Genomic DNA, 240,795 nt, shown 5'->3' on the forward strand with positions numbered 1-240,795 from the left:
AGCAAAACAGATTTTAGCATCCTTTTCTTCCCAAACAATAGGGGAGAAAACCAGCTGGAAGGGACTTAGTACAGAATAATTCCAATAAGCAGCCAAGCTTCCACAGAGTCTCTGAAATCTCAGGAATTTTTGAGCCCAGGAGTTATTGGGAAACAACATGATTTCAGTGGGTAAGATTTGAGCAGACCTAGAACTGCCCTGGGAAGAACTTTTCAGCTGAGCAGGGTTGGGCAGAGCCTCTTGAAGGTGCTCTAAGTTTGTGTTTACTGCCTCATCCAAATCCATTTTCTTCATGCCTCTGGATCCTGGAGGGGTCAGTTTCACTTAGTGCTGGGATTCTGGAGTCCTGTGCTGTGTCCTTAATGCAGATTGACTGTGTCTCTTAAGGAAATCTATTTAAGCTCCATGCAGACCTTCTTTGTACAGTAAGAATAATTCTGATTCACTTCACAACAAAAGCAGGAGGATTAATTAATAACTGCAGAAGTGCTAAACATTATTAATGGCTCCCAAGTTTTCTTCTCTTGGAAACAGTGGCCATTTCTTCCCATAATGTTTTAAACAGTTGCTGCTCAAGGAGCTTAGAGTGCAGATTCCTGGCTTGTGGTTTGTCCATAAATCACAGACCTGGAGCCTACCCAAGACACTCTTGATGGTCTCAGTAGGAAGTCTGGACAAGAGAAAACTGTTCTGAGTCTGGCCCCCTGATCCACTTTATGGCCAGTCCAGTTTCAACGTCCCACACCAGACGTGAGAGGGATTCTGTCCAAGTTTGGAAGCACGAGGTCTCTGGAATGTCCTTTCAAACTGCATTTCACTCCCCATAAATATTTTCCATCTTCTGCCCTGGAGAATATAGGTTTGACTTCACAGCTGATGAGCCTGGGCAGGGCAGGAGAGGAAGCCATGCTGTTTATCACCAATGGCTTTTCAGCACACAAAGTTTAACTTGTAGAGAAAAATGAACAACCCCCCCACAAAACCCCAGGAACCTAACCCAAGATAAAGTCAGGCAGCTGTAAATAAGATCCCAGAAAAAAAAATTAAATCCAGTAGATCAATTTTCTGCACAAAGCAGCATTGCTTACAGGAAACTGTTTACCAAAGAGCCTCTGTTGCCTCTTCAGACATGGAATCATCATCCAGACTCCAGCTTTAGAGCAGCTTCCCCGTGTTCCTATCAGCACTTCGGTTTGTGTTCATCAACGTGATGCCATACATCCACCTTTTCCCACCAGGATCTGCTCTGTTAGCCAGGAATATCATCCTCACACACCAGCATTCCCTGCAGGTGTTTGCAAAATAAAAGGAAAAGCTGAGGTGAGGTGAGGATCCAGTGGCTCAGACAAAGCAGTGATGGAACATGTGAGATTTGGGCCAAAGCACCCTCCTGATCCTGCTGCTGTGGCTCCTTCCTGCATCCCAGGACCATCATGACCTCTCCCCATGTCTGATGGGCACAGGGACACAGGGTAGGTGTGCACTCCAGTAACAGACATTTTATTTGACATTTTAGTCACAAATCCCTCATGGCAAAAAATGAGCACCTGAAGGGCTGCTGGGATTCCTGGAGGATTCACAGGATGGGGAGGTTAAAGATGTGTCAGGCAGCTCATGGCCAGCTCCAAGCACACTCTGCTTCTCAGTGCAGCAAAGGTCACAATCCAGCATCCAGCCTCAGCTCATTGTATCAACACTCCTATTTTTAGGCACTTTATCAGGTGTGCAGCTTGCAGGATTCCACACTCACCTGCTGTGCTGCTCCCAGCACAAATCACCAAAGATTTTAATTGCTTCAGTCCATGTTACAGTCACAGAATCATTTGGGTTGGAAAAGATCAAGTCCAACCATTAGTGTAGCACTAGCCCATGTCCCAAGTGCCACATCCACGTCTTTTGAATCTCTCCAGGGATGGTGACTCCACCACTGTGGAGTCTGTGCCAGAGTGCCTGACCACTGGCACACTTCACTTGCAGTGAAGAATTTTTCCCAATGTCTGATCTGAACCTGTCTTGGCATAACTTGAGGCTTTTTCTTCTCATCCTTGTTCCCTGGAAGCAGAACCTGACTCCCACCTGGCTGGCCCCTCCTATCAGGGAGTTGTGCAGAGCCAGAAGGTTCCCCCTGAGCCTCCTTTTCTCCAGGCTGAGCTCTCCCAGCTGCTCCAGCCCCTTCCCCAGTTCTGTTCCCTTCTGTGAACATGCTCCAGCCCCTCAGTGTCTTTCTTGCTGGGAGGGGACCAGGACTGCCCCCAGGACTGGAGGTGCCTCAGCAATGCCCATGGGGACAGTCACTGCCCTGGTCCTGCTGGCCACAGTGTTCTGACAGGATTTATCACCAGTTGTAGGATGGAGAAGATGGCTCCTTGATTGTCTCAGCACCCTCTAAACTGCCACTATTTTTTTCCTCTTCTGCGCCTGAATAAAAATGAAATGTTAGGTGATGTTAATAAAACTTCTCAAATGGTTGCCCAAACAGCAGGAATTTTTCACTCCTCTGTGCACAGCCAGGCTTCCTGTAGCTTAAAGAGCTGGAGGTTGTCCTGTCCAGCACAGCACCCAAAGAGTTAACCAAACCCAGTCCCAGCATCTTAATCTGGCAATTTAAAGATAAGCTAAACAAATACCAGGGCTGCTCAAAGCCCCACTGAGCAGGAGAAAGAATTCTTAAAAAGCATTTGCATGGTGTAAAGCAGACACAGAGGGAATCCAGCATGGCATTTCTGTCTGAACAGCCACTGCTCCTTGATTCATTTTCAGAGACAAAACTAACAGGGCTCATAGCTACAGATTCTCCTGCTTTCCCTCTTGATTTCACAGCCACCATGTCCAGTGCTTGATGCCCTGAAGAACCAAAGAGCATCCAAAGAGAGACAAACCAACATCACCAGCTGGAAGACATAAAGACCAACAAAATAAAGAGGAGACTGAAGTGGGGGGGATGTCTGGAAAATAAGAAGTGTTTATTTATCATAAATACAGATCAGCTAGGTGTGCAGTTTATCCCACAGACTCTCCAGAAAGCCACACAGTTGAAAGCTGCCTCCCAGTTACTTCCCTTTTTCCACAAGACCAGGATGAACTCACTTAGCCAGCAGCTCAGTGATTTTTTCTGCCATGGATTGCACTGCCATGTTCCACCAACAGTATCTGTCTGCCAAAGGCAGCAAGCTGCCTCCATGCCAGCAAACTGCTCCTGCCTGGTCAGACCTGGAGGTTTCTTGACTAATTAATTGATTTTTCCAGTGCTTATTCAGAGCACAAAGGTGAGCAGGGATTTTGTGGATAGGGGGGTGTATTCACAGACCTAACTGGGGATCTTGCTGCCAACATCTGTTTTAAGAAAGGCCATTTTTAGGAACTGTATGAAATGAGGCTCTTCAGGCTCATGTCAGAAATTTGGGCACATTATTTAAGCAACAACCTCTGGATTTTGTCCCCACTAAGAGCACTGCACTTTGAACAAGCTGATGATGTGGGATCTGATAATTTCAGGTGGCTCCTCCCCGTGCAGGGAGGGCTGGATGTCCCCAGCACTGTCCCTGCCCCTCTGCCCATGAACCTGTGCTGGACAGTGCCTGCAAGCAGCTGCTGAGAGTGGCTGAGCCCGAGGCAAGATCAGCACAGAGTTCATCCTTCAGTCCTTGGGGCTCAGTTCTTCTCCAGGATTCTGGTGAGGAGTTCGTTCAGCCGGTTCACCATTGGCCTGGGGTCCTCATTCAGTCCTGCTGCAATCATGGCATTCTCATAAATCTGAAAAAGAGAAGAAAGCACTAAATAAGCACCAAAGCAACCTGCCTGAGGGAGGAAGGGAATGTCACTCCCAGGACCTGCATGCTGAAACCAAGAATGTCTTCTAGGACACCTGCTAGGAAAACATGGACCACAAGTCCCAGAAATACCCAGGGGCCACAGAAGGATGTGACTCCTGCCCACTGTAATGGTTCACCCTGTTCCCTGCCATGCATGGTCTGCAAGCTGGTTCTGGGAAGGATGGTGCTGCTTTGGAGAAGGTCTGGCTCACCTGGTCGAGCAACATCTGGGCCAGATCAGGCTGACTGTCCTTCAGCTCGCTCAGCTTCTTAATCAGAGCATGACTGTAACAGAGAGATCAACGAAACTTGCTGATTTAGGACAGAGTGAGAAATTTATTTCCAGAATGAGCAGCAAAGTCACAGTGGGTCACCAAAGTCAACTTCCTTGCTCCTGTTCTGGGGGCTTCTCTTCTCTCTCCTATCTGTCCCTACAACGCCCATGGTCCCCAGAGGGCTGCACACTGTGTGTGGGGGCACATTGAAGGTGCCATGCAGCCTCACAGATTAAGGCTCTGTGGCACTGACTGCACTTAACGGGGAGGACTCTGCTAATTGGCAGCTTTAAACTGCCTCCTCTCTGCCTCCACTTCTGAGAGGCTGCTGTGCCCCAGGCCTGGTGCTGGTGCTGTCCCCCTTACCCTGTGTTGATCTCCAGGGTGGGCTGCAGGAGCTGGGCTCGCTCCTCCTGGGTCTTGGCCAGCTGCTGCATGCGCAGGAAGTGGCGGGCAGCGCCCATCTCCAGCACGGTGATCATGGCAGGGTGCGTGTCCAGCCGCGTGGTCACCTGCAGCACAAGCACCCGTCAGGGCTGCCATGGACACTGCATGTCCAGAATGGAAAATGTCACCCGAGGCTTGCAAGATCCCAATCCTGCCTTGCCCCAAATGATAGAGCCTGCAGTAAAATTGGCAGCCCTCAACACATAGGTACCGTTCATACCACATAGCAAACACTCTGGGAGAGAGACTTGAAAAAGCTTTCATAAATCAAGTAGAAGCAAAGGATGACAAACTTGCAAAAAACCCTTGATGTCCTCAACTCAGCACTTCAGCAGAACAATGAGATATAGCAAAATGAGACTTCCAAAAGACTGTTATTGATGTGGAAAGCCTGGACATGTGGGGAAAGTTTGAGGGCTTCGAGTCTCCTCAGCACAGATCCACACCAAGCCTCCAATGGATTCATTCCCATCCCACAGGAGCTGTCTAAACCAGCAGGAAAGATGGGGGCTCAAATGGCTCCACAGTGCACAGGCAGTGGCTGCAGCTCGACCCAAAGCATTCCTTGCCAATACACCTTTCTAGTCCACAAGCAAGAAAAGTCACCAGCCTGTTCTGATAACCTGAGCATTGACTGCAATATGGGCTTTGCTCAACACACACTGAGATTCTTCTGCTGCCACACTGACCAGCCAATGACAAATGCCAGCATTCATACACTTACACACAGGAGGCACAGAGGAAAACTCTGTGGCAGCAGATTCCCAACCACCTATCATCCTTTCTCCCTAGATTGTTAACCTCTGTGATCTCCTGAACTCAGTTACCAGACACAGAATACCCACCTTCACCCCAGTGACTCGAGAGCCTAAGGCATTCCTCATCCAGGCCATCAGATCCTCAGCCTCCTTCTCTGTCAGACGTTCTCCAGCTGCCAGGGAAAGAGGGCACATCTGAGTGTGCATCTATAGTGTGCAATGGACAATGAGCCGAGTTTCCACTCTTCCATTTCACACTGCTATTTATCAGTTCTCTTGTGGGAGTGCAGCACCACTCAGCACACACCTACATATCCTCATCCCAGACTGTGCCATACCTGGAGAGGGTAGACTCATGCCTTGCCAGGGGCTGCCTGCCTCTGTCTGGGCACCAGATGTATGCATGGGGTTGAAATAAAATCATGGCAACTCCACACATGACATTCTATTGAATTTGGATCATGTGAGATGAAACCAATCTGCAAGCTAATCTAAGCTACCTCAGACCATGAGAATGGGAGGGTGGAAGGCTCTTGCTCAGGAGCTGCAAGAGCAGGGGAGGAAGGTGTCCCCTCACTGCTTGCTCAGGGTGGCAGGGCAGTGTGCAGCAGGAGGGGACAGGGGAGCCTCACGGTACCTGGGCGGCTCTCCTCAAACTTCTCTTCCTTATAGTGATCAACAACAATGTCTGTCTCCACAGAGATCAGCTTCTTCTTGTCAAACTCCCGGAGGTGCAAGAGTGTCAGCTCATCAAACTGCTCATAGCAGAACAGCACCTGTGCCAGCAAAGGGACAGCAACACGTTGTTTGGGATGTAACAGCATTCCCTCCTTCCCAAGGCAGCTCTGTACCAAACAGCAGGAACATCACACAGGAAACTCACAGGTTCAACCCCACAGTGACTGCCACTCAGGGCCTGACATGAAAGCAAACCCTTGGAGGGATTTGTTACCATGGGTAGCAGATCTGCAGATGAACAAGTCCTGCTGCCCAGGGAAAGTGAAAACCAGCACTGACTCCAGTCCTGAGAGGGCCACCTGCCCACAGAGGACAACTGTAACACAATTACAGCCCTGCACAGCAGCTCCCAGCCTCCTGCTCTGGGGTCCAGCAAAGGTAGGAAACAGATATAAGAACCAAGTGTCTGTACAAGTACTAAATCACAGAACATGCTGAGTTGTAGGGGACCCATCAGGATCATTGTCCCAAATCTTGTCTGTGCAGCACACCCAGCAATCCCTGTGTCTGAGAGCATTGTCCAAATGCTTCTTGAACTCAGAGAGGCTTGGTGCTGTGAGTGCTTCCCTGGGGAGCCTGTCCCAGTGTCTAACATCTCTTGGTGAAAACTTTCTCCTGACACCCAACGTAAACCTCCCAGCTGAGCTCCAGCCATTCACTTGGGTCCTGCCACTGGTCATAAGAGTGAAGAGATTGACACCTGCCCCTCTGCTGGCCCTTGTGAGGATGTTGAAGACCACAGTCAGGTCTCCCCTCAGTCTCTTTTCCTCAAGCTGAATGGACCAAGTGCCCCCAGCTGCTCCTCATATGGCCTCTCCTCCATGCCCTTCACCATTCCCATGGCCCTCCTTTGGATACTCCTGACACCTGAATGGTTTTGTTTAACGTTGTGGTTGAGTATGTGACAGGTCCTTCCTGGTCTCATGCCACAGAGCAGAGGCAGAGGTGGCCAGGCAAAGGCACCGTGCTGGCAGGGCTGTATCACAGGCCTCAGTGCCCTGCTCAGCCCTGAGAGTCAGCCCTGACCACTGCTGCAGCAGCTCAGGGTGTTCCCCCGGCTGTGGCTATTGCAATTAATACCAATAGAGCCGGATGGGACATGCCTGGGCTCATCTGGCCCTTGCTTGACCAAAGGTGGCAGCTGTGGTGGTTTCACCTCAGAGACACCTTTGGCTAGCTGGATATTGCAGCTGGGCACTTGGGACAAGTCCAGGCATGCAGGGGCTCAGGTTTACCTCTGGTGGAGAAGCTTAAGGCGAGGTGAAGGAAAGGAGTCGGGTTCTGCTGGAGGGTTTCGATCCAGAGCTTCATTCCTGGCCCACAGGCCTCTGAATGCAGCAACAGCTCCAACAGAACCTCCCTGAACCTCGTGGTTGCTGTTCCTTTTAACCCCGGGGAGAGGGGGAGGGAAGAGGCAGGGATCCCACCAACCAGGTAAGGGGGGGAAGTCTCAGGGGACAAATGACACCTGGATGGCCCAATGTCCCCCAGGGCTGAAAGGCATCAGTTTGAAGGCTTTGCCAACACTCGATGCCCTTCTAGAATTCCGGATTGACAGACAGCACTCAGCAGGGGGCAAGGGAGGGGGAAAGCAGTGGTGATTGGCACCTGGGGAAGGAGCTATGACATCACACCAAACTTGTGGCACCACCGCTCACCCACCTCCATGTCCTTCTTCTTCATGGCCTCGAAGTAGGGCGAGTGCTCGGCCAGGTGCCGGTTGGGGAGCACACAGGTAGTAGATGTTCCTGCTGCCGGCCTTCATGCGCGAGCCGTAGTCGCTCAGGCTGGTCAGCTGCCCCGCGGGCAGCGCCGACGTCACTCGGAACGCAGCAGCTTTGCTATGTCCTCCTGCAGAAACGTGCTCCTGTGAGAGCAGGGTCTGGGTCACTGAGCTCCACCCGACCCCTCCCAGTCCCAAGGATTCCTGTGCCTCTTGGCAGCCCTACAAAATGGCTCAGGGGATTTTGACACCCTCCTTTCCTGCTCCAGATATCAGAGGCAGACAAGTGATCTAGAGAAGATGTAGGTCAAGCTCTCTTGGAAATGGGAATTAGGCAACAAGAGGGGAAGGCCCATCTTTATTGCCTGTTGTAGTTGACATTGCACCAGGGAGGGGTGACAACAGTGTGGGTACAGAGACTCTGCAGGGTCTCAAAATAAATGGGAAGCAACACCAGTCAGAAAGAGTGCAAATATAGGCACTAGAGAATCCATAGGTCTTGGCAGACCCAGGAACACAAGTTATGGGCATGCAAGTTCCATGGGAAGTAGCAGTCTCCCTCATCCCAGCTCATGGTAATCTTTCCCATCACCTGCAGTGTTTGAAGACTCCTTGTACCTTGACATCCTGCTCTGCTATTGTGACAATCCCCTCTCTCATGAACATCCCGTACTCCTCAAAGAATTTGGCATATTTCTCAGGGTCCTTCTTGCTCTGGTCAATGAAGAACTTGATCAACCTCTTCTGCAAAACATCACGGAGCTTCCTGCAGGAGGAACAAGCCTTTTAAAAGACAGTTGCTAGACCAGACAAGACATTTTAGGTGAATATCTCTCTGTGCAGGGCTGTAGTGAGTCCACCATCCCCTTTCCCTCATGGCTTTACATCTTTTCCTTGTATCTCAGTCCAGAGATACTCTTGCTTACCTGATCAGGGCACTCTCCTGCAGAAGCTCCCTGCTGAGATTCAGGGGTATATCCTCACTGTCCACAACACCTGGAACACAAAGGAACCCTTGAGCAGTGATGCAAACACAAGTGTCAGGCCAGGAGGGCAGGCCCTGCCTCATCCCTGTGGAAGCCATCATCCACAACCTGCTATTCCTGGTTGCACACACACCTCTAAGGAAGCGCAGCCACTTGGGCAGGATGTCTGCAGCTTTGGTTTGGATGAGGATTTTGCGGCTGTAGAGGGCAACGCTGGAGCCCATTTCCCTGCTGATGTCAAACATGGATGGCTTCTGCAGGAAAAGAGACAGGAGGTAACACCAGCACTGTGCAGGGTGCCCACATCACACTGTGGTCTTCCCTACATTGCTGAACCCAACGAGAGCTGAAATCTTGGCTCTCTTCCCTAGGAACCCACCCAAGCCATCCCCCTGCTCCTCTCATGGCTCATTATCCCAACTACCCTGCAGCACCAGCCCACTGCAGAGATGCCCCACTGGATATTCCTCCCTGCAGCCATGTTTGCCTCCTTTCCCTAGGGAGCTCTGCCCTTCTCCCCTCTCAGAGCAGCTGGGTAGATGCCCCAGTCCCAGGACAGCAGACGTACTTGCTCGGGCACGTAGAAGATGCTGCGGATGTTGAGGGGAGCGTCGGTCTTGTAGTGCAGGACGTAGCGGGGTTTGTCGTAGGCCTGAGCTATGAAGCGGTAAAACTCCTCGTGCTGCCACTCACCGATGTCCTTGGGCTCCAGCATCCACAGGGCCTGGGCAGGAGCAGGCAGAACAGTTCCCATCAGCTCTCTGGCCTCCAGGATACCAGAGCAGGGAAATAGAACCTTTCAAACAGACTCTTCTGCACAGCCTGGGAGTGAGATGTGGCTCATTCATTATCAATGAACAAACTACTGCCCCTCATCTGGCCACCCCTTAGAGGTAACTCTTGCCCTGCAACATATATAGGGCAGCTTTGTCTAGCCCCAAACAAAAGGGATTTGGCTAACCTCCTTTGCCTCACACTGTCGGGGTCTCTAGCTGGTCAGAGTGACTCCGAGAAATGTTAGAAAGTCTCTTTTCCCAGCCTGGTGCTTGAAGAAGGAGTCAGAGCTCTTCATTTCTCGGTCTCAAGGTTGATTATTGTTTCTTATCTATAAAATTCTTTCTCCTGTCCTGCTGAGGTCCACTCAGCAAGACAGTCAGAGGCACTCTGCCTGCCCTGGCGTGGTGTTATGTCTTTATACTAAAAACTACGTGTACAATGTTTACAATTACTTTCCAATACCTATCACCTGTGTTAGACAGTGAGCTTCTACTCTAAACCAATCTAAAAGTGCCAACATAACCCAGAAGATGGAGGCCAAGAAGAAGGAGAAAGGCTGGACATGCCCCGATCTCTCCATCTTGCCTCCCTGAATCCCCATTCTAAAAACCCCAAAATCTACTTTTTCACCTTGTGATAAATTCACTATCATTCTACTTAATTTGTTGTGGCTTGCAGATCTTCATCTAAGGTTGGTAACTTGCTCCATGGGTCATAATCAAAACCACAGGTATTTTGGGCTCTGTGCCAGGGTCTGTGAGACCCCTGGCAGGGGTCTTGGCTGCTCAAGACAGCCAGAGGGATGTCACACTTGCCAATGGCCATCCTGGGCAGATCCCACAGCTCAAGTGACTGGCAATACTGGTCAAGCTCTCAAGGCCTAACCAGCTAGCAAAGGAAAAGAAAAAGTCTTAGTGAGCCTTTTGCAACCAACCTGCCTCTCTGATGGAGGTCACTGTCTCAGCTAAGAGCTTGTGAAGCAGCTCCTGCACTGTTTTCTGCTGATTTGCTCAGCAGCTTGGGAGCTGCTTTGTGAACCACTGCAGGGTCACTGCTCCAGCACTGTTTCCCACATGAACAGATGCCATGAGCTCTAGCTTCCACCTGCTGCTGCTCTAACTCCTCCAGTGCTTTCTGGAGCACTCAGCCCATGCTCACAGCATGCTTCAGTTTCCAGCACCTGAGCAAAAGACTCACACTCAGCAAAGATGTGGGACTCAATGCAGAACTGTGTGTTTCCAGCTGGGTGGAGCCCATCTCAGTCACTGCCTCTCTTTGCCACTCAAGCCCAAACGAGTGACAGGAGTGATTTCTGGGGACAACATCAACATCCAGCCCACCCTCAGAGCCCAAGGGTTTCAGGTCCCTGGCAGCCCTGAAATCCTTAAGGATTCCTCTGCCTCAGAGCCTTGTTCCAAGGTGGCTTCCCCTCATTTCCAGCACACAAAAATGTCCTGGAGGGTTTGCAGGATCACAGGAGGGATTATGGACTCACTGGGAGCTAAGGTGTTCTACAGTAGCTGTGTTTTGGAAAGTGCTGCATTCTCAGGGGCCCACTTGTAGCTAACAGTTATCCCAGTTAGACCAGAGAAACCCCAGCTCCATGCTGTGAGCATCCACAGGCTCATTGAGGAGAAACCCCACCAGGGAACCAACTGTGGCTCTGTTTGCAGTGAACTGATGCTGATGTGTGGAAAAACACAAAGCCAAGATCCTAGATAAAGAAAAGGCATGAAATGGGAGCATAATGAGAATCAAGCTGTTGCTGTAACCCAAGGGAAAACAGACTTTCTGATAAGAAGATAAAAGTCCATGACTCCATTAAGGGCATTTCACCCCTTACTCTACTACTGCTCTTCTCCAGGGAGCCTGTTCTATTGATTGTCAGGCAGAGAGAGCAAACAGCTGTCTAAAGCTATTTCTGGTTTTGTAATTTAAGGGGCACAGCTAGAAAGCCTTTGGAACAGAAACACTATTATGCAGGAATCCAAATAAATAATCAGTGACTAATAACAGCAATTACAGAACCTTAGAGAAATTAACGTGGTAAAATGTTTAAATACAGTCTTGAAAGTCTGTGCAGTCAGTGCCACATTCCAGGAAACAAAAAAGCCACACACATGCTCTCTAACCTGCTCTCTTAGGTGAGAAAGCTTTAAACAATCAGAAGAGAAGATGCTGGAGGAAAATGATTCATAGATTTCTGTTTTAAAGATAATTAATTTCTCCCAAGTGATGCCTGCAATTGGGCCAAGAACATCTGAGTGAAATGGATCTGGCTGCAGTATAATGCCAGTGGTCAGAAAATGCTCAGCTAGGAGCTGGGAATAAATCAGGCTGTGAGCTGCTGAAAAACCTCAACCACTCCCTGGCAGTGGCTATTCCATGTAAAGGACAGAAAGAACTGCAGTGAGAGGTGTCAGCACACCAGCAATCCCATCAGCACTAACACATCACATGGCTTGAACAGAATAAGCATCATAAAGCACTGAAATAATAATTCAGGACAAGGGAAGATAACAGATCTTGCTGATCTCCAAGACTTTCCCACAATAAATGCAAAGAAGCTGTTGCAGGTATGACTTAAGATGGATTGTCTCCTTTTGTTCTAATTAACTGATCATTGCAAGATCTGTGATACCCTGGACAATCCTCCCCTGGTTTCCAGGAAGAGCTTTGTGCTGTTTCCTGTCTCCAGGGGTTCATCTCCATGAGTGACCTGCCTGTGGCCTCCACCTCACCTGTAATGTGTTAATTCTTCTCCCATTGAGGTACAGGGGGAAGCTGATGAAGTTGCTGTATTTTGTCACCACCTCTGGAATGGAGAAAAGACACAGAAGGGTCATATTTGTGGAAACAGCACAGCAGGAATTCCCTCAGTAACAGCAGGTGAAAGGAGTTGCAGGAGAGGAAAAAACCTGTAAATTCACCTCCCATCTGTGAGCACCAACAGAATTCCCAGAGCCCCAGGGGGAACAGCATTCCCCTCCTCCTCTACTCACCCTTGACTCGGTCTTCATTTGCAAACTCTTTGCAGTCTTCTTTGAGGTGTATAATAATCTTAGTCCCAGCTCTGACCCCAGATGCTTCTGCAATCTCAAACATCCCTGAACTAGGATTAGAAACAAACACTGTGTCAATTTCTGCTTCAGGTACACTCATGATAGCACAGAGAAATTGTTCAACTGAGAGCACACACAACACTTCAAGGCCGAGAGGAAAAGGCAAAAAAGTCTTGAATGCTCCTTATGCCTCTGAGAAACCCCAAAAACCACTCCAGCCACCCCATGTGGCTGTTTTCCCCAAGAGACCCCAGACCCAGGACACACTGCTCTGCAAAGACATTAGCTACTGAAAACCCAAACCAGTCTGGTGTCTCAGTTTTCTCAAGAATTTAAATAATAAATGTAGTAAATTCTTTATTCTGAGGAAATTTTAAGGGGATACTGAGCTTGTCACCCTCAGAAGCTCCAATTCCAACATGTCCAGCTTTGCCATCACAGATGTTTGCAACTTCAAGCAAACAGCACAGGATGAGCACACAGCTGTGACCCGCAGGGAGATGTGCCTGCAGAACCCAGTGCTGCACAAGCTCTGCTCCCTGTGGGTGCCCCAAGCCAAACCTCAGAGGATGATTAGAGCAAGGAGGTTCAGTTTGTGCCTGTGGTGTGGCCCCCTGAGCTGAGTGCCTGCAGCAAGGATGAACAGGACAGGCAGGTACTCTGCCCACAGCATGGCTGCTCTGACAAACCAGCCCTGCCCTGGCAGCTTCCACTCTGGCACACGTGGCCATGCTTTATACTGTGTACAACTAGAGCAGGACCTAAAGCACTCAGCCAGGCCCTGAAAGAACACACAAGCCCTGCTTTTGCAGGGTTTTCAGGCCATGCCTGGTCTGGACACAGCCCCCCATGCTACCACCCCTCTCTGCAGCCTCACCCATCAGATGACCAGTGGTAGCCTGGGCTGCCTGGCTCTGCTGACTGTGAGAACACCTCCACTTTATCAGCCACCATGAAGGCTGAATAGAAACCCACTCCAAACTGGCCGATGATTTTACTGCTGGCTTCAGCTTGGCTCTGCAGAGCTTCCAGAAAAGCCTGCAGGAACAAAGGAGACACAAACCAGCACAGAGTGACTTCAGGAATTGCTGGAGGTTGTGATCAATGCCCAGCTGGGCTCCTCAGGCACTGCAGCCTGGCAGCCCAGCACCTCACCCCATGCTCCTGCACCAGTGCTCTGAGGAAGGTTCCCAAGGAAAAGGGTTTCTCCACAGGGGCTGCACCTCTGGAGAAGGGGAGCACTGCTTAGAGGAGTAAAAGGAAAACAAGCAAGAGCTTGGTCAATCAGGAGCAGAAAACTTTAAAATGGTGCCTCCAGAGATGAAAACCAAAATTAGGTACACATGTACAACACATGTACAACACCTTGCTGTGGGGACAGAGCTGCTGCTCCCCTGGACAGGGGGCAAATGCCAAGTGGGTGGGTGCCCCTCTGTAGGGATGGCTGGGCAGGAGGGTGTTTGGAGTGAGGGCAGTGGGTGCAGCAGTGCTACACACAGGGTCCATCAGCACTGCCTGGCCTCCCACAGCACAGCAGTGACCATTGAGAGCCAGAAGACTCCACAGGCAGGTTTCACCTCCCAAGAGGGGTGTAATTTCACATCTGGGCAGAGGGCCAAGGGACAAAACAGAATGAAAAATTACTGGGAGAACAAAAGTGGTTGTAGCTGGAGAAGAGTTTTCTAAGGGAGGGAGAAGGATCCTCATCCCAAGTTACCTTTGAGCCTGATCGAGCAATGGTACCAAGGTTAGAAATCAGCTCCTCCTGGGTCATCCCAATCCCTGTGTCCTGAAAAGAAACAGCAGTTGCAGCTGAAGTACCAGCAGGGAACCATTGCTCCAGCAAACAGCACCCAAGCAACTTCTGCCTCCAACTCCCACTCTCTCCTTCTCCTCTGAGTAGTAAATCCAACAGCAGACTTCCAGCTGTGACTCCATCTGCCCATGGCCAGGAGCTCAGACTCAGAGGGCACAGAGCCCCAGGGGCAGCCACAGCTCCCTGCAAACCACCAGAAAGCTCAGAGACTCTGGCCATTTCACAAGGAAAGACAAAACCATGCCAGGACAGGCTGGAATCTACATCCCTCTAAAAAGCACAGGATGGCAGTGCAGGAAAGAGATGTGAACCCAGGCATGGCCCCAGAGTGCCAGATGTCATGCACAGAGACACCCTCCATTCCTGAACTGCTCTGAGGGGGAGATGAGGAGCAGAGAGAAGCAGCTTGTTTGCAATCTGCAGATGTGGAACTGATCCACTCTCAGTGGGAATGGGCAGCAGAGCAGCAAATCCCTTAACTCCCAGGTAATGCAGACCCTTGTCTGCAAGCCCTGTGCTCCATGGTGTGAGTATGAAGCTGTCAGTGTCCAGGAGAGCTGGGTATTCCCATGGGAACAGCCTGACCCCAGCCAAAATACAATGCACCAGCTACACTTTGTGATGCTCTGCTCAAGCTCCTTGTCACCCCCAGGTTATTCCAGAATTGCACTGCTGCATGCAGATAAACATCTCCCTGCAGCTCACACATCTCAGGCAGCAGAGCCTGCAGCAGCAGCACCCAGGAAAGGCTGCAGTAAGTCTCAAACCTGGCTGCAATTTCAATTTGGATGACACCCCAAGGCAACAAAGCCCCAGCTAGAAATGGCCACCTTCTCACACAGGGCCCCAGCAAAAATCTTTCCCTTTCTCTTGATCAATGTGTTTTCAGACTTGCTCCACACACATTTTCCACAGGAGCAAAGGGCAGGCTACTGCCCTCCAGAATGCCACTCCCAGGAAAAAAGTGCCATTCCCCCTCCCAAATCCCAGCAGCTTCTCTACCCAACACAAGCATCCCCAGAACCCACTGCTACATGTTCTCTGAGGTGAAAAGTAGCCAAGTGAGATGTGGTTCTCATTCCCATGAGGGATTCAGCTCTAGCTGAGTACCTGTGAGCATGGTTATCACAGCTGACAGCAGCTGGCACATCCAGAGTGGGCTCACATACCCCCAGTGCCTTACCAGGGGTGGGATTTGGTGTGCAGGGTCAGCAAAATCAGCTGCAACAGAGCAGGCAGCTGCTAGGTGGCTCAGAGGTGGGGTGCCAGAGTGACCTCTGCCACCCATGGAGCATTTACTGGGCTTATTTCCACCAAAGTAAGTTAATGGCAGTATGGATTTCTTAACGCAGAGCTTAACTGCACTGAAGGATTGAACTGTTCAGCTTGTGAGGTGCCATGTGGGTAAGACATTTTCCTGCCCCCCACAAGTCAGGGCAATCCCTTTCTTTTGGTTAAATCTAGTCAGCCCTCCTGGCTGAGAACAGGGATGATGCCCAGTAAGATCTCAACAGTGAGATCAAAAGCCAAGGAAAACAAACAGTGTATGGCAAAATCTCAGGAATCTGGCATGGTCCCTTCCCCCAGGGAAGAAAAAGCCAGAAAGAACAGCTTTCAGCATCTGGTTCAGTTTTTCTTCATGCCAGACCCCGAACAGAACTCTGATCCACTTCTATTTATAGCACAGCATGTCATTCCCAAATTCCAGTGTGTTAAAAAAAATACATCCTTACCCCATTAATTTATTGGCTATTGAATTCCTAGTGCCCTGCCAAACTTACTGCAGAATGCTTAATGACAATTCCTGGAGACTGCTTTGATGAGGGTGAATCTCACGAACAAAGAAAGCAGGGCTCAAACAGCCAGGATGCTGACAAGGGGAGCAGCAAGTGAAGATCCTGGCAAAGCAGACATTCCCTACTGCAGGAAAACACCTGGGTGGATTAGGATGAAGACACCATCAAGATTCAAGCCACCCTTGCCATGTCCACATTTCCTGCAGCTGCCCTTTGGCTCCCTTCACCATATGGTATGGAAATAAAGTAGCGGCGGAGGAGGGATGGGAGCTGAGCTCTGCAGAGCAGGAACTCTGCAGTCATGGGAGGCAACTGAACCTGCCTGTGAGCAGCCCACCTCAGGCTGGGCCCACACAAGTGCTGGCAGCTCCAGCTCCACAAAATCCAAGGAAGCAGCTGGTGGAATTTCTACTGCCCTTCTCACACTGCTCTGTGCTGCACCAGCTGCTGCTTGGCTGCTGGGCATCTTCAGCAGGAACCACCCCATGGTGGGCATCACCCAACCCCTGCAAACTCCTTCTGCCCACCACCATCAGCCTTTGCTCCACCATCAGCATTACAACTTCTTTTCCCCTGCACAGAGTTCTAGCCCTCCCTTCAGCCTGCAAGAAAAGCTTTACCAGGCTGACCACAGCCACAGGAGAGCTATTTGTAACAGCACAAAGCAAATTGTACCTGGGGCTTCTCAAATTACAAATGTGAGGGACATACTCAGAGTTCCATGTGCCAGGTGTTTCTCTACAGCTGGGAGAGACCAAGACACAGAGTTCAGTGTGCTGACCCCTCATTAGCTGAATGTTAATTACAGAAGACCTGCTGCTAACCCTCAGAACCACCACCTCCCCACCTGGGTGAATTTCTCCTCTGGTACTTCTCAGGGTGCAGAGTAAAAATCCTCCCCCAAACCATCCCCTATAAAAGACAACAAAGAGGCTGCAGACCTTCAGACTATGAAGGGCTGGTGGCCACAAGTGTTGAACTAAACTCAGTAACATTTACCCCAAAGAGACATCAGCTGAATTTTGTCTCTAGCACCTTTTATGTATGGAGACCTCCAAGGTACCAAAGCTGCTGCTGCCCTGCACTTTTGTGCCTTCTGAGCCTTTTGTTCTAACCCTGTGGTGGGGGTTCTGGATGTTTGCAGAGACCTGGTGTGTAAGATTAGTTTAGCTTTGCTCATTACCTGAGTCCAATTTAAAGTTCTGCAGAGCTTCCTTACACCTAACAACCCCTTAAGCAGCCATTAACTGCTGCCTCTGCCATGACTGCACTGGAAGGAATGCTCCCAGTTAGAGGTACCTGGCTGAACTATTGTGTCTTTCACTGTGCTTTGTTGCAAAACAAACACTTGAAACATTTATTTCAGTGTAAAACCTCAACGGGGCATCAGAAGAACACTGACTATATTATAAAGACATGCTGCTTTCACCAGTTGATAAGGTAATAAAATCCCAAAATGTCTGATTAGCAAATGTGCCCACTATTATTTAAATACCTTGATTAAAGACTTCAAATTCAGAAGACCAGGACAGCAGCTGCACTAGAGCAACATTCTGGTTTAGAATCATTAAAGCATCTGCAGCAGCAGCAACCAGCAGATGAAAAGCCAGAATAAAACAGATGCCTGTGAACACAAGGTAATCTTGGCCTAGTACATGGAAGTTTTCCAAAGCAGAGAGCCTGAGCTTTCCTTTGCAAAACCACAGGCTCTGCCTCCACCCACCCAGGTCTAAATACCCACTGTCCAGAAAAGTACTGCCTTTCATCCACTTTGAATTTCCCAGTTTTATACAGGATATGCTCTGATTCTGCTGTGAAGAGAACTAAAAAATTGTGCACATCCTTCCTTGGGCCACAGGCTATTTGAGATGTGTTTATATTTCTGGGTTCTGGGTTTATTTGTTAAAGATGATGCAACCACTGGAAGCTGTAGCCCATCCCTGCAATCTGTGGCACATTTCTGTAGGTTTAATTGCACCTAAGACTTGCTAAAGTACAGCCAGATTTACCCCTCTATCTCCACCTGCCCATCTCCTGCTTCCCCAAGCCCAAGTGACACACAGATGCTGCAGTGCAGGTCACCCTCTGCTGCAGCCTGGTCCCACAGGGGAGGGGGACCTGCTCCCCCCACCTGCCCCAGGCTTTGTGGGACACAAGGGTGCATCTGCACTGACCTGCTACAGCCCAAACAGCCCAGTCCTGACTGGAGCCCAGCACAGCCCAGTCCCTGTTACAGGCTGTTTGTGAGGCAGGAGAGATCTGCTCAGCGATACAGGGAGCTGTTGCAGGGAGGAGTGGTGTTTGCAGTCATTTTAACTCCTCCCAACACAGCAAACTGGTGATTTTGTGGTTTCACAGACACTGATTTTGGATGACAGCAACAGAGAGATGAAAGCCCAACAAAGGGAACAGAGCAGCCCAAGCTCTGGCTGCTCCCCCATGCTGGAACAGCAAGCACACTCCCTCGTCCAGCAGAAGCAGCCATCAGCTCTGTAAACATTTCAAACCATTTCCTCTAAACTATCCTAGCCCTAAATTAAGCCTCAGCAAGGAGCAGGGCTGCAGCCCTGAGCTCACACATCACCACCAGCACAGCAGAACTGCACAGCTCCAACAGCACCAAGTGCCTGTCACCTGGTGCAGGTGCTGAAGGTGAGCTCTGGGCTCACAGAGCCTTGGGGTCTGTAAGAGGCTCTCTGTTCCCACCTCAAAGGGTCCAAAATCACATTGGCAAAGCCTCAGCACGCAGAACTGCAGAGCTCTGCAGAGCTGTTCTCACTGGAAACACACCCCTCACATTTTCAAATGGATTTTCTTAACCACTCTGACCTTGCAGGCTGTGGCTGCTACAGATGGAGCTGTCCTAGAAACATGAGGCAATTTTCAAAGGGATGGAGGAAATGGTGGAATTTGCTAAAACAACAGGACTTTGGTGAAGGAATCGAGGTGGTGGAATTCAGTCAACACATCCCTCTTAGCAGCTACTACACTGCAGTGCTTAGGTGGAATATTCCTGAATGAGGACATCCATCAGAATTCTGAGCCTTGCTGTGCTTATGACTGGAATTCAGTCCTGGCAGAGAACAAGGAGAACTGCAGTCACTGAAGAGAGATGAGTGCAGTCCTACACCAGATCTACACAATCCCCCAGGAACATGCCTGTAATGGCCATCACACGTTACAGACCTGCCTTTTCTCAGCTCAGTGAGATGCAGAGATGCTACAGGGCTTGGAAGAAGAGGGGAGAGATTCAACAGATCCAGAGGCACAGAGCACCATGAAGATCTGAGAAAGATCCAGGGGTCAGAGTGAGACAATGGGACCTTTCTAGGAATAAAAAGGGGTGACCCTTGCCACAGGTCATGTATGAGGGACCTGCTGCTTCTTTTTCAGTGGGTCTTGGTAGGTACAGAAACAAAACAGTGGCAAAGGGAAGATCCATCTCTGCCTCAATCACTGCAGCAAGCTTTCTTTCACCTTTGCATTCCTGAAAGGCAGAGAATGTTTTGAATGATGCTTATTCACAGTAATCATTGTATGCAGTTTGCTTCTTCAAGAAGTTATAAATAACCCCTTGACTGGAGGTAAGGAGCTTTTGGCACTCTGGAGAAGGCAAAGCTATTAAAGAGATTGGAGCAGCGTTGTTCTCACTGCTCCCCACAGCCCAGGACTGCTGCAGTTAAAAGCTTCCTAGTTAAGACTCATTTAATGGCATTAGAGAGGCACTGGCAGCCAGGCAGGGGGTTATAAAATCCCAATCCTTAACCCATCTAACTGGGATGGCATCAGAGGCACCCTGCAAGGTGGGCAAGCAGCTCTCCAGCCAAACTGCCAAACAAGGGCAGAGCTGCCACAGGGGCAGGGCAGGAGAGGTAACAATGTCTTGATGGAGTCAGATGCTTTGTGTCCACTACAATCTCAAAAGGGAAAGATGAAAGGCAGGAATGACCCCCTGCCTGGGGCTAAGTGAGGGCTCCTCAAGCAATTGGGGTTAACAGGAGTCAGAAAACTGCAACAGTGTGACAGGAATAGCAAAGCCCCTGCACCATGGTTTGAGAATCTCTGCTTGGTGATTGTGGTGCCCACTGACAAGCACTAACTTCCCCATGGCAACTGCAGCACTTGTTCTGCAGAGGAACAGAAATATAAAATAACTGTGCAGCCTCCAACAGCCCCCTCTGCTTTTGTCCCACGTGAAAAGTATCAGCCTGTGTGCTCTGTCTGTGCCACATCTCCCCTGGACCTGCCATGGTCCCTCAGGGCTGCCTGCTTCATCCTCCTCCTCCTCCTCTGCTCTCCCAGGAATGCCCACAGCCACACTCACAGCTGACACAGCTCCACAAGAAAATGACCAGTTTGCCTTCTTAACATTAGGAACTCTTCCAAGAAAACACCAAAACTGAGGCCCAGCCTCCCTCCCTGGACAAGAGCAACAAGCAAGATCAAAGTTACAGAGAGAAGCCCAGCTCCACATCCCCTCCCACACTGAGGCCCACAGGTGACTGCTCTTACAGGCTGTCTCCCTCCCAATCAGCATTTTGTCACCAGCAGGGACAACCAAAACCTGGGCACAGGGGAGTGCTGTGCTACTGCCCAAATCCACAGTGCCAACTGTGCCTGCTGAGGGCAGAACCTCAGCAGGAGCTGGACCCAGCCTGTCCTGGAGCAGGAAGAGAGAAAGACAGGCAGGAATGGGAAGGTCTTCTCACTACCCTGGCATTTATTACCCCTCACCCAGGGGAGAGAGAAGGTCTGCAAGCAACCATATAACACCTCAGACTTAAGGAGGTACATGAAAACCTGCCCAAAGGTCAGGAAGAAACCAGATTTACAACTTACCCACTAGTGAGAAACTCACACAACCTGGGAACTGCACTAGGCAGGGGTACAGGGAGAAAAGCCACTGGTACTTCCCAACAGGGAAAGAAGGAGCAGCAAATTTTCCTATGGTTACAAGTGGAGAGCAGATAGCATTGCTGGTTTCTCATCAAATCCTGAGGTTACAGCCTCATGAACCAGAGCCCAGCTGAGAACAGAATATCTGGGCAGGCCTGGGGACTGTGCTGCTGCTGCTCAGCTTCCAGTGACTCCTCACAGGACAAAGGGCAGTGATGAGAGCAGCAGGGAACAGCACCCTACCTGGATGGTGATGGTTCCCTTTGCACTGTCTGTCTGCAGGTGGATCTCCAGCTCTGGCAAGGCCTTCCCCTCTGTCATCAGGCGGTGCCGCAGCTTCTCCAGCGCTTCGCTGCCGTTGGAGATCAGCTCCCGGATGAACACCTGGGGACAGACACAACCTGAGCCTGCAGCCTGCCCTGCCCTGCACAGCCCTCCCACAAACCAATTCCCAGCTCCCCAAACTGTGCTTCCCCATTATATGCCAGGAGAACACTTTGTCCAAACTCAGTGTGAAACTGCAGAGGCTCAAGGCTCGGAGTCACTTGGCCATACCTAGAAATTGTTTCAAAAAGACATTTTCAAGGTGTCTTAAGAAAACATCATTCAAGAAAGCCTGACATGAAAGCTCAGGACTCACTGGGAACTGAACAGTTATTCTCCCAGCTCAATCATTTTGGATGTATCCCTTGATAGAGATGGGGCTTTGCCAACAGAAAATCTCCCAGCAAGCTGAGGGTGTCTTACCTCTTTCTCTGAGTACAGGGAACGAGCAACAATGTCCAGCAGTTTCTTTGTTTCAGCCTGGAACTCATGTTTAGAGGCTGCACCTGGAATAAAGGGTAGGGTTGGGGTTGTTCAGTTTGGAGAAAAGAAAGCTCAGGGAGCACTAAAAGCCATTTCCAGTGCCTAAAGGGGCTCCAGGAGAGCGAGAGAGAGACTGGGGACAAGGGCCTGAAGTGCCAGGACAAGGGGGAATGGCTTTACACTGCCAGAGGGCAGGGATAGATGGGATATTAGGAAGAAATTCTTCCCTGTGAAGGTGCTGAGGACCTGGCACAGGGTGCCCAGAGAAGCTGTGACTGCCCCTGGATCCCTGGAAGTGTCCAAGGCCAGGCTGGATGAACACATCTGTACAGCCACCCCTGCAGGCAGGGAGCTGTGCCCAGGAAGAGAAACCTCCTCAGAAAAAAACAGAACTACAAAACATCTCATCTGAAAGACCATCCTTGGCCTTTTAAAAATAGCAAGAGGTATTCAAGAACTCTGGGAAAACACAAGGAAAAGCCACAAGTCCCACATAACCTCTGCCATGCCTTGCTGGTGAGGATGTACATCCCCCAGGGATGGGGTGAAGCTGGAGTGTGGGCAGCACATCAACCCCACCAGGGTCTTCAGTCTGGCAGTCTCAAAAGTACCTCCAGAAAACCACAGAGGCAGAGTTCAGATGTTATTTCTGTGCTGGAATAACTCATTGCTCAGACAGCTTCAGAGCAGCTGTTCCTGAAGCTGTGCAAAGCAATTCATTCTGGCTAAAGGGCTGACACCAGGACTCTCATCACACCTCCACGATGCACAGCAATGACCTGGGCAGCCACAGCTTGCTTCTGGGACAGAAAATTCTTTTCAGCCAATTCCAGTGCCTGTGGAGCCTCCACACACACACCTGGCCTGGCTGTGCCCATGGATGCAGACTTGATGTCCCAGTTTCTCAGTAAAGGCCATGCTGACCTCCACACCCAGGTTTTGGGAGGTGATGGTGCAACACAGATGGGAAGGATGTGGTGAGCAGCACCTGCACTTCCTCCAGAGGCAGCAGCACTGCTGAGCAGGGCTCACCTGCAGCACACCTTGACCCAGGAGCACCCCAAGAACATCCCCACATGCGTGCCAGGCTCACCTTTCACATTCTCTGTGTTGCTGATGATAGTGTGCAGGGGCTCCTCCTCCTTGCTCTCTGCTGTCTGTGTGCTGTACATCCTGACAGCAGCAGTGCAGGAGGCAGGAACATTGTGCTGGAGGCTCCAGCGGTGGAGAATTTGTTCTTTGCAGACATGCTGCTCCTTTTGCTAAAGACACAAATGAAGATATTTCAATACACATCACAAGTCCAGCACCAACAGGAGCACTCCTCAGAGGTCCCACCTAGGTAATCCCATGGGAGTTACACTGTCTGAACAGCTCCCTCACCATCCAACACCCCCCATTCCCCTCCAGAACTGCCTTGACTGCATAAAAAGGGCAAGTTGCTACTTTGGCTCTTCTGAATTAAAATTTTATCCAGAAGATGACAATTAGCAGCTTTCCCACTGAATTAACCAGGAAGAAGCAGTCTGCAGCTTTCACTGCTGTTTCCTCTCACATCATTGCCTGTGAAAATATAAACTAGCAATAAATATTTGGCCTTTGACTATCCAAGCACAGGGATTACACCCCCCAACAAAGCTGGTCCAGGGCAAGCAGCACATGCAGCAGCAGCAAGGCTACCAGTCTCAAAATCAGTGGGGAAAATGAGACCAGTCAGGAAATGGCACAACCCCCTTAAGGTCAGGGATTCCCAATTCTCCTCCAGGTGAACCCAACAGTTTTCTCTCTGTTGGGGGATGAATGAAGCCAAACCTGGTCACAGAAAGACCATTGCAGCACCACAGAGCTCTGTCCAAGGCCTGTTCCTTGGAGTGGTTTCTGAATTGCTGGGAGAATGCCAGAGCAGGATCCCAGAGGGTGAGGACCTGACCCTGCAGCTGCCCTGGGGAAGGCAGCACCTTGGCTAATGGACATCAACAGGCAAGATCTGGGAAACAGAGGAGGGACCAGGACATCCTGGGCAGAGCCAGGAGAGCATGGATAAGCAGCACAAGTGGCTGGAAGCAGTGACAAGCTCAGGTTTTCCTTTCAGCTCACTCTGTGCCCAATGGCTGTTTCATCCAGCAAGGGAAGGAGGCAAACCCTACAGCTGACATTCTCAAGGGGTCCTTTCTTCAGATGACTGGGGACAAAAACCAGCCAAACACCGAACCAAACCCCATTAGTATGGTGAGAGTCCCAAAGCACATCTGTGACCTCCCTGGAAACAGCTCCCAAGGCCATTCCCTGCCCTCCAGGCCAGCTGAGGGAGCTCAGTCCCTCCTGAGCCTTCCTCCACCTTGCCACAGCCCTCGAGTGAACTCTGCATTCCAGCCTTTTCACCAACATCCCTCATCCTCTAGCTCAGGCTCACTTCACATGTGCTCTGCAAACCTCCTGCCCCCCACAGCAGGTCCTACAGTCAGTGTGGTCATCAAGAACAGGTCTTACTGCTCCAGACCATCATGCTGGGCTCTCACCTGCTCCAGAGCAGGTGAACATGAACCCCTGAGCTTTAACAGCACTTCTGTCTCCTGCACCTCATCCTCAAGAGCTGACAGAGGAGGCTGTCAGTCCTTGTTCTTCCTCCTCCTCCTCACAGAAAGCTTTGAATCAAGATCCACTTCTCCAGCCAGAAGCTTGAATGACTCCCCAGTCATTCTGCCCTTAAAGAAAAGAGCCCACAAATAATTCTAAATGCATCTGAACACCTCCCACACGCATAACTGTGCTCTGCGTCACAAACAGCTCTGCTGCATTATCACAGGACACCTTCTGCAACTTCCATTCCTCTGCCTGGATTGCCTGGGGAAGTGGCAAAGAGCCCTGGCTGAGGTGGAGAGCAGCAGAGCGCTCACTGTCCAGCCCCTCAGCTCCACAGGGGAAGGGCCTGGAGCTCAGGGTTTGTATCTATTTTATACTCATTTTATGCTGGGAGCTGTAGGATACTGCATTGTAAGTACACACACACACATCTCCCAAACAGCAGAAATAAAAGAGAGAATTTTGCTCCCTCTCTGACTCCAGGATCCAAAAAAGACACAAATCAGCAGCAGCTTAAAACCTTCAGTTCATTTCTATCATCAGATGTCCAGGTAGCAAAGCCCCAGAGCCCCCACACAGGTCACCCCCAGCCCATGAACACCAGCTGACTCTAGAAACTACAGCTGCTTATAATTTTATTTCTGGCTATTTATAATTGTTGATGTATTCACATTTTTTGCCTCCCTACCTCCAAAGCACAATAATAAATCACCACCCATCAATTCGGAAGTTCCTGTCAGATTTGTGCAATGTTTGGTTTTATCATCCCTAATTAGCAGCCTGTCCCATGCCAGGGAGACACAGCTCATTAAATACAAACTGCAGCACCTCCAGCCCATTTGCCTCTTGAGAGTCCTTGCCTGGAGCAAGGGAGCAGAGGAGGCTCCTGGCTATTCTGGGTATAAAACCACAATTATCAGCACACAAGAGCTATTGAGAAGCACCTGCTGAGGTAACAGGGAATGTGCTACTCATAACGAGCCTCAGGAACAAATTCCTAAGCCCAGGTGACAAAGAAGGCATGGCTCTTGCCCCAGATAAGCACTGTGATGTGTTGGAGCAAATCAGGGCTTTTGATAGTGAGTTAATCAAATGTGGAGCTTTACCACAGCCCACGCCCCTTCCGGCTCCCATCACTGCACTGAGGGTGGAGGAACCCACACTGCAGCCCAAATTCCACCTCTCTGTGGTCCCAGTGTGCCCACAGCCACAGACCTGCCTCACACCCTCACAGCAAAGCCCTCAGGGGCTCCTTTCAATCCAGACACCTCAGTGATCCCCCAGGAAACACAGCCCAGCCTCTTCTGGGAAAAGCCCTGCAGTGAGCAGAGCCCAGCAGCAGGCAGAGATTTAGGGTGGGAAACCCTGCACAAAGCAGTTTGTGGCTCAAAACAAAAGAGAAGAATTTGGGTCAGCAGGAGCCCAGGGAAGCTGGTGCAGGAAAATCTCCAGCAATTGCCACTCCCAGCTCAGATCTCCTCACACAAAAGGGCTCCTGAGCTGGGCACCAGATCCCCGAGAATGTGGGGAGAAGAGAATTCCCTGCCTGACCCACTCACACCAACACACCTCCCAAAAAACTCTGCACCAGCTCCAGCCTCTGAATTGGTGAAGCAAACACTGCAGCTGTGCCCGGGGAGGGAAGGGAGGGCTGTCCCTGCAGCCAGGACAGCCCAAAGGAGAATCCTGCCCCTCCCTCTTATCCCCACCCCACACAGCTTCTGCTCACTGCTTCTTCCCTGAGGGCCTGAATGACAGCTTAAGGGATAAAACTCGGGCTCTGCTGCAGTGTCTGACCCACCAGAGGCAGCAGCTTTGATTCCAGACATGGATGCTAACAAGGCTCTGGGGATTTCTGTGGAGGAAGAGCTAGATTGCCCAGAAACACCCAAGTGGCACTCTGTGACACAATAAACCTGACAACCCGACCCTGAAAGTGACCCTATTTGTCACCCAATTTCCCCCGTCATGTTTTCTCTTCATAACCTGCAGGGAAACCACAGACCACAGCAACAACATGCAGATCTGCCAGTCAGGGGCCAACAAGAGATAAGGAAACAGAGCAGGGGCTGCTGACAGGCAGGACACTGCTCACCATGCTTCAGTTAAAGGCAGCTCACAGGCACATTTCCAGTGCATGAGGGCCTTGATAAGGGAGCACATCCCATAACTGAGGCCTCAGGGTTTGGATTTTCTTAGCACTCACTCCTGTCAGCTGTCTCAGGTGAAACTTCAAGTGCACCCCTGGCAAACACAAACCCTTCAGGCTCATCTGTAACGTCCCCTGCTAGTGACTGGCCAGAGAACAGAAACGCTGCTGCTGCCTCCTGCTCTCATGCAGGTGCTCCTCTCTCTGCCTCCTGCTCTCATGCAGGTGCTGGGCTGTGCACCCTGTGTGATCTGGGGCATGCACCACGGCATGATGTGAATATGCTGTGCAGCCTGCATGAGCCAGCAGGTAACTCTGGATGTCCTGCACACCTTATAAAGGCCAGGAGATAAACTGGGAGTGCTGTATGAACCAGGACATAAACATAGATATGCTATATACCCCTACACGAGCCAGGGCACGAACCTCACCGTGCTACACGATCTGAGCATGCTGTACACCCTGCATGAGGCAGGACACGGCCCTGGAGCCGCTGGTGGCCCTGAGCTCGCTCCCTGTCCCACACCAGCCCGCGCTATTCCCTGCACAACCCCAGGAGAACTCGCCCCTCCCCGGGAAGGAGCGCTGGGCATTCTCGGGTCAGCTCGCCGGGCGCTGTGTGCGCTGCTCCCGCGCTGCCGGGCCCACGCCCGTTCCGTGCCTGCCGCTTCTCAGCAGCCGAGAGCGATCGGGCGCTGCCTGCGGGACGCGGACCCTCCGCACCTCCAGAGGACGCGCAAGGCCGAGAGCAACTGCGGGCAGGCGCGCCCGTCCGGGCCGAGCCATGGAGGTCCGGCCGCCCCCTCAGCCCGGGGCCCGCGCCCCTCACGCCGCCCGTTCCCCCCCCTCACCTGCGGGCGGGCGCAGCCGGGGCGCGGTCCCGGAGCGCCGCAGGGCCGCGAGCAAACACCGCCCGCCCCGCGCCGCCGCCATGCCCGCGCTGCCCTCCCGCCGCGCAAACTGATGACGTCACGGGGCGGGGGCGCGCCGTGTCCCCCGCGCGCGGGCTGCGCTTGACGCGCGCCCGGTGACGTCAGGCTGCCCTTCAGCCCGCGCGCGCTGCTTCCCTCAGGGAGGGCGCCCCACGGGTCCCCTCAGGGCCCGACCGAGCTCTACAGGGGGCACCGGGGCTCGGTGCCCTCACGGCCCGACCGACCTCTTCAGGGGGCACCGCGCCTCGGTCCCCTCACGGCTCGGGCTCTGTCCCCTCAAGGCCCCGCCTGGGTGCCCTCACGGGGGCTCTCTAACAGGGCTCTGCCTCAAACCCAGGATGCCGTTGCCAAACTGATCCTGTTGTGATTGTTAAAATCCCCTTCGTGTTTCTGAGAACTTGCTAGGAAAGCAGGCAGACACAGGTTACAAACGCACCCTGCTCTCCCTGTGAAGACACCTCTCGGGGTGTCTCACAGTGAACGGCCCTCACAGGGAGCCCATTCCACGGGACGGGCCGCGGCAGGAGCCCGGCGATCGCAGCCTGCAGAGCTCGGGGCACCGTGGCTCTCCCCGTTTCCCCGCAGAAGGGGCTGAGGGCCGAGGAGAGGCTGCGCCGGGCTGGGAGCAGCCCTCAGGAAGCTCCTGTGTGCCACACCCTGGCCGGGCACCCTGCTCAACTCTGGGCCAATTGCTTTACATCCCATTTTTCCATTTCTCTCAAACGCCTCATCTCCCAGGGCTGTTTTAGCATACATCATCGACATCTAAGGGGCCGAGGTACTGACTGGACAAAGACTTTGGATGGGATGTGGGTGAGCGAGGAAATGAACCACTCTGGTGAGAGCCGAATTTGGAACATGCATGAGAGCAGAGCCTGGCCTCAGTGAACACCACAGCCAAAAATAAAAGATGGAGCAGGTCTTTTTTAGTGAGCACTAACCACTTCCAGACCGAGGAGCTGTCAGGAGGGAACCGTGCCCACCGAACAGAGGCAGCTTTGTAATCCCAGGCCCGGGGGAGCTCGCTGGAAAGCTCCATGTGCAATTCACTCGTGCTTGCAGCTGATCTTTTGGGACTACGCCGAGCCGAGTGTTGTTTTGGAGGTTCATATCTAAGAGACACCAGCACAGAGCAGGGTTTGTGGGGCACTTGGCGTTATGGATTAGGTGCAACAAACCCAGCACGAGCCTTTGCATCGCTCTGACACCCTTCTGCTGGCTGCACTTCCACCTGGAACCAACTCCAGCCCTTCATCGAGATTCCCTGTGCTGCAGCCAAAACCAAAATGACTTCTGAGCCGGTTGCAAACGCCTCCGTCCTCTCGCTGTGCTCACTGCTACCTCCCGCTGACCCCATGGCGCTGTCAGAGCTCCTGTACCTGCTGTGAAACACCTGAATCCTCCTCCTGCCTCACCCTGGGTGCGCTTTCACCATCGGCCATGGAATGTGCTCCTGCAGGGATCGCAGGGGATCTGATACAGATCCTCCCCTCTGTCCAGACTCATTTCAATTATCCAGGGGTTGGCTCCAACTTGCTTCAATCGCTGCCCTGGCATTTTAAATTCCTGTTCTGCATTTTAAATTCCGACTGGGATGAAGCACAGGGAAGCACAGATTGCCCTGCACAAGAACCTCTGCGGTGCTCCCCCAGCTCCAGGGTGGCTGCTCGGTCGTCCCTGCACTGGAAGAACCAAGGGCTGAAATTTGCTTTGGGAGAAGCACCCGACGCACCTCCAGATCTCCCTGTAAGCCATGAACTGCTGTCACTCGCTGCTGTCCACTGCCACCGGCTAGAAGGGACAGCACCTGCTGCTTGCCTTTAACAGTGACCGAGGGGACACCGTCCCAGCCTGTTTGGCCAGAGGGCTCCTCCTCCTCCCCGCTTTGCTCTAATGCATCCGGGAGGCAGAGGGCGCGGGGAGCCCTCACACAAGTGCTGTGGGCACACCTGTGTCCCCGTGGGAGAGGGATGAGCTATGAGGGAAGGCCCAACTGTGCGGGCAGCGGGAGGGAGAGCTCCCAGCCTGCGGCAGCAGCCAGGAACCAGAGCAGAGCGGAGCAGGGTGGGCAGCCCGGGAAGAGAGCAGAGAACCATGGCTGCAGCTCCACGTTCAGATCTAAGCAACTTCTTCCACTCCAGAATTCAGTGAGGGGAAGGCCTTACCCACCCTCTTCGGTGGTAAAGCTCCTGCACCAAGCTCCAGTGCACTCTCACCTTATCAATTCCCATTTCTAGGATGCTGTTCTTTACTGACCCTACCTCCCCATCAAACAGACAGGGACTTGGAAAAGCCATGCCCATCCAGGCTTCAGATGTGCTGAATTCATATCAACACTCACAGGAGACTGGAGTGAAGCCCCCCAAGGCTGCAGGGACTGCACCCCCAGCCCCTCCTCAGGTTTGATTTCAGCTCTGCATTCCCCTTCTTTTCCTGGTGAACCATCTGCTCTTACCTAACACACCTGGGTATCGGATCTACATCGATCACTTGGCGCTGTGACCTCACCACACTTCAGCTTGTACTGAAAACTTACTCCAGTATTTGCTTCCCATGCGTTGTTTTTTCCACTCTTCCCCGGGCCTGGGCACCCAAGTGAGCTGCAGCCTGGGCCACAGCAGCTCTGTGCTCCAAAGAGGACTCAGCTTATCCAAATCCGGAATTGGTGCCGCTGCCTTTAAATGGAGGCTGCTTAGAGGAATTAGTGAGATTGAGCGCAGTGATCTCAACCTGGGGCGTCAGGCTCCGCTGATCCTCACGGCCACCAGCCAAGTGGAACCATCCTTCAATCCAAGCAGTTTTACCAGCTTTTATTAGAAACACCAGCACATTTCAAGTTTCCTCTTTTTGATCACAAATATAGTGTTTTTCCTCTTTTAAGTACACAGCATGAGACACAGCATCAGGGCTTTCCATCTTTTTTTTTTCTGTTTGGTTTTTTTACAGCAATTTCTTTTGGACAAGCTTTGGGTTTAGTGTTCACTAACCTCACCCCAGCCCCAAATTTTGACATCTTGAATTGCTGAAGACAATTGTGTGGGCAGATGAATCCAATGGTCGTGAAAAAGGTACAAGAGTTAAAAGTTTGCAAGTAAAAGTTGAAGCAGAGACCCTCTCCAGTTAAAAAGGATGAAGCGGTGCTGCAGCGCACGGGGACAAAAACTGGGATAAAGATTTGCTCTTTTCCCCCCGTTTTCCCCCACCAGTGTCCCGATAAAAACGTTAAGGCTGGAGGAAGCGCTAACGGGCTGTGAAAAGCCTCGTGTGCCCGGTGCTCCCAGGACAGGCTCACACGGAGCCGGGAGACACCGGGCTCTGAGGGACGGCGCTCCAGGCTCCTCCTGGTTTGAGCTCACACCTACGCTGGGAAATCTTCCCTGGACTTTTTTAACTCCGAGAAAGCAACTCACTGAGGGGAGGAGGAGTGAGTATCCCAGGGACGTGAGGGCATGGTGACAGGATATTAAAGGGAACATGTACATGATTTGTTATTTTTTATTCCACAGAAAACCCTCAAATCTAGACTCAGAGTTAACAGCAGAAAAATAGTGTTAAAGTCAATAGGTTCATATTTTACTGTAGACTAAATAAATTAGCCTAGAATTAACTCAATACTCTCTATTTTCCTTTCATTGGTGATCCTTCTCTAAATTAATGCAGTTTTTAAAAAGCAACAGCTATTAATAATTTATTCCAGTTAACCCTTATGGATGAACACCTGCGAAGAGTCGGTGTCTGGGAACCATTCCCCTCTCCTGTCCCTCCCCTAAAGGAAACAGTGGCTAAGGGTGCTGTCAAACAGACATGCTAGCTACAATATCCATGGATCTGCCTCTCCTACCGCTGCCTCTGGCTGCTCCGGGTCATGAGTGAATCGTCATAGCTATGTCTTACAAAGAACATGATCGAAAAAAATATATAAATAAATAAAAACCTTAAACATTCTTACATGGATTTTAAAGAACAGAATACATGTTAAAAACTTCAGTAATTTATATCAATTTTAAGCAATACTTTATATACAATGGAAAAAAGACATGCATAGTCCAAATACAATGTTGAAAACAGCATTTTCATAACAAAAAACCCAAACACTAAGTGTTAATACCATGTACATGGATTCAAGAAGGACCACCCTTTTTGTCTGTTGCACACAGTTTATTTAACAATATGATATTATAAGTAAGAAATGAGTTTTTTTTCTTTTTACCATTCTATACAGTGATTGAATCTTCTTGGATTTTCTTATTTATAGTAATTATAGCGCTTGCATGATTTACACTAGAATTGCTTTCCTCGTTTCAAGTTTCACACAGAAGAAAGAAAGAAAAGAATGTTTCTTCTCTATCCAGATCAGCACGGCCTAAGAGTGATCATCCCTATTTTCATCTAAGACCAGTTTTATCAGAGAAACAAAGCAACAATTTCTACATCTGCAAGACAAGGATTTTGGCGTTGGCCAATGTGTGCAAGAGTCAATTCCTATCTTCCCAGGGGTAATACTTCAAACGCCTGCAGAGTTCACTATAGAAAACAAAAATCTTCCCGCCATGTGTCAAAGTTACCGGGATACGCTATAATGTTGCATTATTTCAGGAAACAGTTTCTGAATATTATTTTTTTTTTCTTCTTTTAAACTCAAATGTTTAAAGTCTTGAAAATACAAATAAAAAATATGAATATAATGAACTTGTTTTCCCCGTTAAAAAAAAGGTATGAGTCAACAGCAACAAAAAAATAAAAACCAAAAAAACCCACAAAAGAGACCAGATATTTTAACCGCCTGGCTTTAACAAAAAAATATATTCTTTGTATTGTTTTTTTTTTCTTTTTATTTTTAAACAGCAATTAATTCTTCCATCTGTAGGAAGCAGCAGTTCCATCTAGGATTCAAAACAACCCAGATGTCTGAATTTTTCAGTACAAAATATCCAAGAACACGAAAGGAAAGAAGAAACAAAAGTGATGCTCCCATAATGCTACAAACCCTCCACAAATTTCTCTAATGTGTCCCCGGTGGTGTCACCGACCAGAGACAATTCGTTAGACAACGCACTGCGGTTGGGGGTGTTTAGTTGGGGAAGCATTGCACTCTGTTCTGGGTTGCCCAAGTGTCCCTGATCCATGGAGCTAGCCATAGTGACTGCGAGTCCTGGGTGGGGGGAACCAGTCTGGGGAGACACGTGGTGCGGTGACGGTTGGGGCTGTATCCTGGGTGACGGGCTGGAATGTGGTGGCTGGGACTGGGGACGGGGAGACTGAACGGGCGCTGGGGACCGCACCTGGTTGCTGAGGGAGGTGGTGATCTGCTGGCCAGGGAGATGAGACGCCTGCGCTTGTCCTGAGAGCATGTGCTGCTGTGGGCTCATGGGGTTGGGCTGCCCGGGGGACCCTATCTGCTGCTTCATCTGCTGCTGCTGCAGGATGCGCTGCTGCAGGGCCTGCTGGATGTTGGGAGCGCCGTCCGCCCCCAGGCCGGGCTGGCCCATCTGGTTCAGCTGTCCCATCTGAGCCATCTGTCCCATGGAACTCCCCTGTATGGATAGGTGCTGCTGCATCCGCTGCTGCTGCATGGCTTGGGGGTAACCTCCCGGGCCCTGGGGCTGCTGGAACTGGTTGTGAGCTGCCATCCCTCCTGCCATGCCGGCCCCTCCCTGCTGCTGCTGCTGCTGCTGCTGTTGCTGCAGTAGCTGCCTCCTCAGGATCTCGCGGTACTGCGGGCTCATGTTGGCCATGCTGGGGTTGTGGCTGGGGTTCATGATGTTGATCGCCTGTCCCTGGGGGTTCATAGCTCCGATCCCTTGCTGCTGCGGGGGGACGCTCGGTCTCTGCACTCCGGCTTGCATCGCGTTCATGTTCTGCAGTCCCGCCTGCGCGTGCATGCCCGGCTGTTGCATGCCGGTCTGCGGCTGCTGCATCCCGGGCTGGGGCTGGATCCCTGCTTGCGGCTGCATCCCGGGCTGGTTCGCCACGTATTTGGCCGTTCTTTGTTTTATAAAAGCTGCCATAAGCTGAGGGTTGGATTTAAGGATATTAAGAACCTGCTGCTGCTGCTGCGGAGAACTCGGCGATTTCAAGGTCCTCAGCAAGTCCTGAAGTGCATTGGGGGTGATGCTGCGCGGCGGCTGCTGCACGCCCGGCATCCTGGGCCCGGCCACGGCTTGCGGCGTCGCCATCGGCATCACCGCTCGGGCCATTCCCGGCTGCATCGGCTGCTGCTGCGGCATCGGCGCCGACTGCCACTGCCCGGGCTGCATGTTGGACATCACGGGGCCGCTCACGGGGTTGGGCCGGGGTACATTCATGCTGACTTGCGGCATCTGGTTCACCGAGCCCACCGTGGGGTTCACGAGTCCCGGGCGGCCGGGAGGCAAACCATTGTTCATGTTGTTGACCCTGTAGAGCTGCTGCTGCTGCTGCTGGGCGGCCTCTCTCTCGATCTGCCGAGCCGCTTCCACGGCGGCCGGTGGCGGCTGAGCCGGGGGCGGCGGCGCGGACACCGGGTTCGTGGGTTTTCCTGTCGAGACGGTGGTGGGGGGCTGGGTTCTGGACACGCTGGGAAAGCCGGCCGGTGACATACTTACAGGGGAGGGCTGGGGCTGGGGAGCGGGCTGCGGCGTCTGCGGCGTGCTTGGCTGCTGCGTAGGGGTACCAGGCGTTGCTGAGGTAGGAGAAGGCAAACTTTGCTGAGGCACGTTTCGGGTGTTCATGGTAGCCATCCTTCTGCGCATGAGCTGAGCCTGCTGCAGGCGGTGCTGGATCTGCTGCTGTCGGAGCTTGTGTTTGATATTGAGACAGAATGGCACGGGGCATTTGTTCTCTTGGCAGTGTTTGGCGTGGTAGCAGCAAAGAGCTATGAGCTGTTTGCACACCGGACAGCCACCGTTGGTCTTGCGCTTGCAGCCCTTGGTGTGCTGGACAACCCGTTTCATCTTCTGGCAGGATGGCAGGGAGCAGTTTGCGTTGCGGCACTGGCAGGCGTGGACGAGGGACTGGATGCAGCGCTGGATGCTCAGCCTGCGGGACTCCTGCGGGCTCTTGGACTGCTGCTCTCCTTGGTTGTTGCTCTCATCGTCCAGACCCAGGCCCCACTTAACCATCTTGTGGTCATGGCTCTTAGTGTTGTAGCAGTTGATGCAGAGGTCGTAGTCCTGCAAGAAAAGAAAACCCAGAGCTCAGGGGCTGACAGGGCACGAACCAGACGGGCAGAGAGCAGCACCAGCCCCCTGTGCAGGCACACGCTGGGTGCTCGTGGGTACAACCACGCAGGGCACAAGCAGGACGACAGTCACACACTGTCAACAGCTGCCACTTCACACCAGTATCCAGCCAGGGAAGGGGCTGCACAGCCTGTCCAGGCAGTGGGAGAGGGCTTTGGGGCAGGGAGGGCAGCAGCCTCAGCAAAGGCAGCCTGCAATCACAGCTCTGCACAGCTAACAATGCAATTGGAGCTATCATTGTGTCATTTTGTTACGTGGAAAAGTCTTGCAGAATTTTTTTTTTCCAGTTTTCCCCTTTCAATGACATTAACTGTTTATTTTTCTGTGGGTGCCAACACCTCCAAGTAGTAAGATAAATCTATAGTCACTCCTAAAAAGTAGGGTCTGGCCCTCCATTTATCCTTAGTGTAATTACTGACTAATAATTACTACCCTTAAGAATGTATTTTAAAACATCTCTAAACAAGAGCAAGTTTCAAGCAAAGACAGACACTTACCTGAAAACCCCCACATTTTTGCTGCCCTGTCCCTTTTTTGGCAGGAGGAAGGGCACTCCCTTACCCAGAGGTACCCAGAGGCAGCCTAAAGGCCCTGCCTCCTTCCACCACCTATTCCCTGTGTGTGTCCAATCCATGTCCTGCAGCCTCGCCTCAAGAAGCTCTGCTCAGTGCTTTCCTCAGAGGGATTAATTAAAATTCTTCCCCCTCAAACCTGGCAATAACTTGCGGTGTAAAAACGAGGCTGCACTTATTCAAACTTCTTTTGTTCAGCTACAGCCAGAAATGAACACAAGTCCTCCAAGAAGCCTCAAGCACACCAGTACAGCCCGTGGATAACTTCTCACTAACACAGGTCCTAAAATTTGAGCAGTCTGGAAGTGGAAGGTGTCCCTGCTCATGGCAGAGGGGTGGAACAAGATGATCTTTGAGATCCCTTCCAACCTAAACCATTCTAAAATTCATAATTCTTTAAAATTAAGTTTAAAACCTGTCTATGCAGAGGAGCAGTAGCAGAATAAACAACACAGCAGGAGCTGTTCCAGAGCACTGGTGTTTTCCATGTCGAGCAACTAAAGTCACTTTTTCTACAAGAAGAGGCACCCACCTGGCAGTCACCTCCCCTTAAGTCTTAGCTGCATTTTACAAGGATGAGCTTATTTGGAGGAACTTTGGGCAATATCCAAAAAAACCCATCAAACTCAGCTGTAGGACAAGAGAGGGCCGAGTTCTGAGGTGCCCCACACATATGTCACAGACAGTGCAATGCCACCATCCCTCAGGGACAGTGCAATGTCACTATCCCCTCATAGTGCAATGCCACCATCCCTCAGGGCACACAGTGCAGTGCCCCCCGTGCCCACACGTACCTCGCAGACCGTGCAGTGCCACCTGGTCTCCACGTGGTGCTTGCACTCGTTGCAGGTGTAGACGAAGCGGTCCTGGCCCTGCGTGTGCAGCTCCACCAGCATGCACAGCGTGGACCACTTGGAGCGGCGCAGGGAGGAGAACTCCCAGTGCTTGTCCCGGGCCAGCGTGAGGAAGGCGTCGCGCCCGTCCATCAGGTCACAGCTCAGCAGAGGGTCAGGGTCCACGATGGGGTGCAAGGGTGTTAATCACGGGCCCCGCGTGTAAATGGATCACAAAAAACACCTGTGGGTAAATGGGGAGGAAACAAAAGGCAAAGAGGTCAGTGAGAACCTTATTTAATTAACTTAGTTTAGGCTAATCTCTTCCAATATGTTGTTATGCAACAGAAACATTCCTAGCCCAAGCACAGGGTTTATTCCTCCTGATTTTTCAGTTCTGAATATCACCATGTCTGCATTTACAGGAATAAACCCTTCTCTTTTTACAGCACATTCCCACAGTACCTCTTTATGCTTCTCCATGGTGGCATAGAGCTTCTGAGACAGGTCATTGGACACGTTTGGCATGCTGGGCTTCTTCTTGTTAGCTCTGCTGATGCTGCTCTTATTCTTGTTGGTTTTTTTGTTGTTCTTTTTCTTGGCGTTCTTGCTGTCGCCCTGGCTCCCCTGCAATAAAGGCACGGGAAAGATGTTACACTTTGGAGAGCTCTCTCCATTCACTGGGCTCACAGTGACACACTTCTGCTGTCAGGAATAGAACTTTGTTCCAATGCCTGTAAATCAGCCCTCCTGTGTTAAATATATCCTATCTTCCAGGAAAAATCAAAAGCCAAACTGGCAGGCAAACAAATCCAAACACTGTTTAAAAATAAACTTTCAAAGTATGTATACATTAAAAAATTCCCATTTTACACTGATTATTTTTCCTTCTCCAACATCATACTTCAGCTTCCACTGCTTTAAATCTTGCAGCTGACAATAAAATTACACAAATAATATGGACTTAAAATTCCAGGAGTGCAGTACTGTGCTTTACTGTGCATTTGGTGTGTCACATACCTGCTTGAGCTCTGATTTAATGCTTGTTTTTACTGAACAGATTTAGGGCTAGGACACAGATAAGAACATGCAGGATTTGAATTGAAACCAACAAAACACATTATTCTCCATCCTGCAGACTTCCAGCTGCATGTGCAGCTCCCCAAAAAATATTCCCTAAAACCTCCACTTGTGTCCAAGTTACAACACAGAGCACAGTGGCCATACACTGAATGTTAGATGGAAGCAAAGAGAGTGAAAATAGCAGATGATGCTATTTAGATGACCTGGGAAAACAGAAATAACTTTTAGAGTTCTCATGTCCTTAAAAAATCAAACTCCAAGCCCTCAGCAGGGAGGGCTCAGGAAAAACCCCTCTCCAACTTCTAGAATGTTGGTCATCATAAAATTAAAAATAATCTTGGATATATATATAAATATAAATATACACACATACACACACAAGTGCCATGAACAGTATGTACAAGCAAACACAGGGTTTGTCCACAGGCATATTTATTCCAGGAAAACAAAAATATTCCAACTGCAGAAAGCAATTCTATTTATAGACTGCTGCCATCCTTCCACTCCATTAATTAGGCTTGGACAGGAATTCCCTGTCCACTCCTGGGTTCTCTCTAACTCATTTTGTGGATTTTCTGACCAAACCTGTTTGGAAATGAAAATGAGACTCTTTTATGGGATACCAGACAGAGCTCTAAGTGACTCTAAGGGATTCAGAAGTGATCTGTTTTATGTTCCCACCTTGACTGCCCCCAAGTTTCCTCCCACTGATGGAACTGGAGCCTGCCCTCCTTTGCCTCCACATCCTAAAGCCCCAACTGAGAAAATTTAAACACCAAAAGGAAGAACAAAAACTTATCAAACAAGCCAAGTCTAAGTTTTCTTTCTACTCCACCTTTAGCAAGTTTATATTTGGCAAGCTGTACAAAGTATTCCAAGCTGTTTTAAGAAGTTGTAGGGTTGTGTTTGTACCATTTCATTCTGACATCCAGCCAGACCAGCCAGAGATGCTGATGGACGGTTCCTGGGGGAGCCTCACCCCTTCAGAACCTCTGCCAAGAACTCTGAATATTTCCCAGCTCTTTGCTCTCCCTTTCACTGACACCTGCAGCACATGTTCACTTGCAGGAAGCTTTCTCCTTACACACACAAAATTTAGGACAAAGAATGTAAGAGAGATTCTGTGCCATTTCAGCACCAAGATCCATGTGGTGCTTGTACCCATGGAGATCCCCAGTGCTGGGCAGTTTCCTCCATGAAGTGACCCAGTTTAGGTTCTGCATGGGGGAAGTTCTCATAGTTTTAAACTTGCTCCTTTTCCTGAGTCAAGAGGCAAAGACCCCAGTGTGCCATGGCTGGGTGACACCTCAGCAGCCTGGGTGCAGGTTGTGTCCCCTGCTGCTGCCCCAGGCACTAAGGGGAGCACAGGGATGTTCCCCACCAAGGCTGCACCATCTCATTTTAGGTCACAACTTGTCTGAGCTCCCAGTGAATTGTTCTGGGCTTTTTCAAACACCTTTTACCCCCCTCCTAGATGCAGAGTAAATCCTCACACCACTGTTCTTCCTGATTTACTGCAAGTGATCCTGTTAGAAGAGAGAGCTGCTGCATAATTCCAAGCCTTGCATTCCACTTCCTTTTATACAGCAGTGCTTGCTGAACTATCTCAATATCCAAAGTCACATTCAGAAGGAACCAAGTGAAAGCTGTTAACTGTGTGGTTCCATTAAAACACAGCCACAAGCTGTATTAACTTTGAAAGAGCTGCTAAGGTTTAACAGAAGGAACTTTCTGACATCACAAAATTGATGGATTGAGGTGCAATCCTCCACATCAAACCCATGTAACACAGACTGAAGGCAAACAGTCACAGCATCTAAGCTTCAAGGGGAAAAGCTTGGCAAAGCTTTTGGTATAAAAAGGTAAAGCTTTTGGTCTATTAGACTTCAGATTTTCCTACAACATTTATTTTCAAAACATCTTGCTGCAAGTCTCAAGTGAAAGGGACAGTATAAAAGTGCTGAGACCATTTGGTTGCAGATAAAATCAAGTTGGAAATAAAAATGAATGATGACATTCTGTCCAGGGCTCTGAAAAACTTGGTTGTTGTTTTTTTGTGGGTTTTTTTTTTGGCTTGGTTGGTTTTTATAGACAAAGAGAGGATGCTGGTGAAGGAACAGCACCATCAGGATCAACTTTTCCCACCAACGCAAAGCCTGCAATAAACACTTTCAAATTTCAGCCCTTTGCTGTTGCAAATGACTACAAGTACCTGTGCTTAAATAACAGCCACGTTTCATTCAGCTTTGAAAAATCCAGCACCTTTCAAAATGCAAATGCTGGAGGTGCTTTTCAAAGGTGTGAACCAGAAGCTCAGCCAAATGACTGCAAGCAAATGCAGCGTGGCAAAAGCAGCTTAACACATTTCTCTGAGAAGAGAGATGCTGAACTGACATAAGTGACTCCTGAGTCTGTTAAAAAAACCCAACCAAGCCATCAGTAGATTTGTTATCCAAGAAGAAAAACAGAAATGCAGTTAAAGGGACCCCTGATTTAATGTCTGCTGTAAATGATATTTTCTAGTTTATCTGGTGTGACCTCTCTATATTAAAGCATTAATGACCAGCTTTGTGAGCTAAGGGACAATATGGCACATAAAGCTAACCCACCTCTGTTGTTTCACTAGCTGCAGTGCTCTCTTCCTTCTTCCTCTCCTCCTCCTCCTGCTCCAGCTCCTTGATGCTTTCTTCCAGCACATTAGGCCAGAAATCACCTTCAAAGTAAGGCAGCTCCTTGGCACTGGTCAGCCTGTCCTCAGTTGCTTGTTTGAAGATGTCCTGTTGAGCACATCACACCAGAGCAGGAATAAATAAATGAAGATCACTTAGGAGAGAGAGGGGAGAACCAGAGACACAGCCCAGAGCTGCACTGAGCAGCACCCACAGCCCAGAGCTGCCCCTGCCAGGGCTCCTTTCCTGGGGCAGCTCCAGAGCCAGCCTGGCAGCCCTGGCACAGCCCCACTCCCTGCTCCACCTGAGGATCAGTGCTGAGGCTTTCCTGACCCCATCATGCCATCAGTTCATGCTCCTGACACGATGGCAGATACCAAGAGACCCCTGGAAAATGCAACTGACCCCTCCCTGCTTTCAAAGCCCCTTATCAGGAGGCCCAGATTTCCCAGCTCTAACAAGACTTGTTAGAGGCTGTTCCTACTCCACACATTCAGGTACTGTCACTTGCCATCAAAACATCAATTTTTTTCCAGCACTGTCACTACCATTAAGGAATTCTTGTACATTTTAGCATGAAAGGAGTGGTAAATGCTCCCTTTGCCACCTTCTACTTATTTCCTTGGGTACATGTGTGATATTCTGCAGTTATGAAAATCATTCTTGTCATAAGGAGCTCCTTTATTTCACACTAGTGGGGTCCAGCATTTCACCTGCTCCTCCAGAATCACCAGAAAGAAACAGCTTCCAAAAACCTTGACAAGCTCCATATTTCCTTGCCTAGAAAATGCAGTGAAAGAAAAATACACAAAGGCAGGTTCTTGCAGATTTCCCTTCATGCAGACACCAAACCTAAGGAATTTTCAGCCTGAAAGGCAAAACCTCAAGAAAATCTAAGAAAATGAAGACACTGGTTGAGAATAAACCCCTTGTACAACATTGCTCCACTTTTCAGGTGTTATGAAACAACAATAGCTCCCTTCAAATGAAAAGATTATAAAAATTGAATCAGAAATTAAACAGTAACAAACCTTGTAGTCATGAATGATTCTCTCAGCAAATGCCTTGTCCAGCATCTTCTTATACCATTCTTGCAAACGTTTGGGTTTGGGTATTTTCTGGTCAGGTGGGTGGCAATGGAAGATATAATCATCTCCTTCACTGGGGGGACAGGCCCAGATGTGCCCTGTCACATACCTGTGTCACACACAACAAACACCATCTGTGACTCCCACCAGAAAGCCAACTCAAACCTTGTTATAAATTCAGACCTCTGGCTTTAGTTTTTAAATTTTTAAGATTTTTTTCTTTGTAGCAAAGATGCTGAGGCAATATTTTGACAAGGGATAAGGTCAGGACTATAATAATGAAGCTTAAAGATCAAGTGAACCTCTGACCAAATGAGTGATGTGCTGTCAGTTTAGGAATCGTATGGAGGGGCTTGACAGCTGGCCTGCAAGCAAAGCTGAGTTAATAGAAGAAATAACAATTGATGATTTTTGAGTGATCCATAGGAAGGAAGAAGACAAGGCCATCAGCAGGGAAACAGATTAGAAAAGATACAGGGAAATTTTTGCATAAGTAGATGTGTACATGTGCCTTATAAAATTTCTGTAAAACTTTTGCCAATTATATTGACACTAATTGCTTTGCACCAATGAATATAATAAATTATTGTGATGTAATGACTTAAGATCACGTTTTGTTAAGAGTACATAAACTGGAGAACATGCAGAATAAAAAACTTTTTTTTCTTGTACCCTGATCATGTGTGTGTGTCACACCCAACCTAAGGGTGACATTACTCCAACAACAAAAACCACCTTAGTGACAAAATCCCAGTTTCCCTCTCTGCGTTTGCTGCACACATCTCAGAGAGGTGAGAAGGAAACAGAGACCACCCCAAGTGCAAATCCCCTGAAGGCCCAGGTGCCTTTCCCTGCCAGCTGTGACTCACCCGAGTTTCTTGACGTACTCCAGGTACCCGATGAGGATCTCGTGGTACACGGCCGTGCGCAGGCAGCGCGGCCGGAAGAAGTGGATGCTGTCCAGGTAGGAGATGTACACACGCCTGCAGGGACAGAGGGACACACTCAGGCCTGCCTCAACACTGCCTGAACACTACTGACAGCTGCCTTCTGCACTAGATGAACATGCAGAAAGACAAATAAATGCTGAAGGGGCTTTAATGCATCTTCAAGTGTCTTAACGTCCTCAAAAGCAAAAGAGGGGCTGTATTTCTTTAGCCCTTCCCAGACTTTGGTGCCTGGCAGCAGCACCTGAACTGCAGCACAATTGGTTCCTACAGGTTGTGGGAAGGGCACAGAGGTGACAATCGTGTCACTACAGCTCCAGCTCTACATGGAGACCTGGCTGAAGGCAGCCAGTGAAGCACACACAGCAAGAATATACATCAAGAGGCAAAAATAAAAGTGGAATGCAAAAAATGTAACATTTTTGTTTGTTATAATTTTGTACATTTTGTAATTTTTTTTTGATTTATTATTTTGGTGGATGTAGGAGGTTGTGCGAGTTGATAATTAGGATAAGTATTTATCCTAATGAATTCCATTTTTTGTTATTTGTCTTTCCCTTCAAAGTCATCTGCAGTCCTAGAGCAGGATGGATTTGTGGCCCAGAACTGAAATGCATGTGCCAAGTGTCTGCAGTGGCTGGCCAGGGCTCAGGGAGGGTACCTGGTGTTGGGAGGGGGGCAGTCCGAGCCGTACTCCTGCACGTGCATCCCAAAGAAACAAACATCCACACCATCGATCTCCTCAAACGCAAACAGAGCTTTGGTACGGTAAGGGAAGGATTCTGACATCTCACCAGAGTCCACAAATCTGCAGGATTGGGCAGGAGAAAAAAAAACCCAAAGAAAATACCAATTATTAAAGCAGTGTCCTACCAGAACGAGGGGATTATTGTCAACCTTATTTTTAACTCCTTAGGAACATTGAGGAATGTTTGAAGGAGCTGGGGCTGTTTAGCCTGGAGAAGAGGAGGCTCAGAGGTGACCTTATTGCTCTCTACACCTTCCTGAAGGCAGGTTGCAGACAGGTGGGGTTGGTCTCTGCCACCGGGCAGCACTGACAGAACCAGAGGACACAGTCTCCAGCTATGTCAGGGAAGGGACAGGTTGGATATTAGGGAGAAATTTTTCACTGAAAGAATAATAAATTACTGGGATGCTCTTCCCAGGGAGGTGGTAGAATCACCATCTCTGGATGTGTTTAAAAAAAGACTGGACATGGCACCTGGTGCTATGGTCTCGTTGAGGTGTGAGGGCACAGGTTGGACTTGATGATCTTAGAGGTCTCTTCCAACCTCATTATTCTGTGATTCTGTGATTTTTAGGCAGGAGTCAAATGGGGTCAGATCAGAGCTGGAGTAAAACAGGGAGTCCTGTCCCTGTAAATTCATGGAGAGACGGTTTCCATATAGAACACAGGGCTGAACAGGCCAGCACTGAGTACATGAATACCCTCAGAGACCACAAGCCTTTAAATAGGCTACAGAGCAGAAAATGTGATGCATTTGTATGATATCACATAAACACAGTTTTTATGAATTTAACCCAAAATACTTCACAGACTAAAGCTTTTAAGCTTTTCACTTATAATGAAACAAATTAAAAATTACTCCTGAAAGCTGAAGTGTTTCTAAAAACACAACAAAATGAAGGAAGAATAAGGAACAGAACTCAGCAACTGCTCCAAACAAATGAATTCTGTAACCCAAATGTGGTCACTCTCAAGATGGAGTGACACAAAGTCCCAGTATTATAAGCAAGGATGTCCCAAAACCAGTCACTTCCTCTACATTTTTTAACCTTTCATAATCCTAAACATGCCCAATTTCAAAAACGTGCAAAGGCATTAAGGTGCAAATTGGCACAATTTTACAATAGCCCCCCCCCCCACCCCCCGTCAAGGAGACTTCAAAATAAAATAAACAAAAAGGATTGCATTCATTATAATGAACAAGACTAACCTGGATTTCATTCCTGGTTTAACTTCTACTGTCTTATCTGAGCTTGCTACCACTCTGACAAAGACCTCTCCAGCCTCAGGATGGTTCTGGCGCCGCAGGAATTTGTTCACTCTGTCTTCCAAATGGTTCCCTAAACGTGTGGTCTGCAGCCCTGCAAGGCAAGGGGAGAACACACCAAGGAAATGTTAGCCCTGGAGCTGCTCAGGTCAGGCTGTGCTGTGCTCCAGGGCTCTTGCAGCTTCCTCCTCTGGAAGGAAATAGGTTTTTTCCCTTTTGTTTTACCTCCATGTGAAAACTGGATGGTTTGATTTATACAGTCAAAATGAAGAGATGCAAACCCATCCCTGCTTTTCCCCAGAAGTAAAACCCCCCCTGCTTTCCACACCCCACTGTGGCAGCTGAACCCACTGGAGTGCCACAATTACCCTGTAAGTGAGCTAACAAAGGCAGCTTTACGTAGCATTTTTCAATTTCAGCCTTATTTTATGAGCCCTGCCAATGTTTTCTCCTCCCAGCCCCACTCTGGCTGGCTGACAGAGATTACATCACTTCACAGATCTGGCTCCATGCCACACCTTTTCAAGCAAAGCAAAGCAAATCAACAGAAATGAAAAGCCTTTTGACTTCAATGGAGATTTCATTGCTTTTGCTTTTCTTTTCAAGAGAGCTTTTGGACTGCAGTTGCAGCAATCTGCACATCAAGGTTAAATAGTTCCTGCCCAGAGATGGAGGTCTTGGGGAGTTCAAGTCCACAGATTGTCCAGATGCCCTCACTCCATCTTTACATTCACAATTGGCTTTTGTGGGGAGCTGGGTTTGTGGTCTTACAGGATGTGATGGTTTTCAAATAAATCCCCAACAAATTACACAGATCATGATGACTTTGGGTTAAATTAAGAAAGCAGAAGGACCCCACTGTTTTGACTTGAAGATTTATCACTATTCCCCTTATCCTGCTGTACTTATTTTACCACTCATAATTCCACTTCACTTTATGGTCAATCTGCTATCTTTTCCAAAGTAAGGGTGTAATCCACAGATGTTCATTTTAATAAAATGCATTTAATTTTTGCTCTCTGTTATTTGATTTTTCAGTTGATATTTGGCTCCTGACACAAGGCCCTTGGTTCCTCCTTGACTCTGAGCCTGCACACAGAATTCTGCAGTGAAATATCTGTGCTAAAAATTACTTTGGGCTCCAATACTGGGGAAAAAACTCACATATACTCAAAGGACTATTTCAATTTCTAAGGAATTTATACACTTAACATTTTATTTTATAGAACCATGGAATGGTTTGGGTTGGAAGGGACCTCAAAGCCCATCCAGTGCCACCCCTGCCATGGCAGGGACACCTTCCCACTATCCCAGGCTGCTCCAAGCCCTGCCCAGCCTGGCCTTGGGCACTGCCAGGGATCCAGGGGCAGCCCCAGCTGCTCTGGGCACCCTGTGCCAGGCCTGCCCACCCTGCCAGGGAAGGATTTCTTCCCAATATCCCACCTAACCCTGCCCTCTTGGTAGTTAAATTACAATGAGTTTACAGAAATTGCCAAAGGCAGCAATTTTGATTTACATCTTTTAGCTTGTCCCCTTGTCCAGTAAGATTCTCTGGTCAGAACCAGCACAAAACAGTCTAAATATCATTTACCTGGAAGCAATTAATAATTTGAATTTAAAAATGCAATTTATAGGCAGGCTGAAGTAAAAACACCATGTCCTTTACCAGTTCCAACAACTGAGCCTTTCCCAGGATCTCCCACTCCCATACACTGTATTGGCATTTCCATATAACAGCAGGGGGATGGTTCTAAAGGAAATCCACAAATACTTTATGAGGGAATTGTTTTGTTCTGTTCTTTTCTCTGAAGACAAACAGATACAGAAGAAAGGGTTCCATTTCAGCTGATGAGTGGGAACATTTTCAGAAAGCCACTGGAGTGAACTCTACTGCCTTGTTGTGTTTGCATCTTTTCATCTTCCCAATGCTAAGCAACCAAGGAGTATCCTCTTCCTTCCTTATGCATTAAAGCTTGGAAACCAACAAACCCAAAAAGACCAGATGAGGAGATAAAAGAAATAGGCAGCATTAAAATTACATGTACTATAAGCAAAGGATCTAAAAGTTGCATATTTTGATCTCTTAGAATGTGAGTGAAAGGAGTTTTAGAAAGCAGTTGGGCTTTGGTTCTTGGACAGTTCTCACACATGCACCTCTAACAAAAGCTCAAAGCTCAGTGAAAACTGCAGGGCCAACCTGGAAAAGGCACCCAAGCTGCTGGGGAGAAACCTCCAGCACAGGTCTGTGACAGCAGCAATGGCCAGGCCTCTGTTAGTGCTGAGTAATTGGACGGAGAGGAAGAAACTCCAACTCCTTCTTGTGACTTCTTGTCAGGAAACTGCTTTGGGTGAATGATTTGTCAGGATATCTTTTGTCTTTGAACCTCTCTGCACTGGCTACTGGTGAGGTAATATTTGTAGATTTTCTTAGCAAAACAAATACTTCAGAAGTTCAGGGTTTTCCAGCAGAACCCAGCTGCACACTGGTTATATCTGGCAGGCTATCAGTTAAAATAACCAATTTTACTCACTGTCCATTAGGAACATGAATGTTCCACAAGAGCTGAGGGATGTGCTGTCTTGGTTATCAGCAGTTGTGCCATCATGCTTGAGAGATGGAGAAATATTGATGGCAACTTGGGCAGTAAATGGTTTTTTTTAGAAGAGGGAACACGGTAATGTTTCAAACTTTCACTGCTTAAGCTTGTTTTCAGGTCAGCAGCAGGACCAAGGTTTTGATGACAAGAACAGACTTTCCTTTCCCTTCCCTGCTCTTGCATGGCTGGTTACTCAAACTTTAACCAGAGCCACAGAACAACTGCAGATACCCAGGGAATCACACACTTATTTTAAGGAAATTTATATCAATACGTGCTGTAAAGTCAGCACAGAACAGAAGAGAATCCATTTAAAATGGGTGTCTAACACTACAGTTGGATTTCATCATTTTATTAATGTTCTCCTCCAGTTTTAATCTGTCTTTAATGAGACTAATTTAGGCCTCTTTAACAAAACCCTCTTGAGTGCATCAGGTTACTCCAGAGACTGTTCTGATTGCTGGAACCCCCCATGCCCCACAACATCATCATCATCTGCAAATCACCCCCTCCACATCTCCTGTTACACAATCAACCACACGTGAAGTTCTCAAGAAGTTACAGTTTTAATGCCAAACCTTTGCCTTCATTCCAGCTTGGAATGCTGGCACAACCTCACCCAGTGATGTCCAATTACTGGGGAAAAAACCTCATATACTCACAGGACTATTTAACTTTCTAAGGGATTTATACACTTAAAATCTTATTTTATAGAATCATGGAATGGTTTGGGTTGGAAGGGACCTTAAAGCTCATCTTGATCAAGGAAGGATCAAGGAAGGAATCAAGGGAGGAATGAAATGTCCCTGCAAGTTCTGCTCATTCAAGTGCCTGAATCACCCCCTTGGTGTCCACACTCACTTTATATTTCTGCCCTCTGCATTTCCAACACCAGCCCCTTCTCCTGCCCCATCTGACCTGCATGAATAAAAATGTCCCAGTTGTGCTCCCTGTGAGGATTCTGGAGGCTGAGCCAACCTGAGCTGGCATCTCCTGGGCCTCTCTCCAGTGCCCATTTCCACCAGACCAGGGCAATGGTCACTGCCAGCAGCACCCAGTGCAAGGAGTGGCTCAGTTCTCACCCCAGCCCTGTTCTGGAGGCAAGAAAAGCTCTTCCCACACTCTGGTGCTTGCAGCAGCACCTGAACTGCAGCACAATTGGTTCCTACAGGTTATGGGAAGGGCACAGAGGTGACAATCGTGTCACTAGAGCTCCAACCCTCCATGGAGACCTGGCTGAATGCAGCCAGTGAAGCACACACAGCCCTGTGCTCCTCCTGTTCTATTTGTCCCTTTCTGCTTTTAACCCTAGAAAATAACGACAAAGATGTCAAACACACCAAGCAGCAACAAGACTGACCACAAACACATAAACAGCAGGGCTTTCAAATGTTGATTAAAATTCCAACAGCCTCAGGCTGTGCTGCTCCCCATTTTGCAAATGCTCCTGTGCTGTCTGTCATGACAACACAAAGTCTCAATCAAAAACCCATTAGGGGTGGCAGGGAGAAGATGAAGATAAAAACAGGAATACCAAACTCACTTTTAGCACTGAATTTGTTTTCTTTGCGTGTTCTACCAGTTTTCTTCAGACAATTATCACAGACAAACCTATTGAGAAAAAAAAAAGCCAAAAATTTAGCATAAACCCATTATTGGTGAGCTTAAACCCAATGTTTGAACATGTAATTTAGATGTCAGAGTACAATATCTTTTTCCCTGGCTTTGAACAGCTTATTTCACTCCATTTTAAGGGATTTAAAGCTGGTTTAACTCTGCCAAGCAGTTACACCTGCATTTGTGTCCTGTGCACACAAACTCCCCTCCAGCCAGCTGCCCTTGGTTAAGAGTTAGAAAGAAACCAAACAAATCTGTGTGGATGAATATATACATTTTCATTTCAATATACTGAACTAAGACCCACCACACAAAAAAAGTATTTTATTTAGGAATGCTTTGTCCCTTTGCGCCCAGTTCTTCAAAAGGTTGTGCCCACATATTAAAGAACAAAGGTAGAAAGTCTTTAATTACATAAACTATATCAGTCTCATTATACAAGGGGTAAAAAACTAACAAGCATCTCTTACCCTGAAGGCCAAATAATATCATAATGTAACACACAAATCTGGTGCATCTTCCGACCACATTCTTTGCAGTCAACAAACCTGAAGAGAAAAAGCCAGCAGCAAATTACCTTTGGTGTTAGGTAAGTAATTTTCCAGAATTCAGAATGAAAGAAGGAGTTGCCAATCCTCTGCTAAGAGCTGAATCAATTTCATCAGGTCCAATTTACATCTAAGTTTAAAGAAATACTCAGAATAGATTCAGATGTACATCTATCAATCCATGTGCAAGTTATACATATACATCTATACCTATATATAAATTGCAAAATGTGCTGGTTTAAAAATCTGAAAGGGGCTGTCATGCACAATTTTTCTGGATCTTTTCTGTCCTCCTCTAAGCAGAATCCCAGTTTCACAGAATTCTCAACAATACCTCCACAGATTTAATTCTGAATTGCTGCAACAACCACAAGCTGAATAAATGGTTGCTCAACTTACTGTAAATGTAAGAACTAGTCATTCATGAGCCACCCTGCCAAAAAAACATGTATTAACTTGTCTTTGCCTGCATGGCTCTGCTGTAGTCTTGTCTTTATCCTTTGTTTTCTGGTCAAAAAATTGTGTCAGAATTCTTTTTCTGGATGGGAAAACTCGTAGAGGTTTTCCCAGTCCAGAGTGCAGGGTAGGTTAAGAAGCAGGTTAAGAAGCACTGGGGTCTGTCTCAGTTCAGCCTTCCAGCTCTATTTAGAATTTGCAAAGATAAGCAAAGGAATCAAATTGTGTTGTGCCTCAAACTGCCAGAGAACAGGGAGCAGGATGATAAAATCCCACTGCAGGAAAAGCAACCCCATGTTCAGCTCCCCAGGGTCACACAGGGTGCCTTGGCCTTTGGGTGGGCTCAGCACCCAGGGAAGAGAAAAATGTGCTTTAGAACCACCAGGGGAAAATGCAGAAGTGCCCCAGGATTGCAGAGTGAAAGCTCTGGAGGAAGGAGGGCCATTCCCAGCCCTGGCAGGGCTCAGCCCTGGAATTACCCAAATAACAGAACCAGGAACTGTCTGTGGAACAGGCCCCTGTGGTCCTCTGGGGTAGCAAATCAGACACTGACTTTGGGTGCTGTGCCATGAATTTCAGGGAAGGATTCTGCAGTCTGCTTGGGCAGGGAAGGGGCAACAGAAGAGTTCTTTACTCCCTGCCCCATTTCTGCCCTGCTGGCTGAAGGACAAGTGGAAGCAGAGAGATTTTGGGAAGGAAAACAACAGCCTGGTACTCACGGCTCTGGATCCAGGGTATCGTTTTTCTTCTTTTCAAACTGATCCTTAGAGATGGTTCTAGAGACAAAGAGTTAATATGAAAACTCAGTAGCACCCTCACATCAGAGGCTCAGACACAATATCATGCTCTGCTGAATTGCAGCAAACCTCAAGTCTGAAGAAAGCACCTCAGTATTTATTTTCTGATCAGAGCAAGCAATTCAGTTAATTGTATTTTAAGCTACAGAAAATATTTTTCCCATTTCACTTTCTATGTAAATTAAAAGCAAGAGATATCCAAGTCTACACATAAAATTAAAATCATAAAGAACAAGGGAAGCTACTGTCAGTAAAGCAACCACCTTCCAAACCAGCTCATAAGCCTCAAACCTGATTTTTTCTGGCCAGGTTAGAGGCAAGCCTTTGGTTTTAGAAACATGAGCTGTGCTTCAAAAGATATCAGAATTAGATGGAGGTTTTCCATTAGAAAAGGTGATGGATTAGTGACATTTATTGACACAGCTTCCACTGCTCCCCTGCAAACACATTACCCAGGGTCTGCACCCTGGGAATGGGCAGCAGGGCTGGGCAGAGTAACAGACCCAACAGCTCCTAATCCTGTCCCTATAAATCTCCTGCTAAGAAGGAATAGAGCATTTATTTCCCCCCAGATACCACCCACAGGTCTGGGTTTTACTGCCAAACCAGGACACCCTCCCCCTGCCCCACTCCAAAATTCAGGCTGCAGAGGAAAGCAAGAGACTTACGTTTGAGGCTGGGAAGGGTCATCACCCAGGGTGACATTCTCCCCCTGGATTTCAGTGAAACACTTCTCACAGAAGTGATACCTGTCAGCAAGAAGGCCATATTTGGGTGAGCTGGTCCAGCACAAACACAGCCACCCAAGCACGGAGCCACCAACCAGGGCAGGGCAGATCACCAGGAGCACGACGGAAGGGGGGACGTTGTTGGTTGATTGATGGGTCAGTGTGGACAATGAGGAGGCACAGAGGGAGGGGAGGGCAGGATTAGAGAACAGGGGAGGGAACAAACAGCACAGACGTAAGAGGTAAGACGCAAACACCAAGACAACACAGAGCAGAAAGCCAAGGCAAAGCACAGATTAGCATTCGGTCTCATTTCACACATTGTAACAAGTGCTGGGCCTCACTGCCCAAAGCTGGGCAGGATTTGGGCAGTAGCCACCAAGAGCTACCTTTGTACAGGCTTCAAATTTAAGAATTTGGATTTGATTTGCATCGCTCAGGGAAAAAAAAATTCTCTTTGATTCCAGGCTTGTGACTGATTGGGTAAAAAGGAGCCTGTCAACAAGCTTTAAGGACACATTTATTACAGATTTAAGTAATTAGGAAATATGCTGAAAGCATTTACTGATTGTGAGTCAAAACTGCAAAAGCAGAAACACTTGATATTGAAAAAATCCATAAAAGCAATAAATTCAAAATTTGATTGTAAGATTAAATGTGACCAATTGCTCAGCTAACATTCTTTCATATAAATGAAACCAAATCCATACTCTAGACAAACATTTAACAGAAATGCAATTATGGGTCAGAGTTTCCAGCCATTTATATATAAAAATACAATATATGTATATATGTGAACAACATGAAATATTGTACATACATACAATATATTTATCAGGTACATTCAGGATGTGGAATTAATTAATTAAGCTTTACAAATTGAACATAAGGCTAGGTACAATTTTTGGTCACCAGACCAAGAGCCAATCCAAGTCATACTCAGCAAAAACAATTCTGCAGTTTACCAAACCAAGCTGAGTAAATTGGAATACAACTCTATGAAAATACAATCTGCATTTGAAAAAATAAAATAACATCAAAGTTACATGGATTTTGGGAAGGGGGGTGTGTGTTTGGTGGGGTTTTTGTTTTGGGTGTTTTTTTTTTGGTTGTTTGTTTCAGATGAACTGGAACCAAAGTTGTCAGGGTCACTAAAAAAAAAAAAAAAAAAAAAAGAAAAAAAAAAGGGAGGCTAAATGTTTGGAAAGGATATGAATTCACACATGAACAAAGGTAACAGAGAGGCCACAGCTGTAAAATGCAGGAAGGCCACAAAGGATCATCAAAAATAAAGGAGCTTGATGGAGAGTGAGAGAGCGGAAGCAGCGATGGCAGCACAGAACGAGGCAGGTTTAGTACTCAGACACCAGAGCCGTGGGGTGGGAGTGTCACAGGCACCAAGGGGACTCAGGGTCACAATGAACCAACAACTCCAGCATGGAGCCTGAGCAATGGGGCAGCTCTGCCCCCTCAGCCCACCCCGGACACCTCAACTGCAATCCCAGAGAGCTCCTGGCCTGGAGACAGCCCTGATGGCATGGGATGGATCAGAATTCCTGCTGGGACACACTGGGGCCATCCTGGCCAGGGGAGATGCTCCATGAGCCATCCCTGAAGCCTGGAAGCTGCTGCAGGAGCCGCAGTGGCAGGAGGAGCCCAGCGAGCCCTGGGAAGGGCTGGTTCCAGTTAACCCAACCCCAGTGACACTGCCATGGAGCCACTGCCAGCCTAACCCCCCTGAAACTGCCCCCAGCTCCTCCTAGGGCACTCCCCTGGCATCAAACACATCTCCCTCCCAAGGAAAAGCAGGCTTTGGGAGCTGAGAATGCAACACAGCAAGGCCAGGGGAAAAACGAATGTATTCCACTAATTTATCATTGGGCATGATAAATACATCGTGGTTGTTAGAGAGGAGGGTTTCAGGAGTGGGCACAGGCACAGCACATCTCATTTCCACTGACTTCCCTTGCCCCTCACACCCCATCCCTAAACTGATAACATAGTAGTTAATAATTTTTTAAAAATCCAAACATAAGAGGTTTAGAGGTTTACATCCTTTCATACATTGTCCATTTCTCTTTTTCCTATAATGTGCTTCTTTAAATTTTTCTTAAATTAAAACCCCCACCATTATTTTCCTTACTAACACAGTTGCTCATCATTTGAAGAGTCAGATTGGGAAGGACTGAAAATCAGGAGGATCCAAATACAGGAGAGTGAAGCCAGAAAAATTCACGGCCAAGGCTCCTATTAATAATTTGCTACATTTAAACAGTCCCAGAAAATGTTAATTCTGATCCATTTTCAGAATAACTTAGGGGCTTTCAAAGCACTCTAAGCTTTAATCCATGATATTAAAATGAGGAAATAAAAACTGAAGTACAGTGAAAATGAATCACCTAAAGATCATGAACATTTGTCCATAAAATAACCAAGGTGAAGCAATAGCTGTAACTTATTATGGATGTGGACCCTCAGAAACAGAGACCTGCCTTTTGCATGTCACCACAAATATTCAGCAAAACCCATAAAAAACACACAATATTGTAGTTACAGCAGCCATAGAAACCCCAAAGCATGCACTTATTGCAACACATCAAACATGAAAAGCTTTTCAAATGCAGACTGTTCAGGGGACTCCTGTTTATTAAAGAGCAATGTTATGGTTCAACACCAAAGTCCAGAAAATGCTCAGTCTCACATGAACAGGTGAATTCCCCACTGTAATTAAGTGCAAAGGCAATTCTAAATTCATAACTGGATGGCAGTATTGACCTGAAACACCACTCGGTTTTCTCAACTGGATATTCACACATGCAGCGCATTTTCTGAACACTTCAACCTGAATTTCTGCCTTATTATGGAATCTGAACAGTTCTACACCAAATTATTAACTTAATGATTGAACTGTAGTGCCTGAGCTCATTTATTCAATGGTGTCTAGATATCCTTAGTTGTAATTTAGTCATGTGATACTCTGGACTTTAAGTGCATACAATTTTGCCTGCTCTGTACATGGAAAATTCAAGAACATTTGACCAATTAAAGGTCTGCTGGAAGCATGGAACTTGTTTTTCACTTGATTACTTGTTTAAGAACATCTAAGATTTGAAGATCACTGTCCCAGGAAATTTGAATGGTTTAGAGCTGATGAACAGGGGCTTTCTATGTAAAATGGACTATTACTTAACAATATGGTGATTATCTTTAGAAATACCTTTTTGAAAGCCCCAATCATTCATCACTGCCTTTGTTGGGCCTGAAACAGAAAACCTCACACTCCTCCTGAACTCAACCCCACCCCAAACCACAAACCCTTACTCCCTTCTCAAGGCAACTGGATGAGCAGAAAAATCTGACTTAAATGGACTTTCATGTTTCTTATAGGCAGAAAAGTGGAATATTGCAGCCCCCAGTGCAGAGGAACCCTCTGCTCCCCTCACCCTGGACCAACCTTGCCTTCCATGGAATAATCCAAATGATTTAACACAAACAAACTGGGAAGGCACTTCTGAAAGAAGAATGAGCCCTTCTTCAATCCAATTCAATCTGAAGTTACTATTCTTTCCAAACACAGAATGGACAACACGAAAAGTAATTTAAATTTTACCAGCATTTAAGGGTATGGGTTATTTTTCCCCAATGCCAGTACTGAAGTGTCTCTTTAAATACATTTTAATTGCTTGATTTCTCTTTAGCCTGACTTTTCAGAGTCCACAGTGGCTGTATAAAAGTTTTTATGAGAGCTCATGAATTTATTCCTGCCTGTCAATACTTTCTGCTTCCCAAAGGCCACCCAAGGCCCCCCACACGAGGTGGGATGACACATTTTCCTCTCCCACATTGTGCTGCCCCAGAGTGGGGCTCAACAGGCTGGGAGCTTCCCAAGAGCATGTTTGGAGAGAAGGGATGGCCCAAAAATGAAATACAAGTGCTGGAAGTCTGAATTGGTTCTGTGAGTTCACAGCTGGCAAGGCGGCTTAGAGGCTGCCAAGCCTCTGCAAAGCAATTCATAACTTCCTTTTCCCTATTTAAAACAAAGCTTTTGTCTCAGCCCATTTGTATTGTGAATTTTATTTGGCGGGGGGGGAAGACACACATCATCTAAGAAATCAAAATTAAAGCCATATTTTGAGTTTGCTCTGTGATTTTAACACTGGTGATTTAAGCATTAAATGGAAAATTAATCTAACAATTGTTTATTAATAATAATAGAAACACCACGTCCTAATATTAATTAAAAAATAAGAGAAATTTTAATTTTCACAGCTTCTCATGGAGCCTCTGGGTAGTTTTTAATGCTGTTTCCAAGCTAATTTATATATAATGAAGCACAGACTAGGAAGGGGAAACATAAATCTTGCAATCAATCACTGTACCCTTGGCAAATTCTAGCACTAACTTGTAAAGAAACCTGCATATTTTCCTAATTCTCCCAGAACAAGGTAAGAGGATTTCCCAGTGCCTTTTTGCAGTCCTGCTCTTCTCCCTGCAGCAAGCCCTGCTCCTCATTTTATGGCAAACATGGACAACTTGACCTGCACTGAAGCATTTCATGGGGCAGCCTGGCTAAGAGCAAGCACTGAGGAACAGAGTGCCTCACACTGCAGCACAGAAAAACAAAGAGTCACCTGCAAAAGGACAGCGTGGAAACATAAAAAAAGAACTTCTCCCTGACTTGGCTGACAAAGGAAAGGAAAAGTTTAAAATCCTCCTCATCCTCTGTATGTGCAGAGAACTCAAAAGAGATCTGATTTCCTGAATAAGGGAAATCCTGGATTCAGGGACTTACCTGTTCTGGTAGCTGTAGTAGGCAGCGTCCCGGGGAATGGTACACAGCTGCTTGCCATAGCAGCACAAGGTCTGGGGAGAGAACTCATACTGCAAAACAAGGGAGAAAAGCAGCTTTACCATGGGGGATTTTGTACAGCAGGGGTCTACAAAGCAAACTGATCCTTGTGGGTATCCAGCTATTGTGAATTTACCAGCACTGCCCTCTCAATCTGGTGACAATCATCAACTCTAAAAGCAGCTGGCCTTTTCACCTCTGCTTTATGGGCATGGGAAACCAGGGAATTATTGTAATATTACTTATAACTAAAGAAGGTGTCCTCTGAGGGAGAAAACAACAACAATAATAACAGAATGACAGAGCTGCTATTGACCTTTTTAGCTCTGACCATATTTATAACAAAACCAAACTTTCTACAACCCTTCCATTCAGTATTTCTATTTCAAAACCAAAGCCCCCCAGGCTGGAGCTTTGTGTGCTGACTGCAGCTGGGCTGCTGGGAAGAACTCCCTGGGACACTGGGACACCCACCTTGCGCCCACAGCAGTAACCCAGGGACTGCATGACTGGGTCAATCTCCTGCTCAAACACCTCTGCCAGCTTAGTGCAAAACTTGTAGACCCGGGAAGTCTTGCGGTTGTAGAGCCAGGCGTTGTTGAACATCAGCCACACATCATCCACGTACTGCCAGGGCTCCTGGTACTGCCCCGTGTCCAGCTTGCGCTTGATGGTCGACAGATCCATGGGATTCTTCACAATGTCAAAATAATCCTGTAAAAACAGCAAAAAACACGGATTTTTTTTAAGGTGAAAAACCTGAATTTTTAAATTTTTTTAGGTTTTTCAAGATGTGGAAAAAAGGGAAAATGTTTACCTGAGCAAAGATAAAAATAGAAGAATACTTACAAATAAATAAATAAATTTAAAAAGTAGGAGAATATTTTAATAGGGTTTTCTGAATGCCAACTCACCGGAATCCCTAGGAGCTGGGGATCCACAGGCTGTCTGAAGGGAAGGGACTCTGGGTCCTGCCGGTACAAAGCCTCCAGGGTGGGCATGAGAGCCTGGCGCAGCTCCTCGGGCTTGAAAACTGCAAATGGAAGTCAGAAAGGTTAGAAAATTGCCCTCCTTGTTTCCTAATCTCTTGACTCCCCTAAAAAACCCCCAAAGAAATACATTAAGTAAAACTCTGCAAAGAGTTTTCCTGATCAGAGGTAAAACCTCACTTACAAGAGGCAAACACAGCCTTGTATCCACTCAGATCACAGCAGAGATATTCCCAAAATGGGGATATGGGAACAACTCTAGCCCATGATGATACATATTCTGTAGCATTAAAAAAACCCTCACAACTTACAGAGAATCAAATTAAATCAATTGTTTCAACATGAATGAACCTTTTCTCCTCAAAGGAGAGACGGAGCATAATTTTCCCTCCCTCCCTTCTAACCTTGCTCGCTATTTCCAAGCCAAGATTCCTCCAGCAAAACCCACTGCAGTGGGCAGGGGTGAGGAGCCAGCTCTACAGAGAGTGACCAGATGTCCTGAGAGCTGGCACAGGAATTTTCCTGGCCATGGTGTGCAAACAGTCCTGCTCTGATGGATCGTTAATTGATTTTGAAAGTGTTAATACTTCCAGATTTCTATGCCACCACTTGGCAACAGTGGCATGGCAACAGCCATGATTCTTTCAGGAGTGGCTGACAAGGACAAAAAAAGGCAATACATTTTCTGAAAAATAATGATAACTTGGAGAGTTCTTTGAACATCTCAGCAGTGTAATTACATTTATTTCCTTAGGAACAGTGTCTTTAAATAGGGAAGAATGCCTATCATTGACAAAAAAAGACAACTAAGGAAAGCAGGATGGCATCTAATATTTATCTACCTGGATGAAATGAGAACAATACCAATAAAATGGAGCAATTAATTCTGCTAAAAGCACTTGAATCAACAGGGCTCAGTGACCCTTTTGAGGCTGATCATTGCTTTTCTCACTCAAATGGTATTTTGGTATGATATAAATTGCTTTTTGGGACATTGAGATCAAAATCTATGATATCAAAGAGTACACACAAAAAAAGGGAAGACAAATTAAGCTGACACTACCCCATTGGTTGTATGATCATTTCAGCTGTTGCCACAATCTCACTCCCAACAAAATGGCAATTCTCTTCCATATTTATCAATACCATACATGCAGGCAGTTTTTCCTACTACAGACTTCCAAAGTTTTATAAACAACTCTTGCACATTATGTTATGGGATCCTCAAGAACAGAAATAAATAATAAATCCCATTAATGAGGAACAGTATTCCCTACTGCTCTGATTCAGACAGTTCATAATGTGATAATCTGAATTATTTCATTTAATGAAATGTAAAGGTCAAAAAGTACCTTTTAATAATCTATTCTGACTACCTGCTCGACACTGCTTTTAGAATTTTCTCCTGTAATAACATACCACTAAGCTACAGTATCTTTCACAGTAAATCCAACCTTATTTTAAACTCAAACTACAGAGAACCAGTGTGACTTTTGCCAGGTTCCTTAAAGCCTAATTGTCTTTGCTGATAAAGTTTATAACCCACTTTCATTTTGAAATTTGAAAAAAATCAAAGTGATAATCCAATTGTTATTTTAATTTATTACTCTGCCTAAAAACATACAGAAAGCTTGCCTTCATCTTCAGTTGCTCTGCCTCTGAGGACTATGACTAATACCAGCACATTTGATCATAGCATCTCCCTGTACATGGATTTTACAAGGAAGTTTTGTTTTTCCCACTCTCCTTTTTCCAAAATTAAATGCTCTCAGTTCTCCTCCAGTAGCTTGAAGACCTTTGCAAGGAGCTGGCATCCAGTTATCCCATTTTGTCTCGGATGTGTGGGTGGTAAAAAGAAAATGGGATCTTTGCCTGACTCACGATGACGTATAACCTACCAAAGAACAGTACAATGCTACCTTTTTAAGTTTTTTGCCTTTTTCAAACAAAGGCAAGTCTGCTTATGATTACTAAGGAGAAAATTCATAAAGGCAGATAAGATATTTTCAAAATTACAAGGACAGCACACACAGATACACCTCAAACCCAAACTCCTGCAAGTTTTCCATTATGCCTTACAAAGAAGTGAAGAAACCAGTAAAACATCTTCAAGGTCAAACTGAAGCTGCCACCTACAAGGAGACAGGAGCTGCCCAAAAGAGTATTATAGTGGGTTTTTGAGACTGCAAGGCAAGGAACCACGATCACCCTTTCTTGCTCACATTAGATTTGCAAAAAAAAAGGCAAAAAAAGGCTCTGCTTGCTAAATTATAGCACATAGTCCATGGCACCCCCCCTCAGTCCCAGCTTACTGTGGGATGGCCCTCAGGAATCTGCCTGCATGGGAAGGAGGAAGAATTCCCAATACTTCAGCAACCCATGCAAAACTCCTGATCAGTCTCTTCAGTAGTTTTAAAATACCACCTATCCCTTCAGCACACTTGGCAGCAATTACTCTCCAATACCTCTTGGTTTATTCAGCATTTTAATACCAAAGCTCAATTAACATTGAACAAACTCCTTGGTGAGAAAATGCCACCCTTTAAACTCATGTCTGAGGTTGTACCTGCCCACACAGCACGTGCTTTGCACTGCACAGTTACTGGGTGACAAAGCTTCCAAGATAAAACTGTGTCACCAAAGGAGGAATTGGAATACGTGGTGACCCAGCCTGAACTGACTCTGCAAGAACCTTCCCTGTGCAAGCACATTCCTACCAGGCAGCAGTGACTCCTTCCACGGGGAATATCACTGGCTCAGAAATGCTAATAAGCTTTTTTTCCCACTCCCTGTGTTAAATTTGGGTTGGAAAAGGCCCTGCCAGTTGGTTCTGCAGTGGGCTCTCGTTTGGGTGTCCCACTCTGCTGCCAGTTGAAAACATCAATCTGCAGAGAAATGTGTTTTATAGTGATTTATTACAGAAAGGTTATGGTTAGTAACCAAATGCAACCCAAAGCACATCAAGGAGATGTAGATTTTTTTGACATTTGCAGCATGTTGAAAGCTTCCCTTTGGTTGAAAACTAAAACTAACCACAGAAAACACCACTTCAATAAAGCAGATGCCAAAAGACAGAGGTCTCAAAACTGCTAAGGTTTTTGAGTCTGAAAACTTATCTTGCAGCCTGCCACAAAGCCTGCACTGCAAGCAGAGAAATATATTTCTGGTTTAATAATCTTATTTATTTCTTACTAACACAAGGCACCCAAACATTTATATAACCTGCAGCACCATGAAGTTCCCTTGAGTACAGATGCAGTCACACCTCAATCTGTGCTGACACTGCAGCTCAATTTAAGAGACTGCTGAGCAAATGAACACTACACTGAAAACTTTCAAGTCCTGAAAACACAGGACTCTAAAATAAACGTTAAGCCTCTTGCAGCAGTCCAGCCTCGGAGGAACAGAGGTTCAGGAGAGTTCAAGTGCCTGATTCTCAGAAAAGTGACTGACAAAACTCAGGATAAAGGTGGTGTGTGCAGCCTCTTAACAGGAAAAGAAAAGCAATGGATATCCTTGGTTACTGAAAGCACTCTTATCTGCACTGAGCTCTCCTCAAAGAGCACCAAGATGTACAGGGAGGGATTTATGTATTTAATTCCTCCAGCAATCACTGCCTTACTGCCTTGGCCCTTCTGGGCAGGCACTGCTGAGATCAAGGGCACAGTGACTTGCTTTTCTCACCTGATTCATGTAACATTAAAGGAATGCTACTTTCAAAATTAAGTTACAGAGTATCGATCTCCCAGAGCTCCACGTGCTGGAAACACAAGTGTAAAACAAACCTCCCAGCAGGAGCTGAGACTGTGGAAAACAAATGTTACTGAAAGCAAAGCACACAGGGGAACTCAGTGCTCACACACGTACTTTTCTTGCGGGGCTGAGATGGTGATGTGGATTGTGAAGTGGTTCCATTAGTGCCACTCTCCTCTTCCTCTTTAGCCTCTGCTTTAATTTCAGGCTTCTTTTCTTCAATCTCCATTGGCTCCTGCTTCAGTTCCGTTCCATCTGTTTCTTCTTTTATTTGTGAAGTTCCTTGTAAATCCTCCTCCACCTTAAGAAAGGATGCAACAAGAGGTACTGTTACATCTACAACCCAAACTTCAGCCATCAAAATATTAGTTTGAGACTGTTGAAGCACTTTCCATCCATGGCTTTCCTCAGGAGTTACTTTGCAGTAACGACCCTCCTCTCGCCCCTTAGCTCACCGAGTCAGACACATCATTAAGTGCTTTTATATCTATCACTGCTTTCAGTTAAGCTGTAGAGAATCTCATTTACCTCAGTCTTAGCTTCCACTTGTGTCTCACTAGTCTCTGGCTCAGTTTCTTCAGTTTTAACTTCTGATTTGCTTTCTAGCATTGGTGCATCTGGTCCTAGTTGCTGGGAATTCGTATCAGCACTAGCAACTGAGGCAGGGGTGGGGACCCTGTTATCAATACTAGCTGCTGCCTGGGATAGCTGTTGTAAAAACAGTACAAAAGAAAGACACTGCATATATAGAAATATTTTCCTTTACTAAAAATGAACAGCACAAAAAGAGACATGAGATGATATTCTACAACAGTGCAGAACATGGATACAGGTCACTGTAGCCAAGTTTTGATATTACACATTTAATAACTCTGCTTTACAGAGGAGAAGCCAAGGAAAAATTCTGCCCCAAAGAGGCTTCTTTTACAGAGAAAACACCTGCCCAGTAAAACACTGTACATTCCTTGAAACGTGCATTTGCCCTGGCTGTATCTTAAAAGGAAAAAAATCTATGCAAATCTCAGGATCAGAAAAGATTCTGATTATGGCCAAACAGAGCATTATGCCTGTTACACCTCATCTTTCTGCACACTGCTGCCAATTTTACTTTGAGCAGTCCGGCCATTCAACCCCCCCTCCTTCACACAATGCTGAGAACATCTGAACACACACATTTGACACACTTCTAACCAACCCCCTGGTCTAAAGCAGAAGCTGCTATGGACAGCTATGGGCTCTACACGTTGAGGACATGGTGCTACAGACAGGGACACTCGTGGCATGTCACGACACAAGGCACAGGGGACCGACTGGTACTTACTGGAGTGCCGGGTGGCTGTGCCTGCACAGATGTTGGCTGCTGCTGGGCTGGCTGTGGGGTTGGCACAGACTGGGGCTGGGCAGGGGTCTGTGGCTGCGGTGTCACCTGGGCCTGGGCCGCAGTCTGCCCCGTGGGGGTGCTCTGGGTCTGCGTGGCCGTGGGAACAGAGCCCGGCGTCGGGGTCGGAGTTTGTCCCGAGGACGAGACCGGCGTGGATGGCTGCGTGGGTGCTGCTGGCTGGGGAGGAGTCATTCCCGGGGGGGTTGGGTGCTGCATCGGTGCCATGCCGGCTGCAGAGGACACGGGAGGCGTGCTCTGGTGCAGGGGGGGCTGGGTCACCGGGGGACACGGCAGCTGCCCGCTCTGCGGCCCCAGCATGTTCATGGAGTTGGGAAGAGCAGCACTGGGAACCTGCCCCTGCTGGGGAGAGAGAGAGAGAGTCTTACAGAGCCTGGAATCACATTTATCCCTTCAATCACAGCCCCGAAGCCTTCTCTGACAGGATACTGTCAGTGCAAGCAGATCAGCCACAAAGGCTGCTGCTGCAAGTGACTGCTCTGATTTCTGTCATCGCTGCCATCAGCTCTCAAGGACCTTTCTCCCAGATCCAGTTGTGCCATGCACTAATTCCACTGCCACAGAGAGGGAATCCTCCCAATGCCAGTAACACAGAAACCCACAGGCAGCCTCTAAATCGTGCCATTAGCTGGGCAAAGGTCAGGCTTTGACACAAAATGGTTTTGAGCAAATATCCATTTTTAGGCCAGGACTCTGATGCAGCTCTGCTTTAGAGGGCAGGTCAACACATTTAATGATGGAGTTGCACAGAGCAAGACTTAAGAAGAGTCTTTTTGTTTTCTCTTGAATTCTAATTAAACTGCTCAAGATGCTTCAGAAAACCTGGGATTTGTTTTTCAGAGCAGCAACAATAAAGTACTCTGGATGTACTTAAACCTTTAAGTGATACATTTTACTGAAGATTGCATCAGATGACTGGTGATAAAAAAGAATACTCCATCCTCAAATGTAACTGTTACTCTTAGAAATACAAATCAGTTAATTTCCTGCAGATGAGGTTTCAAATTTAAAACACACTTCTATATTGTCTTTACAGAGGCAGTTTTACAGAAGTAAATGCATTGGGAAAAAAACGTTCACCACAAAGGCAGTCAAACAACTGAGCCAGGGGCCCATGCAACTGTAGATATTCCATCCTGAACATATTCCAAACTTGACTCGACAGAGTCCTTCATAACCTGATCTAAGTAATCTCTCAGAACTCTGGAGGTTTTAACAAGCCTAAATTACTTGGCCTCTGAGTTAAACAACAAGCCTTTCCCTCTGGAAAAGCAGATACTTTGGCATCATAAGCACAGCTGCTACTTCACTGACCATTATTGCAAAAGAAAAATATTACAGGAAAAATCCAACAATTTTTTCTCCAGAAGCAAAGAAGTTAAAACAAATTTTAGAAGATCTTGCCCAAGCACTTTATTATAATCTTAGATTTAAAGTTAGCTACTCTGGTCCACACAGAGACAAAACATATGTTCATAGGCATCCCATAAACTGATTTCTGATATTTCCCCTAAAAATCTCCTCAGCATGCATTTTAAGGGATTTAAATCAGGACTTGCAGGGCGTTGCGCCCCCATTAACAGATGTCGATAAGTTATGTGAGAGCTTCTGAAGAAGGCAGATGTAACCCAGGGTCCCCCAAAATTGGGGTGACTACATCAAAAATGGATTTAGAAATACAAATAAACAAATAAGTAAATAAATCAGAGCAAAATAATAAAGAGCAAATAAATCTTAGAGAATCCATCTCACCTGTGCCACCCCGGCCTGGGCGGTTGACTGACCCATGCCCACATTGTTCACATTCATAGCTCCAGTGGATGCTGGGAACTGGTTTTGGGGCAGGAATTGGTTCTGGGTAGGAGCCTGACCCATCATGTTGTTGGAATGAGCTCCCATCATGTTCTGTGGCTGAGGCATTCGGGAAGGAGACATTGCCATCTGAAAATTAACATCCAGATTAACTAATTACCATTTAGTATGATGGAGAAGGACAAAGGAAAATACACTGAAAACATCAAAAGACAGGACAAAAATTAAAAGGAAAATTGGCTTAATTACACTAACTGGAATTGGGCATGTGCCCATAACTTCAGCATTTGCTCCACAGCATTCACTATTTTTAACAGGTAACATTCAAAGTGCTAACTCTGTTTTGTTCCCTGGGTTGACGGAGAGAATCCAGGGGAACTAAAAATATTTTTGTTTTTCTAAAGAATAAAAACATGTTTTCATGTGGGAACAAAGAAGGTTTATATACTGCAAAGACAGTAGATGCTCTTCCCCAGATTGCTGGGGATTACTGCACCTGTGGCACGGGCGGTGCTTTTGGAACAAGTAAACATTGCAAACAAACACCTCGATAAAAGCCTGTCACGCTTGCTGCATTGCCATGAAGTGATCCCACAGTTTGCAGCAGTGCCAGGGGCGTGAGGGGTGGGCTGGGGTGGGCAGGGTGTGGGGTACGAACCGCGGGCACGGCGCCCATGTTGTTCATCTGCACCGGGTGGTTCATCGGAGACGCCGCCCGCGGTCCCAGCGGTGCTTGGGGCATCTGTACATTCCCTATGGACATGGGGTTAAACTGATTCATTCCTGCAAATGCACCCCCAAAACAACTCATTAGGAACAAGTCAGCACAACTGATGGATCTATATTCTACTAGAAAATTAACAGTTATTATGATTGCAATTCGACCGCCCTGTGCTTTATCTTTTAGTTACTTCACTTAACAGACAAATCAGGATGCAAAAAGTGTTTAGAACAATTAATGAAATACAATTTTTGGTGTCTTAAAAAAATTAAATGCAAGAGATGAAGAGTAGATGCTGGATGATCTGCAGAGATAGGATGCTATTTATAAATAATACCTTAAGATGGTTTCTTAAAATCAGGCATTTGCTTTGAAACAGCAATGTCTTATTCAGACATGGAATAAGGTTGTCTTATTCAACCTGAAATGGTTGAAGTAAATATGATAAAAATACATATGGGATGTATCAAGGCAACTCCAAGTCTCAAATCAGGAAATCAGGACAAAAGCTGGCAAAATGCTTTAACAGGGGTTGTGCTTTTCACACAAAACATTGAATCCCTCCAGAAAACTTGTCTAAAGCTGTAATTATGGAGCTATACTTGTTATCAACTTGTTCTTCTATTCAAATGAATTTTAAAATTATTTTATTTCCCAAGGACATTTCGACACAAATTTTGACTTAGTACTAACTCTGAACCAAGAAATAAAATAGCTGAGGACACTTTTTTGAAGGAAGTTGAAGCACCTAAAAGAAATGGGTTTGTTTTTTGGGAAAAAACCACCCATGAGCTCACAGCAGCCTCAGTGAGTAATAACAAGTGCTGTGAACAAGCTCCAAGGCTTTTTTAGATGCACTTTCCAGCAGAAACCAAGAAAGGCTATCATTAGTTACACAGATGTTAGGACTAATGTGCTGTGTTTCCAGCTACAGGTGTATTTTTGGCTAATTAACTGATGAAAACATGCCAACATCCTTCTCCCTTTACAGTGTTTTAAATGAGATTATCCACAGTATTCTTGCTTGAGCTGTCCTCTCTTTGGAAGCACTGAATTAATTCCCAATCCCCAGCAAAGTGCTGGATCCATATTGTTAGCACTGCACTGACACACAGAGCAATGCTGAAAAGAAGGCAGCCCCTCTAGTTCCTCCCTCCCAACACCAAAAAACCCCAACATAAGATCACCTTTTCTCCCCCAACATTTATTTTGAACCCATAAATTGCAATTAGAGAGGAAAACAGATACCTTGAGAAACCTGCATTCGACTGATAGGCACGGTTGGCATGGACATAGGCCCATCTGCAACACAACACAAGAAAGGTCAGCAAAACCAGTTCTAAACACAACCTCAGGATTTACTGGAGTCCAAAGACTCCTGGGAAGCAGCTCCAGCAGCACTTACTGGGTGGCCTGACGGGCTGTGCCTGGCCCATGGCAGCAGCCACCTGGGGAATCCCTGGGGGCTGGGGCCCAGGGGTCTGTAAGGCTGCTTGGTTCCCCAGCATCCCTTGTTTATGGAGACGAGATCTCCTCTTCTCCTCTAGCTCCTTTTGTATCTTATAGATCTTCTCTGCTAATAAATGATAGTATTCATCCTAGAAGGGAAAAACAAAGAGTAATCAGCAGCAGCAAAACTCATTCAGTCTACCTAAATACTGTCATCTGGTTTTGGGTTGGGTTTGTTTTGTTTTTTAATGTCTACATCTGCCTAATTGAAACACAAATATTTATTTTCAGAATCCTGTAAATTAAGACAGTCTACTCTGCTTTAATGCAGAACAGGAAAAAAAAAAGCTTCCAGAAATTATATTTGTTTTTGGCTACCCTGCATGCCTACTCTGAGTAAATTAGCAGGCAAAGGAGAAGGCTGGAGGTTCTCTGTTGCTTCAGCAAAACCCAGGAAGCTGTGATTTAGTTTCTAGGTGTTAATGATTTTTAAATGTTATTTTCATAATGAACATTTCCACTAATTCACAGGCAAAATAAAAAGATATTCCCAGCACAGTGGTACAGGACAGATGTTAAGGACAAATCAATTTTTACATAAAAGAAAGGAACTGCTTCTTTCCTAAAGAGTCTATCAACAATCATGGCAAGGGATAAACAAAACCAGACAAAACCTCACAGGAATGGAGAAAATTCAGTGAAAAATAGTTCACAGGCAGAGACAAGTAAACATTATATCTGTACAAGATGAAAAATCCATTTTACTCAACCCACACTGACAACAGATCCAATAAGACAGTCACAGTGCACACCACATTGACAATTTTGCTTGTCAAGAATTGCTGGACACACATCTGCCAAGTGATTATGCACCTGTTAAAGGCAAAAAAACCCCACAAACCCTCAAGACTACATTTTATTTGTGGGGCCACCACTAACCCTCTTAGAACCCAGGGTTATACAGAGCACAGAAATTGTTATTACATCAGGATTTAATAATTTCTGAAAACTTAATATGAGATATGTATTCCTCAGCAGCCTTGTTAAGGAAGTCCAGTCATGCAATATAAAGCTTTGTTTTTCAGGTCACTTCTCAGAGTTTCTCAAAAATCAGCACAGACACTTTCTGCTGTCCAGTTAAAAAGCTTTACAGCCCCTCCTCTTCTCAAGTCACTTCAGTTGTAAGCTCCTATTTGTAAATTTAATATTGCTTTCCCACTGCAAATCCTGTGCTCACAAGGAGCACACGCTGCTAGAACAGCATTAAACTCCTTACAATGATACTAATATGTTTTTCAGTGTCAAAGTAGAATGGGAGCTCCTCAAAAAGAAGGATGTAATTCCTCGTGGCATCGTTAACACATTCTGAATTACTGCTTTCTTCCAAGTTTGCTGCTTGGAGCCAAATACATTAGATGAATTCCAATAACAGAAACTTCTGGCCAGGAGGCTCTGACAGCTGTTTTGAGGGGTGAGGAGAAGATACTTCTGGGTGTTTGTCTGTCAAAAGGCATTTCATTTTACAATCAGGAGTTTGCTATGCTCATCCTTGCTGAGAAGGTATTTAGACAGCCAGGTGTGACCATGAAATCCTCCTTCTATCTAAAATTGGTCTCTACAGCTGCCAGGGTAACCACGGCTGAGCACACCCAAGTCTTCCTTGTAAACAACCTCTTGGTAGCTACAAGGAGGATACAATGTGGTTACTGAGCAGCACTGTAAGAATGGCCACTGCCTCTCTGCCTCTGGGAAATAAAACCTGCATTTCCATCTCCAGCTCTTCTGGCAGGTGGGCTGAGAGGGGCAGAAGTGTCTGACTGGATCATCTGATTATCACCTGAAATGCCACTAACTGCTCTCTTTAGATGCTCCTCCCTTGCTTAAGAAAGGATCTCAAGTTTCTGATCAGGTAGGATCTTGCTGGCTGTTTCTACTGGCACTAATATTGTTGTCTTTTCCAATGAAAACTTCTAGGGAGTGGTTCCTTTAGGGTAGAATTACCACCATGTCATATCCTCAGCCTGTCAATCAACAGGGCTTTGCTCCCTTCAAGTAAGAGAGATTTGAGCTGACATCTCTGTGCAGACAGAGCAAAAATTGTGAACTGCAACAGGAATTCTGGTTTTTCCCCATCCACAAAGAAGCCCGACTGACTTTTTATGTCTTAGTACAACTACTCCTGGTGCTGCAGAGTAGAGGAGAATTATTTCCATTGGTACAGGTGGAAGGTAAGCAGTGGAACAGCACTGGGTCCTGCAGAAAACCTCCAGTGGTAAAGAGGCATTAAGAAAAATTTAAAACTACTGCTTACACAGACAGCCAAAAAGGGAGGAAGTCAGTAAGGGAAACATCAAGAACTGCAAGCTGTGCTCCAAGCTTCTTGCATTTCAGGAGGATGCAAGCAGGGATGGAGATGGTGTCTATAGCTGAATTAGCTTGGAGTGACATAAATCACATGGCTTGGGACTAGACAAACACTGTCACAGACAGAAAACACGACTTTCCTCATTAAGAGGGCAGTGAAATGATTCTCTGGGGTTCTCTTTACACTTCTAAGATTCGTGATACTACTGTTCTTTGACATGTTGGACTGAAGTCACATACCCTACTATTAGCAGATTCATACATATCTCCTTCCACTTTCCTGGCATAAGCCACCAAGTTCTCCATGCGGCGATCCTTCAGTGCTGCTGGATCAGGAGTGGGGAAGATGGCTTGGACACTGCAAGGACGGAGCAACAATAATAGAAAAAGATCTTCAGAAAAAAAACCCAAAATCAGTATACAGCTTTATGATAATCACCCTGGATGTTTCCTTACATACCAGATATGTAAAAGCATATCAAAATGGTTTAAAAAATAGTATTTTACTATTTCTCACAAGATTAAAACAAACCAAATTATGAAAATAAAGTGAGGCTCAACAGTCTGGAATCTAAATAACTGTTCACCACAGCAGAACAAATTTACTAGCAATAGAAACTAATTCCATGCCCACTCCTTAATGAGCACCAAGAACAAACTGAAGAGGAGAATTAAAGGTAACAACTCATCCTGAGTGTCCCAGCACCTGAGAACCACTACTGATAACTTTCTTTTCAGCTGAATAGCACAACTACTGTATTGAAATTCTTTAAAAACATCGAGAAAAAGGCAGCCTTGGTGAATACTTACAGTTTATGCACTAAATGATTGCGCAGGTCCTGAGTGACATGTTCATGCCATGCTTTCCTTACCCCGGTACTCGAAGGAGGTGCAGCCGTTGGCATTGAGCTGAGGTTTCCAACATTGCCAGAGTTTGTGCCATCATTCATTAGTGGGCTGAAATAAAAACAAAAGGGACTGTTAGAGTACCAGAATGCAGAATTTTGTTATAGGTTTGATGCCTGAAGCAGTTTTTGAGTTGTTGCTTTCATCACTTTTAGCTATTGCATCAAACATTCTTTTAAATGAAATTTTGGCATCAACAAACTGAAGCAGCAAAGCTCAGGAGTTTACAAGGCACATTCACAGTGCGAATGGTAAAGAATCACAACTATGAACTTAAAAATAAAAATATTCTTCCTTTGGGACTTCATTTAAAAGCAGTAAATATTGTGGGGCTCTCAGGAGGCACAAAGTGGCAGCTCTGGAACTGAAACAGGAGAGAGAGCAGAGCTGTACACGTCCATCTCCATGCCAATACAGTCAGTTCTTAAAGCATGCTCTTATTTACTTTCATAAGCATGGAAATAAATGTTTAATTGAGCAAGAATGAAAATGTGTGCATTACTTATTTGTCCCAAGGGATGTTGGAAGAGCAGTTTCAGAAATTAGACCCGGTTGCTGGTCTGTTGTTATTCCTCCTGTGGGAAGGTTCATCTGGTTGGCTCCTTTGGGACAAAATTAAACATCATTGGTACACAGTTCACAATTTTGACAATAATATGACAAAACTGCACTTTACTGACTCACCTGGCTAACTAAAGAAGCAATTTATCAGGTTAAGTATTTTTATAACAATACCTGCTGTGCTGCACATACATGGCTATTTATGGAACCAAGTTACTTTCAGTCTGAACTACAAAAATGAGTCCATTAAAATTTTAAATTCATAAACTCTTAAGATTAGATCAATAAGCTATAAAGAAGGTAATACTAGCAATTAAGATGCAAAAAAAAGAAGTATTTGAGACAGAATTATCTGTTAGAACAGGGGACAACTGTTAAACCAAAATCCTTCAGAAATTCTGTCTGATCACGTCAGAGAATGAGCTATGGGCTATATTTTAACAGAATGAGCTATATTTTAACAGAAATCTAAACGTCTGCTATTTGTCAAAAGCATTACATTCAAAACTTTCTAATATTCAAATGTAAATTAATGGTAGTATATATAAATAGTGTATTTTTAACTTATTAAACAACACGAACAGACAGTCACTATTCTGACCAAACAAAATAGCAGACTGTGCTAAAAATTCAACATCAATTATTTTAACTCTTTTTTTTCTTGGTCTTTTCTCCACTTACCCAGTGCATTAATGGTCCTCATTTGCTGGTGAGCCTGAGGCTGTGCTGGCTGCTGGCCTTGGACCTGGGGCTGCAGCTGTGTTTGGGGCTGGTTGCCATATGGCAGCCCCAGGGCAGCATAGGCTCGTTGCATGGAGCTGGGGTCAATTGGGTTGGGATTGCTTAGTGCTGGAGTGCTCTGCTGGCCCGTGCCAACAGAACCGATGGAATTCTGGATCCCACCTGCTGGAGACCCTAAAAGGGCTACAGAGAAGAGAAAGGATAAGAGAAAATTAAAATTCAATGAGGATAAGGAGTAAAACCAGTCATGCCAAGAGTCACCAGAACATGCACATATTCTAAGATACAGATATTTTTCTGCCACAGGACAGAACAACTGTGGGAAAACTCAGCCTTTGATTCTACAGGACAGAACCCACCCTGGCTATTAATCCATGCAGTCTAAAGAGAAGTGCTGTAAATTTCAGGCAGATAAGCCCATAATTACTTGTAATAGATATATAGTACAGGCTCCTATATAAGGCTAAATAGGATTTTCATGCTTGGGGACAGTAAACTAAGGGGGAAAAAATTTAATTCCTCTACTTCCCTCTTTCCCATCAATCCCATTTTAGGTCAAAATATTTGGCTCCAGAACAGAGATCCTGAGTTCAGCAGAAACACTGTGTCCTTGGACACAAAGGTAATACTGAAGATCTGTTGGTAGAAATTTTCATTGCGAGCAGTCATCAGATGAATCCTCTGAAGGCCAAATTACCTTATACCCCAAGTTACTCAGAGATATGAAAAACCCTGAGGAGTCTCAGATTGTACTGGCTAAATCTAAAATAAGTTGGAGAGTCAGTAAGGGGTTGAACCCTGGTAAATAATTTAGATGATGTTTAGGTATTCATTAACCTATATGGCTACCACAACCAACCTCTCCCACCACACAGGTGTATGGAAGAGTCATTTTCCTTAGACAGGGAATGGAAACAACAGGGAAAAGTAGTATTTACTTGATCCAGAAGAGAGCAAAATTTTGCATTCTGGTTCTCATTTTAGCTGCCATTCTAAGTAATACCATGTTCCCTGGTGAATGACCCATGCAGTACAACCCTCAGCACAGGGACACTGCATTTTGATAATCAGGACTCTGGTAGAAGTAACACTTCCTTCACATTTTCCCCCTTAAGTAATTAAATATGTAATGTGCATTACAAATGTGTGAACTAAACTTAGCAACAGTAATGGCTCTTAATATAGGCAACAATAACTGTTTCATTGAAATATTAGTAGGGGCACGTGGTTAGATAAAAAAGTCAGGAAAACAAGCCTTCTGAGACATTAACAGCATTATCCTGGATTTCTTAAATCCTTACCCACTATGGAAACTGAATCACTGAAAGAGATACACAGGCTTCCAGCTTCCACCCAAGAGAAAACACACACATTGCAGAGTCCAGACTTTTCCCTCACCAGATGAGAAATCAATTTGATCTCATTTGCCAAAGAACTACAAATAAATAAACTCAGATATCTCCCTCTCCTGAATAAGCAGCCCTACAAAAAACATCCTTTTTCCCCCCAAAGGACAATCCACAGTATTTTAAATGCTGGGATTACCATAGAAATTAAGGCTTATGTATATTTACACTCTGTGGACACACTCACAATAACTTCTGAACTCACTGATCACTTCCAAGAGAATTTAAAAACAAAGGCAGAAGCTGATTAAGATCCTATCAGCTTAATTAAGAAAAAAGACATATTAAAGAGCATCTCTATGAATTCCTCATTGGACTTTAATGTAATACTCTGGAATCACACAACCTAGCAGAAAGATGTCTTTACATTACTGCAAGCCAAGGAATAGGAAGGTTAAATAGCACAAAAGTTGTGGCACCCTGGAATTTAAAAGGCTTCAGAGGCTGCTGTGACAGCACAGATTGAGTCAGGAGCTAATAGGAATTCCAGCTTGTTAGAGGATGATATTCCACCAGAAAAATTAGGACAAACCCCCCCAATCTGCTTTCAGTGCTGAAGTGTGGAGATGGCAGAACACCCACAGGGGATGCCAATGTTTGGGAAGCTGGGAAAGGCTCAGGCCACCCCACAGAGGAGAGCCCAGCCTTCCACCACCCCTCACGTTCTGGGGAAAAACCAGTGATTGCCTGAGCCTGCAGGCTTGGCTTGGAGCTCACTTGGACAGGTCCAGCCCCTCCAGCCCACGGCTCTGGGCTGGGCTTTGGCAGCAGCTTCAGTCACTACAAAGCACAAGTTCAGTCCTTGTGTTAGAACAATGTTAAACTATTTGGCCTCAGCTTTCCTACCAATTCACAACTCAACAGGATCCTGTTCTGAGTATTTCCCAACACCAGGAACCTGGTTTTGAAGGAGGTTTTTTTGTCTGTTTGTTCACTGGTTTCATATGAAGGCATGACATTATCTGTCAAACAAGAAGATGGAGGCAGAGAATATTAAATTTCCACTCTGGAGAGACCCAAGTGCAAATGCTGTCCCTTCTGGGGCAGATACTGCAGGAAATAAAGTCAACTAAAATAAACACAGCCCTGGAACAAACACATTAGGCCACTGCTACGTGAAGCAATGTCTACTGCAATTTATTTTTCTTAACTGGTGCTTCAGACGTTGAGGAGCCCATGACAGAAGGTACAAGTGTGAAATGAGCTCTGTATTTCACATTCTAAATGTTGTAAAGACAACTGGCTCTGTGTGCCCCACTGTCACTTGTGTTTATGTAGCTGAGGAGGGAAAGTTCAAACAAGTTAAGCAGCCCCAGAACTTCCTGAGCAGCCCCAGTGCCCCAGAAGGCACCAAAACCATCAAAGAGCAGCTCACCTGCAGAATTCCTGTCTCAGGTATTGTTTAATGTCTGTCTCAGGTGCTGTTTAATGACACTGCACTCAGGTCTTCTAGAGGGGAACCCCTCCACCTAATTAAATTTATTTTAAGTACAGATCCCTAATGCTATTATAAGTATGAATGCCCAGCACTCCTCTAACCTGACCACTTCAGTGAACATGTTAAACCATTTTGGAGAATTTTAAATTCCTAAACTTCTAAGATTAGATCAATAAGCTAGAAGGAAGGTAATACTAACAATTAAGATGCAAAAAAAGTAGCAATTGAGACAGAATTGTCTGTTAGAACAGCTGGCAATTGTTAAACCAAAATCCTTCAGCAACTGTCTCATCACCTCAGACAACAAGCTGAGGTGATTTAAATTTAGCCATGCTGGTTTAAATGTTTGATTTTGCCTCTGAATTTTCTAATTGAGACTTGTTCTGTCCTGTTCCTCACTCTGTTCATCTCTGTGGCTGGAGCAAAATTTGTGCTGGTGCCCTTGACTCACCTCAGCACAAGCCTGTCCTGCCCTCAGAATTAGGCAGGTACACGAAGGTAAATGCACACAATCATTTAATTAAAGGCTCTATCTTGAATCAAATAATGGGGTAAAGATTTTATGAGGAACTTGAAGCAGGAAGTGTCAGTTTTAAACTTCACCACCAATGCCATTTTAATTTTTATTTAAGTTAAGCATTAAATGATAAGCCTTCATAAGCATTGGATCAGTCAATCAGTGGAACTCCTTATTCCATGGACTATTATCTACCATGTGGCTCCATGGGATAACTGATGGGTCACCATTAGATGATTTCCAGCAATTGAAAAAAAACAAGAGACATGTTTTGTTTGTAGATTTTACAGTCACTGACAGTAAGACTTGAACAAGCTGGATTTCATTTTGTTTTCACAGGAAAAAGACTCCACTGAAGAAGTTGCTGCCTCCTCCTCCTGGACACATTTCCCTGTGCATGGATGCACTCACTCCATCCTCCTCTGCAAAGGATTGGCTCCCAAAAGCTCCACATCCAGGTTCTCTTCCACGTCCTGCCTGTACTCAATAACCTGCTGCATCAGCCAGCTAGATCATGGTCCCTGCTTCCATTTCCCTCATCAGATTCCTGCTCCTTCATCCCTGACTTCACGTACACCAGAATTTCTGGTGTTTTCTCTAAAATCACACTTTTAGATGAAGAGTAGCTACTTCAAGTTTCATCTTTCTTAATCCAGCTTTCTCCTTGCTGTATTTTATTTAAAATTTTCCTACAAGGAGACCAGCTCCAAGTTCACAACTCCCCTTTCCAGTCTCATTCATCTGAGGGGGGATCCCAGGGGTTTTCCAGGGTCCCCTGATCCTGGAATCATGCACACCAAGTGCTGCACATGGGGATGGCCCAGGACATCACAAATGGGAGCAGATCCAGGAGCTGTGGCACAACACACCTGCCCTGGCCAGGAATGGAAGAATTAAGGAGCTCAAGCAAGTGGATGACAAGATGAATCTTCAAAAAAATAACTGACACAGCTACAAAACTAGGAAATATATCAACAATTGTTTGCAAAAGTTTGTGACTCATATAGTGTTGGGCCCCTAACAAAAACAAGCCTTCAACCCCAAAATATTTCAACCAAATTTCAAGCCATTACTTCAAAACACAGGATTCACTTGCTTATTCAAAAGAAAAGCTTAATGTTTTACCATGTGCAAAATAATATTTGTTTTCCAGTTTCCCCTGCTCCCTCAGAGGTATATGGGACACACAATAAGAACCATGTGGAACAAAAAGAATTTTAAATTTGTCCCAATATGTCCTATTAACAAGTCAGGTCACTATCAACCATTACAGTAAAATATAGTTCAAGAGTGTTTTAAAAGAAATAAAAAAGGCAATACAAAAGAAACCTAGCACAATGTTCTTTGCAAAAAATCCCAGCACTAAAAGACCTGCACAGAAACAGCTCCAAGGCAATAACCTAAACCCCAGGACTTTCCAGGACTTGCAGATCCCCAAGGAGTAGGAACAGAAAGCTACAAAAGCACAGGAATGACTGTGCATGGAAGTGAGGCACCACCTTGCAATGGCTCAGCATGCTGAACTGCAGAATGTTCTAAAAGGTGGGCACCCTTTGAAACAGCTTCTGAAAGCCCAGCATGGCCACACCAGGACTGAAATAACAACAGGAAAACAGGGATGGGCCCAGGAAGGGGGTTCTGGACTCCCTGCAAGGAAGGCATAGGAGAAGGATCACTACACTCCTCATTCCTTTTTCCCTTTCTGAATGTTCTCTGTATTCTGCTAAATGCAGACTCCTTCCTCCTCCCAATTTAGTAGGAGCTACTGTGAATTATTCTTATAAAGACAACATTATCTTCCAGTCTAAAACTAACCCAGCTCTGCTTAGTATCCACCTGATCAGGCACAACATTTAAAAATGACCATACCAATGTAAATCACTTCACAAACCTTCCTGAATGCACAAAAAGGGGTACCTTTTATAATACAGCTAAAAAAGTACTTTAAGTGCTCCTCTTTCACTTCCAATATACCATGAGGTGTTATGTGTATGACTCAGACATAATCCAGGACAAAGAACCCTGCACCACTGGTTTATCGATTAACTGAATAGAAGGTGATTTCAAATTTACACCCTCCATATGCAACAAGAGAGACAAATTCTACACTTATCCACTATAATTCTGTTGCAGTCAGACAATATCGTATTTGATTCCATAGCAAAATTATTTTTAAGGCTTGTTTATGTTCCAGCTTTTGTTCTCTTATGATCAGCTGTATGAGCAACCAAACAAATGGTGCACAAACTACTTTTCACCAGCAGCTTGTATTGAAAAATACAATTCTGTTCTGGTAGATGCTGCTAGCACTTTGATAACAACTGTGTAATAAGGATGTTAAGCACAAATGGACCACGTCATATTAAAAAGCAAAGCTTTCAACACATTTTTCAAGGGTCAAACAAGTAATCACTTGCAACAAATTACTACCTTCAAAGCACAAGATTTATCTTGTTTACCATGGAGAAGTTTGGTAAAATAAAAACAAAATCCTGAGCTCCAAGTAGCTCTACAGTTGTAATTTTTTCAGTTTGGAGGAGGAAAACCCCTACTTAGACCATAAAGAGAACACACTCAATGGATAATCATGGTAGTTTTAGCAGCTACTCTCCCCCTAACCTAGGAGCAATTCTCCATTCTCCAAGGTTTACTGGAGTTCCCCACTGCAGTCTCAGTTTAGCTGGAAATTAGCAGAATGCTTCCAATCCAATTCCAATGTACAAGCTTTGCAAGTCCTGCAGCTATTTTCCACTTCTTAACCCTTATTTAAATATACTTAGGCATAACATGACTTAAGACTTCTAGAACTTTACATCGATGCTGTAAAATGTTCCACCCTGGCATCTTTTCAAAGGACTTGATGAGAAGCAAACCTACCAATATAAGTTGAGAATTTTCTTTTTCAGAGCAAAAAGGAAGAAGAAATAAACTACAAATGGACTGGCCCCAAGGATCAGTAACAGCTCAGCTATTATAAAAACCAGGCATGATTTACAGAGCTACAGCTAATCTATACCAGTGTTAAATGCAATGATTAAGACACCCAGACCTTTTTACATGACAGAATGATTTTTTCAAATATTTTTGATTATTTTAAATCATTAGCATTTTGATTTAAGTTGTTTCTAGCAGGAAGAAACACAATCAAGTAGCTTATCTCCTCCCCAAGCCCCCACCTACATCCAAAACTGCTTCATAGCTGGAATCTATTGACTTGCCTCACAATGGAACACCAGTTAGAAGTTGCCACACCCTTTAGAAAAGATGTGTGCTTGAGCTCAGACTTCCCCAATATTGTGTATTTAAGTACACTTATATATTTAAGTATTTAAGTATTACTGTATTTAAGTAATAAATTGCATTCAATGATCAGAAATGGAAATTCACTGGGATATTTATCCTTGTACAAGACTGTTAACAGCTACTAAGTTTGTTGGGATACTGTCAAGAGTTTATTGCTCCACTGCACATGTGATCAACTGGGTTTGAGAGTTTCAATGGTGACAGCAGTAAGAGAAATACTCACGTTGTTGGTTTCTTTTGTCACTGGCATTTTTCAGAGGAAGGCACACGGGACAGTCGTGCCGAGTACAATTCTTCCAGTGGGAGATGATTTGTCTCGAAGATGCACAATGAGCAACTGCAGCAAGGGAAAGCAAGAGTTAAGAGTCACTCCTTGGTTAATTGGTTTTGAATTATTTCATTTTTTAGAACATTTCTATTCTTCAACTGGTTTTGAAGTATTTAATTTTTTAGAGTAACTCTACTCTTTCTCATTCACAAGCAATATTAAAACCACAAACAAGTAAATTTTTTTGTGATCCACCAGCAAATGAAGGAAACTAGTCCTAAAATTTAAGAAAAAGACATAGTGGACACTACACCCTCCTTACAGAACAGAGATGAAAAGGATGATTGCAAAGCTACACTGCTACCATCCTACTTCCAAAAGGCAAATATTGCAATACTGTACATATAACTAAACAGAATTGAAATGTCTTGTGATCCAAGTGCAAATGAAGGAAACTATTACTGAAATTTAAGACAAAGACACAGTGGATATCACACTTAATACAACAGAGGAGATGAAGAAGATGCTTGCAAGGCTATACTGGTACCACACTACTTGAGGAGGGCAAATGTTGCATTCTGTTTTCGAAACTGGCAGAGCTGGGAGCAGCTTAACCACAGAGCCAGTGCTGACACTCCCTTGTGCCAGGCACAGGGGACCCTCGGGCTGAGAAGAGCAATGTGGTATTTTTGGGGTCCCCCGTCATTGGAAAGAATGATGAGTCTGACTCAATGTTCTTAGAAGGCATATTAAGTATATTATATTATATTATATTATATTATATTATATTATATTATATTATATTATATTATATTATATTATATTATATTATATTATATTATATTATATTATATTATATTATATTATATTATATTATATTATATTACGGTATTATATTACGGTATTATATTACGGTATTATATTACGGTATTATATTGTATCGTATTGTATTATATTGTATTACATCATGTATCATATTATATTATATCATGACATATGTCATATCATATTATATCATATCATATCATATAATGCTATACTAAATATACTAAAGAATAGAGAAAGGATACAGACAGAAGGCTTAACAAGACACTAATGAAAAACCCGTGACTCCTTCCAGAGTCCCGACATAGCTGGCTGTGATTGGTCATTCAGTTAAAACCATTAACATGAAACCAATCAAACAATGACCAGTTGGTACACAATGTCCAAACCACATTCCAAAGCAGCAAAACACAGGAGAAGTGAATCAGACAATTATTGTTTTCATTTTTCTCTGACGCTTCTCAGCTTCCCCGGAGAAGAAACCCTGGTGAAGGGATTTTTCAGGAAACATGGCAATGCCAGAGCAAGGCTGGGGCCAGGGAGGGCAGGGAGGGCTCACCTTGGCAGGCCTTGCCAGCCTGGCAGTGTGTCATGTGGTTGAGGACGTTCTTCATGGTGCGGCAGTGGGGCAGGGCGCAGGCGCGCACCTCGCCGTTGGCCTGCTCGCGCCGCTGACACTTGTGGGCGTGGAGCAGCAAGACCAGCTGCTGCTGGATCAGCTTGCGCTTCTCGGGGTCTGCCGTGGGCCCGGTGGCCATGGCCTGCGTGGGGACCATTCCCACCTGCTGCACTTGGGTTTGCATCTGGGACTGAGAGAAAAAAGGAGAGTTCAGCCTTGTGCCGGCGAGCCGCAGTTCTGTCTTCGTCTTGTTCTTTATCCCAGAAGTCTTCACTGAGCTACAAGGGTTATTGCAGCACTCTCAAACATTTCTAATGCTCAAACAACATCAGTGTATTGAGAGTTAAACACTCTGTTAAAACACTTACACAAACAAGAGTTTAAATAACGAGCCATTCAAAACACTGTTTATTAGAGAGACCATCATTCCAACAGCAACGAGCTCTTATCTTATGAGCTCAGAGGTGGAACTCTTTAAGATCCCTTCCAACCCACACCATTCTATGAATCTATAAAAATTCAGTACTATATTTTCATACTATAGGTCAGATTTTCATATCATGCATTTTATACACATCAATCTTAGCTCCTTGTCCCTAACAAAAAAAATAACAATAGAAGACAGCAAATTTTCATACTGTTCGTGTTGTTTTAACAACAAAACCTAATTTCAAGCCTAAGTTAATCCTTTTTGTTTCCAATGATATTCCTTCCACAGAGAAAATTCCCAGGGCAAGCTGTATATAGTTTTCCAAAGTAGGCCACCTAATTGGATTGTATTATGGCTACGAGGAAAAAGGCAGAGCTACACAGATTGGTTCTGTCAGCTTTAAAATCCAATGTTTTACTTCCAGCACCCATTCTTTATGGACACACTTCTGCACCAAGGCCTGAGCTCTGCCTGACAGCTGCAAACCCACAGAGCTCTTCAGTTTAAGGCACAGCTCGTAACAGTGCAGAAGAGAAACAGCCTCTTTAACCTGTCAATTATTCAGCACAGATCAGGCAGCTTTTCTACCTTCCTGGACAAATGGAGAAACTTGACTTGAAGAGATATCTAGCGCTACCAGGGCAGGGGAAACACTCGGTTCTATCAGCGTAAAAAATCCGTTTATTACTTCTATCACCCATACTAATATGCGTAAAAACTTTCTGCACCCAGGCCTGATTGCTCCTCCGCCTTGTTCACGAGGCTGGCAAACCCTGACTCTGCTCTTCATTGGTTGCCAATCATGCTCATGGTTGCTACATGTGACGATAATGATATACAAAGTTTTGCTTTTCTGTAACCTGAAATCAATTATTCAGCACAGATTGGCACGTAGTACTTCTTTTACCTCTCCTCAGGACACTGTAACTGCAGAAACTTCCGATCTTTCAACCCCCAACACATATCCACAGCCTGCAATGACTCCCCTAGCAGGAACAGATATGGGACTGCAAAAGTGCTGCAATCCCTGTGATTTGCAGCCTGAATTAATCTTAGAACAAACAAGCAACTGTCCCAAGAATCAATTTGATTATGCACTGTGAAAACAGGTTACCACAGGGAAGCTCACCGAATTCCCAGCTACCTAAGGAAAACCAACCCTGAAAAACACTTTAAAATAAAATATAGGAACATTAAGGTTATGCTGGGGAAGTAAAGAGGAAATAGTTCAGTACTGCCTGCAGAACTACTAACCTACAGCCTACTAGAGCCTGTGTACCACATTTAAAGAAAATCAGGTTTAAGTGTCAGCACACACCATTTCTAGCCCATTCTATTTCTGACCTTTGAGAAGGATTCCCCAGGAAATTCCACAGCCTATGAAATCCTAATTTTCTTAGATTAACAAAAAGTTCCCTGCACAAGTTCTTCCTAGTCCAGCAGCAAGCTTTGTCCCTGCACATCAGGTTTTGGAGCTTGCTTTTCTTTTGGGGAATGAAGCACACAAGATCAAGTAGAAATACCATGTCTGGTATTTGATGGAAGAAGCGGAGACTCTGCCACTTGATAATGATTATAAAAAATCTGAGACAAAGAGGAAATGCTGAATCTGTCTTGAACTTTCAAGAGAAAGAACAATAAAAGGAATAAGGGGGTGAATGAAGGAAACCCATGAACATCTGCTCCCACTGCATGCAGCTGAAATTCAGTCTTCCATTTCTCCTGTGAGCAAATCCATAGTGCAGAGAGGTTTTGCTGAAACAATTCTTGGGTCACAAATAGGAAACAATTAGTTCAGCTAATCTGCAGAAAAATACAGGGATCATGCCAAAGAAAATCTTGTTGGAAGCGATGCTTTCATCCCAGTCAAAGAATTGTTTCCCAAGCCAAGTCCTCCTTTTGTTACTACCCTTCCAGTTAACAGACACAACTGCAGCTGTATCAGCACAGATGTCCTGACCCAGGAGGGATACTTGAAGACTGAGTAACAAAAAAAGCAGAATTGCAGAGTATCAGTGGTTTGAAGAACAAAGCAGTCTCAGTCCAGATCAGTGTGTTGCTGGTAGGCACAAAACCCCCTCAGAATATAAAGCTTCTCCAGGTTGCTTCACCTGACTGACTGACAATGTTCTTGCTGAAGCAGGAAGTTCAGGCACTTCTAGACCCACAATTAAAAGAAATAATTCAATAGTCAGATAAACAAGGCAAAAAAGATATTTTTGTTTCTCTTGCCATTTGCTCCACCATTAACAGAGTAAATGGATCAGGGGTTGGAAATCTGCTAAAACCTCTGACAGAGATGGGAATGTCAATAATCAGTTTTCTAGAAACTGAGTTATACATACTTCTATTAATACCCTTTAAAATTATGGAAACTCATTCACAGAGGAAGATGGTTCTGCCCTGTCCCTATCCTGAAGGGCAAAAGCTTCCTGCTTGTCTGGGCAGCACAGATGCAAAAGTATCTTGTTCTTGTGGACTTGGATGGACTCAAAGTTCCCTGGTGGTTTTACTTTACTGAAGTGACCAGTAATTCTCAATATTTTTATGTATTTATATTCAAAAGCACTCAACACTGCTGAGATGGAACACTATGTACCTTTTCTTAGAAAAGTAGGCAGCAATCTCAGCAGCAGTGGCAATCTTACAGCAGGTAAACAATGCAATACAGAACTCTGCCTCAGCTCCACTCTACAGAGCATTATGGTTTTAAAATACTTTTCTTCTGTAATTTCTGTTTATTTCCATTTTTTTTCTTTTCCCTGATAGAAGAATGACTTTCACTGTATGAGGACAAATCCTGTGTTTAAAAAATGCCTTTTAGTTCTATAAGAGAGGTTTGTAATCAACAGCAGGTCTTAGTGAGGTTATTAAGAATCCACTACCACAAATCCCACACACAGGTACATTAAGGTGAAACACCCCCAAATTTCTTCAGTTTCCTCCCAACCACAGGCTTAAAGTGTGATCCTGATGGCCCCTTCCAGAGAAGGAATAGCAGGCACAAAGTGGATACACACACGAACGGTAAATGTTTCAATTAGCAATATAAAGAGATATATTTGTATTATATAATATATATATAAAAACAGAACTTTCAATTAGCAGTATTTCTATCTGAATTAAGTCTTCATAGTGTGACCAACTCCAATAATGAATATCCCAATACTTTTCCAGTAAGATTCAAAAAAGTCTTTCTGGCCCACAGGATTTGCAGGAATGCTCTAGTAAGAGCTGAACCAGCTCTGCAGAGCCCAGGGAGCATCATTCTGCCCCAAAATAGAAGGAGAGCTCAAGCAGCAGCTACTGGGGGGCATCAAGGCCAAAGGCATTCCCCAGTGCAGTCACCTGATGAGCAGAGCTTCGCTGGGAAGGTGACACAGAACCTGTCTACACTTCTTGCAGTTCACATGGATGGTGGTTTTCCTGGTTCCACCAGCCACTCTCAGCGTGGAATGAGCAGCCTGGTCCTATCCAAACAGGAAGGATCCTTGTGACACAAGGAACTCCAGGGTCTGTTTTGGCCCCAGAGGTTGGAGGCTCACCTGTGCACAAATGGGCTGAGATGAGCACTGCATGCACAAACATTTCCATTTGTGCCCCAAAACCCTGCAGTGCTGCATTTCCTCACCCAAGGAGCTGGTGGAATCAGAATGAGTCTGAATGGTGGGCAGAAGGCTCCACAGGAGAGGAAAAGAGGCTTCCTGAAGTGGACATGGCCTCAGAAGGCCATGCTGCTGTCTGGAGGGAGATAAGTGATGCCAGCCTGTAACACCAACCCGAGCACGGGCAGTGCTCTGGGAAATGAGGAGAGGTAGGGAGATATCCAGCTCCTGAACACAAAGCCAACAAAATCCCAGAACCATTTAGTTGGAAGAGCCCTCTGAGATCATCAAAGCCAACCTGTGGCCAATCCCCACCTTATCACCAGCCCAGAGCACTGAGTGCCACCTCCAGGCCTTCCCTGGACACCTCCAGGGATGGGGACTCCAGCACCTCCCTGGGCAGCCAATTCCAGTGCTGACAAACCTCCCTGGGAAGAAATCCTTCCTGATGTCCAACCTGAACCTTCTCTAGAGCAGCTTGAGGCTGTGGTCTTAACATGAAGAATGTGTTTAGAGCTCAGGATTTATCTCAAAGCTTTGGCACTGACATGGATAAAGGCAGAATTTTCATGCCAAGGGTAAACAGGAATATTTTCAACTTTCAACTTCCACCTCTGAGGGTGGCACTGGTGAATGAACCTGCAAGCCCATGACAACCTCAAAGGTGAGAAGGCTCCTATGGTCAGGCCACAGAAAAAACCTGAACAGTTGGTCAGTGCACTTCACTTTTAATTGTTAATGGAATTTTGTTTTAAAACCAGTAAAGGTCTCAATTCTATGCCATTGAGTCTGCTAGGTATCAAGGCTGGATAAGCATCTTAAAGATACACTTCTGGAGTTTTATCTCATTTTTCTGATTTGCAGGACCAGCAAATGCCAAGAAACATACACTGAAGAAGTGTTTCAAAGTAGAAAAAAGGGACAAAATACAGGAAAGTGTAGACAGATTCCAGCTCTCACATATAGGAAATTGCCTGAGCAAAATATTGAGGGGTTATATACCCTACATAAACCTCAGTATTTTAATGGGAGACAAAACAGCCTGAGGAATGAGGAACATTAAAAATCCCAGCAAATCCTGAATAAAGGATAAAGCACAAATGAGAAGTTTGTAAGGGAGGGAAAGCCAGGCTGCTGGAGTGCTGGCTATGGAGCAGCTCAGCTGCTGGAATAGGGTAGGACACAGCAGTGGATACTCTCCACTGTTATATTTGCATATGGGGAGGGGAGAGTGCAACACGGGCCAGAGCATTGGGAAAAGATTAATTCCTCTTTGTCAGCTTTTGCCAGCCTGGCACTGTATTTACAGATGATGCAAAAGCTAAAATATTCCACCATCCAAAGCAATCCACATGCCCAGGATGAACTCCTGCACTAAGGCAAGACAGAGATGCTCTGCTCCCAACAAAACAACATCCTTTCCCTGGCACTGAACACTATCTGCTGGATTTGTTCCCAGGTTATTAGGATCTTCTCCTCTAGACCTAAGTAGAGCCTTTTCCCAGCTGTCCATTGCTGTAAATCAGGTGGGATTTTCTTGAGGAAGGGAAGGAATAAGCTTGCCTGTGAACAAGAATCTGAATTTCAGAGTGGAGGTCAGGGCAGGCACAGGGAAGGTGAGCTCAGTGACAGCAAACCCAGCAGGGACTGGGAGAATGCTGAAGAGAGCAGCAAGCAGACACTCAGCATGCTGCCAGTGCAAGAGCCACAGACCTTTCCACAGGGATAGAGGAGAGCGGCTGTGCTGCAAGAGAGGAAAAATCACAGAAAGGGTCAGAACACAGGCCTTCCTCCCTGGAAGGGCACTAGAGTTAAGTGATTCTTCATAAAGCCTTTTCTTTGTGGTCTCTAGAATAAAATACCAGTTGTCTATTTTAAGTAGCTACAGTTCTACCTGCTCTAATTAAACCTGGCCTCCCAGTTTAAAAGCTTTCTTCCTCTCCCTCAGAGGTCTGCAGCAAGGCACACCTGAGACATCCTCACCCCTCAGTCACTCCTTCTGTCTTCTGATCAAAATCTGTTATTACAGAAATCCATAGGACATAAAAAGAAACAAAGAAGAACACAACAGAGAGCTCCTGATGCAGTTTAGCAAGAGATTAGGGGAAAGAAAGCACAGGAGAAGATATGGTGCTCCAATTCTCAGTCAAGAATTGAAGAAAAATTATTTCCTTCACTCCCAAAAAGCAATATTCTCTCAACTCCATCTGCTGGTCATAGGGATAACTGTGAAACCATGCTGGTGTGTCTGGAAGCCAAACTTCCCCCATTGTGCTCCTAAGCCATGCAGAAATACCAGATTTACTGGTATGCCCACGAAGGAACCATCCACCATCACCCTTGGAATGGGCAGCACTGCAGGGAGAGCAAAGCTTCAGCTGCCTCGATGGAAAAGCCTCACAGGGCTGCCCCCAGCAGCTCCTCCCAGAGGCTGCACACTCCAAAACCAGAGGCTGCACACTCCAAAACTGGCTGCTGGCTCCCAACGTGGCTGCTGGCTCCCAGACTGGCTGCACACCACGCCGAGAGCCCGAGAGCAGAGCGTGGCTGCCATCCCCAGCCCAGGGATGGTGCCTGATCTCACCAGCACAGCACTGCCAGTCCTGCAGCAGAGCCATTTCAGCAGCACTGAGGCTCAGCAATGTGTCACCAAAACTTCCAACATCAGAAGCAAGGCTTTTCTTTTGGAAACAAGCCTTTCAGTCCAGTTTTCAAGCTGCCCATTCTGCCCATCACCATTAAAAACAAAATAAACAAACAAAATCAATCCATCCTGCTGGCACTGAAAATTAATGCCTTAATGCTGACCTCTTAATCATTTTAATAGCATAAGGTTTGTTCTTCTTTTCTAATTAAAGAGATTAATCCAAACGTGCTTCTCAGGGTGTAGTGTAAGGTCATGCCTGGAGCATGGCTGCAGTGAGTTAACCCTTCAGAGACCCACTTTACTGGGGAGGATGGAGAGTCCTGCTCTCAGCAGAGTGGTAGCCTGAATTTGGATCAAAAATCCAAATCCACAGCTGCAGCACATTTATCCTGGCTGCCTGGCAGTGGGAAAAGTCCCGGTTACTGTTGGGGACAGGGGTGTCACACAGTAATAATTAGAATAATGTGGGTTAAGAAACTTAATAATCTTTTACTTTTGCAGCACATATATAAGGTGTAAGGCTAAAGACTGAAAGGAGTATTTAAAAATAGTTTGTTTTTCAGGACTTATGACTCCTCAGACAATGGCTGCATTTTTCTGCTTCCTCTTCTCTTGTTTAAATACCCCCTGTGGTAACCACAGTGCTCAGTGCCATGCTGCAATCTGGTTTCCTGCCTCACACAGGCCACACACCACCAAGTGTTCTCATTCACGTGGCTTTGGCTCTCACATGGAACAGTACTTGGGGGGCCCTTTAAGATAAGGATAGCACAGAGGGCTGGTTTAGCAAGATATGTGGTTGCACTCATCCCACAAAGGACCCTGTATGGGGTTTTTTTTTGGTTTTTTTAAATATGCAGCTGTCTTTCAGTTGCTGTAGTGGATGGAGCTTGAACTGACCCTGCACAGGTTCATTTTTGATGGATGTTAAGAAAACACAATGGCCTTTTCCACATCACTGCTGCCTCCCTCAGGGAGCAGGACAGGCTGTGTCTCCAGGCCAAGCACATTAAATAAACCATCATCTCCAGGGACTAAAGCATCCCAGGACACAGAAATGGCAAAGGGATTGCAGCAAGAGCACCCAGCAGGATTGCAGCTCTGCTCTGGGGACCTGCCTCTGTCACCAGCTGCTTTCCACAAGAGCCACTGGGGTCACATTTTGGTTGCCCAATGTGAGTGACAGATGTCACTTAGATGTGTGTTTCTGTAACTCATGGAACTGCTGTGGATGTTATTTTACCCTAAGGTAATGCCTTAACATATCAAATAAGGTTTAGCAAGCCAGAGCCTACAAACCTCAAATTCTGAGTCAGCAGATTCTGCCACTCTTACTCTCCTTGTGCCTCTGTGCTTAAAACTGGGGCAACACATCTTTATCTCAGAGAGGTGCTGTGAAAATGAACAAATTCAAAGCATAAACCTGCTCCAGTGCTGACTGCCACAGGAAAGAGCATTTGGAAATGACCAAGTGAGATATATTGCAACATTCAGCCAGCAATGCCCACAGCTACACACCGAGCTGCAAAAATAGAACTAAATGTTGACTGTGTGCTCTTTCCAGGGGCTCTGTTCATATTGTTCACTGAATAAAGCAAAGTCTCTGTGGAAGGAATAACATATGGCCATGGATGTGCTATTACCAAATAATTACACTGCCTTACCCACTGTTGACAAATAAAGGTTAAATTCTAACAAGTGTGACATTTCTTTTTAAGTTCTTGGCTTTGCAATAAAAATGTTTAGATGGAAATTCAGTTGTTGAAGTTACATCCCTGTCAGGACCACCATGCCTCTAACCCCCACATGAGTTGAGACCTTTGGGCTCCACAGTACCAGTGTCTGTTGGCTGAAATGCCCATTACTCCCTGTGGTGGTGTGAGGGAAAAGAAGATATATTGGACATGCAAAGCTTTTGACACCTGAGAAATAAAGACAAATGGTTCTGATTGTTCTCTCAGTTGGTATTTTTGACATTTTGAAACTGCATTTGATACTACTGGGAAAGTTTCCTTTCCTTTCCTCTTTCTCTTGGACAAGATGGGAGAAAGAAAACAGTTTTTGATTTTATTTCTCTCCCATCACCTGAAAAGCTGTGATAAAAAATCCCTTTTTTATTCCACCTGAATATTGACCACTACATCCTATACTAGGTAAGTGAGTATATTAAGACTTAGACTTTCCTAAACTTGACTTTTAAATGAGCACAAAATTAGGCTTTAAGATCACCCAGTCCCTGAGATGAATACAGTATTTTGGGGAGACCTGCAGGTTTTCTGCAGCATCAGGACAATAACTCACTTGCTTTACACCTGATGTACAGATGTACAAACACTTAACACAATAAGAGTAGTCATGCAGCAAATTGTCTTTTACAAATATTCTTCATGACTGCAAGTAGTGTTCTGAACATGGTGTTAATCCAGTCACAAGCTCCTTTCCATAATCATAAACAGTAAATGATGATATTAAAGAAAGATTTCACAGCATAACTAGAGGGAAATTAGGAAGTGATTCTCTAAAATTGAGAAAAGAGGAAGTTTATTGCATCCTCTTGCCTCTCATACAGAGCTTATTAGTGACAGGCAGGTAGCAAACACAGTGATGGAAGAGCAAGCATTGGTTGTGCCAAAAAATAGCTTTTTTGGATTTAAATTAAAAAATAAGCAATTTGCAGGTCTTACAAGTTTCTATAGTAACTGCTATCATGTATAAGAATATAAAATGCAACAAGCTGGAGTTTCCATAGAAACAACACAAGCAGTTTGATTAATACGCAACATCCTGAGACAAACGGGAATATTTAATTTAACTTTATAAAGAGAACTCTGGTAAACATCATACTATAAACTTGTAAATTGTCCTAGTAAGAACTGTTCTCACAAGTTTGTGACATGCAAGTCATGCACAGTATAAAGTGAGAAGCATCTGGGGTGTTTACCACATCAGTTTCAAAGGATATGAGGTACTGTTTAGTTTCAGGAAGGTGGTGATGGACCCAACACATTCTAATTGACCCAACACATTCTAATTGACACACAAAACCTGAAGAAGACATTTTTATCTGGTTTAAAACCAAATATACCAGCCAAAATGAAAGGATTCATTTGGGGGACAGCTAGGGCTAAGTTTATAGATAGTTGGGGTGAATGCATAGGGCAGCAGCCCTAGAGGGTTAATGAGTAGGAGGAAGATTATGAGGGATGTTAAAATTAGGGCTCATTTGTGTCCTTTTTTGTCTAGGGGCATTATTAGTTGTTTTGTAACTAGGTTGATAAAAAATATATTTTCTTTTAAAACAAAATATAATGCAGTTTTTATAATTGTGATCCTTGAGAGAGTACAACCACTGCATAAAAACAGACAGAAGTTTTATATACACACTGCAGGGTGGAAGTGAGGAACCACAGAACAACTCTGATGCTTAAATGACCACGGAGAAGTAATTTGATAGTGTTGGATCACCCAGGAACTTAGAAAGCACTAGGAAGAGGTAAAGATTGCAGGAAGCAGCAGGTCCAACTCACCATGTTTGGCACACTGGTGACGGGAGTACTCTTGATGTCGGCAGGGAAGGGAGACAGACTGTTGGCCATGCCCGGCTTGCTCGGCAACTGAGGATTCACTCCTGCAGCTCCCATCTGCTGCCCTCCAGTTTGACTGAAAGGTTGCCCAAAGGGAGTAGTGTTACCTGTCATTCCCAGCTGGAAAAGAATGAATGAATGAAGTGATTAGAATTTTTGTGATTCCAAAGGGAGATTACAAAAATTCAAGCATGTGTCAAATATCCGTCTTTACGTTTGCAGAGACCAAATTCCAGTGTAAGTTTCTCAATATTAAATTCTGAGTATTAAATTCACAATTTCACAACTTTTACCAAGTTAAAATGTATCCTAAAAAGATGTTTTACAAATATATACTGCTGTGTGGGGCTGAAATCTTGCAATTCAACTTACAAAATCAAAGGAAAACACAAGCTCATCCTTCTCAATCCACATGAATAGAAATTACTTTTTCCAACACTACAGGAACTTTAGAAGAGCAAATAAACTTCAAATCCTGTGATACTTTGTGCATTCTGAGCACAAAGCATGACTTTGCACACAGACAGATGGGAAGGGAGGGGAATATACAGAGGCATCGAGCAAATGGTTATCAACTTGTGTTTTGGTACTCGAGGAGAAGTGTCTGAGTAAAAAGATGTCTAAGACTGACAGCCTTGATAAATGACACCCCAAGAACTTCCCAAGACTAGAAAACAGAGACAACAACTCCCCCTGAATGACTGGAGAGAACATTGTACACCCAAAGAGCCATTTGGCCTGCAGGAGTCTCCCCCATGGTGAAATCTTCTCCACTGGAACCACAGAGGTTGGAAAAGACCTCCAAGACCACTGAGTCCAACCTGGGACCCATCACACCTTGTCACCCAGCCTAGAGCCCTGTGTGCCATGTCCAGGCTTTCCTTGGCCTCCTCCAGAGATGGGAATTCCACCACCTCCCTGGGCAGCCCCTTGCAATGTCTGACCATCCTTTCTGGGAAGAAATTCCTGCTGATGTCCAGCCTGGACCTCTCCTGGCACAGCTTGAGGCTGTTCCCTCTCATCCTGTCCTTTGTTCTGGTGGGAGCAGAGCCTGACCCCCACCAGCTGCCTCCTCCTGCCAGGGAGCTGTGGAGAGCCAGAAGGTCCCACCTGAACCTTCTCCTCTCCAAAGAACCCTCAGTCCCTCCCATAGGACCTACTCAACAGATTGCATTTGTTCACCCTCCTGCCTCACACTGGGAGGATTTCTAGGTGACTTTATGACCTGGTCCTAAATATGAACCCAATCACTGAGAAAAGTCTTTATTTGAAATAGTAAATCCTATTTTCCTCCTCCCTTTACCTCTCCAGCCTTTCCTTCCTCAACACAAAAATGGACAGAATGGTGTTCTGTGGTCCTGGTCTCTTCCCTTCCCTTCCCTTGCCAGCAGGGACTCAGGGACTATGCCCAAAGCTGGGAGGAGGACTGCTCACATCACCTTATCACTGCAACAGCCTCATAATGAGGATTATTCAGGGGGTGCTTTTTATGCTTACAGGAATTGAGCTGAACGAGCTGTTGAGGAAGCACCAGTTACAAGCAGCAAATTACACCAGGGCAGAGTCCAATAAACACAATTTGACTGGGCCTTGTCCTCTTTGTCCCTGTACTTTGTCCCCTCTGGTTTCAGACAGCTGGCCCTGCCACTCTCCAAGCAGTTTTATGTTAGGAAATGCTCCCTTTCCCTGCATCCTGCCCAGTGACTGTTGCCAGATTTGGGCCTTTCTTCACTGTACAAGACGTTCTATCTTTACACATTAAAAAAATCCCAAAAGCTGTTACTTTGCAATATATGAGGTTATCAAATCTGTGCTGTGTCCCAGAGTAAAGCTGAATAATTCAAATAGCAAGTAAGACCAAAAATTAGCATCTAAAGTTTAGTCCCAAGACTGCCTTTAAAGAGAAGTGGTGTTAGCTGCTATCACATTGCACAAATATCAAGAATTTAATTTTCTGCATTTCTGTGTTTGTTTTGCAGACTGCATGTTCAGAGAAATTATTTTAATTATTATTTATTACACCACAGATTTTGGCAGCTTTCTCTGAAGAATTAATAGCAAAGCATTTAATAAAATTACCCCCTCAACCCACTATTTCAGACAAGGTATGAGAAAGTGTCATCTGATAATGACAGCTGTTCATTAATGCTGTAGGGGTCTATCAGATCAACAGTGAAGAAAATTTCTGAAACTAAAAGTGAGATTCTGAGAAAGCTTAGGAGAACTACTGAAACCTTTCAGAAGCCAGAAATAGGAACATTAACTCTGGGGCTGTTAGGAATCAGACATGAGGAGACTGACTAACTACAAACTTTGTTGTTGGAAGGACTTTGCCCTTCTTGCTTGAAAGTTTGGATGAGTTTTTTAATGGAATAATACACAGACTTCTTTGGCAGCCACCACTACACTTCCTGCAGATGTTTACAGTCGCCCCAGCACTGGGACAGCCATGGGGAGCCCAAAGTGGGAGACAGAAATGCTGCTCAAAGCTCTGCCCATGGCTCCATGGCAAGCAGAGCCCATCCTGGGCCTGGCAGCTCATGGATGGAGCAGCCTCAGACAGCAGGGAGGAGATGGAAAAGGCTCAGTGCAGGCAGTGAATGCCCAATGCATGTGTTGAGCTTGGAAGAGTGGTGTTAAAAGCTTCTGTCAGAATCTTATACAGCTGCATTTTCAAAGAGCAGAAGGGAGATTTTCTTCGAGCAGTGAGAACACTGAGCAAATTTACCTCAAATTCAAGTTCTTGCTCCAAAAAGAAACAGAGAGGTGTTCTCATCTTGTTATCAGAAATATTAACACTTTTTAATTAAAGAAAGAACATTTAAAAATATGTTTTTAGGAAAAAAAAAGAAATATTTTGGTCTTGAAAAAATTTCAAGTTTGTTAAAACTCTAAATGACTTGAAGATCCCCAAAGCACCAAGGCTCTGCAATCCTAACAAGTACCACCACATGGTTGTTTCATCTTATTTTAACATTTCCTTTTCAATAGATCTTGTCATTAGACAGATCCCAACTCTGTACAACAACAAAGCAATCTTTTAAATCTTCCAAGCTGAGTGCTTAATAGGATGAGGATAATTTTTCCTACTCTAGGTGGTCATTAAGTAATAAATACTTGATTGAAATTTTAAGAAATGCTTTGCTGTTCTTTGAAATCCAGCTGGAAGCAGAGTAGCTTCTTCCATTGGAAACCTTGTATTTTAGTTAACCTGCTCTCTGCCACATTGTATTTCAGTGTCCAACGCTGAGCTTTCATAAGGGGAAAAAACCTAAAGCTAAAACATTACACCAGTCTGTAACTTTCACAAACCAGCAACATTTGATAACATTGTAAAACATCAGACATCACTTTTAACCTACACTTCACTTTTGTAAATTACTGACAATGAAACAAAATACTAAAGACTCTTTTTTTGTTTGAAGTTCATCTTAAAAAAAAAAAAAGTCTGAGTAAGTGGAAAGACCTTTCTTGGGGGGCAATCTCTGAAGTAAATATGGAGGCAAAAATAAGGAGGAATCATCCACAAGATGAGTTTATTAAAACTGATAGATGTTCATGGTTTCAGGGGGGGTTAAACTCAGTTTTCCTGGGAAGAATTCAAATTACCAGGACTGTGATTCCCAGAGACTAAGAATGCACAACACAATGCGAGACCTGCTTGAACAAACTCTTATCCATTTTTAACAGCTTCCAACCAAGTCTGGGATGGGTCAGGAGCTTCAGTGGCAGAACAACCTGCTGACAAACAGCTCTGAGATCCAGAGCTGTTACTGGTACCCTGAGGAGCAGCTGGGAATTGATTCCAAACACAGCCAGGTAGGGACTCCAGCAAAGCAAAGCACTGTCAGCTCCTCCCTGGTGGGAAGGCAGCAAACAGGAGGGGGAAGGAAAGGAAGAATCAGGCAGATCCCCGAGTATCACACACTGAAAGACACAGGCACAAACTGCAGTTCCTGGTTAATTATCTGAATGCTGAGCCCAGTGACTTCTGTGGAACTTTAAACCATGGCTGATTGAAATCTCAAAAAACAACTGGTAAATATATGCAGAAGGTTGAGCCTACACATTGTAAAGAGTTTATCCTCCTTGTTTATTCTGCAAATGGAAACTGGCAGCTCCAAGCAAAGGACTCAGAAGGCTCAAACACTCCCAACTCCTGCCTCTGCTTCCAGATTTCTTCCAGGCAGGTAAGGGAAGGCAGATACTCAGAAGACCTTTATTTTTATATTTCTGAAACAGAACTCTGATCCCAAAATAGATACTTGAGGGGAAGATTACCAGGTAATTAAAAGTCACCAAAGAAGAAAAACCAGCAAGAACACTGGAGTTTACAACCTGGTAAGAATGGTCATTTTCATGGGGAACTCTGAGCCATCACAAAGATTTGTATTTGGCTTGAAGTTTGTTAAATTTACTTTTCTAAAAGGAAGGGAAGCAAAGAGCAATCCAGTGTGAGCTGTTTCTTTTTCCACCTGCATGGAGCAGGCATGGATGCGCATCACAGGGCTACTCCACCTTCCATCCAGTGCATCTCCATGACACCAACAGCTGAAAGCTTCTCTCTGACAATTTGGGTTATGTTGTTCATTCCCATTTTGCTCTGAGCTCATGGATGTTCCCTACATGCTGCCTTTGCTCCCCTCCATCATTTCATCTCCTTTCTCTTCCTGCCACCATTTTCAGCCCTGTTCCCTGCACGCCATCCCATGCACTCCTTTCATCCCACCTCATCCTCTGCAATTCATGTCTTTTACTTCTCTTTCTGTGCTGCAATTTTATGAAAATCTTGCTTCTTTTGCCCAGCTCTTTGTGGTCACAGCTGCATGAATTCTGATGGGGTAGAGCAGACTTTCCCAAGAAAGGTGTTGCTCTGTTCCACCAGCTGCAGTGGGGGAGATAAAGGGGTGTATCCCAAGTGCAAGCTAAGGCTAGGGGTGCCTCAAGAAGGAACATGATTAATGCAGGACACCACCTTAAACACATTATTTCTGCTCTAAAACAGTTCTCAGAAATATGATAATGACACTCTCCTTTAATGGAAAAGAGGCATTTAATTTAATAATTCTGCTATCCCAGGAAGACAAGTAGATTCTGTTCCCTTTTTTATCACTATGGCAACTCTCTAAGATACTGGAATCTATTACAGAGTGGGGATAGGAAATAGGCTATTCCACTCTACTCTCATAAGCCAAGGAATGTACAAACTTCCAAGCTGAAACCCCCCCCCAGCACTTAAAACCTTTGTTCAGCTGCCTTGGACTACAGGAGCCATCACACTGCAGTGCTCTGAGCAGCAGCTGTGGGAGGTGCTTCTCCTGTTTTACTTCTTATTCTCTTCAAAGCAGAACAGCAATTCCATTTCCTCTAGTTCCTGGAGTTTCATAGATTTCATAGAGGAAGCCTGTGACCAAACCTACAAACCTCACCTGAGGGTGCAGCTCAGAGGCGATGTGACAAGTGAGAAGTTCACCAATCTAATCCTGAAGACACCTTTCAAAGCACACTGGATCTCCACACTGTGTTGTTCTTTCTGCTTTTAAAGCTTCCTTTTTCCCTCCCTTCTTTAGCAACACTGACACACCACAGTGCCTCCTTCTTCCCAGCATCAAGGGGATGAATTATGCTCCCTCTTGTACACCAAGTGTTCAGGCTGTAAATAAAATCTACCCTTCCCTCCTCCTTTAAGTTTTTATCAACTGTCCCCTCACCTCCACCACCAGAGCTCTCACTCCTGCACTCCAGGGTACTCCACCACCACATTCCTCCAGAACATGCAACCAACACAAACCCCACTCCCTGTTACAAGCACATCATTTCCTACTCCCTTTTTTAGCTTCCTCTCCAAGAAACCTCACAACTGCATGCAGCTATGCTCCTTGCAATCCCTTTTCCCTTGGGAAATTCTGCTCTCCTCTGTTCCTCCAGCCCACTGTTCACTCCAGGGTTTCCAAGTTTAATAAAAGGTCTGGCAGGACAGACTGAGTTCAGCCTCCATTTTCCTGAGAGAGAGAAAGCACCTGCATTTGCAGGCATGTGCCAAGGAGCAGCACCCACCTCTGATAATGCTCCTGGGTTTGTATCTTACACCACCACTACCTACCTAAAGTTAATGCCATAATTATCTTTTTTTTTAATTAGCTGGTCCAGACAGATTAGTCAAAAACCCCCAAAAACTACCCAAAGCAACAAACTTATCTCCAAGTGAAATGTTGATTTTCATTAAGTTTTGAAGCACTGACTCTGTACAAAAATGGAAGAAGGTTATTCTGGCCAAGTATTTAAAACCAAAACAATACCATGAGATTTGGACTGAGCTGACAACAGAAAAAATACTAAAAGGTTGATATGAGAATCAGAGAACTCAAAGCAGCATGGGCTCAGTGGAAAATAAGCCTGGTTGAAGTAATCTGATTATGATCCAATCCTATAAAATAAAAATAGTTATCATTAATATTCAATTCAGTATCTGCTGGAGTTTTTGACTAGAAAACAGCCTGGAAAGAAAGGAAGCAAATGAGACAAGCTTGGCCAGACTTTGAAAGTCATGAATCTGCAAAATGCTTGAAGAACAACAAATGTGAGCTCTCAATATGCCAACAGGAGGGATGAAAAGACAATTGGATAAGGGGAAAGTGCCATCATTATGTGTCTGGAGTGATGGGAATGCTGCTGCAACAAGGACCAACAGCTGTAGGAGTTCAGGAATGACAGGTAAAAATGACAGAATCCAGAGAGGCCTCAAGTAGTGTTCAAAGGACTAATGGGCATGGCCAAAGACAGGCTAATTGCAATCTAATAGCCTAATTAATTTAGCTTACTATTTAAGCTTATTAATTTGCTTATGTTATTAAGGCAAGGGGTGATGTAATTCTAAAGTACTGATTTTGAGAATAAAAAGGTGATAACACAAATATTTTCTATTTAGCAAAGACAGATCAACAGGTAGGAACTGAAGCTCTGTAGCTTCAGAGCCAAAATTAGAAAAAAAGTGGAAGTGAGTACCACTGAAATCATTAAGATTGCATTAATGTTTTATTTAAATATAGTGTGCACTTCTACTCATCAACAGGAGTTAGTTCAGAAAAATCATAAGGCCTCTAATCAGAGGTATTCTGTCTTTGTACCACTGTTATTTCCATATGCTCTAGTCTTTATAAAATGGAACGTTATAATAGAAAGATTATTACAAATTCTCTTCTGCTTGTCCAGAGACAACACCAAAATATGAAAAGAAAAATTATCTCTGGAAGCAAAAATAATTTGAGACTCTGACTAGAATCCATTAACCAAACTCAGGGACCAGAGTCCAGGAAGGCAGAGGTATAGAACAGAAGCCAAAAAATGAATCAAACTACTGCACCCTCCTGTGCAGCCCAGAACTGTGTCAGTGAGCATGGCTGAGTGCAGCTCCAGGTGATGGCTCCTGTAAAGACATGAGATCACACACAGGATGGACTCCAGCACAGAACTCCATCCACTCATTCAATCCTGCAGCAATTAAGTCGCCTGTTCAGACTGACATTGATTGCAGGATCACAAACCAGTTATACTGTTAGTCAGGCATCCTAGGGAAACTGCACATCCTCCCCCGCCCTCAGATCAATTTTTCTCTAATCACTTTGGAAATCACTGGTCAATTTGACCCATTTTTCTTAATGGCCTCAGAGATAATTAAGTTCCCAAGATTACCAAGCAGAGATGGACAGGTAGATTATGACACAGTCCTGGTTCTGGCCAGGACAGATTTATTTTTTGCAGTAGCTGGGAGGGGGCACATCCAGGACACAGAGGTTATTCTGTACCACTTCCTATCACTGCTGAGGGCAGGGGAAAGGGAGTCTCTTCCAGGGAGAAGGGGTTTTCTGAGCATTTTGCATGTGAATCATTCACCTCTCTTTGTTTTCTCATCTCACTGCTGTTTCTCGCTCTAATCTGAACCCGTGATCTTCGCCTTTTGTGCCTCTCTCCTCTCCAGCCCACCGCAGGGGGAGGGGGTCAGGGACAGTCTCAGTTGGAGCACAAATTGGGGAATCCCATTCCTAAAGCAAAACAGCCTTATCTGGCACCCAGTCTGAGACTCCGAGGGATGAGATAACAACAGATCTGCTGAATCGAGCTGGAAACACATTCATCTGAGCATTTGCTGTATTAGGTATGGAGCCGCTGGTCACAGGGCTGCTCTGTCTGTTCGTGTGGGTGTGGTACTTCACCTGTTTCCTTTAGTGCCCATCATGGTGCTCTTGTTCAGAGCAGGAGAGGCAGCAGGATGGCTTTGCTGCTGTACTCTGGGGTATCAGTTTATGGCACGATAACACCGAGAGCAATGAGGGTCATTTGGGATGGGTGTTCAGTGCTGCTCTCCTGCCCTCACCTCAGCACTACCTTTGGGAATCCATTAATAACCGTGCACAGTCTGTGGGGGAACAGGAGAGAATGGTTTTCCCCAGCTTTCCACCCCCATTTCCTCCTTCAGGCCCGTTACAGAAGTTTTTTAGAATTTTAAATTTCCCTCGGATGTTAAGTACACAATGCACGTAGTGGAAGTTTGCATGGAGTGCACCATGGCCACAGGCCAGCTCAGTGGCAATGATGTCAGTGATATGAGAACTGGGCTTCAGGAGACTCCTGAACTCTGGCAAGATGGACATCATCTTTTTTCCTCCCTACCAACCTGTGGAAGGACTGACCAAGATTGTGGACAGATCAGATGGAGCAAACTAGAAAGTAAAAGTCCCACGTGGACACCAGTAGGAACCAGAATCTCTGCTACTGAGAGCAAGCTGCCGCCAGCTCAAGAGCGGACACACCACAAAGTAACCTCTGCTTCTTCCTGCATGGTCACAGAGAGGACATGAAGAAGTGGCATGAAAATCCCACCCCTGCCCTGGCAGCAAGAGCATGAGAGTTGAGAGGAAGAACAACCACCACAGGAAATTCTTCAAGGATAAATGCCCCTCCAGTTTCCTGTGGGCAAGTCCTTAGACAGAATGAAGGGCTGATGTAATTTCACATCCTCTTAAAGAAATCTCTGGTTTATATTTGTAACAAACAAGTACCATGATCAGAACTAGAGGGGCTCTGCTCCCCAGCCAGGTGGAGAAAAGGGACTGTTGGATCTCTTGGACTGTGTGGATCCATGGCACAGCACATCAGATGCACAAGAATATAAGGCTTTAGTTGACACTGGCATAAAATGTCCCCTGATGCCACTGAGATCCATAGGGACAGAATTCATCTCTGTGTTTGGGGTTGCAGGGGGATCCCAACAGCTGATTGTACTGGAAGCTGAAGTGAGCTTGACTGGGAATAAATGGCAAAACACTCCATTGTGACTGGCCCAGAAGCCTCAGGTATCCTTGCCATGGATCACCTCAGAGAAGGTATTTCAAGGTCCCAAAAGGGAATCATTGGGCTTCAAGAAGAGCTGCTATGGAGACAGAATTTGACAGATGAATTCATTGTCTGGTCTCTCAGAGAGAGAAACTGAGGAGGGATGAAGAACAAGCACTGATCACTACCACAACAGTGCCCTGGTGGCCACATGGCACCAGCCAGCCCTGCAGGACCCCATCCATGGGAAGGGCTGTGGATTGGAGAGCTCAGCCAGACCTGCTCACCCTTCAATAGCCCTACACAACCAGTGTGTCAGTCCAGTGGAAAGTGCAGTCTGACAGAGGACGAGGGTGGCCTGAATGAAGTCACAGCATTAATGGGAGCTGGACATGCCCCAGGGGTAGAAACACAGCTCCACCACTTGTCATGGACTGATCCAGACTGCACTGGAAAGGGTGAGGCTCCAGAACATTTACAGCACGTTGATGACATCACTGTATGGGAGAACAGGGCACAGGAGGGTTTTGATAAAGGGGAGAAGATAATCCAAACCCTCCTGAAGGCTGGTTTTGCCATAAAGCAAGGTAAAGGGCCTCACTGTAGGTTTTTGGAGGATGCACATCCCAGAGTACACTCAGACTGTCAGCTCTCTCCATCTTGTGATGCAGAAGAAAAATGATTTGAAGTGGAACAACACTTGAAAGTGAACAACAAGAAGCTTTGAACAGATCAAACAAGAGCTTGTTCAAGCAGCAGCCCCTGGGCCAGTCAGGACAGGATAGGACATAAAAACCATGCTCTACAGTCAGGGAGAATGGTCCTTCCTGGCAAGTCTGATAAGTACCTGGGGAGACTTGAGGACGACCCCATGGATTGCGGAGTCAGGGATACAAAGGATCCAAGGCCTGGTACCCCAAACTGAAAAAGATCCTGGCAGCCTATGAAGAGGTTCAAGCTGCTTCCAAGTGACCGGCCCTGAAGCACAGCTTCTCCTGGAACCCTGACTACCAGCGCTGGGCTGGATGTTCAAAGGAAAAGTGCCTTTCCTACATCATGCCAAGTGAGCTCCTGATGCAGTTTGCAACTGGTCAACAGCACACCAGCCCTCCTGCCCTGGAAAACATCTAGGACTGATAGAATCCACAGCCATGGACTAAATGAACTCAACAGAAATCTTGGAGGGACAACCACTGACTACAGAAATGATATCTGTGCTTGTGGGAGAGGTGTATAAATACACATGTATGTAGCTAGTTGGAAGGTGTAGGAATTGGACATGAGTACATGGTATGGAATAAGGGGTAATGTCCTGGTTCCAGCCAGGACAGGGTTAATTTTTTGCAGTAGCCAAGACAGGGCAGGGCCAGGATACCAAGGTTGTTCTGTAGCACCTCATGCCATTGCCAAAACCCAGGAGCCTCTTCTGGGGAGAAGGGGTTCCTCCTGATAACTCTGTGAGCCAGCAGGAGGGAGAGGGGGGTAATGCTGTTCTGTGCATTTTGCATGGGAATCACCTGCCTCTCTCATATACTTTCGTTATTAATACTCCTGGCTGTTCCTGTTTCTTATCTAATTGCTGCTTCCAGTAAATTGTTCTTATCTCAGCCTGTGATCTCTGCCTTTTCTGCCTCCAATTCTCCCCTCCATCCCACTTCAGGGAAAGGGGGGCCGATTGAGTGGCAGCACAGGTTGGAGAATCTCAGTGGGAGCGCTAAATTCAGGAATAAACCACGACAGACTCACAGACTGACATCTCCATGAAGGAAGGCAGAGACCTCTGCCATCACCCTCTGCATTAGCAGCAGACACTACCCGGGGCTCTTGAAGAGCCACCACCATTGCCAGCACTGTCCTGTCAGCACCTCAGAGATTATCTGAGGACACGGAGGGAGCTGAAAGCTTGACAGGAAACAGTTTTGAAGACCCCCGTGGTGGGGGTGCTGTAAAGAACTGCAGCTTTGACAGTGGCAGTGTGAAGACACACAGCCCCAATCTACTGGGTGTGCTACTCTGATCTGTTCTGACAATAGAAAAACAGGAAGGTCAGAAGCACCTTTTTTTCCTCACCAAACTCTTCCCACACCTCTGAACCTGACAAAACTGTAGGAGGAAGTCACAAAGTCAGCCTTTTAGTGAGTCACCACTATCCCTGTATTATTCTGGACTTAGCCTATGGTATCAAAGCTAAAAACCAATTAAAATCCCAGATTAATAATTTAAATTATTTCAGAGAACAGAACATGCCTGTCATAGTTAAAGATGAGAGAGAGCAGAGGCATCCTAGATCTGATCTGTTTTGATAAGAGGCCAGATCTTCACAAACTAACAGCAGTGTTGAAGAGTTGCATACGTGAGAGCTTGGCTGTTCAACAGTGTAAATTGCTCTAGTAAAACACATCTGCCACTCACTACTGCTTTCTCCTAAATCCCTGGATTTGCAAGGAAGGACATTCTCCCTACTTCCTCCTCCTGTACCATTGACACAACCCCGTGTGATACAAAACACTAAAGGCTGAGGAGACAGTAACTATTCCCACCCTTCAAGGGCTGCTGTAAAATAAACTGATGCTGTTTTCTGAATGCCTGAGCTGGAACTTCAAGGTTCCACTTCATCAATAGCCTTAGGCTGAGAGGAGCTGTGCACAAACACCCCAACCTTGCAGAGCCACAGCCACTCAGCATCTCATGCTTCACCCAAAATCCCCAATTACATCACTGAGATGTTGGGAATACTTTTCTTCTCTCTCTCTCTCTCGTTTTTATTTTAGAACACAGAGCAAGCTGGCACAAAATGGGAGCTCTGCACTTTGCACTATGACCTACACATCCAAGCAGTATCCTCTGGGCTCAGCATGAAGAGAATGACTGGGTACACACCCAGTTACCTGCTGCTGCCTCCAGGCAGTCACTGTCCACTTCACTACAGGATAGAATTTCTGGACATGCCATCCCAAGCACCCTTTACTTCCTTCTTTTATGGGCCTCACCAAAATCAGCCACTTCATACTCTGTTATTGGATTAAGCCTTTAAATCCCCTGCCATCAAATTACCACACCTACCTCAAATCTGGGCTTTCAACACACGAGTTGGTTACAATGCTCAGCATTTTGTTCCCTTTTTCTCTCTTCCCATCCATTGCAATGTTTTTACAAGCAGCACATCACCTTCCTTGGTTTAAATAGTTTTAACTTTCTTCCTTTGGATGTTAATTCTCTTTCTCTCAAGACAAGGAAATCAAACAGTTGGGTGCCTCAGATGCTCAGAAGTTACAAACTGAAGTCTACAAACTACTGTGAATGAAGGAGTCAATCTTCTCTAGGTAATGGAAGACCTAAGAAATTCAGACTGACAGGCAATTCAGCTGCTTTTAATGCTGTTAGTGACAGTGAAAGGGGACAGGACTGCTTTCAGAATGCTGACTCCTGCTTCCCAGAGAGGTAACACACAGAGACAGGACCTGTGCCTTGCCATCTGCACACTTCAGCAGCAGATCCCAGGTGAGCAGAACACACAGAGCTCCAGAGCTGCTACGATCTGGCATCACCCCCCTGGAGCTAACCCCTCCTCAGCCCCTGGGTGCTGCTGCCCCAGCTCCCAGCACTGCTTTGCCCACAAACTCCATACCAAAGAGCAGCTTTCCACCAAGCACAGCTGAGGACTTTGCTCTTTGGACTCTTATCTCCCTCTGGAATGAGGCCCAAGCCTCCAGCATGAAGCAAGGTCCACCTCACTGATTAGGGCTCCAGGAGAAGCACAGAAGACAGGTCCATTAGGAATTCATGCTCATTTGGGAAGGGGAAAGACAGGCTTTCTTTACTACACTGGCATCATCTTGCATCTGTTTACTGACAAAAAAAAAAAAGTAAGTCTCTACTAATTGCTATTTCATCCTATAGTAATGTGTTCCAGAAGAAAGTCACCATGGCACTTGGAATGCATATGCCAGAGGGACAGATGGAGAGGCAAGGAAAATATTAATCATTTTATGGCAGAAAGCCAGTGGTGTTACAAAAAAAAAAAAAAAGTGAATTCAGTCCCAGTGCAAGAATGGTGGCAATGATGTTATCTGAGCTGAGGTGAGAGAGCTCACCTAAACCAACCTGCAGGTTTGGCAGTTTGACAAAACATTCAGTTAAAAACACTCACTTTGAAGTCAGTAACAAGAAAGCCTTAAAATGTAACATTCCAAGAATTGGATTTGATAATTAAATCATGATCTGGCTACCACTGTCAGAGCAAGCCAAGCTCCAAGTCTCCCATCACTTTAAGCTAATTGCCATAACCAAGGCCTACCACAACAGATTCATGAAGTAATTACTGTCTTGTTCTTCAGCAGTAAATTAACTCAAATTAAAATACTCAAATGTCCAGGAATAACTGTAATTTACTTCATCCTTTATTACTAAAATTTGGTAAAACTAGAAATAAAATTTTAAAAACCCCATTAAAAAGAAGCCAGGTGTTTTATTACCACTTGTAATAAGATGTGAAATTCTCTTCCAAGCATTTCACAGAGGCCAAAGAACAACTTCAGTATTCCAAGGCCTTTAAAACAAATGAACCCATGTTTCCCCACAATTACTGAAATACAAAAGACAAAATTTCATGGCAAAACCTTCTTTACAAATGACTGGATATATAGAGAACAGATTCTTAATACATTTAACTGGAAATCAACTTTTCCCAGGAAAAGAAAATCAAATGATCATATGCTTACACTGTATACATGCCTGAAGAAAATGTCTCTAAAATTCTGCACAAGCCTGAATACAAACACAAAGAAATCTACTACAATTCCTGCACTCAGTATCACTGTTGTACTTATGAAGCAAAATAAAGCTGAGAAGTTTTACTTTGTAATGAGTGTCACCTCTGCAAACACAACTTCAAAGCTCTAATGAATAATTAGCCAAAATTGATCAATGCATTCCAATTGCTTCAAGAGCTTTTATAAGTGCCAAGCAGAGCAAGTGGCTTTCTTCAGATAAACAAAAATTATTCTTAGTATACAAGAAGAGAAATTTAACCAGAACCACAAAATTAACTGTGGATGTTTCAAAGGTTTGTTTCATCAAGAAAATCTAGTTTGGACACGAAGTATAATTCAACAATACTTGAAAAGAGAATTTTGAAAGGCTGAAATTCAGTGAAGATATGCCTCAACAGATACTCAACTATATATTCACAGGCCAAAATTTTTATGAGTTAATTTCAGGGGAAGCTTCAGCGTGTACTAACACACATTTATGGTCAGATCAAAACACAGTTTTCTAACATAGGTTCCCAACTGAGTATCTCTGTCCTGCACCTCATCACCATTAAGGTGAATCAAAGTTTAGGAACAGTAGTGACAGGCAAGGGAAATGTCTTCAAACTGAAAGAGGGGAATTTACATTTGATAATTCTTCTCTGTGAGGGTGGGCAGGCCCTGGCACAGGGTGCCCAGAGCAGCTGTGGCTGCCCCTGGATCCCTGGCAGTGCCCAAGGCCAGGCTGGACAGGGCTTGGAGCACCTGGGACAGTGGGAGGTGTCCCTGCCATGGCAGGGGTGGCACTGGATGGGCTTTAAGGTCCTTTCCAACCCAAACCATTCCATGATTCTGTGATTCTATAAATGCAGATTTCTATATCAAATTCAAGCCAAAGTCTGCAATCTTTCCTTTATTTCCTGTACTGTGGATATCAGCCTTGCAGACTGTACCCAACAGAACTGCCAGCTGTGCCTGCCAGCACCTCAGCAGTGCCTATAGTTGGTTGGAGACAGCCAAGGAAAGGGAGAGCACGTCGTGCTCCAAAAATTTAGTATTATAAGGAGTAAGTTGTTTTGGTAAGAGAAAACAGTAGCACTATTTAAGAGGTTCTTTCCCCATTTATCTCTCAGAAGCTGGCCAAGGATACATTATCAGCAGCCCATGGAATGTGATATTCCACAGAGGTGGCAGAAAAGACAACAGTAGCTCTGAGGAGGAACAGCAACAGGAAAAGTAGCTCCAAAATATAAAGAAAAGAGATATTCTGTGTCCTTCCTCTACAATGTATACTCTCCTTGACATACATGAGTCCTAAAGGAAAAGGGGAAACACTGAAGGGAGAGGCTGTGACTCTAAAAGTAACTACTTTTCAATTGCAGACCAAGGAGAAAAATCAAATAGACAAGAAACAAACTCACAGTACAGGTTACATTAAATACATTAAAAGAAACAAAAATCAATATTGCTTACTCCAAGCAACTACTTAGCACAAATATCACAGCCTGACGTTAACTATGGAGAAATGTAACTATAAATAATTTACACTGTTAATATTATTTTAAAATAACATTAAGAGCCAAATATGTTTGTTTGGAAACACCACAGTGACTTCAAGAGCTACTGTGACATTTCCAGTCCTATAAAACATGTTCTCCTTGAAGATTTAACAATACCCATGAAGCTATTGAGACAATTCTGAACAGGCTTTTAAACAAGGCAAGATCTGATGGTTGTCTTTAAACAGGATTAAAATTGAACAGTTTAACAAACCAGGCCTGTACACACATTCCTCACTGACAGCAGCTGCACAGAGGATGATCCAGAAATGCTTTTTAACCCAAGATGCCCCATATCAGACTAAGGGAGCCACCACTGTTTGTTCCAAAAGAGAAATCTCATCTTCAGCTGGTGGTGTTCCAACACTTGTCCATTAGCAGGGTACAAAGATCCTCCCATCCTAAAGGCAGTTATTTAATTAAGTCAATTTGCCAAAAGCTTCAAAGGGCATTTGTTTTGTTTCCAAAACTCCCCTGACAGGCAGAGCAGCCATGCAGCCAGGGCAGCATTGTGCTGCAGTCACTTGGAGAACACAAATCCTTTCCATCCAAAACAGCAGCAGAGTGCTAAATAATCTATTTACCCTCTTCAAAAAAAATCTATTTAATTTCTTTTGGCAAGAAGGGTCCTATATTTAACATGCTGTATTTTCATTATGATTCACTCTAAAACAAAGGCACTGTTGAACCTTTTTTAGAGCACAGGACACTGTTATTTCCCCAAACCTAAATAGGATTTGTACACAGATACCAAAGAACACGTCCATCACTTTGGAATTTGAGAATTTTCAGAACATGTAAGCACAGACATTTCCAGGTGCTACTTACAGGTAGTTTTTTAGCACCAGGAGTTCAAAAATCATCTCAAATCCTTATTAATCTAAATCTCAATTCTGCAAAGTATTCCTGGCTTTAGAATTAAAGCCATTGCTCGGATTACACACAAACAGTTAAAACAAAAGCAAGCTTAGTGTGCCACTTCACAGTCACAGTAATTTCTGGAGTAAATAAAAATACTCTTTACTGTAATAGCAAGGAGGAGGAGGATGAGGAGGATAAATGAGCACATACTATTTACAGTCCATGGACACAGTTACAGCAAACTGATGCCACACACAAATGGACTTCAGCTCCCAAACAAAAACCAACAGGTATTTCCTCCAAACATTCACAAGAAGAAAGGAAAATGTCATTATATTCTGCCATTCCTTATTCTCAGCCCTGCAGAGTAAATTGTGCCAGTAAGAATTCAGAGTAATTTTTTGACATATGGAGGGAAATTGTGTATTGAAACACCTTTTCTAGTTTAAATGTTAATCAAGGTGAAGAATAATCTGCCCACTACAAAGTAGATTTGAGCATGCTTTGTGTAACCTCTTGTATCAAAATTATAACCCCCTATGGAAAAGAGTGAATTTCAAAATTCCGAAGTGCAACTTTCCAACATAATCTTATTTTTTTGCCTGATGGTTGAAGTGTCCTGTTTTACTTCAACAAAGTGTTTTTCACTTGTGGAAGCTGCAAAAGGAGAATTGCCTCCTCTCACTGCTTCCACTCCTGATCCATTTCTTAGGAAGGCTGACATAGTTTATCAAACTCTATGTAATCATCCAAGTTTCCTGCACTGCCTTTTTTCTAAAGAAACAGACCACCAGCATTTAGATTCCAGACCTTAGCACTGCCTGCTTTGACACATTTCTGTGTGTCCTTCCAATTAGAGGATTCCCAATATAATCACAGCTCACTGTCAAGCACAAACATTAAGTTTATCTTTTAAGTAAGGGCAAGATTTGAGACCTGCTAAAATGTCTTTTCATCAGAAAGGCTCCTGTGAAATCATATCTACATGCATGATTAGAGTCTATTAAGAAAATTACTGTGACAAAGATTTCCTTCTGACTGAAGGAACCAGGCATTTCGTAACTTCTACACACCAACGTTTCAGTTGGCAGGCTTTTCTCCCTCCCAACATGTGAGTCATTTTTTACCTGGGTATTAAAAACCCCAAACTACAAACAGCAGCAGGAAGATATGTGAAAGCAGTCTGAAAACTGGAAAGATGTCATCTCAGTTACATCTATCAGTATCTGGGAGTTTCTGTCATTTTGACTAACCTGAAAAAACACTGTAAATCCTTCTTTTAATCAATGGCTTCCAAAGGAGCTGGAGAATCTGCTGGTTTCAGTCCCAAAACCTTTTTTCAGATAAACTTAGAAATAAACCCCACTATAACAACAAAAGCTGAAGAATGACAAGACTCTTACCAACATAATTGATGGTTAGTGACAAAAAGCTTAATGTTTGTGGTAAAAGATAATGGCACAATTCTGCTCTGAAGAGATCCCATAACATTTAATTTTTGTCAGCTGGCTGATAAGCCAGGGCAAGTGCACAGAGAGGCTTTTGGGTGTGAAGCAGGAGGAGAGGAAACTCAGCTGGTTTGTCCCCACCAAGGCTGAGTGCTCTGTTTCTTGCAGCCCTGGAGCCAAACTGAACCTTGATACCTGCATAAGCTCCAGCCAAGTGCTTATCACTGCAAAGATCTTCAATTACATTGCACAACTGCAAACAAGACTTAACTCATGTACTAGAAACAGGAAACAAGTGAATTTTGGGTGCCAGGAGTAAGAGCTGTGGGAAGTGAGCTTTTTAAGTCACTAAATCTCTTTGACGTATCAGCAAACTCATCTGTGGAGCAGCAATTTCCACGGTCATGTTTCAAAACAAAACTGCCTCAGAGACTTTCATTTTACTACGAGTCGGTGAGTTTTGCTATTATGTGTTTCTCTGTATTTACAGCTTTTTTTCTGTTGTATTATTACAAAAACACATATGTCTCACCTCAGTAAAAATGCTGTTTTGGTGCTCTTTATTTATCAGAGGATGGAGCAGCTATGGTTGAGTCTGTAACATTATTAGGAGTCCTGGAACTGGGAAGGAGCCCTGTTTGGAATATGATTTGGACTGGCTACTGGTGTTTGCCAGAGGCATGGTCTGCTAGGAGACAGGCAGCTTGGCAGCCGAGCACGGACAACTCCGTGGATGAGAAGCAAATTAACTGCAAGTCATGTTAAAACAATTCAGGCAGAATTCAGACAGATTGAGAGCCACCACAGAAACAAACAGCACCAGCAGTTTGCTAAAACACACAGAGCTGCAAAGGAATGAGAACATCTTCAGCTGACTTAATTCACAATCAGCAAGCGTATCTAAATCTGGTACTCAGCAAGAGCAACTGGGGGATCTGTTTAAATAAATAGTTGGCTTCGTTTTTTCTCATCACAAATTTTCCTTACCACAGTTTCCTCACAACACCGAGACAAGTAACGTAACCACATACATTGTGTAAATCCTGCTCTTTAACACAGCTCATTATCATATTTAATTTACTCAACATTAATTTTCAACACCAAAACACCACTCAGTGAACAGCACGGGGAGCAAAACTGTGAATGTGCTTGTCCAAGGCACGTGTATTAGACAGACACCCTGCCTGGAAACAACGACAGAATTCACTTCTTTTATAGCTCAACATTAAAAAGCCCCAAGACAACGGGTTATTCTCTTGGTAGAAATAAAAAATTATTTTACTGGTTTCTGAAGTTCACTTCTGGTAAGAGTTCCTCCTCCTCTTTAATCTGACCCTACTCTTACTGAAGCATACACTGCCATGTGGCTATTTAGACTGAAATAAAGTTGAAAACATGCACTGTCCCAACAAATTAGGCCAATACCATTTAGAGGAAAAAACTGTTCTGCACTCATAGGCAAAAATCCAGCAGACCAGATCTAGTTTTGCACAGTTAGTGATTGTTTTGAGCCTGTTCAGGTTTTGATGCCAATGCCATGCTGGTACCAACTTCCAGTGGGGCTTAAACCCATACACAGAGGTAAGGAAAACTCATCTCTTGCACACAGCACTTGGAACTCTGGATCTAAACTCCTTGCTACCTCCTGGAATACTACAGTGGAAGATCTGCCAGCCAGATCAGCTTTTCCATCACTTTCTCCCTGCACACAGGTTCTATTTCATATCAATATTAGTATTTTCCTTCAGAGTTTTCAAAATAGGTAGATTGATGTTACTCAAAATCTTCCATCTTCAAAAAGGTATCCCCAAAAAACCCCCAAACAACCATTAATGTTGTAAACCTCATAACTAGGTATGAAAATAAACAAATATTTTCTTCTTGTCTCTTTATAGATTCAGTCTGACCAAAAAATTAAATATTTTTCTGAGGCATATAGAGCCCAGTAATGTTTGATTAAACTGTGTCTGTCTTTCAGCAGGAAAGCTGAACTTGGGGTAGGTTTAATGGTTCTATAAAGAAAAATACTTTGAAAGGAGCCCCCAGAAAGCTGTATCTTCACTGTGGGTTAACAGCAATACCTTCTGCAGATTATCAGCCATGCACAACTCCAAATTTTTTCCTTAATTTCTGCTGCTGGGTACCAGAATATCCTTGTTGGAGTGACAGGACTCTGAAGTCAGTGAAGAAAAGATGATTCCTTTTACAGAATCGTACGAGGAGGCATTATAGCTTGGAAACACAGAGAAAAGAAAACACTCAAGAGTCCTCTCATCTTAATGGGACTTTACCACTTAAGAGAAAGAGCAGAAGCACCAGGTAGAGGAATCACAGTCCAGAACTCCTAACACAGGGCAAAAAGGAAGCCTGAGAACCATACAAAATAAACGGGAATTTTCCAACATTTTTTCTAACTTTACATGGGCTTTGACAGCTGCACTAGACACAGGGAATGCATCTCAGCAAGAGACTCTCTAACAACTCAATGAAAGAAACTCAATTTCCAGCCCCTGGCAGCCACAAAGAACAGGAAGGTTTCATCTCCTCCACTTGGGGAAGAAGAGCTCCCACAGCAACAGGAGACACGAGCATGTCTCCATTGAAATGCTCATTCCTATGGAAGCAATGACCATCTGCTGAGCTTTGTTAATGCTTATCACATCTAAGAACCAACAATCTTAAAAAAACACCTCTAACAAGATGTTCTAGATGGTTTAAACACGTTTTCTGGACTTAATGGACTCAACAAAAAACATGGTACAACACAAAAGGGCAATTCATTACTGCTGGAAATGACTGTGACAAGATGATCTGTTCCTCTACTCCCATCAATAATTGTTCAAAGATAAATCCTTTCCTCTTTAAAGCTGATTTCCTAAGGAATTTCAACCCAGTCCAATAAAAATTCTCCTTGTAGTATCACCCAAGAATAAAGGGCCACAATGCCACAATTACAAGCAAAATTGTTACAGGAAAGGACACTGCCAGTGAGGGGAGCAGAGACAGACACAGTGTCATGGAAGAGGTAGCTCCTCAAAGGTTTCCAGATTATCTCAGCAAGAAAAATCACTGATCTTTGGAGTATCATGTGAAATCTTTGCTCACATCTCTACAGATTGAGGAAGTATTTTATTTTAATCTCTCCTTGCCAATGGAAGAATAATTGTCTTGATATCAGCACCTTCTTGCCCTCTGACACTGAGAATTATTTTCCACTCCTGTTTGAAAAGGTTAGAGGTAAGGTTTATCCCCACCTTTGGCTCATGCAAGCACAGGAATACAAACCTCAGTCACCCTGCTCAGTCCTGCCTTAAAATAGCAAGTCCAGACCAAATCAACAATCATGGTTGATGATGATTCAGATGAAATGAATCCTTGCAATTTCTGAGATCAGGTGAAGGGACCAGATCCTGGATATTTTTCCTTCTTTTTCTCTTAATAGAAAGAATGCTTATATAAACACACTACAACAAACAAAACCAGGAAAAGGAATGGATTGATTACTCACACACTAAAAAAGGATTAGAACCAACCACCACAGAAGCAAGGTCTTGCCTAACAAAACTGGTCCCAAATCATGAAGGGTCACGAGTTCCCCACAGTGCATATAAACACACTGAATTGAGAAAAATGGGCTAGAGCTGTACTTGAACAAGGTTAGTCAGAGATGCACATCACTTATTTTTAATGTAATTAGAATAATAAATAGTTCTTTCAGGTATTTTTTCTGCATTTGTACTTCACAGCTCTTTGTTTCCCTTAGGATATTGCCACAGTCATCACCTAGAGAATTTCCTTCCACCCTTGATACAGATACAGCAGGATGGCAGCTACATTTTAAGCTGTTTAGACAAGTTGGACACTGTTCACTATTAGGTAGATCAGCTGCCTCACCACTTTTATTACAGCTCTTTAAATCTTTTAAGCTGTACACATTAAGTGGTAAACACCAGAGAATCAGGAGGTGAAAAAACAAACTAACCCAAATTTTGCTTCAGCAGAAATTTCAGTTTCAGAAGAACAGACAAACTCACTAAGTTTTTCTTTGCTTTTCTTAAAAGCTTTCCTGAAGCATCAATAAGAAAAAGCTAACACACAATCATGGCTGATAATCCTATTAGGACAATAAACTGGGGGATGGGGAGAGACTGGAAAAGGACAGCAATCCTCAAATGCCAACTAAGAAAATGGCAAAGATAGAGAACACTGCTGCTTGGCACAAGAAAATTCAGGGAGAAGGTATTTGTTCCAAAATGGAAACACAAAATCTTTGTGCAAAACACTGAGCTCACCTGCTCTCTTTACTAAGAGAAAAATAAGATGTATATAAAGTAAAACTTTTTAAAGAAACACAACACTTTTAAGCTTCATATTATTCAACAAGAGATGGAGCCCTGGAAAACACCAGTTTTCCTGTTTTACTTGGCCAAGATTTTAAAATTATTTTAAGTGCACATTCAAAGAAGCATCATTTCATCACTTATGCTCTATCATGAAAAGTCCTGTCACCAGTCTCTTCCAGTGTATTCCTTGCTCAAGCCAACTTTACTTTGCTTTTTGCACATGTGTAAACTGAGGCAGTCTGGGTCCCTTTCCTGAGCTGGTGAATCCATTTGCAGCTGGCAACAGGCTAAGCCTGAAGTCCTTGAAATCTGGAATTTGTCTGAGATCTGGCCTGTTCTTTACCAGGTGGGTTTGTTTAAAATAAATCAAGACCTCACAGAACCTCCCCCATAAGGCTCACACAGACTCTGTCAGCAAATCCTTTGCTTTGGGGTAATTCTACTTCAGTTGGTTCACATGAAACTGAATAGTGACTAGGAAAAATCTACTCCCAAGAACTCAGGTATCTGTAAATTCACAGAAATAAGCCAGATAAATAGAATTCCTCACTCTTCCCACAAATTTCAAAGGAAAACAAAAGAAAGATAAGCTGACTCTCTTTCAGTGCAGACCAATCAGCTTCCACACAACAAAATTAGCTGTCTCCAGCCTCTAAAACAGTTATGTCAACTTTCAGATGCTCTGACCTTCACTCATAACACAAGTATCTCTTCCATAAGCAAAAGCATCTCTTCACTGCAGAGAGAATGCTTTTTATGGTTTTTATTTTTAAAAAAATTAAAATTAACTACACAGTACTCCAAAGTGATGTGAGCACCTCTTCAGAGTACAGGACACACACTTTCATGTCAGACAATGCAATTTTTTCCACAATACTAACACATCAATGAATTAACATTTACATGCTAATAAACTACAGTGACAACAGCGACTGATGTACGAATAGATAAAATATCAGAGATGAAAATTGACCTTTTTTCTACATATCAGAACATGGTGGGCTTGCCAACAAAATTTCATGAAGGAACTATACCAAAACAATCCAAATAAGAGATAAGGCACAGGGCAGGAGGAGCAGCAGTCAAAACACTGCTCTAAGCACACACCTGGAAAACAAAGAACTAAAAAGCAGTAACTGTATCAAACAGGGAGCCAGAGCAGTGCCCCATGACAGAAGCAGATACTTCCAGGTATATATTCCCTGCCCTGCTCCACAACGGCCACCAAATGAGGCTCTTGCCCTCCCCTTTCACAGTTTGCATTAGCTTGGCAATCTACATGAAATTTGACGTTTCCAGATCAGTTCCTCCATATTTAAAAACCATTCGCTGCACAGCTGCTGACAGAGGTCCTTGACAAAAGGAGCAATTGCTACACCTCTCCCTTCAATCTCCAAGTGTTCACATTGCTTTAGAAGATGGCGTTGTCTGGCAGCTAAATTGAGATCCTGCACACGAGAGATCATCTGCTTCCTTTCTGCAGGATTATGCTACTCTTTTCTAATTCACTCTGCTAAGATACTTTCCAACTTTTAGCTTCCAGGATGTCTTTTTCAACAAGTGCTTTCATTTTTGATTACATGAGAAGAATTGCTTCAATTATCTCTTTTTCACAATATCACTGGTGACTGAAATGGGGAACTACAGACTCAGGAAAGCACATCCTTTAGTTCTGTCCCAGAAAAGGATCTACTGTGTTTCCTACACACCTGTATGGAGAAAAACAAGTGCAATAAATAGAATACAGTAAATGGCATGTACATACTTTAGTAATTGCTCCTGTCTGTGCTGTGTTCAGCCCGGTGTGCCCAGCCATCTGTGGAGATACTTGGGTTAAAGTCTCTGCCAGCACACTGCCTGCATTCCCCTGCATGGCAGGGGCAGAATATTGCATTCCTGCTCCCCTTCCTCTTCCAGCTGCCCCAAGAGATCCATTCATTACCTGCCCTTGTCCTTGCTGAGGCTGATTCATTAAACTGTGACCAGAATTACTGTTGAGAAGGCTCTGGTGTGTCTGACTGAAATTAGTATTCATACATATCCCAGGTCCAGTCTGTGATGTCGCAGGGCTGCTCGTCACCATTCCCACTTGTTTTTGTGCTTGAGAGTTCAGAGTTTGGGATGCAGGTGTGGTAGGTCCAGAGGTGCTGGCTGCTTGTTTGGCCAGGCCAGGAGCAGAGGAGTCCCCTGGGTTCAGCGGGCTCTTGCCCATGGCGCCCAGGCTGCCGATGCTGGCGCTGTTCGGCTGCCCCTGCACCTGAGCAGCGACTCCCTGCTGCACGGGGCTGCTCGAGTTCACATTGCCAATTCCTGGGTTCAAGGAAGAGCCGCTGCTGCCCCTCAGAAGTTCAGAAAGTTGTTTGTGTTTGGAAGCCGCATCTGGAACGAGGTTCCCACTGCTATTTAAAAGGCCCAACTCGCCATTGGGGATCAGCTCATCAGGAAGATCATTTTCCAAGTCAAACAAAGATCCGAAATCTACAAGTTAAAATAGAAACATGGGTGAGAAAACATGATAAATGAGTAGCTAAAATATTTATCTTTGCTACTTTGTACCAGCATTAACATCCACAGGCATTCAGGATGTCTTTACCCAGGGCTAGGAGGTGAGGGAGGGTCCCTGTGACACGAACTGCAGAGCCTTTCAGAGCACAGCCATCACACACTGCGCACACACAGCCACACAGGGCACAGCACTGGCCAATAAACAGGTTTTCTGGCAAGAATTTTGACAAAATGAAGCTTAAGAAAACTAAGGTAGCATGAATACAATGATCTAATCTAATGCTTAGATTTCCCTTGTTTTGGCTAAAAGATGAAGGCAGAAATAACAACAGATTTTTTTCCTATTGATTTATGCTCCCAAAAGAGCAATTACATCACCTTTTCCAACCTCCTCTGTAATCCCAAGCCACCGCATTTCACCCTGCAATTCTACCCTGTCATTTACGTGTGCACATGGCCAAAGAACATCTTCCAGCACTGCTTCAAAACTTCACCAAAGAACAACAATGATTTCCTCAGCAGTTTGATCCCAGTCTCACATATGAAGACATTTAAGATCAGCTTCTAGTCATTGATTTGTACCATGATCTGCAACCTCAGAAGATCCCGAAAGGGACTCAGCATTTTCTCCTTGTAATGCCTCTTGAATCGAGTCACTGCTCGATTCCTGAACAGCTCAAATAATTCAAATTGCTCTGTAAGTGCCCAGCTATCATTTATCATGCCCAATATTGACAGAGGTAATCCACACACTCTCCAGATGAGCAAAATAAATCAATCAAATCTTCATTAAGCCACTTGAAGGAACAGCTCTGCCTGGCTGCAACATCCAGGCTAATAAAAAAGTGGTGGGGCTTTTTTTTTTCCTTTAAAAGACCACCTCAGGTTCACTAAAATATTTTAAAATATTTTACTGCAACATCTGTGTAACAAGGTTGTTTGAGTATGTAACTAAAATATAGAATGTTAGTTCACTGTATATAGGTACTTCCATGTGAAAATAAAAGTTACATATTTGAAGACATAAAGACAGGCACACATTCAAAAACATCTAAGCAGACCAGCCTCAATACACCAGAGTAGCTGCTCAAACACACAACACATCTTAGAAGAGTTTTCCAACCCAAGGATGTGAACTAAAACAACCACTTCTCACTGTAACATAAATGAGTGAAAACATTATTTTGCCCCCCAAGCCAGCCCTGACAAACCCCATTCCTTCACACTGAGCAACAAACCACATTTTTTCCAGGCTAGAGCAAAGAGTTCTTTACTTAAGAAGGTTATTCCAAAGGCTTAATTGTTTTAAAGTTTAATTCACTCTTCAACCACAAAAAGTTGGTGCAAGATGCAGGCTGCAAAAATCATGTAAGATGGTACATTGAAAAAAACCAACAAACCTCAAGCAACACAAACTGTATCACAAAGCACAGATGCATCACCAAGCCATCTCTACATTTTAATAGTGTAGTGATAGCTTTTGTCAGCATGTGCATTTCCAATTCAACCTAACTGAAGAAAAACTAATAAAAATGGTCAGACTAGCACTGCCTAGCGAGTTACACAAACAGGCACAGTAAACAAAGACAAAAACATTAAATTCTGGCTGTTTTGAGGTGCTCAAAGCACCATGTCCTTTAGAGGCCCACAGTCTGCCATCATCACCTACTGGAGTCAATAATCCTTCCAGGATTGCATGATGTTGGCTGTGACAAATACACCCTGCTCAGAACAGAGCCCCTGCTCCCTTCCAAGCAGGCAAAGAACAAACTAACATTTCATCTAGCAAGATTCATTAAAGTATTTTTAATTCCTCTTGCTTGCTGCCTTTCATTTCAGGTATTTAGTTTATCTTTCCTGGTGTACCTTTGACACCGTGATCACTTCATCTCTCCTCCAGTTTCCCACACAACATCTGGACACTGACCATGCTGCAGCCTGCCACTTCCTTGACATTTTTGTTCTTTCCCTCTTCCAAATTTCCCTATTTCAGCTGGGAATGCTGGAGGCTCTGGGAGGCTCTGCCACTGGAGCCCAACCAAATCCATCTGCCCACACATCACCAAGGGTGGCACACGGGCCAGGACTGAGGTTTTGCCTCTCTTCAACTGCCCTCACCACCCCAGCTCCCCCAAATTCAAGGTTTCCAGTGTTCATTCACACAACTTCTGTAAATCCCACAAAAAGGTGTTCTTCCAAACTTCTGCATCAAAATTGTTAATATTTCATGGACAATAGATATGGGGGTGTGGGGATAAGGGGCAGAGAAGAAGAGACAAAATGTCAAGGGGGAAGATGTTGCTGTGGCTTAAAGAGTAGTTTTTTCCAGCTGTATTTCAAAATGGGATGCTGGAGTATAAATGCTCAATTTGTTTTTTTGCTTGGCTGGCTGGACTCGCTCAGTCTTGCCAGAGCCAAGAACTGGAAATGTTTTTGCAGTTTACAAAAAAGAGTGAAGAAAGCATTTGGGAATATTGCCACTTAAAACCTGAAATAATCTACCACTCCTAAGCTCCTGTAAGAAGGCTGTACATTTAGGTTAGACATGGAAAATGTACTGCTCTGCCAGCAGGAAAATAAAAAGCAGGTAAACAACTTAACACAATGGTCCTGTAAAAATTCACCAAGAATTCAATTGTTCATGCAATGATTAATCATCTTCTTTTATATTTCATCAGAGCCATGCACATTAAAAACAGCAACACAAGGCACATTTTACAACGGTTATAAAATACAACAGAAAACAAAAATCTACTTGAGCATGTCTGCAACAAATCCATAAAGATAAGAGATTGTCTTGGCAGTTATAAAAAGAATAAGTATATTTACACACATATAAAAATCTGCCATAATAAGAACATGGCCCATTTCTACTGACAGAGAAATGAAAAGCAACTGCAGTGCCTCCATCCTCACAACAAGAACAGAATTGATCCCATTCTCAATGCTTCAACTGCTTCTCAAAGGCAGCTACCAGGAGGCTAAAAACCAAAAAAAACAAGGGATGCCTTTGCCTTTACATGCAGTTACCTGAAGCAATGGTCAGGGAACACCTTTGCTGACAAATCCCACCAAGCTTTAACCTGCTCCATCCTCAAAGCACCCAGCACACATCAGAGCAGGCAAAGTGGTGTGGATTTTAAAGGAGAACAGATTCCCTAAACCCAAAAGGCACATACCTCTAACTCAGGGCTCGTGAAGCAGCAGAGCTGACCAAGGCTGGGCAGATTCACCTCGTTGTGTCTTGTCTCTAACACAGCACCTCTGATCCTCAACCTGCTACCTTTCATTACCTCTGCCACATAAACCCCAACGTCTTCTTAACAGCAGAGCACCAAAAAAACAGAGATTATGTTTTCTGGAAGGCATAGAAAAGCACTAGGCAAGTACCACACCCCCACTCTTTCCAAAGGGCTCCTTCTCCAATCTGAGCATTCAGCAATCCTCGAGCAGCTATTTTCACACATAGAAGATAACCACACTTGAGACTGTTTCTCTCCTAATTTCAGTCTTATGAGCTTAAATGTCACAGTTTTCTGCCTTCCTGGACAACACTTTCAGCAACCAGAATTAAAAAAAAAAAACATGTTCTGTTTCCTTCTAGGCCTTCTCAGCAGAAAAAAACCCCAAAACTCTGCTGCATCCTGAAGGCAGAACATTCTCATCTGTACAACTGCTTGTGACTGTTACTTGGAGACTTTCCTAATATACATATTCAATCAATTAACTTGTTTCAATGTCACCATTTTTCCCCCTTTAGCTAAGCCTGGAGAGGTGACAAACATCCTAAGGTGTTTCATTATGTGTCCTATTATCTCAAATGTATCTCACAGCAAGCAGGAGGAGAACTATCAAATTCTGTTTCATTTTTTACAGCATAATCTTTGCTTGAGACGTGACTGGGAGTTGTCCTGTCACAAACTGACTGTTCATGGCATGAAGCAGACACTCAAGTCCAGCACACAAGCAGTATTTTCACCGGGCCTTTCTTTCATGCCAACATAGCTGTTACATTTCAGTGAGCCCAATTTTGTTTTGTAAGGCTTCTTTCAATCACGCCAGACCCCAGCAGACAAAGCCTCAACAGTTCAGAGCTCCAGCCATTGCCTAAAATTCACTGTCAGGTAGCTCCTCTCAATAGCCACACTGTGTGGCACAGTCAGCAATTACCACGTCCATTCCAACTTCCTTTCCAGGTTTGAAGATTCTGTAATTTATTGTTTTACAAAAGACAATTATTGCATTTAATGTTTTAGAACAATTAAACAACGTGTGCATGGAAAATCTAAAATTTCCAGTAAGGAAACTTCTGATTTGTGTCTTTCCCTAACAAGACATGGAAAGCTTGGGCACTGACATGCATCTGACCTTCACTTTCAGCAGAGCAGCATCACTTCTGAACACCATGTTTAACAACCAGGTTGAGAATGATGGTGATGAGGGACCTGGCTGGGTTAAGGAGACCCTGATGGCTGGGTGGAGGGTGATGAGAAGGAATAAGAGATCCAGCATCGAGGATGTGGATAAGTCCCAACTATTTATGGCTTGAAAAATAAGAGATTTGAATATTTAACTAAATTTCTACCTGCTTGGTCATTTAAACTACTTGCACTTGGGATGAGAAAGGAATACAGTCTGGGTTGCTCGTTCCTAAGTCACTGGAGTGGTCAAAACTCAAATGCGTTGATGTGAACATCACCTTTTGCAATCCTTGGATTTATCTCTAAAAAATTCATTGCAATCATCATCACAGCTCTCTCTTGTTGGCAGGCCCAAAGTCACTCAGGTTGGAAGGGACATCAGGTCTGATTGCAGCCCAGCTCTCCACCTCCTCTCACAGGGCACATGCTCCAGCCCCCAAACTCCTGAGCAGCCTTCCCTGAACTCACTCCAGCTCCTCCATGACGTTCCCAGTGATGAAGAGGAGGCTGAACAGTCTGTAGCTGACTGTATTGTCTTTTAACCCTTTTTGAAAATGGGTTTAACACTTGCCTTGCTTGCTTTCCTGTGGCTGGGATTTTAGAGACAGCTCCTAATATCTTCCCCAATCCATTCTGGTAAGGCTTCAGCAAGTAAGTGACTTTTCAAAACTGAAGGTTGTTACACAAACAAATCATGAAACTAATGAAAAAAAATCAGTTCTCTTCTAACCTCTACTGCAGTACTACCTGTATTCCTGACTCAGCTCCTGACACCAGCTCCACCAGCAGACACACGAGCCAGGATGGGGAAAATGCACATATCCACATCCTTTGTACCACCACTAAGGTGTGATAACAACTACCAGCTGATAGAGGAAAAGCCACCTGCTCTGTCCCTGTCCTCCTCCTCATCTCCATGAAAAGAGAGCAGTATAAACTGAGATCCCTCCTTGGTCACACCAGGTTCAGTCCCCAGGCTCTCTTTCCACCTCCATGTCTTGTATCACAATGTCATAACCTCAAGGTTCTCTCTGCTCTACTTGTCCAAGTTGTCTCCACCATCTCTCTTTTGCTGTGCTCATAGTGACAACACAACCTGGGTTAAAATCTAGAAAAACCTGAGATACTGGTTTATTTCAGAAGTAATTGGTGGGTTTAAGGATTATTCTACCCTTTCATAAAAATAAATCACAGATTACTTGAATGTTTCCCTATCAATTACAAAGCAGTATATGAGAGCACATTAAATGGGCCTTGCACCTGGCACTAAGCAAATAAAGAAGCAAATATGAAAAATATCCAGATAAGAAGTTAGTCTCTAATCTCTTCCCAGAGGCCAGAGGGGAATAAAGCCAAGGTAACCCCAAAATGTGTGGCAGAAGCAGCCCAACAAGAGTACTCACTCTGGTCTGCTCTTAGAAGCATCTGGAGGCAAATGATGGATTGCCTTTGCCTTCCTCTGCCCCTCTCCAAAACCATTCTTCCTCTTAATCGTTTCCCAAGGTACCTTCACTATTTTGACACAGTTGCCATGTCTGCTCTTGTGAAGAAGTCTAAATCCCACCCAGCAGCATCCACAAGACACACATGGCTACTGTCCCAGTGCACATGGCTACCAGGCAAACCCTCTTACAGACCAGAAGGCTTCAGTAAATTTATTTACCATAAGAAGAGAAACCCAGACAGAAGGAAGAGGAGGCAATCTGCCTATGGGCTGGGAGACACCACATTGGGAACATCAGCTTCTCATTCACAAGATCATCCAGATGAAGATTAACACTTTAAGGTTCTTGCAGCACATTAACATTAACAGAAGTGAGACTGCCTTCTCATCCTATCACAAACACACACATCGTGCCTCTTGCCCAAATTTAACAGCTGACAGAACATTTAAATTCTGAATGACCCTTTAAAAAAGAGTCATCTGAGAGTCTGGTAATTAATAGTGGGCACTTGCTTAAGTCAGTATGACATGCACAGCCTGTACCAAGCCAGTGTGTGCTCGTGGCTGCCTCGAGCTGGCTCCCACAGCTCCCCTTAAGGCTGTGCCACCCTCACTGCCCACCTGGAAAGGGAATCAGCACATAACACATAAGGACACGAATTATCTTGACAGACAAACTTTAGTTGTGACATTGCCTGGCCAGAGACTTCTCAGTGAATATATTTCCAACACAGGTGGTTCAGGTTTTGAAGTGTTCAGCTCCTCATGCTCCCCACAATGAGTGACAGTGTCAGTGGTGAGAACTGGAGCTCAGTTTGGCTCAGGAGCTCCCTTCAGCTACACGAGTCCTTCTATGACAATTCCCACTTAACACAGCTTCTCCAACAGAACCACAGAACAGGCCTGTTCTGGGAAGAGTGAAATATATAAATATGTACTTGAAGTAATATTATGAAACAAGGAAAAAAAACTTAACAACATTACTATGAAACAGGTAACTCTGGAGTCTCCTCTGTGATGTATAAAAGCTGCAAAAAGTACAAATTCCATTCTTTTTAATGCCACTTTTCCCTCTTTATTTCTGATACCAAATTTAAGGGAACTGTCTTCTGCTTGGCAACTCAAATTCAGCTGTGCAAGGACATACAACCCAGACCAAACCAAACACACACAAGGAAGTAACTGCAGACGAGCACTTGAAACTAACAATTTTTGTATATTTACGTTTAAAAAAGCTTCCAGCCGTAACTGACAATACCAAAAAAACCCAACTCTCATGAATCTTTTACTTTAAAGCATTGATTTCAAAGGGATGAGGCTGTTTTGAACCATTCTCATTAATACTTTCCTTTAGGGAGTTTATGAACTTAGGAAAAAACTTCACAGCAATTCCAAACCAGACTCATACTCAGTACTTAACTCAAGCCACTTGGTAATTTCCCCATCTCTTCTCTCCATGAGATGATGATACTACACAAGAGATGACACAGAAGTGATGTCACCAGCAACACCCACTAACCCAGGTACCTGTGGTGGCAAAGCTGGGCAGAGCAAGAGAGCAGCTCGTGCTCTGCTGGTGACACACACACGGACAGGGGCTGCAATGCAATGCCCCATTTTACTTCTCACTCTGCAGCAGAAAGGCTCCAGCTCTGATTCCTGTCTCTGCTGTGTCCAACTGCAGCAGGAAAATGACATGTGCCCAGGAGATTGGGAGGAACAGACATCCAGGGAAGAACGACTCCTTTTCCCAATGTTGTCTTCCCCAGGAAACCTCCCCAGCACTAAAGGTGACCAGCAGGGAAGCTGGGGATTATTTTACTGACTTACAGATGTATAAATAAAAATATATCCACACACAAACTGCAAACCAAAAATACTATATTTATCCAGTGTCATAAATAACATCCTTATTTCTCAGTGATGGCAAATAAGAAAGCAGGAAAGGAAGAGTGTGTTAAGAGATTTAGATTAAGAGTTATAATTACCCCTACTAATAGAAGTTGCAGTTTTCTTTTAATTCACACTTATGATTCTGTAAAATACTTAATAGTATTTGTTGAAGCATCTTTATTAAAGAGTTTTCCAAATAAACAATTTAGGTTCTCTCTGTATCTTAGACATCTGAGAAGACAGATGGAAAATATAACATATGTTAAAAGGAAGATTTACAAAGCAAAAATTCTTGAAAGTGTAAACCAAATTAGGGTGGAAGTGTCAGATTTCTAAGTTATCCCTCAATTTTTTTCACTGTATAAGAACAAACCCCAGAATTTTTTAAATTGTGTTTTTCAACTACCCTCTCCACCCTGGTTTCACATTAACTTGCAGTATGTTGTTAATAGGGTGAGGGGTTTTTTTCACGTTCTTCTCTCTTAGCAGACAGCAACAGTAAGTAAAATATAATAAAGATAAACACTAAGAATATGTGGGGGGTTTTAATGTGAAGCTGCAGGTATAATAAAAAAGCACAGCATGTTGCTGTAGAAATAATTAATGGCACTGGACGGCAACTCCAAGGAACGTCCAGCCAAAATAGAAAGTGAATAATCTGCAGCAGAAAACTGGGAATCATTTCACAAGCTACCAAGAGATCTCTGGAGTACGGCAAAGCCACAGCCTCTATTCCTGCCTGCTGCTGGCACGGCTTCTCCAGGAGCTCTGTGGCACAGCAGTTTCCTAGTTAACTTTAAGTGACTGGAGGGGGAATAAGTTTGAAGTCCCCAGACTATGTGCAATTATCAAAGTATGAATTTCAAAAAATAAAGGAATGGGCATAATGGTAGGACTATGGACTGTCACATATGATCAGGCTAGCAGATCATCTGCTCAACTTTTCATCCCACACAGACATGAGTGTCAAACTCTTTGGAAAAACCTGTAAAAGCCCACAAACACTGGGAGAGTACACAGGACCATGCTATCAGCAGTGCCCCAGGAACTGGTAAGAATTAGCTGTGCTAGACTCTATAAATGAGCCCATTTCTAATCTCAAAAATCTCCTGTCCCAGATCACAAACTCTGGCATCAAATTACGCAGGTCAGTCACTTCAGGTGAAAAAAAACTAAGAGTTTGTATCAAACTTCTAGCTCAAAGTAAACATCTTCCTTGGCATCATTCCCTCCCATCTACCACCCCCATGGTTCCATGAGTCTTAAACAATATAACCATCAAGTATTCCACAAGAAACAATGTAGCCATGAATATCTCACCTCGTTTTCCCATCCCAGATAGTTAGGGCACAAGCACCACAAAACAAACAAACAAACAAAAAGGACATTCCCGTGAATAATTACAACTATGCACATTTCTTCACCTACAGCTTTTCAGAAAATGAATTTCTTCCCTAAATTTTCTGCCTATAAATGAGAATGTGTTCACTTAATGAAATTATCCTTTTCCTTGTTCCAGGGAGAGAATAAGGAAGTGAGTGTGTAACTGTGATTCTTACTGCCGCAGCACACACGACACTCGAGTTTTGCAGGTACCACACAGAACAAGAGCAGATGGATTACACAGGCTTCCATGAGGCTTTCCAGCCATGCAGGAATGAACCCTTTAAAACACCCATACTAATGCTTTCACGTGCCCAAACAAAATCTGGGTTTAGATCACCGAGACGTCACTCCATCTGAAGTCTCTGCTAAGAATGTGAACACAAGCTTAGAAAACCTTGCTGTCTTTCCTTAAGCTACTTTGCTTTTGTCCACCTCTTTTCAAACTAAAACCTAAATCCAGTGCAATACACCTATCTGGTTTTTGGCAGGAGAGAAGGATCAAATCAGGCTGCGCATCGACACGAACTCCCTCCTGTGAAGTTCTGTGGCTGGCTGGGAGTCAGCCAGAGATCTACTTATCTCAGCACGTAGGGAGGCACGTGCAACAGGGCCAGCCTTTCCCCAGTGTAAAATCCAGGCCCTGGATGCCAACACACGGGCCAGGAAGAGAACAGGAGTTATCGGGGAGCTTGGCCCACAGGTTTTGCAGCAGCAGCAGCCATGCGGCTTAATCTGTGCAGGATCAGAAGTTACGGAGGAAAAAAAGAATTAAAAATCAACAAAAGCCCCTACACAAGGAAGTGCGAAGTGAAAACCTAGCTCTAATGGACTTTGGAAGCTGCTCATCTCACCTTCTTCCCAACTTCACCTACTTTAGGAATCTGCTAACTCCTGATGCCGTCAGGGACACCCTCTGCTCTGGCCCAGATTACGCTGTGTTGTTTCTGGAACTGGCGCAGCACCACAGCAGCAGAAGCTGCAGGGAACACACTGAAGGCAGACAGAAGCATGACTTTAGTGAAACTCAGACCCACATTGAGCTACCTGCAGAAGGGACCACAGTCCAGGGGCCCTGAACACCTCCAGCTGTGCTGCTGCTCCATTCAGGCACGTTTTTCCCAACCAGCCCGAGAGCAGCTCGAGAACGCCACCAGGTCTGTGTACATTCTGCTGAAGGACCAATGCCAGCAATGTACAAAACAATCACAGCACTGAAATAACACACTGCCATAAGCAAAGTTACTGTAATTCTACTTTTTGTAGGAGTCTCTTGTTTATTCTGCGGCGCTGGATGAGAACATCTCACAACAGCCACAGAGGAGACAAATGTTTAGGTATGAAAATGCCTGTGTATCCAATAAAGCAGTAATTAGACAAAAGCACTACTCCTACCTGGCTAGACAAGGAAAAATCTTTCCCACGGACATTTTACCACAGCAGTCACCTCGTTCAATACAGCACAGCAATGGCAAGCGAAGTTAACAGCCAGGAGTCTTAACCTCCCTTATTGATACAAAGAGCAGCAGGGCAGCTGTGAAATGAGACTATCATGAAACTTAACGATGGTCACAGCACCCATTTCTGTTATCCTTTCATCTCTACACCCTTCTGCAACACCAGACACTGGATTTAGCTGCTTAGGTTTAACAGAAAAGGCCTTATTTTCAGAAGGTAAACAGACCAATTTCAACGGCACAAACTTTGCCCCGGTAAGCTGAGGAGCTATTTTTATCAGAAAGATTAAAGGCAGCTAAAACTTACCCTGACAAAAGGAGTTGCTTAACATCACCGCATCAAAGCATCAAGAGAAATATAAACAAGGAGGAGAGCAGTTGCTTTCTGCCCAATGTTCAGGCCTGCCATCAGAGCCTCGGGTGTGAGCATTCGCAGGCTTGAGCCAAACTGCTCAGCCGGGCCCGACGCAGCGGCTGTGAAAGCACGTCCTGCTCACGGCAGCCACAGCACCCACCCGTGTGGGGCTACCACTGCAGTTACAATAATTCTGTTCAACTCAGGGCAAAATCTTCAGACTCATCTCCCCAGGCTCCCCTGATCACAAAGGACACTTTCCAGGTTGCAACAGAACTTTTCCATTTAAACCCCAGCAGCAGGGAGCAGCCTGGTTTAGTTCCAGGAGCAGGCATTTGACAGCAATCACTACTCAAACTATTTGTATCGCCTGCCACAATGCACGGAAACCTTCAGCGATCCTTCAACGAGCAGCATTAACTGCTGGCAACAAACCTAGAAGCGCTTTTCCTAAAAAACAACCCTTTCTTTAAGTGCACAAACATTACCCACACCCTTGGCAGAGAGGTACTTTTGCCTATGGAACACCAGGACGATGACAGAACTCCTCGGACACACTTGTCCAGAACAGAACTCGGGTTTTGCCATCCCAAGTGCCCCCAGGGCCGCTGAGCTCTGCAGAACTTTCTGCAGATGCTGGAGTTCACACATCCAGCAGCACACAGAGCTCCCCGAGACACACGAGAACTTGCTGAACAGGACGTAATTAAGACTGAAGCATTCCAGAACAGCCCAAGTGAACTTCAAAAAAGAAAGAAGAAAGGAAAAAAAAAAAAAACCAAACCAAGACACTGGCTACCAGGAGACTCTAAAATGTCTCGCTGAAGAATTAAAGAACTATAAACTGTATTTGTCCTGAGTTACAAAGAGCATTTCGCAGCAACTTGTGTATCAGCCTTCCATATATTCCAGCGCTTCCACACCAGGGATTAACAGGGATTGATCACAAGACCTCACCTAGATATTCCCTGACAATTCTTACTCGATACTGTTTCTTTCTCGCTTGTTTCATTTATTTGCAGGCTGAGAAGAGAAGGTTTCCATAAAAAACCCCTAAAGGACCGAAGCATCTGTAAAGTGTTGCCAAATGCAGATTGAGCAAGACGAAAAAACCCACAGAATTTATCAGCTCAATTATAGTAATATTTTTTTTCAGTCTATGAAAACACAGCAGGCACAGCATGATTAACTTATCACTATCCTTTCCACAAGATTCATTAATCTCTGAAAGCAGAAATTCAAGTGCCACAGACTTCGTGTTCTTCTCAAACCACTCTTTCAGGGATTGAAACAGTCAGAACACCGGGAGAGGCCGGTCCAGGCACACATGCTCTCGTGCACACACGTGTGTATTTACAACGGGCACACACTGACTGGAAACGAGACATTCTGATGTGTTTTATTATCTACAAACCCACCACAACTGAAGAAAAAGGCACGCCAGAGACACTACGCGACACGGACAAGTCGCAGTGACTGCCAGGCTGCCGGGCATTTCGGCATGCAAGCAGCCCCACAACTTCAATTATTATCGGCAAATCGTTTGGGGTTTAAAGGAAAAATGATTGAAACAGTTTAAGCCAAATACCTTAAAACCTCGGTCACAGGTTGGGAGGTACAAAAAAAGCACAAAGTATTAACTGGAGGGTAGAATTAGATGGTCTTCAAGGTCCTTTCCAACCCAAATCATTCTATGACTAAGTAGCTATTAAGGAGTTTTTATTCCGTAGTGTGTCACACACAGGGGCACAGTGAAAAAGCCCGTACAGGGCTATTAGCTGTGGGTAATCTGTGGGGTTTAAGGAGTAGATAGAAACCTCAACTACCCTTCCAAGAAGGCACTTCCAGCTTTAAGCTGAAGGAGGGTAGATTTACAATCTGTATCGGGGAGATATTCCTTCCTTTGACGATAGCGAGGCTGCCGAGAGAAGCGGCAGCTGCCCCACGCCTGGAAGTGTCCAAGGCCCGGCTGGACGGAGCTGGGAGCACCCTGGGATAGTGGAAGGTGTCCCCGCCATGGCAGAAGATGGAACAAGACGGGCCTTAAGGTCCCTTCCAAGCCGAACCATTCCATGATTGTACAATAAGCAGGACGGTCGGTGCGTCCCATGCCTGGCCCTTCTCCTTCCCTACCCACACCCCACTCACCTGTCCACCCCCATCACCCAAACCGAGGTACTAAAAACGAAGATGATGAAGGAAAAGAAGGGAAACCCAACTCAAAAAACGTCTCTTTCCAACCGCTATTTATAGCCGGGACGGTACTTGGCGTACGGGTCCCGCCCGGTAACTTCGACTGCAGGAGGCCCAACCCACCCCCGCCAGGAACCGCGGCAGGGCGGGCGGGCCCCCGGGCCCCCCCTCCGGCGGGGCGCTAGGGGCGGGGGGGTGTGGGGGGGAGAACCGCCGTGGAGCCCCACCCGAGCCACCCCCGCGGCCTTACCTGTGCTATCGCTGGCGGAGAAACCCGGCGAGTTGAGCTTGGCTCGCTTGGGGTTGGGCGGCCCGTCGAGTAAGTTCTCCGCCATGGTGGCCGGAGCGGCGGAGCCGGTGATCGTTGTCGGGGGGTGCTCTGGGGGGGCCGAGCTCGCTGTCCCCGCTCCTCCGCCGCACGGGAACCCAACAGCGCCGCTCAGTGCCCGGCCGGCCGCCCCCGCTCCCCCATGCCGGGCCGCCGCAGGCCGCAGGGAGGAGGGCTCGGGGCGGGGAGCGAAGGGCCCAGCGCCCCCTCCCTGCCGGCCGCGCTCCTCCCGGGCGCTCCCCCCGCCGCGGTGCCCGGATGGCGGCTCAGGCCGTCACTCGGGGCGCATTCCGCCCCCCCACACGCTCCCCTCGCCTCGCCCCGTCCCCTCCCCTCCGCGGCGGCGGCTTCGCCCCGGCCCCCGCCCGCCGCCCGCCCGCGGCCGAGGTAGGGGAGGGAGGAGGGGGGAGGAGAAGAGAAGGGAGGGGGGGCAAAAATTAAAAAAGGAAAAAAATCACCAAAAAAGCGGAAAAACGCGCCGACCCCCAAAAACGCCCCAAAACAATGAGCGCGGCGCGGCGGCGGCGGCGGCTCCCGGTGGCGGCGGCGGCGGTCGGTTGGCTCCGGGCGGCTGCGCCCCGCTGGCTCGAGCCCCCTGTGCGCGTCGGCGGCGCTCGGCGCGGCTGCCCCGTGCGGCGGCGGGGCGGCCCCGCTGCCCCGGCCCGGCCCGGCCCGGCCCGCTCCGCCCGCGCCGCGCCTCCGGCTCCGCGACAAGATGGCGGCTGTTGATTCCTCAATTAAAAAAAAAGTTTTTTTTTTCTCTTCTCTTTTCCAGAGCCCTCGGGGGCGGGGGCGGGGGCGGGGCCTGCGCGCTGCGTCACCGCGCTCGCGGCGCGGCCCCGCCCTGCCGGAAAGGCGCGCGCGGCGCCGGAAGCGCCCGGCGCCGTCCTCAGTTGCTCCGCTGAGGGGCTCGGGGACGGTGTGGGGGGGGTCAGGCGGCGACCACCCCGCCGCACACACTGTGTCTGGAGTGCCGTGCGCTCGCTCTCCACCGCCGTGCCCCGCCTCGGTGTTCTCCGCCACTGCCTCAGTCTGCCCTGCTTGCTTCAGTCGGGGCTCCCCTCCGCAGCACCCCCTCCGTCTGCCCTCAGGTGCCTCCTCCCGGTGGCCCCTCGCAGTCTCCCTTCAGTCCCCTCAGAGTACATTTCTCCCCCTCCAAGTCCTCGCCTCGGTCTTTCCTGTTTGCTCCTGTCGGGCTCCCCCTCAGGACCCCAGAGCTGTCCCCTCACAGTGTTCCGACTCCCCTCAGGTGTCTGTTCCCCCCTCACAGCGGCCCCTGCAGTCTCCCCTCAGTCCCACCAGAGATGTCTCAGTGCTCCCCTCACAACGACCCCTCCAAGTCTCCCCACAGTCCCCCTTTCTCCTCAGTCCCCTCGTAGTGATCCCCACAATCTCCGTTTGCAGTCCCACCATGGACGGCTCATTGGCCGTTCAGTCTCCCCTCAGAGCCCTTGCTTCAGTCGTTCTCCAGTCTCCCCTCACTGACTCCCCTCCAGTCCCCTCTCTGACTGCCCTCAGATGTTGCAGTGCCCCCCTCACTGTGCCCCCCCCAATATCTCCCCACGATTCCCCCTTCCCCTCTCAGTCCTTTAAGAGTCTCCCCCACAATCTCCTCTTTCAGTCCCACCACGGATGGCTCAATGCTCCCTCAGTCTTTCCTCCCTTCATACTCCTCAGAGCCCCCACCCCAGTCTCTCCTCTCAATCTCACCGTGGATGTCCCCTCAGTCTCTCCCTGAGTTGTCCTCAGTTTTCCCTCACAGTTACATTTCCAGTCCGCCTTCTCAGTCTCACCATGGATGTCCCCTCTCAATGCCCCCTTCACAGCCATCCCCCTCACAGTCTCCCTTCTCAGTTTCCCCTCAGTCACCTCCAACTTCCCCTCTCAGTCAGTCCCACAGAGATGATCTCTCTCAATGTCCCTCTCAGAGTGTCCCCTCTCTGTTTTTTCCTCTCAGTAACCCCCTGCAGTTTCCCCTCAATCCCACTGTGGACATTCCCTCTCAATGTTCCCCTCACAACATCCCCTCCCAAGCTCCCCCTCAGTGCCCCCCATTTTCCCCCATGGCCTCAGAGCAGCCACACATGAAGGCAAGTGTCCCATCAGAGCTGACCCACTCTCAGGTACCAGCATCAAGCCCAGCCTCGCTTTACAAACACTTTCTGCTCTGTCTAGACAGACTTCCCCAGCCCAAAACAGGTTTAGAAGACTGGAGCTCAGGTAGTTCCATGGATTTCCATACTGGTTCCCAACCTGAGAATCAGGTCGTATAAGCCCCGGTGACGTGTGTGGCAGCAGAGCTCCTTGTACCCAAACTGGTTGCTTGGGGCTGTTTTCATCACCTTCATGCTGGAATGTCCTCCAAGGGCATCCACAATGAGAGGAGAGGCTGGAGAAGATCTGGACACAAGTCTGAGGATGTGTTGATGAGCTCCATAAGCTGAGATGGATTCAACAGCAATAATTTATTGGTTTAAAGGAGATCTATAATGACAGATTCCTTTGCAAAGAGTAAGTCTGCCTTTTGTTTACTGCAAAACTCGAATTCATTACATTTACTTCTACATTTACATGAATTTCATTACATTTACTTGCAAATTCTGTATTTATTTACATGGTGCCCGTCCTTGCTGAGGTCTGGCTGTAATCACGTGGAGGTCTCTGTCAGGCCTCTGCTTCTATCACTGTATTACTGATTAGTTACACAAGTAAGGGCTCTCTGGTTGTGCCTGCTTTAATTTCCTTCCAAAGCAGCGAGTTCCCATCTGTTTCAGGATGTTTCAGTGTGGGACAGGTTCAGTGTCTCACAGTGCCTCTAGATGTAAAAGCAGCAGCTCTTGTCCAGCAGAATTTCACTGTGATATAAAGCATTTATCCCAGTTTAGGTTAAAGGAAAATGTTTTGCTGTTGGAGGTGACAGGTGGGAGTCAGGTCAGACTCTAAGGCACAGCTGAGCACAGCAGTGTCTTTTCCTGGCTCCTGCTTGAACTTTTTAATGAGTTTGGTTGGTGTATTTTGAACTGCATCTTGGATCACAATTTATGCTTGCCTTGGTCATTACAGCCTGGGCAACCTGAGCTAGTGGAAGGTGTCCCTGCCCAGGGCAGGGCGGTGGAATGAGCTGGTGTTTAAAGTCCCTCAAACCCAAATGAGTCCGTGCTTCTACAATTACATCACTTATGGATATGCTGGAGTGGCTGACACCAGGAGCCCTCCATAGCACTTTGCTCCCCTCATGACTCCCTTCCCTGGTGCTGCACTAACTCTGCAGCTCTGGCATAAAGTCAGGATGGAGATTTACCACTGGGGACAGATCCTGAGCGGTCCCACAGCTACTGCCCCTCTCCAGAGGATGTTCATGGTGCTGGACAACACACCCATGTCACACCAGTAGTGCAGCCCTGAGCACACAGCCACTGAGGCAGGGGCCCTGAGAGCCCCAGTGCTGTGACAGGAGCTGCTGTGTCGGTGCCTCTGAGGGAAATGCCATGAACCCACAGCTGGGAGAAAAGCAGAGGATGCGTGGAGGCCATGATTGGCTGGGAAAACTCCTCTCCTTTACAGCAAGTGCCAGGCTCACCACATGGGTGAAGTCAGAGCGGGGCTTTGAGTCCCAGGAGCAGACTGGGAGGGAAAGGAGGTGCTTTGGAGGGAGGGAATCCTTTACCCCAGGCAATAGGGGCAGAGGAGGAGGATCCTATTGTCACTGCGTCCTGCAGCTTCTCTGTGCTGCAATGTCCCCTTAGGATGGCCTCAGCTGCCCCTGCCATGGGATCAGAACAACACTGGGTTAATGGCAGGAGGAAGAGGAAGACCTTGGCTGTTATCCACTGCCCCTTGGAAAGAGGGCTATGATTAAATACCCTGAGGGCCTAAGAGTAGCCTGGGTACCACAGCCCTTTGGTGTCAGTATTGCAAGACTTGGATGGCCTCACCCACTAGTAATGCCAAACATGGAGCAAGCTCAAACAGAGTAGGAGGATTTAATGAAGAGAAACCCTTTGAAAGACACTGTATATCAAATACACCAATATTCCCAGTCTGGACCCCAGTGCATGGCTCCCTGCTCCCTTGCTGATGGGTAAGCTCTTGAAAGGATTCCTGAGACCTTCGCTTGTGGTGTTCAGGAGGGAGGGTGAAGCAGGTGCTTAATGGATAACTCCTTTATTCAGGGACTAGTTCCAAGAGAAATTGCATAATAAAATCTGCACTGCTGCAGCCCATCGCCAGACTTCCTGTCTCCAGAACTAAGCTGCTTAAAGACACAGTTCCTGAGATCCTACCTTCCTTCCCCACCCAAAACATGGAAGTATCATTTCTATAGCTTGTGACCTCAAAACCTTACAGCCAAACAATTAGCAGTGTTTGAATAACTTCTGAGGAGCTCTGCCCTGTAACTTGTAGTCACTGTGGCACCATCAGAGGAGTTCTCATTGGGAATGGGAGTCTGTTTTTCCTGGTAATGTTCTATCCCAGCACCTGGTGGCCTTACCATCCCCATGTGCTGCCAAAGCTGTTCCAGGATAGAAGCAAAGCCCAGAGCCTGTTGTCTCCTCTCCTCCTGGCCACTGCAGAAGGTGCTGCCTATTCTTTCTCCAGGCACGTCTGGTTACACACACCCTGCACTCATGGGATTGTGGAGCAATTTTATGTGAAATAACTGTTGTTTCTGGCTTCTGATTTTCATTGTGTGTGTGAATTCCGTGGTGTTCGGGAAGTGGTGGTAACCCAGGGACCGCAATCACAGCACTGTTTTGTGTTCAGCTGTGTGTCTGTGAACTTCTGCAAACCCTTGGCTCCTTGGCCTGCAGAGATTGACACACATCCTAAAGGGTCTCCTTGCTTCATTTCATGCAGAAAGAGTATTTGCAGGTGGCTAAACATGTTCTGTGGGTGATACTCCACAAGCACCAATCACATGTGATTCTGCTCTCCTTTTCATTAAGCATTCATTAATGTAAAGCCATTTCCTACCTACTTGTTGAATAGATTCTCATGGGGACTGGATGCAGACTTGGACTTTTCAGCAAATTGCTCACAATCCTGCCCATCATCTGTCAGGACCATCTAACTCTGATGTGGAGAAATCCCCCAAGTAATGGGTAAGGCTATCTCACCAAAGTGAGAGTAGCAGTTCAGGAAAAAACAGTCTTCTGTCATCAGCATAATTGAATCTGTCACTCTGAGGGGTCCTTCTTTCTTAAGTCCCAGACATGAAGCCTTTTTGCTGAAGTTGCCTGTAACTTTGCCATGCCTGACAAACTATTAAGAAAAATCTCTATAAATCTTTGTGCTCCCACTCAGGGTTGTTGCTCAGCGAATCTCAGACTTTGTCTGAGAGACAACAGTCCATTTGCTTTATTTTTAAAGTAAACTGCTACAAAGAAATGTCTGTCTTTGGGCTCTGCTACATTATGGCTTGTCATCTCTCTGACACCAGTTTGCAACCTGCCCCACAAGTCAGTTTGAAAATCATATTTCTACCCATAAAATAGTAATCTAGTTAATCTGGGCAAATTTCATGTCTGCCAGCTCCCTTTTAGCAGTAGCAATTAGTGGTTTATGGGTGGTTTCAGCCAACATGGCCAAAAAAAAAGACACAGAACATTTTTCTGCTGCAGATTATGGTGAAGGTCCTTCCCTGAGCACAGAGAAAGGCAGGATGCCCATAGATACACTCTGGCCATCTGAGATGGGATGATTTCAGTGTTTCCCACCTCCCTACTTTGTCCTCTGGTTAAAGATGTGTCCTTCCCATTGCACCATCAGTAGGAGAGGGCATTCACAAGCTCTTCAGGTGCTGCCACTCCCAGCTTGGCATGAACTGAATCCCAGATGCTCAGTCTGGGCTTGGGTGCTGAGCTGTGAGCTCAGGAGTGAGCACTGCTCACACTCCCTCTGCCAAATCCACTCAGGCTCCACCTCTTGCCTGAACCTGTATCTTAGAGATCTCATCATTCCCACCAGGGCTGGTGATTCCCTCCATTCATTCTGTTCCCTCCACACAGCTCAGAGCAGTGGTCTGTCAGCATCTTCAAACCTGAGGGATTGGGTGATCCCTCATCCCTTGAGAGATGTCTCCAGATTCCTCCCATGCCATTTCTGTCCTCTGCTCATTCCATGATGGCATCACAGAGACAAAGTCTTCCAGTACCTACAGGGAACTGAAAGGAAGGATGGGACAAGACTATTTACAAGAGCATGTAGTGACAGGACAAGGGGGAACGGGTTCAGATTGACAGTCGGTTTAGCTTAGATATTAGGAAGAAATTCTTCCCTGGGAGGGTGGGGAGGGCCTGGCAGAGGGTGTTCAGAGCAGCTGTGGCTGCCCCTGGATCCCTGGAGGTGTCCAAGGCCCAGCTGGATGGGGCTTGAAGCAGCCTGGGCTAGTGGAAGATGTCCCTGCCCATGGCAGAGGGGTAGAACAAAATAAGGTTTAAGGTCCCTTCCAGACAACACTATCCTATGATTCTGTAATCAAGTGCTCAGCACTTTTGACCACACTAAGCATTGCTCCTTTCAATTCAATGCCATCCAAGCATTTATTAACCTACTTGGACACACTGCATATGTCTTTTGTGGAAGTAATTCATTACTATAAATCTCATAGTTCTTTTTTTTTTTTTTCTGTCTCTACATATAGCTTGCATTGTTTTTTCTAATCAGTAGCAATGCTTACAGCAATGCAGTGACTTCAGGTTAAGTGTCTGGGATCACATTTGGAAATGCCCTCCTTGTGTTCTGGCTGACAGTTCTTATTTCTGGTTCAGCAAAATCTGGTGTTCTCAAGAAAACTCTGGCCAAGCTCACAGTCTCACCACCATCCTGTTAGTCACCTGTGTGCAAAACTCTGCTGAACCACTGTCAAACCAGGCCATGGGGACACTGGTGGCATTTTTCCCTGCTCTGCCCTTGTCCTGGTTGGTGGAGGCAGCCACAACAGTATTGCTCTGCAATTCCTCCTGCTCCATTCAGCCTTGCCTGTCCCTCTGCCTCTTCTCTTCTTGCTATCAGTCACAGATTTAGTGCAAGACTTGGTTATCTCAAGGAGCTTCTTTCCTGGGAAACTTTCTGTACCTTCTCAGTGTTAATCCTGGCTCCCACGCTAGCCTTTAAGCTTTTTGCTGTGGATTCAACTCATCACAACTCTTGAAAAACTTTACTTTTCATCAGAGACTCTGTTGAACTTCCACAGTCATCCAGAGAGCAACACCAAGCTCTTTTGCAGTGTCAGCCTCTCTCTCTCTGCTGAGTTAAAAGCCAGCTGTAAAATGTTTTGGATTTAGGTGGCAGACAGGTCCCTCACCCTCTGCATGAGGCTCCAAGAGTTAACTGTGCCCAAGTTCTTGGAGGATGGCACAGACTCAGGTGGCTGCCCTGTCCTTGCTCTGGCACTGCCATGTGCAGTCATAGAACCATGGAATGGTTTGGGTGGGAAGAGACCTTAAAGCCCCTTTGTTCCAACCCTGTGCCATGGGCAGGGACACTTCCCACTGTCCCAGGCTGCTCCAAGCCCCATCCAGCCTGGCCTTGGGCACTGCCAGGGATCCAGGGGCAGCCACAGCTGCTCTGGGCACCCTGTGCCAGGGCCTCCTCACCCTGCCAGGGAAGAATTTCTTCCTGCAGACTGTGCACTCCTCCCATAGAGGAAAGGGCCCCCAGCAGCGACCAGGAAGCCTTTCTGGGCTGGGTCTTGGAAAACTGTCCTGCTGAACCAGTTCCAATTTGTATGAAATTCTTCAATATTCATCAGGGCAGGGAGGGCATTGAGCTGGGCTGACAAGAGGAATACATTAACTGCCTGTTTGTGCCTCCAGCCTTGCTCGTCCCCCACCACAAGAGTTTTTCCTTGTTTTGGGTAAAAAAAGAACAACTTCTACAGGAGTTTGAAGCTCAATGCTCACTGGTTTGGGACCAGTAGAAAGTGGGACTGGCCCAGCCCCACATTGCCCCATAAGCAGGATGATGATGACTCTTTTCACCCTTTTTCTAGCAGGTAAGGTGTTTGTGGAAACCTTCACCTTCTGAAGGTAACTCTGGTGTGTTCAGGGCTTCAGTAAGTACTCAGAAAACCCCTCAAAGTTTCAGCTTTCAGAATTTAGAAAGCACTGAAACATTCTGATTTATTAATTGACAGTGAAAACATCTAATTTCCCTGCTGTGTGAGCAAAACTTTAAAAACAGCTTTATCTCCAAAACTGGGAAAATAAGGGGAGTAAGAAAGGACAAAATGACTAAAACACATCAATCCACTCACCTTCTCCTCAGCAAATTTTTCACATTTGATTCAAACCAAATTCTTTTTTTTCTTGTTATGGCAACAACCAGTGTAAAGGCTCCACTATTTCTCCAGCCCTGTGGCTCTCTCAGGCAGCTCCTTGGGCAGCCTGGACTCTCATGCCTCCCAGCTGGATTCATCTTGCATCCCTCCTTTCACCTTGTTTCAGCTGCCTGAATCATACCTGGCACTTCTTGGGTGCCCAGCACAGAGCCAAACCCAAACCTTTCCTGGTGACTCAGTCCAGAGTTTCTCCCAAACACAACATTAGCTGGAAAACCTTTTTTCAGCATTAATCTCCTTTCACTGTAAGTTTGCACAAACTCATAAATAATGGGCTCAGGCGAAAGTAGAACTAATTATTGTCATTATGGCTTCTAGCTCATAGAGATATGGAATGACAGACTGGTTTGGAAGGGACTTTGAAGACCATCCCATTCCACCCCTTGCCATGGGCAGGGACACCTTCCACTCTCCCAGGTTGCTCCAAGCCTCATCCAACCCAGCCTTGAAGACTCCCAGGGATCCAGGGGCAGCCACAGCTTCTCTGGCACCTTGTTCAGATTAAGGGGATCACAGAAGACAGCAAAGTGACTGAGGTGGTGGTGATAACCAGCACAGGATAAAATGGGATGAAAACCTGTGAGAAAATTATTCCAATGAGGTGCTCTACTCTGTTGCTTTAAAGGTTATCAAAGAAATGACCACCCCCCACCAACTCCCCCCGACCAGCTGTGGTGTCCCATTCTGTGACATTAATGACAAGAATCTCTTGGCACAGGATGTAATTTGCCTGGGGAAATTAGTTTCAAAAAGGACCAGAAAGTTAAATGCTATTGCAGAGCTTAAATTATGGCAAATAATTTTATAGCCAAAATAATATTTTTCTATGATAAATTATGTAAAAGGCTAGAGTAATACAATGTGATGCTCCAGGGAATAAAACAATCCCTGTAAAGGTCAGGAAACTCTTTTAACGTACCTGCACATCAGTCCAGATGCATTTTAATTTGTTTGGGTTTTGTGTCCTTGGTTGGACATGATATCCTTGCCTGAGTTCCTCAAGGCCAAACACCTCATTGGGTGGACAGAGAAACCTTCCCCAGCTCTCTCAGGATACTGCTCCATCTTTTGAAGCATGAGCCAGATTTCTGTTACACTCCTGTCCCATTCCTGCAAGACTTAACACACTGCAAGGTCTTGGTGGCATCTCACCTTGTGACCTGTGACTCCACGATTTTGCTGTTACAAGGCTGTCTCTAATTATATCAGGATTAACTTTTCACCCCAAGCTGTCCACCTTGGGCACCATGGTTAATTCCATTAACAGTTCATTCCTGCACTGTGGAGTTTCATGGCTTGGCTGTTGATCTGCTCTGTGCTTCCATCTTAGATCAGCTGAGGTTGCTTATCTTCCTGTCTTAAGCCAGCAGCACATTAGGTGTTAAGATGAGAAATTCCTTTTTTTCCTGCTTTTCTTCCACCACATATCAGCTTATCTTGGCCTTGTGCTTACCAGGGAAGTGGAGCCAGATCAGGTCTCAATTACCCAGCCTGGAGGTCCCATCATTGTCATCCTGGTGCAGGGCCTGACACATTACTGCACCTCATCTCAATCCCCCAGCTCCTCCACATCCAGTGCATGGTCACATCTGGTAAATCAGCCCATTTGGTGCCTCTGCCAGGTCAGCTCCACTGCCCATGGCCCAAACCCACTTCTTCCTGCTTGTCCAAAGGCTTCTCAGCTGCATTCCATGTTCCTCTGTCATCCACTCAAGATGACACTTGGTGCTCATTTAGGGCAATTTACCAGGCTGGTTTGAACATGAGAGCTCTGAAATTTATTTCACACTTGTGAAACAAACCCAGACCCAACTTTTTCACAACGGCTGTCAGTGATGTTCACAGCATCCCGAAAGGCTCGGGTGGAATTTGCTCATGAGCTTTGTAGAATTATCCTCTGGGAGAGAGCAAATATGGGAGAATTTGAGCTAGGAAAGACAATTTACATCATCGAAGTGTTAAAGCATGACAGAGCTGTTACCTCAAATCTGTGTTATAAAAGTACCCAAAGATTTGATAAAGTACAGGGCTTTCGTAGAATCACAGACTGGTTTGGGTTGGAAGGGACCTTAAAGCCCATCCAGTTCCACCCCCTGCCATGGGCAGGGACACTTTCCACTACTCCAGGGTGCTCCAAGTCCTGTCCAACCTGGCCTTGGGCACTGCCAGGGATCTAGAGGCAGCCACAGCTTCTCTGGGCACCCTGTGCCAGGGCCTGACCACATTCACAGGGAAGAATTTCCTCCCAATATCCCATCTAACCCTGCCCTCTGGCAGTGGGAAGTTATTCCCTGTGTCCTGTCACTCCAGGCCCTCGTCTAAAGTCCCTCTCCAGCTCTCCTGGAGCCCCTTTAGGCCCTGGAAGGTGCACAATACAGATCATAACACACACAACAGATACCTGAGACATCTTCAAAGAAGTACCCAGTAATTACTGCAGTCATTACATGGTCCTGGTCTCCCCCCAGCCTTTGATCAGAGACGTCTAGCGTGATCTCTGCTGCTTCCAGAGCAAAGGCAGCTCCATCTCCTCCTTCCCCAGCTCTCCTGGAGGAAGCAGTGACCCTCTGCACTCCCACACCAGTGAGAGTTCTCACCACAACACTGGCACATCATGGCTTTGGTTATGACTTTGCACCACTGGCTGAGCCCAAACTAACAAAAAAACATCCCTAAACTGTCTGGCTTTGTATTTTCTTGGAGTTTAAGTCCAGTTGAAGTAATCAGATCATCTTTTCTGCATTTTTGGATGTCACAAGTCACTCCATTTCAGGTTAATTGAGCCCTGTCACTTTCAGGCCAGATGAAATCCCAGCAACCCTGGGAAGAGCAGAGCTGCTCTGGGCTGACATGGGAAGTGACGAGGTGCCAGCATGGGCCTGGCACAGCCAGGGAGGGTTTGACAGTTCAGAGCAGCAGCCTGGTGCTCCAGCCTGATGAAAGGAGGATGATCCAGGCACCCTGAGCCCTCTCCCTCCCCATCTGGCACAGGACACTGAGCTTTCAGACCGGATGATCTCAAAGCACTTGGACAAGGCAAGAAATCCTCGTGGATTCACCTCCCAGCTCCCTGCTTGCAGGCTGAGCCCTTCCTCCCAGTCTCTGCATTCAAACCCTGTGGTTGAAATGAGCTCATTTTGCTTGAAAGGCTGCGAGCCCCAGTGCAGGCACCGCTCCCCTCGCGTGCTGTCGCAGTACACAGCCACCGCTCCTGCAAGAGAGCTGCAGCTCATTTCAAGGTTGAATTTGTCCAGCTTCAGTCCCTGGGATATTTACATCTCTGGAAATTATCTGGGGATGCTGCAGTCCATTATAGCAGAGCTTCCCTCGGTCAGATCTCTGGGCAAGTGCTTGGATTTTAACACTGCCATGTCCCCACATACACCCTTCTCTGTACCCTGTTTTTTTTTTTTTAAGATTGAGGAAAACATATTTTATTTTCAAGCTTTTCTTTGCAATTGCAAGCACCAGATACTCTTTCTAAAAGACAAGAGATGAGAATCTCTTGCATTTGCATGACCCCAATGGTTTCAAAAACTCCTTTAACTAAACCATTGCCCAGATTTTACCAAAGACACGTGGGGCTGATGTACGTGAGGGCCACTGACACCCAGCACGGAGCACATGAGCCCTGAAGTACCTAAAATTATCTCATGTTGGCTTTTGAAGATAAGTCTCCACCCTCCATTCAGAATGACAACTTTTGGCAACAGCAAGAAAACAGAAATGACAGATGGTAACAAAATCTGGTACACAAACATGACAGTAGGCAATATAATGAACATTTCACCCACTCCTTCATTTATGCTAATCGGTGCTTTTGAGCAACCGGAATTGTTCTGCCAGACAGCCACGGATCTGAAGCACAGCACAGCAAATCTCAGAGGGCCACCAACCTGAAACCAGGGTAAAACCCCACCAGGCAACTCACTGTGAATGAAATTAAAGTATCACTACACTCCAACCCTGCCAAAATCCCCCCACTCCTAAAAAGCACATCAACCTCTCCTCCTGCCCTGAAAACACCACATCCACAAAACAGAGGCAGTTTGGTTTTCCTGCTACCTAAATCTTCACCAAAATTCAGAGGAACCAGCAGAAATGAGAAGTAGCAGCCTCACAGTCAATGTGAATTGTGCTAAATAAATGTATTTGTTACGGCAACAAAAATTTCCTTCCAAAAGCATTTTTCTCCCAGACTCAGCTCTCTGGGATGGACTCTGTCCCTGCAGGAAAATGGTTACTCTTCCCTTTGAAGCCCACTTATCTCACGCTGACATTCTCAGAGGAAGGTGCTATGTCACCCACAAACCTCCTTTTATTTCCTATAAAAATGTAAATCAGCCTATTTTTTTCCCCAACAACCTTATGTAATGAGCAGTGTCCTCGCTCAATCATTTTGAAGACGTGCTTTAGCCTCTATTTTATGCAGGAATCTGTAAGACTGAAACCATTCCTCCCTTTCCTTTCCTGATATTTCCGTGCTTGCTCCTTTGCCTGCTGATGCAAAGCTCTGTGACCATTCCTGGCGTGGGCAACAGCAACATCCTTATATTTTCCCAAGGATATAAAATAAGTTTTCCCACAAGTAAATTGCCAGTGCTTTCAGGAAAAGAGGGGCTACACTGAGCACTTGCCCTCAGAGCCAGCTGGGATGTGTACTTGTACAAATCTGTGTATATTTGTAGTTATAAATGAGGCTTGTCCTCCATGATCAGAATTTCAAGACACTGCTCTTTACAGGACCCAATTTTCCTTTGGTTCCAGCACTGTCACACATTACCCACAGCAGATGAAATGCACTCTTCTGGGGCAGAATCACAGTGAAAACACAGAAAAAATAGGGAATTTTGGTCAAAATATTTCATTTGCTTTTGAGGGCAAAAAAACCCCATGGTCTTGGTGGGTTTCCAGTAACCAGGTCTGCAAATCCTACACTTGGCTCCAGGAGAAGATAATCTTTGTGTCAGAGATTCATCTCATAGAACCAGAAATCTCCCACTGTCCTCTTGAACATCCACCCAGACTTCTCTGACCTGGGGAAAACTTCAGTACTTCTGCTTTCTGTCTTATTCACTTGTCATTTCCTGCCCTGGATGAAGCATTCCAGGCTGTACAGTTATTCCTTTGGTGAAAGCTACTGCATTTCTTTAATTGTCTTTGATGTCCACCTCCCCCTCTTCCAGGCCTTCTGTGCAAAGCCATGTATCAATTTTGAGTTAAGGGGATCTCAGCACATGGAGCAGTTGGAGCAGAACCCCACTGTGGATGGAGGCTTGGCAGACCAGGGTTCCCTGTTCTCCTCTTTGCTTCAGTCTCAGTCATTCCTAAAAATAATGTCCCAACCAAATTCCAGACTTGAAATGCTGGAGAAGCACTGACCAGTAGGGCTGGGGTCTTTCAGAGACCCCCACACTGCAACTCCTGGGTGCCTTCATAGCCCTTTTTATGGAATAGTTTGGGCTGGAAGGGACCTTAAAGCTCATCTTGCTCCACTTTCCACAATCCCAAGGTGCTCCAAGCCCTGTCCAGCCTGGCCTTGGGCACTGCCAGGGATCCAGGGGCAGCCACAGCTGCTCTGGGCACCCTGTGCCAGGGCCTGCCCACCCTCCCAGAGAACAATTCCTGATTCCCAACATCCCATCCATCCCTGCCCTCTGGCAGTGGGAGCCATTCCCTGTGTCCTGTCCCTCCATCCCTTGTCCCCAGTCCCTCTCCAGCTCTCCTGGAGCCCCTTCAGGCCCTGGCAAGGGGCTCTGAGGTGTCCCTGGAGCCTTCTCCTCTCCAGGTGAGCACCCCCAGCTCTCCCAGCTTGGCTCCAGAGCAGAGGGGCTCCAGCCCTTGGGGCATCTCCATGGGCTTCTCTGGACTCACTTCAACAGCTCCACATCCTCCTGATGCTGATGCCCCAGAACTGGAGGCAGCTCTGCAGGTGGGATCTCACCTGAATCCCACCCTCTCCTGCTGCCCATGCTGTGGGATGAGCCCAGGATAACGCTGGCTTTCTGGGCTGCCCCTTCAATGGGGGCACTGAATGCCACCTGCAAAAAGATAATCAAATCCTCTCTTTTTTGTGTTTTGTTTGTTTGTTTTGGTTTTTTTTAATTGTTTTGGTTTTTGTTTTAGGTCTTTTTCAAGTCTTTACACACACAGGCTTCCTATCCCCTACCACCCATATTGTCCCTTTCCTCTGCCTAATTTCAGAGTAAGGAAGCCACACATGATGTTTTCTCTCCAAGACATGATGAAGTGGCTGGCAGGTTGTCTGATGAGAAGGAATCTGCCCCGGGACACCGTGAAGACGTGGGATCTTCTGCCTGTTGTTTGTTATGGAAAAGATGCCTGCATTCAGCTGCTGCTGAAACCAGGAATGCCAGCTCAAAACCGGGAACATCAGCTCGGGAGGACGCTGCTCTGCTGCTGCTGTGGCTGAAGGAGGCTCAAACCCTCGTCCTTGGCCACCCAGGTGGGTTTGCAGGGGTCCCGGGGGTCCCTGGGTGCCCGGGTGCTGCCCGGCTGTGGGGTGTGTGGGGCACAGGGGGCCGGGATGTGCTGCTCGATGCTCTGGCCTGCTTTGCTGAAGCCTGGGCCAGGACCCCCGACAGCCTCCAGCTCTGCCGGGGCCGTCCCCAGGTCCCCAGCGGGTTCTGCCCGCTCGCTGGACACGCTCAAAGTTCACGGTGCTATAAATACCCGGGCACAGGGCTGCCAGGGCCGGCCGGCGCGGGGGGGCTGCTAAACCCAACCGGCTTTCGTTGCAATTAACCCTGTGCGTGCACGAGTCCCCTCTGAGCACTCTGAAAAAGAGGAATCCTCCAATTCGAAATGTGTCTAAAGCCAGAAGAGAGCAGCAAACTCCTTCAGTGGGCTGATTCCTGCTGGGAAGAGCCCTGGGATTGGAACCGGGACTGGAAGAGCACAGGGTGCTGGAGGAGGTTGCAATGGACGGGTTTTGTGGCCAGGCACATCCACAGCTGCTGTGTGACCCCCCAGCTTGGGCAGGTCCTTGTGTTGGGGGGCAGTGATGTGGATCCAGCATGGCTGGGGTCCCCCCATAAAGCAGAGGCTGCCTGTGCACCCCACATTCCCCACAGAGCATGGCCTCAAGCTACACAGCCCCACACCCTGCCCCCATATGGCTCCACAGAACACGACCCCACACTGTACCCCACAGAGCACAGCCCCACACCCAGCCCTGTGCCCCCCGGCCTGCCCCGTGTCCCCAGCACCACGTGTAGCACTTTTTAGAAGAGCTAAAACGCATCGAAAAACTTGGAGGGCTACAGAAACGCACTAAATCAGCACAGGCTCCAACCCCAGCTCGGGGACAGCCCCAAAAGGTGGAGTCCCCAGCGGTGCCAGGTCACCCGAGGCAGAGCACAGCGCTCACCTGCAGCAGGGTGTGCAGCGGCTCCCAGGGGAGCCAAACCGAGACGCCTGTGACCCCACCCAGCTGTACAGAGCCCTTTTGTGGTGCGCCAAACGTTACCTTTTTGACCATTTCCCTCCCACACCTTACCCGGCCGGGCTGAGGGGAGAGCCAGTCCGTGAGGAAGAGCCTCTTGGCCCTTTTTCCTGCTCGAACCACGGGCGATGGGAAGCTCGGAGAGAACGGAGGAGGAGCCACAGGAGCAGAGCCCCGCGGGCTGCTGCTGAGCCCGGACACAACTCCGTGCACTCATGGCTCATGACAACGGCTCAGCACTGAGCAAGGTCCTGCTGGCCAAAGATGATCTCCAGCTCCACGGGCCAGGCTGCCTCGAGCACGGGGCTGCACATCCCCATGGTCTCACAGGCAGGGGTGACCCTGTCCCATGCCTTCAGGAATGTCACAGCTGCGAGGGACCCTTGGCCTTGCTCAGGTGACACCAGAACAGTCTCATTTCAGCCTTAGAAATGTCACCTTTTGTGTCTTTTCAGGCCAAGCAAAGGCACATTCATCACCTCACTCTCCACCATCTCCTCTCCTGCCATCACCACCGCAGCTCCAGTGATGCCAACACCTCCTTGTTGCAGTTGGATGTCGTGGCTCTTCCTGATGCTTACTTGAGCAGGATTTCCAAGCCATCGCTCCTGTGGCCAGCAGGGTCCTGCCCCACAGCCGTGCCCTGCCCCATTCCCCACAGTCCCTGTGCTGCTCAGGATGTGGCTGCCCCAGAGACGGTCCCCTCACGCCCCAGGGACACTGTGAACGGCGCTGCCGGACTCTGCTAGGGCAGCACCGGAGCAAAGGAGCCTGGCGGGTGGCACTAGGGGGAGATAAAGGCCGGGACATGCCGGGCCCTGCGCCCTTGCCAGCCCCTCCTGTCCCCTTGTCCCCAAGGCCACCCTAGCCCCAGCTGCTGGCAGGGACAAAGGGGAGAACTGCAGGTTTCTGCCTATCACAGTCCCGTTGCTTTGTGGGGTCTTTCCTGGCATCTTCAGACTTTGGGAAGCATCTTTGGCAAAGAGGGGCCTTATGGCATTTACACCTTTATGAGCAGGTATAAAAGCAAGAGACTACCTTCTCCCACGTGCAGGGAGCACATGGACACCCCAAAACCCATCCAGAAAGAAGGAGAACAGATATAACTCCCAGAACGGGGGTCAGCAGGGAAGGATGAGTCCTGGTGCATGGCCTGGAAGCAGAGAGTGACACATGCTGCAGACCTCAGCTGGAGGCTCAGCCTGTCACATCTGACTCCCCTTTCCCAATGCCCCTAGGTGCACTTGGCATGAGCACAGCTGTGACAGCCTTTACAGAACCCCACCACCAGCAAACTGGGCACCTTCAGGGACAAAAACCATTTCAAGGGACCCCTGGGTCAAGGTGCCATCCTGGTGTCACACCAGCTCCTCTGATCCCAATGTTCCCTTCTCCACAGGCTCCCTGTGAGCCCTCTCAGCAGAGATATGAGTTCACCAGGCAGAGTTTGGGGGAGCTCCTGGCAGACAAGGAGCTGAACAAGCAGGACCTGTCCCCCACAGAGCTGTTCATGCCCAGCTGGATCTCAGTGGCACCTACAGGTGCAGCTGTGGCTCCTGGGGTGTGAATCAGTGCTGGATGCTGGGGCAGGAACTGTGCAACAGCAGCTCTGCAGGCAGGATCCACGAGAGGGGGGCACTTTCAGCCTGTATTTTCTACAGATTAGAAAGAAAAGTTAAATGATTTCCTCTTGTTCTAGGATGAAGGATTCAGAGTGTGGCTGGCACAGAGTTATCAAAAAAATGCTACTAATACATGTTTGTACATCACTTGCAATGCTATCAAACCACTGTGCCCTGGGGGCCTGGGCTCACTGGGCACATGCCTGAGCTCCCCCCAAAAAAACCACTCAAAAAACACCCCAAAACACCAACCTGCTGCAAAGTTGTGTTTTCTCTTCAATTTCCCAGTTTGGTCACAACCACAGCACACAGAGACAATACTTGCCCTGCAGCCACATCTCTGCTTTGCTCATATTTACAATTATTTAGAGCTCCAGCTCCAGTTTCCAACATTCTCTCTCCTAAACTTCACGACTGCCGGCGCTGGAGGGAATGGGGCTGGTAACGTGATAGGGAGGTTGGCCTGGGACCAGGAGGCTGGAGGCAGAGGGGTGCCCAGGCTGGCGTGTTATCCAAGCCCCTGCAGGAACAAGGTGTCTTTGGCTTGATGTGAGCTGGCAAGAGCAAGAGGAGGGAAGGAGATCCTTCGTCAGCACTTTGCTATGCACGGTGCTCCCTGCTCTCCACTGCCCAGACACATGGACACCACTGCTGTGGTGGCAGGACAGCTGTTCCCAGGGCTGCTCATCCTGGATCCCTTCTCCCCCTCAGGCCTGCAAAATTCCGTGTTCTGTTTCAGCTTTGTTCCAAACACATGCCCAAAAAGCAGAAACCAACACAACATCACTGCTTTTCCCATGCCACGAGGCGAGCAAGGCACACGCAGCAGCACCTGAAGGGTCACCCCATGTGCCATGTGTCCACTGACAGAGATGGCTCCAACACAATTCTGCTGTATAGAAGAGCTGACAGTCTGTGCCCAGACCCTGCCACAGCCCCTAAACCCTCAGGGAGCTCTGGGGAAGTCTGGGGTTTGCACTGTCCCTTACCCAAGCAGATTCATGGGTTTGCAAACCAACCTAGAAGTAAAGGCTCATTTTTTCTGCTATTTTTCAATAACATTAAATAAGGACAGCAGCATTCCCTGAGACTGCTCAAGGCACCCAGTGCTGTGACTGCAGCACAGTTCCCCCCTGTGAAATGCATCATGTGCCATCACAGAATCCAGTCCAAGATCTTGGGCTGCAAACAGGGATTGGGGTTTGTTTCAATTATTTTCATGCTGGTTCTCTGCTTTTAACAGATCATTCCTAAGATTGTGCCATTCTGCCACGTGTTCTACACATCATTTCCCATCTCCCAGCTTGGACAAAGCCTTTGAAAAAAGACATTTCACTTCCAGCTTGCCCCTGGCCCTAACACAGCCCCTCTGCAGGCAGAGCCAGGCTCTTCCCAAAGGTTCCCTCTCCCAGGCACCTCATGCCAAGCCCAACATGGTCACTGTGTCATCGAGTGTCAAGTACAAAGCATATGCAGGACAGATGGGTATGAGGTTTATAAGATAATTAAGCATGCTAATGAAGTTCATTTGCATCTAGCTCTTAAATTCCCATAAACTCTGTGAGGCTGGGAAATGAGAAATGCTGCTTGATGTCACAAAGCAGCAGAAGTTTAGTTACCAAAAGCAAAGTAGTGATGAATGAGTGAGAGCCAAAGCTGCTGTGGCCAGGCTGAGCACAGCCCTGCAGGTCCCCCTGGCAGAGCCATGACACACCATGTCCCCCATGCCACTGCAGAGGCCACAGCCATCAATACAAACTGCTGGGGGCTTTGCTGGACTGAAATGACACAGAACCAGAGAGAGCGGGGGGAAATCATTGCTCCAAAGAAAGATTTGACCCAGAGATGAAGTAAAAGCTCTTTAGTGTGAAAAGGAAACTCGGAGGCCGGCATGGGAAGCCAGGTGAGAGCACCCTCTCCATGGGCTGCCCCTGAAGCAGGACCAGGGCAGAGTCCTTTGATGAAATCATGGTGATGGCACAGCAAGGAGAGGCAGGTGGGCATTCCCTGGGTGTTGTCATTATGTTGCAAAGGTTTCATATCGATGTCTCCTTAGTGCAAGAGTTTCATACCTCCTTGATGTTTCTTGTAGACAGCTCCTCTAAGCACTGACTCTTCCTTCTTATCCCAGTAGCCAATTGACCCCAGGCTCCCCCCAAACCAACCAATCCACTCTTTTATAACATTCTTCTTCTCATTGGCTACAGCTGTGGCCTGTTAAAGTCAGGCCTGCTCCTAATCTTTCATAATTAGCCCAGCTGCAACTCCTTAGGGGTAAGATTACTTTCTATACTACCTTTATTTTCTTATATTCTATCCCCCTACACCTGGGCAGACATGGAGCCCAGGGCTGTGACCCAGACAGAGCTGGAGCAGCCCCAGGAAAATTGGGGAATAGCTTGGATTGGAGATTCCCAAGAAACCCCCAAGAAACCCTCAGGGCAGGAGCTGGCAGATGTGCTCCATACTCACCTCCCAGAGTGCTGGAACTGGGAAGGCACTGGGGTCCTAAAATGTGACCAAGACTGGGCTGGAGGTCACCTGCAAGTTCTCACCTGCACAGGAAAGCTGCAATACCACCTCTGGTTAAGCAAGGAGGGCAAAGGCTGGGCAGTTTCCAGCCACCCACAGGTCACAGACTGGGAGATGGCTCCAGGGGCTGCAGCACCTCTCCATTACCCCCAAGGTGATGGTGGTTCCTCAGAAGTGGAAACCCTGAGAGTGGCACAGCCAGGCAGTGCAGAACCTGGGGCACCCCCACACTAATAACCTGTGGGGTCAGGTACCACTCACCTTCCCAGCACCCAGGGCAATCCTGGAGCCTCCTTCTACCAGAGGAGGAAGAAGCCAGTGGATCCCACAGAGATCCCATTCTGCAGCAGGCCTGAGGTGCAGATCCCTGGCAGCACCTGTAGATGAGGGACATGGAACAGCCTCTGGGCTGGCCCTGCTGCCCCCACTGTCCAGCTGGGCCAAGCACACCACAGCAGCAGGCTGAGCACCCGAGGCTCACTAGGGACAAACACAGCCCAGACTTTCAGGAACTGCTGTGAAACATCTCCCTGAGAGATCTTTGGGCTTTCCTTGTTACACATCCCCACTCAAGTTAACCACACACAGGGTGGGTCTTTCAATGCACCCAACATCGGTGTACGACACGTCCTGACCACGAACCAAAGCACAGAGAGAAAAGAAACTTTAACGTGGGCTTACCCAGGACAAGACAAACTGAAAACAGCAAGACTGGATTAAGTTGAAATACCTTGACCAGATTTATTAAAAAATATCCCTTGGCAGTCCACAATCACCACGATCCACAATCAGAACCTGACTGGACAACATTGGAACAGTTTTCACCTACAACAGAAGGCGAACACCTGGGAACACCCCAGCAAGGCCTACACACCCCTATTGGCATTAAACACTGTGCTGGCACTGAGGAGCTCAGGGCAAACCCTGGCTGTGGTGCCAATTACACCACAGGTGTTACTGTGTGCTCTGATACTTACCTGGTGCGTGGGAAAAAACCAAATGTTCAAAATACGGGGGGAAAGAATCAGTCAGGACCCAGAGAAACTGGATGCTGCTTTAATTCCAGCAGCTCTTGTGCTGCTGCAGCCGAGGGAGAGCAGGGAAAGGGAAGCTGGACAGTGTGGCTGGACACATTCAGGTGCTCTGGCTGCCTGGGGAGAAGGGTTTGCTGCTGCAGGACACAATGGTCGTGGATCACTGGTCATCAACAGGCAGCAGGATCCAGAGGAAACCTTCTGCCATCTGCCAGGTCAAACCCTGACTGGGGAGGGCTCAGGGCCTCATTAGGGCTTCCATTCCCCAGTGAAACCTGATGAACACACAGTGGGATGCTGACAAGATACCTTGAGAGAGGTGGGGGGTGTGGGACAGACAGACAGACACAAGGTTTGTTCTTTGGGCCAGATTCTGGTTTTGGAACTATCAAGGTTGCTCTTCCTGCCCAGCCACTGCCACTCAGCCAGTCCTTGCACTGTGGCCACTCACTCCAGAAAACCTGCCTCATTCCCCTTTCAAGGCAAATTAAAGGGATCTGAATAAGGCACTGGAACTCCAGAGTAAACCATCAATGCTCTTTACCAAACAGAAAAATAACTATTTAAAGCTCATCCCCAGTTTGGGCCAACACAAGCTCCCTGGGGGGAAAAGCTCTGCCCAGCAGTGACCTAAGGTGGTTGCAGAGGTGATGGCTGCACAGCCCCTTCCCAATGCTTCAGGGCTGGATTAAAATGAGGAAAAATCAGGAAGGAGTCTTCTTCTCAGCCTGGGCACTGGGAACAGGAAGGGCATTCACTGCCAACCAACGTATCAAAGTGCAGCACATCTGTGTGACAAATCCTTCCGTGTTTAAGATGCCTCCTAAATATGCACCTAATCAAAAATTAACTTGGTGGCTTCATGATTATCAAAGAAAAATTGCTAAAAGCCAGATCCAAACCAAAGAGCTGAAAAACCTCTTCCAAACCATTCTTCTTCCAGATCACGTGCCAAGGGCTGCGGCTGAAGTGGGGTTGGAGCAAAAATACGAAAGCAAAAACAATTTGGAGTTGACACAGTGTATTGTGAATTACTTCTCAGCTTTTCTACATCTAAGAGAGCATGAAATGATCGGTACAGTGGAGCAGTTTAATACACAATTGATTACAGAGCCGCAGATAATACACGTCGGATCTATTTACACACACAGCTTAATATTTCACACATACAACTGTTTGTTTGCCATCTCGGGTTGTCCACGAAGCATTGGCAGAGTATTTACAGTGAGGCTGCTGCGAGGAAGCCCCGTCCCCCGTGCAGCCCCGGGCGAGGCTGCCCCAGCAGGGGGGTGTAAACAGAGCGGTTCTCTCTTTCTGCAAGGGAGGGAGGAGGTGGGAACACGGGCTGCGCTGGGCAGGAGGGAAAGGAACCAGAGATGCCAGGAAAAAATCATGTCCAGCTAACCTGGAGACTTTAAAACACTTAAATTTGCCTTTTAAAATATTTTAACTGGAAACTCTTCTCAATTAATTTTCAATTTGTAATTCAATAATGTTTCAATGGCATTTTCAATTAATGCTTTCTATCCATCTGTATTTCTATCCATCCCCACGTGTGCTTGTGCAAGGACAGGGAGTGCTGGGTCAGTGCTGAGGGGGCTTCTCAAGGAAGCAGGGGATGCTCAGGGGCCTGCGCTGGCTCCCAGGCCCACTCCTTGCCCTTGGCAAACCAAAGCCAACCCTGGTTCCAGCTGATCACTCCAAAAATAATCTCTCTCCAGCTGTTTGTAATCAGGTACCACCACTCTCAATGCCCAGTGATGGCTTTTACAGGGGGATCACTGTGTGGGTGTCACTGAGGGTGGGCAGATCCAACCCCAACCCCAACCCCATCCCCAACCCTCACCCCCAGCCCCAGCCAGGCGTGTCGGACACAGCGCTGATTCCCAGTGCCAGCTGAAATTTGTTCTGTGAGAAAATCAAACCAACAGGCAGGAGGGAAGGTGCATTTCCCAAGGTGTCCATGGCCTGGCTGCATGGAGCAGGCAGCAGCCCAGGAGCAAACCTCCCCAGAGCTTGGGGACAGCTCAGCTGCTGGAGCTGCTGCTGCCCAGACACCTCTATGGGACCCACATGGCAGCTCCTCCCCTGGGGCTGGCTCAGGGGCACACCCAGCTCCTTCCCCCCTTTCCCATCATTTACATCCCTGCCTGGTCCCCCTCAGTGCTGGGAGGACCAAAGGGTGAGAAAGGAGGAATCCAGCCCCTGCCACCAACAAAGACAATGTTTGATGCTAAGTTAAGAATTCTGTTCCATGGAAAGGAGGAGCTTTCCTGAGCAGTTCAACACCTAAAGCTATCCAGCTGGCACTGGGCAGTGAGGTGACTTTCCTGAGAGCACACAGGGGAGCTTGTTTACCTGTTCCTGGGGAACTGGGTGAGGGTGGCCAAGGTCCTTGTCATCTTTGGACACTGCTGCTGCCTCCCTGCAAACCAGAGCCACCTGCCATGGAGCAGGAAAAGTTCCCAAATACTCAGCACGACCTTGGAACTGTGCTTCTTGTCTCAGCAGATGTTGGAGTTGTTAAGGCTCTTGGCTTTAAAGAGTTTATTACTTTGGAAGTTTAAAGCTGTACTTGCAGTAGGGGGTAACAGGGCTCTGTCTCAGCACAGGTATTATGTATCTCTGTATCTCAGCATGGGCTCTGAAACCAGGAGCAATGAAACTGGGGAGAGGGTCACTGCTAACTGTGGGCTCCTGGAACATCTGCTGCTGCCAGTGGGACCATGCCAGTACCTGTGCAGTGGCCAAACACTGGCTGAGGCAGTGACACAGAGCACAGCAGGCAGTGCTGCCACCCCCTCCTTTGGACATGATGGAGTGGTACATCCAGCACTGGAAATAAACCCTAAACACAGCTCTGGGCTCACCTGGGAAAGGCAAAGCTTCAGAGTCACTAAAGAGGCATTTCCCCTTGGGCACATCCACAGATGGACCACATGTTATGTGTCCTTCCCTGGCCTGAGCTGCACCTGTCAGCACAAATCCATACAAACCATCTTCAGCTCCAAAGATGGAATGCACCAAGGTAGAAACAAATGAAGACTTGAGTAACTGAGGGAGGAAAATGAGGAAAAACTTGGGAAAGTCACTTTGATTCATCTGAAGGAGGATTTGGTGGCCAAATCAGTGACATGCAAGTGGTGGCACTGGCTTACACCACACGTGCAACAATGAGCTGGATGACAAACTGGTCAGAGCATCACCCATGAGAGTAGAAACCTTAACTTGTACCAACTGTTCCCAGTCAGGACCTTCTCTGCAGTTCTTCAATTCAGTGAATGCTGCAATTTCTGGACATTAAAATCCATTACAGGCATGGAGATGCCCCAAGGGCCGGACCCCTCTGCTCTGGAGCCAGCCTGGCAGAGCTGGGGGTGCTCACCTGGAGAGGAGAAGGCTCCAGGGACACCTCAGAGCCCCTGGTAGGGCCTGAAGGGGCTCCAGGAGAGCTGCAGAGGGACTGGGGACAAGGGATGGAGGGACAGGACACAGGGAATGGCTCCCACTGCCAGAGGGCAGGGCTGGATGGGATATTGGGAATTGGGAATTGTTCCCTGTGAGGGTGGGCAGGCCCTGGCACAGGGTGCCCAGAGCAGCCTGGGACACTGGGAGGTGTCCCTGCCATGGCAGGGGTGGCACTGGATGAGCTTAAAGGTCCCTTCCAACCCAAACCTTTCTGGGATTCTGTGCAATTGTTGCAGTGAGCCAGAGAACAGGGAGAGAATGCAGCAAAGCACAGCAAGGCTGGGACAGGAGATGCTGACAGTGGCCTGGGGCCATCCCAGAAGTGTAGAACACCAAGGGCTGCAGCCTCAGACACTGATGTGCAGTGTGGGACAGCTCCTGAGGAGGATCCTGAGCCCCACCCCTGAGCAGGAGCGTGGGCAGACACTGAGCACCTGCCTCCAGCTCCTGGCCAGCCTTGGCCCGGGCAGCTGGGCTAGGGCAGCACATGTTTAGCAGCTACAATAAGGAACAAGGAAAAAAAAAGCTTTAAATATCTCCCACCAATCTGTTTTGTCCAAAGTAATCTTCTTTTTCCCAAGCCAATATTGACTCCCAAAGGCAAGGAGCAAACAGTTCTGTACGTGCTGTACAGCCCAGCCCCTTATCAGGGCTGAGACAAAAGTTCAGTTCACACCACAAAGACTTGGAAGAGATTTTATACAAAATGTTTGGTTTTTTTTTTTCCTACCAGAGCTTTACCATGTGTCTGCAAAGCACCTCAAACCTCCTTCCCATGGCACCCTCAAACTGCACCACCGTCAAAACAAGACATGTTCTACCCATTTTATTTTCTCCTTCAACTTCTACAGAGCCTTTTGTTTCACTTTAAACAAACTCTTAAAATAAGACAATGAGCTCCTGCTGTCTGACTTTCACCAATAAAGCTCTCTGTACAGAGTTCAGGGGGTGGTGTTAATGCAGATTTTAATAAAATCAGCCCATTTTAAGGCTCTCTGGTTCCCCACCCCCAGAAAACAAGAACAGCTTGAGAAGCCAAGGCTCTGCTTCACACCTGAGACACCTTCCTGAACAGCTCTCCTGGACACACAGATCAGCCCCTGAAACCAGCCAGGAGCTCATTCCACATTCCCCTCTCCTTGTCTCCCCAGCTCCAGAGCTGGAACCATGTTACCATATGCAGCCAAAGGACACTGAGTCCCACCCACAGCTCTGAACTGAGACACCTTCACACCATGGCAGCACTCACAGAGCCCCAGGGCCTGCAGGAATTGGTGAGTAATGGTCATTAATTCCAACTTTTTTATAGGATTTTGCAGAATCCCACTGCCACTGCCTGCACAGTTCAGTCTCAGCAATGGCAATTCAATTTTACCCCAAGAAACAAACCAAGGACAGCTACAGCCTGCAGACAGAACTCAAAAGGAGAAAAACATTGGAGCAAATGACTTTGCTGCCCAAATCGATGTTCCACAAGCAGTCAGTCAAGTCTCAGAGTACTCTGAGATTTCAGCTGGCTTTTCACAGCTGCCTGGGCACTGAGATGGCAGTGCCAGGGCCCTGGGTCATCCCTGCACCTCCACCTCGACTGTCCTCACATTCAAATCATTCTGTTCTTACAGCCAAACCACCCCTCTGGCATTTCCAACAACTGCAAAAATCACATCAACAAACAACACCTGCATTTTAAAATTTAATTTTTAAATTTAACTGCAGGGATGTGCCTCTTCTGTATCTTCTGTCACCACCATGAGCAGGAAGCTGCAGCTGTGACCAGGCACAATGGACCAAGGCATCAAAGCAAACACAATCTCCCCTTTCCTCAGGACACAGGGAGGCACCAGCAGCACCTGGAAGGAGCCCTGAGCTCAGCTCAGAAGCTGCTGTGCAATGAGGAAGACAAAGGTTCCCAAAGGTGAGGAGCAGAGGGCAACAGCCACCTGTGTGTCCCATCCAGATGGAGAGAATGAGAGCACAGCAGGGAAGAAGGCAGAAAACAAATTTTTGAATTTGGCAGAACCTCCCCAAGCCAAGGTGCACATCTGAACAGCCAAAGACATTACAGCCAACCTCAGGCACCCTCAGCCTCTTGAGATGTGATGTGAATTAACTGCTCCCTTGCAACACCTTTTGCTGTATTCAGACTGAAAGCTTTAGAAACAGGTCAGAGTTAGCAATTTTAAAATGCCAGAAACCCTAAAAACTTGGCCTTTTCCTCAGGAGTAAACTCTTATTTAGCTAAAGCTGCTACGGGGACAGGGTGCTCCCTTCACTTTTGCTCTGGGTACCTCCTTTATCCAAATACTAATGTTTTTGTGAAAAGCCCTTGGGGAACCCATCCTTTCCTCCCCTCATTTTGTCACTCCTGGGACACAGCAGAAGCTGCAGCCAGATCATGGCACTGTCCCTCTGCTCATGTTACCTCCAGCAAAGGGGAATGGCCCCAAATCCTGGGAAGCAACAGCAAATCCGTCCTTCTCAAAATCCTGATGCCAAAGTTAATCAATGGCAATGCCATTTACCTGGTTCTCACTGAGAAATCTCTCACAGGAGCAGCAGGGAGGAAAAAGCATCTTGGTGTGTCAGCAGCAGATTGAGACCTCACTGCTGACAGTGTTCTGTGCACTCCTTGTCACTCTGCACCCTGGAGCAGGTGCTGCAAGTGGCAGAAGGCAACACAGGCCTCACAAATCCTCAGCAACCTCCCCAGTCCCTTCTCTGGACCCTTTTAAAATCACTGCCATTAAACCACCCTAAAGACTGGAGGCACATCCACACATGGATTGTCCTTGTGGAATAAACCCCTGGGGATCCAGCCAGCCCCCCACATTCCCTGCCAGCACTGCTGGCACCCACAGCACACACATTTAATGGAGTGAACTCTGCCTGTGGCCTCCCACAGCACACGAGTCAGGAACTCTGCAGCACAGCCACACAACACTGCTAGAAACGCCTCCAGAGTCATTTCTGTGTCAGGACAAATCTTCAAAAGCATAAAGGGATGTGTGAAGGTTCAGCTCACACTGGTTTGCAACACAAACAGGTATCTCCTTGCACCTGGAAAACCTCCCCATCCAAACCATCCACTGAGAACTGAACTTCTGGATTTGGTTACTACCCTGCATTGAAGAGATTTAACCCCTGGCAGCCCCAGCTGTGGAATTCTTGCTGCTGTCCTGGCAAGGAGCAAACAGGGCCCCACTGGTCACCCAGCAGGAGCCTGTTCCCAATCCAGTTAAGGCAGAGTACCATCACTGGCAGTTCCCAGAGCAGACAACAGCCCTTGATTTCTGAGTCCACCAGTGCTGCTGTCCTCAGTGCCTTTATTTGCTTAGTGCCAACAAAGAGAGGCCCTGGTGAGTTTGGAGTTTGGTATTTGGATGTTCCCACAAACCCAACAATGACCCCACAGCCCCACACCACAGCAGCACAGGAGCCTGGGTAGTTTATGGGCTGGAGGAGAAGGGTTCTGCATCCTGAACAATGAAGGTGGTTGGGTTTGGGGTCTCATTCCAGCACCTTCTCCTTTTGGGCTTAAGCACAGGTTGCCAACGTCTCCTGGTGCAGGGCTGGGGCCGGTGGAGGTTTGGTTATTGTGCAGGTCTCAAGGAGCCAGAGCCTCCTGACTGAGCTCTGCCCTTGCACACTGCTGAGCAGGGAGACAGCAAGGATGGGCAGGGTCTGTAAAACTGGGAGAAAGGAGTGTCAGGGAGAAAGGCTGGAACGACTCCAAGATAAAAACATAACACTGCAAGGCATGTAAACAATTCTGGATCATGTTAGCTCCTTGACTGTAGGAAAAGGAATACTGACACACCTTAACTGCACCAAGAACCCTAACAATGGTTTCAGGAACACATTCTTCAGATGCAAGAGGTATTTGCAGAATAACTACCTGAAAGTTGGAAGTACAACCCACTGTGGGGATGGGGAAGTTGTAACCTAGGGAGTAGGAAAACTGGAAAACTCTGCCCTCAAAACCACCTCACATTGCTGCTCATTGGGAACAGCCTCCAAACAGGCAACAGCATCTGTGGCACAGGGATTTGGGGGTGAGGATCCCCTGGTTTGTTGTGTGCTGGCAGATTGAGAGAAGAAGATGAATTCTGAGCAGCTTTGCTATCAAATGGAATACTGACATGGATAAACAGCAGCTTTGCAGGACCTGTGCACAGAGTTCAGTTCAACTGAGATCCAGAAATCCCACAGTCACATCTGAGAAAGGCTTCCTGGGCACCACGCCGACTGTGGAGTGGAGATGGATCTCCACCAGCTGAACAGGAACCCCACAATGGATACATTTATTGCCCCAAAATCACATGGGGATGAGAGGAAGAATCAATACATTCTGACTCGAGTTCAGATGGAAAGAGCCCCCAGCTTCCATCAGCAGCCAGTGCAGCACCACCTTTCCCCAGCTCCCTTGGCTGATCAGCTTGTTTTGGGAATAAAAATCCTTTCGCTTATTTGGTGTCAGAGGGAGTTGGCTGAACCAGAGCAGTTCAATGGTCAATATGATCCCCAGCAGGGCATCAAATGCCAGACAGGGAGGTGGTGGAAGCATGCAGAGGGCAGACTGGCACAGCCCAAGCCCCCAGGCCCAGAGCTCCCTCTGTGCAAGCAGCTCCTGGGCTCCTGCAGGCCTCTGCTCCCAGGGACCTGCACAGAGCTGTCTGCAGGGCTGGGAATGATTGTGCTTCTCAGCTCACTACAAGGACTCTGTTCCCTATTCCTGCTTGCAGCAGCAGGAAGGGAGCATTCCAATTTCCTCCCTGCTGCAAAAGCACAGGGGTGTGTGTGTGACTGTCTGTACGTGTGTGTGTGTGTCTGTGTGTGCATGTGTGTCTGTGTGTGTGTCTGTGTGTGTGTGTGTGTGTGTGTGTGTGTCTGTGTGTAAAAATCCTGAAAATATTGTGCAGCACCATTGGTTCAGTCCAGAGGGAAGCTGGGATACTCAGCTGTGTTTGGTGGCTTCTGAAGTGTCACCAGCTTGGAACCAAATATTGCCAAAGGTAACATCCTCACAGTGGTTGGTAGTTCAAAGAGGCTCAAACACTGACTTATCACTCCCGTTAAACCCATGAACAATTCATCTCTCCCGGTCCCTTCCACAAAAAGTCCCAAATGAAATTAACAAAACCCCAAAAAACCAAACAGGAATAAAATAAATAAATAAATAAAGGCATTCCCAAAACATTTATTTTGCTTCTCTCTTTGTCTCTCTCCAATCAGCTCAGAGACACTGATGTCACCTACCTTCACCCACTGAGCTGCGCACGGAGCCGGGAGCCCTGAACTGCAGCACTCCCGTGGTCTCTCCTGCTTCTGGAAATCTGTCCCCAGAGCTGGCACTGTCCCAACCCTCCTTCCATTCCCATGGATCAGTAACTCATTGGCTATATGGAAAAGAAGTGTATCCAAAGCACACGATGGCACATGGAGGCTGCAGAAGCATCGGGAAAGGAGAACAGAAGGGCAGCAGCTGCTCCTCCTGCCCTAACTAAAGGCTGAGCCACGGCACAACTCCCCCTCCAGCCCGGCCCAAAGGGTGCCACCCCTCGCCCAGACATTCTTGTGGTGCATTACTGGCACTTTATAGCAGTCTCATATGGTAGATACATGCACATGTCTGTGTGTTACATACAAAAGGTCTGATAACAGTAAAACATTGTTCCGAGAGATATAAAAAACCCAAGGAGTTGCATTAGCCAAAAAAAGTGTTTTGTGAGAAACGACAATAAAAATGATATAACCACAGCTTTTCTTTTCTTTAAAATTAGATAAATACCCAAAGCTATGATTTCACTTGGGGCCTCTGTACCTTGACAGGGAGTCCAATGGAGTATATCTGAAGGCACTTAATATCCTCTACTCAGCTGTAAGATGGTTGCACAGGGAGCTGGGGAGCTTGGGATGTGGTTTGGGGCATGGAGGAGAGAGATGGATGAAAACAAGCCCTGAAGAGCCATGATCCACACAGCCCCAGGTGCCGAAATGAACACAAACGTACAACCCAGGTGTGGAGAAGGTCTCTCTTGGAAAAGAAAACTGCCAATTGCAAAAGTCTGTGTGTTTCTATGGACAGAGCACTTCATGCAACTCTGACAGTTCATCATACACTCTTAGAGATATTTAGCTTTGTCAGTTCATTGACCTCCTCAGTCCCCGTCTCCTCACAGTCATCCTTTTCCACGGCTTTGCCAAACCTGCACCTCTCCTCTGCCTTCGCCGCATCTTTCTGGAGCTTCTTGGCAGAAGGAAGGATGTCCTTGGCTTCTGAGCTATCTGTGCCATGGGCTATCTTATCAGAATTCTGTACAGAAGGCACCAGGTTGGCAATCTCATCCGTCGGAGACCGCCCAATGCTGCCATCCACTTGAACCCGAATGTCTGGAGATATGGACAACTGGTGGTGCGGCACAATGCCGTTGTCCATGCACTTGGGGTAAAGGTAGGTCTTCATCTGCCCCTTCCCCTTCACATTGACCGTCCCCCTGTAGTCAAAGTCATACCCCATCTTGCTGAGGATGCGGTAGCTCTCCTCACTCACCTGGATGCGGCACTCGACGCCGGTGGTGTCCATCCTGCTGGCGATGTTCACAGTGTCCCCCCAGATGTCATAGAGCAGCTTGGTGGTGCCGATGACCCCGGCCGTGAGGGGGCCGTGGTTGAAGCCGATGCGCAGTTTGAAGTTAAACCACAGCATGTTGTTGTTGAAGTCATCCACCACCCGCATCATTTCTTTGGCAAATTCAAAAAGGGTCTGCAGGTGCCCGTGGGGATGGCTGCTGTCCTGGCACTGCGAGGTGTTCAGCCCCGACGCCGCCATGTAGGTGGCCCCGATGGTTTTGATCTTCTCGATGCTGCTGTAGTGGGGTTGGCTCAGCAGCTCGTCGAAGTCCCCGATGAGCTCGTTCAGGACCCGGTAACACTCCTTGCCGCCCTCGTAGTTCTCCTCGTAGAACTCGCTGAAGTTCACGATGCTGGCAAAGATCACCCCGCCGCTGTCGTGGTTTTTGGAATAGCTCTGGGACACCTTCAGCTGCTCGGCCACGTGGTAGGGGATGATGTTCCTCAGCAGCCAGTCAGCCTGATCCCTCATGCTCTGGATCTTGGTGCGGTGCAGGTCGGCCTCCACGTCGCCGTGGTAGTGCAGCCGGTAACTGACCTCGAACTCGCGGTTCAGGAACCAGACCAGCAGGAGCAGCAGGAAGGACACCAGAACCACCTCCTGGCCGATGAGCTCCGCCGGCCGCCGCGCGTCACTCGGAGCCGAGCTGTTGCACGGGCTCCTTCTGGAGCTGCACAGGGGGGAGAACACACAGGGGCATTTTAACTTAGGGCATTGCCATCCCTGCCCCACAGCTAAAAATGCTGGATTAGAAATGCTAGATTATAAAATATCCATTGAGAACTTCATCTGTTCGGCTAAGGAAATGGCAAAGAATTAATTTAATTCTTAAACTTACCAAGTACTTCCATAAACCCACCTAGTATTTCTTTATCATCATGTTCAGTGGCACGGCCCAATCCTGTTTTAAGGACTTCACCAAGGAAACTGTTATTATTATATCCAAATATGTAACTAAAAACACTGTATGTAAAGATGTACCTGTGTGTGTGTGTTTAGGTATCTGAGTGCACTGAATGTCTATACGTGGGGGTGTCTCTGAATTTTTGTGGAATTTATCTGGTTTTGTATTTTTTATTACCTCCAATATTCAGAACCAGCTGCTTTACACTCCTGTGCCTTTCCCCTGTGTCCTAACCAAGGACCAGGAACCTTTGCCATGTGCCTTTAATGCTACACAAGAAGGGTTTGGGAGAAGATAACCCTGTAAAAGACACATCGTGGAGAACCCCATGGCAGGGGGTTGGAACTTCATGAGCTTTAAGGTCCTTCTGACCCAGCCCAGTCTGGGGTTCTACGAACTGCATGGAAGTGGGGAACATGGCTGTGCTGACATCTTTTCTACGATAAAACCACTTCAGCTTTTCATGGCGGAGACAGAAAGTTTCTCCAAGTGCCAAGATTACATAAAATAATCAAGAATTCCTGTCTGCCATAGATTGGGAGCAATATTTCAGATCCTTTCGGCAATTCACTGCCTGCCTGCGCAGATTATGAGGCGCTGATGGAGCATCTGCCAGTGCCAAACCACCCTGAACGAGGAGACATCTGCACTCTCCAATCTCAACTTTCTGCAGAGATGCAAAGGCACAAATTGAATCTGAGCAGGCCCCACCTATGCACTCCCAGAAGCGAAGGCTGAGCGCAGACAGCTTGGCATGCAGTCATTTCTGCAGGGATCCAACTGCATTTTTGGATAAAATTATGCCAAAGCTTCAGATCTGATATGAGCAGATACGCGCTGAAGTTTTTCGCGTTAAGAGAAGGTTTGAAAAGGGAGAGCATCACATCAGCCTTGCTCCTGGAGAGCAAGACAGGAATCCACACTCAGCACCTGCCTGCACTTCTCTGGGAAGGCAGGAAGGGATTAAAACTCAGCACAACTGGAGCAACAGCTCAAGAAGAGAAGGCTGAATTTGTTACTGTAACATATGAGAACATTCCTGAGTTAATTTTGTTGCTTCATGTCCATGGGGGACAGGCTTCCACTTTGGATATATTTCAGAACTGAACTTTATTACAGGCACAGTTTTTTTTTCTGAGTTTCATTCTCAAATACTTGATTGACAGGAAAGTGTGATGAAACAAAACCACAGCACAGCTGTGAGACAGATGAACGTGCCCCATATCCAAAAACATTTCTCTGTGCCATAGTCTTTGTATCTGTTCCATTTTTTACAGAAATCCTATGGGGAAAAAAGTTTCTGGTGAGTGAAATATTTACAATACAGAGAGTGCAGGTTGAATTTCAGATGAAAGATAGGACAGATTACATTGAAAATTACTTCTTTTGTTTTCTACCATAAATATACTTCTCCCAGGAGAAGTGAAGGTGTATTCATTTATTCCCTCTTCACAAGGGGACCATGAAAGGAGCTGGCCCAATTCAAAGTAGAGCCCCACCATCAGGTTCCTTTAATTGCTGTGCACTCCTTCCTCCCTGATTCTCAACAGAACCTCTGGTATGAACCTGTTTATTTCCTCCCTAGAAAGACAAGTCAGAGACAAAGACAAAGATGTGGTTTAGTGGTGGCTTTAGCTGGGTTAATGGCTGGACTTGTTGGTCCCTTTTATTCTGTGATTCTCTGATCTTGGAGGTCTTTTCCAGCCTAAATGATTCCATAATTAATGACTAGAAGGGAACAACTCCTGCAATACAATCCCTGCTAATCCCTCTATTTTGGAGGTGACAAAATGCCCTCCCCCAGCTTGATGGGCTTATAAAACAAAATGATGTGGGTAAGAGAAAAGATCTTGGAAAATAAGAAGAGGTGGGGGAAAGTGAGGAAGGAATCTGGATTAAGGAGCACAATTCAAGTTCTTCTCTGAGTTCATTATTTCACACACCTTGTGGGCAGAGACCTGTTACTGACTCTGTTACTGCTCTGAGAGTTTGATCCAGATAATCCCCTCTAACATCAGACATTCCTGCCACAGGGATTTATTTAAGCCATTAAGGGCTTTTTATTTACAGGTTGCTGTACAAAACACTCTCAAAGCACTTTAACTCCTCTGCAGTGAATGAGTTGAGCACCACAAACGTTCTGTGAGGAGCAGGGGAAGGCAGGATCTGCCTTTGGGGAAGGAGCTGCTGCCTCCCACTCCCCATTCCTGGAGCTGCCCATGAGCTGCTCAGCGTGGCCTGACCTCGTGGGCTCCAGCCCTGAGATCTGCAAGGGCAGGGAGGGACTCACTGAGCCCTGACCTCCTTCCGTGAATGGGGAATGGGGTGGGATCCCTCCTCCACAGCAGGAAATTTTATCCCATTGTGCATCAGTATGGAAAGCTCTGATTCCAGCCTGAAGGAGAGAGCAACTGCATCACCCTCATCTGGAATTCCAGCCTGAGATGTTGCAGTGACCAGGGTACAGGACCTACAGGGCTGGAAATCACCTAAATCACCTCCTCCAGGCAGCAGCCATGACCTGGAGTCACCCTCTGGAAGGAAAAGAAGAAAAACTCTCCCACACCTCCTACAGAAAAAATCAATCCCCCATTGCCCAATCTTTCTCAATTCTACTTTTTATGAGGTGCTGCAGCAGAAAACTGATTTTAAAAATCATTCCAATTGAGATCTTGAGCTGACAATGTTTCTTTAACTCAAACTGGTGAAATGCTGCCTGGCACAGCCCCCTCACTATTAACTTGGCACCTCCATCCAGGCTGTGAACATGGAACAAGTGAGACTCCAGAGATAGAATCTCCTTTGGCTTGATCACAAATCATCAAGATAATGGCTTTCCACTTACAGAACTTTCTGGAAAGCCAGTTTGCTCCTGAGCCAGTAACCCCTGTTTGGATATCTTGCTATATTGAAAGAGGATGCCTCTGCCTGCTAAATCTGAGAGAGGAATGCAAGGGAGGAAAGGTGTGGAAAAGGGGATCAGAGTGCTGCTGTCCATGAAAAACCTGCAGTGGGTGCCTACAAACCCTTCCCTGCACCCAGGTGACTGCAGCCTCCCCTCAAGTGACCAACTGCTGCTTCCCCCTGAGCAGCCACACTGGGAAGTGGCACATCCCACCTGCTCTGAGGTGAGGAAGGAATGAAAAGGAGAAATGTTTCCTGCTTCAAAGACAAAGTTCATGCTTGTATCCTTTGGGCTGAAGAACTGGGCTGCCTGGAAAACAAGGGAAACTCCACATTTTTATTTACAGACAGTCCAGAGGTGAACTCTGTGCTAAGGCTTCATTACCTTTACTACTGTCTCTCTTCCCAGGCAACATTAATATTATCTCTATTCTTGATCAAGGAAAGGGAACAACCTCATTACAGGCAACACACAACCTTGTCTAGCCCTCTTAGAACATGGGAAAACGTCAGTGCTGAGTGGGGTAAGCAAGGAACCTGATTTATGTAATTGTGGCAGAAAGCTGCAGCAAAAAAATTTGTTAGGCTAAGAGAGTTTCACCTTTTGTTAGTCCATCACCAGAAAAAAGAGGAAATTCTGTACTCTAGAAATGTGGTATTCAATAATATACAGCGTAAGAACCCTAAAGAAAGAAGCCAAATTCTGTTTAATGGCAGGAACAGAATAGGATTAACTCCCAGCTCTCTCTTTTAACTTCCAATGTTTGTTCATGTCCAGGGTTGGGCAGGGTCAGGCCAGGAGAGCTGGACTGAAGGGCAGTGCTGAGCAGAATTAGCACATGGGTCTCTTCCTCAGCTGAAGGAGAACAGACAACACTCTAATAAAAAGTGAAAAATGAAGTTTAGGAATGTTTAACAGGTGACATTTTCTGGTCACTGCCTTACTTGGCCTTTAGATCACAAACCAGGCCTTGCAAAGGAGGGAAAGCCTCACTCCACAGCTGCTCACCAGACACCTCCATGGTCTGGTCCTCAGCAACTCTCACCTTCCCCTGTCATCAGTCAGAAGTTATGTGTTTATGGAAGAAAAATATCTGCAGGAAAACAGTGCTTGACAGGTGATCTTTGCACAGATTTCTGTCACTGAGGGGAAGACTCAGTTGTCAAAGGTTTAAGGCAGGATGAATTATTGATCAGTGATTAGCAGCTGGCCAGGAGCCTGCTGAGGAAGAGGTTTGGAATTCTGAGGAGCACAAAAGCTTCACACACCACAAACAAGGATCCAAACTAAGGCTGATCCTGAGATACTACTGGAGTGATCAGCACACTGATGTTTACCAAAAGAAAAACAAAAACCCAAAACAAAAGCCCCCTCTATTCTTTTGGCTTTAGATTTCCATTCTGGATTCAATGAACTGGAATTCTGTTACAAAAAAGAACTTTCATTAATCAAAACCAGGAAAAAGGAAAATCCATGTAAGAAAAGCCAGAGCCCCCCAAACCCCAACACTGCAGCAAGTGCTGAGTCCTTGGTGAAGAAATACCCAAAGCAACCCTGTTCTCAACCCTTTGTACTAAACCCCATGTGTTTCCTAAACTACCACAGCATTTGTGGAGATGAGAGTTATTAGACAGGAATTTTGTTTTGACAACAAAACAACATGTTCCTGAAACCCCTTTTAGAGGCATTGCCAAAGTCACAGATCCACAGTTCAGTCAAACCCAGCGTGGCCCAAATATTCCCCCAAAATTTGCAATGAGCAAACCCAGACTTGTCTAATTCCAAAGGCCAGTAAAAACACTTAAATGGTATTGCAAAAACTTGTAATAAACCCATGAGAAACTCAACACTGAAATCACCAGAGTGAATCTTTAACACACTTACTTTAAGGGGCCATTAATTACCCAGGAAGGGATTTTTGTTTGCTTTGAAAGGCTCCAGGCTAAAATTTCCTTTGCTCTCTGTTTTATGGCTCCCTGCCCTGCCCAGGGAAGGTGACAGCCAGGCCCAGACTGTCACATCCCAGCCTGGGAAGGCAGCTGGCTGCACATCCACAGGAAGCTCCTCTACCCCAGGGAATCCTCACCTGCCCAGCTGGGAGAGCATCCCACTCCCACTGCTTCTGAATGGTGCAAATCAGCCAAGAAAATCAAAGAAACAGCTCGTGGTGGACACATAATGCTCTAAAAACTGCTGCTACTGGAAAAACAGATGCTGTTTTAAACAGTTCCCCCATAGTTCTATTTCCTAGAAATCCAATTTAAGGAGAAAATATCATCACACAACTCTGTGAGTGCAGCACCAGCCCTGATGAGTTTTGGTCATACCCAAGTAATCTGTAAAGGAAATTACAGGAGAAGCTTAAACACAACTTGCTGAATCAATTTGTTGGATTCCCAGGTTATTACTGTGGATGCAAAGTTTTGCTCCATGTAATTCACTGAAAATGTTTCTATCCCTAAATATAAAGATGGTAATTTTACAGAAAGCTTACCTAAAGTTCTGTGCCAAATCTAGATGAGGAGCTTCCATGGAGCTGAAATGAGAAAAGCACTGATTTCAGAGGGAAAGTTAAAGCAATGAACAAACCATCCTGCAGCATTCCCGACAGAGTTTTCTACTTCCCTATTGCACAGACCAAGAACTGCACTGCAGACCTGATAGCAGCACACAAACTTTGTCTGAACATGACTTATCTGCTTGGGAGAGGGAACCAGCCAGAGCTGCAAACCCCTGAAAAGGGAAATTGGAACTCTGTAATGCCTGGAACAAGTAATTGTTAAACAATCCCATCTTACCTGGAAATAGGGAAAAGCAATCCCAGAGCTCTAAGACTCCATTATGCTTTCATCTTATGTGAGCACACAGCACAAATATTTTAAAAATAAAACACAAAGAGACAAACCCCAACATCTCCAAACAAAACCAAAACAAACAAAACCCCCAACCAAAACCAACAAAACAAACAAACAAACCAACCAAACCATCCAAAACCAAAAAACCTCCCAAATCCCCAAAACCCTAACAAACACAGAACCTATTTCTTAGGATGTCATTAGAGAAAATAAGTAATTCAAACACTTTGCTTATTTATTTGAATTATAATTTCTATACTGCAATCAAGTAGCAAGAGAGTATCAAACTCTCAGGATTAGTTATAACTGGAAAAGGAAGTAAAAGTGCAGAATGGATCTGCTGTGGTGCAAACAGGGCTGCAACTGCCACCATGACAAAAATATTATCAGAATCATGGTAAGAGACAAACAAAAAGATGATTATTAACAAACTGAAGTAATGGGTTTCACTGACTAAACCTGTGTGACTTTTGTTCAGAATAAATTCTATCAATCACCTTTTCAGACCTGCAGTTGAACAGCTCCAGTATTTAAAATATTTATTTTTGAGGGATGAAATAACAACATATTCCATGATTTCTGAACCTTGACCATTAATGGTCACTGCTGTTCAGACCACAGGTGGAAATAAGAGAATTATTAAGAGAATGGGGTTTCTTACCATTCACAGAGCCCCTTTAGCACTCAGCAAGAGTGCTGATGCTGTGACCTGACACAACAACAAGGTCTCCCCCTCTCACCTTTGGAAGAGTCAATAATAAAGCTAAAATACAGGGAAAATCCCCGGTTTTGGGTCTTTCTCTCTGCACAAAGTCTCAACCCAGGGCTTGTCCAGGAGTGCATCCATGGCCCCTTCACCAGGCTCTGCCAGGAGCCCCCAGGAGCCCCAGAACTCCTGCTGGGGAATCAGGGAAGAGCAAGCAGGGAACCAAGAAATGGCATTGAGGGTCTGCTCTCCACTAATTCCCCTGGAAAACCAAACCTGGCTTGAGTTTGGAGCCAGAGGGGTTGGGCTCTGCTCCCCAGGAACAAGTGACAGCACTAGAGGAACAGCCTCAGGTTGTGCCAGGGGAGGTTTGGATGGATATCAGGGAAAAAATGTCTTAAGCAAAAGCCCTGGCACAGCTGCCCAGGGCAGTGTTGGAGTTCTCATCCCTGGGGGATTTAAAAGTCCTGTGGATGTGGCACTTGGGCACATGGGGCAGTGTGGCCTTGGCAGGGCTGGGGGACAGCTGGATTTGATGGTCTCAGGGTTTTTCCAAACTCAAGGATTCTGTGATTCCATGGCACTCAGTGAAGCTAAGCCACTGAAAGCACCAGTGCCACAAAGGGAAAAACCACAGGGAGAAATCTTTGGGGCTGGGAGAGGGTCACTCAGTGCTGGGGACAGATGGGGGATCCTGAACCCAATGGGACAAAACCATGAGGAGACCAGGGAGGCTTCAGAACCAAACACTGCTTTTCTGCACTGCAGCTGGAGAGAACTCGCCTGCCCTCCTTGTCCAAGTCCTCTGCAGAGAGACAAGAAAGGGATTTTTCTGTAGTCAGTATGATTTAGAAATAATTTGTCAATTGACTCCAGCTCCAGGATATTTTCTTCCCAGGACTTTCTCCCTTCAACCTCAACAGCCACCTCAAATCACAGATGTGAACAGGTGTAAGAGGTGACTTTTATTCTCCCTTTTTTAAAATATAAATTTGATCAAGATTAAAAGAGACCACTGAAGACACTTAAAGAGGCAATTAAAGCTAAATACTCACTAAAATATGTATCTGCAAACTCGTTTTGGTTTGTTTGGGGTTTTTTTTTCATGTTTTTCACCTTTTGATTCAGCAGGTCTCTGAAGGAGAAGAACTGAGTGATTGAGGAGAAGACCTTGCTAAGTCCATCCCAAGGGAGGGTCTTAAGCCACTGAGAAGTGTAAGTTGATTATAAAATTTTGCCAATAGGAGTAGAAGGCTGGAAGGACCTTGACTCTCCTGGCAAGAAAACAGGAGAAGAATACTGCAAACAAGTTCTCCTTGTAGGAAATCATTTATCAGAGGAAAACTGGAAAAATTTAAGGTCATTGCACAGAAACTGCATTATCTTGATTCCTCTGGTTACAGTTCTGCAGAGTCCTCTGAAAAGGCAGGAAACTGAGAATGGAACTGGCTATTAGATCCCATCAAACCTAAGCACCTGCCTTCCACACTGGAAAATGCATTGAGAAAGGAGGTGGAAGAAGAATATGTGGATACTAAGGGCAAAAATAAATCCAGAGGGGTGTTGGAGGGCAGTTGGGCTCTCTGGCACCACCAAATACCTGGGAAATTCCTTAATAAAACAGATTTTCAAACTAATGGTGAAAGGCAATTCTGTGGGTCTGTAACTGTATCCTAGAAACACATCAGGAAGCACAGAGTGTCACACAGAAGAGGCACCCCTGAAATCCTTCAAAAAATAAATAAATAATGAAGAAATAAAATCATTAAGAGTGAGATGCTGGAGAAAGTCATAGCAGACAGAAAATCCTGTGCACCAGCCCCTAGTTTCCCTGGGAGGAGCTGAGCTGAGCTCCCCTGCAGGCACGAGTGAGGCTCACCTGGAGGGGCACAAGGAGACGTAGAGCAGGATGAGCAGCACTGCTCCCACCACCGTTGCCAGCAGGGATCTCATCCAGGAGCTGAGCTGGCAGAAGTTACAGTACTGCACAATGGTGATGAGAATGGCACAACACATGAACATGGTGTACTGCAACAGAGAGAGAGAGGGGGGTTAGCAGCTGCCCAGGCCCTGCCACACAGCCACGATGGAGAATTCATCCTGGGTGATGGGCACAGGGAGTGAGCCCATGTGGAGATGGACATCTTCTCTTCCAGCAGCAAGAAAACCTTTAGCACTGGTGCTTTGTCACTGTTTTCCCTGGATGGAGGTTTTTATCACACACAGGTTTTTTATTATTTCAGCAATGTGCAGAGCCTCCAGCTTACCTTGGTCAAAGCTCAGTGCCTCTTCTCATTCACAAAAAGGGAAAAAAAGAAGGTGAACATTTGTGGTAACCTTTATCTCCACTGCTGGGGTTAGATCCTGCCTGCTTTAAACTCAATATTGAAATTCCATTGCATTGGAAATGCAGAGTGCAACTTCACCCACCTGCATGCTTTTAGAAACATCCTCAGAGAAGTCCCCACAGTGCCCTGTAACAGCTGAGTCCAGGGAAGGAAGGATCTGCCTCGGTGACAAAAGGCAGCTTCAGTCACTGCCAAAGGACAAGCTCACATTTTCTGTTCCAAATGCCTCATCTCAAAACCCCTTTCCCTGTCCACAGCCTGACTGGATAAAGGAAAGCCAGGGCAGGATGGATGCACTGCCCAGAGCACCTTCACTTCCCCAGTACAATCTCACAGTGCTCAAAACTCTCAAGTGTGCCAATGATGTGCCAATTTTGGTTTCCCAAGAATATTAATGACCATCCAAGCTAAACCAGAGACTCCACATTTGGATTAAGGAGTTCTGGTCTAGCTTTACGCTGTTTTACAGCATGAAATGATCATTCTCTCCCCTTCTCTCTCCCTTTAGGTGTCCTGTGCAGCTGAAGTGCAGACTCTGCAGCCTGGCAGTCCTGTGGCATAACAAACAAGCATGTGATTGAGAGCAGACACAGAGTATGGGAAAAATCCTTACATAATTCACCATTTTTAAACCACAAACAACAATTGTTGGTTTTTTTAATGACTTAAAAAACGGATAAAGGAATTTCAGAAGTGTGCATGAAAAACTCATAACTTAAACTTACTTTTTTCCCCCCCATTTCAGGTCTCCTAAAGTGGCAGGGCACTGGTTCTCACTCCAAGTGATGCCCCAGCAGGAAGCCAGCCTATAGAGGGTCAGGATGTGCTGGAATTTACTATGGATGCATGGCTTTGGAAAGTTTTTTTTTCATGGTTGTTTTTGTTAATTTTCATTTTATAATCATTTTATATCCAGGGAAGGTATAAAATGCTATGAATAAAAAAAAAAAAAACTTTGCAAAACCATGTCATAGTAAAGGAGGAGACTTACCTGACCCTCTATAGATTGACTCCATTTCCTAGAGCTCCATGAGTGTGGAAACACTGAGCACAAGCTGAGCTGGGACATCTCTTGGAGAGTGAGCCAACAGCCCCATGACTCTGGAGCACCTGCAAGGGGAAAAAAAGCAAAGTTCATTCTCAGTTTGGTGATGAAAATCATCATTTTACTGCTGTTGCCTGAAGTGTTTTGACTCAACCTGGCCTGTATTGAGAACACACTCATAAAGTGGTTCTGATATTATCTGAAACATCTGGAGAGATGATCAAGGATGGTGATGAACGGCATGGTATCAAAATCAATGGACAGATTTGAGAGGTTTGAAGGTTTTCAGCTCCCTTCCCTTGAGGAAAACATTCCTATGGTTAGTTTACTGATAATCATGGAGGGGAAAGGCCATCATTAGACTGAATGAACAAACAAATCAATTTACAGCTTAAAAATTTCTTCCCTAAAGCTCCAAAAGGTAGAAGCTGCAGAATGATCTTAAGCATGGGATGGAACAGAATGTCAACCACACCCTGCTGTGACTGTGACAACCACGGGATGTGTGTTTAAATCAGCAAGGACCAAAAAATGTGTGGTCACATGTTCCCATGGAACACACAGCCCCCAGGAGCCAGGAATAAGCTGTGATAGGAAGAGTGAAGAGGATCTGGTCATTACCTACACCCAGGGCCCTGAAACAGCAAAGCTTTGTGAAACAGAATTCCCTGAAGATCCTGCAAAGGAAGGATTGCACACTGTGCTGCCTAAGAGAAACCTGCAGAGAAACAATCTTTCATCTCCAGCTTGAGGCCATTTTGTTCACAGTTTTTAAGCCTTGATTTTATGCTACAGTTGGCTTTTAAATTAAACTGTTCTCCCCCCTCCTCACTGTTGCCCACGGCTGGAACAAGAGGCGCCTTCCAACCCAAACCATTCTGTGATTCTATGAATGTTTAACCCTTTGTTCTCCCCTTCTGAGTGCTTTTAATAACAGAGATACCAAATGGATCTCATGTCTGGGTTAAACATGCCAATTTCTTTCCCTTCCTTTTCAGAAGGCAGTTATGGCATTCCTTTAACCATTCCCACAGCCCCTGCAATGGCCATTCCTAGGTACCAAGTGTTCTCTCTTTTGAGTTCCTTCATCTCCCCCTGCAAAGCCAAAACACCCCCCACTAATCCTGTTCCCATTGTTGAGGTTCACTGATACAGCTTCTCTGACTCCAAATCCAGCCCAGGACAATAATCCTGTGATAAACCACTTGCATTATCTCAAAAAAAAATCCTGCAGAAGTGCTTGGTCTAAGAAGGAAAAGGTATGCAAGCAGCAGGAATTTCTAGGTATCCTCTCTCCTTTTGTCAGAGAGTTTTCACCATGGCTCTGTTTACATAACAGACAAGGAATTCCATCATCCACAAAGCCCCATCCCTCCAAGGGATCTCCATCAAACAGATGTAAAGCAGGAGGGAGGTGGAGGAAGGCAGGCAGGCAACAAGCTTTGGTAGCTGCAAACACTCACTTTAGGGAATGGAGTTCAACAACTTACATGTATATTTGTTTCAAAATCAGAGGTGAAGTGTGAAAAAACTGCAAGAGCTGGGAGAGAAACCAGGATTGCACCGAAGAAGTGTCGAGGCAGCCAGCCAGATATCACCTCCAGGAGACGCTTGGTGCAAGTCATCACCTCCTCCAGGAAAAAAGCCATCCTGCAACACAGGAAAGCAGGGAGCCAGGCATTAATGGCAGCACATCTCCCTGTACCCCTCATTTACCTGTAATAATACACCTTCAAATCCATCACTTAGGCTCTGTGAGCAACCAAGGTGCCTCAGCACCTGCTGGTGACTCCAGGGAATAATCCAGCCTGGCTTGCCTGAGTGTTTGCTCCAGTGAGGAGGGAGGGAGGGAGAGCCTTGGCATGGTGGCTTTGAGGAAGCAAATTGAAAGCCAAACTTCACTTCCTTGGAAGCTTAAGCAGAGGGAAGACTCCTCTCCATTCACAAATAAAGCAGGCAGGGAGAGAGGAAACTTTGACAAGTTAAAGCTACTGAAAATACCACCAGGAACGTTGGAGGAGCAGGGCAGCTCCAGCACCCATCACACTGCAACCCAAACCAGTTCTCCCAGTTGGAAGCAGCCAGTCTGCAGGCAGTTCCCTGTCATTAGGGAAGGGGAAGGGGAGCGTGGGCTGCGAGCTGGCAGGAGCCGAGCGGGGGAGCCGAGCCCGGCTGGCACCGCCCCGCTGGGGCCCGGCAGCCCCGCGGGAAGGAGCCGCTCTCGCCTGGAGCTGCCGAGAAAACCACGGCCACAACCTGTGAAAAGCTGAAGGAGCCAACTGGAAGAGCTCTGGAGAGCAGCTTACCGGAGATGCTTCTCAAATGAGAGCAGCTCTAATTGCTGAAATGAATAAGGGAAGGGAAAAGGATGCTCAATGCTCAAGGGCATTGCATAGAAAACTAGTATTTATCCACAGAAATAAATCTTTGGGATAACTTCCTTCTCAATGCTCAACATTAGTCACTTGAGAAAAACTGCAACTGCTGCTCAAGTGCCTAATTATTTTTAAGAAGCTGTAAAAAGGTGGTGGAGCACAGCTAGCTGCATCCAGAGCCATTAATGGCACGTGTGGAGTTATCAGACTCAGGCTGAGCAGGTGATTCTGGACTACAGAGCCCAAACAATACAGAATCACACCTTTTGTATGGAAAGAGATGCTCACAGCTGAAAAAACCCTGAAATCCACCCACTAAATATGAAATTCCTAGTCTCCAAAGTCACATAAATTACCCCATATCACCTATAGCTCTAAAAAAAGAAAATATATCTACTCATTTTTTTACCCTGTTGTCTGAAATACAAGGTTTTATATGGGATAAAAGCCTGACACAAACCAAGCTGAATTTAAATTTCTATATGCCAGTTTGACACTCATTCCACACCTTTAAATATAAATTGTTTGTGAATGAGATTTTAATTCTCCAGTCTGGAATTCTGTGAATTGCAATCACAAGTATTTTGTGAAGCATAAAGAACTCCTTTCTAATTGCATGTGTTAAAATCTGTAAATTATAGTTAAATTCATGGGAAAAGAGGAAATTTGGGAGGATGGAATACACTGTAATTCATCGGGAGCCCACGAGAGGGTGCTCACAGATTTGCCGGCTTCATGGACTTCCACTCACACCAAAAATTCTAACTGTACTCCATCGGAAAACAGAATTTCCAGCAAAGCACTGAAATTTCAAAACTGGAAACAAAACATTTTAAAAGGCTCTCTAGAGTAAGAACTGGGGTTTCTGAAGGGTTACAGAGTGTCAGAACTGTCCCTGTGCCCAGGGGCAGCCCCGTTGTCCAGGTCTGAAATCACCACCCAACTTCACCTCTAAATAAAGCCCCATCCTCCAGCAGCGATGGGCTGGGATTGGCATTGCCAGGCTGAGCTGAGAGCCCGGAAGGGGAAAGGATGCCAGCCCAGAGCTCCCTGTGAAGGCAGCCTGGTGCCACCTGTGCCCACGCTCCCATGCTGGCTGGCACAGCCCCTGTGGCACACGCCCAGCTCGTGTCTCTCACCCCAGCCCACACACCAGGGACTCCAGGGTTTGCATCTCCCTTCCTGCCAAGCCTCCGTGCCAGGACAAATTCCTGTGGGAACCACAGCAACAAATCCAGGGGTGCAGCTGAGGGGTTAATCCTGCCAGGAGGACTCTGCTTTATTTAGGCAGGTGCAGATTCCAGGGCAATGCCACCTTTCTCCTGCTCATCTTTACCTTCTTGCACTGATTTTTTGGGATGGATTTAGTGTGGGGCTCTGCACTCTGGAATTACAGGATGGAATTCTCCTCCTTAGCAGTGAATCCAGCCCAATGCTCCCAGCACAGGAAGTCAGGGGTGCATTAAATCCAGACAGCAGTGAGAGCTGCAGACAGATTTAATGGCTACAGGGCAGTATCAGTAAATAATGCAGTGTCAGTGGGCAGCTCAACAGGGCTTAAATGCTAAAGCATCTGAGCTGTTTACACAAGCTGGAGTTCAAATTAGTAACTTTGACATAAATGATTAATGGCTAATGGAGACTGTTACCATCATTTTTGTATTTACTGGCAGTTTAAAATCAATTCCCAGAGTTCAAATCAAAAGCTTTTGGCATAGCAGCAATTTGGTGGGATATTAAATACCAGATGTTAGAAATAAATTAAGGCAAACAGACTACATTGTTTTCCTCAGCATCAATACTCTCTATCAGTCGTGTTAACAGATCTGCTTCATTAGGCTCCAGGGGCAGAAAGCAATTTCTGCTCCTGGTCATGAGGAATTTAGGAAGATCCAATGCTGGCCACAGGTCTTGGCTGAGGAGAGACAGGGGGTGGCACCTCAGCAAGGCTGGGAAGGTGAAGCACCAGGAACAGGGCAGTTCTTTGGTCAGGTAACAGCACAGTTTCCCTTCTATTGTTGGATTGCACTTGCTTTCTTCATTCAGAGGATTCTTTTCTGTTGTCTAGAAAGGTCCTTTTAAATTCATGAATCAACTGCAAGTGCTCCCACCTCTCACTTTCTTGAACAGGGCTAAACACCCACTCTTCTGCCCTCAACCCTTCCCTGAAGAACACTATCAAAAGCAACACATTTCCTGTAAATAAACTTATTTATAAGCAGTTTTACTCGAGGGCAACATATCAAAATTATCTAGTGAACAAAACTTCTATATTTACACTAAATACTGGGCAGCTGTTGGGCAGAATCTCTAAGCCCCATTCCTGCAGAGCCACTCCTCAGACTCCCAAGTGGAATCTCACACATCGTTGCACATTCAATGACAACAGGGTTTTTTTAAAATACCACAACTTTAGGATCTCTTACACTCAGCTGAGCTCGTCAAAGTAGCTACATTTCAAGTGGGCAGAAGGACATTCTTCAGAGAACATTTACAGAGGAGATGACATCTTCCACGTGCTCACAAATGAAGCACCAATTTTTGCTTGCAGCTTTATACAATTAATTTTCGAGTGGCTCTTGTGCTAACAGTGGGATGCTCATCTATAGGTACTCCAATAATTTATTATCAGACACTTCAGAGGAATCAAAACATCCTTCTCCCTCGTAAGCTTTGCTCCATGAGGACTTCTGCTGCTGCAGAACTCAAGTTTTAAGGTGTTTTTCACTGCCCAGGCTGTGACAGTGCTGTGCTCTCCCCTCCCACAGCTGGGCTGAGCCAGGGGAGCCCTTGCTAGGCTGAGCCCTGGATTTAATTACAATTTAGCTGATTTAAAGGCAGGGTGTTTAGCATCATGATAATGAAAATACAATGTGAAACTTAGGCAAGAATTTTCTGGTCTTAAAATAATCCCTTTTCCTGAAATTCTGGGATTGTGCCCAGCATTGTAGTCCAGTCTCCTCCCCAAAGATATCTCAGTGGTATTCTGTGATTGTCATTTGGGATGACATTTCTGCACAGGAAGTTCTGCACTGTTTCTGTGCATAATGAGTGGTCAGAGGGAGCAGTCCTCACTTGGAAGAGGATTTGAAGAGGAAAAAGATGATTTTCATCTCCCTGACAGAGTGTGTGCCTCAGGCTATGGAGACTGGGGTGGCCCAAAGTGTATTTTAGGTATTTACCATAAAGCAAATACACAATAAAAATTCAAAACATCCCTGCTGGTTTGAAGGAGAGGACAGGGAGAGGCAGTGGTCACCTGCCCCACTGAGCCATTGCTGGTTCCCAAGGTAACCAGGACAATTTGAAGGGTCTGGAGATCACAGGTCAGACTGACAGCACAGAGCTGCAGTGAAGCCAAACCCCTGCACAGCCACTCACACACAAAACCACTTTGCCAACTCTATACAGACTGAAAACAATAATTTTCCTTCTCCTTAAGAAATCCATAAAGCACCAATTACAGAGCAGGACTGCAATAAAACCTTATGTATCTACCTATAAAGATTTCTAAGGTTATAGCAATAATTTTTATAAATGTACAAAATAAGGCAAAAGCAATGTCCTGTGGGGAAAACAACAAATTGAAAAATACTAAAATGAAGTAAGAATTCACCTGTAAAGCAAGTGAACACAAATTTTCTCTAAAAACACCTGGACAGCAGAAAGCAGCACTACTGGAAAGAAGTGGTTGAGGTGTTCCCAGCTGAACAAGTTCATGGCCACCAAACCCAGACCACCTGAAAGAGCTGCCTGAAAACTGCTTGAAATTCAACTTCTGCCCGACCCAAACCAGAGTACAGACACTTCTGCAAAGGGGAAAATGCATTTCTGATGCAAGAGAGAAGACACACCAATAATTAACACAGTTTAGAATGACAACTCTGCCAGTTCAACCATCTCCCAGTACAGCTTTTAACTCTCTGAATTTCTAGGTTTTCTAAAAACTATTCAAATTGCAACAACCAAACACACCTGCTAAGAAATGTTGTATTTAAAGCATTTCAGAGATGGCTTCTCTCCACTCCACATGCCAGCTTTGATGTAAATCCACTTGCACACATTTATATGCCCAGTGAAGTACAAATTCTTTCAGTGACTAAAGCATTAATTCAGTATTTTTTAAACTCGACCCTGCAAAGCCAAAATGAGAGTGCAAACTGCAATCTTTTGTTTCTTTTGAAACAGCAGCAGAAATTGCTTCCAGCTCATAAATACAAAAGCATTTTGACTGACACATTCCTGACAGACCTGCAGAACTCCAGGAGAGGACACCCATTTGCACACACCACCCTTATCCTGCTGCTGTGTCAGGGAAGTGCAGGAAACACCAGGATGAGGAGGGCAGAGTGAAGTGGCTCCCACAGGTCCAGACAAACAGTCAGCTCATTCACAGGTCGACCACCTGGGTTAATGACAGGTTACAGCCAGGAGAGCAGGAGCTGCACTGAGCAAAGTGCTCTGAGTGTGTGAGGAACCTGGCATGGAGGAGTCACCACAGCAGTGCCCTGGAAGCCCAGAACAGCCCAGCACTGTGGCGACTGCTGCAAATGGGGAATGAGGAGCTGCTGTTAAAAACCTGGCACCTGCAGCCAAGCCTGCTGAGGGCACAGGAGAGGCTGAGGGGCAGGACAAGGGCTCAGGTGTGGGGTTGGCACCTCTGAGCACAGCCCTGCCAAGTGCCACCCCGTCTGCAGAGACAGAAGGACAGTGCCCCTTCCCTTCTGGGGAAACACTGGACTCTTATATGTCAGACACAGAAAACATGAACTATCTCAATGTTAACCCATGAAACTTTAAAAAAAAATTCTGGGCAGACACAATGTGCCTTCAGCAATTTCTCTCCTTTGAGGGCAGCATTGCTCTTTGCAGCTCTGACACAGGATGTCAGTTTTAACCCCAAAACTCTGTACTTTTATCTGGGAGTTTAAAGGAGCAGTTTTCTGGGTGGGTTTGTTTGCAGGACAGATCAAAGTTTTCTGTTTGAATCCTGACAGTCCTGTGAGGAGAGAAGACACACAGTGGCACGTGGCATCCCAAAGAACAGTCAGAGGGGCAGGGATGGGGTGCAGATTCCATCTCCCTGTGTAACCTCTATCAGAGTCCCAGTCCTGCTGCAATTCCTGCAGCCAGAGCTCTCCCTGCCCAGGCTGCGCTGTGAGCCTTGGCTGCGCTGCCTCTGCTCTGACAGCCCGTCCCAGCCAGCTCCTGGGATGCTGTCAAACAAAATGTCCCTGAGCCAGGCACCAGTGCAGAGCCCTGCTCTCTGCAGGCTTTGTCACACAGTCCTTACCTGATGGACACGACAAGGGACAGCACTTCCAGCAGGATGGCGATGACGAAGACGGCGACGGCCGCGGGCGGCGGCGGGGCCGCCACCATGCCATGCCTCAGGAAACACGTGATGGAGAGGATGAGGAAGACTGTGGTGGACAGGAACACGTCCAGGAGAGAGCTGAACGTTGCACTGGCAAATGTCTTCACTGGAGCATTCCTTATAACCTGTGTGGAGCACAGGGATTGAGGGAAGGGATGGAAAGGAATAAATGATATTTTGCTGAATTCAATTGGATGATGAATGGCAGCTCCTAACAAATAAAGGAATGAGGAAATTTTGGCCACTTCATTAATTCAGTGTAAGCATTGGCTGGAAACAAGAAGCAGAAGAGGTGGTTTGATGGTGTCACAGCTCTCTGAGCAGACCATGTTGAGAAGAAGTATTGGTGGCACAACCCCCGGGCCTGGAGTGATTTTTACACACTATTATGATATAGAAATAAAACAACATGAAAATTCACTATTCTGTGCAAAGAAACATAGTAAGTAGAAGATAAGTTATGGGATATTTTCTTCTAATATTTTAATTTAAAATAATAACAGATTTTACTATAACTTTTTTAACCTTAAAAAAACCCTCCTAACACCACTCCACAGACACAACTCCTGTGGCAGAATTCACACTTCCCTTTCAGACCAGATTAAAAGCGGTCTAATCCAAACTGACCAGAGCCCAGGACATCCAGTTCTGCTCCTCCATAACCCCTCACCCCACATTCCCATCCCATCCTGGCCTGGCCCAGTGCTTGTGCAGCAGTGCTTTGTGCTACCATGGCCAGTCCTGCTGAAAACCAGATCATGAGCTCCACATGCTGGCTTACGAAGGTGAGCCCAGTCCTAGGAGTGTTTGTATCTGCCCAAGTTTAGAAAGCAATCTATCTCCAAAGAAAACCAGAAATTATGTTATCAATGTCACCATGAAGGTGCCCAGTTGGAGCGCTCTGGTTTAATTTGGAGGTTTCTTTTGTTCCTCAGAACACTTCCTGTGCTCAGCAATACTGGGAAACAAACTTGTTCTTCATTTGTACCTCTCTGCAACCTAACAAATCCAGCCAGCATCACTTCAGTGCCAAAATGACCTTTTAACTTGAAGGGGTGGCAGAATCCTGTTCATCCACACGAAGTGCCATCAATTGAATTAAGGGAAGCAGCACTGTGTCCCCAAGTGACAGAGTTAGAGATGCTCTAGCAGTGCTAAGTAGTGCCTTCATTTCCAAATGAGAACAGATTAAGGCTCTTGGGAAGCGGAGCTGATTCCAGAGAGGATCACAACCTGAGCCTGCAGCTGGCACTGCATAATCAGAGGTGAATTCAGGGGTGCTGAAGTCACTTTTAGCAGCATTCACTGTCAGGCCATTAGAGAACCTGGACTGTTGTCAAATCTTTTCACTTTCCAAAAGATTTCATTGTTGTTTTCAACCAGAACTCTGCTAAGCTTTAACAGATTTTTGCCCCAGTGCTGCAGAGTTAGAGTGAAAATTCCCACTTTCAAGAAGGTTTATGTAATAATTTTCAAATTATTAGCTTGCCACTAACAAAATGCACAGGCCACATTTCTGCTCATTCTAGGAATCTCCTACATAGCTAAACTAATAGGTCCATCTGTATATGCTTTACTATCTCTGCTTTGCTTCTCTTTCCAATCTTTCCACTGGAAACTACTTGATTTACTATTTTCTTTACAGTTTGCAAATTTTGCAGGCTGCATCCCACAGGAAGTTTCTCCCTGTTGTTGCTACAGGAACTTTATGCAGAGAGACACCACTAAATTACAGTGCTGCAGGATGAGCATGGAGCTCCTGACCAAAGGGAAGAGACTGAACTGCAGCACAACTGGGCTTTCCTTTGCTAAAATACAATAAATTAAGTGAGGTGTCAAGTGGAAGTATTGGAAAACAAGCAAATATTGCTAAGAAGAATGTGACAACACTGCCCAGAACTGAAAGCAACAAACAGCAGAAGCAGCAATCCTCCTGCCCTCAGATATAGGACACACTGGGAAGAAAAGAAACCCACCCCTAATTTCTCCAGATGCAGCTGTGCAGATGGATCACCCAAATGAGCAGCTCATGCTGCTGGAAGGGAAGGGCCCACTCCCCTTCCTGCTGCCGGACGCTTATCTGCGCTGCCTCGGGCACTTGCCAACCCCTCCAGAGCTGCTGCTGCTTCCACCCAGCACAAAACAGCCCCAGATGCAAAGAGAAAGAGCCCCAAACAGAAAATAAAAAGAGCCCCAAACAAAAAAAACAAACCATGAATATTTCATGCTCGGCCAGTAAATGCACTGCTCACAGCGGGGAAGGCTGAGAAGCACCAGAGCCATTAGAAGGAGCAGGGAGGAGGAGGAGGAGGAGCAAGGAGGGCACAGCAATTGCCTTTTCTTGGCAGCAATTTTGCAGCTACTGGTGGAAATGTAGCCTCAGTTCTAACTGACACCTAATGTCACTTTAGATAAATTTAAACTATCTTGCCAGTTCCTATCAGTCAGGCAGGAAAATCCAGTGCTGTGGAAAGCCTGTGATATTACTAGCCCCCAAGGGAATTAAGGAGTTTTTACACTCAGTGCAGAATCCTGAAGAAAATACCAAGTTCCTTACAATTTACTGCTCCCTGCAATTCCCATGTTTTGAGCTGCACACCTATGCAATTAGGACATTTGAATTCAGCACAGGTTTGGATTCCACAGGGATAACCATGAAACTGTGACTAAACAACAATCAAATTCCAAGTTACCATTCTGAAAGTTAGAATATTTGATGAGAAGACAAGCAGCTATTGGTCCTTGACCATCTTCAGCATGGTCCTCTGGCCACCCTAAAGACCTGGAACATTAACCTGAACATGGAGAAAATCAGTGTACCTCAGATTTCCAGCCCAAACACTGGACTAGACTCAGGGCATGGCAAAAAATGCTCCAAGGGCTGGAACTCCTCTGCTCTGATGTCAGGCTTGGAATGCTGGAGGTGTTCAGCCTGGAGAAGGCTCCAGGGACACCTCAGAGCTCTTCCAGTGCCTAAAGGGGCTGCAGGAGGGCTGGAGAGGGACTTTGGATGATAGCCTGGGGTAACAGGACACAGGGAATGGCTCCCACTGCCAGAGGGCAGGGTTAGATGGGATATTGGGAATTAGGAATTGTTCCCTGGGAGGGTGGGCAGGGGCTGGCACAGGGTGCCCAGAGCAGCTGTGGCTGCCCCTGCATCCCTGGCAGTGCCCAAGGCCAGGCTGGGCAGGGCTTGGAGCAGCCTGGGACAGTGGGAGGTGTCCCTGCCCATGGCAGGGAGTGGGGTGGGATGAGCTTTATGGTCCTTTCCAACCCAAACCATTCCACAGTTCTATAATAAACTGAAAGGAGACTCTTTACAGAGGCAGCAATATCAAGCAGGAAATCACATTTGACATTTCATGACCCTTGTCATGAAAGAACTGCAACAAATTGTGTTAAAAACCCCAAGGACAGACAGTGGCTCAGACAGATCACAGACAGAAACCAATGCCAGTAGAAACACACCTCCTCCTGGTAGCTCGTCCTGTAGGACATCTCCAAATCCTGATCCAAGAAGTTGAGGCTCAGCTTGTTAATAGGTGGTTTAAAGAAGTAATCTTTCATGAGGCTGAAGAGAGAAGACAAAACCAACATCAGTTTGTTCAGCTGTACCTCCTTCAGGCCCCCCCAGAGTGTGGCTGCTGTTTCCAGGGATGCTGGCACTTGGCTTTGAAGTTCCTGTGGTTTTTCTTCTTTCTTGATCACCAAAGTATCCTCTTACCCACATCACTTGCTCAGTGAAAGGAAATATTCCACAAAAAAAGCAAACTTTTATATTTCCAGGAAGAGTCTAACAAGTCCTTCCAGAAATTTAACAGATCTAACTGATGAGTACAGATAATTGTAACATAAGCCAGCAAATAGTAAAGGTTAATTGCTGCTGCAGACACACAACCTCTGGAGACACGTGGCTGTGGGATATTTGTGTCTTGGGTGGAATTCTATGGCTCAAAGCAAGCCAAGGATGACAAAGGTGACAAATTGTTATGGGGGAAAAAAAACCCATTGCCCATTTTAGAAAACAGCAGTTTCTTGTTATTTCAGACACTAAAATAACTCAGTAACTCAACTGGGAACATTCCCTTAATGATCTGGGCTGAAGAGAAGAGATGGAGAGCTGAGATTTACTCCTGAAATGGGAGATTTGGAATGACCAGCACCATCAACAAAGGCAGTGACAACTAATGACATCAGGGCTAAGGAACCCAGAGGCAGCATCTACCAGAGGGCGTTTATGCCCTCCTTCACCTTCATCTTTTCTACAGAAGGTGAAAAAAATCCCACAACAACATTAAAGGGGCTTCAATCACTGGAAGTCAGGTTTATTCCCCATCCTCTGGAAGAAGCTAAGTTTTGCATCAGCAGTATGAGGTTTATGAATGAAGTTTCCTGCTGGCACTTGGTGCCAGTCTTTTGTCCCCTGAGCAGGGACCAGGGAGCTGAAGGGACTCGAGAGCACCGAGTGCTTCGTGCCCAGGGTCACAGAGCAAGGTCACACCTGCTTGTGGCACTGGTGTCCCTGTCCCCCCTGCTCTGTGCAGCTTCCAAACACACTCCTCCCTGCCTGTGAACCGCCTCTCATCTCCAACCAGCTGATTCCATGTGTTATTTACAGGGAATTGTTTCTAAAATCCCTCTGAATCCAAGGCTCCTTTCCCACTGTTATTCCCACCCTGGGAGATGCAGCACCAGAGCCACAGGCACAGTGGGCAATTTCCAAGCTGGTGACTCTGAGCAAAAACCAGAGATGCACATGAGGTCAAATTCCAAGCAGATGAAGAAGCTGAAAGAAAGATCCTACAGAGCTTGTCTGTGCCTGAATTCTTTGTTTAAGGGGGTTTGGTTTCAGGGTTATTTTCTGTTTATTTTTATGGAACTCTTGCCTAAGAGGTTTTCTTGGAAGCTCCCAGCACAAGATGGCATGTGGGAAGCTTTTTTTTTTTAAACCGAGATGCAAGATCAACCAAACACACATTCCTAGACTGATGCTAGAGAAGACAAAGGAGTCCAAGCATAAGTATGGCCAATACTTGGTAACCTTTAAACATTCTGGCTTTGGCCAATACATTAAAAACATCAGGATACTCTCACTTGAGTCAGCCCTCTCTCTTTCATTCTTGTCTTCATTCCTCACCTTTCTTAGATGCTCTAAGAGCATCTTATAATAAAAATTTTGAAAGCTTTTGGGTTGTTATTTTTTTAAGTACTGCTGCATCCCCTTTTTTCCTGCAGGGAAGCTCAAGGGAGGTGGTGATGGAGCTGCTGTGCTGGGTGAGGGTGTAGGAGGATCAGTCCAGCTCCACAGTGCAGCACGAACCAGAAGGTGGAACACGATGGAGCCAGGGGGAAGGCAGCATTCCTGGGGCCTTCTCAGCTCCCTGTCAGCTCATTCTGTCTCCAAAAGGAAGATCCCACTTGATGAAACAGTCAAGTACAGAATCTGTTTCCCAGGAGGCCTCTGCCTCCCAGCACAGGGTGTTCCCCAGATCAAGCAAGACTGGGAAGTGGGAAATGAAAGAAACAAAAAAATTTAAAATAATGAAGAAGCATTTCAACAAGAAACTGCCCCAAGGAGGGGATGAAGGGCTGCACAGAACCCAGTTCTGGGGGAGCTTCAGACATCCCTGAGATTCTGCTCTGGAAGTCTGAAGAGATCATTGTGAGTACTGCCCTGATCAGCACCCCAGTACTTGCTTCTTGTACTTCAGAAGGTTTATAACCGAAGGAATATCTAATTTTTTTGGAAACAAAAATCCTCAAACCAAGAATCCTTTGAGGATATTCCCAGTGAAATTAAATTCAAACATTCTAAATCTTACCCTACAGTTTTCTTTTAAAGAGCACAATAATGTGCAGGTTACAGTGAACAAAGAACAGGATTTTTACAGAAGTAAAGCCAGACTCGAAGCTGAAAGTATTCACTGTTTGTTAAATATAGAGAATCAAGTTGTAAGAACTGGTAACTTTCATAAAAGAACTCTTTTGTAATGTACTAATACAAACATGCCACACGAACACTGTCTTTATTAATATTATTTTTAAAGAACATTGGAATTGTGCCAAGGTATCAGCTCCAAGGTGAAATCTTGGCCTGCAAAAGCCTCTCAGGCACACAGCTGAGCTCAAGATCCCCAGGGTCCAGCATTTCCTCCCAGCTAGCCCCAGGCAGCTTCCTAATGCAGTCTACAGGCTCCTGAATCCCCCCAGGATATGTTTAACCCTTCCCAGCTCTGCAGGAAGCCTGTGGGATTAATTGATGCACTTTATCACCATATCTGGGTTAAGTATTTTCTGTTAACCGGAATTTATATCCAAGTGCCCTGCAGTGGAAATCACTGCTCAGTGCTCAAGGAAGATCACTTGGCTTTGCAACAGCATCAAACCAACACAGCAGAACTCAGTGAAAATGGGGATTTCTGTAAAATGACCACAAGGAAATTTGGTCCCCTCCTTGAGACACCTCAAATTCCCCATTCAAAAATCTTCATAGATACTGGATTCATCAAGACAAACAATTATGTTTTACAGCAGAGGACCAAGAACATTTTAAAATTACTTATTCCATATAATTTCTCATTGAGAAATGTTGAAAAAATCAGTGTAAACTGGTAGGCTTAAAGCATTTCACATAGATCTAATTAATCAGAAGATTATTTTTGGAAAGTTATGTTTACATGAATTGAACTCAGCAGAGAAGTTTCCCTGGCAACAAGAAATGGCCCACTTAATATGGTAATGATGATATTTAATTGGGACCAAAAAAAAAAGCCAGGCTTTGACTGATCTCAAATCATGGTACTCCTTCTTCCAAATCAGAAAAAATTACCCATTTTGGGAGTGGAGGAGGAAAGCACCAGAACACAAGAACTTGAGTGAGGTATCTTCAGCAGACCAACTGCATAAATTAAGCTACTTCTATAACTTACAGTTTGCAGAGTGCTGGTTACATTTTAAAAAATATTCCTATTTGTTCTGGCTGATTTCTGCCAACACCTGGACATTCCCAATCCATCTATTTTCTAATATTTGGAAATATCAGCTAAACCTCCATTCTCAGCCACTAATGACAGACCACACACTGAGAAAAACAATAAAGAACCCTAAATTTTGACTCAAGTGGCAACAGGAGAAAGGTAAACTGACAAAATCTAGGTAAGAGACTGGAGAGGGACTCCTCTCCCTCCTTCTCACTTCTCCCTAAGTCATGCTTCCATAAAGGTGATGGTGTCCCTGTTCCAAGCAGCTGAGTCCACAGGAGAACACAGTTTCAAGGATATTAGAGAAAATACCCTCAATCTGAGTGGAAGCAATGAAATAAAAATAAAAACAGCCATAAATAATAACAAACTCCAGCTATCTGTTTAACTGCTCCAGTCAAGTCACTGCCATAATGGAGATATAGTTGTGTGTTGATAAAAATCCCACACTACTGAATTTTGAAGAACATTTCCTCTGCCCAAAATAAGGTTTTTTGTTTGAAACAGAGAGAGAAACTCATTTTACAATATCTAAGTAGAATATAAGTCCATGAGAATTCACTTTTATTAATTCTGCTTCCAAGCCCAGTAGGATTTCATGATTAGCCACGTTATCAGACATTCTTCTTTTACTATGTAAAAAAATGTGAGTTTTGTGGTTCAGATTTTATGTTACACCCTAAACTGCAGAGGAAGGTACACACTACACGCATTTTAGAGGACTTTGGATTATAAAATGGAGTTCAGCTTTGTGACAAGTGATTTAAAGAGCAATTTCCCCTTCAAAGACTCAACTGAAGGAGGACTGACAGGAGGACTGTTCACCCTGGAAGCAATGAAAAACTAGTTTTACTTATTTTAAACAGAAAGTTTCTGACATCAAGTTTCTACTGTAGTTTAAGCAGAATAAAGACTAAAATCAGGAAGCTTATAATATGATATATGTTGACAACAATTACTGAAATCAGACAAAAAGCACACAAATACTAAAGATATGGGACCCCAGTATGCCTTCTCAGGATTTTCCTTTATACCTTTACAGGGTTTTCCACTGCACAGCTCCATTCTCCTTACCTGTCTTCTTTAATCACATCCACAAAGTGGGCATCTGTTTTTTCCCTGATGTTTTTGAACCTCAGGGGGAGCAGAGCTGACTGGTCCAGGCTCACGCCGCCCCAGCGCCCCTTCTCCTGCAGCATCTCATACAGAGAGGTTTGGCTGTTGCTGAGCTTCTCCTCCTGGGGAGGACTCAGAAGTCCATTCTGGGTCTTTGGGCTGTGTCCTCCTGGAGCCTGGACAACAGAGAGCAAAACACACCCAGGGAATGTCAGAAAAATGGACAGGAGGGGTTGCAAGGAACAAAAACTGAGAGGAGCTCTGCCCTCAGCACCCTGAGCTCTGCCCTGGCCACAGAGACCAAGCTGCCCCTGCCCTGAACCATCCACATTTCCTGGGCTTGCATCTCCCACACCTCCCATGTGCCTCCTCAGGTGCCACCTTTGTGCTTTCTATGAACCAACTCTCCAAGGAGCAGAAAACAAAGCACATTTTCACACTCTCAATGACAACCAACCACAAGCCCAAATTTCATTCACTTATCTTATGGATAAGACTCTTCTAGAATGCTTTTAAATACACATTTAATTTGTGCTGACTCTCGCTGGGTCATGAGACAGCTCACTCTGCCAGCCCTTGCTGATCCTTCCCCTGACCACCACAGGCCTGCTGCCTTCCCAGTGGTTCCCCCTCTCCCCCACCTGTGGGATCAGCCCTTTTGTACCTCTCATACTACAACAAAAACTCCTGCATCTCATCCTACAACAAAAACTCCTGCAAATTAAAGTACATCTTCTTCTCTTAGACATAATTCTTTTTTCTGGTTTGCTTTTGCCTTTCTATTAGTTAAGACAGCTTTAATTTTGACAACAGCTTGCAACGTGGCTTAGGTACATAGTATCACCAATTCTGCTGTCATTGGAGAGCACAAATTACTTTTAAACAAAAATAATTCTATTTTCGTGGAGCCTGAAGTTCCCTCTTTTACATTTTGTTTGACCTAGACCAATATGTACTGAAGCAATTCCAAAAGAATTAGACAGCTAAGTGTGGTTAGAATGAAAATGAACTGCAGTTAGTCAGGATCATTTTCAAATGCAAACATAGAACAAACTTGGCATATTTAAGTGTTCATCTCCCCCCCTTCATATCTTATCACTTATCATGTAGCATTTATCCTCATCCTGAAGCCCACTCATGACAGAAGTTTCTCCATTCCTGCTTGTACAGAAGTGACAAGCTCCTCCAGAAGACTATTCTTAGATGCCACCACAGTGACCATAAATAAATACCATAAATATCATCACCACCCCAACCACGTGCTGAAATATGTTACTGACATTGTAAAATCAACTTAGTTAAAGTTAAAAAATATCTTCTTTCTGGCTGCTCATGCAAAATCAATTGCATTTCCTTGTGTGATGTGTCCTGTGAAGCAAAGGAGGCACATGAACACAGAGAGGTGAAGGGAAAGGTGCAGACACAGCCAGGGAAGAGAGAAGATTGAGGGGCAGCAGGAGAACCCTGTACAGGGGAGGCTCAGGAAGCCCTTGGGCTTGACTGCTGTCACAGCCAGGACCTCCAGAGCTAAAGCCATAACAAGGTGTGTTGGAATGGTTCCCTGGAGCTCCAGGAAAAGCAGGAGGGAGGTGGGTTGTGCTTCCCCTTCCTCCTCCCTCCCGGGGGAATGGGGATCCCCACCCTGCGGGCTGCCCCGGCCTGTGAGAGCCCCAGAGCCACGCGCTGGGAGCCAGGAGATGGAAGGAGTCCCAGTCTGGTCCCTTCTAGCCCTCACAGCAGTTGTTTTGGCAGCTTGCAGGTGCTCCCAGCACAGTGACAGCAGCTGAGGAAGGAATAGGAAATGGGGTGGTTTCCTTGGTGTGCTGCCAATGCTTTGCTGCAGACCATAATCACCAGAAGGGAAAGGGGATTGCAGCCACAGATCCCAGCAGGGGCACACCAGGGGACACAGGGACACTCCTGGAAGGCAGGGGCACAAGAATTTCTCACATAAAATGTCACCAAGTTCTTTTCTAAGAGAAGACATTGAGCAAGTCCTCCTAGACCTCTGCCAGGTTATCCAGCCTGCCCAGAGGGAACAGGGCTATGGAGCATGCTGCAGAGCTGGGGTGTAGCCATGGTATTTTCTGAAAAATCTTTTCCTTAGGATTTTTTTCTCCTGAGAAGCTAAGAGGCCTCAAGAACAAAATGTAACCAATGGTTATCTGCTGCTGTGGAATGCAACAGGTGGATCTGTGATTGGTCTCATGTGGTTGTTTCTAATTAATGGCCAATCACAGCTCAGCTGGCTCAGACTGTCTGAGACACAAGCCTTTGTTATCATTCTTTCTTTTTCTATTCTTAGCTAGCCTTCTGATGAAATCCTTTCTTCTATTCTTTTAGTATAGTTTTAATATAATACATATCATAAAATAATAAATCAAGCTGTCTAAAACATGGAGTCAGATCCTCCTCTCTTCCCTCACCCTCAGACCCCTGTGAACGCTGTCACACCAGGGCAAACCCCTCTGGTTTTGGGGTGAGGAGGACTAGCAAAGGGAAACCAAATCAACTGACAAACCAGCTCTTAGTGAAGAGCCTTCATTGTTTGGTGGGTTGGTTTTTCTTAACTTATGCTAAAGATTGTATTTGCTTAGAGTATCAGCCAGAACAACCTGAGGCCTAAAGAAAAACTGAAAGTCATAGTTACCATCTTTTTTTTTCCCTGTTAAACAATCTTTCTCCCCTTCCTCACCACTCCAGCCACTTGTTACTTGAAAAGCAGAAACCAAGAACTCAGAGTTTTTGCCATGATCAGCTCAAACAAAAGATTTGGACTCCTAGGCACTGTCTGCTTTCCCTGCTGTTCCTCAAGATCATTTGAAAAATGCAGTGAAAATTTCTCTCTTTCAAAGAAGGTCAGCATGGACTTTCTCTTTAGCTTCTTGGCAAAGGCTCAAATCCCCAAGAAAATTCTTCCCTTCAGTCAGCTCAAGGTTTCTCTGTGCTCTGTTAATCTTAACAGGCAGGGATTAGAGTATGAAACTGTTTGTGTGGAGAAAATCCCTATTTATTAAATGTTGTTAGCTCCAACGTTACTGGGACTTCTGAAGGCAACAGGCTGTAGGGTTTCCCTGAGAACTTGGAGGCTTGTGTGGAGTTTCCTCTCATCAAGAGACAAGGAAGCTCCAGAGGCTGCTGGGAGCCTTGCAAGTCCAAGGATATGACTAAACATCATTAACATTCCCTAAAGACAAGGGACTTGAGTGCAGCATGGGCTGTGGGAAGGGAACAGACATGGGCAGAAGGAGCTTACGTCTCTTCTTCCCAAGAGAGCTGAGGCTGCAAGGAAGTCTTGGGAACCAAATGCCACAGCAACTTTGTGCATGTGGCTGTTCTCTGAGCTTTCAGTTAAACAGGCATCCCAGATTTACTGACAGCCATGACTGAGCTCCCATTTTTGGCTGAGCAAAAACTGAACCAAACCCAAGAAGGACGTGAGATTTGGGCTCCACTGGAATTCCTCTGGTGCAATTACAGAGCTCTTCCTCAACTCTGTATACAAATCTCCTCCAAGGAAGGTCAGATGATTTGCTGATTCACACACATGAAGCCAATGCAGGTACAGTAGGAAGCAATTTAAAGCAGGCAGTTGGCACCTAAGGACAATCAATCCCTCTTCAGTCGGTTCTTGGAGATCCCTGCACGTGGGCAGAGGCCACCTGGGGAAGAAGCATCTCCTGCCTACCATCTTGGCAGCCCAGGCAGATCTCCCACATGTTCTCTGTCTTAGAGATCTCCAGCTGGTTTGAGACAAGTCTCTGCTGACATCTCCCTCAGGGCTCAAGGGATCATGATTTTATTCTTTTCTTAGGCTGTTTCCTGGAACTGTGGCACAGAAGTGCTGTGTAACACACCCCTCCAGCCCAGTGAGGCAGGCCCTGCTTCTGAGCTTACAGCTTCAGCATGAGACAACATGTCAAGTACAGAGAGGGACAAACACAGATTAATGCAGTGGTTCAGCACTGGCAAGTTTTTCAATCAGCTTTACTGGTGAGAAGAGCTGTAGGACACACATGAAGAACAAGCTCACTATCTCAGAGCACGTCTATGAAGTGATTCTCCCCAAGGAGGGAAAACATTATATTTATTTGAATATATAACAACCAGGTAATGAGCACTGGTCCTCAGTCTGCATTTAGTTTAACATTCAGGGAGGAGTGAGAGGGAATAGGCAGAGCAGAGAGGCTGCAAAGGCCACAAACAGGATGACAAACACGCAGTGTCTGGCATGGCACAGGAATTAGGTGGCTTCAGTGAGAATATCGAAGCAACAGGCAAGGAAACAAGCATGGCAGCAGCACAAGGAATATGAAAGAGGCTGTTTCTGTAGGCCAGGAAAGGATGTAAACTGACTAAAAGCTGTGAATTTTGTGTGTGAACAGGAATGACCTCGTCTTAGAGGAGTGATGCAGGAGATGCTGGTGAGACACAGAACTTGTGGTGAGGTGACCCAGCCTGCTGGTGTGAGGATGGAGAGTGTGGGAGTGCTCCTTGGGCCTCACTCTTTGGGTACCATCAGCATAGTTTAAAGAGTCCTAATCTTAGGTCCTTCTCAGAATCAAGCTGAGCTCACAAAATTACTAAAATTTTGAAAATGGGGGCAGGGAGACTCAACTAAATTTCTGAACACAAAAAATCAGAATCAGAATCAGTTCTGCTGTTGAAGAGCTTAGATAAAGGAATAGTGGTGCAAAAATAAGAAAGCTGGGGAAAGCAGAAAAATAAGGGAAAAAGGGAAGTGAGAAATACTTCAATTACCTTTGTACTGTTTTTATGCTCATCCTGACAACCATTTTGGATAGCTCCTTCATCTATGCTGACATCGCAGTGGGGAGCAAGGGTGGTACTACATGAAGGGCAAGGCTGAAATGAGACAAAAGAATTTTAGCCAGGAATGTTCTGGTGTCCTTGCAGGATGATGCAATTCGTAATTCAGTCCACTTGTATACTTGCAGCACGGTTCAAAGATAAACAAAGCTACAGAATGGGAGGCAGGGAGCAAAATTTGACTGGAACAGAATGCACCATTTCAAAAATAAATCACAGATTTGCTGTTTGCTGAAGCTCAATCTAATCCAGGAAAGCTTCGCCAGTGTAAGATCACAGATACACTGTAATCACTGTGCACAGGCAAAGGACTTCCCCAAGAGGAACCAAACACTCTTTAGTCGGAGAAGTGCAATTTCCCTGGGTGAAACCTGCCTGTGAAGGGATCTAAATGCCATTAGGAGAGAAGACAGCACAAAATGCAGCAAAATCCAGAAAAAACATGAAACACCACGATGCATTATGAACAGTCCAGGGAAATGAAAAGCAACAAATCTGAAATGAATAAAGGCAAATGCTTTTTCATACAGAGCCCTAAGACAGGGGAGAGCAGCTCAGGCTATTGGAGCCAAACACCCAGCAAATGTCACAGGGAACAAGGAAAGCAAAACCATCAGCATTTGTACCAGTTTCAGGTTGTGCATTTTGGAAGGAACTATAAATGCTGCATTTGAGCTTTTAAAACAAGCGAATTCCTTCAAGTTAAAATGCAATCTTCTTTAGGGGAATTGAGCCTGGAACTGTATCTTCCAAGTTCTTCACTCTCTTCTCCAGTGCAGGCAGTGTTGAGGCAGGATCCTGCTCAGAGGGTCCCTGTGCCCTCTTGGGTCTGGAGATGTTCAGGGTGACCAGGCTCACCAAAGTCTGCTACTAAACACCACAGCAAGTTTTCCAGCAAGAACTTGAGCCTTTTGTCACAAACTCAACATCCCATTTAATTTTCTCTGTTTGTTCTGGACATGTTCAAGCCTCTCTAGCCAAACCCACAACTTCTGCCTTCAGGTTCACTCCTCATTTCAGAGACCAGCATGTTAATTTTTTTCAGGACTAACTTTTCACCTAATGCTCCTTTTCCACCTCTGATGTCCCACCTGAAAACACCCAGCTTGTTTACTTTTGAGATGTTTCTCCCAGCCCACTCTCCCTGTGACATCTACCCACTCACCAATGCCTCTCAAAGGCTTTCATGTAGGACCTGGAGCCTCCTCAGCAGCCAGCAGATCGTCCTGTCTGCTGTTCCTCAGGGACACAGTCCAGGCTGGGCACTGAAATTACTCTGAGTTTCCTAACCTGGCATCAGATAAACAATTTACATCCAGTTCTGAACCTGTGCAGTCTGAACAAATACCAACACAGCTGAAGAAACTGTGGAGTTGGTTCTCAAATGGTTTTGTTTAAAAATAATCTCTGACTAACTATCACAAATGTCTTGGCCACTTGGTGGAAGGCATTGCTAGATGGACTGAAAAATAAATTGCCAGTGGGCTACCAAGCCTTACTAACTTAACCTCTGGGAGTTAGATTTAGATTTATCCATGGCAAAAGTCAGGTAATGGTGACAAAAAACAAATATCTCTAACAAAAAATGAAGAAACCACTCCCTGTTTGATCCTGCTAATAAATTAGCAAGACCACCTCCAACACTCAGCTCCTAGGGTGAAGCCAGAAGACAAAGGGCTTGGAAAAGCAGCCTGACCTTTGAGAAGAGGCAGAAGTTCCTCTGACTTTCCCCATGTGTTCAAGTCAACATCATTAACTTCCTTCTCTATGGCAGGCATTCACAGGCTCCGTGTGCTGTGACCTCAGTGCCATGAATAAAACATTAATGCACTTCCAGCAAACACTAAGACAAGCAAAGGACTTTCTGTTTTCATACCAAGCAATCATTAAAACATTTTTACAACAGCTTATGATTCCCTGTCAAGTGAGGCATGTCATAAAAGATGATAGGGAAGATAAACTGACACCAAAACCACTTAAGCAGGGTAGAGTGTTTTCATTCAAAAACCCACCTGCTATTATAGATTTACTCAGAGTTCTTACCCTCTGTGTTCACCATTTCAGTAATGTAAACACATCTTATTGACATTCAAACTGCAACAAGGTTTGCAGTTAAATGAACTGCAGATACACCAGAGGAGGAAATACAATTCCTTTCATGGATCAATTACTGTTGCATTCTCCCTCCTGACTTTCCTTTCCAGATCTTGTCCTCTAGAACATCCTTTTAAGCCCAAAATGTGAAAGTCATCCTTTGCATCCAATATAGCCACTTATTCCCTTTAAAATAAAAATATTTCAACTCGCCTGTAATTTTGCCTCTCCTACTTAAGTCTCTTTTGCAGAGCTGGAGTCATCTCCTCCTACACTGACACCATTTACAGCTTTGTATTTAAAACAGTCGGCATGTAAGTCATGATTCTTTTGCAAATGATTATCTCCAGACCCTACCAGCAAGCTGCAGGCTTTAAAAAAACCCTCACGAAAAACCCAAAAGCTGTAAAAAAGAAACCCACTCCTTTTCAAAAATTGTGCATGATCTCTGATCAAACTGCAGTCATACCTTGTGGGGGTTTTTTAACATATATTTAAAGCAAAAGAGAGGAAATTTAAATTCAATACAATGAAGAAATTTTTTACAATGGGAGTGGTGGAACACTGGCACAGGTTTGCCCAGCAAGGTGGTGGCTGCCCCATCCCTGGAAGTGCCCAAGGCCAGGCTGGAGGGGGCTTGGAGCAACCTGGGACAGTGGAAGGTGGCATGGGGTGGAACCAGATGGGCTTCAAGGTCCTTCCAACCCAAACCATCCCATGATTCTGTGATTCTCCCCAGCAGAGGGAAGGCTGGTGCACATCAAGAGCGTGCTGTGCAGTCAGGAATCCCTGGAGCTGGCTGTGCTGGGAGAGGCAGGGATGCTCCACATTCCTGTGCTGCCACTACAGCCACAGAACAGGTTGTAGGCAGTGCTCACACAGTCACAGGGAAACCCGGGCTCATGCAGAATTCCCTGCAGCACCAGAGCCGTGGGGCAAGGCAGGCTCAGGAATCACAGCTGAGGCCACCTAGGGAATCCCTGGCCAGAGCTGCAGTGCTGAGGGTGGTGAGTAAAACCAGGCACCTCCAGACACAAACTCTGCAGTAGCTGGAGCACAACAGGGCAGCCAAGGCAGCTGAATTTGGGCTGGCACTTGTCTGAGATGCTCTTCTGAGCAGCTTCTTTTAGTTCCTCTATCTCACTCATGCTGGTATTTTTGCACTCTACAGACTTTCACTCAGCAATAAAACATTTCAAGAGCCAGGAGGTGGACTGCAATGATCTTGGTGAATCCCTTCCACTCAGGATATTCTAAATTAACACCCAGCAATAGTCCCAAAGCAGAAAATCAGGGACTGAGTGTGGTGGGGCAGCAGTATGTTCCACATCACATCCCAGCTGCTCAGGAAGAGCGGTGCAGCTGTACCTGCCCTTGTGCAAGGTAAATCACCCCACATTTCAGAAAACACAGAGCTGATCCTAACCACAGACCTCATTTTGCACCCAAGAGCATTTTAACAAGTTTGTACACAACAATGTTACCAAGCCCCAGCTGCAGGTGGGTCACTCCCATCCTCCACTGCAGTTGCAGTCCTCAGTCACAGCCTCCTCTGCTGTCTGACATTCCCAAGGCATCCTCACTGTCTCTCAGAACAGCAGCCACAGCTTCACTGCTTGGCTTCATCCCTCCTCTCTCCCTTCTGCTCCACACTGGCAGCTCAGCAATCCTGCTCCACTTGGCACATTCTTCTTCCTTCACTGCTTGAAATGAAGGAGTTTCTGTCCCTGCCACACCTGGACCTCTGCAGGACCACAGCCTGGGCAGCACTCACAGGTTCATCTGTACAGCTCCCCCCAGCTCTAAGATGTATTTTCCTGCCTTATTTGCTTTTGCCTCCACTGAAAGGCAAGAAGGAGCTGGAAAGCTGGTGCCAGTAGGATGCCAAATATATTCTTTCTTACACAGGAAAAGGAATAGCAACATATCACCAGTAACTTGGATGCTGTCAAACCACACTCAGTGCACATTCTGGGGAGGGATAAAGATGGCTACAGCTCCCTTCTGTGGTTAAACAGCCCTGGCCTGCTCTCTAAGGAGCTCACTCCACTTTGGACCATCTCTTTGGGTCAGCCCTTCAGCTGATCTCGCCTGTAATCCAGTGTTTTTACTTCAAATCTTGAAACTGGGAGCAGAGGCAGGGTAAAGGTGCCCTACTCATGCTCTCCTAATCCAGAAAAAAATGAGAAGCCGTAAAAATGAAGTAGCATAAAATTATCCCCACATCAACTCTTTCAGCTGAGTCTCAAACCTGAGTTGAAGAGATCCAGTCAGGAGTGACCACACTGAAGTGTAAGGACAGGGACCTGCAGATGGCCACCCCTGGCTCTGACATTTGTGCCCACCTCAGGCAGCCCAGGAGAAGGAGTTCTTAGCACAAATGAAAAGAGAGAATAGACATCTGTTGTTTGGGAAATCTGTTCGGAGATGGAAGATGGAGAGTAACAGCAAAGCTCTGAAGCAATACACATTGTTTCACAGATTTCCTTGTCAAGAGATCTTGTGAGAGGTGTGAACATAACAAAGTGTCATCATTCCTCCAAGCTGAATCCATACAAATCATTGCCCTCAGCTCCAGATATAGGTTTCTAGAGCAAGCAGATAAACCAATCTCCCAACCTACCAGAGCATTTTCTCCCATTACAAAAACAATCCAATTATCTTTTGCAGGGATGTCTGTTGAATACTCGTGGAAAGGTTCACAGGTACATGACCTTCACAACAGAGGAACAGCAAAAGCAGCAAAAGCAGAAAATCCCAGAAGTTGCAGCAGCTGCATAAATCATATTCTTTCCCCCCCATAAAATGCAGACCATTGAAAAAGCATCACTGACCTCTCAGTCCAGAAATACAAATGGAAATATTTATTTGAAACCACCTTTGAGAAGTGCTCACCTTATTTTAGGGATTGTTTGCCAAGTGGGGAGCGAGCCATTCGACTTGGTACATTTTTCCTCCCTCAAACTCTGTTTTGTCACTCTATGTACACACAGCCATACATATGTAAATATGTAAAGCAGTGCATAAACAAGCCCATAAGGTTTCCCCAGCCCTGCTATGAGATCTGTGCTGCTGGGCTCTGAGAGGACAGCTCACCTTGGGCTTTTCCACCTGTTTGGTTGCCTTGGAGGGGTCGCTGGAGCTGTCGGCTGCCGACGTTCCCGGAGTCCTGGCTCCATCTGCAGACTCCAAGCCAGGAAGCAAAGCTTGAGAACAGCTGCACTGGGGCTCCTTCACCTTCTGACCTGAGATCAGATAGGTCTTTAAACCTACAGCAAATAGAAATGACCAGTCAGAACTACAGAAAGGCAGAGAGAACACTCCTTTGGGCTTCTCGGACACGGTGACTACCAAAGCACTGCCAAGACTCGGGAATACAGCACACAAAAAAGACAGTGGCTGGAAAAACAACCAGGAATTCAAATATGATCCCTGCAAAGTGGTGGCACAAAGGGTTCCCCAAATCTGCTGTTCCAGACACAAGAGGTGACTCCGACACACGGCAACATGTATTCTCTTTATTCCATTTTCACTCATGTACTTCTGAAAAACACAGCTAAGACCTTATGTATTTGCTTCTAAGTCATAATTTGAGCTTTCATTTTAACTCTTTACTTCTGGAAAGGATCTGCAGCCTGGTTTTCACTGATATCTGTATTAATATTCTACTTCTGAAAAAGCAGCATGTACTTCTTCACTTGCCAGAGAGATGTCGTGAACATTACTTAGTGCTGGTAGCACATTGAGAAAGGAAATGGCATTTAAGTGCTAGAAATTCTGATGGGTTTTCATAGTTAGTGCAGATTTCACATTTTTAAAGAACAAAATCAATCTCCCTCTCTCGCACGTACACCCACACACGCCCTCTGCAACTGGTGTATGAATTGAAGCATAATTGGAAAGCAGATCCAATATTAAAGGCCAGGCTGGTAAATAGCAGGTTGTATCAAGCTGAGCTGTACCAAAAACCCGTTCAAAAAATGAAAGATGGGAATTTCATTTAACATAGCACTTCTTTTACATCCTTGAACTTTGTGCTGTGGTGTTCTGGGCTATTTCTAGACACAAAGGCTGAGAAGGAGCTCTTAATCACAGCTTTCTGAATTCACAGGAGTTCATTTGATTGCCACTGGATGGGCAATGTCCTGCTCAGCACGGAGGGGCACCAATGTCCCCCAAAAGGAGTGTGCAAAGGGCTAAGTGTCCTTTTTCTGTGGTGCCAGAGCCCACATTCCCAGGGGATGGTGCCCCAAACCCTCCCTGCCCCAGGGTCCTGGGATGGCTGCTGGGTCCCATCTGGGCCAGCTCTGCATCCCCTCCCTAACCCTGAGATTTGGCTCCCAGAGCAGCCAGACAGGGCTGTCACAGCCATCGACCCATTCAATTGGCTCCACCCACAGGGTGAGTGCTGGAAATAAATGTGTCAAGTCGCAGCCTGAGGAAGAGGACAGGTTCCTGCTCCCTGTGATAAGGTCACTCTCTCATAACCTCCTTCACAGACAGAAAATCATATTCCATAAACCTTGCTTTAGGTCTGTAATACGCAACACAGACTGAACGTGGCCAAAACCTTTCCAATAAAAATAACTCGGGCACACTGAGAGCAATTTTGCAGTTTCTCTGTTTATTCCACTTGTGCTCCAGCTCCTGAACATGACAAGCAGCACAGGAAGCCACATCCCTACCCACCATGTCCCCCTCAGGCTCCAAAGCTGCTGGGAAAGCTCTGCTGCTCTCACCCAGAGCTCCAAAGCCAGGCACACTTGCTGGCATCTCGACATCTTACACCATAGCCAATCTTTATTTTTATATCATTTATAGCAGTGCTCAGATTTTATTTGGCTGTGCTGCTTAATAAAATCCTGACTGCTGCTGGCTTCCAGATGTCAGGCTCTCTCCTTCAGACTTCTGCTGATGGGGGCTGTTGTTTAGGAATTCACCACAATCAGCTCACAATTATATGTTTACTGTGGAAAAGGCTGGAGCATTAACTGACTACTCCTATTTTTAAAAGCTACCTTAAAGCAACAGGAGCAATTTTCCTACTCCTATTATTCCTCCAATTTTTTTCCTACACAAACATCTTTTCTTTGTTTATTGTACTTTTGAAAAGGCACTTTTCACGTCTTACTGCGCAGTGCAGGAAAATTATTTTGTCAATCTTGTTACATGCAGTAAAATTATCTCCAGTTTGAGCTCCACACCAAAGAAAAGGAGGAAAAGGAGGAAAGGCTACAACACACCAGACACTGCAAATGGATTTGGGAAAGCAGAATCCAGCCTTGCCCCAGCCTGAAACATCAGCTCCTTGACCCCACTGCCCACCTTGTCCTCTCCATCCCTGGCAACCCCACCAGCCCACAGGACATCAGCAGCAGCCACCCTGTCCTCCAGGCTTTAAAGGTGGCTAAAATGCCTGGTTGTTGGCACCAAGGGCTCTAAAAATCTCTTTACTCCCTCCTTGTGCTCCCCAGCCCCACCACACCCCTGCACAAGGAGTGTTACTCAAATGGGGTAATTTGAATTGGGACAGAAAGAGAAAAACCAGTATCCTGCATGTGTTTTGTATGGAGCCAACAGGAGAGCCAGGAGGAGAAAAAAGTTATTTTTGTAAAGTTTTGGAAAATGAAGAGGTGTAAAAACCTTTCATCTTTACAAAACTTTGCTAACACGGCCTAGCTAATACTTGTTTGTTATTAAATCCCTATGATGGGGAAACTCCATTTGCTTCAGTGTTCCTGGGAACTCTGTGACACTTCACAAAGCACATCCCAGGCTGAGTCTGAAATATTTTGGTAGAAAAAAGGGTCATTAGTTGAGTAGAACTGTACTGGTGTAAGTAAAATGCATCATTTGAGAACAGTGTTCTTCCTCCTTTGACATTTCCAGGGAATTGGTACAACCAACACTGTCATTTTCCACACAAGCAGTGTAGGGAGTGAAAAACATCCACACCAGCACGTTTAAATCAATTAAGTAACATGACAATAAGGAATGAATAAATAGAGGAGCTGCTATTTTATGTGAAAATGCAATTTTTGGTCTGTGTTGCTGCGCAACCAAGTAACTCAAGACATGGCAATGCAGAAAATGATATGAGGTGCTTGGAGTGCTATTTATAAAGGCCAAGATCAATCTTGTACTCACTTCCTTCCCCGAAATTTATCCAAAATAAATGCTGAAGCACAACCTCAAAGTGCCTGATAGCAAATCTGTCCTCTGGCAAGCTTTAACCTGCAATTCTGCCTTTTCCAGAGGTGGTTCTTGGAAGCAAAGGCAGGGAACAGGCTACAGCAACCCCAACAAACCAACTTAACGCAGTAACATTTTCTGCCCTGGGGAAAAAACTGAGCTCTCTCGTGTTTCTCTGAGGAACACAAACCATTCCTTTCACTGCTCTTCAAGGTCTGAGATCCTGTAAGCATTATAAAGAATAACAGCTCCTGCACACTGAGCCAAAACACTCATTGCTTGAAGTCATCTACTTTGAATATTGACATGGCAGTGTTTGCAAAGTGTATTTTTGACAAAATAATAACAGATGAGATCTTCATAGAAGGACTGTGGGTTTCTTAGTCCTACTACTGTGGAATTTTAGAAGCATTAGTGAGTCTCTGTACTTGGCTCCTTCCTTCAGATTGCCTTGCTTTGATCCCTGGCATTTCTCTGAGCTTATAAAAACAGCAAACCCAGCCCAACCACTAAAAACCACTCCTAATAACAACAAAAAATCATATGCATGTGCTCACACACAAATTCTTTTCCGTCTGCACAAAAATAAACAGGAGTTATTATAAATAAGGCTGTGTATAAACATCCCAGGCTTCCCCCAGGTTGTGGTGGCGTGAGAAAAGCCAGTGGCTGTGAGCAGAGGGGATTCAGGAGCACAGGGAGAGGCTGCAGCTCCCTCCTGCCCTGAGCAGAGGGAATTCAGGAGCACAGGGAGAGGCTGCAGCTCCCTCCTGCCATGAGCTAAGGGGTTTCAGGAGCACAGGAAGAAGCTGCAGCCCTGGAGTGAATCCCCATCCCTAGCAGGGCCTGCAGAGGAAAAGCACCCCAGGTATTTTATGGGAAGTTACTTGCAGGAAGGAGCAGGAAAAGGGAGAGGAAAGATGTTCTGATCCTTCAAGTCCTTCATTCAGTCATTTATTCCTTCCTTTCAGCTCATTTATCCTCACAACTTCAGGTCAGAAGTTGCTGTTATCCAACCTAATCTGATTTTTACATTAGGAGAGGACATCCCTCCATGCATCTGTTTAGGACAGGATGTCTTTCCCTACAGGAAATGAGGGATTAACACAAATACTGATAAGAAATTCCTGGACAAAATATTCAAGTTTCAATTTTTGATGCTTCACCTGTTTGGAACTGAAACTTTTTACCCCTCTGTTGATAGCACACAGGAAAATTTCTTACTCTAGCAAACATTTTTACACTTCTCATGTCTCTGTGTAAGGAAATTCAAATTCTTTTGAAACCCTTCTCAGCACTGATTTGAAGAGACACCAACAAACAATGGCAACATTTCAGTCACAGCCTTATGGATTCATTTAATCAAAATATAATCTCACTTTTCTCATACACCCCTGTTCCTCCCTCCATGGATCACTTCACCTTTTTAGTTGCAGTATGGGCAGTTTAACAGGTGAGCATCCTTTTCTCATTAAATGTTTGCCAGTCCACAGCCCTCTGTGCTTGGAGGCAGCAATATTCCTTCTACTAGTGTAATAAAATCCAAATTGTATTGATTACAACCCCTTTGACCAAATAGTTTTATATTAATGCTGCTCTTTCACTGCTTAACTTCCCAACATTTCCCTTGCAGTCTTCATGCTTTAACCATTTAATCACATCTCAGGTCTGAGCTCCTTTCTGAACTGATGGATAACTCATTTCTGGGTTGTGCTTCTCTGCAATCCATCAGCTTTTTGCCTTCTCTTTTTACAAAGACAATAAAACGTTTTCTCCATGCCTTTTAAAGACATCTTTGCACCTTATCAAGAACCTGGGAGTGAAAACACTGATATTCAGGCACTGCCACTCTAGGGAAAGGAAACACAGACCATTGGTGAGGTTTCCTCACACAATAAAAGGTGCTGCTACACAATTTCATCAGACTGACTTGCTCTGTAAAATCAATTATTAACTGTGATTTCTGGAATGTAACATGACTGGCAAATAGTAACTAAAAAAAATCCCACCAATGTATTTACTTCTAACTGCAGGGTTTTTTGGGCATCTCACTTTTCTGTGCTGGTTGGTTTGGTTTTTTCCCTTATCAAAGCTCAAATGATTTTTCAGGCACTAACCTACTGTCCATGCAAGAAATAATCCAGCACAAACCACCAGTCCAGGAGCTTTAGCATCCTTTGGGTCCAAGCTGCTGCTGAATCTAAAGATGATTTCCAGCAGCAAACATTCTCCCTCATTCTCAAAGTTCAACAGTTGCCAAATCTGTATTTATGGGGACTGTCTTCTCACTTTATTAGAGCCAGGGAGTTCACACAAACTTCTTCCTTCCTCCCTGCACAACACTTTCATCATCTACTGAACTGGGAACTGGGATTTTACACCACAACAAAAAAACCTGTTGTTTTGTCACTACTCAAGGTTTAGTTTGGGAATTAGGGAAATTTTTGCAGAGAATGGGCAGTCAGGCATTGGAAGGACCAGCAGTGGCCAGGGCTGCAGAGCCACCAGGAGCCCTTGTCCTGCCCTGCCCTTCCCCTTGTCCTCCTCATGCTCACAGCAACCTGGGCCCTGCCACCAAAGCCAGCAGATTCCTTCCCACATGTTGGATTAAGCTCTTTTTTGACTTAGAGATGGGGTAACTGAGAGGAGTTTTAAAAATTTTTATTCTATTTTTAGTCTCAGGGGAAGGGTGAGACAACACAGATGTTATCATTCATGCTACTACAATTAGAAGCTAATTATTTCTTAATTACTATGTATATATAGAGTAATTACTTATTTATTTTTATATATTTATTACATATATGTAATTATTTTATTATATATTTCATAGTTCTATTTCTCTAAAGTATTCAGTTTTTTCATAAGGCTATTTTTTGAAAAATGTTTCTAGTTCTATTTCTCTCTCAACAATGTGTGTCTTATTCTATAGCATTTCTCAGTCAACATTTATCTCAAAAGTTTACACACAAATGCATACTATGTGAGCCTTCTGTCAAGATTTAAAAATTTTCTACAAATTTATTTCCCCCCACACACAATTAATGAAGAATTTTATGTTAATTCTTATAACCCCATGTTTGGGGTTATTATGAATTTATTATTATAAATAATAATATTATAATTTATTATTATTATATTATTAGGAATGTTAATTCTTATAACCCCAGCTTACCATTTTCTACTCCTCCTGCACAACAGGGTGCGTGTAACATCACACACAGCAGTTCACTGAACACTTCAAGATCAAATACACCCTAAAGACCCCACATCATCACATCCATTCTTGAAAAACGGTCAGGGAAGCACCATAAAGGTAAACACAATGCATCTGACTGCTCTGATGAAAGCTGTGCAGAATGACATGAAAAAAAAAAATTAATGAGGTTTTTTTTTTCTGTTTTAAAGCCCTAAAAATATCCCTAAGAGATTTCCAGCTTTTTATCTGCAGATGTTTCAGTGATAAAGCTGGAAGCCAGGATCACACCTGGCTTTTATACAGCAAGCTTTGTGTCACTCACACTGCAGGACTGCACAAAAGGACATTGGATGATTCTATAAAAAATTGAATTTATTTCCCCCAACCTGCAAAGCAATGAAGCAAGTCCCACCCTCTAACCCAGAGAAAGCACTTCCAGCTCAGTGCAAACAAAAGCATGTAACCCAAACCACTGAGATTCCAAACAAGCCTACCTGGAAAAGCACTTTGAATGTATGGAGCAACATTTCCTGTGGCTAAAATGAGAAAGAGAATTTCTGAGCCAACTTGCTATCTTAGGTCTCTGGAAAGCAGAAACAATGATAATAAGAAACAGAACTTTACAGACTGGAGACACAAAAGAAACTCTAAAAAGCCAAAGCCCCAAACCTATCCCCATAATCTCCAAGGAAGAGCTGCAAAGAGCCAGAGAAACCAGAGGCATCTTCTGCATTATGGTAAACTGCTGTTTTCCTTGTGCCTCCTTTGTTTAGCAAAATACTTATTTTTGATCTTTCGATCCTCTAACAGACAACAGTGGGTTTGGAAAATGCTGATCAACAACACATGTGTAATTTTGGTATTCAACATCTGCCAGTTTTAAGTGGGGAACCTTGGACCCAAACCCGCAATTTACATTTATAGCTAAGCTGCAGAAAGGAAGTTGCAGGCTGGTAATCCATCCTTGTTCAGACTCTTTTATCTTCTTCTCACCTGGGTGAGATAAAATAACCCAGCCAAAGGAAAAACACAGCAGAAAAAGGCCTGGGCAAACCCAGCACAGACGTGCAGCTCAAACACATTGATCCAGCTGACACTGCTGGCTCAGAAATATATATATATATATTTATTTTTTTATATAGATATAATTTTTTAACTCTCCTGGCAGATGAAAGAGGCTGAAGAGAGACTGATCCCTACACTGGGCTTTATGACTGCCCTTATTTACCTTCAGCTCTGCTGGTGCCCAAGTGCCTCTGACCACGGCCTGAGAGTGAACAGCAGATGAGCCCATTCTCTGCACTGACTCTGGGTTTTTAACTCATTTTTTCACCTCACTACAGCTCACAGCTTGTCACCTTAATAGCAGAGAAAAGTAGGTTTAAGGAAAGGTAAGCCTGGGATTTTGCAGTCTTGCCAGGGGCAAGGGAAGCTTGAAGTCCAGCAAATTTACTAACATGCTGCAGAGAAGAGATTCTGTCCTAAGGGTCCCTCACAAAACCTAGGAGATATATCATGTTCCTACATTTAAAGCTAAAAAGAGGCCCTAATTCCAGCTCTAGGATGCTGGGGATTAACTGGTAAAAATACTGTCTGGCTTTTACTGACACTGCTCAGCCATCCTGTAAACTCTCCTGCAGTCTGGGTCACGAAAACAATTTCCATTATGCAATCCCACGCCTGAAAAGGCATCTGCTATTATTTTATTGACATTATTTTTCACATTTATTGACAATCCCTTTGCTCTCTGTGTTAATTTTACCACCTGGAAAGGAATAAGCATGCTAAGAGAACCAGAAATGTCTGAACAATGCAGGTGGCCAAAGCACAAGTCACCCAAGCACATGAGGGCACGGCACTTGTAGGGGGCTCCAAACACTTCAAAAATTATTACATTCCTCCCACAGAATACCTTTTCTGGAAACAGAAATAATAATGAATTAGAAACTGAACCTAATAAAGATACAGCCCATTTAGAATTCATCATTCCACTGCTGGAGTGGGAATGAGGTGCCAGAGCAGAGGTGGAAGAGCAGAAGGACCAGCAGGCATGGAAAGGAGCAGCAGGGATGGAGACCAAGAGCCTCAGCCCCAGTGCAGCCACTGTCCAGCCCCTGCTGCACCCACTGCCAACTGGGAGCTGTGGGATGCAGAACTCCATCCTGTGGATGTGGCGAGGTAAAGCAGGTGTAAATCCACTTCAGACACAAAAATGCCAGTTTTGGCAGCTCGGGACTCTGTGCTTCAAGGACAATTATAAGGTCACAGCACTGTGAAATCTTTTGAAGACATTACAGAGAATCTTTTTCTTCCAGCTTCTTGTTCAGGATGCAAATGTGGGTTTGGAGTTTTTTCTCCCCCCTCATCATTGCCAGGAAGGTACCTCAGAGCCCAAAACCAGACAGCAGAGGCCATAACCAACCCCAGCAGGTCCAAAATGTCAAACACAGGGCACAGATCAGCCCCTGGGGCTCTTCTGTAACACAAATCCATTACACACATCCCTGTCCATACCTGAAATTCCTGCTGCATGGCAGCAGCATGGAAGGCAGCAGGATGAAGAGGAAACCTTTGGGAATAGTTTTCTGTATGGCCTCTGCCATCCAAGCTTTTGGGCAGGATCTGTCCACGTTTCCCTGGTGAATTTGCACACATAGGATGTTCTGACATTCCACATCACCCAAAGAGTGCAGCAATCCTTTGGGATATGTAGAATATACTTCCAAAACTTCCTTTTATTATAAACAAAAAAGCATTTCCAACTTAAAACTACTCGTGGGAGGGAAACAAGCAATCTGAACACAGCACAGGAGATATCTCCAAGGCAAGGACTTCAAACAATTTATTTAAACAGCAGCATTATAAACCAGAGATCTATGAACAGATAAGGATTTCTCAACAAAAATTCCACTGCTCTAGACAGGACAATTATACAAAGCCACAAACATCCAGCAAGACATCATATATATTACATTTTCTTCCCACACAGTAGCTGGCATACCTCAGGAACTATGGATGGCTGCACCAGCCTCTGCTACACACAGGCAGAACTAAAAAGAAGTTAAAGAGAGGCTCTAGGTGCAAATTTTTTTAGCTCCAGGCTCTCAAGAATGGAAAATCATTCATTTTAAACTAAAAAGGCGAGGCCACAGTGAAAGCAGTTAGAAGCTTATTAGAAATCCCACCCAGGAATATTCCACTTGGGACCAGAGGATGCCACCTATCTTTTTGATTGGTATTTTAGAATTAATGAATACCAAACGTGCAGGATGGAAGAGAGGACTCCAATAAAAAACAATAGTCTGATGCAACTGGAGCCTGCCCGGCCCATGGTAACCGAGTGAGCTATTGTGGCTCTCTGGACTAACACTTTTTAATAGAATCCAGATTCAATTTAAACAAGACTTTAGAAGCCTGATTTGTTCTACTGCTGCAATCTCTTTGTGTTGACAGGGCTACGATCAGGCAAATTCTTTCCCTGTTGCATAATGCAGGTAGCTGGATGCTTAATCAGCATTTTATAGGGAGCAGGGCAATCCCACAGGCTGGCAGTGCCCTCGTGCTCCAGGGCTTCAGAGGGAAGTAAAACCCAAATCAGCTAAAATCCATGTGCAAAGCTGGTGGGCTCTGCATGGGGAACACAAGCACCTTCCACGTTGTCACCCTGAAAAACAATTTATTAGCTTGATTAGCCTTAAGGCATACTCAAGAGAACATAAAAGATTTGCCCTTAAGGGATCAAATTAAAAGAAGTAAATCTGCATATCTTAGATAATTCCTGCATTAAAAACATAGGGGTTTTTTAAAAGTTGTATATGTCTGTGTATCAGTGCTCCAAGCAAAGAAAAAGGTCACCTGGGGTCCCCAGCACAGGAAGGACATGGACCTGTGGGGAGTGAGTCCCGAGGAGGTCACCAAGGTGAGCAGAGTGATGGAGCAGCTCTGCTTTGAGGAAAGCCTGGGGGAATTGGGATTGTTCTGCCTGGAGAAAAGAACCTTTGGGGTGACCTAACTGTGGCCTTCCAGGACCTGAAGGGAACCTGCCAGGAAGATGAGAGAGACTTTGGGCAAGGACCTGGAGTGACAGGAAAGGAGGAATGGCTTCCCATTGTCACAGAAGGACAGGGTTAGATGGGTTATTGAGAAGAAATTGTTCCCTGTGAGGGGGGGGAGGCCATGGCTATGGCTGCCCCTGGACCCCTGGAAGTGTCCAAGGCCAGGCTGGACATGGATTGGAGCAGCCTGGGACAGTGGAAAGTGTCCCTGCCCATGGCATATTCGGAGAACAAGATGAGCTTTAAGGTCCCTTCCAACCCAAACCATTCCACAATTCTACGATCATTTCCCCACCTGCCATCAGAGCCCACCAGCACTGTTTGAAGAGTAAATGTTTATACCTAATGCTTGTTCAACACATTTTATTATTAGATCAGTTAATAATGGTATTTCTTCCCCCATCCAAGATCTTTGGTCAGAACGGACAAGTTACACAGTGAGCAAGCACAGTTTTGACAGAACCTGCAAGAAATGTTGCTCATCACATGGGCTGGAGTCGAGCACACATATTCCAACACTTGGGAAGCCAGCAATCCCCCCACCAAGGATCACTGGCTGAGGGAATCATGTGAGCACCAGGGTATTTATTCAAATTGGCTGCATGAATCCAGACAAACAGAAATAATGTTGCAGTAGTGAATTCAGTCATTTCACAACTCCCCCAGCGCCGAGCCTTGTGCAATCCAAACACGCAGTTGTAATTCCAGGTAAGTTGTTATTCATAACTTATACACCACTTGTTTACATGTGGTTGACAGTTTTAAATGGTTACTAATTCAGTACTGAAAAATAAAGCTAATGCAAATAAAACTGCTGCAGGAGGCACTTCAGAATAACAATATCTCACGGTGGTATAAACACTGGTGAGGTGGTGAAGAAGAAACTCCCAAGAGCTGCCATCACCTAAGTATGTATCACTATACAGCTGTATTTTAACTGGCAAGCTTCAGCCACTGAGTATTTGCAAAGTTTTCAGCTCAAAATAAGAATAATTTCAGAGCCACTGCTCTTTTCAGAACAGCTACATGAGTGTTGTGTCTCCCCTAAGCAGAGGATCAGCTTTTCAGTTTATTCCCCTCCTTAGGTAAAATTGTAAACAAATAGTCATTCCCCAAAATAAAAACAATTTGAAAGTCCAAAAACAAGGTTAAAAAGGAAATATTGCCAGAAGTGTGTTTATTTCCACAGTCAAAACGTTTCTGAAATTCCTTCCATTTCCTCAGTGTACAACACTGAGGCAACCTCCAGTCCTGACAGGCCACATTTGAATTGTCCCCTCCTCTTCGCACGCCAGGGTGGATCCACGGCATGGATCTCTTCCACCCAGGTGACACTAAACCCATCCTGGAGATGGATCAAGTGTTGCTACACATGGAGCAGGCCCTCAAGGCCATGGGGCTGTAGTGGTGGCTGCCCGCAGGACAGCCCTGTCACCCGGTGAAAAGGACACCGTGCTCTTGGCTTGGCAGCGTGATGGGAAAGCCATGGCCAGCTCTTCACTGGCAGAGTCTTGTCCAACAGCTGACCCGACCTCCAGTGAAGGTTTCCACCTTGTGCTCCTCAGGCTGTGGCCTCTAAGCGCGCCAAAGCACCCAAACTCTGAGGAGTCAGGAAAACACCACCAACTCTAACCAAGAATCAGGAATTGTGGAATGGTTTGGGTTGGAAGGCACCTTAAAACCCTTCTAGTTCCAATACCCTCCTGCCATGAGCAGGGACTTCTTCACTAGACCAGTTCCAACCTGGCCTTGATCTTCTAGGACATCTTCTACTGTTCTCTCCCACTGGATCACTGTCCAGTGGAGTTCACTGCATCTCTTATTTCTGAAAAACAACATGATGGGCAAAAAGGGTGATGACACTCCCCACCCCCAAAACTGCAAGGACAGAAAACAAATTCTCTGTCACACAAGCAGCTGTTGAGGCTTTCAGCCCATCCCTCAAAGCTCCCAGCACAGAGGAGCCAAACACCTGGGTGAGGAGTCATCAGAGCTCTCAGAGGTATCTTGTGCCCAGCCTTAAACCATGTGTGGTGACCACAGGTGAACCTGTGCTCCTGTGTACTCACTGCAAATGCTGGATCACTGCAACAGCACGTACTTCACCAAGTAACACAACATGATGGATTATAACATGATTCACGCCCATAAAGTACATAACAGAGGCAATGAATTCTTTCATGTATCCACAGGAACACCCAAAGAAACAGATATGGAGATTTGTCACTGGCTACCCAACAGATTCGCTTGATCACCATTACGTCATGTCAGTAAATCTATCCAGTGGGAAGGACATTAAGTAACATGCAGTTAAAGAAACATTCTCTAAATGCACATCCATTGAAACATTCTATTTGTTCTTTTGAAATGAGTCCATCCCTATACTCCCAGCAGCAAATCTTTGCCCAGTGCTGATACTCAAACCTATTTTTAAGAGTGAAGGAGATACCAGCACCACCAGACAAACAAGTAGAAGTCCTTCAAGTGACATAAAATCAGACATGGGTAAAATCAGCACTTCTGTTTCTCCAGGGTTTGAATATTCTATAAATTATCTGTTGTTATTCTCTGCCCTTGGACCAGTCCTGGCAGCCTAGCTCATACCAGAGCAAGCCCCCAACCACCAGCTCCTCCATCAGCTCATGGCCCACATTTGATTTTTTCATCCTTTGCAAAAACATTCTCAGACTTTGTGCTAATAACTAGCTGATTACATTTCAAACCCTCGGGCTAAAAGTTATTACTGGGGAGTGCAGGAATGTGTCTGGAATGCAAAAACAACAGGGGTGAAAAATCAGTGGGCTTTAAGCTGGTATAAATAGATAGTTCCCTGTGGAAACTCATCTCCTCTCAAAAACCAAACACCCAAAGACAGTGCCCTGCTATCTCCTCCAGTTAATCTCACTGGAGAACTGACTCAGCCATCTCCCAGCCCTTAGGAAGAGGCATGTCCAATCTCCACAAATATAACATCAATAATGTTTCTGTTGTGCTTGCATGCCAGACAGAGAAGCACCCTGCGTAATCTGTTGATAAACTCACGTAAGAGACGGCAGTTTCGTGATATGCCAAATACTTCACATCTTGGAAAGAAATGAGGAAAAAGTTATTCTTAGGGAAGCTTTCTCTATGGTTGACTGATGGCAGGTTTATTGACAGAAAGTTTCTGGTATGCAAACTTACTGTGGTCCAAGCAAATTCCTGCATCAGCCTCCACCTGGAAGTTCAAGCTGAGTATTAAACCATGAGATCGTCACAGAGGTCTGGTCTCTCTTTGCAGTCTCTGCAAAGGGGGTTTCAGCACTCAGCAACAGAGCAGCCCTGCAAGGGCTATAAACAGGATTTATGGGATCCATGGAAATTAGGGATCCATCCCTCCAGTTTGATTTTTGGGGCTTTGTGCTGCCCCTGTGTAACTTACATCCCTTTTCATTTGCTGTGGAGTTACTCTGAATCACTGAGGTATAGAAGATGCTGGGGAAAGTAAAGATTACGGGTCTCCAGAAGAAGACTGTTGTAAAAAGAACCTATTTATTTGCAGCCTTTAGGCAAAAAAAAAAACTTTAAAAAACAACCTGAAGAATTAAGATCAAATGAAAACACAGAAACAAAGAAAATATCCCCTTTCCCATCACACTCCAAAAAAAAAAAACTCTTGGCTGTGCTTAGAAAAACTGAAAGAAATCCAACAAAGACTAAATATTTCCCTAACCTCTGTATTTGCCTCTCTGATGCTGCTGCCATTTGCTGCCACAACTCTGTTAGAATTGGAAGAGACAACTTCATAGCCCAATTCCTTTGTACTTCCACAGAATCACTTGCCTAATGAAGTCTTTCATGGCTTATTTGAAGATCTAAGCATTCAAAAACAAAATTCCTCAATGAAGAATGAAGTGTTTTGTGGGATTACTCTTTCCCTGAGGTTAGGGATCAAGGTTTCTCAGAAACACGATGAGTCACAGTGGTTTTAGCTTACTCATCTTAAAAAGTGTGGGTTTTTTTATCTGATAACAAGCAATTCTTTTTTATTCAAAAGTATTTGAGACAACTTGTTTGAATGAGAAACAGAATATGCTTTTTGTTACCCTCACACTTGTGTAAACTATTTTATGTAAAGGGAGGATTTTATAACCAACTTTTGACATTTTTCAGCATGACCCTGAGATAACCAGTGTAAGCACTTGCTGGTTTAGAAGCAACAGCTTATCTAGAGTACAGCAAGGCAGCTGCACACCTCAGAGGGGCAAAGCAAAAAAGCAGGAAAAAAAAATCACAGTCCTAAAATCACCATTTGATGTACAATATCTCCCCTCAAGGAAACTGAAATTAAAGACACTGATATCACAGAATGGTTTCAAACAGAGTGCATGATTTACAGGTGAGCTCACAGCTTGGTCAGTACATCTATTCCTTGGCACCAACACCAAAATCCAGTCTAAGTTTTCACATCACTGCTGTGTACAGTCAGGTCTCTGCTCTTTATGGACATTTTGCCCTCCTGAGTGGATTTCTGACTTCATTTCACTTGCCCTGTTGCTCTTGCACACTTTCATTCCTTAATCTCCAGTAAATAAACCATAGATGATTTTGATGTCAAAATAAAAGGTACCCTCCTAAATGATTAAGTCTAAAAAGCTTTGTTAACAAACTTGTTTAATGTTAATACTTTTCAATCAATGAAGAAATATGTTGTAAAAATAGCTTTTTAACATAAAGGAAGACATGTTACTGCTGTGGGTATCATAAGCAGGCGATTTTTCTCCCTTAAAAAGCATCATCACAGGGTATCTCAGAAACACCAAGAAAATCAGAATGATAAGTATATTATGATAAACAGAAACATGGAAATACACATTGCTAATACAATGGGGTTTGTTCCACTTGGGACACTTCCCTAGGCTGGAAACCTCTATTCATGGCTCTTAGGAAAATGAAGCTTCAAAATGAAGAGCATTATCTTCCTACAGAGCACAAAACCCAACCTATACCTTTTTTTTTTTGGTGCTAAATCCCTAATTTTATTTTCTTTTCCAGTTAGCTTCCTAGTCCAAGAAAGGACATTTCAGTTTCTCATTGATCCATGACACTGGAATCTCATGCAAGACTTTGCTTGGGAAACTGGAATGGAACGGTATGGACTTAAAAGTGAGAAAGGAAATATTTTTCTAATAGTTACTGGAGGGCTCCACTGAGTCACAGCCATCTACCCAAGGTACTACACAACAGCTGGGTGTCCTCTTCGCAGAATACAGGGAATATACAGAAAATGGAATTCATACAGTATTTCCCAGAAAGAATTTCTCATACCAAGCCTATACAGTAGTTTTCATTTTCTTTTGTTATTTATAAAGCTGCCACAGTGTTAAGGAGCAAGGTCTGGTTTTAAAAGGAGGTGTGCTTTTCATCTTTCCTGTCAGAAGCATAGAAGTTGTTTACTTTAGAGGAAAACTGATTATTTGAAGTCTGCTCTCCCATTAGCACCACAGCACAAGCAAAGCATTTATCTTTTCTGCTGGACCTGGATTGTGCATGCATCCAGGGAAGCTGCACTTTCTCTCCCAGGCAAACCAGCAAGCACGGAAGCCTGGGGGGAAAAAAGATAATTAAAAATAAAATGTAGCTGTGCTCACTGCATCCTGAAGCTGTTATTTTGGTGTGAAAGCTGGGCAGCCCCTGGACCCTCTCCATGGCCACTATCTCCTCATGCACCCAGGGATGTGCCCAGCTGAGAACTCACATCCCTGCTGTGCCTGCAGCTGGGGCTGCCACAGGAACCCCTGGCTGGAAATGAAAACAAAAGGTGCTCCTTCCCCTCCCTCCCTCTGCTTCTGTGTGTGATCAGATGGATTATCTGAGCCCCTCCATATCTCTGTGTTTTTACTCCCTCTGTTTCACTCCAATGAGAAGAGATGAAATCCATCTTGTAATTACATTTTGAAATGTTTCTCCTGAGAAAGAGGGGATAAACCAAAATCTATGCTAAGGAAGAGCACAAGTCTTCCCAAAGCAGCCGAAATCCTCAGTGCAATCTGCAGGAAGGAGGTTGATTTTCTCTCTCAGCCTCTCCCACCGTGTTTGCCTCCGCACAGATGAGCCTCAGTGGCTGTGGAGAAAGGGATCCTCTCTCCTTGTGGCTGTCTCAGCCTGAAAGCAAGATCTGAGAGCAAGGTTTGGCACTTCCCCTCCTCCTTCTGCTGGGATTTACAAAGGTCTGATTGCTGGAAGCTGAGGAGGTGAAGTACTGGGGTCTCTCAAATGGAGTTTTTGTCACCAAGTGCTGCACACAGGTTTGTTCTGGCTCCTTGCCACACAGAAGGAGAACTCAGTTTGCAGATCTCTGAGTAAGATGACAACTTCATGTCACCACTGAGTTCAGAGCCCAAATGTTGGGGGGGGACAGGACACAATGCCAAGCTGGGAGCAATCAACAGACCAGGCTGCTCTTCAGAGAGACCTCCGCCCTGAGAGCATCCCAGTGAGCACTCAAACAGCACCTGGAAAACCACCTGCAGCTCTGGGCTCCCCAGGGATGCAGCTGGTGACACCACAGAAGGTGACACCAGAGAGGACCCCACAATGATCAGGGGCTGAAGCACTTGGTGTGTAAGGACAGAGCTGGATTTTGGGAGCTCTGAGAGGAAAAAGCCACAACCATCTAACAGGGCAGGCTCTCCACAGAGGAGCACAGCACCAGGGCAGGATGTGATGAGGACAAGTTAGAGTGGGAAAGATCCTAAAACCCAGCTCCAAACCTCTGCTGAGCCCAGGTTTGGGCAATGCACCTTCAGAGGTCCCTCAACAGCCTGTGTTATGCTGTTGAACCAAACCAAATGGAAATCAAATGGTTGCCACATAGAAAACTACAGGAAAAGTCAGATTTGCCTCCAAGATCTGCTGTGTGCCCCTCTGGTTTACATTGTCACTGATGCAGCAGAACACATAGGCAGGTAGAAGTTTTCCAAGTTTGTGTCATACTTGACTTTAAAATTCCATTTCATGCTCTAAATCTCCCAGAGAAAGGTCATATTAGGTGAATTTTTTGAATTCAGGTAAATATTAATTCCTTTCAGTTGAGATTTCAACATTTTCAACATTTTCCCTTTCAACATTCTTACTGCTGTTTCTTCAGAAACAACAAGTAGGTTAGAAATGAGAAATTCACGCTCTGTTCTAAGGAATTTCCACCATAACCTCACATGGCCTTGGAAAACACTGACCACATTACTGGGATTGCATTTATGCACCATCAGTGAGATGCCTGTGTGGGGCAAGACCTCCTGATTCACAGTGGGAAATCCAATTTTCAGGTCCTGTGGTTGAAAGGAGAAAGATTCCAGAGGTTAACTGGTTCACCTGACTCAAAGCAGGAAGGTTACAGCTGAAAAGTATCCATGTGAAATGCCAAAGGAGTTATTTTTATCTCTCCCTCTCATTTAAATTTAAAGCAGGACAGCAGTACTGATACTGTGAGGTGCTAATGTTGTTGAAATGCAAGGGGAATCAATAGTTTCTCCAGGAAGAGAGAGCTTGGAAAAGAGATGAGCAGTTTAAAGTCTGCTTCACCTCTGCCAGCAGCAGCTTCAGCCACCTCCTGGATACTCAAAACCCAAATTATCTCCAACACCTCACTTCTGCCAAATATACTAATTTTTCTCTCATCAGCTAACAAGTCCTTAGCTTGCACACTCTCAACAGCTCTTCTGAGTTAACATAATGAATAAAAAATATGCAGCATATTGAATTAAAAAGAAAAAAAAAAATCTGGGAACAGCTCTGCCAGCTCTGGCTCTGCCATGCAGATTTGATCCCTCCTGCACAGGAGGCAGAGCACACTCACACAGCCACCCACCTCCCAGCTCAGGAGAACACAGAGCTCTCATCAAGTGTTGCACTCCACATTTCCAGGCTGGAGGAGAGGCCAGAGCACAATTTAATGAAAAGTGGCTCTCATTCTCACTCTCCATACGTGCCTCTGGAAACTTCCCACTAGGGCTATACATCACAGCTTTTTTTTCTTTTTTTTGGTTAAGCAAATTAATTATTGTGTTTGAATTGGCTTCCTTTAGAAACCTGCAAAATTCTTGTGTGTTGGGGCAGTAAAAAAAAAAAAAAAGGAAGGAGAAGATGCAAACAGTGAAGTCACATAAAGCTTCCATGGCAAAATCCTTTTGAATTCCAATTCAACTGGAATACAGCAGCCTCGGAAATGATGGTTCTAAACCACAAACAAGCAAGGGAATGTTTGGTAACCCCAAGCAAAAATCCCCTGGCCTCTGCAGCAGCACAGCTCAAGCCTGCAGCTCTCCATCTATTTATAGACCTGGGGCACATATCACTACAATAGCTGATTGTGCTTTGCAGCTGTTTTGTATATCTAGAAGGGCAGGAAAGAACAGACTGCACTTTGATCTTGCCCTTTTTTGGAGCAAAAACAACAACAAAAAAAAGGCCATTAGGAAGAACTCAATATTTGGGAATCACAAGGGTCCATGCTCCCAAAGCCACAGCTCACACTTGGCACGGAGGGCTCCCAGCACATGTCCAATTGTTTACTGGGATTATAAATCCAGGCTCTAGTCAATATTTATTCTAGAAGCATGCAAACTATTTCACCTCGCATGAAAACATATGTCAAACCTAATTATAGGAATCTTTACTCCCCAGAGCATCTGTTAAGTGATACACACATGAAATTAAGAGTCAACCTGAATGCAACTACATCATAAATTAGCACTTTGTGTTTCTGGGGAGATAAAAGAAATTAAATATTTGCTCAAGATAACATTGTGTGATAAGAATCAACTATGTACAACCTGTACAACATGTTGGGATTAAAGCTTTATAGATTATACAAATGTATTGGAGCTAATGCTGCTGAAGACAGAAATGTGTATGATTTACAGAAGTCAAATCAGTAATCCCGACCTCAGGAAGTGAGCTGGTTCTTCCTGAGCTCTGAAATTAGGGAGGAGCTACTGGAAAACTCTCACCTCCAGCATTCAAACACTTGCATGATGGGCAGTACTATGAGGAGAAAAAAATCTAATTTTTTTAGCACTAAAAAGGGAATAAGCCTAAAACAAGCACCCTAAGTACCTGACTGTACCATATCCAGAATACATGAAGAATATTTCTAATCAATTACTGATGGATTTACAAACTGTAATAAAATATGAAATGGGATTTAAATGTGCTGCTTACAGTTACTACCTAAATGAATTTGAGTAGTTTATTTCCAAACAGCCATGTGGACTAAAGTATGTGAATATGCTTAAAAGATAGCAAGTCTGCAGAAGATATTTTAAAATAAGCACCATTAGAAAAAAATAGAAGGTAAAAAGTGCTTGTGGTGGGCTAAGAGAAGCGAAAGGCTGAGAGAACTGGAATTGTTCAGCCTGGAGAAGAGAAGGCTCCTGAGTGATGTAACTGCCCCTTCCAGTGCCTGAAGGGAACCTGCAAGGAACATGAGAGAGACTTTGGACAAGGACCTGGAGGGACAGGACACAGGGAACGGCTTCCACTGCCAGAGGGCAGGGATGGATGGGATATTGGGAATTGGGAATTGTTCCCTGGCAGGATGGGCAGGCCCTGGCACAGGGTGCCCAGAGCAGCTGTGGCTGCCCCTGGATCCCTGGCAGTGCCCAAGGCCAGGCTGGGCAGGGCTTGGAGCACCTGGGACAGTGGGAGGGATGGAATGAGATGAGCTCTGAGGTCCCTTCCAACCCCACCTTGGCTGATTCTGTGATTCCAGGATGATGAGCCCTGGGTATCTCCCTGCTGCACAGCAGCTGCAGGGCAGCCTTGCTCTTCCACTGTCACAGACACATTTTATGAAAAATCCTTTCCTCAGGATTGTTCCTCCTGAGAAGCTGAGAGGCCTCAGGAACAAAATGTAAACATTGATTATCTGCTGCTGTGGAATGCAACAGGTGCATCTGTGATTGGTCTCATGTGGTTGTTTCCAATTAATGGCCAATCACAGTCAGCTGGCTCAGACTCTCTGAGCCACAAACCTTTATCATTCTTCTTTTTCTATTCTTAGCTAGCCTTCTGATGAAATCCTTTCTTATATTCTCTTAGTATAGTTTTAATATAATATTTATCATAAAATAATAAATCAGCCTTCTGAAACATGGAGTCAGATCCTCGTCTCTTCCCTCATCCTGGGACCCCTGTGAACACCACCACATTCCACAGCTCCCAAATGCTGATTCTGGAATGTCAGGGAGAGCAAATAAATTATGGAATTAGGGAGATGGAAAAGTAGCAGGAGGCTGCAAGAAATGCAACCGATCAAATGGAGGAGAGAACAAATCTAAGAGGAGAGTTGGCAGGATTGGTCTTTTGTTAAGTGCTAAACAGCCTCTGAATTATCTGTATTGCATCATCAGCACAGCACATCTGATCATTCTGAACAAAGCTTTTAGACTTTAAAATATCTAAGATGGGACATTAAATAGTACTCTCTAAAACCTCATTCTGAAAGAAAATATTTAGATATATTCCTATCCTGAATACCAATTCATTTCTGCTGTGGGCTGTATCTCTCTTGTTGAAGCCAGAATCCACAGGAATGAAGAGTTTTTTGTTTCATTTTTAGAGTACTTGGGACAATGTTCTTGATTTTGATTAACACTATTGTATAATTATATATTAGATTTGAAAATAATACGTAAAGGAATAACTTATTAATTAATTATTTCTGTTGAGGTAACAACAAAAATGTGTATCACCCTGAGAAGGGGCATAGGAGTGCAAGAGCAATTCTTTATTGCTAAATGTATAAGCATTTTTCACATAAATTACAAAAACCAATAAATTAAATAAAAACCAACAGGAGAAAGCATGAGCTGACAAAGACAGCAGGGGTGTCTATGGGGCTACAATAGTGAGATTTAGAATCACTGATGAAGTTATTTACCTGGCCCAAGCAAACCAGAAATTTCAGAAAAGGAATACTCTGAAAGGTTCCAGTGTGTTCACATCCTACAGGGCAATCCAAGACTGAGTTTTTTTCATTTCAGGCTCATTATTTTAAGAGCTGGAAAAGCTGAAATTCAGAAGATCACTCACATTATTCTCTTCCAGAAAACTTTTGGTAAAAACCTGTTTCCCATACAAAATATAAGCAGATTTAGCAACATTTACCAGCAGGATCACCAATACCTGTTACCACAATAACTTCTCAACAGAGGGATGCCTTCCTACAACATTATTTCTACAGCAAAACACGTTAAACATTAAGTTCAAATGTCAGGTTGGCTCAGCCTGAGCTAAACTTTAGCTCTGAGTAGTTTACAGCTCTTGTGCAATGTCACAGCACTAAAAGCTGCATTTTTGTGCCCATGTGGAAGCCAGCCAGCCCTCCTGACACAGAGAATGGACAGGAAAGTTGTTCATTACTGCTGAACAGAACTGAGCTAAAACACCACTGGGCTCTTCCTAAATCCACAAGAATGGGAATTCTAGAGGAGAGAACTCTCTCTAGAGGAGTCCCTTGACTGAGGGACAAGGGACTCCAAGACACAAGGTAGGATAAATTCCCTGCTCTTGCAAAACACAAACGTTAAAGATCAAGTTCCAAAGAAAAGAAGAACCAAACTCCACTTGTCGAGTGAGATGTCTGAGGTAAGTTAACTCCAGTATCTCTGAGAGAGAACACACACATCCCCCAGAGCAGCTCCCAGGGAATGCTGCTCCTGCTGGAGCCAGGCAGGAATCCTGGACCTCAAATGACTCAACCCTGGCGTGTGACAAAGCCAGCTCCCATTACCTGACCATATTCCTCATTTTTTCACTGGACAGCACCAAATCCAGCCTGGAATAGATGGATAAACCTCCAAGAATTGTAAACATCACTGCCCATCAATTTGTGCTGCTCTGACCTGTTCCAGGGCCGAGTGACAAACACGTAAGGGATCCATGTCAGAGACATATTTGTCACCACTTTGGGATCCACTTTCCAAAACAGAAATGCAGCTTTTAGAAAACATTCCCATTTTAACAAGCAATGGTGCACACTAATAGAGTCCTAGAAATAGTTTTACAATTGAAACATTACACACAGTAACCGCTATTTATACTTCAATATGTCAGCCTTAAATATTTACTTTTCCACTCACTTAGTTTACATGTTGTGCCAGCAGAGCACTTTCTTGCATTGTTTAAAGAGCTTATAGAAATTTAAAACTATCAGAGCAATGATAAAAAGTATTATGAAGTAAGAAATTAAATGATGAGGCAAAATATCTTTGCTACATTTTATGCAAAAATTAATTTCATGCAGAGATGCATGATTTCTACAAGTAATTAAGTACTTCACATTATTTGTTCTGATTTTAAAAAATCAACTTTTTTTGGAAAGCAAACTGTTTTGAACTTTAAACTCTATCCAGGCTTTCCATTGCTACATGGAGACCATTCATCAGCTGGCAGCATCATGTTATTCCCCTGCCACATGGGCTCTGAAAAACCAACGAGTAAGTTCAGAGTAAGTAAATGTTTCTAGGTAGAGCTGCACATCACACAGCTGTACCAGCAGTTACTGGACATTTTTCCCAGAAAGCAAATAGGCTGGGCAGCTGTATTTTGACAAGAAAAGTTGTTTCCTTTTATGGCCCAGAGTTGGTGGCTGTGGTCTGGGGTGGGAAGGCAGTGGGCAAACACCCCAAGCTTCATCCGACAGCGCTGCCATCCCTGGTCCAGCTGCTCTTCCCAGAGTCACTCTGATGGTTCCCTTCTAGCACTCACTTATTTTCAAGTGCAGAAGAAACACTCCAGATAGGATATTGTATTATTTACTTTCCCCTCTGCTCTATTTTAGGTCCCATAAACCCAGAGTTTAAACAAACGACTCGGACTGAAAACCGTTTATGGGCACTTCCCAGCCCACTGGATTTGGGCTCCTCTCCTGCAAAGGAACCAAGACAGGCTCAGCTGCTCCGCCACTTTTCCATTTGTATATTTAAATTTTTGTGCCATTAAAACCAGCTAAAATGGATTTTGAAGAACAAATGGCCTGGAAATTCACTGCCAATTCACCAACACTGAGATTGCACAATGTCCCATATTGTGGCCGTATAAAATTAAAGGATGACTGTGACCGTTTCCAATCAAGCTTTTGGCTGTTTCTTTGGGAATTCTGAACTGATGGGCACTTAAGCTGGAACAACTGCAAGGAAGAAAGCAAGAGAGCAGAGGAAGTGGGAAAGCCCTGTAGCAGATGAGCTGCAGATAGACAAGAACACCTGTCCAGGAGCAGATCTGCTGAGCAGGATCCCAACCAGCCTCCCTGCCTACTTACTCTCACTCCTTCATTTACTTCAGCTCTTCACTTGTATCAAACATTGAACCAGCCCTTTTTTGTGGCTTTAATCTCAGTGTGGAAACCTGGAAGGAAAGACTGGAAGGAAGAAAAGGGCAATGGGGAAAAGTAAGATGCTGGAGGCATGGAAGAAAAACATTTCTGTAAGGAAGATAAAACAAATTTTCCAAAGGGTAATTGGAAATTCAAGAGTTCTAATCTACATGGAAAGTGGAAGGCCAAGAAATCAGGGCTGAACAGTGTCTGCATCATATTACAAACAGCAAAGCATAATTACCTCCCCTACTTAAAAATGCTTATCTAACTTCTGATCTTTTCTAAAACAAAGCAAAACTGACATTTCGATGAAGGCAAACTCAAGCAGCATTCACAACCACTGCACGAGCAGAAGAGAACCAGCCTCCTAAACTGAATGCACTTTCCCATGTGGTTCCTTACTTGAATAAAAGCGAGGGGGAGAATCAGCAGAGAAAGGGGGAAAACCAGAGTGCAAGTGAGCAGCAGGAATGGAGGGAATCAGCCTGAGGAGCACTAGTGCTGAGCCTGGAGGCTGAGCTGTAGGGATGGAGCTTTGCTGGTCAGTTATTTGCACAAGCTTTACAGGCCTGGGAAAACTGCAAAGGTTGTCAGGAAACACAAAACCTCCTGTGATGGAAAATCCTGCAGGGAAACGCATCCTGGCCACTGCCTGAGCCCCAGCCTGGTTGGGCTTCTCTGCTCCTCCTGCAAACAATGTGCAACTCCAGCAATTCTGAAAAAACTGAGCTTGGAAACTGAATGGAGAAATTAAAAACTCATCTCCTTTCGGTCAAAGGCACCACAGGGTGCCCAGAGCAGCTGTGGCTGCCCCTGGATCCCTGGCAGTGTCCAAGGTCAGGTTGGACAGGGCTTGGGGACAGTGGAAGGTGTCCCTGCCCATGGCAGGGGTGGCACTGGATGAGTTTTAAGGTCTCTCAACCCAAACCAGTCTGGGATTCCATGGATCTGTGAGAAGGAGGGATTTAGATTTTTGGAGTAAATTTCAGTTCTATTCCAATTACATTGATCCCACAGGAGTGGGAGACTGGAGAAACAGGCCACCAGTTCTCCTCACCGCTTCTTGGGAATGTGCTTATCACACCAAGGGCTTCAAATGAGTGAAATGTATTTATACTTTCCTTTTCTTCCCCAATCCAAGTTTAAAATTCATTTTCCACAACCTGTAGATGGAGAGATCAAAATGAGTTAGGGACACAACTCCCACTGTAATTTTAAATTGCAAATTAAAGGCAAGGCATAGCCTGGAGAAACTCAGGGCTTGTGAAAGTTCAGTGTTGTAGAAACTGTTTAAATTGTAAGAAGGTTATAATGGGAAATTTAAATAATCAAATCTGGCACTGTTACATCAGACTTGAACAAAACCAAATAAAAGATTCAAGTTTCAAACTTGTAGAGAGAACAAATTATTGAGGAAACTGGATACAAACATACACTGGCAGGCCTTCGTAATAAACATGGCCCTGTGCAATTTACCAGGGAAATTAAAGAGGTATAAAAATTAATAAAATAAATGCAATGAAATCCTTATGTAAAAACCCCGATAAAAATTAATCAAAAAAATACAATTCCTTAAAACTTGCTGTGACCCTCAAAAATTAGTACTTCGAGGCAACAATATTCCCAATTAAGAAAAGAAACAGAATTAATTTGAAAAAATTCCTGAAACAACAAAAAACCAAATAAAACCACCAAAAAAGACACCACAAAACCCCAAACTGTGCGGGAGGGAGAGGGAAGACAGTCTCAAGTTTTCGGTACCTAAAAACAGCCCTTGAAGTGCTCCTCCCCTAAGGATATTTTGATCTTAGTCACATGGGCTTTTTAAGGTATTTTTATTTAGTCTCCCTGTAGATAACTGCAAGGAGGAGCTGCTAACACAATATTAAATTAATGATTTCATGGCTGCCCTCATGGCTGAGAGAGGCTTTAAGTCTGAAATATTACCAACAAACCATTAGGGCTCAGCAGCCTCAGAGAACACTCACAGACACACACACTGCTTCCATCACTTGCCAGCTTTGTCCCAATCAAAAAATCAAATTTATTTTCTTATTCTTTGATATTTACCTGCTTGTTGATAAGCCTATGTAATTGTACAGGTAGATAAGGAAAAATGAAAATAGAAAGGGAAAATATTTGAGAATGTCTTATGATACAAGTGCTCTTGTTTGCACAAGGAGGAAATGGATCTTTTCCTACTGTGGCTTATATTTTCACCCAAATCACCTATTTTTCATTTTCATCTGACCATTTGCAACATAATTTTGGAAAATCTACAGAAAGAACGGCTCACACAAAAACTTTTCCAGATAGCTACATCTGGTTTGCTTTTGTAAGTTTAGACAGTGTGAGTGAAGTTTCCAGTTAAATGGACTTGGAAATGCAAGAACTGCAGAGCAGGGCAGAATAAATTCCAACAACAAACACACTTGTAATCACAAAAACTTATCATTCAAGCGTACCCACAACAAAAGCACCTTCAGAGCAGGGATCAACAGCTCTGCAAACCTGGCTCAGTGCACTGGGATTGAAGTCAGCTGGCCAAGGATAAACATGGAAAGAGAAGACACAACAGGCGGATTTGCTCCTGCAGAGGCACCGCTGCCCTGGGCTGGCACATCCACCTGCAGGGACATGGGCTGCTCCTGCAGCTCCAGCACCAAGCATGGAAAGAGATATCCAACTTCTGGCTTGGCATTTGGAAAGGCTGCAGCATCCAAAGGTTTTCACATCAAAAGCAAAACAACCCCCAAATGTTCCTTTGTGATGTATTTTTTTCAGTTCTGAACTAACTGAATCAATGGGTTTATTTATATACTTATACATGTGCACATAGAGACAAAAATTAGTATCATTGGGTGTTGGATTTCTACCAATAGGAAAAACTTTGGTAATGAAAAGCAGAGACTGATTGAATGCTAAAATAGAAAAGAAGAAAAAAAAGAGACTGTAACCCCCTGAAGCCCATTGCTCTGCCATCAGGGGTAGGGCAACAAGTATCTGTTCCACAGCACATTTCCCTTCCAGAAATGGGTACCACAAAATCAACATGCAGTTGGCACTGTGTGGGCAAACCTGGATCTGTGCACCCCTGAGCTCCTTGGGCAACATAGCCCTGGGATGGGCCACCTCCATGCCAGTAGTGAGGAGAGGCACAGCTCCAGCAATGCATTGGCTCCATGTGGCTCTTGATGACAGCAAAGATCATCTCCACCTACTTTGAGTGGAGCAATTCTCTTTCATTCCGTGTCCCGGACAAGCCAGACAGTTCACAACACACAAAAAACCCCAAAACAACAACCTCAGTAAATTAGCAACTGCTCTATGCCAAATTATTCAAATTATTCAGAAAGAGGATTAAAATTCTTGCAATGCCCTCTTGCTGAAACACTGTGTGGTTATTCCCAGTGGCACAGCAGCGATCCATCCCTATGATCCATGGCTGCTCCAGTGCCTCCTGGGAGGTGCTGAGTTACCTTCTCACCACTCCAGGCCCACCTGCCCCAAGGCCACAGCCCAAAGCTGCTCCCACAGAGCTCCTGAACCCCTGCTGGAGGTGTTGGTGTTCCCACCAAAGCAGTGCTCCTGCAGCAGTTTAAGCACAGCACTTCCAGCTCCAGATCCTTCTCCTCCTTCCTTGTCAGGAGAACGTGGCCATCTCTTCCACCTGGAGCTTTTTCCTCCAGAATGCAGGAACTGCAGTTCCTTGCTCTTTCCTAGATATCCACCCACCCATCCATCCATCCATCCATCCCACTTGCTCTCTCCATTTGGTTCACATCTCTTTAATTGATGTTTCTTCTACTATTGAAACAACTTCTGAGATTTAAGGACTAAACAGAAAACACCCCTCAAAAGTGCTTCAGATTTGTTTCCTGCAACTTCTTCAACTTCTTACAATCTCTTCCCTCACACTGTAACCCACCCTGCCTTTGGTTTTCACTTCCTCACTGCCTTCCAGTTTTTCCAAAGACCATCACGAAATTCCTCTCTAATTTACTTCTCAGAAGATACAATCTAATGGGTAATTAAAAATACAAAAGAAAATTTAGGAATAAGTATTTTCCCTTAACAGCTTCCATCCCATTAAAATATTTTGCAGTCATAATGCCTACAGGGATTATCTTCGGTTGCAAGAGAACAATGAAAACAAACACTTAAAAATTATCTTAAAAAGCCACAATATTTTGAGAAAAGCTGCCACAGTGCTATGGGACCTTGGAAACTTGCACCAAAATATGTGAGATACTGCTCAGAGGTCAGTTTTGCTCCTCAGTTCTATGGCTAGAAACAATAATATTACTAATATCTGCAAATCCCACCTTTCCTATTTCATATCAGCAAATTGCACTGGCAACACTATTACAACTCCCACCATGAAATCCACCACTACTCATTTATACTTTTGAATTACTGGCAAACAAATACTACAACACATTGAAGTAAATAAAAAGAGGGGAATAAATGAGAGAATTAACATAGTACCAACTACACGAAATTTAAAAATACGGAGTACTTTTTATGTGGGGGACAAGGACTGCAAAGTTTGTTTATAAAGGAGCCTGGTTCTCTTCCAAGCTTCACGTTCCAGCCTGAAAATAACTTCTTAAAACAGCTGTCAGGTTTTTTTGGGAGGAGGAAGAATGATCTACCAGCAAATACGACCTTTCTTTAGAGCACATGAGTTATCATGGGTTGTGCTTCACAGAGAAAACTCAACTCCTGTGTGGCCCCTAAAATCTGCAATCAAGAACATGGAAGAGCATCCAGAAAGAAAACCCAGCCTTCGTGGAGAGCTCACAAAATAGAGAAGCACCATGGTATCAGTGCTCAGGAGATCATGGGAATTAATCATCCCCCACTGGGCCAAAAATCAGCTGTTAATCTCCCTTTCACTTATATTATTTTAAAACATTTTTTTCATCAATTAACAGCTTATTTAAGTAGATTTAAAAAAAAATTAAATCAAAAAGGGCAATATATTTTAATTAAACAATTAAATCTGATAATAGTATATTTTAGATTCAAACATGAAGAAACTCAACAACTTACTGACTGTGTTGTTAACATCACTTTAGTGGTGACCTCTCAGATTTTCATGGTTTATATACATTTGCTCTCTGCTGTCTTGGCTGATAAAAATATGTGAACTTCTCATGTGAAGCAGCTAAAAATATGTGAACTTTTTTGTACAATGTACACCGATAGTTCAAAAACTCTCAATTTCTCCCCACATGGAGACACGTTGACAACAGAAGTGCTCACATAAACAGTTGTGCTAAGTAGTCCCTGTATCCAAAACAAAATTATTAGCTGGATGTATTTACTGAATCGGCCACTTCTACATCTGGCACAGGTGGAGGCTCCTCCATGTTTTAAAGGTCCTGGAATTTTCTTTGGGGAGCATAAAAAACCAAAAATAATCTTGGATATAAGCTTGTTGCATATATCTATGTTCTTTCTATCTCAAACACCCAAAAAGTTACATTTTGGTTCAGGAAACAGCAGGAATTGCCCCAGATGCAAAGCAGCATTTGAAAACTTTAAACCATTAAAGAATCATTTCCTCCCTCCCAAAAAAGTGTCACTTAAAACCCCTCTGTCTTCTAGAGTCAGTGTGACACTGCAAAAGAAAGAGCAGTCATTAACTGATTTGTTTTTAAACAGACAAACAAACAAATTACAAAAAAAAATTTCAAATGCTGCTGTGCTGAACCTGCAATCCTTCATCCCATTTTTGGAATGACAGTGCCCAGTATGCCCACAGTCCCCCATCTCTTTTCATTCTAATATCCAAAAGCAGATTTGACTTTTTAAGACCTCCCATTATTTTATGAAGGATTTCTACTGCCACAAAGTACAATTCTCCCCTTTACTGCCCCTTCAACGTGTGAATAAAAATGCAGTAGGCTGAAAATATGTGGGACTGTGATATGAGAAAATAAAAAGAGTGAGACACCCTGTGTGCCATGGAACAGTAATTCTAATTTTAGCTACTCACTATTCACTATTTAGTCTATTTAACCCTGCTCCAGTAACAAGCACCTGGATTTCTGGACAAATCTCAAATACAGCATTTTGGGAACCACTGTCACCAAAACATTAGCACAGTTTCTTATGAATAAATGAGTTCATGTCCCTGCCTCAGCACAGAGCAGCTCTTGGTGTGTCTCTTGGGCCACAGGCACAGTTTAGAAGGGAACACAGGGGTGATTCCTTGGAATTTAAACCTGGCTTTAGGATTCCCACAGCACAATGTACAGCAGAAATCTTGAGCAAGCAATGATTCATCACCACATCTTCAGGATGTGTCTGGTGTCACATTAAAAAGTCCTCACACTGGCAACAATTCCACTTAAGGGAACAGGAAACAGAAGGGTTTTCCAGAAGTTTGAAGCAGGGTTTTCCAGAAGTTTGTAAGAGCAAGCAGGAACACCACAAAACAGCCCTTGAGACACCCAATGAGAGCTTGAAGCGGAGTTGGATTGAGGACCCACCTCCTCTGGCAGGTTATTGAACTGGCATGGCCAAAAATGATACACTCAGTCAAATGTGTGGACAAGGGGGTTTTAGGAATGGGCTCCACAGCTACAGATGAGGAGCTTATTCATTAGGAAAATTAAAAGACTCTATTTTTAAACCAGGCACCTGACCCACCCTCCTTTACTGCAATATCCATGCACAAATAACACACCTTTAATCCACACCAGTTACTCAAATACCTGGTGATCTATCCAGTGCCTGTATTGTGCTAATGTGGGAGATTTTTATCCCCTGACAAAGGAAAGAGTAAATACTGAAGAGTAAAATTTCATCCCCATTTATCATGGTTCGGCTATATATTAATATGGAAATAACCAAATGTATATAAATCAAAACTTCCTTGAAAGTCAAGCATGATTTCCTTCCATTTAGGAGACAGGGCAAAGTCACACCAGGAAAAGAAGCAGCTCAGAAAATGACAAGCATTTCTTTGTCCTGCAAGGTTCTAACAGAGCCACGACCAGCTCCAGCACAGGGATGGGATCCTTGCTGGATTTACTGGATTGTGGCCCAGCCATGAATTCAGGCTGCCTCACCTTCCTTCCCTCCTTGACCATGCACAGCCCCTCAGCCTTGTGGAGCAGGACAGCACACATGGAGTGGGTTATTGGGGTCTTTCTGCTGTCACTGTGGGAACACAAACCTCACTGGGGTTCAGCCCCACTGGCTCCTCAGCACTGAGGAGCCCAGGCAGCAGCACAGGCTTCATCAGGTCAATGCTGCTCCTTGCCCCAGAGGTGCCTCAGTTCACAAATAAAGTTCCAAGGATGAAGAACCCTTTTGATGATATCTAACACCAGCTACACTTCACTGCCTCACTCTCCATAAGATTGCCCTCCAACAGTCATTACAGCAGGGTTGTAATTATATATGTGCAAAGGAAGGGCAATAAAACTTACATAAATACAGCAGGCCATCCTTCTTCTGACCTCAAAAATCTGTATTTATAGTGTAACTCTTTGGGTTTGTTGCCCAGAGCAGCTGTGGCTGCCCCTGGATCCCTGGAAATGTCCAAGACCAGGCTGGGATGGGGCTTGGAGCAGCCTGGAGCAGTGGAAGGAGTCCCTGCCCATGGCAGGGGTGGAACTGGATGAGCTTTAAGGTCCCTTCCAACCCAAGCCAGGCTGTGATTCTCTGATTTTATACTCAATCACCTAAATACAGCAGCAAAGACTTTTGGAGCAACATTTTGCTTTACTTGTATCAGTGAGTCATAGGCTACATTTAAAGCTGTTTTATTTAGACAAGCTATAGGCATGCTCAATGTATATTAGATGCAGTTCCTGAATTGTGTTATGTATTTCCCTCATGCAGGCTGCTGTGTTACCATAACATCCCAAAGATGACATTTAACACAAACAATCACATTATTTCCACAAATCAATAATTCTGCTATTTAAAACCAATTTAATTCAATAATTTAAAACCAACCAGCTCCTCTTTGAAGTGTCACAATTCAAACTGTAAACTTCCACAAGTGCCATTTGAATTCAGAGGATTTGGTGTTTCAAAAGCTGCCCCAAACACTGGTGGGGCATGGTCCAACTCCTGCACTAATAAGCAGCACAAGAATTAACAAATCCTTTGCTCCAAATGAGGCAGACAAATAATGCCCCGTCAGCACAATCCCACTCCATTACAGCAGCAGCACAACTCACAGTGATTTATGACCCTCTTGGCTGCACACTTGGCTGTGGCTGATATTAGGATCATACAACTCCCATCACAACCTAAATCCCAAAATACATAACTAATACCATTTCTTTCAGTGCTCTGCAAATACACTGCTTCAAAGAAGCACTGGTGAGGATGGAAGCCAAGCAGGCAAATCTCCTAACTTGGAAAAACAAAATTTTAATCTGAATTTTAAGACAAATTCCAACTTTGCCACCTCCTGAAATCTTGGAAAGAATGAAATGCATAACAGATGTACTCCATTTTAAATATAGCCACATCACGCACGCGTTTTTTAGAACACACAGAAAACACTGTGCCTGATAAAAATGCCTCCCTTATGCTCTGATTCACTTTCAGTACCCCATTATGGACACAAAATCATCCCTGACTCCTGATCAGCAAACAGCCATGGCCAAACTGGCTCTATCTCCAAGCAGGAATAAGCAACAAAGGAAAAGGATCATCCCAGTGCTTTATCAGGACTCAGAAACCAGCACCTTCCTGTCAGGATCCTCTGCCTTCACACTTAAAAATGGCATTCTTGATGTGCTGAACCCACCTTCCACTGCCAGGTAAGTTCTGTGATGCTCCCTATTAAATAGAGCCAAGGAAAACTTTTAGTCAGAGGTGTCACCCAGTTCATGAACACACAGCCATTCATGCTACAAGAATAAAACACATTTTCCAAACTGACTAAACACGATCCAAGCATCTGATTCTGGAGAAATAACAGACTGCAGCAACAACTCGGATCATTTTCATATAAAAAACATTCTAAGGGTGCACATAGTTACTGAAATGCTATATATACACATATACATGGGGAAAGAGAGAGTATGGAGTGACAGGAGAAGGGGGAATGGCTTCCACTGCCAGAGGGCAGGGACAGATGGGATATTAAGAAATTATTCCCTGTGAGGATGGGCAGGCCCTGGCACAGGGTGCCCAGAGCAGCTGGGGCTGCCCCTGGATCCCTGGCAGTGCCCAAGGCCAGGCTGGATGGGCTTGGAGCAGCCTGGGACAGTGGGAGGTGTCCCTGCCCAAGGTATTGAGGCAGAACTAGATGATCTTCAAGGTCCCTTCCAACCCAAATTCTTCCACAATTCTATGAACTCAACAGCTTTATGTAAGATTTTTGGACTTATTTCTGGAAAAATACCATCAAATATCAAATTAAAGCATCTGACACAGGTAAGAAAATATGACTTCAGTGAAGACTAACAGACCTTTTGTTTATTTCTATATCCACAGAAATTTCCAGCAGCAGCAATGTTTCATACCCAAAGGCATATATGTTACTTTAACATTCTCAGCAGAAAAATGCAGTTGCTGATCATTAAGGATTCCAGAACCTCGGGTGAGGCACGGGATGTGTATGTTTCTCTTAAACAGTTTATTGGAATTATGAAACAACTTATAATAAATTTTCTCATCCTCACGTGGTATTTTAAAGAACTCTCTGCTTCTAGATGATGCCACATTGCCAAGCAGCAAGTAAAACATTAAACACTACTCATATTGTCTCATTAGTAACTTATATGTGCATGAGAGAGAATCTCTTTCATAACACGGATCTTACCAGCAAGGTCAGTCCCAAACAGGGAGTCAGACAGATGCAAACAACTGCCCAGAATCATGGAATGGTTTGGGTTGGAATGACCTTACACCATCCAGTGCCACCCCTGCCATGGCAGGGACACTTTTCACTGTCCCAGGTGCTCCAGCCCCAGTGTCCAGCCTGGCCTTGGACACTGCCAGGGATCCAGGGGCAGCCCCAGCTGCTCTGGGCACCCTGTGCCAGGGCCTGCCCACCCTCACAGGGAAGAGTTCCTTCCCAATATCCCAATTAACCCTGCCCTCCAGCAATAGGAAGCCATTGCCCCTTGTCTTGTCCCTCCAGACCCTTGTAAATAAACTCTCTTCATGTTTCTTGTCAGCTCCCTTCAGGTACTGGAAAGCCACAACTAGGTCACCCCAAAACCTTCTCTTCTCAGGCTGAACATTACCCATTCTCTCAGCATTTCCTCACAGGAGAGGTGCTCCATCTCTCTAATCAACTTAGTGGCCTCCTGTGGACCCACTCCAAATAAAAGCCAAGTTTTAAAATCTGGAAATAGATGGGAAAAGCTGAAAAAGCCTTGGATCAAAGCCTGGTTATCTGCTGGTGCACAGTCACAGTGTGTGACACCACAGGGTCCCCATCCCTGCCCTGGAAGCCTGTGACCACTTCTCTGAGCACAGGCTGAGCTCAGACCTGCTGGAAACAGTTCTTCCCAAGCATCATGCTGTCTAAACAAAGGAAATTTGGAGCTGATGTTGTACCTGGTCTCTTTGCAAATAATGCCCTTATACAGGAACATTTCCTCATTACATCCTGCCTGTAGCACCATTCCTGTCAGGCCCTGAGCAACTCCAGGAGATTTATCTGCTGCTCGCTCGTCCAAGTCGGTCAGAGGTTAGAGACACTCAGTACCTACAGGACACACTTCAAATGTCCACTAAACACCAGTGAAAGAAGCAAAGAATTTGATTCCAAGAGCTACTGGAAACACCTACGAAAAAGCTTCCCAGGGAGGTCTTCTGAAAACAGCACAACCACAAATTAACTTCTACTCTCTCTCTCAGGCACGTGCATCTGAGTCAAACAGCAAAGCTGCACATTTAAAACTGAAAAGATCCCATTTCTGATTCAAACATCCTCATTTATCTAATGAACTTAAAGAATTAAGCATCCAACATCAAAATAAGTTTTCATACATTTCCTGTGGTCTGTGTCAATGTTTCATAGCATGTTTTATTTCAATTATAGACTCTACTTTTTTTATGAGGTGTGTGTTGCTGAGGGTTTTTAGTGTTTTTTTAGCTTATTGTGCAGTTAAACACAGTCAAACTACAACCATTTTGTCCCTTCAAACATACAAATAATTGTTAATATCAATGGTACTGTTCATCAGTTAGTTTTGCTTTCCACTTTTCCCCCTGTTTTGAAGGCCTTCCCATCAAGACCTAAAAATTAGTAACACTGGAAGGAAAATAAGTCTTTACAAGGAGAGACAGCTGGATTTGGATGCTTTTGGGCTCTTTTCTGCACAGCCCCTTTGTCCCCATTGCAGTGGCAGGACCTGTGCTTTATGGAATCACATACCCAGCAGGTGCTCTGGGAATTCCAGCCTGGGATGACATCCACACAAAGAGATTTGAGTTAACTTCAGCTGAAGGGGAAAAAAAACCCCATCAAAAGGAAGCAAACTGTTCTTTCATGAGCAGATGATCAAGATGTTACTTTTCCTTTATTTGCATGTTCCCATACACATTAAGCAGGCAGGCAGAAGGAAAGATCCCATCACCAAGGTAGTAGACATTATTCAGCCAGTTCTTCTGGACTGTGTCAATTTTGGAGATTTTATAAGTAATGCTATTTTATGAGAGCAACGTGATTTCTAAATTTATCAAGTCCAGTTGAAGGCAACAGTTTTATACGTGCAACAAGAGGAACATCAAGTGCTATCAGTGAAATAAAGACTTGCAATACATTCGTTATTTACATGGTTTGCCAAGAATTCCCACAGTAAGTTACTGTAGCAAATACAAACTCAAAAAATTTACAGGCAGTTGAGAGGGAGATTTTGATCCTGAGGGATGTTAGCTGAAGAAATATATCTAGAACATGTTGTTCCTCCACAAAGAAATTTCAGAACCATGAAAAAATACCAATCCCTCAAAGTAGGCTTATTGCTCAAGGTTAAAACATTCGGGGGGGCAAATGAAAGAGAATATTAATTTGGTGGAAACAATTTGGCTTGAAAGGGCAGTAGAGATTTCTGGGGTAGTCCAATACTGACAAATGCCTTCCTAAAACCACCTCACCAGCCAAATCTGTGCTGCTGCCTAAGACAGAAGTCGTGCCCAAACACGACCTCTGAGAAAAGAACGAGCTGTAATTCCATGGTACAACCCCAATTTAGGCTTCTCTTCCAACTGCCACTTTATATTTTCACAAATTATTACTTGGAAGCAAGCAGCTACACTTTCAAACCCTGCATGGCTCCTCTTTAAATTGAGTTCCAACAATTCCCTCCAAACCTATGAAAGAGCCATCACAATAATGCAAACTTATATAACAGAACCTGTTAAAATGTGTTAATGAGACTATATCGACTAGCTGGCTTCTCTGCAAAAGCAGCTCCCACTGAAGTTAAAAATTTAAAGGCTAGGAATTTTTTTTTCTTCCTTTCTTTTCAAAGGACAGAAATGAGATTGAGAATCATCTAAAAATAGCTGAGAATTTTCAAGAGTCAGCTGTAACAGAAAGAGGAATGGCTGTCTCTCCTTACAGAGCCAGGATGGATGGAGGGAGCTTGTGATTCAGGATCAAGAGAGAGAGCTTACACACAAACTGTAGATGGTAAGGAATAATGCTAATTCCCTCATTTTAATAATATTCCAGGACAATCTACAGCAAATTGAAATCCAGTGGAATTGTACTTTAAAACTGGTGAATGTAAATTCTTATATTCTTTGCCTACTAGCAGAAGTACATATTGTGAAATAACTGCAAAAAGAGTTTTAAACAACTCATTCAAATAATGCATCCTCCTCACGACAGAAGATGAATATAAATTATATGTCTTTGACTTTGTTTTGTCTTTCCCATCAATCTTTTTCCCCCAAAAGCACCATGTCAAGGCTTTTATTTAAACAAGGTGATCTCTCGCATTTAAACAGTTCCCTACCTCTTAAGATTTTCTGATGTAAACAGGAGAAGGAAACTCAGATTTGCAATTGGTAAGGTACCTGTGTACACCATGCACCCAGATTTAGGGTAGCCAAAGACAGAAATACAGGTCAAAGACTCTGCAGATGATTAAGGATGCAGCAGAAGCCACAGTGTCCCTCCAGTATCACAGGAGCTGAGATTTCTGGAATGAAGCTTCACTGTGGCCATGCTCACTGGAGTTCCTGCAGGATGCAAATGTTTTAAGGTCTGTTCAAACTGTTCCTTCACCCCACAGTGTCCAGGGCTAAAGGGCTTAAACAGGCAGAGCTGCAACACCTGACAATCAGACCCTCAGTATTGCATTGACTTATTTATTAATTAGTGTCAGGACATGAGAAATTGAAATCAGAGACCCTGTTGTTAAACAAAGTGTATGGTTAGGCTCCATCCCCTTCAAAGTGAAGAACCTTACACGAGTTCTAACTATGCTCATAAATTATTTTTCAGTGTGTCTAGCAAATTAACCTGTAAATCAGTTATCAAAACTCAAAGCCTCAAATGCCAACATCCAAGTTTCCCTTAAATAATAAAAGCAGCTGAAGTGTATTTTTAATGGAGAGAATTTTCTACTTGGTTTTGCACAAATAAAACTATGAGCAACTCAAAAAAATCTTCCTCAAAATTTGGAGAAATTGTGACCTTCCTGTCCAGGTCTGAGCAGTACCTGCACACAAACTTAGGCTTACTTAGAGAAAAAGTTATGTCATTTCATCAAGTCATATTTGGAAAGCTCAATAATCACCAGGTTTTCCTACTGAGTTCTTTCTTTTGTTTATAGCTGTGAAAGACATCTTCACAGAGTGAAGACTTGACAAGAACCAGGTTGAGCAACTATAGTCACTATTTACCTCCTTTTCTTTATGCTATTACATGGTAAAATTACAGATCATGTCAAAATGTTAAATCAATGTAGAATTTGCTTCTCCCTGGCAATATGCCTTTGTGCAAATTACCTCTAATTATTATGCTTTATCTGTCACTGAATACTTTCTATTTTTGAAATACAGGAGTGAAGTCAACCTGTGTATGATATTTTATTTTTGCTGTCACACATAAAATCATGAACCTCACAACATGAGGTTCACTACCTTATGGCACACATAAAATCATGAACCTCACTACCTCAACAACAGTTAATAGGTCAGATTATGTAAAACTGGTAAGCTGACTGGTCACTACAATTTTCTATCATGATCAGCACTCAAAATTCTGTTTGTAGGAAAGGAGAAATACATAAACGTTTACTTAATTATCACTTTTTTTAAAAATGGACACTTGTTCTGTCTATTTTCCTCTGATCATCAGATCAGTATCAGAACACATGAAATCCAGAATCAGCATGTCACAAGTCAGTTCAATAAATATAAAAAGCCTGTATCTAAAGACTTACTTTTATAGAACATGATGAAACCAGAAACTGAACAGAAAGACCTGCACAGCAGCTGGCAAGACACAAGAGAAGCACCTTAACCCCCTCATTGACTCCAAAACCCTCACTTGTTAAAGACTAAAGCTGCCCTTAGCCCCAGAGCAAAGCTGAATCTGCAGAGCTCTCTGCAGAGCCATCCTGCTGGCACAAGCACAAGCCTTCTAGATTTACACTGTGCCCAGCAGGCTGGGCTCAAAAAGCCAAGGAAAACTTTCATCTGATCTTTCATCTACCTCTGAACTTCCAGAAGCACATGACAGCTACAGGTTCTCTCTGTGCACAGTGCTGGTAAAGGGCAGGGAGTCAGGGCAGGCAGGGCAGACTCCAGTGCTTGTCAGGGGTGCTCTCCCCTGAGCAGCTGCAGAGGGGAGGAAGGGAAGAAAAATTCAATGATTTCTCTTCATAACCTGACCCAACACCCATGTCCTGCTCCCTGCAAGCCAAACATGAGGCAGCAGTGGGTATCAAGTCACCAAGCAGAGCTGCAGCTCATGTGCCATGGGAAAAGCATCCCCTGGCTCACAGGCTGCCACCCTGAAAAGTGCCAGGCTATTTATTCATGGACTAAAAGGTTTCACCATTGAGCAGGCTGGGCTCAAAATGCCAAGGAAAATTTTCATCTGATCTTTCATCTACCTCTGAACTTCCAGAAGCACATTACAGCTACAAGTTCTCTCTGTGCACAGTGCTGGTAAAGGGCAGGGAGTCAGGGCAGGCAGGGCAGACTCCAGCGCTTGTCAGGGGTGCCCTCCCCTGAGCAGCTGCAGAGGGGAGGAAGGGAAGAAAATTTCAATTATTTGTTTCTTCACAACCTGACCAAGATTTTTGTCTTCCAGGAACACCCATGTCCTGCTCCCTGCAAGCCAAACATGAAGCAGCAGTGGAGTATCAGGTCACCAAGCAGAGCTGCAGCTCATGTGCCATGGGAAAAGCATCCCCTGGCTCACAGGCTGCCACCCTGAAAAGAGCCAGGCTATTCATGGACTAAAAGGTTCCACCATGAGCAAAATGGTGATTTTTATAACCAATTTCCTTATTACTAAAGAAATATTTAAAATTATTAGTAAATATTTAAAGAAACACAGAGAACAGTGAAAGCAGCACATCAGCAGGAGATCTTTGAAAAACTTTATCAACAACAGCCACTGCTGGCCACAGGTGATCTGATGGGTGTTCCTGCAGTAAGTGCTGTGAAAGCCAACCTTCCCTGTGCCACCAGCCCTGCCTCAGCCAGGTGGCAGAGAGCACAAGAATCCCTCAGCATTTTCTCCATGATGAAACAAGGGACAAAATCAGAGAGAAAAACGTGGCTGTATTATCAAGAGCTTCTAACAGGAGTACAGCAATAAAGCCACTCCTTGAGGCAAACTTAACAAGGAGATGTCTGGCTGCAGAAAGGTTGGGAATTATTTTGGGTATCAGTGCACACAGAGAGGCCCCAAATGAAATCTTGGTTCTGCTGTGCTATGCCCTATAAACACAGAGAAAGCATTCTTGCCCCAACATGCTTATTTTGAGCACTCAAAAAACAAGATGCCGGTGACCCTGGTATTTCTGGAAGAGTTGCTGCCTGGTAAATAGCAATATTGTGACCTCCCAAGCAACAAGAAAGAGAAATGCAAACAACCAAGAAGAACAGAGCAAAACAAAAATATTTCCATAAGCAGAAGTTTTTTCTATCCCAAGAGATCTCTGCCTCCCGGAGCTCGAAAGGGACACATTAACCTGTGTTATGTGACTCTCAGTATCTCATAATCCTCAATAAATTTATTTGCTAGGAAGCTCTGCAAGAAAACAGAAAAAGTGAATTGTCTCAAATCCTACAGGAAAATTATTATGGAAGATATAACTGAACTGATGGCTGGAGTTTTTCTGTGGATCTCAAAAATTCACTGCTAAACTCTCCTGCACTCCCTTCGTATCCAAGGGGATCAGGTACTTGAAAACAGGGGTCTAAGGAATCTTAAAACATAGAGCAGTCAGAAATAGGCAATTTATTTTTTTACAAGGCATCACTGGTAAGCTCTCCTTCTTGGTTTCTTCTAGACACCATCTATTTAATTCCAAAGTCAGAAACTGGAGGGAACACACCAGGGCCTCCCTGCTTGCACTAAGGAGCCAAGGAAGCAAAGCAGGAAGAAAAGATACTCCCATGCTAAGATTCCAGAAAGAAATTTAGTTTTGCCTCACCTCCAAAACCAGGAAGAGCAGCACTAGGACAACTTGGGGCACATGAAGTTGAGTATTTCAAAGGGAATGGGGAGCAGGGTTTTGAAGCAGTTTGCCCAAGTGACTCCTCCACACCCTGCCTTGGTGCACGCTGGAGAGCTGTACCTGGATTCCTTCGGGGTGAGCCCAGCCAAAGGAGCACTCCTGACATGCTCCAGCCACAGAGGTGCTTTTGTTCCAAGACCTGCTCCAGAAGCAGTGTGAGGTAGAAGTCCTGAAGTGTGCAGAACGTGGACATGGTGTGCACAGCTCATACTTTTGCTCTTTGAAGAGTTTACTTGCTCCTGTTGACTCAGCCTCAAAGATAGCTACGACTGCTGCAGCTCAGACAATTAAGAGATAATACACTAGACATACAGCATAAAAAATAGGATATAATTAAGATATCAAAGGTTGAAAGGAAGCTGAGAATTGAAGTACTGGTAGAGAAACAAAGCTTATGTCTGCTATCTGTACAACACTTTTATATTTGAAGAGAGTATGGGGTATGGGATAATTAAACAACCACTACAAACTTCCTCTTCTCTATTGCTACTATCAATAGATTCTCAGGGAAAACAGTAAAGCAAAGCTTCCTAACAGCACCTCCATTCACAGAACTGAGCAGGTGCTTGGCAGAGATCAATTAATTAAGAGGTGAAATCTCAGTTTTCCTTATTAAATCTCAGAGCTGCTCCCTAACAAAACCCTCCCCGGCAGCAGATCCAACACACCAGCCCGTGGCACTGCTGTTTGATGGCTTTTATCATTGGCTTTGATGTATTTTTTCCCCTGATGGCATTTACCTACAAGCTGAGTAATCTGGCTGCAGAACAAAGTTCTGAGGAAACAGGAAAAAACGGGCAGCTCTGAAGCACCCACTAACTCCCACATCCTCTGAGGGTCTGGGGATGGGAGGGAACAGAGTTAAGTGTGCTACAAACCTGTGGCTAAGGGCAGTCATGGCAAAGGTCTGCTTGGCTTAGAAATACACACAGCTTCTGATTTCTATAACTGCATAAGACATTGGTAAGAAATGGCAGCTGATTACAGCTCTACAAAAAAAAATACAGAAGGGAAATGGGGAAAAAGCAAAGCCCAACCCATATTCCTTGTTAAAGTAATTCTTACCACATGCTCCAGCTGCTTTCGTAGCTACATTTCAGGGTAAGAAGAGACCATTAAATGTCAGTTCACAAAGCAAATTTCATCTTATCTAGACTGCATGTCAGTTTGTCCATCTGTAGTACCCTGGCTGAAGGAGGAACTGTAAAATGCATTCAGAGCTGCAAAATCCAAACCTCTGTACTGAGGAGGCAGAGCAGCCTGTGCCCTCTCATGATAAATGGCAACCAAGGACAGAACAGAAGTCTGAGAAAGACCATGAAAAACCCACTGCTGGCACGTGGTATAATTGCTCTACACAGTGCTCTTGTGATCTCCTAGAAAATATAAACAAATAAATAAGAATATTTAGGAGCAGTACCACCAGTCTCCACAGCTAAGTTCATGTCAGTTTGGGATTAATACTGAGAACAGTTATAAATGCAGCAAAAATACTGAATTTTATTTGTTGCTACAACACAGCCTTCACCCTGCATTTGGCTGTAAAGGTACATGGAAGGGGGAAATATCACAGGGCTGTTTCTCTACAACCTGTTCAATTTATTTCCATTAGAACAGCAAAATTCATCTTAGAGTAACAACGAGGTTACATCTTATGCTGTTTTCTTGAAAGCACACTCCCACTGAAATACATCAGTGTCAACACTTCCCAAAGAAACTCACTGAATTTGTATTTTTAGAAGCTAAGCAGAAAGCCCAAGCCCAGGGACACACATCTGCTTCAGCCCCGTGGCTCCCAGGCACCAATGTCACAGCCGATGTCGCTGCTCGCCGGGAGGCTCCCGCTGCAGCCCCGCTGCCGTATGCACGCAGACAGCTCGCTCACCAAAAATAAGTTTTTGTGTCACATCAAAACAAGCACCTGCCAGGGGCAAGCAGCTGCCACTGCCACCACTGCTCTGCAGTGCTGTCCCCACGTCCTTACTCACTGACCTTTCTACCACCATCCTGGCCTCCTTTTGTGTTTGTTGCCACAAATATCTCCTTCCTCCATCACAATGCCAGTTTATGACTCCTTCGGGTTCTTCCACTCAGTTTTCCAGCTTACTTCATCAAAATGGGTACTTTTATAAGCAGAACAAATAAACTCACAGACCATAACAGGGTTCGTTACATATTCCACTCCCATTTAGATCCATCTGCTCCCCACCTTGGACCACGAGCACTGCAGACAACAATCTCTCTGTGAGACAAAGGCACGGCACTGGAGAGACACAGCTTTGACAAAAGAGACAATTAAATCCTCAGCTCGTACAATCCTCCTGCACGCGCCTCTAAGTGCTGCTAGAAAGCAGCCAGGAGTTTCACTTCAAAATGAACACTGCAGAAAAATGAAAATCAGACTCTTAACCAGGGGGAACTGAAGGATCCTTCATTTTCTTCTCCAAAAGGCAAATTTGCCATTTCATCCCCAGATCCCTTGAGCTGCAGAAATGAGAGCATCTGCCAGCTCACTGAGCCACCTGAGTAACTTTTTCCAGCCTAACTCCAAACTGCAACAACTTGCCATATCAAACTGCCAAATCTACAGTGCTCATTTCTTTCTGTGAATCCAGCTGTCATTTTTCCCAAATGCCTTCTCAGTCCCAACTCTCCTGATGCCAAAAAAAAACCTTTTCACAGATATACATAATTTTGTAAAACACATATGCTCTCTGTATGGCACATGAAGTCAATTAACAAGTTTACTTACTGAATTAAAGGATGACACACAACAGTAAAACAAAAACCTCTTGCAGACAGCAAACACATGAACCTTCTCCTCCCTGCAAGGCAACACACTCAGAAAGAGCGCTGAGTTTCAAAGCCTACGTTGAGTACCACAGATGATCTTTCACGCTTATCTCCCTGGCATCTTTTATCCTGTAATTCCCCCGGTGTTTGTGATGATCAGCACACCAAGTTAAATGTAAAACACGGTCAGCAAGCACAGAGCAGGCACTGGGGCAACTCTGTTCCCTCACAAAAGAGAAAGAAGCACAAAATAAAGGCACGTACCTTTTAACTGGTCGGCTACCACGCTCTGACCGACGCGCTCAACCACCTTTCCATCCTCCATTTCATAGCGATCATCCAAATATTTGGCGGTAGCTTCCGAAATATGGACCTTCCCAGCCACCCCAAGCTGCTCCATCAGATTGGCCAAATTGACATCGTTGGACCACACATCGAACTTGAACCTCCTCATGCCTAAAATGCCACACAGGACTGTGCCGGTGTGAACACCGACTCTCATGTTCACCATTTCTTTCTTCTCCTGGCAGAACTGCTCGATGGCTTTGATCATCCCCAAGCCCATCTCGATGCAGCAGTAGGCATGATCTGCCCGGGGCTCAGGGCAGCCGGCCACGCAGTAGTAACAGTCTCCCAAAGTGCTGATCTTCTCACATTTAGTGTCCTCACACAGACGGTCAAAGCGTCCAAAGAGGTCATTCAGGAGTCCCACCAGGGCGTGGGCTGATTTGTTGGCGCTCATTTTCGTGAAGCCAACGATATCTGCGAACAAAATGCTCACTTGCTCGATCTGCTGCATTTTAAAAGGACGGAATATTATGGGGGTTTTCTGTATGGAGGGCTTCTTCTTCCTGTTTTTGGGGCTTGAGGTGGAATGACGTTTGATGGAGTTTTCACTTTCATCATCCCCCTGCTTCATTAAATCATCGGCTATTATTCTTGGCATAACAGAATGAATCATCCTCTCTTTCAGGGCTTTTTCCACTTCCAAGTCTTTTCCATGCATGATGGATTGCCCCACTTTCAGGAATGTGCTTCTTGATCTGACTTCGGACATGATAAATAAATGAATACCGATGGCGTGGATGCAGATGTGCAGGAAGGCTTTACTCAACAGCTCCCAGTAAACCGCACCAGCTCCCAGAGGTGTGAAACAGTTCTCATCACGGAAGTGATAACCAAAGGTCTCGAAGAGGACCGAGTACGACAGTCCCAGGAACAAGCTTAAATACAGGGGTAAGTGCATCACTGTGTAAAGCAACAAGAGCACTTCAATACACATAGAAAAACTGCCCACTTGAGAAAGACAAGTGTCCGCGGGATCTGCCGGGAGAGTCCGGTTGGACATGTCACCACTTCCTGAGACAGGCTTCAGAGCCTGGAACTGCGGAGCGAGGGTCAGAGCAAACACCAGGAGGGTGAGTATCAGCGAAGTCCATACGTAATGGCGGGCATAAGTCTTAGTGAAAGTGAACACAAAAAAAGCTACACATACCAGGAGGAAGCACAGAGCCGGCACCATGAAAACAATCTGTTTCTCTCTCATGTGTATGCCGAAGTAGATGCCCCAGAGCAGACAGGCCACGCCAATGTAGAAGAGGGCATAGCGAAACCTGCGCTGGGTCTGCGGGAAGCATCTCTCCATGCAAGCCTCCTCCAGGTTGTTGGAGTCGAACTTGGGGTTCCACCACTTGGAAGAGGCCCGCTCGAAGAGCTGCGGCAGCTTCTTCTGCCGGCGGAGGCCGGAGCCAGTGCCGCCCGCTCCGCCGGCTCGGCGGGCGCCCCCCGACTCCCCCGAGCTGCAGCTGGAGGAGATGCTGTACTTGCAGTGCTTGGAAGAGGTGCAGCCCTGGTGCTGCTTGGGGTTGATTTTCACCGTCACGCTGTTGCTGTCCCCGCTGGAGTCGCAGCTCACCTCGGTGCTGTGGTGATGCAGCAGCTGCTGGTGCGGTGGGGAAGCCATGTTGTCAATTCCTCCTCAAGAGCCCGCGCCGGACTTGGGTCTCTGGGGTTGCCGAAGCCACCGGGTTCCTCGCAGAGTCGCCTCTAGTCTCCTCCGGTGCCCGCCGCGTAGGGGCGGCCGGGCAGCGCCGCGGCGATCGGCCGCTCGCCGGGCTCCGCACACTGCGCGCCGGGGCAGCCCCGCATAGTCCCCTCGCCTGGGCCGAGCCGGGCCGGGGCTGCCGCCGCCCGCCGCTGGCCCCGCTCCCCCGCAGCCCTCCCGAGGCGCGGGGCGGGCGGGCCGCTGGCTCAGCCCCGCGGGGGACGCCGGGCCCCCGCCGGGAGGGGACCGCTCCTCCATGTCGGCTGCAGCTGCCCGCCGCTTCCTCCCCGCACGGCCGCCGACGAGGGGCCGCCTCCCGCCCTCAGCCGCCCGCCCAGCCGGGACGGCAGCAGCAGCCGCGCTCCTCTGCTCCGCCCGCCCGCCCGTCTGAGGGGAGGAAGGGGAGCGCGGGGACGCGCTCAAGCGGCCGCCACCATCTTCCTCACGGCGCGGGGGGGGGTTCGGGGGGGCTGCGGGAGCGCGCCCCCGCAGGCCAATTGGGCGCGGCGGCGCGGCGGGAGCGCGCCCCCCCCTACACACAAACACACACTTCCCGCCTCAGTGCGAGGGTCGCGGGCAGGAGCGGGGACGGTCCCCTCAGAGAGGGACGGGCGCGGTGTCGATGGCGCTCTCC

General features: G+C 45.6%; 3 protein-coding genes across 4 annotated transcripts; all 3 read right to left on the reverse strand.

Moving 5' to 3' along the window:
- Positions 1–2,944: 2,944 nt before the first annotated feature.
- TRAP1 (TNF receptor associated protein 1) lies at positions 2,945–27,573 on the reverse strand. The gene is given in 21 exon segments (XM_030958405.1): positions 2,945–3,753; positions 4,025–4,097; positions 4,454–4,599; positions 5,380–5,465; positions 5,930–6,068; positions 7,693–7,755; positions 7,757–7,849; positions 7,852–7,881; positions 8,372–8,519; positions 8,680–8,749; positions 8,873–8,993; positions 9,308–9,463; positions 12,258–12,331; positions 12,519–12,628; positions 13,456–13,616; positions 14,296–14,367; positions 21,330–21,470; positions 21,834–21,916; positions 22,987–23,128; positions 23,130–23,155; positions 27,477–27,573. Coding segments are annotated over 21 exon segments (2,118 nt in total). The 5' UTR covers positions 27,559–27,573; the 3' UTR covers positions 2,945–3,651.
- Positions 27,574–32,536: 4,963 nt separating this feature from the next.
- On the reverse strand, positions 32,537–127,194 carry CREBBP (CREB binding protein). The gene is given in 32 exon segments (XM_030958368.1): positions 32,537–34,708; positions 36,144–36,374; positions 36,376–36,426; positions 36,648–36,809; positions 39,875–40,042; positions 40,966–41,131; positions 41,892–42,005; positions 42,631–42,777; positions 43,928–44,078; positions 48,125–48,192; positions 48,669–48,746; positions 49,922–49,978; positions 50,668–50,748; positions 55,520–55,608; positions 56,051–56,290; positions 56,491–56,609; positions 60,433–60,619; positions 60,847–61,026; positions 61,640–62,056; positions 63,470–63,658; positions 64,188–64,312; positions 65,499–65,552; positions 65,656–65,848; positions 68,304–68,421; positions 68,874–69,020; positions 69,472–69,571; positions 70,212–70,454; positions 77,159–77,272; positions 78,588–78,837; positions 88,857–89,033; positions 112,974–113,686; positions 127,110–127,194. Coding segments are annotated over 32 exon segments (7,386 nt in total).
- A 30,510-nt stretch (positions 127,195–157,704) lies between these two features.
- Positions 157,705–240,509, reverse strand: ADCY9 (adenylate cyclase 9). 2 transcript variants are annotated; one of them, XM_030958381.1, is made up of 10 exons: positions 238,382–240,508; positions 194,912–195,084; positions 189,653–189,757; positions 184,850–185,067; positions 180,264–180,366; positions 176,712–176,920; positions 170,534–170,693; positions 167,530–167,678; positions 164,584–164,625; positions 157,705–158,950 (listed from the first exon to the last, which is right to left on the reverse strand). In XM_030958381.1, the coding sequence occupies exons 1-10, from the start codon at positions 240,078–240,080 to the stop codon at positions 157,762–157,764; spliced, it is 4,047 nt and encodes a 1,348-aa protein (XP_030814241.1). In that variant the 5' UTR covers positions 240,081–240,508; the 3' UTR covers positions 157,705–157,761. The 2 variants fall into 2 exon arrangements, with proteins under 2 accessions (XP_030814241.1, XP_030814242.1); XM_030958382.1 differs by lacking the exon at positions 189,653–189,757 and having other exon boundaries at positions 238,382–240,509.
- Positions 240,510–240,795: the final 286 nt, after the last annotated feature.

The sequence above is a fragment of the Camarhynchus parvulus genome, chromosome 14, assembly GCF_901933205.1.
Source record: "Camarhynchus parvulus chromosome 14, STF_HiC, whole genome shotgun sequence".
Classification (NCBI taxonomy): domain Eukaryota; kingdom Metazoa; phylum Chordata; class Aves; order Passeriformes; family Thraupidae; genus Camarhynchus; species Camarhynchus parvulus.

Coding starts and splice junctions, on each gene's coding strand:
- ADCY9 (XM_030958381.1), bottom strand. CDS start 240,080: ATGGCTTCCCCACCGCACCAGCAGCTGCTGCATCACCACAGCACCGAG. Junction 176,921..180,263: donor GGACGAGCTACCAGGAGGAG/GTGTGTTTCTAC, acceptor TGCTCCACACAG/GTTATAAGGAATGCTCCAGT. Junction 158,951..164,583: donor GATTTGGCACAGAACTTTAG/GTAAGCTTTCTG, acceptor CCCCCTGTGCAG/CTCCAGAAGGAGCCCGTGCA.